We start from the raw sequence: 288,358 nt of genomic DNA, 5'->3' as shown, positions 1-288,358 counted from the left end.
GGTATACCAGGTTAGAGCTGAAAGAGAAAGAAATCCCAGCTATCTTTCAGCAGAGTTTGATCCTTTTGTAAAGCAGTTATTAATACTTCCACTTTGCATAAGGATCCTCCAGAAGGATATCTGTCCATCAGATATCAAGTGCCTACAAGTACTTCTTTACCTCCTGGAGGCACACAGAAGGGCAAGGTCCTGGACAAGAATAGCTAGCCTTAGATGGCTGTGTTATATATTTCTGGCACACTAGATCCCTCATCTTTTTGCCAGGCCAACCTCCTGCATTAAATCTAGCCTGATGTTTGTTGTGAAAATGAAGTTCATAAGAATGTTTTGAATAGATGTTTAGTAGGAACTGGATCAATTGTTTTACTTACCAACAGACCACAGAATATAGAAATGTCTGATAGATAGACTTGGTTAAAACAGACTGGACTTAATCAAAATGTTTACATTGACAGCATCATTGACATGCCCACAGGATCACCTGTGCAACCTCACTAAATTTGGAGAAGGAAAAGACAAGAAAATGTAAATATAAAGAAAAGCTATCCTGTTTTGATTACCTTGCTTGATAAATCCAAAAGTTAAAACTAAAAAAAAAAAAAAAAAAAAAAAAAAAAAAATAAACCCCAAAAAAGAAAGCTAGAAAGCCTGAAGTAATAGTTTAATAACAGTGTACCAAAATCTAAAATCTTGAGTTTCTTTTCTTGCCTTAACACCTTTGGATTTCAACACAAAGGTGGCCCCAGTTACTAATAGGAACCAGGTGACCTTCTCCTTTCACAGGTCTCTTATTGGGTTACACTTTTCCAGTAAAGTCTCCATAAAAGTGGCTGAAAAGACTATTCATAAAAGCTATCTAATATGTCATGCCTATTCCATAGATGCAAGTACTGCAGCACTGCAATTCTTTGCTGGTTCTGATCTAACAAAATTCACATCATTTGCAAGATTTGCTCATGGCCTCAAACTTTCCTTGGTAGGTAGATATTTTCTTTCTTGTGTTTTGGAATTAAAGACATACAGCTATGGTCATTCTGTTCATCTTCTCATCTGGATAGTTTTTACAGTTCAGGACAATGTGGTAGCTAATATTCTACATTTCTGTACTATGAACACACAAGTGCCTGAGAATGTCTCTCCTGCCTTTTTTTCCGTGTTCCATGAACATCATTTGTACCTGTGTATCCAGTGATGACTCTGTTTTTCCATGGCCAGAATACAAAGATTTTACAAATACGTAACTGGAAACACTGGAAAAAGCTTTCTGGGCAAAGATGTAATTTATGTAAATGAAACTGCAGAAGTATTTTTCCCTTTCCCTACTGATTAGTGTTTTTCTCTTGAAGCCTTCTGGCTTTGGGGCTTCCATTTTGGTGTCAACATTCTGAGTTCTGAAAGAGCTGAATGGTTTCAGAACCTCAGTCAGAAAAAAACAAACCCAAATGTCAGCCTTACACTTAATAAAACAATAAAAGCAATGATAATGCAGAAATAAAGTGTTTACAGATTTCTTGCCATATTACATTACTAGCTTTAAACATAAGCCTTTAATGAAGGAATGCCACATTAATAGGGCAGCAGGAACCACTAAAGGCTCAAAATGGAGCAAGAACTCCTGACATGGCCAATCCTTCTTTTAGAAAAGCAGACAGTTTTCCCAGTAGCTTAAATCTTGCAACCTTCCCTTCACAACCCATCACAGGTCCCATAATAAGTATGTACAACTCACCACATAGCCACAGAAGTGGAGAGACTGTGCAAGCTGAAGGGGGAATTCAGTCTGTTGGGTGGGTTAAGTAGATGTCATGAAAACCACACGCAAAGGCTGTGGTTTCACATGCCATAATTGATTTCTTCTATGAACAGCAAATTAGGGAATACTCAAAAGGAGAAGCAGTTCTTGGGTTCCTCTTGAGACATATGTGAATTTGTCTAATTCATAATTACTAAACTGCACTGAAGTTTTAATAATGGAAATTTATTAGGAATAGCCAAAAGTTGTAGAGACATATTGCAACAGAGACTTTGAACATTCTATCAAGCTAAATTACATTGAAAGAAACAATACAACAACATCAAGGCTAAACATAAGAATAAAGAAGGCTAATACAACAATCATTCCACAGAAATGGAAGCCATGTCCAACTAGAATTAAAAAAAAATATGTCTATAACCATAGCAATTGAAAAAAGTAATAAAAGAAGAAAAGCACGGACACTAGTAACAGAACTTTACATCTTCATTCTAACACTGAGTTTTCTCATTTATTTTCTAATAGATTTTAAGGTACCTTGAAAATAGACAAAAACATAATATGAAAGATATATATAATTTACATTACTGTTTATTCTGCAATGAAACTTTCATATGATGCAAAAAAATAAGTTTAGTTCAAAGCTATCCTGACTGAAAGTACTGCAAGAGGTGTTAACAATATTAGACATTAAACAACAGAAGAAAATATGGGTCAACGAGCAGAACCAGAAAATTATATATACAAAGTGATGGATTGTAAATTTGCTGTGACCATTTGACAGGTCTTCATCTACCCACAGCTGTTGGATTATTGCATGCAATCCTCTGAAAATATCAATTGCATAGTGAAGTACAGTCAAACAGGCAAATAGACTAGAACAAAGATGCTACTGAGGGGCTAATGAACAAAGCAATGAACACCTTCAGTGCACACTCTCCTGAAAAGCATGTGCAGTTTTGGTTTCCCTGTGTCAAAAAGGACACAATAAAAGGTAGAAGTGCAACAAAAATATTCAGTGGTAGTAAATGGTTGCTGTACGAGTGAGAACTTTTCTCTTCGGAAAAGAGAAACCTAGCAGGGGATACAATACAAGATCAGTTTGGAAAGACCTCAGGAGGACTCTAGTCCAACCACCTATTTTTTAGTAGGGTCACCCCTGGCATTTATCCAGTTGGATATCAAAAATCTCCAAAGATGTTAAGCGCTCCTCTCTGGGCAAACTCTTACACTGCTCCACTGTCCTCATGGTGTAAAAGCTTTTCTTTATAATTCATCTGACAATTTCTTGTTTCTACATATGTCCATCATGTTCCTGTCCTCACACTGTGAAGAGCCTGGCTATGTGTTCTCGGTGACCTCATCTTAGGTACTGGAAGGCTGCTATTTAGATCTTCATGAAATCATCTATTCCATCTTGGGCCAGCAAAATGGTGACATTTATGGGAAACACAGACAATGATCACTCCCTTATTTTTGTAACAGAAAAGGCAGCAAACAAAATTTTTTAATAAAGAGCTTATTAAAAAAATAATCATTTTTCTTTTTCCTCTGAAAAATATATAGTTGTTGATGATGAATAACTGTGGCAATTTGAGACTTTGCAGACCTAATTGCCATATGATTTTGTCTCCTAGAAATAGGCTTTTGAGCCCTAATTTGTGAAGAAACTATAGGAGTTTTAAACACGTCTATGTAATGTCCATGCCACATTAAGTTTAGGAAACACCTTGCTCAAAGGCTATTAGAATCTGGGAAGGTTTGCAAGAAGGAGCATCACCCTAAACTTTCCCAATCTTTGTATACTTCTCTCTGTTATCTCTTATTGGCTGTTGTTAAAAACACGGTGGTGACGCAGGTCTCATGATACTCTGTGACTTTAGTCACATTTTTCCCAGACAGAAAAATTGGCATAGGCTCATGGGCCAGATGCAAGCTCTGCTCCACACTAAGTCCCTGTCAATGCCTGTTGGTTGTTTAGTCTTCTTCCTACTGCAGCAACTTCTGGCTACTGCTGGATTCCCTCTCAAACGTACACCCTTGACCAGCTTAATGGGAATATGGTAAACAACAACAGCTTGATTGTGTAAATACAGAAATTAATGTTTAAAGAACACATCACTGCATTGGATCAACCACAATGAAAATGCAGGAGCAAGCAGGAAATAAACTGATTTTCAGGGCTTTTGTTATCGTCATGGATGCAGAGAAATACTCAAGTACACAAAGAGACAGAATGCTTCTCTGAAAAACATTATATTCTCGTATATAATTTTATTTATCCTTTTGTCCTTAAGCCACCCACAGAAGCTTTTCAAAACAGAGATCTGTTTCCATTCATGTTTCAGTGTTGTCTGCAGACAGCAGTGGAGTTACATTTCATGACAGGCAACCTTCAAAAGGTTTGGCGGTTCAAAGCTTGTATGGGCTTATCTGAATTTCTCAGGTCTGCGAATCTCATGATATCAGCCTACAGCTTGGTACTTGAAGCACTTCCTGGTGGAATCTCAGATGGAAACAGAGACATAATTTGACTTCAGAGGACCAGACCAAAATATGCATTCAAGCTCCTGATAGGTTTAAGAGGGGGCTGAAGACACAGTGCATGCTGGCGAAACATGTACAGGTCCTTTTATGCATGCCAGACACGCATAGATTTTTTAATTCTTCATGAAGATCCCACAGGAAAAAAACATAGAAAGTCAATTTCCACACATCAAAAAAGAGGCATTTTATGGTTTTTTTATTATTCTAGTCCACTCCAAAATTCAGCCATTTCCATAGATAATATTTGCAGTTGTTACGATTCAGTTTAAATACAGAACAGCAAAGAAAGCTAAGCCTCTGTGAATAAAACAGATCAAACCCAGAAAGGTTCAAAATATACAAAAAAAAAGTGATTAAAACCAAATGAGGTTAGATGTTGGTGCCAAACAAAATGATCTATTTTATATAATAGCAAAAGAGGCAAAGAGAAAGAAAGAGAAAAGAAAGAAATATATAAAAAAAGTGTGCATGTTGTTCTCTGTGAATGTCTTATCAGCGGGCAGTGAGCAGTGCAGTTTCAGTGCCCCATTCAGGCTTTTGGTGGTTTATCTCTACAGCTTTTGTACTGTTTTGCTGTAAGAGGCAAAAGTCCTTCATGAAGCTGTTTATAAACTATAACATTTCAGTCTCTGACAGCAGCATTGCATTTTATTTTTTACACAAAGAAAAGTCAACAGCCAAATCTCATCAAACTGAATGCATTTTGTCTCCCTCATGAGTGACCAGTCTTCTGGTCTTTCCTTATGTCATGAGCTGCATTTTGCCAATGCCACCTCTGCTTTCTGTCTATCTGTTTATGTCATATTCATCCATTCTGCAGTTGTTCTCTCGCATGTGCCTACCTGCAACATCCTTAAAAACATAACAATACAGTAGTGACCTGCTGACATGCCATTGCTTTAGCTTCTGGGTATTTCTCAAGAGCACTATAAAATTTGCAGAATAGTAAAACCAATGGGGATGACTATTTTTAAAAATGCAATCATTCCCAAACTGACAGCTCTGTAATGAAATATGCCTGTCTTAATAAAGTGTTTTAAAGTCTTGTTTTTGCTGAACAGCAACATAGAATGTGTGACTTATTAGTTCATGTAATTCCTGACTTTTCATTTTTATAATTTTAGCTTGCATAGATAACTTGTTGTAGCAACAAAGAAGATAATTTACATATGAATTGTTGCTAATCAAAAATTAATTGCAAGGTATCATCTGACATATCAGCTCCTTTAAGTGGATCTGGTATAATAAATATCACATAAAATACGGATGAGGCAAGTTTCAAACTTCATGATCCTTCCTTTTCCTTCAGATTTTGACAGTGGGGGAACCACACTAGAAGAAAGTCTTGACCAGAAAGTCTTGGCAAGTTCAACAACAGATTGTGTATATCAGTGTCCATAGTTCTCACAACATAATTCTGTATCTCCTTCATATCACTTTGCCTGTGTTACAGATTGTGTTACAGATACTGGGATTAAAATAATTCTGCTGTGATATAGATAAAACAGATGTCTTTCCATTTAATATCAATTTCTCCTAATCTTTTTCTATAGATGCAATTCTGTTGTCACCAATAATCATTCCAGTTGAAAACATTTTATATTCCATGCAGTAAGTGCAACAGGAATTCCTCCTTAGTATCATTTTTCTACTTAGTGGACATCTATTGACAAAATATGAATTAAGCATGCCATAAGAACATTTCTGTAGAGGTTAGGTGAAGAGGCAATTGCTCTGAAATAAGGGACTAATACTTGGGTATATGGAGAAACACAAGCTTTTGAAATATTTATTTACAAACTAAGAAAAAGTAGAATTTTGCAAGTAGACATCACTGAGCCAGCCTATTTCAACAAGCTCAGTGCTCTCTTCATACTTCCAGAAGCAGTATGGCTTTTAGTTTCACAAATTTGTTTGGAGTCATCTTATGCTATGACCAGCAAATAGCTACAGAAAGCACAGCAGATCCAGTACACATTTCACCTTAAACTCAGGAACCACAGCACAGAATGTATTCATTTAGTTCATTTTCCAAAGACTGTACATAATATGCAGTTCATCTGAATCTCAGTAAAACATGATTTTGAGAGTTTGCCAGCTTCAGAATGTTCCTGGGAATATTTATCTCTGGTGTTCTCCACTTCCTTTCTTGATCCTCTCCTTGAAATTCAGCCAAGCAAATGTGGGTAAATATATCTGATAGTTTCTAAAATGTCTCAGCAACTAATCAGAAATAACTGGATCAGCTCTTGCAGAAATAAAACTGAATATCTGCCTCTAAATGTGTGGTTCTTAAATGTAGAACCTTATCTTTAATAAACAGGCCAAGTTTTTGTAGTTCATTTAGAGTACTTTTACTGGGTTTTATAAATAAACATGAAATTAAGAAAATCTGTACTAGCTGCTTTTTTTCCTCCTATGCTAAATATTAATCTCCTTATTCCATAAATGAAAGTCAGTATTTAATATGTAATTTTTAATTTTGTGCCATCTTAGGATGCCTTTTATTCTGAAGAGTAATGGAAATAGTAGAAAAAATGCTGAACATCCCCCCCAGTTCCTATTTAATGCCTTAATAAATCCCAGAGTTCAACTATGCAGATAATGAAGCAGAAAAAATCCTTTCTTTTCATTAAAAAATACATTAAAAAGCCAAATCCAGGTTGCATTCTGTTTTTCACTTTGACTATCATCATTCATACAAATGTGCCTTTCTGGCAAGGACTTAGAAAGATAGATATAATCTTGTGAGGTACACTGGCTTTCCTGGAAAGTAAAGTGGTTTATTTCTCCATTAAACAACTACAACAGTGTTGGACAACCAGCAGTCACTGTGCTTCTACCCCCATGACCACCAAGAACAGAAAATAATTAAAAGGTGCTTTCTGAAGCTGTTACCTGACTATTAAGCTGTTACAGGACTGACCTTTCTGACTCTTTTCAAAGTGAATGGCATGCACTAAAGGTTTCTTTGGTTAAAATCACTGATGTAATACTAAAATGCTGCTGCCTTAGAGTCCTTTCTGTTGATCACAACTTCAGTGTCTTTCCTCATGAGTTAAAGCCACATACTCTTCAGAAGTGTTTATTCACAGTCCTCCCCTAGTAGCACTTATCCTCCAGAGGGGAGAGAAAGGAATAGTTCTTTTTGTGTCTCCCCTCAAAAAGGAATCTCTGGATGAACTCTATATTTTTCCCCTTATTTACTTTTGAATTAATAAAAGTGTAGTAGATATGTTATCCCTTTGTCCTTCTCTCTAGAAGCCTACACACAGAAGTTCTTACAATTGTAATGTCAATTAAATTGTCTTCTTCCTCACAGTAGTAAAAGCCCATGATTTGGTAGCAGCAATCTCAAGTTCTACTTGTAAGATCTTACAGTGAAGGGATACTAAAGAAATTGTGTGTCTTTATACACCTGTAGCTTTCAGTGAGTGAGATAGATTCTGCCAGGCACTAACTCCCTACTGAGGGGAAGGCGAGGAGGTGAAGTGTGCAGTCTCTGATCCTTTAGGTTCTTGTGGCTGCTGATGCTGGATATTATATCTGGTGGTAAAAAATTGCAAAATTCTTGGGCTTTCCTTGTTCTGCTACATTGCTAAAAGCTCTTGTCAATACCCACTCTGCAGTGTCCCCCCCTCCTCTCCCCAGTTACATTATTTAACAATAGCATATTCAGGTATCTTGGGATTTTTCTTCTTGGACTGAAACATGTTTAACAAAGCATATAATGAACTCAATGTGCTTTTCAAATATTCACATAACAAAAAAGCTCAATAGAAATGTCCCCCCACAATCAAAAGCTCATTGCATGCCTCTGTGGATTTCCTTGTGGTTACATTACACCCTAGTAGAATTGGAGGCACTATGATAAAATGGAAATTTACTGAAAATGACAACTAAATGTTGAGTACATCCCACCCTCTCGGCAATTTCTGTAAAGTAATTTCTAAATATTTCATTAGCCAGAATCATTTACAGAGATTTCTCTGGGATCTAGTAAGGCTCAGAGAGGAAGAGTTTGCAAAACAGTAATATTAATACTGACTGTCTCGTTTTTCCTTCACTGTGTGCTGTTAGCATATGTGTCAATTAGATTAAGTCTCCTCTGTTTGGGCTTGACTAGAACAAGTGACATGAAAAAGTGAAGTTGCAGAGGTTTAATTTGAAGAGACAGTAAAATAAAAGCAAAATAGAGCTAATCCCAGGCATAACAATATATCATATTACATATTGCCTTGACGGTCCAATCAAGCCATCAAGCATGAATAAGATTCCTCTGACTTTCATTGCCCAGACTAATTTTATCTTCAGCTGTGTTCAGAGGTTATTTGATTTTTTGATACAGCATGTCCTTGCTTGCAGGGCTTTTACTACCAGCCTTGAAGTTAGTATTATTATACTTTAAAAAGTGGAATGTACACGTGGAAAACAATGTCTCTCACAAATGGTAATGAAAGCTTTAAGATTTTATGTAAAGTTTCATCATTTCACTATTTTTCTGAAGTCTTTGATCTGAGATTCTTGGGGTTCTAGAAGAATCTTGTCTTTTTTAATGAAGTTTTAAGTCAGTAACGGTTGTGCAGAAAAAGTTAAAATGTGTCCTGTTCTTACTAATTAAAAAAAACCTAAAAAAAAACCAACTCAAACCACTGACTCCTAAAAGTAAAAGTATACTTAGAGATACAGTGTGCATTTCAAGACAAATTCAAAACAGTCATTCTGAATATTTGAGCTTGGCAGGGTTGCAAATATCTCAATAGTAAAGTCAGTATTTTTATCTAAACTTGATCCTTTAATACATCTTTCCATTGGCTTCATGTTATATAATATGCTGGTTTCTTGCAGTGTCAGTTTAAATGAGCTAACTAGGTGTTTATGATATACTCACTACCATGATATCATTCTGGATACCACTGCACCCAGTGGAGATTGCTGCACTTCTGGCATCCTTGCTCAGTGTTTCTGGTTCTTGCACATTTCACTTCATAAAAGCATTTATATCAATAGACCAAAATAAGATCTGGTCTAAGCAAATCTAACTTCATTTTAGGATCAAGACAACAGTGGATTAGGACCTGTCTGCACCAAGATGAATTATTTTCTAAAACATATTTTACAATTAAAGCAATGTTATGATACTAACTAGGAATATCACAACCTTTGTCTTTTAAACCTCTTTAACAACACTAATTACAGGAATTAAAAATTATGTGAATGTAATTTGGAATATATCATCTACAACTGAAAATAGCATTTCAATACTTAGAAATACATCCCACCATATAATGTTTTTTGAAATTCAGAATTGAAAATTTTAAAACTTTTTTCCTGCAATAAGGGTAACTGTAGTGTAGCTATGATTTTTGCTGCAATCACTGCTGTAGGGAGTAATGAAAAAATTCATAAAGTCTTCATACACAAAATCAGTAAGAAAAAATATTATAAAAGTTGTACTTACTTCTGAGTGAGAGTTCAAGTCACTTAAAGACAAAGCCAGAATATGCTGTCATTTCAAGTAAATAGTAGTAATTTTCAAATAAACTTTCAAACTTGTCAAAATAGCTGCAAGACACAGCAGAATAGTATTACTACTTAGTGCAAGCAATGGATCCACTACATTAAAAAAAAACTCTCCTTTTTACAAGCAAAGGAATTGTCACAAATGATCTTCTATCATCGACTTGGTTTTATCTCCTGCTCTCTGTAGGTGCTGATTTTTAGCCTACTTCACTTCATGACCCTCAAGACTCTTTATTTGCCCTACTGCAATAGAATCCCTCAAGATGAGAATCAAGATTATCCCTTCTTCTCTTGTCAGCTCTTCATCAATACCATTTTGTTACTTTATCAGAGTTTCAGCTGCCACATTTGCACTTTACAAATCACTCTCTGCACTATGCTTAATCCGTGTTTTCAGTTGTCTTGCAAATGTACCACTGTTACCTCAGAAAGCTGCTTGCTTTTTCTCCTGTTTTCTGTCTACTGCTTCCCATTTCTGCACCAAATTCCAAAGTGGTTATCAATCTTGTTTTCACAACTCATTCCCTTATTATCAGTTTAATGCTTTCTCACTTTTCTCCCTCATGCTCTCAAAACTTTGCAGGTCTTACTGTTCCAAATACTTACTACTGTGCTCCACTTATCTATTCCCTAAGGCATTTTTTTAAATGACCAGTGAAGATTATTTATCTGCTTTCCTTTTACTTCTCCTCTATCTCCCTTCATCTTTGTAGCTTTTGAGGAATGTATCTTCATCTGTCTTCTTCCTCTTCTCCTTTCCTCATTAAGCATTCATAAATGGAAAGGGATCTTTACAAATTTTGTCTTTCAGAGTCCACGCTTTACTACAGAGCCATATAACTCACTGCTCTCACAGAAGTACTTATCTTCTCCACAGTTACTTTTCTCAGGAACTTTTCTTACTCTCTTACAATTACCTTAGCACTATCTATTTCAGTTGTTCAGTTATTGTATTTTTATATTTTGTTCATAGAATCGGAGACTGGCCGAGTTGGAAGGGACTATAAAGATCATGTAGTTCCAGCCCCCATGCCATGGGCAGGGACACCTTCCACTAGATCAGGTTTCTCAGAGATCCATCCAGCCTGGCATTGAACTCTTCCAGGGATGGGGTAGCCACAACCTTTCTGGACACCCTGTTCCAGTGTCTCACCACCCTCACAGCAAAGAACTTCTTCCTAATGTCTAATCTAAACCTGCTCTCTTTTAGTTTTAACCCATTCCCCTTCCTGTCCCTACAAGCTCTTGTGAAAAATTCCTCTCTATTTTTCTTGTAGGGCCCTTCAGGTACTGGAAGGCCACAATTAGGCTACCCCAAAGCCTTCTCTTCTCCAGGCTAAATAATCCCAATTCTCTAAGCTTTTCCTCATAGGAGAGATTCTTTGCTTCTCTAAGCACCTTGGTGTCTCTCCTCCATACTTGCTGCAGTGGGCTGAGGTCCCTCCTGTGCTGGGAACCCCAGAGCTGATGCAGCACTGCAGGTGGAGCCTCATGAGGGCAGAGCAGAGGGGCAGAATCCTCTCCCTTGGCCTGCTGGCCACACTGCTTCTGATGTATGCCAGAACCTTGTTTGCTTTCTGGGCTACATCACTAGCTCATGTCTAGCCTCTCATCCACCAGCACCCCCTAGTCCCTCTCAGAAGGACTACTCTCCATCTCTTCATCCCCAGTCTGTGTTGAGACCAAGTGTTTCCCCAAGCCACATTCAGCACCTTGCCCATGAGGTTCCCAAAGGCCCACTTGGGCTTGTCCAGCATCCTGTCTTCCAGGAGTCAACTGCACCACTCAGCTTGGTAAATTTGCTGAGGGTGCACTCGATCCCTTTGTCTATGTAATTGATCATTCTCTGGACTGACTAGACATACCTTCAAGCTGAATGGACAAGTTGTGATCAACTGTAAAATTGTAAGGCTATTTCTTCTGCATATCATGGTCATGTAAGTGAAGAATTAACTGAAGTTCCAAAACTGGAGTCCACAGTTTAAAGCAATATATCGTATCTGATGATTCCTTGGCCATGAAATTATGTCATTAGCAGTAAAAAAAAGGTTTTAAGATTGGTTGAAGTGAATGACAGTTTTTAAATTTGGGTTTATTTGTTTATGTCTAATTAAACAGATGAGACACACAGTTCATGTTGACACATAGTTCATATGTTGAAAAATTAGCTAAATTTTTAAGTCAGAATTCTGCCGCACTATAATTAAAAGACAAAATGTCATATTAATATAGAGAATATTGTACAGATGCAAACAATTTCTTAATGTAACTTTTAATTCCTCACATAGGAATTGACTGTTGCTAATGCTTGGAAATATTATCCTGCCTCACAGTGTTCTGTCAGAATGTAACAGAAACCACAATTTGGCACTATAGTCCCGCGGTTTGCAGTTCTACATTTATCATTAAAGTTGTGTTTTGCTGTTGCTTCAGGTTTGCCTGTCACATTCCACGCTGTTCCATGTCCATGAGGAATATTCTGAAGTGAATACTTTTGCTGCAGCAGTGAAATGGAAACTCACTTTTTAATTACATTCCATCATGCTCCATCATGGCTTTGTTTGCGAATATTTGAAACTTAGAGATGCATGTTAAAGTGGCACATGGGATATCACTTCAGCTGCAAACAAACAGCAAAATACAAGAAAGATTATCTGTTTATAATAATAGCTTGTTAATGGAGAATATCAATCACAGAACTAGTTTAACTTGAACAACAAGATCATACTTTGTCGAGATGTACAAACTACAGGTGTCCAGAGACTCCCCAGCTCTGTGAAATCAGCACCAGTCTTTATGAAAGTATTTTGGGGGCATAATAAAACAAAGTATGGAAAAAAATAGCCATGACAGATATTTTATTGCAAGGCCTTTCTGTCTTCAGTTAAGAAAAATAGCAATGCAAAACAGACTCAAAGAACCACAGTGCTGAAGCTGCAAGAAAATGCACAATGAGTGCATAACTCATTGTCACACTACAAAACTCAAGTATATTGTTAAAACTCCTTCAATTTGGATACATCTGCATAACCATGTAAGTTAATTCATTTGATCCATTTCTCACTGAAGTACCAGTCAGGGTAAAGAGCTCTATTCTTTGTAAAATAAATACAAACAGTAAATCTTTGAGACATTTATCAGCTAGAGGACTAAGAAAACCAATCACTTTATCTGATTTAGAGAAAATTTAACTGACCAAAACAGACCAGAACCTATTTAAAAATACCTGGCCCACAGCTTTTGAGAGCTACTCCTGCTTCTCAGAAGAAATGGGGTAGAAAAAGGAACATCTAAATGATAATTGACACTTAGCAAGGCTTGCTTCAAAACCCACCACCCTATTCACCTGGCAGAGAACTATCCACATACACAGCCTTTATACAGATTTCAGCCTTCTTTTACTATTGAAAAAGAACAACTAAGACACTTTTTCAACTCAATAGCACAGATTTGTCACAGTCAAGCCCCAGAAAACATACAGTCCTTCTGGAATGTACAGGCAACTTTTCTCCTTGGCTTTGAACAAAAAAGTTTGTAGGCTGATACTAAAAAGCTATCCTTTCAGGCTTTTTTTTTTTCCTCAGAGAATTTGCCATACTGTTGTCACACATGCTAAATCCTATCAGCAAAACATTTTCACTCATCTGGATCAACTCACTCAGTAGCAGTCAGTCAAAGCCTGTCTCCCGCCAACTTACCCAGAATTTCTTTCTTCCCAAACTGACTAGCAGCTGAGCAGACTCCCTAGGATCACATGTTCAAGGATACCTACTTTCCAAAGCACATTTTGACTTTCAGAGTGCACTTCGATAGCCTGCTCTGCTTACTGCTTTCCCTGTACCATCAAATGCTGGGTTCTGCTAACGTGTTTTTAATAACAGCACAGTGTCCCATGCTCTGGGACAGAAATACCACAACAATAAAGATACAACTCAAAATCAAATGGTTCATCAAGAGGCAAGTTTGAGTTAGGAGGAGAGGCTTACTGGCCTTTTCCTCTCAGCCTACTTGGGTGGCATCTTCCACCAAGGAAGCAGCCTTGTTTTCATTCAGGTAAAGAAATTCTCCTGCCTGCTTGAAAATTAAGAGATTCTTTGCAGTCTGAGCACCCAAGTGCATGACAGGATTATGACATACCCAGCCACCCACATTGTCACAGAGTGGTTTCGTTTTAAAAAAAACACAAACACTGGGATGAATTTTAAGATGGAGAATGCTCTTGAAGCCCTGTGCTTAAGTGAAAATGGACCTGATGAACTTCACACACAGGCACATATCCCAACAACAGCAAAAAAAGCAACACAATAACAGCAGATGTAATTTTTTTTCTGTATAATGCAAATATTTTTAAGTCAAATAACCAATAATAAGTCCTCTCAACATGCTCTCCAGCACGGTTAAGTATATATAGTTCTGATCTCACAGTTTGTAAGAATTCCCTTGGGAGGGGGAGGGATTAGGCCAGCAAGGTTGCCCATTTTCTTCTTACAGTCTTTCTGCAAATTGACCTCTCAGAGCTCCCCATTCTCTCAAATACTGGTAACAAATTGGAATGAAGTTACATTCACATCTAAAGCTACAGATTCCTCTCTATTGCTTAAAAAATTTATCGGTTTACTCTTGTCAAGCCCTGGGCCCAGAAAGCAGAAATTCACGTAGAAAACTAGCTAATCTTGCTCCAAGATACAAACTTGCTGCTCTCAAGCGCCTGATGTTGTCCTCTGGGTTTGATGATGCAATTTCCCATCTGCATTTTAAAATGAAAATACAGTTGAGTCATAGTCTGGGAAAGGGCTGCTGCATGTGCCAAGGTATCATACAGTGAGGGAAAAAGGGAGTGGGTAAGAGCAGGCAAAACCTTCCCTTCTCTTCCCTCTCTCCTCTCTATTCCCACCTTACACTGCCCCTTTATACAGAGAACAGTGAAGGTTGCTGAAGGCAGGGAAGCAGAAAAACCACCTTTAAGCTGGTAAAGAAAACCCTACTGAGTTCCTGTCATTCAAAACCAACTTCAGGCACAGGCACCATTCAACCTGCCTTCAAAGTCAGCAGAACAAATGTCTCATTGAAATTATTAAATTGTAACCAACTATGTCAGCTTTCTGTAAAGTTCTGTAAAGTTGGATATTTCTTTGTGCAAGTTATATGGTTTGACAACTTTAAAATCAAGTTAAAAATAAAGAGATCAAAAATGTTTGAATCATGATTCCACATAATTATTTTATTGTTTTATGTTAATCCAAAGCATGAACATAGTTTCTTGGAAAATCAAAGACAGATTTTAAGGAGCTATTAATGTCAAAGCTCATTACTGAAAGAACAATTAATAATTTCCTTGCATCAAATGAAATATTTAAATAAATGGTTATGGGAAATCTTCTCTTGACTAAACTGAAAAGTTGCCATCTGTCTTTCATTCTCCCTATATTATCTGTTAGTAAAATAAAATTAAATAGAAAAAAAATCTTACACATTAGAATAATGCTGTGATAAGCTGCTGGTGTTTAAATTATTTTGCTCTCACTCAGGAATGCACAGAATTATAATGCAGCATTTTTTCATAATTGTTCAGGCACATAATACGAACTTCTTGGCACTTAAGGAACAATTTACCATAAAAGAGTTGAAAGAAAGTTGGGAATTTTCTTCATTTCAGAAGTAAAAAAAAAAAAAATAGTTCCTGTGCTGTCACAGGCTCTATAACAAACAAAAGTGTTTATGCCATTAACAGCATCAGCATTGTGAAATTTGTGTGCACAGAGGAGGAAGAGGTTTTAGACAGGAGGATGTCTCTGATGATTTATCAGAGATCCCATGATTTTTATAAAGAGGACACAACTTTTCCATTCTGGGGATCACATGCCCACAGTGTAAACATTAATAAATCTCTTCATAAAGCACACAGTTAAATATACCCAGAATTACCACATCATCTGTATTTTAACCATGTGTTTATCTAATGTCTTAAATGCAGAGGGCAAGGCACATAACTGTATTTCACATCAACTCTTCCCTTATTTTATGATTCCATTTAAAGCTAGGGAAGCCTAACTTGGGCAGCTGTCCTGCTATGTGAGCAGTGGTCACTAAGTGAGATCATCAACCCATTTCAGTGAGACATCCCTGTGACTAAATGTACCTAGAGGATGGTAGCCATGTTTTGGAACATTGACTAAAACATACCAAGAAGAAGCATTGCCCAGAAAATCAGTCCTGGTAAGTGCATCAGTTTGTCAGGTGAGACCTTACAAGGTACTGCTGGGTCTGTAGATCCTCTGAGGAAACTGTCTGCCCATGCTTGCTGACTTGTAATTTCTGTAAGCTTTTCTTGGAGAGCAACCTTTATTCCACAGGAGCAGATCTTTTTCTCCCCATCATTTTACACAGTCCTTCCAGACCTCTTTCTCAGCTGCAAACAACATCTGGCTGTTTCCCGGGATAGTTTGCAGCCTCTATTCATCTCCCAGGCACAGACCCACCGACTCCATGCTGACATGGTCAGGTCCCAGAGCATAACTGGGAGTACAGAACTGCTCAGCACCCACAGGGCAGCTGACATTTCCTACCAGCCCTCATGCCCTGACTGCTCCTCAGCACGTGGCTCCATCCTCTGAGCCACCTCAGCTGACATACACGAGAATTTCAGTTATCAGTAAACATTATGACTTTTATCACACAAACCAGTGCAGGAAACTTCATATATTCAGTAAAAAACAAGAAACTGAGATGCCATATAAGCCATCAAGTGAGCCTCTGAACAGAAAGCAACTGGAAGGTGTAATAGGGCCCATTTTCCTGGCCACACATCCAGGAAGATATTAAATTCTTTGGGAAGATAAAATCTTGACTTTTGGAAGTGGTGTCAAACCTGCTGTCAAAGCTGTAGCCATTTCTGGGCACCACAAAGCAGAAACCTCTAGAAAAGAAAAATATTTTCTGCCAAAGATTGAGGTAAAGGGTGAAGAATCTGCTGCTAGGACTTCCAATACCTAAAATACTCTGAGGACCAAAAAAAAAAATTAAACCTTACCACACACAAACACACACGTATGCACACTTTCAGGAATTAAATCTGGTAACTAATTGGTAAGCTCCAGAAAGAAAAAAATCATAGAATCATTTAAGTCGGAAAAGACCTCTAAGAACAAATGAGCTTCTGAGTGCTAATTCACATTAGCTCCAGGCTCAGGTGGCAGCGTGTGTTGTCTGTGAGAGAGGCACAAAGGAGAGCTGTAATAAACTTTCTCAGACTTCAGCTTTGGATTCACTCTTCTGTCTCATGTCTTCTCTGTTTACCTTGTTTTACTATACATGAAATGGCCATTTACATTTGTGGTGTGTGTTTGTAGACTGAATGTGCTTCATTAAATTTATAGGTATAGTGTGCTTTACAGATTTTGTTCTTTATACAGAGTCTGGTCATTAGAGGTAATAATAGTAAACCATTGCCTCTCAAATTATGTTACAGGACATTATTACAAAGCCTGTAACTGTTCTGTTATTTATAGTCTCTAATTTACTGCTTTTTGTCTAAGCAACCATCAACTAACTGTACTCTTAAATCTTGCTCTTTTGCTGAGATGTTTAGACTACCATTTTTATTGTTACATGCTTTTATTCTTCAATTCATTCCACACAGACTGTTTAGAAGATTTGTTTTCTGCCTATGTGTACTGACAGCCCAGACACTCAGAACTGGATTAATAGGAAATAACTCATGAGTTGGTTTTATGACTAGAAGTCCTATAAATGAGATTTTGATAGCACATATAATTAATGCTGTTACACAAAGTAGTAGTTTCACCTGTGATCTGAGAGCCAGAACTAATAGTTTCTACTATCTGGCAAAATTGTTACAATCTTTACTTCCATTTTTTTTTTATTACACTGTTTTTGAACAAGTGTGTCAAATCCAGGAATCCTCTAGAACAGATCATTTCCCAAAAGAAAATGAGCAAATACAACTGGAAGGCACAAAACTGAGCCACAAATTCTCCTTTCATCCTCTCTAGGCACACACAAGGATGGAGAAATTCTGAGCCTATGAAAAAAAGTAGATCACTGTTATCATTTCATTCTCTGAATGCTTGTCCTAAAATGACAAATTATTATGGTTCCTTTTCAAAAGGAAACAAACATTTTCCACTTCCAGTCAAGTGCCACCCTTAGTAATTTTCCATGTCGATTCCAGTTGATTAAAAACAGACACAAATTATTCCTCCCATAGTCTGCAATAAAAGAAAAACAAACTTAGTAATAAAATATGAGGAAATCCTCCTATTTCACCTTAAATGTCAGCCAATGCTTTGTTCCCCTGTCATGATTTTAAAGGTCAATTATGGAAAAAATGTTCTGGAGAAATTGTAAGTACTGAGGTTTTTCTAATAAGAATATGATACTGGGAACTTGTAACATTCATGTTTATGAATTTCTGCTGAATTGCTCATTCACTAGTTAAATTCCAGAGTCAGCAATGGAAGCCTCATTTAAGTGTAACCTAAAACCTATTTGTGGATTGAGAATGTCAATACAAAGGTTAATTCCTTACAGAAGCGTCTTTCAGAAGTGGAAATAAAAGTATTATAGCCTATAAGCTGAAATGAAGCCTTTCTCTCATTTATAATTTCTATGTACCATTTTCTCACTAATTAATCCTTCAGATCACTTAAGAATGCCATTAAATAGTTTTTTGTTCAAATTCAATTCAACAAGATTCTTGATATAATTTCTTCCTTCTCGCAAAGGCTGACTCTAACTGCAGCTTTGTTCTCACTTATTGGTGCAGGATTGAACTCAGCCAGCAGCTGTACCGTAAAAGGCATGTTGGTGGAGTTAGTAAATGACACACTTCAGAGGCAGTATTCAAAAACACTTCAGAGTAACATAAACAGTCACAAGATGGATTTTCACCACTAGAATTGGTAGCTTGGGTGGAGTGGTACCAAAACCTAGAAAGAGTAATGTTTGTAAGTAGAGACTGCTTTTTCCTTTCCTCATAGTTTCTGAGTCTTTTCTTACCTGTCTCCTTGGGAGTCTGATAAAAATGTCCAGTTTACTGGGGTTATTTTTGGCTAAGCTAGTCATTATCCAAGCATGCCCAGCCAAAATATAAGGTAGCTCAGAGTGGTACCTATTTGAGTAAATTTTCCAGGAGACCTTTAAATGGAAAAAAATGACAGTTCATAACTTTGTGGAGAAGCACAGACAGGAGTCCAAGAACAGTTCAGGTTATTGACAGTTGTACACATGAAATTGACCTCAACTTTAGAGAGATTTTGCAGAAACAGGGACAGAAAGCAACAAGGGATTAGGCAGGGGAAAGAAATATGGCAGAGCTGGACTATTCTACAATATACACCCTTGTATGTCATATAAGTACTTATATCTCCTATCTATTCTTCCTGTATCCAAAGTACAAAATAGAGGTGCACAATAATTTTTCGGGAAGCATCCAAATCAATGTCATTGAAGATAAAATCTGCTGAAGACAGCTATATCAGAAAAAGCCTAAAAATTATGTATCCTTCCACCAGCAAGAAGAATTATAAATATCCATTTTCAAATATTTAAAAACTATACTATAACCATAGTCCTCTAATATGAGCTTTTCCTGCAGAAGAATTGAGGAAAGAACTTATGACTGATGATGGTTAGAATGCATGAACAGGCCTGGGGAGGTAACTGCAGGTTTACATGTATATCTATCCAATGTCTGCCAGTGATGAAGCAATCTGCCTACAAGATCTTTTTCTTCAAGTTTCTAACTGGAGGCTGAGTTATACCCTGATATATAAGATTTCAGGTCCCTTTCAAAAAACCTAGCATTAAAAAAAACTTGTGTTGGAACTATTTAACTTCATAAAAAACAGTTGTCTGTATTTCTTTTATCCTGTGATATTCATAGATTTTTTTTTTTAATTTTCAGAATGCTCATCTTAAGCCTTTATTATTTTATATGACTTTGTTGTGTTTCCTCATTTTTAAGCTAGATAACCTCAGTCAGAGTCCAAGGGTAGGATACACATTCAATAGTATTGTTTTGGTCTTAGAACATAAAAATTAAAAAATTAAACAAAGATTTGTGATACTGAAGGAGCTGAGTGTTAAATATACTGCTTTTCATTGGAGTGAATAATGAGCATTAAAATGCCACTGCTAAGGATGCTCTTATTAAAAAGTAAACAAAAAATCTGGAGGCTGGGATATCATAGTCAAAATCTTCTACTCAGCACCTAAACTGATTTAGCACTATTGTGCTGTTATCTCTTTTAGATAGGCAGGTAGGATGACTTGAGTTTGGATGGATACATAATTTACTTCTGCTTAAAATACATATTTGCCACATGTTTAGGATCTTGTAATTCAAATATTCTCTTTTTCCACAATTCTCTGTTTGTTTTTGATTGTCAATGAAATAAATACAGTTTCCTCTTCTTATTCTCCTAGGTTTTGCATATTTATGTCTTACATTTTGACATCTGTCCCAAAAATAAGAATTCTTTTCTTTCTTTCAGTAACAGTTCTTGGTCAACCATAGAGCTATGGCGAAGATGGCAGGTCATAAAAGCTAAAATCAGGGACTTCTTTGCAAGAGCAAGTTGGTTGTTTTGTAGTATCATGTGAGGACCATGGACAGATCTAACTGACTTCATGGACTGCCATGAGCTCTCAGTTAAAAAACTGTTCATGGCTAACATGAGATGTGAGCTTCTTATGTATTAAAAATGACATATCTGAGAAAGAGAATAAGAAAATTATACGATCTACAGGGTTCTGCATGTGCACATAATTAAAAAAGAAAAACTTTCCCGAATTTTTACCACTCTATAATTCCCTAGTCTCAGGCAATACGAAGGACATTGGTGGTACAACAAAACAAATGATCTTTCAGTTAACACTACATTTGGTCAGATTCTACCTGCACAAGTGATAATTTGGCCATGATTACTTTTACCAGTGATTTTTCTCACTCTGTACCTTCCCAAATCTTTAGCAGTGCTTTTCAGCAGTTTCAGCAAAGACCATCTAACAGTGGAAGAAGTGAGAGTAGCATCTCCAAGCAGACATTCACCTTGTACAACAAGAATATGATTCTTCTCCCAAGAAGGAAAATTGTGCAAGTTCATGGTGAATTAAAACAAAACATATGGATACTAATATATTTCAAAATCTTCTATAATCTCCAAAAGATGAATAAATTACCTCAGCAAAATCCCTCAAAGTCACTGCTTTAGGAGGCTGCAGTATGCAGTATGGAGAGATATCTAAAAGGGAGATGTCACAATATTGAAAAGTGCAAAGGAGATAAAACAGCAGCACAGCTACTCTGAACAAAATGGATTTGTTCCTGGTGCTTTTACTGAAGCAAGCCCTGTGCCTTGGTAAAAGCAGACCTTTATTCTAGAAGAGCCATAACTATAACGTAAACAAATTACTTCAGTCCCCTATTCAGCTGGCCTCATTTGTCCTAAGATTTTTGTTGTTCGTTAAGCAGACTGAAATACAGCTTTAGCACATCTACCTTCCTAATGTACCACATTCCTTTGTGGTCCCAGATATTCAGCCTATATATCTCTATTAATTATGGAACACTAATTTTACACACAAATTCTGTACTAGAATGGCTGTAAAGAGAACTGGCAGAACCATCTTACTACAGCCTCCTTTTCTACAAAATGACATCATGCAGCTTGACTGATCTGGCTCCCACAGAATTACAATTTTCACAGCTCAAGCCAGGAGAGCAAGGTGATGGCATTTTTAATGCTCACAGTTTGCTGGTTTATGAGTTAAGGTAGGTGGCCAGTTGTTATTTTGTAGGCTCATCTGTCAGTCTTGTGCTGTATTTGCAATACCATGAGACTAAATGAAAATGTTGTGAGCACTTCTCAATGCTGTTATTTTTTTCCTGGAAAGGCTGTTGCCTAGTGTAACAGGAAGTGATCTAATATTGCATGTAATAGACTTATTATTGTTAAAAGGTCTGAATTTAACTTAGGTAGTCAGCATCAGATGACATTCACTTCTTCATTGGTAGTACTCAAAAGTGTGGCAGAAAAGAAGAGGAAAGGAATAATAACTCCTTTCAATCACATTTTGTTATGCTAAAAGACAAGTTGGCAATGAAGCAGCAAAGCTCTCTGAATGATGGTATAAGGACTGAGGAGAGATTTGGCATGAAGATCTTCTATTTTGAAGATCTAGGATCAAATGCCATTTTATTGCCACAAAATCCCTTATTATACGATGACAGACAGCAAGGTGGAGAAATTAGAATCATATTCTTACCACTTGAAGGTATAAGACAATATACAAAACAGTAGAGAAAATTAGTAATCTTTCCATTATATGTCATACCTTCCAGATGCACACAAGGGCAAAGTACTAGCCTCAGAATGGGTGGTCATTTGGTAGGACGTAAGCTCAACTTTTACAGAAATAATCTGGAAAAAACAACTCCAATAAGAAAAAATGTCAGCAAACATATTGCTTTTGTCCCTAAAATTCTTGTGTTTAAACTCTTTGAATTTAGGCTCCCACAGAAGCAAAGTGGGGGAATGAAGGTGGAGGTTTTTTTCTATCTTGAACAAGATCATACCTCCTTTTCAGAAGAGAATCATGCAACCCAGTTCTACATAGCATCATGACGAGCAATCAAATCCTTTTCAGTGTTGTGTGTTTTTCTTTGAAGGTAATTCATTTCGCCTTGTGAGGATGCTTAACACCAGCTCTTCAAACCACCTCGCTGGGACCTGTTGCACCTCTTTTGGGGTTGCTATTTGTATGTTTGAGACATCAGCAAAATTTGCTCAGAATTTGCCTAAAAAATGCCGAGCCACATCCAACAGAGGTCGATGAATTGTGCAGAGATGAACCAGCAAATGAGGCATCTGTCACTGATGGTCCTGAGTTTGCTGATGTCTGATTAGTCAAGATTACCTAGGCCAACCCCAGGAAAAGTATGAAACATAGGTGTGAAGTCTATTATGAAATCAGACAATATACCTGTCCACAATAACAATTCTTGTGCATTATTTAGTTGGCTATGGTACAGAATAGATCATGGGGACTTACTAGAACTATGGGATAAATAACCAGGTTTTGGACAAATCCCTTTGTGTATGGAGAAACACTAAATATAGTATGCACATGCCTAAAGATAGAAAAATGTTTGTCTTTGAAACATTCAAACCATAAGCAATCCACTACATTTCAAATTAGATGCATGCAATTGACCAAAGTATATATGGACATCTCATCAAAATTCATGACAGAGATTCTGCTGAAAATAGCAATGATGATAGTTCACAAAGGTGTGTTTAGAGCCTGGTTAACACAAGTGAAGAGCTTTTAAGAAAATCAGTATGAGACAAATGGGACTTAATAGTCTGGACAGTGAGCAAATACTGAAATACAGCAGCAACCTCATAAATTGTGACAGTGGCATTCCACAGAAAAGAACATGAAATTACCATCCAGCATATGACTTTAAAAGTAAAATACTTTTACTTTCAAAGGAAACAAAACAGAAATCTACCTCCTAAAATTACATTGTTTAATCTTCACTGGTTTTGAATGGGGGGCATTAGATGTTTAAGAAAGCCAGTAGTCAAGAAAATATGTGGAAAGCAAGTTGAGAGAGTTAGACAAAATACAAAGTGTCATTCTCTGTGAATCATAGCCCCTATTTTCTTCCATTTTCATGAGAGTGATCAAAATTAACAACAGTCATCACTACCTAACAGTTACATCTACCTAAGCAAGCAAATCTATTTTATTTCAAATGGTTCTGAAGTAAACAATGTTGATACAAGTGTGAACACAGCTTTTTCACCTCAAGAGTACCTCAAATTATATTTCTCTGCACAAGATAACCTCCATCATCTTACTTTCTATATAATATATGCATTAGGCAAAAGTCTAGATTTATAGGAAGCTGAAACCTTTCAAAATACAGCACTTTGGATATTGTGGAGAAATAGTCAACTCAGAAGAAAATGTCGCCTTTTGGTTTTGTTATGAAGAAATTTTACTTTCAGTTTTGACTGACAAAGCTTTACACTGTAAGAAGTTCATGGAATGTCTAGGCTATTTAAAGAATTTAATAAGGATTTTTCTAATTCAATGACAGAAGAAGTAATCACATAAAATTCTGTCAGCTTCCAAATCAGCCTAAAATGATGGTGTGGTCATCACATCTGCAAATCTGATGATTTGCAAAATCCTTAATGGATCCCCCCACATACATGCCCCTCCTGTTTAAGGGAACCTTTTGAATTTACTGTTTTGCTCAATATATACATTCCTCTCTGTCCTATAAAGAGATCAGCCCAGGAAAGAGTATTAAGGCGGCAAGGCAGTGCAGAGTTCTAAATCTTCTCAGTGTTATTGCAGTTCCTACACATAAGAAAGCTGAAACTGCAGAATTCTTTGCATGTATATATGGACAAAGTTGATAAGTTCTAGTTGCTGTGATGACTGGGGCTTGGCAAATGGAGCTAGATAATCTCTAAATGGGAAATGAACAAAAAATACCTAAGAGGCCAAAGTCAAAGATTTCTGAGCTGGTCTTAAAGGTAACAAGCAAGTTATTTGGAGATATAATTACTCTTGGCATATGGTATGAGCAGACATATCAGGATCTGCTAAGCTGCTTTATTCATTATAGAACTTCATTGCCATATTATTGCCTAATTTTTACTGGTAAAGACCTGGTGACCCATCAATCAACAACAAAAAGCTAGACAGAAAGCAGGTATCATTTTCTGGCAGGATCTAACCATGTAACCAACAATAAATGGATCCCATATGGTCTTCATCAGCAGAAAATATGCCATTTGCTTTACTTGGCTGCATTTTGATGCCTTATTTTAGGTGGAGAGATATGAGGGATCTTGACAGCCTGACAGGAACCTCATGAGTTTCAAGTACAGTGTAAACATTGCCAGCAGATTATTTTTCCCCTCTGTTCAGCACTTGAGAGGCTGCTCTTGGAATAAAGCATCATTTATGTGCTCCTGATACAGTGGAAGGCTATCAGATAGTTAGGCACCTGCAGAATAGAACATATAGGGAGTCTTAAAGAGAGAAGGTTAAGGTCTTTCAGGTCTTCAGTGACATAAGGGGGAGGTGTAGAAAAAAAGAGAGCCAGGCTCTCCTTCTACATACACAGTGATAGGACAAAAGGCCTCAGGCAGAAAGTGCAGCAATGAAGGTCATGATTCAATATTGGAGAAAGGAAATTTAAACCATAAGAAGCCCCATGATTAGAACAGGTTTCCCAAGATCCCTAGGGAGGTTTTGTAATCTCCAGCTTTAGAGATATTTAGGACTAAATCAGACAATACTGTCAACAAACTGGAATAAGCTGGCCCTGTTTAGAGCAGAGAGCTTGGTCAGAAGACCTAAGAGGTTTCTTCCAGTTTTATACATGCTAGGACTCTATGACACTCTACTAGCTTCAGCCTGCCTGCTGGAATTTTCTAATGACTAAACTACATGCTTACAAGATCAAGTGTGGTGGGAATAGTTTAACTGAACAGAAGCAGAACAAAGATACAAAAGATCAGAAACACTTCAGTGAGCTGTGCTGGTGCTGCTGGTGCTAGAAAAGACTAACACTAGATATCTGCCAGTTGCAGGACACATAAATTATTTTGCAATAAGCTTGTTCTGAAGCTTCATTTGAAATATATTTACAAATCTATATATGGTAGTGCTGAATAATAAGTAAGCCAAAACCTAAAACTCAATGTTTCTTGTCACCTGACAGATGCTTACAGAATTTAGACATCAACCACCAAGCAGTTCACTGTTGTACTTTTGTTGTTTCAAAGTAAGCTTACTAATGCACAGCAACTGTTTTCAGAATGTACAAATTGCCCATGAGCTGCTTACAATTTTGAGGATTTTTTCTTCATTATTCAAAATTATTCATTCCAAAATTTCAGCAAACAAGCAGTGGTCTGTAGTTTGTGAATGAGCTGTTTGTTGCCAGTATACAGCATGGACTTCATCCAAATCCTATTGAAGTTGATGGAAAATCTCCCACTGACTTAAAATAGGCTTTGGATTGGCCCTGTTGAGTGGCAGTATTCGTTTTGATTGGAATTATAGGTCACATGGAATTTTTTCTCCAATATTCAATGTTTCTGCCAACTTTCTGGACAATAAGAGCATTTGTCTGAGCTTTGACACAAAGAAAATACAGAACAGCCATTAATACAGCCAGAATGAATTTGCTGAAAAAACTCAACTATTCATGGAAAAGAAAATGGCAGTATCTGCCCAGACATAGTTCTTTTGGATTCACATGAAGGAGAATTTCATGATTAGGGGATTAATGTTTACAGAAAAGTGTACCCACAGTATTTTTGTGCTGAATACTTGTGCGTGTGTGTTCCCTCCCTTACTGCTTTAAAAAAAATGTTTATGGAATAACATTGTGAATTAACATGGATACAGATTATTTTGATAAGGATCAAAAAAATGGGGTATTTTTCATACCATTTTGGTCAATAAACAGAAGTCTCTCAGACTCTGTAGGCAAAAAGATTTAGTAGATGTCTTTGGATTACTAGACCTGAACATGCTATAGAGATAAATAAGGGGGCTAGTGAGCCTAAGACACTCCAAACACAGGCTACAAATTCTTAAATTTGAAAGTATTATATGCTTCATTTGCCTTTTAGCTAAGTAAATCACAAAAAAGACCATGTCTTTTTTTCCTAATGACTGAACACAGAGCTTAAATCCAACTGCACAACATAAGGTACTTCTGGGAAAAAAACAAAAAAAAAAAGGAAAAAGAAATTAGGACCTTATGGCTACTAAAATATTAAATGTTCCATTTATACTGAAAAGCAATTATTAAATAAATTATTAGAAAACATCCTACACAATTTGCAACAGCTTGTCTGGAAAGATCTCACTTTCTTGAAGGGAGCTGCAGAAAAATTCAGGGATTCAGAATTTTGGGAAATGGGTTTCCTCATGAATTTAAGCCCAAATTCACAAAAGACAGACACCTGAAGTTGGTGGTAGACAACAGTTACATGCCTGTTTCCAGAAGTACAATGACTGCAATCCATCAATAACCTCTGGTGTGTTTAAAGGCTGCAGAAAGGAGAGGTTTTGATGTAAAATCCTGAAGTGCTTCAGCTTTTGCTTCAGTGTGTACCTCAGCAGTCTTAACCCTGGAGGACAGAGACACTGAGTGCCTTTCTCCCATGAAGTCCTGATTTGGTGGTGTTCATCCTGCCTGCCTACTGCAAATGCACCATTTGAGCTTACTTTTGTATAATTAAGAGCTGCCTGCAAGCATTTATTCCTACTTCTTTGGATTACATGAACACAAGCAGCAAGCCAGTTCTGGGAAATTATCTGACTGAAAACCTAAACCTTAAACCAAAAGTTTAAGCTTTGTCTGAATCAAATCCCAGAACCAACTCACATGAGGACCAGATCAGGCATGAAAGATAGGACAGCATGCATCTCCCAGTGGGACTCAGGGTGAGATGCAGAGGAAGGTGAGACCACAGCATCACCAGATGAAACCAGACTGGGCTGAGGAAGCGCAGGTAAGAATAGAGAGATGGGTTTTCATTGTATCATTGATCTGCATTAAAAAAAAAAAAGTAGAAGTAAAACCAGTCAGAAGAGGAGATGGTGGTTCCAGCAGGAGAGCTCCTTCCTCATCTCAGTAGGTTTCAGATCTACAGGGGTCATTCCAGACAGTATATTTGGCTGGAGGCTGTCATGGTGAGTGTGTGGAGGGGAAGCCATTTTCGCTTTCTGCAATGAAAATAGGGGAAAAAACCCAGATCGTAGCATTCTTGCCCCAGCAAAACCCACCTGTGAAGGAGAAGGCTTCACTTCTGCCTGTGCCAGTAAACTAACCTGTACCACGGACAGGACCTGTTCCTGGGAAGCAGGGCTGGAGCCTTGTTGACACTGTTGCACTGTCAGAGAACACTCTGGGCCCTTTTTGGCACTGGCCAGTTTACCCTCCTCCAAACAGATCCTGGACATTGTATGGGAGTTAATGCATGGCAGGAACAACCCCCACAAGACAGTTTGGAGAGTAAAAATGTTTAGTAGCATGAATATGGGTCATTTTTGTGCCATTTGGCCTTTGTGCCAGCAAACAGTTCCAGGCACATCTTCCTAGAATAGACACTGGCTGTGGCTTTTATTTCTATTCCATAAAATGTCTGTGCATTTTATTCAATGGTTGTTTATGACAAAATAAACATTCAGAAATCCCTGAAGAGGGAACCAGAACTAGAGTCTTCTCGCATCAATCAAGTGCCAAATCAATCTCTTTTCAGACCCTGTGAACCTTTCTTTCTATACAGTGACAGATAGAGAAAATAGCACCCGACTAATTAAATATTTTATAGGGAAATCTGCATTTATTTTTGAGTTATCTGTTTGTAACTGGCTTCCAGTTACAAACAGTCTTGCAAACTGTAATCTGGTTAAGATCTGCTAGTCCAAGAGTGGACCTTTCTTCAAACAGACAGTCTTGGAAAGGATCTTGGAAGTTGAGTGATTACCCTCCTTCAGCATGTGCCTGAGTACTTCCACATCCCAGCTGGAAACTACAGCTGGCAGAACCAAAGTGAAGCCAGAAACCAGGTGGAGCCAGGTGAGAAGGGAAGATGTTCCCCACACTTTCAGAAAGATCCCCACCATACCTTTGGGACAGCTCTTTGTCTTCAACTGCTTGCATGGCCATCTAAAACTGTCACCTGAGAGATTCCCAGAGTAGGATTCAATTATCAGTATGGCTGCCATGTGCCTTATGTTTTGATGAGTGCCATAAGCTGCAATGCACCAATATCCCTCCACAGGGCTGGCCTGGAGTTTCTGAACTGACTTCATCCCAGTAAGCTATTGTGGCAATTCCATGAATCTCCCAGCATGATCAGACAAATACACAGTATATTTTATCCTTCCTATATGAAAATAATTATATACATTTTTCAGGTTTTTAGAGTACATTTTCATGCTTTACTGATATTTGTTAAAGCCAAGGTCCTTTCAGGTGTTTATTTATAAGACATCTCACCTACCAGATGTTCTCTGTTGAGTCACTAGGGACACATTCATCTTCTTGTGCTTCTAAACTTCTCTTATGATTCATGCTGCATTTCAATCCAGCCCATTTTTCTCCTGAAATATAAACATTCCCTTAGGTGCCCCAGTTCATGTAATTTCAATATAACCATATAGACTGCAATAAAGTGCATGCTGCACAATTGTAAAAAAAATAGCTCATTTTAAAAGTAAACTGCCAAATAAATTCAAATTTTATTTTGAAAAGATTTTTTACAAAAGCAGAAATTTATCAGGTTTGATAATTGGTCAATTTTTCATGAGCATTTTTCAAACTAGGAATTTTTCAATCTGCAGGTGTCTTTTTCAAGAGAGAGAAAGATAAAAGGGCAAAGAGCAAAGAAAAAGGAAGAGAGAGAGGAAGAAAGAGAAAAAGAGAGAGGGGAAGAGACAAAGAAAGGAAGGCTGAATTAATAGCCTGCTGGCTCCCCAAGAACAAAAATGTTTTAATGACTTTTTTTTAATAAGTACAGCACAGTTTATCTTTGAACTTACTGCACCGTATTTTATTTTCACATAGTAGATATTGCACACCTTAAAAAACAACCTAAAGCTTTATCTGATTTTAACTATATAAACCAATTTTGATATATTTCCTTTCAGCTCAACATGACCTCAAATACACACAAAAATTTCAAGCTTAGTTTCATAGCAAAAAAAATGGGTGACAGAAAGATACAAAAGATACAGAAATATGGATGTTTTTTCATGGAAAACATCAGTATTGCAGAAGGATCTCCATCTTCAATAATATAAAATTCTTTACAATAATAGAGTATGTATCTTTATTGCTTGACCTTTGCATCTGGGATTTTTGGCTAAACATGCTGGTTTTCTGGCTCATGAAAGTCAGAGCATAATTTGAAAACACAGGAGAGCAGCTATACCCAATGTTTTTGTCTTCCCATCTCTTCACTTTCACCGTAGCTCTCCCATTTGAGTGGCCTTTCTAAGACAATGATGTAATTAGGCAACTTCTCCCAGTTCCAGGTAGGAGACAGATGCACTTTGGAAGAGGGTCCTGACACAATTAAGTGCTAAACACACAGTACCCCCAGCCTTTCAGATGGATGGAGGCTGATCCTCTTGCAACCTGCTAAGATGCTTGTCCCTGGTCGTGTTCTGAGCAGGAGATGGCAGCAGAGGCAGCTTGAAGGATCTGGAGTGAAAGGAGAAGATAGGAATTGAAGAGGGCTAGTTGGCTACCCAAATATTTCACAGTGACTTGATAAAGTGCTGTTATTTAGCTGTGTAATCTTTTGACTACTCAGGACCGTCAAAAAGATATGGCATATTCATTTGCCTTTTTGTGAATAAGCAACACATAAAAAACCATCCCAAATAAATCCTAGAAAGTGAGAAAAGTGACGTCTCTTCCTGGTAAAAGCAGTGAATCCTATCAGTTGACCCTAAAGGGACTAAAATGATGGGGGTTGTATTACTCATGGATCTCACACATCTGTATGCAGCCATTCTTATGTCCTCATTCTTCCTTATGTCCTGCAAATTAAAGGTTTATTTTGGAATTCAGAAAGTGGGATTGATGTAGCTGAGATAAAACAAAACCAAGAGCCAACAAACTGTATCATGATAAGGGACTCCAAAGCTGTGGAGGAGTGATGTGTACATGGAATAACATCTAACAGCACCCCTTCAATATTTCTACTGAGCCTTGTCTGAGGGAGAGATACATGCCGTATTCCAACTACATTTTTGATAGATATTGCAACATAAAGTGAGAAAACTTAGTGCACCAATTCACCTTCCATTTAGACCTCCTAATTAAATACTTTCTAAACTAATGCTGGGGCAAGGCATTTGACTGTGGGACAAGCCCTAATAAATGAACTGGCACTAAAGCACTTCATTCAGGTGTCTGAACTCATGTTGTTCATTCCCTTGAAGCTTCATTAGGGTCATGCAGAACCTATGGAAAATACCAGATTGAATGCCCTAAGTCTTAAGGTCCATTTAATTTAAAATTATTCTGAGATGGACATAAAAACTGAATTATAATCTCTGAGCAGGGAGTCACGTAGAAAAAGCGAAACAACCAAAGTCACAGCATTTGTAAAGCTGTTGACAGAAGAAATGAATTGGTGAGCACATCTGACAAGATGACCTGATCACTTGCAAACAATCTTTGGTGCAGATTTGTTTGTCAGCCACACTTATCTTTAATAATGTCTTATCACCCACATGGTCTAATGGAAAAATTTAACTGGTGTGAGCTATTAATTTAACAGCATGCCAGCCTCCAGCTCACTGTAGCCTTACTACCTGTCATCAAGAAGAACTGCAACTCTGAAAACACCTTGCAGGTCAACAGACTTTTATTAACCCACACTCACTCCAGTAATTTGTTGCTTGTATGTCATCACATTAACCTGATGCTTAACCTCTCACTCTCTTCAAGAAGATATACACTGGGAGGACTTGTCAGTTAGACAATACTCAAATGGGAAGCTTTGCACCTTTGGAAAAAAAAGCAAAATGGCAGCTGAGAAGAAATAAACCTTCTCAGTTTGTAGAAAGCAGATGAAGATGGAGGGATTGAGGAACTAGCTATAAAAAGGTCACATGGAAAGTTTAGTGCCACGACACAGACCATTTCATAAAGGATGCTTTAGCACAAAGAGTGGGGCTGTTTGAGGGAGGTTTAAGGCCTAACTGTGTTAAAAAGATTACTCCTCCTCACCCCAAAATTAAGTTTGCAATAACTCTCTGGAGAACTCTCACCAGTCTCTGGGCCCAGCCATCCAGCCAGTTCTTAACCCAGTGAAAGGTGCACCTGTCCAAGCCATGGATTGCCAGCTTTTCCAGAAGTATGACATGGGGAATGGTGTCAAAGGCTTGGCTGAAGTCCAGGTAGACAACATCCACAGCTTCCCCCTCATCCTCCTCATAAAAGGAGATCAGGTTAGATCTGATCCCCCTGGCCATCCTTTATGTGCTGTGTGATCACACTCAAGATGATCTGTTCCATAACCTTGCCAGGCACCAAGGTCAGGCTGACAAGCCTGTAGAGTTCCTCAGATCCTCGTTCCAGCCCTGCCTATGCATTGGCAACACATTGGCCAGTTCTATTGACACATCAAATCATTTCAGTTCATAGTTGCACCACCCTGTATATTCACATTCACATGCACATTTTTAGTACACAGTGGAATTCTTCAGACTGACAGTCTCTGAAGGGAATAAGAATGCTGCTTACTGCTTACACACTGCCCCATACATGCTGCTAGCAAGTAAAATAGGAAGAGGATTGATGCCTTCATTCTCTTTGGAAGACACAGAAACCAGAAAAATTTCCTTCTGACTTTTATATCCAGTTTTGACCACTTTTGACTGACCACTGAATCATTTAGGTTGAAAAAGACCTCTGAGATCATCAAGTCCAGCCTTTAACTTGTCAGCTAAACCATGATACTAAGTGCTGTGTCCAGTCATTTCTTGAACACCTCCAGGAATGGTGACTCTATCACCTCCCTGGGCAACCCATTCCAATGTTCAGCAACTCTTTCCATGGAAACATTCCTCCTGATGTCTAACCTGAACCTCCACTGGCACAGCCTGAGGCTGTATTCTCTTGTCATGCCTCTAGTTGCCTGGGAGAAGAGGCCAACATTTCTACAACCTCCTTTCAGATTCAAATAGTGTATCTCCTTTATTTAGCAGAACTGTGGAACAATATACATGTTCAGAATAAATTCAGTTCTTTGTCATGGCAGTTTTCCACAGTGAAGTATGTTATTTTACAGTAGAGACATTATTCATTAGATAAGAAATAACAGATTAATATAGGCTGAGCTGTGGAGAGAAATGCAGAATGATGTAGTTTGGGTTTACTACACTGGTTACAAGGAAAACATCAAATGATGCCAACTTCTCCTCTCAGCTCCCTGCCAATGCAAATTGGTACCTTCACTCCTAAAAATTAAAAACCTGGAAGAGTATTTTATTTTGACCTCAAAGATGATCAATAAACAAGGTGGGTTTTTCACAATCCTAGTAAGACCCCATATATTCAGGATTTTCTATTCTTATTATATCAGATGTAATATTTTCATGAAATCAACTTGCAACAAATTAAAGGAGTGATCTATATGAAGAGAGAAAATTGGCTCATAAAAAAAAGAAAAGAAAACAGCTGCATTAAAAATGAAGCATGTAACTGATTCAGATAATGAGGAAGGCAAAAATTGTGAAAACAAGACAGTTTTGAATCTGGCTGTCTGCATGTGGGGACAACTGCAGACAAGGTTTTGGGGAAGCTGACATGGGTAGGGAAATTGTATAAAATGAAAACCATGTATGTTTTCATGTATTTGTGTGCAGATGAAAGAAGAGGGAGCTGCTATAATTGTCAATAGAAACAGTGAGATCTTTGCCAGTATAGTTAACAATAGAGGCAACACAGGGAAGGCCAACTTTTGAGCACATGCTTCGAAAAGGGCATGAAAAAGAGATGCTCTGATTAACTGCTCGAGTGACAAAGAAGGATAGGAAATTTGTCAATGCCTACAGCATAAACAGAGACATCAGTCTCTACTGTTTGTAAGCTGAAATTAAGATGCAGGCTACAAGTTTGTAAATGAAGGTAACTTGAATGTTTAAAAACAAAACAAAACAGGAGACTTGATCTAGCACAAGTTTTAGGCTTCAAGTTTCTCCTCCCTTGTATTTATTGCCCTCTCTCAATTTTGCTGAGAAACATCAGCCATGATTAATGTTTCCCAGTAGAAGAAATTTATAAGCCTCCAGCTGTAAAAGAGGGTGAATTCAATACCTAAATTTGATAGCTTTCAGTATAATTGTTTTATTGTTGAAATATAACCAGCATTTTCAGGTAACTGACACTGGCCATCAGTAATTCTTAGCTTCCTTTCCTTCCACAGAATGAAACACTGGAAAATATACATTCTGTTTTATATTGGAGATAGGATTCTTCATTTTGTATCTGTCTACACAGGACACAGTTAAGAATGGGTAGAAAGTCAAATTCATCCTGCAAACTAACAACAACCCAAAATATTTCCAAAGAAGGTGTTTTGGTCAGGGCAGTTACTAATTTGCATTAATTGTTAGGACAAACTGCATGACAGATTGCTGGACACAGTCAAGCTGCCTTTGAGTGTGTCAGCTTTCTATCCCTGAGTAGAGCTGCAGCACTTCCCCAGATGAGCACCAGCTCTGCCTACACTCCACAGACAGCAATTCCCCATTAGTCCCCCATTCAAGCACTGCTTTAAATAGGCCATGGACAGTTACCTGTTCCCCTTTTTAAATGAGTTGAAACAGGTCTGCTGAATGTTTATTATTACTGCAGGGGTAGCAGGAGATGTTTGTATTCTTGGCATCTGGCCTTGTGCATTCAATAAGGAAATGCAGACTTCATTTTCAGGTGAGAGGAATAATCAATACCAATCAGCAGAAGGACCAGCAGCAAGATTACCCAGGCTTGTTAGCTGGCAGGAATGGCACGAGGTGTAATCCTCATACAGACTACAGAAAGGAAGGCAGGAAAGGTTAATTTTTAGGACTGTTGGCAATTTCACTGCCCCTGCATTAAGTATTGTACCTAATGGTGATTTGTGCCTGATATTGTGCAGAAATAACAAGGAAAGCAATGAAGTTGACTTATTAAATAGAAATGCAGTGAATGGGAACATTCTCACATAGTCTCTTAGAATTTCCAGTGAATCTGTGCCTGATCTAGGGGACTTAAAAATTTAAAAATCTAGGGCCATATGAGACAAATGCTACATTAGCAAAAAATCTGGATTCATATAATAAGAAAGCATTCTCACACAGCCTCTTTCCAATATAAAGATATCAGAGTGCTTAACAGGACTTCAGAGAAGGATGATGAGTATCACTGTCTTGTGCAAGAAGAGTACTGTCTAAACAGCTCAAGACAGGTCACACAGCAAGACAGGGACACAGGCTGCACAGAATACCAGAGGCTCAGATCTCAACTTTTCTTCTTTGTCTCTGAAGTCAGCTGGTCTAAATAGTTGTTTGTTAGCTCCAAAATAAATCCTCTGAACTCTAAGCATCCTCATTCCCCTTTAGACAGTCTGCCTATTCAGTCTGGGTAAATGCCTGCATTAAATTTGGAGGTGTTCCACATCACACCGGGGCTACAAATTCTTCCATTGACTGAAACTAGAATTGAAAAAAATGTCATATATCTCTTCACATGACCAGTCAAAATTAAGTTGTTTATAGCAGAAGAGAAGCTATTTAAGCTGCTACCACTCTATCATTCTAACAGATACATCAGTCATTTCAAGTAGATTTCCTATTCCATTTTCAAGTAAAAGTGGAAGAAAAAAAAAAAAAAACAGTCCTTGTCACTTTTGCCTGTGATCTGGATAACAGTGATGAACAGTCTCTGGCCATGCCAAAATGGGTAGAGTTACAGCATGGAGTAATTCCGCAAGGGGCTTTTTAGCTTGAGTTAATTTTGAAATGCAATCAAAAAGCACTTCTAAAATTATTGGGTTAAATTTAAGGAGAGAAAGACATCTACCCCTGTCACCAAAAATTTGATACTACTTTTTATAAGTGCCAGCTCTTGCAGTTAACATCTCATTGTCTGTTGGGTAAGTTATCTTGATTTGTGATACTATTCTGCAGAAGATCAAGCCTTTGGTTGCTTTGCTGATCTCCTGTTCTTCTTCAACTTAATTCTTTCTGTTTTGGTGATTGTTAATTTTTAACTTTTTGAGGGCCATGTCTAAGCAAGCAGTACTTGTGAGTGTAAGTCCTTGGTGTCCTCACTGGCATTGAACCTGATGTGAGCAGATGCAAAGGGACTTTTCACTTACTCTCTCCTTTTACTCTCTCCTTTTCCCCAAGAGCTTTCAAAATCTGAGGTACATATTTATTTCAGGGTTGTAATATAGAATACTGTCTTTCTACATATATCAAAGTAAAAGTGATATACTCAGGGTACTGGAAAAACTTTGATTAGTACACCGTAACAGTAAAATAGATGGTTTTATACTATCCATGAGATAATATTATTTAAGAATATAAATATCCTTCATCTTTTACAACCTTTCAAAATATTTTTATCTTGCTTTTATGCTGTATTTTAAATTCAAAGAACATTAGTTTAATTAGCATTTTCATTTTGTTATGATCAAGAGCAGTTCCATCTGATATCTGAACACAATCCCCACTAAAGGACATAAATTCTTCACTGGCACAGCATTTGCTTTGGTGACATAACAGGTCACTCTATTTTTAGTCCTGTGATCACCTACCAGCATGATAAGAGCAAATTAAAAAAGGTTAAAAAGGTCATGTGCTTGCATACTTAATTCACTAACACTGAACTTGATAAAGTGCTGCACTGTGGCAGTGTAAACAATAAAGATACATATTTTACTCAATATACAGTGGACCCACATGTGAGTAATGGAGGCACTTATGCTGTCCAGAGTGTGAATAATGAGAGCACTTATCCCATCCTCGGAGCAGCTTTTCATTGCTGCGCTCCCATCTGGGAATCCTGTGCCTCGAATGTGTGTACATCATGGACCTGCCTGCTGCACCGGGCCAGCCCTCATCAAGGAAACATTCTGCATTATCCAACAGCATCACGCCCTGCCAGCCAGGCCAGGGATACAATGTGCCCTGAACAGCACTGGGGTGGCTCAGGGATGAGCAAATCAGCTCAGTCAAGGGGAAGGATGGGGGAGAGGTGTTTGAAACACGCAAACATATTTTCTGCTTTTGATTTCTCACTGTTTAGTTATGAGATTTTTGGTCCCAGAAACACAAAATATGAAAGATGATGACTTCAAATCACTCTCTGCTATTCCCAGACTGAATAAAGTAGGAAGGTTTACTTGATTTGATGCCTGATGATTTTTGTCCTTTCTTTTTATACCCTTTTAATACATTTTTATACCCTTTCCCTTTCCTTGTACCCTTCACAAACACTCCTTGTACCTTAACTCTGTATGTTTATAACTCTTGTAGTCTGATATTTAGCTTAGTTTGGGGATTCTCCAAGAGGGAAGACAAAACATTCATAACAATCTCAAAACTGGAGGCTCCAACCTTGGATGGGGCCTCCTCTCTGGAACATGTTTTTGTAAACTAGGCAGTAGCATTACGTGGGGGCTGGGGTAATTAGAATAGGGGGAGAATTACTTCACTTGTTAAGTTTCTCACTGGGGGATTTTAGGTAGCTATGCTAATTTGGGAGGTCCATAAAATAGTATACACATTGTATATGTGGGTGCTCCTCGGTGTTTCCACCTTTGATGACTGTGAACCTAGGATCCTATTAAAACCAAGGTAATACCCTTTTTCCCCTTACTGTTGTGTCTGCCTCATATTTTTACCAGCTTTTAAGGCATCAGATTGCTTTGCTCACAAGCTGTTTCATACATTCAATACTTCAAGTTTCGTGACTCTAGCAGTACATGTCTCTGATAAATGGCTACATATTTTGCTCTGCCCTACACAGATCACCATGGTTGTTGCATAGCTATTTTAAAGCTTATCAGGGCCTTCCAGATACAGTAGGTCACTGGAGTTCTCCAGTGCCTAAATAAGTTTGCATTTATTTCTTGAGATACAGAATCAAGTCCCATGCTTTTAATGTTTGACTCCTCTTTTTCTGATGCACTTACACTCACCACAGTTGCACCACAGGATCAAAAGCAATCCTTGAAACAAAGCACAAACAGAACCTGCTGAGTTCCCAGGATTTTCAGGTTTTTGTTTCTCTATAAAATTTCAGCTGATGACCAAGAGATAGGACTAATATGGGAGCTCAGCAGCCTGTGTTTATGCGATCACTTTACAAAACATTTTTTTTAAAAAGTTAATTTTTTTAGAAGTCCTAGCAGAATTAATTTCTAAAAGTTCTGTTGATTCTTGGGAGAAAGTTCTGGGTCTGATTTCTGTTGTACTTGCCAAAGACCTCCACTATCGAAGGACTTACTATAAACTTACACAAGAAAAAGAGAGTTACACAAGGACTTTCCAACTCCACAGCAAAGCATTTGTATGGTAAAACAACTGTATGAACAATGACAAATATAGAAGAAAGTCAGAAAATATTAGGCTTTTTATCATTTCCATTTGTGCATCCCAAACTGATATTTCAACTCTTGACAGTCAAACTTTTTGCCATTGTTAACAGTTTTATGTGCCCAATATTAATCTTTTCCACTAGGCAGCAAAACAACCTCCTCAGATTCTGAATGAGATCAGATCCAGGGAAATTCCAATACACAAACCCCCATCCCCTATCTTAGCAGCTCTTTTCCTGATCTTTGTGGTAGACTAAAACTGAGCAATGGGATGAAAAAGTGAAATAGATTAGATGCAGACCTTACTTGCCTCCCTATTGAATAACTATGAATTCATTGTGGTTTAAAAAAATCACATTTCATACCTATTAAAAGAGTTACCCTATATGAAAAAGTAGCACCTTACTGGTGAATATATATTTTAAGATTAAAATGCATAATATTGTGTTAAGTGTTATTTGGGCACTTTTATAAGTCTATATGTAACTAACTGTAGAATTTGTCTCCAAAATAGAAAACTAAAACAAGCAGAGTAGGTTTCAAAGACAGAGATTTAACCTGCTGGAATAGCCTGAATATTAGCTACCTGTGTCCTCACCACTGAGAATAAAAGAGGCCAGATGGCTATCTTGGAAAAACAAGTCAGTTTTAAACTGCTTGTGTCAAAATGTTGATTCGATCCTCGGAGTGAGAATGCATAGTGAAAATGCCTACTGATTTCAATCCTGCTGAGACTTCATCACACTTACTGTCTTAAATGCAAGAAAAGATTGACACTAACCAAGAATAATAAAAGCAAATGATTTGTGAAAGGATTTATGCGCTGCAGCCTTTTGGCCCTTTATGGGCCACTGGAAAGGTGGCCAGAAAAGGTGGAAAAGAAAATCATCACAAATATTTTTATTTTTCCTTCATCTGGCTGTGTCACCGATCAGGTTTCTAGGAACGTTCTCAAAGGCTGGTTTGTTGGATTCACCTGCCAAATCTCACCCAGGCTTATTCAGATTGTGGTTTTATACAAACTGAGTCACACAATTTCCCATCTCTGCATACTAATAACAAAACGCTTTTCCTTCCCTTATCTGGCAAAGAGTCTCACTTCATCCTGTTTCTTTGAATGCTGAGTCCGCAGAGGCATCTAAGCCCAGAAGCTGCTGACCATTTCTTGGAAGTCTTCACTAGGATTTAATGCCTGAATATGTGGCAGGAATTTTAGTGGTGCTTACTTAGGCAAATAAGGTATTTTATATCTCATTCAGGCATAGATAAATAAATAGCTGTCCAAATACATGCACAGTAACATTTGCAATAAATGTGCATTAAATATTTATAGCTTTTGGGTGCTAAAATGAAAACCCTGCTGAAAAAATATTATCCAAAGGGATACAGTTTTCACCCTACAGGGACAACATTCACTTCAGAAAGTTAAATTATTTTTTGTTGTTTTTCCCTGCCAAATGATGTGGCTGAAAAAAAGACACAGCTATAAGTACTTAAAGACTGCGGTAGTATTTGGATTGTATTACTCAAGTAATGTGTCAATGACTACAAACCAGGCTTTAAAGCATGAGGAAGAATGTACTGCTGCAGGCACCATTTCCAAGTCAAGGACACCTGCAAAATCCTGCATGAGGGATGAAATTAGAGCATGTAACAGTAAAGGCTTGGCACTGGTGGGAGAGAAAAAAGACAAGGAGCTAGGGGTGTTGGTGAACAAGACCCAGCAGTTAACCTCTGCAGAGAGGAAGGACAGTCTCTTACTGGGCTGCATTAATTAACAGGAGTATAATCTTGCCAGCAGGCAAAGGGGAGCATTTGTTTTCCTATATTCAGCACTTGTGAGAACACAATTATAGTGATGCCTCCAGCTTTGGGCTCTGCAGTATGAGAAATACAAAAAGACCTTGAGGAACTGGAGCAAGGTGAGTGGACAGCCACCAAGATGATGAAGGGGCTGGAGCACCTGGTTTGTGAAAAGCACCTGGCAGGATGGGGGTTGGTCAATATGAAGAGGAGAAGGCTAGAGGTAGGAATATTTTTGCTGCCTTCAGCTACCTGCCAAGTGGTTACCAGGAAAATAGTGCTGGAGACACACAGTCCTATTACAAGAGGCAAACAAACTCCAGCAAGGGAAAAACAGCAGGTTGATGAAGAAAGCCTGTTCCATATGCATCCTTGGAGATTTTCAAAACTTTCCTGAATAAACCCTGAGAAACCTTGTCTGAGTGTGAAGCCATGATCTCCAGAGGTCCCAAAATTATTCTGCTTTTGTCCCACTTCTCACATACTTCCCCCTAAAAAAATCCCAAAGAAACCAAAAAAATCCCAAACAACAAAACAACCCTGAACTTTCATTCATCAGCTCAATACCCTCATCTTGCAGATGAAAACACATGAATTCTTGATCACATTCTTGATCACAAGATTCACAACATTCTTGATCACAACCCTTTCATTAATTACAGACATGTTCCTGAATGTCCTCCTAGGCCACCTTGCATCCAAGAGTGCTGTGGGAAACATAGCTAAGTCAACAGCCCAAACTCAACATTGCTTCAGCATCACAGAGCAAAATGTTCCCACTGGAAACAGGAAAAACATCCCTATGCATTCTGCCTAAATAATCATTCCCATAGAATTCTTCATTGAAAGAAATTTCAACTTTGTATCAGCTGTCTTTTACTTCAGAGATGAGTTTGCATGGATTAACTGTCTGTGTGTTTGCAGGCTTTGAGCATGTCAGTAACCAATTCTGGGTGAGAGGGCTGTGAATTACACTGCACTTTAATCCTGGATATTATCTCTCAGACTCCTTCCTTACTTGTGAAAATTTTCCTTTTTCTTTGAAAAACCTTTCATGTTTTGTGGGAAAACTTTTAAATGACATGATAAACACCATGATTGGTTCTCAAACTGGCATTTGACAGGAAAGGCAAGGGAAAAAAAAAAAGTTAAGTTTAGCCCTAACTTTTCCAGGATTCAAAGTTTCAAACACCTTGGGCACAAAGTGTCTTTACCCAGGATCTGAAGTGAAACTCAACATTGCTTCAGTCTGTTTAACCTTACTTGTCAATATCACTGCTTCCACATTAAATTTCTCTGTTATTGAAAGATTACCTTTCAGACCCAGGATGTCCACGAGTAAATGAAAAATGTCTTCCTTTGCTTTGTGAAATCATTCTTTTGTCTTCATGGACTACAGCCAAGGACTGTTTGTGATAGAGATGATTAATGCAGAAATCAAGTCGAATGTGAAAAGCCCTGGGAACAGTTACTTTATTTTTCAGCTTTTACTTTCAGTTACATCAGGATAGGCATACACATATTTCCTTCCATGGGAACCAAAGTCCATAAATTGTTATAGTAAATTCCTTACTGCTGGGAAGCTTAGATGGACAACCTCACAGAGTATCATCTGCTTCATTACTCACAGCTTTCAGCTGACTGTGATTATAATGCACCAAAAAAGCCCAGCTATGGTCTTTTTTCATTCCTTGAGTATCATTCAGCTTAAAATGGATGACCACCATTTTCGTAAGAATTTCTGTTTCACTATACTAGAATAGTGCTTTTACTCCCCATTGTATCCTTTGGAGAATGCCCTATTACCTTGATCTTGCAGCTTCTTATACTGAAAGCAATAAGTGTTGCAGTCATTTTTTATCAGTGATGATAAAAGCTTTATTCTCCTCATGACAAGTAAAAAAAAAAAAAAAAGTTGCCCTGTTCGTGACTTTGTCTGGGTTTCTTTAGCTTTCTGGTTCCAAGGAGAGTAAGTCTCTGGAATCTCAATCTTTAGGTCAAAGCACTGTTTATAGATCAGCTAAAACAAATGAAAATTAGAAAATAATTTCTCTGCTGTCTATCAGTCTGGGCTACAAAAAGCTTCTGAAAGCAGACTGGAAGAACCATGTGTCAGGAATTAAAGAGTCTGATTTCCTTCTTCTGATCCCAAGTTAAAATCCAAATCTTTAAACCAAGCACTATATATCTATCTATATCTATCTATATCTATATCTGTATGTCTGTATCTGTATCTATCTATATCTATATCATCTATATCTATATCTATATCTATATCATCTATATCTATATATATCTATCTATCTATCTATATCTATCTATATGTGTTTATAAATATAATTTTTTTTATCAAAGGACATTCATTAACTCTGCTAGTAAATCAGTATTTTCTTTCTAACTGCCCAATCCATTGCGTTTTATGCTATTTGCAGACATAACATTGCCTGCTATTTGAGTAAATTTAGTGTTTTGAGAGTGGACCGGTGAATCTGAACTTCTGAAGAGTAATTGCTGCTGGGGTAATTTAAGGTAACCCTTCAAACTTCTGCTCTTCATTCTTACCACAAATATTCCACATGACACTGTTAATCTTTGACTTCCCTATAGTGAAGAAAGTAATACTTGTTTCTTATGCTAGGTCATAACAGCAATATTAAAAGGAATGGTTCAATGTGCTTTATTAGGAAACACAGAATAAGATTTAATACATTATTTGCAGACCTGAATGAGTAGGTTTGTACCGAGACATTAATCTGGAACTTAACAAATGCATTAAATACTAATATAAACACACAAAATCACACACACACAGGTCAGTTTCCATTGCATATCTGCTTAAAAGAAATATGTTATTAAATAGAAAGGCTGAGGCTCATCTACAGTTTTAAATGAACAGTACTGTCATATTCCTGGCTGCAGGTTTGGAAGCACCATAGAATACATCTAAGAAACGGGATTTATGCCTGCTTGGCTTTTGAGCTTGAGCCTGTTACATCAGTCACTTGTAAGAGCTGCAGTGCTCATGTCTCTTCAGGAATTAATGGGTAAGAAAGCAATTGCAGTAAAACTTAAAGAAAAAAAGTAAACTGTGTCTTTTCTAAGGATATCACTAAATGTGAATAACTGCAGCTTTAACACTTATTTAGTCACAAAGAAGCTCATCTGACATTGACAAAACATTGATGCATTGTCTTTCATGCCTTTGCTGTTATAGAAGGGAAAGGACTTCTTAATAAAAATTTTCTCAGAGCCTTATAAAAGCTATTTTAGACAAACCTTCAGATTCCCTCTCAGTGCTGCCTTTTGGCAAATACTTTATTATGCTTAAACTGCAGTATGTATTTGACTTACTGTCGTGGTTTGACCCTGGCTAAATGCCAGGCACCTACAACGTCTGGTCTCTCTGCTCTCTCCTGCTGCAGACGTGCAGGACAGGGAGGAAAAAGGCTGTTAAGCACACACACTGGACTCATGAGTGGGAGGACGCACTGAGAAACGGCAAAAACAGGCTGAAAACTTAAAGTTGTAAAGTGATTTATTAATTTAACAGAGTTGGAGGATAAATGAAAAGTGAAAACAAGCTCTTAAGACATCATTTCTTCACTCACCCCCCTCCCTCTTTCCAACCAACAGCTGGATGGAGGGGGGTGAGGCAGGGTAAGGGGTTTGTTCTCTGGTCAGTCCGTCAGGGACAGGGGTCCTCTACTTAGCCATGGGGTCCCTCCCACAAGAGACAGTCCTCTGGGAACTTCTTTGGCGTGGGTCCAATCTCACGAGCAACATCCCACCTGAATTCTGCTGCAACATGAGTCATGAGTTTTCTCATCCACGAGGTGCAGACTCTCCTGAGCCGAGGCCAGGCTGCTTCCATGTCAGGAGTAAGGCCTTTCTCTCCCTTGCAAGGCCTTTGCAACTTTAACTCTTTAGATGAGATTCCCACTGGATCATAGCTTCTTCCAGGCATCCACCTGCTCCTCTGGAGTGGGCTGTGGGTGGATTTCTGCATCCTTCTGGACTCTATGGGCTGCAGGGGGACCTCCTGCTCCTCCCATGATCTTCACCACAGCTAGCAGAGGGTTTTCAGCTCTGGCACCTGGAGCACCTCCTCCCCCATCTGCTCCACTGACCTTGGTGTCTCCATGCTGTTCTCCCTTCGCCTATTTTCACCTCCTCCTCTAGTTAAAGAGAAGTGTGTGACTACTTTGTTTTCATTTCTTCTTAAATATGTTTTCACACAGGCGTAACTAGCACCTCTAATTGGCCCAAACTTGGCCAGCACCATGTCTATCACCTTCAGAGCCATCAGAGATTGGCTCTGCTGGACTTGGTGAGAAACTTCCAGAACTTTCACTCAGGACACACAGGAGCCATCTTTGTGCCACACCCCACCCCTCAGACACTTCTTCAGGCCTACCACAACAGCTTTTGAGGGGTTTAAATTTCTCTTAGATGTTAAAGATATCTTGCTGATATTCTGGGCTAAGTAAAACCACCACTCTTACATGATTTTACATTAGTAGCTGATTTTTTTCATTCTGTTTCCCAAACATTAAATAATGCTAGTGGAGAGTCCACTATTAAGTATCAGAAGATAGTCTACATGAAACAGCTAGCTTTGAATTCTTCCTGTAGATCATCCTTCCAGAAATTATGATGTTGATGGAACACTCTAAGGAAAAAAATGAATATAACTTGCAAATAATATTTTTTCAAACATGCTTTAAACCATCAGTTTCCACTTGACTCATGTTTGCAACATGCCTCTTCAGATGTTTGGTTTGCACAAATATTTTAACAAACCAGTTCACTGTGAGGAATGCTTCATTAAGACAGCTTCCAAGAAAGTTTTAAAAATTTTAGAAGAAACCAACTGAAACAGGAGACACTATGTTTCATTACAGTCTCAGTTAAAAGCACTGAGTATTTACTCTTTGAGATGAGAAGGAAATATTCTATGCCACAAGGTCAGTACACTTTGAATCCTCAGCTTTCAACAAAGTTTCTTGATAAGTAGCCTACCCAGCAGATGAGTATCTATTTGCAATCTGGAGCTACAAATGAAAAATAAAGAGCACTTTATGTGTTCAAAAATAGAATATTAACAGGATGGGAACAAATTTTGGGTTTCAAGTGACCTTTTTCCCTGTGATGAACACACCACAATTTTAAAAGTTATGATCTGAGAATGCCGAACTTTTGGACAATAACTATTTATTCCACATAATCACAGTTCTCGATTCTGATACAAGGTCAGAACTGTTCCATTAGAAGTTTGTTCCAAAATAATGTGCTGATTTTGTATATCAACAGCAATAAAAACAGCTGATGTTTCAGTGCAGAAGTTATTTCTCTGTGTGTAATATCTACACTAAATTAGTACTAAATTATTTTCAAAGAACAGATGTTGGCTATTCATTGCCTTCATTAACTTCTACTATACCTGGGTACCATGTAGTGCTAATAAAGTTATTGCAATTGAATTAACTTCATCTTTTCATGGTACATTATCCCTTTGATGACTCTAGATCATGGTTTGATTTAATGTTCCTGGTGATCAGGGAGACTAAAAATTAAATAGAGACATATGTTACCAGAGTTGAGGAAGACTTTAGGACTTTTGTTAACAAAATAAAGCTTTGTCATTTTCATCCATCCTAAAAAATAACAATAAAAAAAGAAGACCAGGAGAGAGACATCTTTTCCATTGTCCCTTTGGAAGACACCCACATACTAACATGTTCTTTTGGTTTATTAATTTTTCAGAAAAAAATCTCACTTTTATTTTCCTGTGTTTCCATATTTCCAATGGAATCACTTTCAAGAAAAAAAGTTCAGGCTGTTGAGGCAAAATAAAAGTGAAACATTTCCGATTGTTCTCCATCTCACCTATGAAAATCTGTCACTACTAAGGAAAGGTAGAGTGGTGAAGGCTCTAAGTTAGAGTCCTTTAGTCCCAGGCAAACTGTGGCTTTGATTCTATTTTATTTAATTTTCTTATTATTTTCAGTCACTGAATACTTCTGCTCCCATTCTTCCTCCCCATTTTATTTTATGGCATTGCAACCCAAAAGAGGGAATCAAAAGGCAGAAATTCTTTCTGTATGTGGTTTAAACTTCTTCCTTCTGGCAACAATTTTATTTTTAGAAAAAAGGCTACAGAAATTAATTGTAATAAATTTTTATTTGATTTAGCATGCTGTAGAGTTGTTTCTGCCTTCAGAATCTTAAACAACTTTGTACTGTGAAAAATCATTATTAAAATACAGGACAAAGCCTTATTTTCAAGTCTTTGGCGTCATAAGTGAGGGAAGAAGATACACAACAGATGATCAATAGGAAAAACACAAAGTTCATTTCAATGTTTAATTGCACATTTAGGAGAAATATTTTTAGACTTCCCAGCCTAAAAGAGTATATATTTATACAAGCAAATTGAATTGAGTATTTGCTTTCAAATAGATAATTGGTGGATAGGAAGATGCATTAAGTTTGCACAACAGGACAATTTAATTTGTATAAATTATGTCAAATTGGATGGAGCATATGACCTAAGTCTCAGTGATCCAGAGGGAAGGTAATTCCTATTCATTATATAAGGGTTTTTACCCTCTAAAGCTTTATAGAGTTGCAGATTTTTACCTTTTCCTTTCTTGCATGACAGGAGAATATAAATTCATGCAGGGCACGTCTGTATTTAAGAAGTTTTAGATTAAATATTTAACTAAGTACTAGTTACTGAGCAGTAAGAAACACATAAAAACCCTATGGATTTTAATGTGTGCCAAATGTGGCATATGGTACGTAATTAAATATAATAGTTGCTTAACATTTACAGTTTTAAGGACACTTAAAATTTTATTACTCTACAGATTTTTTTTTTTACCTTGAGGGGGGAGAATTCAGTCAAATCCAGCTTTCAACTTACCATCGACTTTGCTAGAAAGGTTCTTGATACCTTTGAATTGTACTGATATAAAATCAAATGATGCCTGTATTTATGAACTAATCTTTCAGATATTGAAATTTTGGGAGGAACAGAGAAACAAGAGACAAGTATACTTTAGTTAAAAGAGCCTGGATGGAGAAGGTGAATTTTTAGCCTCAATGTTCATGGCTATCCTACTTTGTGCTGCTGGTTTTCAGAAGAGTCCTTGGCGTGACTTTGTCCTGGGCCAGTCACTCCTCTACCACAGCACCCCTGGGCAGGGCTCAGAAAGGGCATGGAGTTGGTCCCAGAAGGCAACTACAGGGCAGTGGTGCAGAGAGCCACAAGCATTTTTTATTTACTAGTACAGTCCAAGCTGTTGAAGTCAGTGATTAAATTCCCACTAAATTCAGGGTAGTCAGGATTTACCCAGAACTTTTTGTTGTTCAGGAGAAAATCTACACCATAGAGCTCACTGGTCTTCATAAATTAACACTTTGGCTGCTCTGGGTAAACTACAGTTTGATTGTAGCTACTTCCTTACAGGCCTCAGAAAGACATCAGAAATCATGCTTTATTTGCTGTCTCAGAACTTGTGAAACCTCAGTGAAAAAAAAAAATCACCATTTTAAGGCCTTAAAAACATGGTGAATTGTTGTTTGAAGTTTTGGGTTGTTTTGCTTTGTTTTTAAAGGAAGTGCTGTATCTTAGAATAGCATTATTTTTAATGACACATCAGGAATCATATTTTGAAATGTTTGTCAGCTTTTTAAAATGTGCTATTGAAATCTATTAAGCTGTCAGAAGTATGATGAATATGTTAACAAGTAACATGATCTTCTTGTAAATCACTACTTCAGAGTAACAAATTCCAAAGCCAGGAGGAGAAGGAAGAAAAACAATTGTTTGCAAATGTTTTGCTCTGACATTTTGTCCCATCTGCCTTCACAGTCCGCTGAATGTCTCTGCTCTTAGAGGCATTTAAATGCTTTACAGGCAGTGTAATCTGACCGAGGAAGCTGGACACAGAAGCAAGTGGGAGTGGGAAGAATTGAGAAAGAACATCCAACGTAGCACTTTTGGTTTTCCGGCAATTTCAACCAAGAGTCAACGTTTTCTATAGGAAGCAGTGTGGTTCACAAAAGAGTCATTCCATAAAAAAACAGTGAGTTCTTAATAGTTTTGACTTAAGACTTTCAGTAAACCCTGGCATTAAGTTAAATGATACCAGGAAGGATGGGCTTGTATCAAATTAAAGCTTTCATCTTTAAACATACAGAGGTACTTGTTGCTGGAAGGGACACAGAAGCGTATTCTGTGATTATAAACAGAATTACAGCTGAATATTTGTTTAGATTAGGAAAAAGGACACTCAGGTTTAGTTTTGCTAGGAGTGAAATTGCTTGTCACATGTATTAAGATAGAATATGGCATCAGACTTATTTATGATGCTGGTATCAATCAATTGGCCTTTCATTTGCTCATGGATTCCCAATGAAAAACAACAAATGACATCTGGAACAGTTTTCAAACCATTTGATGTGACCATTTTCTAAAGAAAACTGGCTGAATAAAATAATTATTCAATCAATTGAAATTGGAGTTTATTTGTAACATCTGACTCTTGTATTTCTGGCTTTAGCTGAAAGTAATTCTGTGATCCGTGCTACCTAATGATTTTCAGTGGATGACACAAACACAAAACATATATTATTTGTAAGCAGCATGACCTTTTTGTTTTGAATATGTAAACATTATTTCTGTTAACAAATCTACTAAGGATTAGATAATTTACAACACATCTCCGTCCAGGGAGTTTGGAGTAAGCACTGTTGGCAATTATGGCAGCACCTAGACTGAGTGGGTCATGGCATGGACCATGGCTTGGCTGGAACAAGGGTGCTGGTCCCTGGAAAATACTTCTATCCAGAACCTCTGGATTTTATTTCTCCAGAAACCCTGGAATGTGCTGGTGCATGGTAGGGTCTCACCAAGCACTCAGAAACCTGGAAGACTCCCCCATCCAGCCATTTAGATGTAGACATCATTATTCTCTTAATTTACAGGGCAAATGTTAAACAGAGGCATCCAAACTTAAATTGTTCAGATGCTAGAGTGACAGTAAGCAACTAAGAATCAAAAGGGAAGAAGTACATGTTAAGCAGGAAACGATGTTTCATTTAGAAGGAATTTTTTTTATTTTTCTGCTCCATCTAAATTACCTTATGCAATTTATTTCAAAAGATAGAAAAATAATAATCATGAACTATTTAGTGTGAAGAGTCTTCAAATTATTGCTTGAGATTTCCTCACAGGGACCTCCCAGAGATACATGGAAATTACAAATGCTACCAGTTCCTTCCTCCAGCCAACCCATTCATCACGTACTCAGCCAAGTACATAAGGGTAATTTGGGGTCTTGGCTACATAAAGGATAATGGACTTGGATGCTTCATAAAAATGAGTCATTTTTCCCCCAACTGACTATGTGACTGTCTCAAAAAGCCCTGATTGTGGTCAGTTAACTCTGCAAAGTATCTTGAGTGTTTGAATGCCTATTTACCTTTCAAACACTGGGCCAATATAATGAAACCAGATGGAAACATTTTGAAAATTGAGTACAGGATGGAGTTATTCCAAGACTAGTGCCCAATGAGATAGAGTTTATGAAAAGGAGAACCAAATGAATTACATTTTTCCTAATTTTGCATGCCTCACAAAATGAATTCAATATTTCATCTAATCACCATAAATATATTCTTTATATTTTCTAACTGTTACGAATTAGAAACAAGCAACTAACTTGTCAGTCTGCTAGTAAAATACAGCAACATTTTACACTGTCTGCTGCTCCTTATATGAAATTCATTTTTCACACTTACTACATTATCAAAATAAAACAACATACAGTGTTCTCCTTGAAAAAATAAGTATTAATACTTGACAATGTTAGTATATCCTTCCCTTAGTTTATAATGTTTTATATTTTTTGATCAACTTTTATGTCTTAAAAATTTTAATGAGGGTATGATTAACTGGTATAGTTTACTAAATAATTACTTCACTAACATTATATAATTATGTGCACACACATATTTTTTCTTTTGATCCTTCTACAGCATTTTTATGATAATACCATTGTAGAAAAATATCAGCTGTGATATTAGGTAAACCACTCCTGGTTTTCATTTAGGTTGTTGTATTCTTTTCTGTGTTTCTAATATAAACCAAAGATAGCTGGAATATGAGATATGTGTGTTTTTTGATGTCTGTATATAAAATCTAGTGCTATATGAAATCACTAGATTAACAGCTATTCTAGTAGATGCATTATCAGGCAAAAAACCCCAAAATTGCCTATAGTCATGTCTGTCTCCGTGGTCTATCAGAAAACATGAGCAACTGCTTGTTTATGTGCATTGAACAAAACAAAATAGAAAGTTAAGCCTAAAATACAAGCTCATTGCAGTGCTAGGCTCTTTCTACCTGAAGTTTGAAGCATGAGTGCAGTAGGCATTATGGACTATATATTGTGATTATCTTCATATATTTTGGTATGAATCTCACATTACTCTGTATATAAGAAAGAGGCACAATGACCAGCTGTGCCAAGAAAAGTGGATGAATAGAAAAAACACATGTCACTAAGCAATATATTAAACCAGTGCTGGCATTCTGTATGCCAATTCAGTGTTGAGCTCTAACTATAGGTTTTCCAAACTGACTTTTACAGCCTTTATCCTACCTGGTCTGCAGCTGGTCTTTGTGAATACATTTCTCCTTATTCATTAAAGTAATACATTTCCCAGATCATCATGCAATTTTATCAGATCTTTGGTTCTAGCCACTGGAGTGCATTTGTGGCCATCTCCAGTGGACTTCTCTTTGCTTCTGAAGTAGATATATAACATGTACTGATGATGTGTGTCTGAAGCCTGCAACTTTCTTGTGACTTTTGGCAAAAGTGCTAGCATTCAAACATTATAAATCTGTGTGCTAGACTTAACAGTACAGAACATTCAAAAATGATCACAGTAACATGGGCCAATTTCAGCTATGGTTTTGATTAAAAGCTTGATAGAAACCTCAGAGAAATGACAACATGCTTCCATAGATAAGCTCTGCAACTTTTATATTCCACTTCACTGCACTGAGTGTATTTGCTTTTCCTGGCCACAGTTTAAGTGCTCAATAAAGTAACATTCTGTTATTAAGTGCTGACTCTTTTTCCCTAGATTAATGGTTTTGGTTGTCCAGAGAGATGAAACCTTTTGAAGAGGATGAAATATACCAAACTGAGTAACATCACAGATACTGGGCTTTTGCCCTCTTACCGTGTAAAGAATGCCAAAAAAGAAAGCATTTTCCAGATCAGTGGCCGAAGATTATTTCATTTTTTGTGCAATATCTTATGAGCCTTCAGGAAAAATTACAGCATTTTTCCTAATGAAGATTGTTAAATGTGCCTTTCATAAATGCCCATGAATTAGATCTGACACTGTAACTCGACCCAATAATGAAAATTAAAGGCTAGCTTGGACTGTTCTACAATGACAAAAAGCTGCACAAATCCAATTTTCCTTACCCTATTATTTAGCAAATTTTGTGATTTCTAAATGATTAAATAATTTTATGTATTCATTCTGTGCTGTTTAACTGATCACATATTATTAACAAACTATGAATCAAATGTGCAAGGCCTAGCTACATATCTGTATCCCCCCTGTAGCAGGATTCTGAGCAGTACATTTGTTATTAAATAGCCTGAGAGCACACTTCTTAACTGCCTAATTTCTATTCACTGCCATTAAATTAGTATCTTAGTATCATCTGAACATAATAGAAATGGTAGAATAGCCGCACAATACCCAAGAGTTCATTGCTGCACGCTCTTTGCATATTTATGTATCGTTTACCCATCTGAAAGCACGATAGACTCAATACTCCCATTCGCACATTTCAGCCAGGCATTGACCATTATGCTTTTCTTTCTTTCTTTCTTTCCTTCTTTAACAAGAGGAATTGCACAGAAATATAAAACAGACACTAGCAGCAAGAATACTGGCAGAGCAGCAAATATGACTCCATATTCGGAAAAACTCTCAAGGAAAAATACATGTTGGCAATTCTGTTTGATCTACATTTTAAGTGTGGGCTTGAGGATACAGTCAGTGTAAACACAACTATCATGCAGGAATGTTCCCAGAAATAGAACTGTAGGTCATGTTTTATTCCCTCTCTCAATATTCTCCTAAAATACTGGACATTTCTGGAAGACACAATAAATACAACCCAAAAAGCTACAAGAACTAAGGACAAATATTTCAGGTGCACATCATACCTGCAAAACAAAAGTATTGGGAAGAAAACAATTACAACTTTTGCACAAGATACACCATGAGGAAGCCTTCAGCACTCGCCCACTAGTTAGAGGACCACATAGTCACAGGTTGATACTAAAGAGGTGCATGAGAACATCCTACACAGAGAAACCAGCATACATTACATCCTGTATCATTGCCATAGCAGCTTGGTTTCAGCAGAAAGAGAATTTGCAAACAGCTATATATGCTCCATACAGTATGGTAGGTGCTTGGTACAGCACATATCTCACACTCCAAACTAATGAAAAAATGACTTCTCCTCCTTTCGCCTTGGCATCCTACCTCATTCTGATATCCATCCTAGTCCTCCATGCAGTAAGATAATAACACCTCTTCCAGTGTCGTGTTGCAGTCTGCTTATGTCCCAAGGATTTGGGACTGACAGTTGTCTCACTGAATTAAATATCAAAATTTCTTATTATTTCAATAAAGCTGGAACTTTTCTCCTTGGAGTATATGCTCAAATGAATATAAGTCTCTACTCACTAGCCAGGGATCTTTCCTGATGTGTCTTTCCAGCAGAGAAAAACTATCACTGTCCCATTTCACCTGTGTCTGCGGAGTCTTGAGTTGCAGCAGTGTGGCTATGGAAAGGCTGTCTGCAATCACCCACTCACTTTTACTATATTTATAGAATTCAGCACTAAGTTCACTTATTTGCAGAACATGATCCTGTCCACTCTCTTTTAGCTTTTCAATTGGAGTGACAGTTCCTCAGCCATGGATAGTTTGGGCATGATGATGGAGTTTGCAACTCAGAGCTGGCAAAGGGGTAAACATCTAGCTCATTTGCACTTATTTCATGTGCTGTCAAAGTAAGATGAAAGAGGTGCTACCACCAGCAATTAGCAGATATAAGAAGAAACCATCATGTAAATAAGTCCACAGATGGGTAGGATCAGGACAAGTGTACATTGCAAGTTGAATTCCAAGTAAGAAGACCTCTCCAAGCTGTGCATTGGCATGACTATGAGAGGCTCCACAGGCTGGAGAGCACAGAGATTCCAGAGCAAGCATCGGCACTTGCATACACACACCAGCACTGCTTCAACACTGGGACATACTATACAGCAGTGAATTTCCTTCAGGGTGGGAGGAGGATCTCACTGACAGAAATCTATAGCAAAAGCCAGCGACATCTCTTTGTCTCCTTGCTTTGCTGGTGTGTCCTGGGAGCCAAGCTGTAAGCATGAAGGACTAAAAGCTGCTGTATCTAGGGGAAAAGGAGACTGCACAAGAGGCAGTGTTTCTCCATTCTCTTTTGTTAATACGGTTTCTTGTTTTAACTGCTCTTTCCTCTTCATCCTTTGCTTTACCTCCGCAGACTGAAGGAAGATGTGCACAACTCAGCCCTTGGACCCTTGCCAGACTTTTTCCCTGAATAATTTATTCCAGTTTGGACCCACCCACTAGATGTACTTATGCTGTTTGGGGGCCAAAAAATTTGATCCTCAGCAGACATCACTTTTGCCAGGTTACCTTTCCCCGGGGGTTTGAATCCATTAAATACAGGCCTGCTGAGGTATACTGTACCCATACAAAGGGATCTGTGTTTCTGCTGCAAATCAAACCTAGAGCCACTTGAACCAGCTCTAAGTCCTGTTGGCACAGAGTCTCTTCCAGAAGATGCAGGCAGTAAGTATGTTGTCTATCTTTGCACAATGCTTCCACACAGAGCAGATTCCACAATTATATTTATATACTCTCTGCTTGATCACTCTACATGGAAAAATACACCAGTCCAGAAAAAAGACATTTACATGGATCCTGGTGTAAAAATTATGCATACTCTGGGGGCCATCAAATAGAGAGGTTTGCTATCCTGGCATTTCTGGAAGCTCTCCTCTGAGCAGCCTGGAATGATCTTGGAGAAAAAATTTTCAGAGCCCAGGCACAATGTGAGTCTCAAACATGGCACATACTTGGGCTCAAATTCCTCATGGCCTAATATGTCATATTTCCATCCAAATGACATGGGACTTGTGTGTTCCTGTTTCTAATCCCCTAATCAAATCTAAATGTGTTTGTCTGAGTCATATCGTAACATTTTGATCTACAAAAAAACACTCTTTCAGTAACAGTAAATTTATTTCAGACACATTTTTGGGGCCCCAAACTGGCCAAAAGAATTGCTCTACAGTTACAGCAAGTGGGGTTGCTTCTGTGGAAAGGTTTAACAAGGTGGATTGAAAATATTATTGGAGAATGTGGGCTGTAATGATTTTTACCTGGTGGGGATTTATTCATCTGAATGTTGTTTTATCAATTCAAATGTTACTTGTGGGAAGGGAATGTCACAGCTCTCCAAGAGCTACATTATGTCAGCCGCCATGCTCTATAAACAGATTACACACACCTTGTATAAACAAACTGTGGTTAGCTAATTATCCTGAACAAAAATACACAGAGAGAAGAAAATTCATTTCAAAATGATTAATTATATAAATTTTAGTTTCAGCAACATATTTCCCATATCCCCATGTGTAGCTGCAGCTTAATAAAACTCCCTATAAGATTACCACCATTTAGTTGGTTTCACAAGTTCAGATTGTTATACAGGATCATGCCATGTTGTGAATTCAGTGCTAACCACATTGCAAGCTATGACCTAACTTGGCAGAGAGGATGTATATACTGTAAATAGATACTATGACAGGTGTATCAGCTTGTGCCAACAACCAACTTTTAAAAAATATATAGTATCAAATGGCTAGAACCATAAATAAGCTGGAAGAACTGTATATGGTTTATTAAAATATTCAGGAAAAATGTTTTATTCAGGCAGTCATTTCTCATTACTCATCAGGTAAGAAATTAGAAGTAAAATGCTAAGTCAGGTCAATATATTTTACTCCTTTTTTTTCCATAACTAATATATAGTGCCTAGTAATAGAATTTTGTAGAAGGAAAAAAAACCCAAACACTTAAGAGCACTATTACTTTCTGTCAAATAAGAGAGTTCAGTAAAAAACAACACACCTATATGTTGTGTATGTCTTCCTTTTATGAAAACCTAAAGTTTGCAAAATATGTTTTGACAACATGAAGGTTGAAGCAAATATCACACAAAAGACATCCAAGAAAGATGGTAGAATTTTCTCTGAAACTGGGTTCAAAGCATGCAAAACACTTCCAAGTTTGGAAAGACCAAGATTTTCAAAGGAAGAGATGAAGAGATTAACTAGTTAATGATTTTAAATCATGCTTCCCAATGCTAACACACAGCATTAAATACAGCAAACAACTTAACTGATGTTGATACAGCCTAGGAATGGTTCCCATATGTGGTTCCTGACTATGTGTATACTGGGTAGTATATTTATTCCAGTGGTAAATAAAACCTTAATTCAGCAACCCAGTGGTTTACCAATAGGGCATGTGTGGATATCCAGCTTTTAAGAAAAACATTTTTAGTGGTATTCACAGCCACATTACAAAACCCTGCAGACAGAAAGTCCCTCATGAATTTCCATTGGAATTCCAGCCTAATATGGAACTCATGGGATATAATAAGGATTTGATTTTGTGACATCTAAGGCAAAGCACTAGTTATGAACTGCTGGAAATTTCACGAATAGGTACAGAACTGACATCTTCAGTGTATTCTTCAATATATGAACAGTACGTGCTGGCAGACAATCTTCCAGTTATTGCAAAGTTATGTGTTAAAGTTAATTGAAACAAGAAAATTGTCAAAAAAGCACACTAAGATCTCTTTTTATACGAGTTATACTTACTAAATAATGGTCCATTCCTACTTCTACCTCAACTCTCATGAAAGCATTATGCAGGAGAACTGAAGCATTAAATATAATTAAGAGGTAGTGGAGATGATCTCAGTTCTGAGAGCTTGTTACACATTGTTATACAATAAAGTATTTACAAATATGTAAAAAACATAGGAAAATTAGATCATTTCCTTTGACTTCCAAAGTCAAACATAGTTTAGCAAACCTCTTGCAAAATAAGAGGAATTCATAAAAGAAAATACAATACAAAAGAATTTAAGATTGCAATAATTATGAGAAGTCAATGATTAGACTGTTCATGTAGCTGTAAGCTAGTATGATTCTGCAAGTACATTCAAGAAACTGTGCCATTAAGGACTGCAACATACTATTTTCAATTAAAGGCTTCTGTCCAATTGACTGAACAGAGTAAACCATTACCCAGGACTGATTTGAAAATAGTTGCCTATTGATTGCAAAACCTCAGCTTGCTGCAGAAGTTGAAAGAAAGTCAAGGAATAGTAGAATGTGCACCTCTGAACAATTGGAATCAGCCTGTCTCAAAGGTCCTAAGTGTTGTTCAACAAGGTATGTTACATTTATTTTGGCTGTTCACAGGGTGAAAGCTGCTTATCACTTTGTATTCAAATCTGGAACTGTGTACTCAAAATGAATGGGCTACTTAAAAAAAAATAATCTTTTTTTGTAAAAAGACCTCAGTGTTTTAAAGTTTAGATTAATATTTTTTTAGAAAATCTTGATAAAATTAGTTTGTTATCTCACAGAAATGGAGAAAAAAATTAAGTGCTTTAAAAAGAAAGCCCTAAGTGTTGAGTCTCACAGAAAACTCCATGAAATGAGTAGTGTGGGTGTTGTAGCAAGGTAGTACATAGCAATTCTATGGGAAAGAGAAAAGGAGGAGAAAATTAAGGACTTTCTCAGAGTACTTAAGTACTCTGCACGGAATGAAGCAGTGATCTTGCAGGAAAGAAGCGCATGATCACAGACGTTACAGATAATCTAAAAGCTAATCACTGGAAAATTAAGTTATTTTGGAAAGAAAACAAACAACACCCTTAATTCTGATATTTTCTAGCTTTCAGCTGCATGTATTTGCACCTAAGGGCAGTTTTATGTATGTTACTTACCTTTTTTGGGTGGGAGCGGGGCTGTTAAATCTACAAAAGAAAAAAAATCCTTTCCTGTGAATTCTTAAAAAGTTTGTTATCAAGGTATGAATTCCTCAGCCAACAGCATAAACTGTCTGAGCTTCAGCTGGTAAGTTTAGTGGGTTGTCACATGTTATGTCCACCAGAAAGAGGTGACAAAACCTGATGGCTGGTTGGGAAACAGCTGAGGTGTTTTGATCTCAGCAGAGGAACAGGGAGAGTGAGGTACTTCCCAGAACCTCAAGAAGTTCCCTAGATGACAAGACTTTTTACCTGCTATATGGAATAAGGTTTTATCTTTTATTCCTACCAGATATTCATTCTCTCATCTCACCAAGAACTTTCAGTGCCAGCTCAAGTGGTTTCCCAACAGGAACACACAAACACACAATAGAATGGAAGATTTGGATCCTACTATTTAATCCATTGCAGTTCATACAATAATGTGAGTTTGGGGTCCCACCCTGGATATAATGGAGATCTTAGCTTCTCCTTTCCCCCTGGTTATGGACCCTGCAATAACTCCAGGCAGCAATCACAAGTCTCCCATACTAGTTATTCCCATCAGCTGTTCCTCAGCCTTTTGCTGCCTGACAGCATGGTTAACATGATGTGTGTAGAATTGAAAGCACCTGAAGCAATCTTCTGCCTTGTTGGAGATGTTTAAAAGATTGTCAACATTTACTCCAGCAAGACAGAGAATATTGTGACCTGCTCCACTGGGGAGAGAGAAAAGCAGGGAGGGGAAGTTCTGCTATGGGAGAATTTGGACTCAGACACGTCTGACTCCCAAACACACTCCTCTCACCCCACTGTGTTTCTGCTTTTCATTTAGAATATTTTATGTACTGGGAAGGCATTCCAACTAAACTGTTTCATGAGGCTCTGATCATGTGTTATCAGGCCAAGACAAGCTGCCAGCTGCACGATGTAACATGTCACTCCTTTCTGGAGTAAAGGCAAAAAAAGTCTTGAAATGGCTTTCTGTGAAAGATTGATATGACTTTGTGTTGTGTCAGCATTCTCCATGTTGGTCTTGTCCTGCAACCTTTACTCACCTAGCTACTACATATACACACAGTAGTAATATTTAAGTTTATCCATTCATGGTTTTTAAATTTAGAGTAGACCAATTTACTCAATGAATATGACCTCCTGCATAATAGGTCATATTAATCCTGCACCTAATCAGGGTACAGTGTTCACATTTCTAAATGTTTTACCCTACTAAAGAATGCTTTCCTTCTCCAGCTGTTAGATTTCTGCTGTACACATTTAGTGTGACTTGTAATGTTATCCAGAAGTTGTTTAAGGGTTAAACTACAACCTTTTCTTCTCCATAAAAACAAGGAAATATCTTAGCAACTGACAAAAATCTTCTTAGGAATTGTTATGTTCAGCAGCAACAGCTGAAAGCATTTAGTTTATGAGCCAGTATTCATCTTCAAAGACTCCATTCTGCCCAGAAAATAAAGAACAAGAGATCAATTAAGATCTCGTCCAGCATGCTAGTAACAGTGGGAAACATACCTCACACAAATCATAGAATCTTGGAATACATCCTAAGAAAACCAAAGTCTGATTTTCACTTTCTTACCTTTCATAGACTATACAGATGCTGCTTCAGAGTGAGATGACCAGTTTGGGGAAACGTGAACAAAGAGAGCCTTAGCGAGCTCAGTTCCTAAAAAGGAGCTCATATGCAAGGTGCGAGGTTGGACATTATTTAGCACACATTACCCAGGTAATGGATAACCTGTCTTTTTACTCAGTGTGATTTCATCCCCATGTAAAATCTGTAGTGTATGGAGCAGGAAAACTGCATGTGGTACATTTCCCTATATAATCCTCAAAGCAACTCCATTGAACTGTCATTTTGATATTAAACATGGAATTACTTATAAGGTTATGAGATTTCATAGCAAGAGTTATGAAACTACTGTTTATTCATCTGAAAATGCTTAATTAGGTTTATTTATAACAGGTTTTCATATTTTGTTTAGAATGTTCCACTATGTTCCATGAAGAAATACAGTTCCCTTAGACATAGACCTAAGCAAAACTCTGGGAGCTGTGCTTGAATTTTCCTGAAGATGAAAGTTTCTCAGATCTCAAGCCAGCTTGGCTCTCTGCAAAGGTACAGATGAAGACTCTGAAAATGGTGAGAATTTCCTCTAGCTTCTAAAAACAGAGCTGGTGTAAGCTCTCCTCACTAATTTTAATGGTAGCCAGGAGCTGGTTTTCTTCATGGAGAATAATAGGAACAACCTTTCATCTCACTAGTTTTCCACATCAAATTCAGAACATTTGCAAAGGTGAATTGTATTTTTGGGGGGTCCTTTTTACAGCCACAGTAAATTCTCTGTTCCAAGGTCTTGAGACCAAAAGGACTGATGTAAGAAAATGTATAGCTTGTAACAGCAGTCTTTATAAATCTCAACCCCACACAAAAGACCAAAGAGAATAAAGAGACAGAAAACAGACTTTAAGACCAGGGAAATAAAAGAAAGTTTATTTAGAGGAGACTCACTACCAGACTGGTTTGACTTGGATGACGTTTGTAATCTGCAAAGAGGCTGTGTTATGTGAGGTGAATGCAGAGTAATATTCCTCAAGGGGGAGAGAACACTTTGTAAGACTTTCTTATGATTCGAAAACTAACACTTACTGTGGAGTAAGACTTACAGCACCCAATTGCAAGTGCAAAAGTGCCCACAATGAGTGAAGGTAAACAGCCCAGCAGAGCAGAATTCACTAACATGCATGTCAGGTAAACTATGCTTGTTTGCAGATAATTTTAAAGCAGTAAATAAGTGAACATTTGCCCCGTCTGATTCTCTGTGAAAGCACTCACATGCTTTTGCTCAAAAAGCCTAGGGCAAAAGAGAGAAAAGCAGCTGGACAAGACTTTTTCAGCTTTAGTATACTCAGACAGTTCCAACAGCTCAAAATACAGTTCCAGCTACCCCAATAATCTTATTTTGAATTCGGCCTCTGATTTTTCTTGTATGGCAATGATTCAGACACATATAGTTAATAAGAAGCATAAATGTCCTCATACCATTTTCAGGTATGTTCTTCAATGGATTTTAGGAGAGAGATGCCCACAGATATGTACTTGAAAACATTTTTAGAATAGTCTTTGAGGTCCTTACACTGCAAGTCAGAACTTCTCCAGTAATTCAGACAAACTGAAAAGCAACATCTCACCATATTCTCTTATGGGAAAAAGTTATGAACTCATTTTGAAGGAAAAATATTATATAGTTGAGCAAATGTTTGAACTACATTAGTAAATAGAAAGTTACCTCCAGAGCAACTGATTTTGCAAGTGCACTTGGAGCTCAGTTTGGTCTTAGAAATCAGGAAAATGGTTAACCATTTCCAGCTGGACTTAGAAAACAAGGCCAACTTCAAAAGAACCTTTTACTATGAAACTTTTGGAAGAAGTGACATCCATAATTCTCACTTCAGCAAGTCTTTTGTAAGAAATCACAATTTTGTCTTATTTCTGTGTGCAAGTCCATAGAAAATCATATTTCTGTTTTGTTATGAATGTGTTTACACAAAGTCATAGAGGTTTTGGGGAATTACAGTCTCATTCAGTGCAGGTGTGTTATAGTCATCCCTTTTCTTTCTAGTAGCATGATTCATCTCATTTAAGATACAGAAATGCAGACAAAACCTGCAGACATTAGTGTGCTACATTTCAGTATCCTGTCTATAATCACTATAGGAAGAATGTCTGTGTCATTTATAAAACATTAATCTTTTTCACCCATTATAAACTTCCTGAGTATAATTTTATTAAATACAAACAAGTCCCGAAACATTCTTTCCCTTATCCTATAAAACCTTTTTCTTCTCCAAAAAAAGCAGCATGGTAAGAAACTCTACTTAAACCTTCAGCTTCAAAAGCCATCAGGCCTTCCAGCCTGCAGGATGGGTTGATGCTGTTGGCAGGATAGAGATCATTCTTACTGCAAATTGTAGACAAAGGCACAGTACCTTGAAATGGACCAGCTGTTAATATTTGTAGCAGCTATTTGTTTGGTATTTCACTAGTGCATGGTGGGGACAGACTCAGATTACTGACTTGAACAATTTAGTATACAGATAATGAGAAATGGTGGTTGGATAATGGAATATGGTAGTGCCAAGAGTAAGGATCAAAACACGTCAGCAGCTTTTTATTGAATTAAAACATGAGTTGCTAGGTACCAAGTACAGTGAAGATTCAGTGCTACTACTTTACACATTCTCTAAGACCTTTTAATCTCAAAAGTTCTGAGAAACTTAAATGTAAGTTGGATACAAAATATTCTTACCTCTGGGGTGAAACTGAGCAGCTGTTTAACATCACATACAACAGCAATTCAGGACAGCAGTTGCTAATGTGGGAAAACATACCCAGATGTTGACTCCTTGTCATTTTAGGATCACATCTTGCTTAGATATTCATGCTCAGAAGACTGAACTCTTTCATGCCTTTGAAAATTCTCTTTTCCCCTCAAATTCAAATATGAGAGGAAACCATTATTTTTTCCACATATAAAAGCAAGCTGTATATATGGCTTCACTGACATTTTTCAAAGCCCCTGATCCCATGGCTTTGTTTTCTTGGACTTCAGAACTGTTGTGACCCATGCATGAATATTTGCATCTCAAAAAGTACTGGAAAAGGGGAGGAGAAATGACTTATTGCCTTCACTTCCAGACAAGGTTCATGAAAAATCAGAAAGGGTCCCCACAAGGGTCACATAGACACCCTTAAGGACAGACAGCTAATTTTGACTGCCACATTAAATGTTGTTTCAGGACCAGAAACTGATTTTCCAGGCTACAGCAATGTCAAGTCCTGAACTGTTATCTGTCTTAAGTCTTTTAAAATTTTAATTTTATGTTCTTTTGTGCGCAAAACTATTTTGAGTCACATAACTACACTTTTGTATGGAAATCAAACACCCCTGCCCAGGAGTAATCTGTTCCACTAGGTGCCACATTCATGTTGCTCACAATTCAGAGCAACAAAATGCTCCCAAAGTCAAGCAAGTGTTAAGTGTTACGTAATTTGATTGGGGTGGTGGCAGTGGTGAATTTATTTCATCTAATTCCAGCACCATTTTTTCTCTTGTCCACGGGTTGCATTAGCACAGCAACACCACATCCACTGATAATGACTTACCAGCACAGTCCCAGAACAGATGTTCCAAGGGGATCTCCCATCAGGCATTACTTTGGAATTTCCAGGCAGAGCACAATAAAAAAGGACTGATCCCATGAGCTTAAGAAATAGATATTTATTGATGGTACTTACATGACAGAGTTTTTGGCTCAGTCCTGTAGAGTTCAGGGACTGAAACAAAACTGGAAGAAGTTCACCACAAGGACTGCCAGAAGGACAGCTGCATAGGGAAAAAAGAAAAAAGCAGTGACCTACAAGTCATAGTGGAAATGGGTGGAGCTCAGTCAATGGACAAAGTACAGACACAAAATGAACTGAAAACTCTGCTGCTAAGTAACATAAAATTTTGATGCAAAAGTGATTCTGTACCTCTAAAGAAGGCGAAATATCTTAGAAAAAATCTGTCTGCAGGAGCCAAAGGGATATTATATCCCTAATAATGTCCCTTTAAAATAATGCATTTGTTTATGGTAATGTTTTAAACCAGACCCTTGGTGATTATATTTTAAGCAAAGTTAACAAATACAGTTAACTACAGATGCAGATCATATGGAAACAAGGTAACCAAAGCTTTCAAGGCAAAGGAGCATATCTAGCCTTTCCTGCTTAGGCAGATGGAGTATGTTCAGCAATACAAGAAGTGACAAAACTCCTCTGAAGAATAATTTTTTTGGAGTCATATCAATGATTTTATGTTCAACACAGATTATATTTACTTATATTCAAACAAATATGCTTATTTACATTAAACAAACAAAAAACAAAAAACCCCACAAAAACAAAAAATTAAAAACAAACAAACAAAAAAGCCCCACAAACCCCCACAAAAACCAAAATCAAAACAAAAACAAAACCAAAAACAAAACACAAAAAACGCCCCAAAAACACCAAAAAACCAACTAAAAACCAAAACAGTGACAAAAGGAAAGAGCTAACTGAACCAGAGCAAAAATAGCTAACAATACCAGAGTAAATTCTTCAGGTAGTCTGGGAGAGAACACGATGATCTAAAGAGTCTTATCTCTATTCTCCTTGCTAAACTAGCAGGAAGATTGAAAGGAAGGTAACAGGGTTAGAAGGAGGATATCAAATCTTCTTGCTTCATCACCTCTCCAGAAAAGAGCAAAGAAAATGGTTAAAGATTAGAAAACACAAAGACAGAAAAATAGTTTGCTGGGAAAGAGGGGAAAGATCATAGCATCCTTCAATTACATGAAAAGCTCTTGTCAAGAAGAAGAAAATCATCTGTTCTACTTGCTCATGGTGGAAAGAACAAGCAGTGACAGCATCAAAGGTTAAACATTAAGAAAGAGCTTTGGAATAGATTTTTCTGGGAAGGTCATAGAATTTCCATCACTGAAAAAGGTTAGACAAACATCTTTCAGAAAAAAAAAGAAATAGGTATAGCTGATCTTAGTTTAGAGACTTCATGACCTCTTGAGGTCTTTTCCAGGACGATTTTCTATGATTTGACAACTTAAGCAGTGATGACAAACTTTACAGACTCCTTTGAACTCTTTGGAGGTCATTAAGATTGTCCAGACCCTTTATTCTAGCAATTACTCACTACATAGATAACAAAGGCAAAATTTGCAGGAAGAGATGACATCCTTTATTTTTCCAACTACATCAGCCTGAAAAGATACTATTTGGGGCACATGTGCCTTTCTGAGTAGAGCAGACAGGAAAGCAGCACATTTGCGTTATTTAAAAGGACTGTTGGAGAAGAGCAGCTGTATTTTGCATTAGCTCTTAATATGAGGTCATGATATGACATCATTCTCATGGAAACAATAAAACATAATATGCTGAAGCATTATATCTAATACTAGAAACAAATTCTAATCTAGTTAACATCTTTACTATTTGTTAAAAATGTACATTTACCTCTAGAGTTGCTGCATTTCATACTGAGAGGGAAGATGTAAGGCTTCAAGGGACAAAGTTAGCTCGTGTAAACTGAGTTACAAATTTTTTCCAGAAACAGTAAGAGGGAATTAAATAGATGGTCAAATGAGGATAATGGAAAAAGCAAGTATCATCTCTAGCATGTGGTCATGGGGTCCACTGACATACAGGGATAAACACCAGCCTAATCCATCATGGTTTTTCTGCAGGACAACCTCTCATATCTGCATTTGGTTGTGATAAGTGCTCAAGAAGAGAACAATAAAGTCTGGCTTGCAAGAAAAATTCTTCCTATCTGAGCTCTCACACAAAACTGTCATGGATAGGAGGAAATAAAGATTGGGAAGGTTTGTTCATGAAACCCTCTTTGACTTTCTCTGGGAAAAAAAAAGGCAATGACAGGAGTGTGCTATGCAGAAAAAATACTGGTAGGCAATTTTCACAGGTGATTATAAATAACCTTTCTGCTTATGAGAACTATAACTTCAGTCATAAGACAGATGACAGTGTTGTTGCATGGTACTGTGCCTCCCACTTCACTCAAAATAAAATTAGATGCCATCAACATAAGCTGCAGCATGGAGCCTTCTTTACAATTCCTGTGCTTCCTTCACATTTTTCCCTGTTAAATAGTCAGAACAGCTCTTCAGCCTATTTCTGTTCTTTCTATTTTCCTCTAAAATGATCAATGACCAAATTGGGGAGATATTACTAGAAACGGCATTCTACACATATATTGAAGCTGAATTTCCCTTATTCCTCCAAGAATAATCTTTCCAGTTATTTTCTTTCTTTTGGGAAAACTGCTATTCTATTCTATTCTATTCTATTCTATTCTATTCTATATTTTCTATTCCATTCCATTCCATTCCATTCCATTCCATTCCATAGAGTGTGTTTTGTTTCCATGCTTTTAGTCCAATTTTAAAAAAGTTTCTATCCCACTGTTTTGCATAGAATTTATCAGATTTGGTATGTACATACCAGATAACTTTAGACATAAAAATATGATATCAGGCAATATTTATACTACTACACAGTGATTATATGACATCACTGCAGGCCAGTCTATTAGATCAAACTTTAACTAGCCTTTTTCCTCCATTGCAAATCCCATGAAAGAGCTGATATTGCCATTGAAATCCCTTTTATATGCAAATCAAAAAGTCTGCCTAAGACACAAACAAATATAATTTGAGTTGTTGCTATAGCCTAGAGACTCTGCTTGCAACATTTGGACTAACAGAAGCAGAGGCTTCTCCCTGGTGATCTTCTCTTTTACATAGATCAAAGACTTTCCAGCCTTTTATGGGAGCCAGTTTAGGAATTAAAAGATGACTTGGCCTTATTCAAACATCAGACTTCCATAATACTTGGAATGGAATTAGAAAGCTTTGACAAAGCCTGTGGTTTAGAATTTGCACTTCTCCTTTATACTTAGAATCAAATCATATTTTCAATGTGAACTATGTTAAATAAAACAGCCTCTCTGCTAGCTTATAAAAAATTGCAGACGTCTTAGCTCTACAAAGTCTGTAGTGTGTTTATCTGTTTGAAGGAACTAAGCCCTCACTTGCAGATGGATTGAGTTCAGCTCTTATTAAAATTAAACCAAACCAGTCTATAGAAGAGGAATGATGCCCTTAATTATTATGCAGGTATTTTTATCTGTTGCTTGTAAAATTGTGGGGTCAGCTGTACCTTTGTTAAAAAACAAACATAGGAAAAATATTCAAAATGACTGAGCATGAAAAGAAAACTTCCGGCTGAGCAGGCAGTCATTTTTGGAATAAAAGTTGCAAAGCCTCTCAAAAGGTTCCTGTGTAAAAACACTGTGTATTAGTGTGCTACAGCAGCAACTTGCCTTTTACAAATGTCTCAAGAACAGTAGTGGACTTTGCCACCTCTCTAAGCCACAGTAAACCACAACTTCAGCTCATCATCCTGAGCACTTGTAGGGCACAGACAGGAGTGGGATGTGCAGAACAAACCCTACAACACCAGCACAAGGCAGAGCATGTCAGGAAGACAATAATACCAGAGAACAGAACTTGTGTCCAGCTCTGAACTTGGATTGACTGTACATGCTCTCAAATCAGAAAGGGGCTTTCCAGTTTCTGAAAGTAGAGCAGTCCTCTGAGCATTTAGCACCCAACTCATTTTGGCTTATACTACTTAAAGCAACATCTGCTTACCAGGCGTGATTGACTGAAGGAAAAAACCCACATGTTTCTTAATCATAGCAGAAGTAATTATTGTAGTAAGGTGCCACTGCATGGCAGTATGTCACTAGGGAAAAAAAAAAATGCTCAAACTATTCTGTCCCAAAGTTATATAATACTTTTTTGGTTTTTTCTTTTACTTTTCTTTCTCCCCTTTAATATCATATTAAAAGTAAATTAAATTCTTTCATTTTTTTCAGAGAAAAAAGACTGAAAGTTACCTTTGGTTAATGTGTTTACTGATCACATACAGCAAGTAAGATTTGCATTTCTGTAGTTTCTACATACCAGAGGGAAAGGGTTAATAAAATTTTAACAGAGAAAAAATATATTAATATTGCAGCAGCATCAATCCTAGTGATTTCAGCTCATTTCCAATAATTTCCTGATTTTGAGAAGGAATTTCAACAAATAATGTCTGTTAATGTACATACCTAGCCAAATATTACTATACATTTGTAACTTTATTTCTTTCACATTTCATCAAGTCTTTTTAAGTGCAATATTTTTTTTTCTCAGAAGCTTCTTATATAATATCCTTGTTTATTACATACCATATCTCAGCCTACTAAATAAGCTTACAAGAGCTCTGAGTAAGATAAAAGAAGAACAGAAGAAAGAACAATATTCTTTTAATCATCTGTGGACTCTTTGTAATGTCAGTTACCAACAGATCTCCTTTCTCAAGCAACTGGCATGTGACTTGTTCCAAAGATAGATCAGCAGAACACCAAGCGCAGTAGAGTGAAAAAGAAAAAAAAATCAAGGCAAAACTGGCATCAATCTCCTAAGAAAGTGTTCCCAAACAAGCCAAAAGCCTGGTTTATAAAGCCTACAGGGACAATTATCCTTTTAGCCATCTGCAAATGAAACCACAGAATGTCCTTCCTTCCTAAAAAGCAAAACTCATGTAAAGTCAGATGTGCAGGAAGAAAAAATCTTCCATTCCCAAAAGCTTGTGCAAACAAAAAGAATTTGTAGGCTCTACAACACATGAATTTTTTGTTCTGCATTTTTATTTGCTGCAAAAACGGAACAGAGTACTGTATTATAAACTAGTAGTTCACAGAAGCAAGGTACCATTCTGCTGTTTTCCCTGTCTCAAATCAGCATTTCAGGAGGGGAAAACAAATAGTGTAAATGACAGATAAACAGGTTTGCCTTCACCCACTAAAAAATCAACGGTTCACATGCATACAGAGTGTAAAACTTCATCAATGTAAGATGTCTGAGACAAACCAGGCAGGTGAGGTACCATAGAGCAAGAGCCATGGGCTTGGCTCCTGCTCTTTTGCTCTAAAAAGGTCTTCTGGAAGTTGAGTTCTATGAACCTTGGGTCCTGGAGAGCAACTCTCTTAACAGACTTTCTCACTTGGGAATTGCAAAAGAGCAAACTCATACCTAAGTTCAGTTGGGACTGAAACCAGAAGGCCTATCCACAGGAAAACAAAGCTAGAATGGATCTCAGAAAGTTGTGTAGGATGTTGTTGATTCCTGTGCAGGACCCATTCTGCCATGCCAACTGAGGCAAAAATCAGAGTATGCCTTCTCCTGTGGGGAACAGCACTGCAGGAAGCACTCCAGGGAACATTTGCAATATGCACCATCGGCAGTGCTTGTGATCAGTGATCTGGTGCTTCGTGGGTTGAAATGTGCTGCCATGGCAGCAAGGGCTGAGCACAACAACAGCCAGGAATTAACCTGAATTAAAGGGAAATGCCCAGCTGTTAAGTCCGTTTTTATAATGTAGAATAACATCATTTAGTCTACTGGAAGCAAAGGAGGCTAAATCACTCTACAGCACTCCCTCTCCCACAAAAACCTTTCACTTATTTTGCTGATAATGACTATCAGTCCCTTCCCTCCTCTCTAAATGCTCTTTTGCAATGGTCCTCCCTGTGATTTATATACATTAGAATTGCAAGCATGGATAAGAAGTACCTCACTTTTTTATCATGCTGTGTAAGTACAACACATTCAACCTAATAAATGTTCATTCTTCAATTTTTTTAATAGTTTTATTACTGATAATGGGAGTTTCTGTACTTATTCATTAAATTTGTCAAGTTCCTTCTTTAGGAATTGATTTTGGATTTGTATTACATTTTGGTCTGGATTAATATTAATGTGTAATTCTAAGCCACTTTTGTCCTGCCTTACTAGATTAATTTAATGTCTTTTTAAAGATACAGCTCTACGTGACATCATTCCCCTACCAGATTTATAACAGCCAATGAAGTCACCATTATAGCTTCTCATAATTTTCCTCTTTCACCAGTGGTCTAATATGCCATTAGTCCTACTTCTCAATTATGAATCTAGCTTCTGGACAGGTAACCTTTACCTAGAATGCAATATTTAACTCACAATAATGGTAAGAAATACTTTACAGTTTCATTTTGATTAATAAACCATATATCAGTATTAGCAAATTTCAGTATATTTTAGATGCAGTAGAGAGGAGAAACAGTATAAAATATAAGGGTTAATATTGAAAATTGTGCAGATATTTCTGAAAGAAATATATTTCTTTCCAGTTTTTAAATCCTGGTCCAAAATCTTGTTATTTGTTCTGTTTGTACATACTTATAGCACAGGTAAGTCCTTGTATTAGGACATGCATATGAAATTACACTTAGTATTATATGAAAAATACCTATTGCATATTGTGTTTTCCTTTTACCCTTGTAATGAGTGATTTAATATGTTTATGCTCCTTGTACCAAGTTTAACATCACTAGTATAGAAAGTAGGTGTGAAATTAATACCTTTCTGTAAAAATATTAATTTTGGCAGCTCGAATATTTTCAGCTATAAGTTGCACCTTGGGCAGGCTGTACCTTCAAGTCTGCACACCAGCTATTGGCTCAGTCACATTTTCTCCTTTGGTTTCTCTCAGTTCTGGGGTGTCTTGGATGGCAGGGAGGGACATGTGCCTCTTCTTTCTGCCCCAGTGTAGTGTTTGAAGCTTCAACTATTTATTCTCATTTTCTAATATTTAGACTTTTTGTGTTTGTGTGTGTGTGTTGAATGGTGCCATATCTTTGATTAATGACAAAAGGTTCACATCACAAAAAAGTTATTAGACAAATAGCTGTCCATAGCCATCATATAGGACCAGATTTACCCTAAGAAGATTCATTATTGTAGTGAAAACAAACAACTCATATATCTGTCTACAGAGTTAATTTACATAGATACACCTCAATTGGTTTTGAAATTAATTTCAGTTCAGCAGTCATAACTTTGGTGCCCTGGGCTAATACGGCTGCAAGAGATAGATTTATGTCATCATAGTTGTCTAACATTTTTGGAAATTAGTGAAAATAGCATATTGACAATCTAATCATATGAACAGTATCCCTGTTCCAAACTTCAGATGTGTTTAAGAAATAAATACTTGTGTGTGGTCTTTCTTCCCTTTTCCTCCACGGCAATGATTCTATTTCTCCAGGGTCAGAAAAAGGAAAATGCTAGAAACATGGTGGTCTGGAGAAACAGCAGAAAGCAGGAGGAAAATATGATGAACAAAGCAAACTGAGTACTAATCTTGAGAAAAGTTTCCCTGGATTTTATGTATTATTACACTGGTGTGCACATTTTTTATTTATCAAATCTCCATTCTAAATTTTCCCCCATCATCTCTATATATTTAACTTCTCCAAGTTCATTGCAGAGCTCAACTGAGAAATAATGATGTAGAGGTTGCTCTTTTCACAGCATTCAAAGTATTTGTGGGAGAATTCTTGCTCCAGGATCATCACTTAACTCTTCTATTTGCCACAGGGCAAACAATTCCCCTGATAAATTTTTAACTCTAAATGTGAGGAATAATGATTTTTACATTTAAACTCTTCAATCCAGGATTAAATTTACAAAATTCCACCATACATAAGTTTTTCCTCTTACTTACTTTTCAAAGACAAAAGACAAACCAAACAGAAATGGGCATGAAAAATATTTTAAAGGAGCACAGCCATTCCTAAAACAAAAGCTGTGTATCATTCCCTCATTAAACCATATTTTTCATTAAAGGATCAAATGTCCTTATTCCTGACAACTAGAGATAATGAAAAAATACAAACATGTGCTTTGTCTTTGTTGCAGGGTCAGGCGATACAATCACTCACTTAAACTATTAAATGTAATGCATACAAGCATAGGGAGATGAAAAGTGCCAGTTTAAATTAGCTTGACCTGCAGTGTTGACTCCTGGACAGATGGCATAATATACCCTGACTTCATTGCTGAGGCATTAGAAGCACACAGCAAGAGCCCTTTGTGATATTAAGAAAAAGCTCAGAAGCAAGCTCAGACTGAGATCCAAAAACCTGCTGCCCCCCTGTGAGGCTCTTGGCTTCCTTTTGCCAGACCTATTACAATATAGAATGAAGTCTTCTCAGTTTTAGCTAAAGCAGTGTAGTGCTCAGGCAATGAACACTCATTTTCTACTTTGCTGTCTACAGAGTGTGTTTTAGGATGAGATTCAGAGTCCTAAAGACCAGGCTCACAAAGGGCAAACCAGTCAAAGTCAATGCATTCTTTCCAGGAGAAGGAAAAGCTAACTGTACCCAAACCTCACTGTTTGACAAAGCTGGCAATCCTTTTAAGGAGGAGTGTACAGGAATAAAAATTAGGTAGATCTGTAAATCCACACACAGTATTTCCCATGACACAGCAAGAGTCATCTTAAGATGTCTTTCCCCCCACAAATCTTTGTACTTGGCAGTAGAAACTGAAGGTTCTTCCTCACACAAACCAACCCACACACAACTCTTTGTTTGCAGATTTTAAATTAAAAGAGAAACAAAGTGCTTATTCCAACTTCTCTTTTTGGTTCATTCTCAAAATTGGGAGGGTTGTCTCTGAAGTGAATACATTAACTCACTGCCTAACCTCCTGAAACACAGAAGCAGAGGTGCAGAGTGCAGAGCATTAACAAAATAGCTGAATATATAAAAACAAAGAGATAAAGGCTAATGGCAGCAAGCAAAAGGCGCTTAGGAAAGCAAAGTAATTAGCCATTTTTACAATGCATGGAAGTTGGCATCTTGAAAATGGTTGGCTCCAAATATTGGTGACACACCCTTCTGTTTCTCCACTAGCATAAGATTGCAGCTACGCACTTTGGGAAGTTAGAATTTATAGGGCTCTAAGTGGAAAAGACACATCACAATACTGTGCTGTGCCCAGCATTCATCAAAAAGGGTCACCCACAGCTCTAAAGGTCATCTAGGTTTTGTTTTATCTGGTCCTTTTATAAAAATAGAGAAAATAATATCCCTGAAATCTCCTCATGCTTCTCTCTCCTGCAAAGGCAGAAAGCATGACAAAAGGCAAAGAAAGTTAAGAAAATAGATGATGACATTGGATGAACCTTGCATGGAAGGATTGTGTGATGCTCTGTATGCCATGTTTGCACTACTTTGAATAGACCTGCCCAAGCTTCTCCCACTCTTTAGTAATTTTTATGTTCTGAGATAATCGTGCAAGGAGGCCAGACAGTGATTTATTCCATAAAATGTACCAGATTCAAATTGCTCTTGCCAGTGACCACACTTTCAATTTTGTTTTGGGGCCATAGTGTGATCTTGTTCTTTTCCCTTACCCTCTGAAATCTTTAGTATTTTACAACCATAAACTTGTGGAAGCTCTCATTTTAAACAAAGAAACAATTTAAAAAATGGGCAAACATATTGTCACCTACAAATCAGCTTAACATAAAACTACACTGACTCAAAGTCTGGCAGTAATCTGTGGCTCTCAATTCAAGCATCACTACATCTTGCAACTTATCCAGGCATTTGCTTTTAAAATTGTTCCACCTTTTTTACAAAGCTTGCAGAAAACCTGCAAGAAATAATGTATAAAGTATGGTTTATTTTCCACACAGAACATCTTTTACAGCGTAAATGATTTCTGTAAAGTTTTAAGTGCCTAACAGGAGAATGATTTGTGTTCCCAAGTCTGGGTTTTTTCTAAATAGTCCAATAAAAGATATTTAATCCTACAAATACTGCCTTGCCTAAAATTAGGCACCTGAGTAAGAAGCTTGAATTTAGGCATTCTGGCACCTGCTTTATTAATTTAAAGCACTCTCTTAAATTTAAACATATTTAAGCACCAACACCAAAAGTGTTGGGCAGTTTCCATTAATCTCTTTCAGAAAAAAAAGGAAGAAAAAACAACACACATTTATCTCCCTGACTAAATTTAATCATGCATATTAAAAATGTTGGCTTTTATGACTAATGGAAAGTTGAAATATTTTCTCACTGTATTATTTTAAAGGATTTGCAACACAGTGGAGTTTTCTGAGCAATCACAACACCATGCACACACACTCTGCTTTTTATTTATACCCCAATAGCACTGAGGCAGTGGATAATGGCTCCACTGTTGCAGTTACTGTACAGACAAAACTGTTGCAGCAACCTTTGCCAAATGTACAGTTTGGGTTAAGACCGAGCTGGAGGTGAAGGTCTAATCAGAGAGCACTCAGAGCAAGTTAGGGAATATTAAAAGCTCCCTTGCAGTTCAGAGCAAAGAGAGGCCTCTAAGTAGGGCAGATCTCCATTCCAGGCTGTCAGAAGGCTGAGTTGTAACATGAGCTGGGCTCCATTTGCTTTTCCATTTATATAAAAACCTTTTTGTTTCTTTTGTTATAAACTTAGACCTCCAGAATAAAGCCTGGAGGAAGGGGGGAGGGAGAGGAACACTTGCTGCCTGAAAGATGTAGTTTGTTGTTTGACCACTGTATGCAGCATACAGTTCCTAGCTATCTCCCCAGTTTGCAGCAGCTGCTCTATGCCAAATAAGATTCCTTAAGAAAAAGTTCTTTTCCACATCCAGAGAATCTGACCCAGTCCCTGCTCCCAAGGTCTCTACATTGCAGAGGAAAGACTAAAACACACCTGGAAAGATGAGCAAGAATAATGGTTTCCTTTTACAATACTCATAGAAGGAGTCAGTCTTTAGGAGATAGTTTAAGATGGGATGACCTTGGCAAATCAAGACTTCAAAAGCAGGTCATAGCATAGAGAAAGAAATCAATAGGATGGGAATAAGGTTAGCATATTAAGAAAGCTTCGTATTTGACATTCCTGATGGCAAAGGGAGCAGACTTTGGACAGAAGGAGATAAAGCTGGGAGAGGCTATAGGAAGCTGTCTCCAGGGGCAGCTGTATCTATCAAGCATGCTAAGGAGAGGCAGATTGGTAATAAACAAGAATAATGTATTGATCATGCAAGAAGAACATATATTGCCATATGCTCCTAAGAGATTAAAACAAGGAGAATAATAAGTAGTAGGACCTTACAGGATTTAACATGGAAGATGATGAGTGAAAGCAAAAATACAAGTGTTCTACTTTTCTGCAAGAGAAGACATATTTACCTCTTAGTCATGCACAGAGGAAGCAACACAAACTGTGTTGATGTATTGGTAAAGGAAACTATAAAGAAATTGAAAGGCTTCACTCAGCTGAGACTTATGAGTAGTAATAAACAACAGCAACTTTGCTCTTCATAAAATCAGTTTTCATCACTACTTTTATGCAGAATTCTTATCATTGATTCCATTTTGCAGAAGAGAGAAAAATGACGTATAGCTAAGTGATACAAATCACCTAAGGCTGCTGAGTGTGGCAGTACAGCCAAGGACAGAAGCACAGTGCTTGGAAAACCCCACAGCATTTCACTCATGCAGCTGCCTTCCTGAAGCGAAATGCAGCCATGGCTGAAGGAAATACAGAGGAAAAGATCTTTTGCAACAAGCAATGTGGGATACTTCAGAAGAGAAAATGAACTTTCAGGTGAGACCTCCCTCTATGAATTTCCATTGAGCAGGTTGAATGGCAGTGTAGTTCCTTTATAAAACACAGGGACTAAAAAAAATTCACTCTCCCTCCAAACGTAAACTGAAGTTTTCTTTTTCTATTCAGTTACTCACATTGCTTTATCTCAGGTCTTGTTGTCAAGATAACAAAACCTGAACAGAGAGGGAGTTACAGTAAATAACCTATTATTATATAACTAATTAAGGCTGTACATGGTTTACTACAGTAAATTTAAATTGAAAGAAGTAAAGATGGATCTCAAAAACAACTCTGGTTTGGAAAGCAGAGATATTATTAACTTTTGGTGTTTTGCATGAGATCTGTAACTTAAGCTACCGAAGGAATTATGCAAAGATTCCAAAAGATAAACAAACAATAAATCGCAGAAATCTGCAGTGATAGGAAATTTAGTTTTGAGACTCTGTCCCCAGATGTACCCTCTCATTTAAAATTTACAGAGGAGAGTTCCTCGTGATGAACACTTCAGTTGCTATATTATAAAAATCTATATTATAGATATTATAGATTTTTAAAGCTATATATTTAAGGAGAAGGAGGACGAAACAAGTAATCAAGACAATATTTGACAGCACTGAAGGTGGTAGCTATTTCAGGATTAACTATACACACACATCTGCTGTAAAAAATGGCAAGTTGCTTATTACTGCACATGCCAACATAAAACCTGCTTAGAAAGGCATGAAAAGTACCGCAAACACAAATATGCACATTGAGGAGGCTAGTGAAAATATGAAGGTAAACACAAAAGAAGAGCCTTGTTGCTCAGAAGCAGAAAACTGCATGACATCTCCTACCATGCTCTACAAGCTCCCAGTGATTATGGAAATATAAGGGTTGAATGCTCATAAGGTGAGGAAGAATTTAATATGAACTATCACTTGGCTGATAGGTCTGTCATGCCTTGGTCCTTTTGAGCCTCCCTGCTTCCCCTACTGCTGAAGCAAAAAGATCCAGGTTTGGGGGCTGCAATTCTCAGAGATGAAAGAATTACAATGGGAGAAACTCTCTCCTTTTACTTTCCTCCTATGAATCCCACAGGGGCCCAAAAACCACATTTTATATCACATTTTGAGGGCTGAGTTCTCAGCCAGTGTTCTGTAAAACATGTTTTTCATGTCATAAAACCAGAAAAAGCCAACAGCATTAATATTTTAAATTCTATTCTGTTAAAACATGTTTATTTTTATTTCTTTCAATTCCCTCTTGGTTTTTCTTTCTTTTTTTTTTTTTTTAATAATTTATTCCAAAACCCATAGTGTCATGTTTGACATTTGGCCAAGTTTCAGCATGAAAGTTTATAGCTGAGAAAATATAAGCTTCTGTAAAATGATGTGGCAAAATGCTTCCAGTTAGCTTTAACAATAAATGGAGAGGGGAAAGTTGCTTCTGAAACAAGGCCCTTTCCTCTACTTGTTACTAACAAGTTCTGGAAGAGATTACTTTTTTATAGGTGCTATTTATCTTCTGCTTCTCCTTGTTATTGATTTATAAACATATAAAGAGCATGTAAAACATATCTAACTAAAGTTTTTAACAGCACAGACACACACGAAGTCTCAGAATCCACTGTCATACTGCTTTTCAGTAGCACAATGCCATTCATTTTATTGACATATTCCTGAATTTTATTCCTGATTTACAAGCCACAGAAGTAGATCAGAATCTGATCCACAGAGCAATAGGATCTTTCTCTGTAAAATTTGGTTTTAAATGTTAAATAGTCAGTGCCGCAATGATCAAAAGATGCCACAACAGTAGCAGCATCTCTGTTATTCTGAAATTTTCTTGCTTGTAAACTTCAGACAAAACCTCTTTTTGTTTGTTGATGTGAGCATTTTAACAGGAAACAGGAGTTCAGCCACTAAAAAGCACTTTTTTTCCAACACAAATTTCACCATTGTACTGTGATTGACAGCCATCCCAATGTCTATAAACAACCTACAAGCCTCCCAAATTGACCATTCAGTTCTTGCGTCCAACATTTAAACACTGAGCGGTTTTTGCGCTCAATAAAATTCCTTTTCATTTCGCCCTGGGTTGCCATGTCTCTTCAAACAGAGACAGAAAAGCAGTGCTCTGTGTCAGACAGATTTTAATTTTCAGTCCTCATCCATTCGTACAATGTAGACACAAGCAAACAAACCCTACCCAAAGCCTAGCAACCCACAGTTTAAACAGTCAATGCGTATGAGCTACGGGATGAAGGCCTGGACCTGTTCACACATGAATAAAGAAGATTAAGATTTTCTTTCAAAGACATGAAGCCTTTTTGACAGCCTGTGTCAACAGCGCTGTCTGCCTCTCAATGTGAAACAGTCTTCTATCACAGGTTCCCACAGGGAGGTCTTGCTTATTAGCATGCTTTACACTTCCATTCCTTGTCAGTATTTAATTTAAGAATAAGGGTGCAAAGTTTTGCAAACTCTTACTTACCCACAATGAAAGGATAACTTACTGGAGACACTGAAAGGAAATACCAGCTAACATGAACACCTACAGGGTACACTTTTTAAATAGGATAACCTAGAAAAAAAGAGAAAAAGCAGTGGATACAGTTGTGTTCTCTATTTGTCATTGCAAGGATGTATGAGTAAATTTGTTAATCACAGAATGTCTCCTCTAGCAGACTACTTTCATAGAATTTTCATCAGCCTACACTTTAAGTTTAACACCCGTGCTGCTGTGCAGGGAAACGCACCAAATAAAATTTTGGACAGAACAAAAAATGTCCATCAGAACAACAGCAATAATACTGACTGGGTTCATATAAGCACAAGGCTGAAGAGGTCTTCAAAGTCTTCAAACTGAGCCCACTGCTATCCTAGGCAATATGACATATAATCCCTCTCAAAAAGTGACCAAGCGCTCTTCTAAAACAACGCTGTGAGCAACAAAAAGCCAAACCCATTGTTTTCATTCAAGAGAAAGATTAATCCTGGCTGAAACAATTTGGATTCCGTTTCCCTAAATGAACGACAGCACCAAGTCACCATTACAGATTGATGTTATCATATTGTTTAAGATCAAAATATTCTAAGACTCCAATCTTGCAAACACACTTAGGGAGCTGTTTAGATAAAGAAGTGAGTGGTCCCAGTTAAGGTAATTGCATCATGCAGATGTAGAGCAAATGTAGCTTTTAGGATTGCAGTTTCAATTTCTAGAGGTAAAAGTAATAGGAAAAACCCATACTTTCTGCAATATTGGCAAAAGGTTTTTTTTCCAGGAACAAACAAAAAATGTTACTGCTGTATTAGTTCATTGCTTGCGTAAGACCACAGATTTGTTATCAGCTTGATCATCTAACTTAATATTAAAAATTTGCTTTGAAATTATCACAGGAGAAAGTTAGATTTTCAGGGCAAAGAAAAATATTGTAGCAAGGAACAGATTATGTCTCAGTGAAATAAGTGGGAAAAGCTCCAAATTTATCTCAATATTGGACTTAAAACAACATGCATAAATGAGGATGGTCCTGTAAGCCAAGTCATAATCCATATCATGGGAAGCAAGATTTCAGGCAGAAAAATTATAAAGTTTTTTTTTCCCAATATCACTAAGATTTTTCTTAAAGCTCGAAATAATTTGCATCTCTATTTTTTAGGGATACTTTGAAATGAATTGTGCAGCTAAAATAAAGTGAAATGAACGCTTCATGGTTCTCATGTAAAATTCAATGTGAGATACAGAAAGAGCTGAATGACCTTGTAACTAGAAATAAACAGCTGAGACAAGGAAGGATAACTAGGATTACAAGGATCAACATTTAATGCATCCAAAATCTTCCTTTAAATCTGTGTACTGTACACAAAAGTGATTCACAGTCTTTTACAAGTATCTGCTTAGCAGATGCTTTTAACAGTGTTTTTTCCCCTCTGTGAAAATTGCAAATGAGTGTGTGAAAGCTAATACAATTACACGAAAGATGCACTTTGTTTTATCCTAGTTTAATATATCACAAATAAATTATCTAGACTTTTAATTCGTTATTTTTAAGGCAGTATACTTTCAGGTCTTCAGTTTGATTCTAGCCAACATTTCTGTCAAGCAAGTATGGGACAGTGCACTGCAGTTATAATTCATAACATATTTAGTTATGTTCTCAAAGATACGCATTTGTTTAACAAAAATAAATGTCATCTCAAGTTTTAATTAGCTAAAGTTAAATTTGCCTAGCCATCTAGAGGAAAATTACATAGGTCTAAACACATAGAAAGTAAGTAAAGAAGATGTACAAATACTATGTGTACAAGAGTCTGGCTTTTATTCTCCCCAATGTCAGTTATTTATAGGTATTAATTTTGAGACAGAACACTAGGTTCTAGCAGCAGTTAGTGGCAGGCCTATAAATAAAGGATCATTTCCACTATAAAAGCTAAAACCCCCTTCAACAAAAACCATTGTTGATTTTTATTTTCTGATCAGTTCTTTAAAGTTATAACATAAACAATATGTCCATGTCTTTGCATCTTTTTCTTTCTTTTTTTGCTCCCACAAATTAATTTATTCAGTGTCTCTCAGTGTCTCAGGATGCAGTTTTTTGTACAGTTTTGCTTTATTTGAGATAGACAGATTACTTGGAATAAAACACACTTTTTAGGTTTTGATGTATGGTGCATACTATTTGCAAGAAACACTTTTAAAGTAGTTTGGGGATCCCTGAGTAATTTCACTCACAGACAGGGACTCATCAGAGTGCCCCATTTGTTTAAAAAAAAAAATTCTAAAGCCCCCCCAAAAATTAGTTTTAGAAAAAAAACTCTAAAATTTTAATATTTTTGTGTTAATTTTTCATCAAATTGTTCAACAAACAAGCTACATGACAATCAGCAGAGAAATTCAACAAAGCCTTGTTGAAGATGCCTTTCAACATGGCTGCCATCTCCCCTCATTCTTTCCCAGCTGACCTCTGTGATTTTGCAAGTGGTATTTCTGTCTCTTTGTTCTTAATGGGATTCTCTTGTCTCCATCTCCTCACCAGTTAGGAGGTCATCCTTCTCCCCGAGGGCATTTGGCTTTACTGTCATGGAGCACAATGGGAAATAGCCACCCTTCAAGCAATTGTCAGCAAGTTTCTCTGAAGCACAGGAATTGAGGGAACAGCAGTGGTGGTGGTATTTCGTAACCCTCAGAACAGCTGGCAGGAGTAAATATGACCACATCTATTCAGTGCTTCTCAGGAGTCCTCACGCACACTAGATCCACTTGAGAGCGTAGGCAGGAAAGGGAAGAAACTTGTTTTAAGGGTGTGCCTGACAGACAGAAGGGAAAATTTTGGAATGTGTGCTAGGGGATGGAGATTTAGGAGGCACTGGGCAAAGGCTGGCAGATGGGAGGAGAGGAAGTATGGGTGTTGCTTAACCCTGAGCAGCTATTCCCACTCACTTATCTGGGGGATCTTTGAAGACGCTAGTGTAACATATAAAGAGAACTAGTGGCTGCCGAAGGCAAGAATTACCAAAATTTGTGTTTGAAACATTGTGGACCCTTCAGCTATTTCAGTCATCAAAGAGAAATCCAACACTTGGTCATGTAGTAGAGTGTGTACCCATGCTCCAGCTTGCAAACTCAGGGGCAGCACCCTTGTACATTTGTGCCCTTACCATCAGTTTACACAGACTGACAGGCTGTCCCACAGACACTGGATTTTCCTAATCATAATTCATCTCTTACGGTATGCCATGTGTGGGACAAAATTAGGGGGAAATGGATGTTCAAATTTAATCTTTTTGTAACCTGGAGTTTGTAAAGCAAATTGCTCACACAGCTCATAGGGTATCTTCTTTTTATTTAATCCACATGTGATACATCCACACCTGGTTGAGGGGTAAGAAGGTCACATTCTGATTTAGGGTTTGTATTTCCTTAATGATTTATCAAGATACTGAAGTTTTTAAACTGAAAACCAAATCATTATTTGCCTTGAGATGTTATCTCAGTACCTCGCTTTTTTTCATTTACCAAGGTCCCTGACCAGACTACCACTTCAAGTGAAGATCCTTAATTTTCTGCCTTGGTACAAAGTCTGTGACATTGTATCTCCCATTGGAAGCTCATTAAGAAACTTTCAGTTGGGCACAGAGATTCCCCAAATAGCATCTTACAGACAGCTCCAGGTCTCAGAGCTTGTGCTCTCTGACGTGCATAGCTCATAAACAATTTCTCACTGTTCACTCAGTCAATATTTTCAAAGGCAGTGTTACAAATGATCATATTCCAAACATAATTGAAACTACACTACAGTTCAAGGATGTGTCCCAGCATCAGTGACGAATTGCATGACCCCTCAACTCTGCCCAGCTGCAGGAACACAATATAAAATGTGAGGCTGCTCTATTCAATTTATTATCACATCACAATCCTCAAACCTCACCTGGTGTCATTAAGAGCACTGCTCTTCATCCTGTCTTCAGGTTTGCTCGGAGTGTGAATGTTACCCAAAGTGTTAGACCTGGTATCTCAGGTAAGCAAGTGGATAAGGATCAGTCAGGTGGAAGTTAAGAAAGAGTTGTTCTCTGCCCTCACTGCTGTGAGGCTGGTTTGCCATACTCAAGGGGAGCAGTAAATTCTTTCTGAAGATTTTGATGCTGTAATGAACAACCTTCCCTTTTCCACACACCAAAACTGGGAGAAGGAAAGGGAGCTGGGAGGATAGTGCAGGGTGAGAACAACTGGTCGAAGAAACCTCTAGTAGTCCTGGGTCCTGACTTCCACTCCATAAAGGGAAGTAGCAGATGCAGGGACTGGAGTATCTCTGGGCATGTAAACACTGAATAAACTCAATCACACAAGAAGAAACACGGATGATACCTAACAAATGGTGGTACCTATAGAACAACAATTTTGTAGAATGATTATGTATGCATTCAGTGTTAGGCCTTAATCCACAATATTTCAAAATTCTGTGTGAGGGGATGTGTGTGATCAAGCAGATTCCCAGTTGTCCCAGTACTTGTTACCCTCACCACAAAGGCAAATAAGGTAAAAAGCAGTTGCTTAATGTTTTCATAATTTATAACGTGTTTGACATTCATTCAGTTTACCCATCTTGTTCCTAATCCTAAAATAACCATCTTTAAAACAGGGTATTTTGCAGATTTTTACAACTTTATAACATCTGCACCAAATATTGTGGGAATGTTTTAACCCAAGTTCCAAAATTATACATGATTTAATAAGGGAGTTGTTTATGTTGGTTAAACAAGTCAGCTATTGAAAACAGATTCATGGAGGATAAACAGCTCTAGTATGTGAATTGTTTAGGTTTATTGCATTGTCCATAAGTATATTTAAATATAAGTTATTAAATTGGGTTACTAAACTAGCTTAGCCTTACATATTTATGTTTGGGGACCTTGTATGGCATTTTGTGCACAATGCTAAGCCACCTATTAGAATTTTCAAAATAACCTGTTTGAAGAGGAACTGGAAAACAGGAACAGCATCAACAGGAAATGTTAAACAGCTATTAATGTGATTATCTGAGAAGTTTTCCTATCTGTAAATACAGTAATTTTTGCACTGCCATTGATGACAATTGACAGTGAGGAGTTTATCGCTTTCATAACTATGGCTCCACTTTTATGCATAATTTTGTTGAAAAATATATAATAAATTGCTAATTTTGCATTACAGCCTTGATTCGATTGGTTTAGTACCAGAAAATTTACTTGAGGTCCCAAAAAAAGTACAGTGAGATCCCTCATCATGAAATAATTAATTTTCATGTCCCCTGATTAATGTAAACTGTTTTCTTTCCGATTTTAGTGTAGTTAAAAAAGCCATAGTAAAATACAGTTTCATGCTCCTGAATGCCAACGATCTAAAATAAGTGGATAAAATACAGTGGATAAAACACATAAAGAGAAGATGGAACTAGTTAATATGGCAGTACCAACAATCAGTGATTTTTTTTCTTGTTCACATAGTTCTTTTGCATCCACTTTTCTGCAAGTTGCTCCCCTATAGACTAGTGAGCATGTAGACCATCTTTACAAAGCATTGCCAGAAGATGACAATTAAGGAGTAGAATAAGCTGTGGAGGTCAGGAGGAAGATGGGTGGGGGTGGAAGAGGAAAGAAATCATGTACAGCCATTAGCAAAGCACCTCTCACTCAGAGAACATGTCAGAAGGGAGATGTCATGCATTTTAGAAAGTATATTTCCACCTGTTCTCTATTACCCATCCTCACATCCTCACACACAGCTCTGCATTCCCTCACCAGGACAAAGGAAAGCTTAACTGTGTTAACATCAGGGTTAAGAGTTTCCTTCCAGTGAAGATTTTTCTGTGAGAGAACACACTCCTTTCTCTTTAAGCAACACTTGGCTCACTAGCAGGAGAAAGTGACAAAATCTGGGTAAGAAGGCATCCAAGGTTTATAATCCACAGTGCCAACTCTTCCCACTGCTCTCTGCCAGCCTCCTAGCAGATGTTATTCTGCAGGTAGTGCCAGGATCCAACTGCTGCTCCTGTTAGAAAAAGCCATTCAGCTCACCTGCTGGAGGCAGGAGTTTTGCTATGACTACTGCAGCCAGTTCACATTCTCTAAACTTGAACAATCCAGTCTCTCTACCCCTGGATTAAAGGACCCAGGACCACAGGAGACACAGAAGCCTTATGGGATAATTGAGACCTAAGCCTGGCTAGACAGGAATTGCAGCCACCTGGTTTTCACACAGGCACAGCTTTGCCCCCTGCCAGAGAGGCAGGCTCAATGCAGGCTTCTCAGAAAACATCATTTCATCAAGTGCCAAACACCCAGCAGTGGCACACACTTTCTTCTTTGTTCTCTGCAACACAGAGCCAATGGTCTGATTTCTGCCTTCCCAAAGGCAAGGCTAATTGTCTCTCAGTGATCCATAAAGCAGCAACAAAGTAGTGTGTTGAGAATAGATATCAGACAAGTTAAGAGTAAAGAGAGGCATACAGATAATTCTTCCTCTTCAGCAATCATCAGGCACAGAAATTTGAGCTGTTCTGTCACAGAGCAACTTTGAAGCTTCTGTGGCATGGCCACAACAAGCCATGTAAGTGGTGAACCAAGTCTGACACATGCCCATTAATGTAATAAAAATGGAGCAATTACGAGTAGTCAGGTCTCAGATTAATATCAGTAAAGTCTTTGGCACTAGCATTTATCACAACTCCTTCAACACCATGTAAAAGTTCTTGTTTAATATTGACTCACACAAAAGTGTATCTTAAATTCAAGAGATAAATGAGCCCTTCTCCATAGTTCTGAGTTTTGTTCTTTCCCAGTTCCAACACTACCTTATCAAAAATTATCAGACATGATGGGATCGCAGTGTGATTGAGAAAAGTCATGAGAAATCTGAATTTTTTGGTGAGTTTAGTAGAAACACAACAGAATACAGCTGACGAGTACAGTAACACAAATCATAAAGCCTTATTGTCAGCACTGGAAAAAACTTTTATGTGACTAGCCCCACTTTAACAAAACATTAACTTTTTCCACAAGTGAAATATTGGGTGATTTGGTTGTTGGGAGTGAGTTGAGGTCTGATATGCCTGGTTAGTCTTTGGTGGGTAATTCATTTGGATCCTGAACACCTAAACCAGATGTTTGTATTTAATAGGTCAGCGAGTCTCATAAGCAAGTCATTATTTAATAGTAGAATTGGGTATTTCAGCATCTCTCTCTCCTTTTCCGCTACCAAGCAGACATAGTGTCACACATACAGACTTTTATCACTTGTGTGCAGCATACTGTAGGCATTCAATAGCTTTAAGGGTTGTGTGTAGAAGACTGATGTAATTCTTCGCAGTTTATGAGAGCTCTAACTGTAGGTTTATAGAACACAAAGGTTTAAGTATTCTATATCTGGGACAGATTCAGAGGTGAAGCAGAAAAAGAAAGTCATGTTTGGCATGTAATAGAAGTGGGACACAAGCACCACAACAGTCATCTGTTAAGTCCTCCTACTGCCTAATTTGAACCATGGTTTTGTTCATTAAATTGCATTCACAGCTAGATACTTTACTGAGCTGTCAGCCTTTCCTTAATGTGAATCTGGAAGTGAGTTCATTTGGGTAAGTCTCAATTTCAGGTATTTTTCTTCAAATTTCATTTTTTTCAAAGAATTATTTTGGATTTAGTCCAGTGTGATAGGGTAGGGTTTGGCCCATCATCATTTCAAAGATTCCAACATTTTTGAACATTGGATTATAAATGAACCTGTGATATCCATAATAGATGAAGAAATTTAATTACCAAATAAATTCAGATCTGTGTACAATCAGCAGAAAACAGTCAAGAAGTTTAAATTTGAAGCTTATCAAAGATATCTTGCTCCATTTTCTCCATTCTTGAAGCTGTCAAATCCCAATCAGTAAAGGAGATTTTCCAAAGTGGAGGCATAATTTGGAGCCAAAACTGCCAAAAAGCAAAAATAATTGCTATTCCTTGTACCTTTGTCTCCAATTGTTATATATTAAAATGAGATTTTGAGTAGTACTGTTAATCAGAATGATATCTTTGTATAATCCAGAATTTTAGAGTAGGAAAATGTCCTGAAATTACATTTACAGATGGGTTTTAAAATAAAAACAACATCCATTAATAGGAAAGAACAGATCCTTTTAGATGCATAATTAAAATTAGATATTTAGATCCAATAATATAACTGTAGTATATAAACATAGACTCATTGTATCAAAACACAGCTAAGTGTTGAAACAAACTTTAAAGTGAATATGGAATAAATTAATTAGAATCCCCAAGTTCACCTCACATTAAACATAAATGGTAACACCATGTCATTGCTGAGTTTTTTCCCTACAGTAATTTTATTTTGAGTTGCTCAGAAGTTTGCCATATTTCAATTGTTCACCCTGAAGTATGTCATGCTGTTTGCTCACTTCAGGCTGAGTTATTCTAGAGAGTGTCATCTTAAATGCTTCACCCATTTCCAGGAATAGTATCAAGGTTAAAACGGTGCTGTCCATGTAAAAATCCTTCCAGCTGCCTCATGAAGGAAGTCTGTTATCCATTCTGCTTGGAGCAGAGGCACAAATGTGCTCAGGAGGCTTCTGGCTACAAAAATCTATGTCAATTACAATGTTGACGGACGCAGCTCTGGAAAGCACATTGCTACATGCTCCAGACAGTCAGCTGAAGCCTGGAAGCTAAATTTTCCAAGGATCCTCCAGGTCTTCAGCATTTCCTGTCCCCACACAACTCCTGCATGCTGGACAAGGGTCAGAGCTGTCAATGCTCCAGGTTCTAGCCAACCTCTTGCACCACTTTATGTTCTTAAAATGACAACTTCTGAAGTCCTGATGAGTTTAAGAAAGTTTTAGTTGTCAATAATTTTAAAAGAAGGTTTCCGCAACTAACTACTATGAAAAGCCTGAAAACAGTATAACTACACTATTGAAATCTTAAAAAAAAATTGAGAATAAATAAAACCCAAAAAGTCTAGTAAAAAGAACAACAGGAGTTTGGTTTTGGGGGGTTTTTTACACAGTCTTATGACTGAGAAGGCAGTTTCATGATCTGTTGTGGTCTGCATCCTGATATTTTAAATGCTTGTGGCTGAGAATACTGGAACTATGCATATGTTTCCCTGGGAGAAATGCTGCAAGCGATGGCGTAGTTTTGTCATGCTGTTAGTCCAGAACTAAGACAGAAAACTAGTTTCTATCCATCAGGCATGCCATTCACATTGGTGTCCTGGCAGTAAAGGAAAGAATCTGATCCAAGGGGAAAGAGAGACAAGGAAACAAAATGCATGTGTTGAGAGAGGTCAGAAGCTGAGGGTCTGGACGAAAGTAGAAGGGAGCAGGAGAGGGCTGAGAAGCAGAAATAAGCATGTCTATAGCAAGCGGTGAAATTGCTCCCTTTAGAAATCTGGGAAGAAAAGCAGCAGTCCTGGGTCCCTCTGTAGTGCAATGAAACACTGCTGTGAAAACCACTACTAAAATGTGTGGCTTAACACTAGGTAATAACCAACCACTGCAAACATGGACAACCCAGAGGGCTGAGGTCTTTGCTGAGCTCTGAAGTTTCCAGTCTTGTTGGCCCTGCAGCGGTGGAGAGGCATTCCTTCCCCTGCTCCTTCCCTCAGCTTCCCATGTTAAAGAAAACCATGCATAATGGAACACATGAAAACAAAGAATCCCTCGCAAGAGTGAAAATAGTCAGAATAAAGGTTGTTACAAATCAACTCTTTACACATGATCATTGTGGCAGCCTCTAGTGACACTATTGCCCATTTCCTGCACAGCCTCCTTTGGGCGATTATCGAACAGACAACAGCTACTACATGGCTCGCTGTTCTATACTTCTTCTCAGATTAAATACAGCATAAATATACATTCCTGATCTTTGAATTCAGTCCTATTGTTAGTACTATCATAATGTTTAACAAATAAGGATGACTTTCCTGAATAAGTTCTCTTTCCATTTCTTACAGCTAGTGCTGGGATTGGCAGTAGGCAGCTGTGAGAAAGTTAATTAAAAGCTTTTTATCATCTTCGCATGAAGAATTCTGTGACAGAAATGGAGATAAGGGCCGATTCAATATCGGAGTGTTTTTCAGTTTCTTGTAGTACTAATATTGCCCTTTCTTTTCTTGAAAGCCTCTGTTTTATTCACTGACACCTTTCAGCTTCTGTAAAAACATATCAATTGCTCCTAGAAGTAGACTCATGCAATAAATCAGGTGAGCAAAGCTCTGTAGATGTAGCACTAGCTCCTGCCCTTGGGATTTCTTTTTGCAGTTCAAGTTGGCACCACGGCTTCTGGCTCTGAGCCCAGCTGCATGGAGAGACGTGTGCCTCCTACCACCTCCTCCCAGAAGGATGTCATCGAGGCAACCCCGCAAGGTCCAAGCATCTGGCCAAATGAAAGAAAAGCAAATGACTGGATGGAAAGATTCCAGACTGAGCTGGACTAGCAGTTGGATCTTGCCCTCACTATATTCTGTGCACTTAATAGGTATTGCAATTATCATGTAATTAAAGAACATCATAACATGTACATGTAGGTTGAATTAATATTACTTAGGCAGTTGAACCCCAGCAATCATTAACCTCTCAGTGCTTGACTTGGAATCTCAGCATTCCTGTAGAGTAGTTTTCTGGATGTAACAGTCTTTACTTATCTGACAATATGTTTCATGCTTCATTTGCCAGAAATGTTATGAGCTTTGAGTCAACACATTAGGAGCATGTCTCTGTTTTCAGTGGCTGAAGGCCAACTTTTAATTTCACTTATTTGCCACTGGCTAAACTGTGTCATTTCCTAAACATTTCTTAATTTTTTAAATAAACACATAACCAGTATTGCAACGTACTAAACCATAGTGTTCAAATGAGTGGAAGGGAGAACAGAAATACGTGGTAAGGTGTTATATATGGGGGAAATCTGTTCCATTTTTATTTTGACAGCATAGGGTGAAAGTTTTTAGTATATATTCCCCCATGTTTCAATTTAAGTGTTGTTTTGGCTTTAGCTCTATTTTGCTTTGAGCAGGATTCTGTTTAATTTGCTTAACAGTTTTGTATTCATGATCTACAATGTTACAGAATAAAGCAGCGGCGCAAAGTACAAGATAGCTTGCATGTTCCTAGAAATATAGGGAGCATGCATTAACAAGATTTGGCTGTGCTTAGTAAAACATTTGGCTAAAAACAGATTATAATGTTAAGAAGTCAGATTATTTTACTTTTTCTGCAGAACAGTGGATTTAAAACACACCATCACTGTCCTTCAGCAGTGGCTATCATCTACATTCCCTGTGCATGCTACCGGTGTTCACTTGTAGATCATCTCTGTTTTTAGGGAAAAAAAGCTTCTCTTTTTGGTGAATTCTGTGCAATATTGAGACTTTATTGTCACCAGTGTGCATTTGTTCACAACAGTACTGTTTCTGACAGATACAGTAAAGTTAATCTTTTTAGAAGAACTGGAGAGAGTTGTGGTGAGAATTAGAATAAGAATTAAATTTAACCTGTCACCAGACTGTAAAAGTATATCAGATTGTAAATATAATCTGTAAACAGAGTTTGCTTGAAATATCTGGTATATGCTATTGCTAAATGTATCCCACATTTACACTGAGGATTTTAGTGTTCACCTGAATGCTATACCTTCAATAAAACGAGCTTTTCCTTCTTACTGACTGAAGGGCTTGTTTATTGCTGACTTTGATTACTCAGGTATTGCCATCATCACCTGAGCAAACTTCATGCTCAGAAGTCATTCCCAATTACAAAACCAAACCAAACCAAAACAGGCCTGTCTCACCTTCTCCAAGCTGATGTTTTAGTTAATTGTAAGGCTTTTAGATTAATTCTTAAATAAGTATTCAATTACTTTTAAAATCTTAATTCATCACACATATTGAATAGTTTTAAAGAAGATCCTTTTCTGCTGTAAAAAAAAAAAGCACCACCATTATACAGTTAAGGAACATACAGCCATTAAAAATAACTGGATCAATTGTCTTTTATTTTGCAAAATGATACGTTGCTTAGAGCTACTGAGCATTAAGACATTAATAAAAGTGTCCAGGACAGCAAATAATCATAGTAAGTGATGTCAGCATTTCTTCATGACCTTCTAATTTTATAGCCTTTTATTTGATATACATTAATGAAAGAAGCCGTCAATCAATGCTTCTATATTGAAAAGTCCATTTTGAATTTCCATTGAAATTTCCATTTCACTTATTTATATATCTGCTGCATTAATTCAGACATAGACCTAGTATTTCCAGACATGAGAGAGAGACAATTCACTTTAAATATCCATTACAAGTATTTTTAGATCCTATTTAAAGCCCCAAGGAAATGAATATGATATGCACTTGAACACCAAATTAACTCATTGAGATAAGCACAATTTTGTTAGTGTTAAATCAATTTCTAGTAAAAGACTGCTTTCTTGTCCTGATAATTTATGGAAAGGTTTGACTGTTATAGCTCCCAGCAAATCCTTATGAGCATGTCTGTAATCTTACTATGCTGGAAGTATTACAGATAGTAAAAAATATGCTTAGGCATCATTTTTAGAGAATGTACTGTACCTTAAGGCATTGTGGAGTCTTCATCCTCAAGAATATAATTTTTCACTTTAGGGAACTTCCAAAACAGTACATGAAGTGGCCTCTCTCTGCCTTTTGGAGTGCTCACTTGTAATGGTGTCATGTGAATTTTCTATTCAGAGGAAAAAGGGGCAACACAGAGGTGAATTACGGAATAGAATGGATTAAAAGGATGGTCATTTTTAGGATCCGTATCACAATTCAGTCTGTTAACTTGGACAATCCCAATTCTGTAGTGGTTCACAATGAATATGGAATGAATGCTTTCTGAAATAGTTACCAGATCAGATTTTTTACTTAAATTTTACAAGCCATATCCAATAGCTACAAATCAATGTAATCCATTTGCATAAGCTCCACGACAAACCTTTGATGGGGGAGATTTGCCCTTGTTCAAACATTTGGGCAACTCAATGTGGCCTAAGGCAGAGGGAATACCAACTTAGCAGGGCAGCCTGGATTTCAATCAGCTCCATCCACTGTGGGATCTTTGACATTTGTCACTGACATTGGCTGACAAGGCTAAATTGTGCTGGTTTTAGTGAAATAAATCTTGCCACAGTAAGAATGGAGCAGTTTTCCAGGTAGGAGATTTTCAAATAACATACAATTTGTCTATAAACACTGAGATAGGGGTAGCTTGAGACACCAACTGAGCAGGGCACACAGATGCAACAGATCTCTTCAGTGAAATTACATTCAGTAACAGAAAACCACAACTCCAGATTTAAGATTCCCTGAGAGAAGTTAAAAAAAACCCAAACAACTCCCCCAAAAAACCCTATCACAGACTTATTCACTGTACAGATGTGCAGCAGACGTGGGTTAGTTGCTGAGGCTGCAGTTACAGCCTGCTTTGTACTAGGACCATGAGGAACATGATATGTGGCTGTATCTACCCCGGCGAGTTGTGCATCCCAACATGAGCAGATCCAGAAAGTGAAACAGCCGGAGCCAAGGACCTGAATTCCAAAGTATCTGTGTTTGGGAGCATGGGGTGGGTGCTGGTTCAGATGAGCTCTAGTCTGGCCATGTGGAACAAATGGCTGTGAGCAGTGGGGCTGCATTGGTTCAGCCCCTGAAGCACATCTTCTGCCTTGGCTTAGCTCAAAGAGCAGCCTGTGTGTGAGGAGAACACTCTGCAACATGGACTGATAGGGAGCAGGATGAGTCTCCTCAGGAGTGCTCACTCACCTGGTTTGAGCTGGGAGGCTCATAAAGATAGACCCATGTGTGTACCAGTGTGTGCTGGGATGGACTGCATGTCCATATGGAAAATATGATAGAGTCCATCAAGCAAACTGCTGAAAGTCGGATCTGTGGAATGAGCTGTAGTGTATCTTAGTACTCCTTCACTTTTAGATATGAGGCAAAGTTCACCTTTGATACCTGCAAATGCTTTTCTTAATGGTGTTTTTTAATTCATGGCCAAATGATATATGAAGCATTTTATATCCTCTGGTTTATTCCAGGCATTTTGCCTGAGTAAAGAAGTTAGGATCAGGCTTATAGATTCTAAATTCTTAAGATCCTTTGGGAGACATAAATCATGACTTCATATAAGTTGGCTGATTCAAGTGAAAGAAAATACATGTAAGAATGTGTACTTGTTAGAAATATCTTTTTAAAGATATATTGAAAAATCAAGTCCTGTTGCACTGATGTCATCTGCAAAGGTGGGGCACTGCCTGTGAGGTACTTCAATGTTTTGTGGGTTCCTATAAAACTTGGCAAAGGAGCAAAGGCATTTCAGTTTAACAAGCTAATAAATAGTTTTGAATAACTCACCTTGTGTCTCATAACATTTGGAATCAAAACATAAAGCAAAGCCAAGGAGGATAGAAAAAAAAGAAATGCAAGGCTGCCCTCTGCCTCTTGCACTGGAAGGGATGTAGGGATAGTTATGGAAGCAGTTGCTTTTTAACAGTCATGATCCATTGGCTTTTCTGTTTCCCACCCTCTGCTTCAGTAAATGGGGCATTTATGCTGTATTACATGAAACAAAAGAGATATTCTGACACAAATTCAAGGTTCATTAAACAAAAAAGTGCTGTGCAGAACATTTTTCAGGGAATTTCATGATCTCCACATGTATGCCAGAATGTTCAAATATTGCAGGAGGAAATAGTTCTCTATCTTGAGATCTAGCCTAGGATTGACAGAGTTGATTTGCATTTAACATTTTTCTTGGGGCTGGACTTTTTCTAGGGTTTTTTAATGTTCTGTCAGGATTGCAAGAAAGTCACCTTGGTGTTAGCATTACAGCTTCCCCAACTCCCAGATAATCTGGCAACACCATTGTGATCCAACCAGACATTTCTAAATTAAGAGAGGGAGTGAAAGAGAAAGAAAGGCCAAATTCACATAGGATGAATCTGGCAGAGTGGGCAGAGTCTGCATCTTACTGCTGGTAGTAATAAATCCATTGAAGTGACTTAGCCATAGAACAAAGGCAAGTGAAAGGAGTCTTATCTCCAAAATTTTTATTGTTGGCTACACCCTTATGACAGATTTATCAGTGTCTAAGATGACAGGTTTTGACTCTTAGCCTGTATTTGAGACACAATGTTTATCTGTGGCTGGTGTCTAGAGTAGAAGAAATAAGAGAACTAAATTATGAGAATAACTTAATTCAACAGTAGTCCCAATTTTACTGCAACTGCTTTGACCTCCAATTACTTAGTTTAACTATTTTGATAGGAACCTTTCGGCTTTTACATGTGGAATAGCAGAAATAAATTAAAAATAATTAATTTAAATATTAATTTTATACCTGAAGTATCATGCCATAGATAACAGCTGCTTTTTAGCTTCCAAGGACACAACACTGAATCCACATATAGAATTTCAACCAGTTCTTGTTGTAGTTCATATAAGAGCACATGAGCATTATGTGACCACTGTGGGGCTATTATGCAGGTTGAACCTACAAATTTTTAGGTGTCTGCCATCTTTAGTCATACCTGAGTGTCCCCATCTAAGGTAGGGAATTAAACATGCAGCAAATGAAAATCACATGGGTAACATTTGGAAAATAATTACAATAACTATGTTGATGGAAATCATCCAAGAAAAGCTTTGGCAAAATGAGTTCTGAAGTACAGTTCATCTGTGTTTACATTTTTCACACTGAAATACAAAGTTTATATTGTTCCCTTTTACTCCACCTGGGAAATGAGGGATATTTCTCTTCTATGTTTCCAAAAAACCAAAAATAAGATTGGAAATAAATGTGAAACCGTTAGCTTAAGGGCAGATTTTCATGTTCTTTGGAGCAAAAATTTTAAATAGCATTAATAAGAGGCATACGTACTGGGAGAATAAGTCCACCTGGGCTTGTGTGTCAGAGGTAAGTGAGCTGAGCTGTGCATATCTTTGTCTTCAAGGAATGATCCAAGCCTGCTTTGTATCTCATATGCACAACTACCTCAGTCACAGCCTTTGCCCTTCATTTTGCCATTTTGTCCCTGCATAAATAATTAAGAATTTCTGTTACTCGACTACAGAGTACTTCAGAAATACGTAATATCAATTTATTAACCCTCATAGATTAATTTTCACAGTGAAAAATGTGGAAAAAAAGTACTTGTCCATGCCTGCCTGTGTTAATGTATTACAAACACAAAGCTCAGAAAAATATGAGAGCTAAGATTAAGGTGCTATTATTTCTACTACATTATTTCTCTATTGGAGAAACATGTAAGTCTTTCGGATAAGGTTAAGGCCTCTTATTGTAGCAAGCTCTGCACATAGCCCCAGACTTTTTCCCTGGAGAGACCTCTAGGCCTTCTCTGTGTCCCAGCCATTCCCTAGTACCTTCCAGTGGGTCAGGCTATGCAAGCACCACCCAGTCAGCTTCCCCTCTGCTATCCAAATAAATATTAATGAGTAAGGGGTACAATGGGCTACTTCAGCCAGTGAAGTAAAGTAAGGCAGCTCCTTAGCCAGAATAAGCTGAGATGGATCATAAATATGAATTGAAAGCTTGTTTATCTGATGACTTTAGAAAAACAGTCAATTATTTACTGATGTCTGCTTCGTAAAGAGCATTGCAGCAGAGCAGCAGGGATTTAAACAGAATAGATGGATGCCTGGATGGAGTTTTCACAGATGCATTCCTGTGAATGCATAAATGCGTGTAAAAGACAACAGATGATGGCCACTGAGGCTGGCAGCAAGGCTGGCTTAGCCAAGACAAAGGTCAGACACAGGACAGCCCAGCAGAGGATAAGTGGTGCAGGGAAGAAGTTTTGTCCACCATGGGAGTCAATAGACTTATCAACAAAAAGTGAAAGGAGAGGACATTGAAAAACTAAAAAGAGGATCCTAGAGGTGGTATTTTGAGATTAACCCCCTGAAACAGATTAAACAGACTTTCTTCTGTGACCTAAGCAGGTATACTTTGCAGCTACAAAAAGTAAAAGAACTAAGACACACCCAGACATGGTTTTGAATTGCATCTGCCGCTAAAGACACTGTGATTTAAAGCAGCAGAAGGAACCACATTGAGGTTAGTAAACACAGACCAAAAGGCAATAGCCCAGATTATACAATTCAAATAAATTAGAAGGAAAATAAACAGAAATAATTTCATGTTGTGAACTAGTAGAGGCATTAGGTCTTACAGCAAGTGCACCCCTGTTCTGTTAAAACACAGCTAATGTTCAGATAAAATAACTAAAGCTCAGTAACCAGTAGCTCATTCTTGAGAATTTCACTACAATTATTAAGTCAAAACTAACAAAACAATTACAATACTGTCTTCACAAAAGGAACACCTTTTTATTCCACAAGAGCAGTCATCTAAAGATCTCCTAACTTGGTTTCTGAATACAATTTAAAATCTTCTCAAAAGTGATGTACCCTTTAAATTTGTAGATCTTGCCATGGCAGATTGCACATACACTAAAGCCCAAAAGATTCAGAAAAGGGTCTGAAAAGTTTCCTCATAGATCCTAGAGTCAAACACAGAGTTAATAGCTTAAGGGTGTCAGCATATGCAAACTTCCTCCAGTGTCAGCAGTGGGAAAACTGTATTACATGTAAATTAAAACAGAAAATTTGCAAAAAGATAGCAGCCTAATCAGCTGATTAGGCCCCTAGCTCTCAAGCATAGCTGGGTTTCAGCTCTGCATGTACTGAAAGTACCAAATAGCCAATTAAAGAATCTGCTCCTAACCTTCATGGCTCAATGTTCTGGAGAGAAATGTTAAGTCTATGTATTCCTCTACTTCCGAAGTCTCCCAGTATAAATCTGGGGCTTCACCCTTTCATTTTACAGGGTCTCTGGAACACAAACTGGCTGGACTACCACTTCTGCACAGGGAAAGAGATTCTCAGGACTCCTCCAAAAAACAAGATTTCTACTAAGATAGAGAAAATAGTCATAAAAATTCACTGGTAAAGGCCTGTTCATAGCAGAAGTTCTGGTAAAGGTGGGTCCACACCACTAGTAGAAACCAACAGATTCCTGCCTTTAATCTAGCTTTCAGAATACTCTGTGAAAAGTCTTGGCAAAGCTTAATTATAATAACCCTGAGATCCTGGACTAGCCACATGGCCTATAAGCACATTTCTATTTGGTTTGTGAGCATATCCTGAAAACATTTGGAATTTCCGGGACTTCACTGCACTAACAGCCCCACTAAACAGTAAATCCAGCCACACCAAGAGCTGTGCAGGACCCATCTTATTGATTTTCCTACTCAAAAAACATTGCTGAAGAGACATCTAAAAGATATTTTAAGAAAATAAATTCATTCTACTTTTTGCTCCAGTGTGCCCTGCATTTTGCTCTGTCCTGACGTGCTTACTCCATGAAGAAATGATCATCTTCCCTCACAGCTGCCATGCATGTTCTTTCTCAAACTTTTAGAAGTTATCCCTTTTCTTGGAACAAAAGGGAGAACAAAATTCCCAGATTTTGTTGGAAATCTGGAATATTTGGCCAGCACTAGAAACTCATCTTGGAGGTGTTTAAGGAAAATTTAAGATTATATCAAGCACTGATGATAAATATCTACATAAGGGACATACATGAAATGAACTCTCTCTCCTTTCATTATCCCCTGAGACAATAAGAGGGCAGCAAGGTCATATCCCTCAAGTAATTCACAGCTTTTTTGGCACTTTCTGAAGAGATCTATTACTCAGTAAATTGATTTACTTCCTGTATCGATTTTGAGCAACAGACATTTTGTAGAATCTTTCTCATATTTCAGGAAAGGAGCCTAATTTTATCTTTACACCATGAGAATGTCATAAGAATCCTTGTGACAGCAGAACCAGATAGACTCATGGTATGTGAGATAAACCCTATGTTTAAAAGCCCTTTGAACAGATATCTGCCTAAACAAATTGCTCCCAGTTGTCTAAATTTTACATGTACATATACAATATTACAGAAAGAAACAGAAGACTCCCACAAGCTTTCTAATTGACTGATTGTACACTTTTTATTTACTTCATGTACAGTTTATAGGAAAATGTGGTTTTTAGTTGCCAATTTCTATTATGTTTTCATGCTTAGTAGCAATTCACAATCTCCTTTATAAATTAAAAGCATCACAGATAATTGATCTAACACACTTGCCAAGTTTTTCTTTCTGTCAATTTAGATATGGAATTAAAAATCAACTTGAAATAACGGAATGGTTTATGAAATGCAGCTACTGTCTGTTCTACATTTTTTATTTTTAAGTAAACTTGTGCCAAAAGGAAAGGTCACATAGAGCCAGAAAGTCTGTATGAAATCATTTATTACCCCCCAAAAATGCACCGAAGACAAAGTAAGTTCTGAACTTTCACTGATCTCTAATAAAGCCCCCTACAAGGAATTGTTTATTGTTCATGGGCCAACACTAAAAATGTGATTAATTTCAATTTGTGAAATATGCTTTGATCATAATTATTACATATTTGAACGAATCATTTAAAAAATCCACCCTTGTCTGAGATGGGACTGCAAGTACACTGTTCTGCAGTAAGGTGTAAGTCAGGTAGAGCGGTTGGAGGAAAGAGAGGCAGTGCGTAACTTGCAGAACATGATGGCGTGACTTTGTGCACACTAACATTGATTGCAGTAAATCTTTCCTGCTTCAAATCAGACATTCCAGTTCTCTATCACTGATGAAATTCAGATTTCAAAGGCTGCAGCCAGAAAGCCTGGTTTCAATACTCCATTGGAATGGGGGCATGGGTGAAGGGAGGGAAAAATGAGCTAAACTGGAGATGATGAGATCAGCTTTTAAAGTGCAACATAGTGTGTTTTAATTGTGGTTTGACATATATAAATATATAATTTCAGGATGTCAACTGTCACGTTCAGAGAGACAATATGAGGTTATTCCAATCCTTCTCAGTGAAAGCAAAAAGCTAGCTCAGCAATATAATGGAAAAATAAGGATTTGAAATCAAATTGCTTTGAAAAAACAAAGAGGAGATTGATCCAAATTATATCCTGAGAAAACTCATAAAATAACAAAAAAAATCCAGTGTTCAGACTGTTCATCTCAAAGTCCAAAAAAAGCACAAAATGCAGCAAATTTTGATTCCTTCAGCTCTGGCATGTTGACAGTGTATAGATGTAGAGGGCATGTCTGTTCATAGGGCATTCAGAGGAACTGCTGAATTATAGTCCTCTCTTGGGACTGGTGGTACAGTGCTGATTGTCCAAGTACATAACCAATTGTAATAAGACATAAACTATGCAAACATTTTTGCGTTATCCATTATATGTCTGAGTTTAGTGGTCATGTGCTTCAAGGAGACTAGATAACAGAAGTAATGTAAATAAGATGGTCCAAAATAACACCCCTTTGCAGATTGCAGTATTAATGGAGTTGGGGCTAGCATTCAGATTCTAAATTATCTGGGAACTGAAAGACGAGGTTTAACCAATATCTCCTGCCCATGTGTTAGCCTCCATTAACCAATTGAAAGGGTGGCAACTTGACAAAAGATCTCCAAAAGCCTCTCTACTAGCCCAAGAAAACTTTGCTCTGAGACCAGTATCATCGTGACCAGCAGACTACAAGCAAGATGCAATAACTATTGCCCCCTTAAAACTAAAATTGTAAACCATTAAAAATTGATGGGTTTGTTGTAAACAACCCATTTTATGTAAACAGGTTGTTTAACCCATTTTGTCTAGAAATGTTTAAGTTCCTGTGAGTGCAACTAATGATAGTTTTATATAGTGGTGGAACAAGGCCAAGACCCAGTTAGTAGCTGTAGTAACACATCCTAAATAATTACTATCAGAGCACCAGCTTTACTGTTATTTATTCCTCTCCTGTAAATGGACACTTCCTAGTCCAGGATTTGTTGTGAGGCACAAGCAAATTTCACAGCTGCTGTTCAGTCTCCTTCCTGTCCTTGCTCCTGAGTCTGGAAGATGGATGTTCTCCATGTCAGCATGTTTCAGAGTAATGGACAACAACAGGGCTAAGAAGAGAAAGACAGGAGACTTCAAGGCTCTTCAGGAGTCTTCTTTCTTTAAGAAAAAGAAAGACTGTTTCCCCAATAAAAAGTACTAAGAAGTGAAGAGGAAAGAGGGCAAAGGAGAGAAATGGGGAGGGGAAAAGTAATTTCTGAGGTTTGGGCTTTGCAGCCAAAAAGATGATTGCCTTGATGGCCAGGGCAGGTATTTTGCAAGATCCTGACATTTTGTTCAAGGCCTCATTTGGTTTTAGTTTATGAATGCATCTTTATCACAAACAAAAGTCTTCAGGATGTTAAACCACAGACTAAATCAGGAGAGATGTAAGAAAACATTTCAAAAGTTTGGCAAAGAAGGCAGAGTCTAGGATAGAAAAGGAAAAATGAAACTGAGAATAAACCACCAAGTACACTGTTCACTACTTACGAAACTATATAAAAAGTTTACAAAGATCTAAGTCTCTGCCATACATGCAATGTTTGAAGGTGTTGTACTGCTATGACCTGTACAGCTTCAAGTGTCAAGAAGAAATGAGCTTGGTTCCAGCATTATATGGAAAAAATAAGAATTCCAGCACATGTTGATTATTGCAAATCCTAGAGCAGTCAGTCATAACAGACAAATAGTTTGGAGGACATTGATTGGAAAGAAGTTTAAAATATAACAGCTGCCTTTTCTACCTGAATGTAGCTCAACTTTTTAGTAAAATGGCTTTTAAATGTATATATCTTCAATGTCAAATTAAACATATCTTTTAGAAGTTTGCAGTCATAGTGTCACCACCAGATATAACAATCTTTTCATAGACCTACGACAACTACAGCCCTTTCCAGCACATTACTCAATCAAAGGATATTACTCTAAAAGTAGCAAATTAGATTTGAGGTATCTAATTGTTATAAAGGGGTTATTTTATTAGCTCATTTATATCCAATATATAATGCAGTTACATCAAAGCAATTAGCTCCATTAACATCCCCTTTCTGACAGATGTGATTTGTAACAGGCTTCCCATACACACAGTGTTAAATACAGTAAGTAATCCATAAAAGTAATCCAAATTGTTGCATATTGTGGAATCCCCCTGAAAATGAATGGATGTCGTAGAGGTATATAAGAAGGGAATAAGGTATATAAGAAGTGAATCAACCATCATACAATTGGAGATTATTTCTCCCCCAGAAATATTAAAATAGTTCTAAGGAAAAAATTTGGGGTTGGAACAGATCAGCCTGCACCCTGTAATGAAACAAAAGACCTAAGACCCCTTTCCTCCCAACTATGTAGGCTGAATATCAAAAACCAAGGAGCAGAGAGTAAATATTTCCAGAAAATGCACTTAGTCCAAATGTGCTTCCTAATGATGCTTAGTTCTTCCTGTTTATGAAAGCACTGTCTATTTATGTAGGAGGACAAATTAAGATAACTCCACTGATTTCCTCTTTTTGGAGTACCTGGTTTTGGCAATGAATTTTAAACAGACGACATGGTGGGATATTTCTTTGGTAATTCTTTGTCAGGGAGTGGGTGGAAAGAAGGAAAATCTATTCTGCAGCTACGGGGAATACAATACCAGGCATGTAGCAGCCATATATTCACAATAAGCTGACCTGGCTGTGTAAAGAAATTGACCATTATTGAATAATCCAATGCGATATCTTTCATTTCTGTGTGATAGTAATCACATTTTATAGCAAAATAAAGGCCTGACCTTGAAACTGATTCAACAGAGAGATCATGGCATTGAACCCAGAAAAAGATAACCTGGTAACCACACCTCTGAACCACCCATGCACAACAACCAGAAGGACGTTTTCAGCATAACTCAAACTTCACAGCACCGACAACTACTGAACCAACTCACCAAACCAAACTCTGCATGTCTACAAAGCCTGTGGACTGTGTTTAAATTATAACATGAACAAAGACAATTAACCTCTGCTGTAGGTTTTGTGGCAGACTTAGGAGACAATCACTGATTGTAATCAGTAACTCACTGATTATTTAGTACACACTATATGGTATGGAGCAAACGCAAGCAGGGCCAAATGGCACAAAATGGGCAATTTAATTAAAAAAACCAAACCAGAAAAAACAAACTAAAGAAAGAAAGACACCTGTTCAACTCTTCAGGACAGCATTAGCAAGCACCTCCAAAAGCTGTTTTCAAGCTGAATATCTTGATGGTTTGAAACAGTTCCTTATAAGCCAATAATAGATTGGCTCAGATTGGAAAGGACCCTAAAGATCATCTCTTTCCAATCCCCCCAACACCTTCCACTAGACCAAGTTGTCCAAAGTGCCATCCAACCTGGCCTTGAGCACTTCCAGGGATGGGTAATCCAAAATTTCTGGTGCCACACCACCCTCACAGTAAAGAATTTCTTCTTTGCACAAAATCTAAATTTTTCCTCTATTAGTTTAAAACCCTTCCCCCTTACTCTATCACTACATGTTCTCATAAAATGTTGCCATCCCTATTTTTAATAAACACCCTTTAGCTGCTGGAAGGCCACAATGAGGTGTCCATGGAGCTTTCTCTTCTCCAGGCTAACAATCCCAGGTCTCAACCTATCTTTATAGGAGAGGTGCTCAAGCCTTCTGGTCATCCTCGTGGCCCATGTCAGGAACTGTTCTAAAAGGTCCACATCTTTCTTGTGCTGAGGATTTGAGGCTTGGACACAGAACTCCAGGTGGGGTCTCATGAGGGTAGAATAGAGGGGCACAACCAACCTTCTCCCTCAACCTGCTGGCCACTCCTCTTCTGATGCAGCCCAGGATGAAGCTCACCTTCTGGGCTGCAAGCCCACACTGTTAGATCATGTCCAGCTTTTCATCAACCAGAACAACCAGGCTGCTCACAATGATTTCTTCTCCCAGTCTTTCCCAATCCAAACGGTGAATGCAGAGTCAAACATAGCGCATTTTTCCTAACTGTCCAACCACTTTTGGTAGCTTTCTACATATTTTCTAGATCTGCTGGACCTTACCATGTGTCATCTGTCTTTCTGCCCTCTCTGGAGACTGTGTGAAGCTCACTCTGTGCTCTGGATACAGAAGCAGGATTTCAAAAGCTGGCATTCCATTAATCTATTTATTACAAAGGTCTTCAAATCAGTACTGGATTTGTTCCCAGGTAAGCTTGTGCATTCACATGTACCTGTGCAATGCTACATGATGCAAGGCACAGGATGTGCAATATTGAATGGGACTAAATAACAGCTCTGTAGTCCTTATCAGAAAAACTAAGTTGCCTTTCCAAAGAATGCATCACAGATCTTACATATGTCCTTATTGTAGTGATTCACTTTACACTGGATTAAATGGGTCACCACGACACTTCCTTGAATTAATGCAAGATCAAGAAATCTAAATTATTGATTACAGCATCAAATGATTATCATTAGTCTTGACTGATAAGAAAAATAGTGTGATAGAGAAACGCCATTTAGAAATAATTTCTAAATTAATTTCTAATAACTTCTAAAGTTTACACTGTCTAGGCATTATCAAACACATTTTTGCTGCTCAGTGAAAACACATGGCAAGAGGTTAGTGGTACAGAATAAAGCAGAAAGATGACCATTCAAGCACCTATTTTTTCAACAGGGCTAGTTCCTGATTTTTAAACAGAAAACAAAATGTTCTAAAAAATTTTTGAAACTTTATCAGCTCCTTCATGGAGTCACAGAGAAAGAAAGAAGGCCCAAGAATTTCCAGTGAGAGAAATAATTTTTGGAAATATTTACAGAAACATCCTGTATATATAGAATCTTTTCCAAAAGATCAGATGCAAAAGTGAGAGGCCATGAACTCATTCAAGCATGTGTCATCACAACTAGAGTATTAACTATTCTGACCCAGCTCTTTTGTCTGGTAGAGCAGTTCCACATTTCAGTATTCACAAGCCTGGAGCAAACCAAATAAAAAAAAAACCACCAAAAAAACCAAAACAAGAAGCAAATGAAAAAATCCGAAACAAACAAAGGAAGGGTTCTGAGTTCTGCATCTTGCTGCCTAGAGCACCCAAGATGTTGGGAAATCATACTCAAACGCCTGTTCTGCTTCCAGAAGAGCAAACCCATGGTGCTGGCTTTCTGTGGGCAGGACCCTAAACACCAGAGTGCACTACAGAGTGAATGAACCAATACCCTACCTTTTTTAAGGCCAAGATTTGAGCTCAGTGAGGACTAGTTCAACTTCTGAATTTGCAGCCTTTTAGAAGACAGGATAATTGCTTTTCTGTTGAGGATCTTGCTGTACTTAGAACCTATCTGTGCTAAAATCTATTCATTGGTTTTATGCCTGAAAAGTTTCAGGATATTTAGGGTTAAATGATAACTAGAGCTGTTAAAATCTGAGATTTATGTGCAGAGTCAATAAAGTGGTGTCTGTTTGATTAACTCAGTATGTTTTGGATATGAAAATGAGACTCTGTTAGTTCTGGGATAGTCTATATATGCATTTCGTGACATTTCCACTAAAGGAATCATGCATTCTGTGAATTTCTTTGCTTCAGTGTCCATGTGTAGTCAGAAACACACCTAGCAGTTCTTATTCCATTTTGCCTGAAAATACAGGAAAAAAAAAACCAGCAAGCAAAACAGAAGACTGAGTGGGTTTCTCTAAACAGTGGGGTTGTGGGAAAAAAGTATATGAAAAATCTTGTAAAAAGTTTGATCCCACATCCAGATCTGTCATTGTTCTCAGTGGATGTAGGTATATTACTGTAGATATTTAAAAGACAAAAGATGAAACTTGATATTAGCATAGCTTAAATAAGGGCAATAATTTTGCTTTGATCACTACAATTTCACTTGGCAAATGCTAGTATTCATGTCAAAATTGAGAAACAGCAGTTTCAATGCTGGTTTGTGTTTCTAATGTTCCAGTTTTGATAAAATGCCTGTGTTACATACATGAAAAGTGTCTGAACTATTAAACTTTGCTATTTCATAATACAGTGCAAGTATGAATGAGGGTGCTTGAAGAGGCTGTTTAACCAATGCCCACATCAAACTTGACACAAACCTTTTATAATTAGCTGTCAAGTTAGTGTAGATACTGTTTTGATGTTTTTATAAGCAAAGGTCATTAAAAGTCTACTATGACCTCTGTGGGATTTTACTGATAATGGGTAGGAAAAGAAGTAGTGTTGTAATCCAGCCAGGTTTCATGGGGAATTCAATAACATGGTATTCTAAAGTATTTCATAGAGTGATTCACAATATAGCTATTTTCCATATCTTCTACATGAACAGCACCAGAGAGGCCACAAACTCTAAGTATGTTGGCTTAGCTAAAGAGTAGCAGTTTTTCCAACTCTATTGTCCATTATTCAAGCATTGTTATTTAAGAAAAGATTAAATCACTAAATAGCTTAACATTAACAACATGAGGCATGGTACACTCTATATAGATAATCTATATAGCCTCTTAAAAACCAAGTAGGATTGCACAAAGGCCTTGCTGTGAAGCTGGTTGTCACCATCTGCAAATTTATGTTTACACTGTGAATACAAATGTGTATTTGAAAACAGATCTCATTTAGGTCAAAAATATTTTAGAATTCTCACATTTGAATGGACTGATTTGTCACTGCTGCAAGGTTGATCTAATGTAACCAGAAATATACAGCAAACTAATTTCAAGTGTCATCTGTTGGATAGGTTACAAAAATACAGTCTAGTTTTGTTTGGGGTTACCCTGCATGTCCCAAGGACATTGTAATTAAATGGAGGGAGCTATAAAATGAGGCAGGCTAAAACTAGGAACTATTCAGCATTCTTTAAATCTCATGGCAATTATCTAGAGATTATCCTTTTGGAATAAGATAGTGTCTTCTGAGCCAACAGCACTTATCATATTGGCTGATTTGACCAGTCAAAAATTTTTAAATTTTTACAAAAAATATATTAAAATCTAGTCATTATCTCTAAGAGAACTTAATTCATCATTTTCACATTCATATTTAAATGGAGTAAGATAGTAAGATGAAGTTTTTTTAAATATTATTACTCTTAGCATGGAAATGTTTTTAAATGGTAATTTCAATTTAAAAATTTTAAATGTTTATGAAAATTCGTATTTGTGTGTGCCTTTTAGCAATGCACAAATGCAAAAGAGATGTTTCACAATTGATAGAGGAAGAAGCCAATGGATGAAGCTACTGTGGTTGCAACAGTACATCCAGCTGAGATCGCACCTCAATTATTACTGAAGCCATGACACATTCCATATTGGATTTGATTCTACTTTGCTGGCTTCAGCCACCCAAAGGCAAGGAGTTTCTAACATAGACATGAGGGAGACACTATGAGGGGTACCTACCAGAGCTCCTAAAAACAGATTTCAGTAGGACAGGACTTTCCAGTGCTGTACTCTAGTTAAAATCAGAGCAGATTAGCTGAGTGTTGTACCCATGCAGAACAAAAAGGCCATGTCATGAAACACAGTTACAATCTCATTTACTGAGGAAAAGGGTAAGCAAAATTTTACAGAGACATTCTTGAAACATGCTTATGACAAGAAACTTCTATTGACATTTTATATCTTAGATAATTTCTATTCAGTGTTGAGTTCTGCTCATTTGCAGTGTCAATTGATCAGCCCATACATATCAAAACAAAGGAACACATCCATCAGGGATAAATAATATTAATAGTGGGTCCCTGAAAAAAGTAATTGTATCAGATTATTGTCAGGCTTATTTTCTCTGAGTGCCCTTGATAAATATCCAGCTTTACACAACATAATCCTTTACAGTATTATGTTGTGCCTGTGTAAGGGCATGTTCATGTACAAGTGTTGCCAGTAACCAAAATCAAACCAGCCTTGGGAGGTTCCCAAAAATGGATAATTATTCCTCTTTTCATGCCACATTTTTTTATCTCTTCATGCATTATTATCCAGCCCAGCACCTGAGCACTCTGGTGTGGAACTTGGATGTGTGTCCTTCAATACCCAAATGCACTCATAAGGCTATTTCTGGAGCTGCACCATGAACCAGAGCCATGTGAAAACACACACTATTTTTTGAGTTTTTCTCCATCTTGGAAAAAAGTTCTTTGGTTCCAATCCAGCTTATATCACAACCACTGCAAACAGCTTTGCTAGCAAAACTGGGAGGGCAGCACACATCATTAATGCCAAACCTATCAGGAGGGGATGAAAGGCACTACTACTTACTATCACTAATTCTTGTGTTAGCAGGAGTGTCCTGTAGAAAACCTGTGGCAGAAACTGTGTCCAGCCCACTTTATCTGGCAGGGCTCCTTTCACATGCAGGGAAGCTACACTAACTGCAGTCAGTTCTGAACAGACTAACCAGACTGTAATCATCTGCCTAATTTCTATCTCTGTTCCCCCCAAGCACATGGTCCACACTGACTCTTAAAGTCCTTGGACCTCAGGCTGAGCTCCCACAGGCACCAGAGGAAATCCTCTAAAGCAGAAGTGTTCAGCCTGTTCATTTGGCAGAGTTCTGAGGCAGAACTGTTGAAAGGCAGGCATGTGAATGTGAGTGGAGAATGAGCAAAAATGTCATCCTGAGGATTTTATGTTAAGGCACAAGACCTCTTAGACATGTGATGTATCTGAATATTTTTAAAACTTGTTCTGGAAAATGAGTTCACAAGACCTGAAGGATTACTTCAAAACATGGGACACAGAGCACTTAGCAACTTAGTGCTTTTGCATAATAAGAAAAGTATGTTCAAAGTGTATCTGGTAACAGTAGGGCAGAGCCTATTTTGCACAGAAAATTCTGAATTCTCTTTGGTTTTAATCTGACTATAGGCATGAGCAAGGAAAGGATTTCCCTAAACAGGGACATTAAATGGCACTTGGCAAACTAATAAGGAAGGGTAGAGGAAAAAACCCAAAAGCTTGCATGCAGAATTACAGGTCACAGCAATGGAAGAAGACCCAAAGGTATGACAGTGAAGGTAATCATAAGGCATGCTTTACAGAGATAGGAAATAACTCAAACAGGTTACATTTTGCCTTATTTTTTGCATCCTTTCCACCACTGATGGCACATTAGGAATTAATTTTGGCATCAGTGAATTCCTATTCTACCATCACAATTCATAAATTATGGAGAAGCCCATTTCATGTAACACAACACATCTCTCTATTACATCACTCAGAAAAGTTCTTATTTATAACCTCCTCTGGTAATAGTAAACTGGTGGCTGAAAGGGATGGAGGACTGCATAATTACAGTGATGGGAAGGACAGGGAAGGATAACTAACCTGCTTGTTAATTGTAAAGAAGATAGTGCCATACAACATTTATTGAAAATAGATGGCATTAGCTTAAAAAAAAAACCTGGCAATTTTCCAGACACCCTTTTACTTAATCTTTCAATGCACTGAGGAGCTTTACAACTGAGAGGGCTAGGTTACTCAGCTCATTGGCAGTTGGTAAAGTAACTCCTCCCTTCCTCTCTGGATAAAGGGTCAAACAATTTTGGGAAGTCTGTAAATGTTCAGGGAAACATGCATTCTGTCTGACTTCAGATGTTCAATTTAAAGCTGCTTTTAGGTAAAGAAGAACCAGACTTCTTAATCTGCTAAAAAGAGACACCAGAATGCTGTTGGTATAATTTTAATTGCCACAGCACAATTTTTAAGTTTGAGGAACAATCAACTCTCTTGGCATCTAAGAGAAGCCTCTCCCTTTTAATTTAGTCCCAGACCACTAATGAAATCTGAAACCAAAAGGTGTGAAATCCCACTGTTGGAAACTCAATATCAAAGCTCTTAAAGTTTTACTGCTATTGGTCTACAGCCTATAGTTTGAAGTTTCTCATGGTTTCAGTCTAAGAACTGTACTTCTCTAATCAGTCAAGTTCTCTTTTACTCTATTTCATCAAAGGCAGTAAAAACTGGCCCTACCTGAATAAATGGCAAACAACTAGAAATAAAAACCAAGTTCCTCTATTTGTTCACTTTTATCACAGTATTGTTTGTTTTGGTGCCAGTAAACACTGATGTTTAATATAGAGGAAGTCAGAAGTCAGTATATATTACATTAATATAGACATCTTTGGCATACTTGGGTAGAACTTAAGATTCTTTTTCCAATAATAAATTATTGTTTTTCTGAAAAAGCATGTGTCAAGCAAGAACAATGAATTCCTAACAGAATTCTGCTGAAAAACTGTTATATTCAGTGTTATCATCATTAGCAGCAGCAACATTCTTTCCTTTCATGACAAATCAGATTGAGAAACTTACAAAAGTTAAGAGCTTGCCAGTGATAAAACTGTTGTAGCTATGCTGAGTTCTACCAAATGTGGCTCTTACTTTTTTATGTAAACACACAAGAAATACACATATAATCCAACCTCCCAAAATGTGGGCAGAACTCCTTAGAAGTCTGTTATCACATATATTAATATGAAACATAATATGAGTAACACTTATACAATACAAATTTACAAGCCATATATTTAGGACCTAAGGATATTGACAAGTCCAAAACAGGACTGAGGTACTTTTAATGAAAGGGCTCCACTCCTATAAATTTACTAAATGTTTACAACTGCAGATAATACTACAGCAAATCATTGTGATTTCATGTGGCTAAAATGAGTATGCAAACCATGGGGTGTGTCTAAAGAAAGTACTTCATTTTGTTAAAAAAAAAGAAAAAGAAACGCCATCAAGAAGATTAATTTATGGACATTAAACATATAAATGTTCGGGAGATTTATGGAGCAGGAGGCCAGGGAGGTGTTCCTCACATGACTGATTGCTAAGTAGTCACAAGTGTGTTCCCTCTGTGACAGCTGGCAGGGACATTCAGCAGGTTTTGGCAAGATCCATCATGAAGGATAGTTAGCCAAACCCAAATGCTGGCTCCTTGTGCATACATTGATAAGCAACTTGTTGTGCAGGACCTGCAAACAACTGAACATCTGGAAGGATAGCATGAGTGTCACTGAGAGCTAAGTGGTGTCCAGCCAAACTTTATTAGCATTCTTGAGGCAGAAGAAGTTGGGCATAATAATTTTCTTCTATCAGGTTATTTTTCTTCTCCTTGACTACAAAAATTATCACCCTTGTCTTTCCCAAAACTTACTTTAACTCTGTCATCACAGCAATTCATTCTCACCACAGATACAGTAAATGTGTTTTGAGGTCTCTCTCTCTTATCATTTAATTAAATTTTCCATTATAAAAACAATAATGATATCAGAAAGCACCCGAGAGAACTCCTAGAAAAGTCAATAGTTCATAATTGATTGCAAAAGGATCTGGGACCAGATGAAAGGTTGCAATTGTAGATAATGCATACTGACCATTTTTTTCACGTATGGTTTTACTGTTTATTTATATGCACTGTTTGCTTATGCTGGATCAGCTTTTCTCCCTCCCAGCCCTCACCTCCCACCCTCCAACCTCACCTCCATATGCCTACAGTACAATCATATTATCTTCTGGATCTACTGCTATTTGCATTTCAACTAGCTATGGGATTCTGTAAACCTCAGCTCCATCTTTGACCCCAGATATCATTTTAGTCTTTAGGCTAACCACTTTAGTGCTGTAGGAAACCATCTGGCTGAAAGTGATTGACAAAAGTAGTTCATTTTCAGGTCATCACACAGCCAGCAACACATAAGCCCTGTCTCAAGGGAGGAGGTAGTTTCTCAGCAGTAGCTGGTGTAGACCCAGTATGAAATAACAGGCCTTGCTGGCTTGAGGAGGCATGTACTGGCCATTAGGCAGCCCAGCTGCAAAGCCAGATGTTATCCAGCCTCACTGAAACTGTCATACCGAGCTCAAAAGCTTTAGGTATTCAATAAATCATCCTGTGTCAGTCAACTGAAGGGCAGAGATCTACACACACCTTTGGCAAAAAAAGGTTGCCAAATGGGAACAAGTATCTTGAGTAGCATGCCCTACATAATGATGTTTGTCATGTCTGGTGGCACTGTAACTAAGAGCTTTCCTTTTCAACTAGCCCCACATAACCAGTGTATAAATAATGTGGGTACAGTGAGGTACCAAGCTGAGTTCACTTCACCAAAAACACCCTCCTACAGTCCTGCATGTCAGCCAAGTCACTGCCATCAGTGAATTCCAATAATAGACATTTCCATAAGTAATAACAAAAACTTGTTTCCTCTCCAAATATATGTTGTGTTCCTACTTCTAGTTTTGCTCCAATATGCAGTGAAACAATTAGAACTGTAAAAACAAACTGCTGGGAGTAAAAATGTAATTGTAAAAGATCTGGGATAGTCTCATCCTTCCAGTACCTGAAGGGAGCCTTCAAGAAAAACGGAGAGGGACTATTTACAAGAGCATGCAGTGACAGGAAAAGAGGAAATGGATTCAAACTGAAATGCTGTAGCTTTAGATTAGATATAGGAAGAAATTCTTCACAGTGACAGTAGTGAGGCACAGGAACAGGCTGCCCAGAGAAGCTGTGGGTGCTCCATCCCTGGAAATGTTCAAGTGTAGGTTGGATGGAGCTCTGAGCAACCTGGTCTAGTGAAAGGTGTCTCTGCCCATGGCAGGAGGATTGGAACTAGATGATCTTTAAGGTCCCTTCCACCCCAAACCATTCTATGATTCTACAAAGATGTAAGATACAGAGTCAAGTATTCCCAATAATATCCCTACCTCCCCATTTCTTGCATTAAAACTATCTATTAATATAGACTATGTACAAAACAGGTCTGTGGGTTATATTAAATAAATTAGTTCCATGACACCTTTTTGTCATAATCTGTCTCAAATCTACAATTTGAAAACAAGCTGTCGCACTGTGTAATTCAATAGTGTCAAAATAATGCAATAAGGTTCAAAACCCCACAACATGTTTACAAAGGATTAAGTGACATCTAATTATGACTGGTTTGTGCTATCAATCAATATTCCACAATGCAGCATCCTCTGTCTTAGCTGAATTTTCTGGGAGTGTGGTTCATTGCTTTGTGTGCTACTGACATAGGTCCTGCACGATGTAGGTGGTGAAAATTGCCATATGGTCAATATTAAATGAAGGTTGTTCTGCTATAAATCAAAGAGTGGTGCTGCCTGTCATCACTGGAAATACACACTCACTTTCCAAAAGGGTCAAACCTCACTATTTGTTTTGGGTTTGCACTGGGCTAAACCTCAAAAACTAATTTCCTAACCCTCAGACAAAAAGAATATACTTAATCATGTACTGGTAGATAAAGCTTTGTATCTATCTGCTAACTCTACCTGTCTCCTATAAATTAGCCCTAACTAAATCTCATTTCTCTGAAATATGCCAGTAGAATAGTCACTCAAAATTATTCTGTAGAGAAGAAAACTTCATAATGATATGTAAAGAACAGGTATATTTTATTACATGAGCAATTTCAACTTCAAGGCAATACAAGCAATAAAAAAAGTCTCAATTTCCAAATATTTCGCCATAGGAACCCTAAATCTTATCAAAAAGGAATTTTTTTTGAATGCAAAAAATTGAATGTGTGTAATAAATTTAGAATCCTGCATAATATATTGGAGAGTGTTCCTCTTCTCTGTGACATAAATATTGCTTTCCATTGCCATCAATAAAAGGATTTTCTCATTCTGCAAAGTTATGGGACCTATCACCATATGAATAACTGTTCCTTTCCTCATGAAAGAGGAAATTGGTACTTCTGTGTACAGAATGTACAAAGCAAAGGGCAGATTAGAAGTCTCTGTAGGTCAAAACTGGATTGCAGTAAATATTGCCTGCAAGTTCTAGGACTGAGAGAAGCACTTTCTGGAGTGTTTCAGCACATCAGCATCAAATAGAGGGTTTTCAGAAAGCATTTTAAATGCTCTCTTACAGCCCTGTCCAGAGCCAGAAAGTTGCTTGGCAGCAGAACAAGGAACACTAAATTCTATCATTTTAAGCATAAAAACTGCACCTTTCACTTGTGGGTCAGAGCTTATTCTCAAACCTGAGACAGGACCATTCATCCCAGGACAGCAGCAGAACACCTTCCTGGAACATCAGTGTCAGATGGATGCAGAATTACCAGAGTGCTGTCAACAGGGCACAGGAACTGTGAGAGGACAGGGGATTTGGGGTGCAAAGGGAAGAGCTTCATGTGGAAAGCCACATACTGAGGACAGACCATGGAGAAGACAGAAGAAGCACAGTTTAAACGCCCTTAGAGCAGTTTTGAAGGAGTAGAATTCAAAGAACTTGAAGCACTGGAAGAAAAGTGGAACCTTGTGGAGCTCAGGGCACATTTCACTGCATTTCAGTACATTTGGTAAATGTCCCTTTGCCTCAACCTGAAGGCATTCAGATTGTCATGTTAGCTGACACTCAGCTAAATATTCTGAGTGGCTAAATGCCATCCCATTTTCCCAACTAATAAAGAAAAAAAAAAAAAAAACAAATTGTACAAACAAAATCCCAGAAAATTCCTCTTAACCAGTGGTATATATTTTTCTACTGAGAAATACAAATTACCACAAGCTAAAATGTAAGCCAAAACTACTAATTTTTTATTGAAGAATGGAGAACAGTCTCTAGAAATTCACATGAGCCTGTGAGAACCATAAATGTTAGTTTGCTATGAGGTGAGTTAGTTTGCTAAATTGAACTATGACCAAATTACTTCAACAGTGAAGAAGCATGAAGACCATAAAACAGAACACTACAGTATTCCTATGACATCATAGGATATGAAATCAAAATGTAGACCAATTACTGGCACCCTAAATAGAGAAATGAGAGATTTTTTTTACTGGCAGATCTTATGAGTGTGTTTCATATAGAAATATCCAGCTTTTACAAGCAATACAACATAAAAAGACATGACAACTCAAAGATGCTACAGAGTCCAACATGCTAAAAGATGAAGTTTGTTATTCAAGTCTGTCTCAGTTATCACCCTAACTCCCCCCCAAAATCCCATGGTAGGGGTAAATTACAATTAATAGGAGGAAAAACTATCATTGCTTCTCAGAATCACTCAAAAATACTATATTCAGATTAGAGCAGCCACCTCAATTAAGAACTTCAAAAAATATTTAATATGGAGGCAATGGGAAGGAGGAGAAAAGATATTCCTAATGGAAAAATTGTAACCCTGTAATTAATCTGTGTCAAAGTTCAGCTATACTCAAAAGAAATAGTTTAGAAAGAATGATTAAACCCTTCAAATGATATTTTTTAAATGTTCAGTAATAAAATTGGATGACTTCCAAGCTCATAAAACAAGAGGACTACAAGAGCTGGAACTTCTGTACAGTACAGAATCTGCTGGAAACACCATCAAGGATGCAAATAATCCTTCAGGGTGCCAAGAAGATGCAGCTGTTGGGAGGCTGCTCTCTGCTAGGACAACTTTGCCCAGCAAAGAAGAGAATATACCACATTAAAAAGACAACCAGGCAATTTGGATATGATGCTTTTCACAGTTCAGGGATGAGTGTAGCCTTTTGAACACAGAATTTTTTAACGCTGTGAATAACAGAAGACCATTCTAATGGATGTAGTTCATGTCACAGAGGTGATAACCTTGTACAAAAAGGTTAAGGACAATATTTCCCCTCTATCAGTCAAGCACAGGATAAAACTTTATCTCAATATCTCTATTATTACATATCAATGTATAGCACTTTATAACTAGATTAGGCATAAAACTGAAAAGTTTACCATGAGTCAGGCAAGCAATTGAGACAAAAGCGTGATACCACATGGCCATCACAGGTCAAAGTCAAGCAAAGAGCCATGTCAGCATTCTCTGTAGATTTTCCTTAGTTTTGGTAATGTCTCATTGCATCACTCTGAAGAAATTAGGACCCCAATGCACGACACTTGTCAATATTCTCAGATTTCTGAATCACTAGTGAATCAGAACATCACTAGAAGTAATACAAAAAAGTATTATAAAGGGTTGTTGAAGTTAATCTTATGTATTTGAATGTGGTTCTGGTGGAACAGAATAGAGAAGGAGATACTGTGTTTTTTACACCAAGCTAGATAAATAAAGCATTCTGAACCTAGATAGTTAATCTGGATACTGAAATAAGATACTTCTACATTCTTGCATTCATTCTCTTACCCTTTTAAAATCTACAGGGTATAATATTTACTTTTCATAAATGTCAACTTCCTTCTCACATGTCCAAAGGCTGAAAAATTAACGTTCCACCATTTGAACACAGTATTACTCTCTACAAACATTTTGTGTGCAGAAAAAGTGACAGAAGATAACCTTTAATTGGTGACACTATGAATTAATTGCTTTAAAGAGAGATGGTGAGTGCACATCTCTGTCTGGAGTTTTGGCTATTCTTACATGAGGAAGTTTAGCTCTGTCTTTGAAACAGCTTCCCATCTTTGCAGAGAGCAGACACAGATTACAGATGAGGTTGATGCCACAGGCTCTCCCAGAAGGCCTATGCATCACAATACTCCAGGCAAGCCCATCAGATGTTTTCAACACATCCTCATAGGAAAATATTTTAAATTCTGCAAGATCTGTGTCCAGATGAAAAGTCAGTAACAGATAATGTATTCTGGACACAGAAAAATAGCATCACCTGGGGGGATAGGAAGCATAAGTTGCTTTGGAATCTCAGCTAAAGGGCCCCAGACTTTATTAAACCTGGAGTTGCGAGTGTGTAGGTGTTGGATTACACACATCAATAGGAAGAGAATGATTTCTGGGGGTACTTAGGAGAGATTTTGAATTATGGTACTTATCAGGCCCCAGGGAGCATTTTGGCAAGTTTTTGAAATGCACTCATGAATTCCTCATGCACTTTTGGAGACAGCTACATTGACTGAAGCATGGAGGCTCAAAGGACTCTCTGCTGTTTCATCACATGTGACTTTTAGTGCAAAAGCAGGGCTTCTCAGAGCCACAGCATGTCCACCCCACAGAGCACAAATCCTTGCTGTGGGCTGCTGACAAATCTGTGGGGCTGTAACAATGCTTCTTCAGCACTGTCTGTAACTTGGAATGAAATCCTGGCCACATTTGCATCACTGCAAAAATTCAAAAGGGTTTACAGGACCAGTAATTCATTCTGTTGCTTTGGGTGGCATCTCAATTCATTTTTATCTGAGCTGAAGCAAGACACAACTAAGATGTAAAGAATGTATTCAAGGGGAAAAGATCTTGTTCTGAGAAAGAACCACCAAGGAAAATACAAGCACTTGGATATATGATTTTCTAAAAATAAGAAGAGGGACTCTCCATCTCCAGACATTCTCAGAACTCATTAGACAAGCACCTGTCAGCAATGGTTTAGCTGCAGTTATGTTGCCTCAGGATTAGCAACTACGTGATGTCTGGAGGCTCTTCCCAGCCCCATTTCCTATCACACTCTCTAGGCAAACACATGTACATTGCTGGGAGAGGAGGACCCTGGTGAGCATCAGCAGCTCAGCACTCAAGCAATTCACAAGAGGATCCATTTATGTTCATTCTCCTGTGTGCTCTCTTCAGAGCTGTGCTGTAGCTGGTTTATTGCGCCAAAAGGTTTCTTCTGTCTCTCTCCTAGTTCAGAACCATATTCCATCATTAGGCTCTCAAAACAAGGTCCAGAAATCTAGAGAAGACATTGGTTCAGTGATTCCTAAACATTTCTGAACCACAAGCATTCTCTAGGATGGGCTAATAATAACTAAAGAAAAACAGTGTGAGGTTCAAACAGAGATACTCTTCATGCAATAAAGATGCATGAGTTGGAGAGGGCATCAAATTATTCAGTAGAACTCTGGGAATAGCAGCTAGCATAATGTTAGTCACTAAAGCACTGCCATCTTCCAACAATGAAGATCTACATAGAGCTTCATTAATTAAATTCCAGTACTTGATAAAGTGAAATTTCTACCTTTGTACTACATTTTTTAACCACTTAGTGGTTTTTAAGTGAAAACACCACTAGACTGCTTTGCTGATTGAACTGAACTTTGGGTCCAGAAGAGTGTTTTCACTTGATAGATTTAAAGGTGATGTAGAGGAAACTGCTACAGACAGTACGTATTAGATTTGCTGCATGTCTAGGGTCGATAAGCCATAGAGTAGTAGCTGACTGTACTCTCCAAAGGAAGAAAAAAGTGTATCATCAAAATAGATTCTATTTGATTATGCTTTAGTCTTATATAACATGTCAAGAAACAAAACAACAACCAAAGTCATAAGGAATAGCTGTGTCAGAAATCTAACTTAAAAATATATGTCTTCTTTTAACCAGCAATTTGATAATTAAAAGTAATTAAAACTCATTTGGCTAATACTTTAGCAATTTAGCAATAAGTAAGCTAATGATGTCAAACCAGTGGTCTGTTTAAATTTATTTGGATGAATCCCAAACTTTTGCACTTTCAGCTAAAACTGTAAAGGACAAAAATATGTACAAAACTTATTTCATTGCCTAACTAGCTGCTGTCTAATCCAAACAAAGTAGAGACAAGGGCTAAGACTGAATGGGCACAATGTTCTCTAAGCATAGGGAGCACTAATTGCCTCTCAATATGTATTTTTGAACATCTTTTTTTCTTGAGAAGCTGCCTGGAGCTAGTAATATAAAGTTAGTAAAAGCATAGTAAACTTACAGTTAGCATGTTTACTGCAGAGCAGTGCAGGCTGCTGTAATTTAACCCAGGGGAGCTTTTCTGTATTTTACATGAATAGATCATTGGATTAAATGTGAAGTATTTCGATGTATAGCCAGAGCAATGAAATGATAGCATCACATTCATGCATGTGAGCTGGCTTTCATCAAGTTCATATATTTCTTTGAATTTAGTCATTGGACTATAGGACTTCCCCTACACTTACCTAGGTACCTCTGTAAGTGAAACATAGACATACCTGAAGCAATACTCCAGGAAGCAGGAAACTGTTTTCCTCTCTCTTTTGTAAATACTGACTCAGAAGAAAGATACCTGAGCTGTGAATAAGGTCATATTTATATGAAACCTATTCCCACAGGGCCAGAAGGTTTTATTAATACAGAGTACAACTGATTGTTGTGTAAGTGTTTTTAAATTACTGCTGAAGTTTTCAAAAGGAGGATTTGCTTAGAGAAATATTCCACTGGACAATATTTCAAAAGAAATTATTACAATAGCTTTATGCAAATAAAAATTTGTCCCCATTTCTCCCTCAGTCATAGCTACAAATCCTAGAGCTGGACACTGGGGTAGCAAGAAGACCTTCTTTAAAATCTGCCTAATGATGAAGTCACTTGATATGAGCAGTACAGAAGGAAACCCATTAGTATTATTGTGTTATTGAAATGAATACAGACACATTAAGGTTGTTTTTAAGGTTAGCCAGATAAAGTATTAAGGGTATGAAGGTCTAAAAAGGAAGCAGCAGTAACTCATATGGCAGTAAAGCCTATTTTATTATAAATTGGCCTTTGAAAGAAAAACAGCTGCTTGTTAGACAAGCTACATGCATTTTTATATACTGAGATGTGTTTGTGTTTTTTTATTAACAAGTACTATTTAGAATCCTACATCCCTACATCATTGCATTCCCAAAGGCTTTAAAAAATCAAGATGCAAACATATGGCTAGGAAAAATTTATCTGTTTCTCATGAACCTTGTTCCATCAAAATGCAGTAACTGAATAGCACCAGCAATGACCCATAAAGTATCTTTCTGAAAAGTGCTAAATCTATTCTGTTCCATGCAACTAGACAGCAGCACATTTCTATGCAGCTTTACAATGAGCTTTTTTGGATGACTTTGAAGTGCCTGGTGCAGAGTCAAAAACAAACAAAAAAGCCCCTCCACCTTGACATTCTTGCCAAACTAACTGCAGCAGCATCAAGAACATCCACAGCTGACTCAATTCAATTAGGCACCATGTGGGCAGAGTTTGTTCCACAAGCAATTGAGAAACTGCTTCCTGAAGCCAAAAAGGTCAAACAGAAAATGAGGAAGGCTTCCTGCAGCTCAGAGGTGAAAACAAGTTTATCACACATGCCTTCTGCATGGTCTGCCCAGCTGCTGTTTATGCTCCCTGGCCCCCTAAGCCCACCTGCTTGTTGCCTATTAAGTGCATCTCAGCTCCTCCTTGGAGCTCTCCTGACTTGCTATGCTTCACTGCCAGCATGTTTGCAGTCAGGGCACCAGGTGGTTGCTTTTCCTCTGCAGTGCCAGCACTGGTTGCTGGGCTGAGCACTAATATCAGCCAAAATTGTTTGCCATACACTTTAGACAGAGTAGTGCCAACCACGAGTGTTAAAAAATCATGAGAGCATGTTAAAAATTATGAGAACTAAAAAAAAAAAAAAAAAAAAACCCAAACAAAAACAAAACCAAAAAAAACCCCCCAAAAACCAAAAAAAAAATCACATGGGATTTTCTGTATATTTAAGTGTGAAAATAAAGTAATATTTTCTGTGGTTTTATCTTCTACCCTTCAGCTTAGAAAGTGTCCCCGAAAAATACCATTGTTCTGGTCAGTTCCAAGAACAGCTATATCTCAGCAGCTCAGAGCTTCACAGCTTTTACAACTGAGACCACCCAAGCCATCCTAGGACACTTTGAGACACTTGTGTACAATTAGTACTTGCTAAATTTTTAATCAATCTAATAAGTCTCACCATATCTGTTACTGGAAAGCCTTTTCCCCCTCTGAATACCAGAGACAGGATTGATATTCTGCCTTCCTGAATAAAGGCTGTCTTTTATTTCTTCACAAGTAACCAAAATTTAAAACCAGACACATCCCTAGAAAATATTTCTGCCCTACTGGACCAAAACTGTCTTCAAGTTCTCAGACATGTAAGAACTTCTAGAATTAAGATGCTGGCAAATTCCAATTTCTTTCTCAACTTGTGAGTAATCTCGGTTCTCCTAAAGTCAATGAGATTTCTTCCCAGGGATTAAATATAGTCATAATTTTACCCAGTAATGACATGAAGCAGAAAGAATGCAGCTTAGCAATGCTTAGTGAAGCAATTGAAAGAACAAAAGGCAATCCTACTTTATATTTTTAAGCAATGTCAAGGTAAAACATGAAATGTGAGCCACTAAGGAAGAATAAAACTCATGAAAAGGAGATATTAGATACAAAAGAATGCTTTTCTGAGTACAACTGACTAAATGCAGCATATCAATGACTATATACCCTCCTATGCACAAACGACTCTTCAAGTGCATTGCAAATGCACACAGCATAACAGATTTTCTTCACTGAGGACAAATTAACAAAATACCTTCCTGAAACAAATTTAAAGGGACTATCCCTGTGGGTTTCAGTACTCTAAACATTTTAACTATAGGAACTGCACACTATGATGACACATATAGCAAGTACTTGTTCATCACAATGTAACTTCCATATAACTTGCTCATGACTAACACAGACCATACAGTTTCTGTGTATTTAGTACTTGTGTACTTGTGAGACAGCAGAAAAAAGTTCACACTATGAAACACTTATGACAGACAACCCATTTTTATTTCTTAAACAAATAGATGCTTTGTAATACTGTATTTTTAATAGTTGCAAGCAATTTCACTTTATCATTCTAAGATACAGGAACCAAGCATACATAATTGAAGACAAAGGAAACTGAGAACACACTTGACAGAATTAACAGGTAAATGAAATCAGTAAATGCAACAGCCACATCCCTTCATTTGATGTCTGTGCAAAAGCATCTTCTAAAGTTCCAAGCACACAGCACACACCAGTTAGTATATTTTAAACAGCAAATTTGTTTCAGTAATCCATGAGTAACTAACACTTTATCATAATGTAGGAAATTCCTTTAGGTGCCTTTATTTTTTGCATGCATGCACCAGTCCTTATTATATTCCCCTTTTTAAAAGAGTCTTTATTTGTTTTAAAGATCAAAGTAAATAAATTCAATACAAAGCTGTGCAGCACAAGCAGCACCTGTTTCTGCTACCCACACACACTCTTTCACTCATTCCCCCATCTGACCTCTCTCTGCAGGTGACCATGAGTGAACAGCTAGTTCTCTGTGAGACCTGAATGGGACATACACAGGGGCAGATGCAGGCAAATACTTTAATGTTTATTAATCTAAAAAAGAGCAAAGATTACAAAAATATAAGGAGTAGAAAACCTTAGAGAAGCTAAAATACATACAATCTTTAGGCAAAGTTTGGTTTTGGTCAGGCAGAATTTAGTTTATCAAATGTCAATCCAAAACAACAGGGGTATAAATTAAACAAAATATTATAGTAACTTTATACTAAAAGGTGATAGTTACCCTTCTTTCCTAAGGCCACTGTACCACAATAAACTCTCTGATTCAGTGCATTACAGGATCCACATATCAGAGTAGTTCCACTCATGTGCTGCTGATACTAGAAAAATAACTTTATTTAAAATTTTTATGTATAAATTAAAGCAAATTTTCAGATGTAGTTTTGATCGCCATAATTTTGTTTTTTATTAAATTGTTCTTCAATAATCCCACTGATTTCACAAACCTGTGAAATCAAACAGAAAAACACAGAAATTAGGGCTAAAATGTAATATACACAAATATAGGAGTAAAGGGAAAATCAATCCTTCACTGAGTTTGCATTTTATAAAAGTTTTCCATTCTGCTGAATTCACAGTTAAATAAGCAACACAGATCAGGATGTTGGTGAATCTCAATTCTTTTTTATTTCTAACATCTTCAGAAGCAGTGTCTTTAGTTATTTTATTTGTTTCAATTTTCAGTGTTTTGGAGGGTTTTTTCTGCTGCTTCTTTTTCAATAACAGTAACAGATTGCAAAAAATAGCCTGTGTTTCAAAAAGCATTGAGCTTAATATGAAACTGTGCTGAATCAGGTAAGTTGAGAGAGCAATGTTTTAATTTCTGGTTGAGTTCAGGTTGAAAACCTTCCCCAGAGCAAATGGAAATTTAGCTTTTACAAATATTTACATATGCATATTACAATGGATTGTTTGGCAAATGTTGTCTGCAACACAACCTGCCCCCTCCAGTGTTTGTAAAAAATGTAATGCTGTAACTGGACTTATTACATAGATCCAGTTAGAGAATCAAGGTTATAAACTGGAAATAAACACCCCAAGCATATTTAATTGCACAGGGGAATACATAATGGTCTGTATGTTGCCTGAGAAGCCTTCACCTTGCCATTTTCAAACACTGAAAGAAACAGGCACAGCAGCTTCATATTTGTTCACTACTTTTGAACATATAAATAAGCAAGCCCTCTCTTGGAGATTTAAGAAACTTGGCAGAAACAAACTCTTCCCATTATCTCTAGCTAATTAATTAAATACAATTGGAATAGTTGTCACTTTGTCAGGTGATAAGCCAGGACTTTTCATGTGATTCTGTATTGATAACCAACAAAGCAAGGAACATACTATGGAAACCTCTGCAACAACAACAACCATATATACAAACAAAGAAACAAACAAAAAACAAACAAGACATATAGACCAGGAAACCTTAGCAACAGTTCTTATCCTTTATTACCTTTCTATGGTTGGGGGCTTTTTGTCATTTATACCTAATGTTTAACTGTTTTCCTTGGAGGTGCTTCATTTAGCAGACATTCAAGCTCTGTCACAGTTAGATCATTAAGTAACAAACTTGTCTTATGGTGGGATAAAGAAGAGCAAATATGTGTAAGCCTGTTTCATTTGCAGATTCTTCCTGTGACTGTTACCCACAGAAAACCCAGGGACTGGTCTTAACTGTAGAAGTTAAGGAGAAGTTAACCACATGTTAATGGTTTTGAGTTCATTGCCTCGCTTAATTTTTGCTTGTAACATTTGAAGTTCCTGGTTGCTAGTACAGAGCATTTAATTTCCATTGTCACACTTTGATGAGTTGAATCATTTTTACTTCAATGTCTACCTACATATATCGAGTTGTCTCTGAGGTTCCTGGTCAAATGCCTTTAGGTCAGTGAGGCAAAGTCCTAATAGGGTTTACCAAAACCTGGGCCATTTTTAATCATCCTCTGAAATCCCTCAAGTAATCCCCATCTGTCCTAATGGCAAGACACCTAATCCTAAGGTTTTTTTACTGATATAAAGTAGAATAATTACTTTGCTACCTAACTTTTAAGGCATTCAAGAGATGGTCTACCCTTCTTTGTGACAGCATTATGCTGAGAGTTCACACTGAGATGATCTTCTATGACCATCCTAAATCCATTAGGTCACTGCTTTCCAGGACAAAGACTCATTATTCTGCAGCAGAGACAGATATGTTTCTCTGGTGCCAGATATATTTCATTTGGTTCAAATATACTTCATCTGGTTATAATAAAGTGCATTTTACTGGAATGTGGCCATTATACCAGGGGATTCATATCATTTAATAACTTCAACTTGTCCTTCCCACCCATTATCCAAACCTATCAAACCCTAATGAGCCTCATTCATCTACATCTTCCCATTAGAAACTCTAGTGTTTGATTCCTCATTGAGCCAGCTTTTAATTTACCTAATGTGTGTCCTGATAATTCTCTATGCCATTTTTTAAATTACAGTGTCATTTTTTATTACATTAAATGTCTTTGGGAATCCAAGTTTAGCATAATAAGGCAAGCTGTAGAAAAAGATATCTGTACGTTTGGAAGCTGTACTGAAAACAGCTTTCTGCACCAAAATAGACTTTGAGAATTTTTTTTTTTTACTCACTGCAATGGAAAATTCCCTTCTCATACAAAATATTTAGTCCAATGTGAACTTTTCCAAAATGAAATCAAATATTAGTATAAAGAAAGTAACATGCACTAAAGCCTTAATAATATAGGAAGATAACAGCAGCTTTGGATTTAAGCACATCCATTCAAAAAATAGGAAACTTGAGTCTAACTCCAACTTTCCCTAACTGTATTTGAGCTCAGGACTCACTGCCCAACAGTCATCTGACTTCTGGTAGAAATAATGTCGATTTCGACTTTTGTTTCACCATCTATAAATAATTAAATCCAAGTGGGCATGTTTCCATGCTAAAAAATTGCTTTCACCTACTTTCAGACCCAAGAGGCAGTTGTATGAAATGGTGCACTTCAGCTATGAGTGTCACAATCCAGCCAAGACCATCCAATAGGCCTGGAGAAATTCTGTGTACAGGAGCACAATCCTTTCTGATATCCCATTTCTGAAGTGGACATAGAACTGTCTCAAGCTAAATAGGTAGCCAAGCCAATATGAGGCAGAATGAGAGACAATATATTTTCTTTAATATACATAAGTGCATACTGGGGAAATTTACAAAATAACTCATACCCCAAGCATACAAAAGCTTTATGACACCCTTTGCATAGATTTCATGGAATGGGGAGATATGACTTTTTTACTGCAGTATTACCACTCTTGAAATATTAAATGAAAGAAAGACACAAGTAAGTTTCTCCAGAAGATTAGTGAATCTGGAATTAAAGTCTCCAAGTTCACTTTTGGGACAGATTCACTTGTGAAACAAATAAAAATGTGTGTATTTATAGTGACTTTATTATCCACTGAGAAAAACTGCCAACTACAACAATTATGTTCTTACTAACCAGACATTTAATTGGCTAACACTTGAGAGATGCCTCATAGGCACCTTACTCTCTAGAAAAACCACATCTAGCCTTGCCCTAAACTGACATCCACTGAAAGGGATGTTTCCAATACAGCCATACGCCATCAGAGCAGAACACAAATACAAAAAGCTGAATTTGAATGACAGAAATGGAATGTGTTTGTGTAAATAAACAAAATAAAGTTTGCAATCAACAGTTGCTACTCTAAGCCTGATTCTGTCATTCTAACTCATACTGAGTAGCACCTGGTTCTAGCAAAAACAAACTTTCACAGCAAAGACATATTCCAGCAGTAAACTCCTCCTTATTGTTAACTCTGGCAAAGCAATTTTCCAAATCTTAGGAATGCTTATTTTCGTAATTGGGAAAAATTGACTGTTTTGGCATGTGAATTTGTTCAGTGTAAGGAAATTTACCCACAGACAAACACTGTATGGTTTGGAATTTTATTAGAACACAGTCTGAATTTCTCAATTCTACGAAAAAACCCCACCTTTCATTCTTTTGGATATTCTGCTAGGCAGATGTGTGCAAATGGGAAAATGGAGGTTTTCTTCAAAACCTGTTGAAGTCAGCAGCAGAGTGTCTTTGACTCCAGAGTTTCAAGACTAGTGAAAGAACGAATGGAGTGGAAATCCCACTTCTTCCCAACAATCATTTGATTTCTCAACAGTAGACCTTTCACTGTCAACCGTAGCAAAGAGTTTGCAGTGAAGAGTGGCAAAATATTTAAATTTCTTGCCACAGGTCAGGAGTTGGGAGTTCAAGACTTTTCCCAGATCAATAGAGCTAGAAATGAGCATCTAGTTCTCCTGTTGGCAAGTTGAAATGAAGTGATAGTAGACACACAACTTCATGTGCCAGTAACTACAGAAACTGGCAAGCCTTAAGCAGATTAGCACAAAGGAATGTTTTTACACAGATAATCCTTAAGATGCCTTCCAACCCTTAATGTTCTGTGGGTATATTTAATATGGATTAACCAAGTAGCAAGCTTTTCAAAAGCCTACTTTATCCACCTATCATGTACTAGGTGGACTGACTGGAAGAAGGGATCCTTTACATCCAAGGCTATGTGACCTGGGGAAATCTGCTGCGTGGGTTACTTCTTGAGTTTGGCACCCAAGAAAGCAGACTCTGGTTTTTGGGCAGCAAACCATCGCCAAGACTACAGAGGGTAATTCAAATTACAACAAAAGCCTGTCTTTGTCTTTTCAAGGTTCTTGGAAGCTAGTGATAGTTAGGAAATTTCCAACCAGCAATCTTTGTAGGACTTGTTTCCAAGGGAAAATTCACACTGACTCTTGTCAGTCTCCTGAAAGGATGAATTTCTTCTCATAAAAGCTGGATAAAAAAATGTTCTGGTGATGGTAGATGCAGTTCTTCTGCTTCTGTGCATCAGTACCCCATAAAGAAGAAAATCTATTCTTGCCAGCCCAAAGAACTTTCATCAAACTGAAGGATTATGCAAGTGGTAAATATTTTCTCCAGATTTTTCCAAGAATGATCTCTAGGCATTCTGAAAACACTTTGCAAAGAATCAGAACACAAGCAAACTACTGCAGATACTTATGTGGAACTGTCTCCAGAATGACAGCTGAGGAAGAACACACATGAGGCTCTGTCTAGAGACATTTTAGTGACTCTAAAAGAACCCCACAGGTCCTTGATTTTGGATCATACTGCCTTGACAATTTTCACCTCTCTTTGCTCATTGTGTAGAGAGTATCAAAGAACACATATATAGCAAGCAGAAGCAATTTAGTTACTACATTATTATAGTTCTTAAAGTGCATGTGCTAATTCCTAATTTTAATAACAAAATGTACATTACAAGAGCAAATAATTATAAACGATCTCTTTCTCTGACCTTTGGCCACAAACTTAATTAAGTGCACAAAGAGGAAAAGGAAAGGGTATGCTAAAAATCAACAAAGCTTCTTAAAAATATTTTTCTTTCCTTCTTTAACATAACAAATATTTTAAACTACAACAATTTATGCTCTTTTAAATGAGTAGCTATTTGATTTAAAATGTTGTCCTAATTAGTATAAGGTTTAAAAATATTGACTTCCAGTTATCATTGAAACTTGCTGATAAATTTTTAAAATGCTGTCAGAGAGCCTGGAGAATTTAAAATATAAAGTCTGATTTACATGAACTGAGAACCAAGATCTCATTTGCATAAGACATGTGCTGTTGTATCTGTTTTGCGAATGATGTTTGTCAAGAGATGTTCAGGTGCCAAAGTGACCCAGTTCTGTTCAGTTATCACTTGACTTGAAAATAGCCTCTCTAAACTCTTACATCTGAATACATTTGAAACCATTTCCCCCTTAATTTTTCATACTTTTTCTTGTAAAACTCTAACCAGAAGGTATTAATTTAAAAGAACTCAAGGTGACTCACACAGTTTCTCTTTTTGCATTGTTTTCCCACTACTGAAAACTAGCTTTACACCTGGCTGCTATTATCTCAAAGTAGTCAAAGAATGTGGTAAGTATTATCCACATGTAATTTATTAAAAGCCGAGTCAAAGAACAGGTGTTGCTATGGTAAAGATTAATTTTCCAGCTCTTCTGCTCAAACTCACAAATTATGAACTCCTGAGCCTTCTCAACTCTAAATCACACAGAAAATATCCACACAGATTTATTACTTTGGGGTGAAAACTGGTGTGTAATCTTGCCAGCTGCTCTATCTACAAGCACTGGCATCAGCAAGTGTGCCAAGCCCCTCGCTGACTCCACTTTACAACCAGGAATTGGCAGCTTCTCTTTGTCAGCAGTGGCAGTTCTGCACTTTCCTAACAATGTCACTAGCATAAAAACTCAGACAGGGATGTTAACACCATTAGTTATTTTTAATAAAATTGATCACTATTAGATTTCAGTTATAGGAAGTATTACTTTGATAAATCGTTTTTGTTCCATTCCTTTAGTTATATTAGTAGAAACAGTGATCTATTACAGAGGATGCACCAGCTAACTACACTGCAGTCAACTTGGGTTCACAAAGTTAACTCATTAGTTAAATGGGTTTAACTAATTTGATAGCCTTCTATGATAAGGTCACCCACCCAGTCAGTAAAGGGAAGTTGGTGGATGCAGTTCTTTAGGATTTTAGTAATGCTTTTGATACAGCATCCTTCAGGACAACTGGTCCAGCTGTGGGATGAGTGGCTGCAGGGTGTGCTGGGTGAAGAACTGGCTGAAGGGCAGAGCTCAAAGGGTTGTAGTGAATGGGGCTACATCTGGCTGGCAACTGGTCACCAGTGGTGTTCCCCAGGGGTCAATTCTAGGGCCAGTTCTGTTCAATACATTTATCAACAACCTGCAGGCAGGAGTTGAATCCACCTTTAGCACATTTGCTGACGATCCCAAACTGGGAAGGGCTGCTGACTCTTTGGAGAGACAAGAGGCCTTGCAGAGGGATCTGCACAGACTGGAGCATTGGACAGTGATTAATGGCATGAAGTTTAACAAGTCAAAGCACCAGATTCTGCAGCTGGGATGGACTAATGCCAGGCACAAGCATGAAGTAGGAGAGGAGGGACTGGAGAGCCTCTCTGCAGAAACGGATCTGGGGTGCTGGCTGGCAGCAAGCACAGCAAGAGTCAGCAGTGTGTCCTGGAAGCCAGCAGGGCAAACCCCATCCTGGGGTACAATAAATACAGTGTGTCCAGCTGCTCAAGAAAGGTGATTTTCCCACTGTGTTCAGCATTGGTGCAGCCTCACCTGGAGCACTGTGTGCAGCTCTGGCACCACAACTTAAGAAGGATGTGAAGGTCCTTGAATGTGTCCAGATAAGCGCAATAAAAGTGGTGAAAGGGCTGGAAGGAATGACCTCTGAGGGGCAGCTAAGGACTTCGGGCTTATCTAGTTTGGAGAAAATGAAGCTGAGGAGTGACCTCATTCTCCACAGCTTCCTGAGGAGGAGACGTGGAGAGAGAGGCACTGATCTCTTCTCCCTGGTATTCAGTGACAGAACACACAGCAATGGCTCAAAGCTGTGCCAGGGGAGATTCAGACTAGACATTAGGAATAATTCTTTTACTGAGAGGGTGAAAGACTGGAACAAGGCTTCTGAGGGAGGTGGTCAATACCTCAGGTCTGTCAAGAGACATTTGGACACTGACCTTAACAACATGCTTTTAATTTTTAACTTACCACTTCATTTTTTGGGCAGTGACAATGACCTACCAGGATTCTTGGAATATTATAGCACAGGATCTTGGGTGCTCTCAAGTCCTCACACCCATGCAATTCAAGTACAGCAGCTATAAAAAACCATGCTGTGTATCTGATATGTCCAGAAGCTCCAGTCTCCCTGGTCACAAAATTGGCACCAGTCTGTGTGTGCACAACCAGTCCTACTAGTGTTTGTGGGACTGTAAATTCATTACAAAAAAACAACAAGATAAAATTGCATGAATATAAAAGGCAGGTGCCAGGGCATCTTTTGAGTCCCCTAAGGCGAGCTTAAGCCAAAAGATAATTGAAAGGCTCAGGTGCAAGTCAAACTGGACTTCCCAGCTCTGGACTAAAATCAGCTGGATGCATAGAATCTCATTTTAACATTTTACTAGTGTTCAAAAAGACCTGGCATATGCTTTTCAGAATCTCACTGTGTAAATTTAAATTTCAGACAAACTCTGGGCTATGTATGAATTTGTGAAACTGATGTATGAGTAGAAAACAATTTTTTAAAGTGGCATAATTTAAAAATAAATTCTGTTTATCTGGCATGTTTATTGTGAATCCTTAATCCCTTACAGAACTGTTCCCTTCTGTAAAGAAAATGTCTTTTTCATGTGTTAACTCTTCATGTTTAAACCAGTATTAAGTTTTCTAAACATGCTGATTAAATCATCTGTTCAAATATATCACCTAAAATATGTTTGGAAATAGTTTCCATATTCACCCTTGCAGATCACAAAACTACTGTGAATTAAAAAAGAAAAGGCGAAACACTAAGATCATTTACAGGTACCTCGTAGGCAGGGAGAACTTTGAAAATATTGCAGTTTATAGCCTGTTACTTGTTCTTACTTGTTTCTGACATTTAGGCTCTGAGCCTGATGACCTTTGCTTCAACAATTAGACAAATACTTCAAAGAGTGTAGGATACCAAGGATTAGTTGTATGATTAAGAACATTTTTAATACAGTTGAATTAAAAAGAATGTAAGCAAAATAAAGATAATGGAGTGACAGGCCTAAGGAGGGAGGCTCTACTTTGCAGACCTAGAGATTTTTAAGGTTTCTGGGGGAGGTTGAATTTTTTTGGGTTTTTTGGTATTGTTTTGGGTTTTTTGAGGGTTTTTTTGTTTGGTTGGTTTTTTTTTTTTTTTGCTGGGGAATAGATACTCATTAAACAGAGCATCTATTTCAAGTTCATGTTACTTGTCTGGCACAGCTACTTTAACACATCAGAAAAAATTGTTTCACTTAGCTTCAGTGAACCGTGGTCTGTGATTATTTTGTCATTGCTCAGTGACTACAGCAAAGCTCCTGCAAATCAGTCATATAAATTTCAGCCCTCAGACAAATAAATAATTGGTACTTGTGAGAAAAGCTCCTGTGAGCAGGCATGACATCTCCACAGTATTTGAAGGAATGGAAAATAGAAGTTAAGTTGAGGGGTTTTGACATATTATCTGGTCCTTACATATATACTTACATTTGTCTTGGTCACCTTCCACTCCTTCACTTTCTGTGTCACTCGGCAATATCCAAGGTTGATGAGCAAGTTGAAGCTGTTGTAAGAATTCATCCTGCCACAAACAGATCTATTTTAGATAAAATGACAGATAATTGTTCTGTATAAATGAAGACTGCAGCAAACACTAGCCTCAATTAACTAGAGAGGAGAAAGCCTTTAATAATAAAAAAAAAACCTTGCTGTGAAATAAAACCAGAATGTAGAGGATATGCAGGCTCCTTGGAAATTATTTATTTATCTATTAAGTAAAACAAAAAAAACCCCAAAAAAAATCTAACCCAAAACCACCAATATGAAAGGGTCTATTTAACTATCTACTATAGACACAGATATGACAGACACATACATACTCATCCTGGAAATGCAGTGACAGAACAAAATTGCAGATATTACATCTGACCGTGTAGTTTTTGGACTGCATAGATATTTCAAATGCAATTTTCTTAAGTTAGGCTTTGATTTGTCAAAATTTTCACTGTTTCTAGTCTAATAAGAACAAGAACCTGAAACCTAATTTAGAACCTATGGTTTTATTGCAGAAGGAGAAGGCTTAGGAAGGAAAAGTGTTATGGAAACTTTTGTCTCCAAGATACCTTGAAACATCAAAATATAAATGTTTTACATGGTTAAAAATCCATATTCAGCTGAATATAGGCTTTTGAAAATGTTTTAAAATTGTCTACTTTTTAAAATAACGTATATATGTGTGTGTATAAAAATATTTTTCCATGCAGACACACACATATGTATGTGAGCATGTACACACACAGACATATAAAATACTTTGACACATTCCTTTGCAATATTCAAGGGGAGAGATGAGACTGGAATGCAGAGTTTTATTTTCAAAAGGAGTTCAAACATGCAAGTCTAGTCTCTAAAAGAAAACTTAAATATTGGCCAGATATCGTAAAATTACTGGCCAGATTTTTATAAGTTCTTGAAAAAAAAAAGGGGGGGGATAATGACCCTATTTTCTCTTACATCAGCTGAAACCAGAATCTACATATTTAAAATTAAATTGTATTACTAGATAAATTTTATTCTTAGGCTATCTGATTTAAACACAAAATCCAGGCTTGTTCAAATCAGTTTTGGGAGACTGAAGGCTGCTCAATCAAGATCTAACTCACTGGGAGTAGATTATTAATTCTGTCAGTAATGTGTTAAAAATTCCACAAAGACTTCTGCCATGGCCCAAGAGTCAGCTGGGGCAGAGGCTCCAAGCTTCACTCATGTATTGCCATTTCCAGTGTGCTGTGTTTCAGAAGGTTGCTGACCACAACACCAAACATGTTTTGATCCATGGAACAGAATTCTTGCAGTAAGGATCAGTGACTCTCACACTGATCCACAGACTTTTTAATTTTCCAAAAACACAGAGCAAAGACCTGAGCCAGGCAATGGAACAGAATGAAAGTATCTAGCCAAAAAGAGAGCCCTCATCAAAAATTATGCTCTATACTCCAGTAAATAGGAGTAAAACTTTTGTTAATCAGTGCTATATTCAAATAAGATGAAATTTCCTGCTCTAAACAATGACAGACTAATAAAGATTGCTGGATACCACTTTAAACTATCTGAACAAACAGAATGACTGTAAAATGTCATGTGTTCAGAAAATGATTTGGCAAACAAGGGAGTCAATAGTATTTTCACTGCAACAGCTATTGACAAGTATCACAGAATTGTGTCACTTTAATGGAATTCATCCTAAAGAGATAAGCAGGGTTCAGCATTCTTTTGTCAATTTATACAAAACACCAAAGGATTAGGTACATGTATAAAAGTATCTCTGCCAAAGGATTTGGAACCCTGATTTACGAGCTTTATAGAGATAATAAAACTATTTCTCTAGGTAGCATTTCTTTGCTATAATTCAATTCAGTCTTGAACAGAGCTGATAATAAAACACACCTGTTAGAACTTAGTAATATTATGTGTGCCAGGAGGCAGAAACTTGTCCACAAAATCTCAGATCGTTATAAGTATTGAGCATTAAAAAACCCCAAAACATTCTTAATAGCTATGTTAAGTACTTGCCAAATTATTTAAGATTTGTGCTATAACAAGATTAAACCACCCATGCTGCAGCATGAACTTTACTAAAGCTTAAGAAGAACTTTGAATTATATTTATTAGTAATATTTTTCTATTTTAGATTTGTTATGCTACTCTGAAACACATACAATCTAGGAAGCATACATAAGGCATTGAGAGATATGTTAAAATTCCCAACAAATAAACAAGTAAATAAATAAGCAAATCAAGCTCCTTATGGTAAAACATGCTCCTGGTACCCAGTAGTGACATTCTTTTCAACTGGCTTATTCTCATCAAATATATATCAATGTTGTATTGGTTAATTTCATTAACATCACCTAAGAGTAAGGAAGCAGAATTATTTGCAAGGTTTTATCATAGTACCTTCTATAGGATCAGCAATATAACCACAGTGTATTTACATCTAGTAGAAATTCCCAGTTGATACCATAAGGCTAATAAGAATAAAGGCGTTTTCCCTTATTTTATTTTACTGGTTTTATACAGCAAGAGGATACAAAACCTACAATGAAAGTTGCAAAATAAATTACAGTATCAGCCTTGAGTTTTATATGTTTGTGATCTGTAAAAGTATAAAGACAGACAGAACTCTTCTCCTACCCCTCTGCCTTTTTAAAATATGTCTCCACAGTCAGAGAGAAGCTGTGACACAAGAAAATGAAATATGGCCACAAATAGGAGGAAACATCTAACATGGCAAAAAATGCCGCAGAACTGACATATTTCCTGGGTATATTCTGTTTAAATCCACTTCTCTAAGTGACCAGGAATGTCAGAGGGAAAAGACAGCTTAAATGGGCTCCCAAAGCTTCTAGTATAACACTCCAAAAATGAGGCTGGGAGTGGCAGATTGGCCAGAGCTCCATCAGCTACTTTCCGATATCCATGGGCCTTTACAACCTGGCAGTGGAACCTTCAGTATGAATGTGTCATATCAGCAGCTTTCCCTCTGGAAGCAGAGCTAGTTCCAGGTTGAGTTTCCATTATGTCAGAGGTCACTTGTGCATGTCAGAAAGGATAAATAGGGTCTGAGCTGGGTCACTAGCAGCCAAGGTACTATTGTATCCAGTGAGGAAAGAGAAAGAAAAGAATTTGTCACTTCTAGAAGGGATTTTAACAGAGGATAAGATCCTGCATAGAAATGCTGAGATTTAACATCAGCTTTACAGTGGATTGCTGGCTGAATCTGGGCATGCTATTCTAACTGGAAAACAGAATAATAATATTGCTCACTTCCTAAAGTTCTTGAGACAAATATATACGTATATTAAAAGTACAACAAGACAGTTACCATGAGAGCTATCAGCAAATGGAAGTAACAAGACACAGCAAATTAAATGGGAATCTTGGTAATTATTACTATAACTAGAGAAAGGCTGTGGAAGAAAGCATTTTTAATTGCCTGCCTATACCTGCCTTTTTACAGGAAAGATCAAAAGTGATGGGCAGACTGGATATCCCTTGGTGGAGATGCAGTGCTCATTACATACACATACTTTCGGGAGTATATACAATAATTCTACGTGGCATCACATGACTATATATCAGTTAAGAACAAGACTGCCTAAAAAGGAAGAAATAGAGGGGTTAAGAATTTAGTAGGAGACAATTAAAGCCTTCATTTCTTCTGAACATTTTCTAGTTAAAAAGTAATTTCAATTCTCATTTTCTGGTCCATGAGAAAATTCTAACACAAAAACACATCCCATACTCCAAAAGAGGACACAACGGGTTTTTTTTTTTTTTTGTCAAAAGAAGTTTAAAATAACTTATTTTTTTTCCATGGAAAACTTATGTTTTGAAAATAGATCAACTGGCAGTGAAGAGACACTTTCAGGAGAACTGTAGTCACCTTCAGCCCTCATGTCTTTAATCTGGATATTCAAGTCTAAGTGATGAAGCAGCTTGAGTGATGGGATTAGTGCACTACCATTCAAACACCAAAATAATAAGGATTTATTTCACCACCAAATTTGAGTAAGATTTCCTCCCCAAATTCTTTAGAGTAATCTGTGCCTCATTTACTTTCCTTCACAACAAATAACGGACGCCATATAATTAATTGCAGGGTTATACTAAGTGTTAAATCTCTAATTTTCCTACAAGCAACCCTCAGCAACAGTATCATAAACAACATTTTAAATTTTCTTTAGAAGTCATTAGACTGATAATACATTGTGTCAAGTGTCACACCCAACAGATTATTAAAACAGATGATACTTCTCAGAAACAATCTAAATGTATGATATTATTTTCAGTCTTGGAAAAAAAGGTCTCCAGGCTTTGACAAATGGATTACAAAGAGATTGGTAATAATGGTGGGAACCAACATATTCCAACACTGAAAGATTAGCAATCTAGACATACAGTTCCTTCTCAAATCAGTATAGAAGGACTGGCATATCCTGAGAAAAGACTCACCTTTGTAAGGCATGTATAGAGATAGACAGCAGGGCTTTTCTTTCACAGGTGCTTTTATTTCCACTGCCTACACACTGAAGTTATCTTTAAGGCAGCTAAGGTTAGCAGAAGAGAATCCTACTCAGAATTTACAAGGTACTTTAACTGTTTGTTCTGTTTTATTTTAAACAAAGACTAGTCCCGTAAAAGCCATTAATATGGGACAGAAAGTTTTTATGTTGTAAATCAGCCTAGTTAACATGCACATAGTATTAGAGAGTGATTCAACAATGTTGGATGTTTTCTCTTGCAATTCAGTTTGGTGCCTTGGAAAAACCTGTCCTAACTAATCATTCCAATGTGCCCAAAAAATGAAATAAAAAGTAGACCAAGAAAATACCATGCCCTGCCAGCATGGCAGGAAACAAATACCCTGGAACATAGAGATTAGATAAAGTTGTGTTTAATATTCCAGAGGTAAGCACCTGTTATAAACTGTAAGGCTAATAAAACTGCTATGCATTGTACAGGCAAAACCGCACTGAGCTCACGATAAATTTGGGGGGCACGAGTGTTTCATATGATTTCTGTAATAAAACTAACATTCTCCAATGAGTACCTCTCAAAGCTGAGCAGTATTTCCTTGCTAATTTTCTCATCATTATATTTCAAGTTCTTTTCAGCACAGTAGGTTACATTAGGTATACTGATGTTACTTGAACATAAAATGCAATTAAGTCTTTGCATTATTAAACATAGCAAAAACATTAAATTGAAAATCTTACTTCTGATAAACTGTTTCTCTGAGTAGTGACAGTTCCAACAACATCTCCACTCACTGGCACAGAAAGCCCTGAAGCAGCACTGAGGGTCCTCCCCATTTGGCTCTTAGATGATAAAGATCTGCTTCTTTGCATACTAATAATGCCTTCCCTATTTCCTTGGTTGCTAGGGGTAAGAGGCCTTGACAACAAGCTATTTGGGGTCATAGGTCTGCTCCCTGGAGTTGATGGCCTGTTGGTTTGTGCAACAGGCGTTGAAGGTCTGCTGTTTGCGACACTGGGGACCTGTGTTCTGCTGTTGGCGGGCAGCGGCGGTGATTTGTTTCCTTGGAGCTGAACGTTCTTCCCTGTCGGAGTTGGCACCTGAGGCCGGGGGGTTTGGCCCTGTGCAGCTTGAGGATTGCCTTGATGGTCAGATGTAACTACACTGTGATGCTGGACACCAGGGCTTCTTGAGAGCCTTGCTTCTTCCCACAGTGCGAGGTCCTTCTCAATGTCTGTGCACACAAACACGAACGAAACGGAAAAGAAAGAAACTCACTGTCTGTTTCTCTCTGGTTTAAAACTCTTAATGGTTTTCTCCAATGTAAGTGACAACCTGAAGCTGTGCAGTTCAAATCTATTCATGCTTAAAATAAAAGGCATCAGAATTAGCAGGTCAACTGCCTGTTTGGCAGGCATTTCCCTGAAGTTTATTTACACTTGATTCACTGAAAACACAGCTATCCCGTGGAAATGAAATATTACCACTTTGTTGAATGTCAACACAACCTATGAAAATCCCTCTTGTTTCATCAAAGTTCTGTCTCTGTGGCTTTTGCACAGTTACTGCAAAACCAAGATTAGTATCAAACCAAGATGGAGCAGCGACGTAAACCTGCCATCCTCAGCTCCACTGAAGGGCAATCCAAAACTGGCTCAAGGCAAAACTTCTGGCCTTGCTGTGTATTGCCCAACCAAAACTCTGGGGGAAATAACCATTGACCTCTGGCCCATCTGGATTTGTGATCCTGTTGGAACCTGCATTTTGTGCTCTGGCCTGCCATCAGTGCCACAGCAGGTGATGGGGTCATCAACATCCAGAGTCCAAGGGGAAAAGGTGATGGTCATTTGGTGGTCCAATCCCTACCTCTCACACAGCCATAAGAAATAAGATCTGGTTTAAAACACAATAGATTAAAGATAGTGAATGAGAAGTGTCTCCTGAAATAATTTAAATGATATTAATGCTTCTAAAGAATTAAATCAGAATATATCCATCAAAGTCAGGCAAGGGCAGCTGGAGTTTAGGTTAGCATTGACAACATATTGAAATTCCTTGCAAGTACAAATGCAGAGCTTCAGAAACAGTTTAATCAACTTTATTTTGTCTCACACTACTGTTATGAATTTTCACTTTCATTGGCATGTACTCCACTGTACTTGGTTTTGATAGAGACAGCTGATTATCTTTAAAATAGCAATGCCATTTCCCATTAAATTGCACAAATCATAGTCCCAGAAGCTTCAAATCAGCAAGGCTCTACTGATTTAAACATATATTAAGTGAAGTTGTCTAAAATAAGCATTTTATTTTTTATTTTGATAACAGTTATTTCAGGTTCTAAGAGTCCTAAAACGAGTTCTAAACTGCATATTGGAAAATGAGATTTTCTTTCACTCCTGTTTACCAGTAGGTATAAAAGGAATGTTGTATGTTAAATAATTAAAGATGCGCTGCCTTTAACGTCAACATATTTTATAACACCTTGAAAACAAGAAAAGAAGCAATGCCAATTTCACGTTACTAGTCTAATACAACACATTGAGCACAAAATTCAAATGCTGTTAAGACTAGAAAAGCTAGTAAAACTGAAATAGTTGGGAAAGCCTCAGATAAAAGTGTCCCTAGACTTTTTAAAGATTAAATGTTTTGCTGTTAGCAAATTTCAAAACACAGTCATTGTTTCTAGCACACAGTTAAGAATATTTCTAATTGATTTCTTGCTGGGCCCTTAAAATTAATTCTGTCCATTTTGAAATTATTACATTTTGAACTACTTTTCCACTATGCCTTCACTTTGGAATTCCACAGAATCAGAGAATGGTTTGGGCTGGAAGAAACCTTAAAGGCCACCTGGTTCCAAACCCCCTGGCTGTGGGCAGGGATGCCTTCCACTAAATCCTGTTGCTCAGAGCCCTGGCCCACCCAGCCTTGAACACTGTCAGGAACAGGACATCCACTTCTCTTGGCAACCTGTTCCAGTGCCTCACCACTCACACAGTTAAGAATTTCTTCACAACACCTAATCTAAACATCTCCTCTTTTAGTTTAAAGCCATTATTCTTTGTCCTATCACCACATGCCTGTGTAAAAGGTCCCTCTCCAGCTCTCTTGTAGGCCTCTTTAGGTACTGGAAGGCCACAATTAGCTCTCCCTTAGCCTTCACCTCTCCAGGCCAAACAACCCCAAGTCTCTCAGGCTGTCTTCACAGGAGAGATGCCCCAGCCCTCTGAGCATCTTCATGGCCACCTCTAGACCCACTCAAGCAGGTCCACATCCTTCTTACATTGGGGGTCCCAGAGCCAAATGCAGCACTCGGGTCTCACAAATGTGGAGCAGTGAATCACAGAATCATTGAATATTCTGGACTGGAAGGGAACCACAAGGATCATCAAATCAAACTCTTCAGTTTCGCCCCCAGGGGGAATGAACCCATGACCTTGGTGTTATTAGCACCATGCTCTGACCAATTGAGCTGATCTTAGAGTGGGAGAATCAGCTCCCTCAACCTGCTGCCTACTCCTCTCTTGGTGCAGAACTAGTAAGATGCCTGGCAAAAACTGAGGGATCAATAAATGATACTGTGGGCTACTTGATTTAAACCAAATGAAGAATATGATCTTGTGATGATCCAGCTTATTCTATCTCTGCAAAATTACAGACCTCCAAGTTCCCTGTAGTGAATTCAGAATGCTAAGAAATAGCATGAATATTGAATGATTTAATAAGAGTTAAATAAACATTATATGCTGGCTCATGTTTCCTTAATTTCATATAGCAATCAAACCTGCAGATAAGCCAATTATTATAATCATTTCTCTACATATAATTAACATGTTTCCATAGCATAATTATTCAGTTTTATTTACACATCCCCTGTTTGATTTTGCTTTAATATAAGCTTTTCAACCAGAAAAAAAAATCACACATCCTCAGCTTTGCAGTATTATCTGATCCATCTTAAATAACAGAATTGAATTATGACCTAGGATTTTTTAAAATCCTTGCTGATGTCATTTAAAGGAAAATAAAATGCAACAGAGTAACACAAAGGCACTTTGCTTTCATATAAAAAATAGCAGAATTATATGATTCATAAGCACTTACAAACCACTTCTTTTTTAACAGTTCTTCTTGTGATCAAATATGTTCCAGAAGTGCACAAAGACCACAAAATAAGTGTTACAAACCAAACTGGCAAGATACTAGAATCAACTACCAAAAAAAATTCTCCATTTGTATGTGATATAATGCAGCCATAGTAACATAAGAGCCTGGATTTTAGACAAAAAAAAAATATGAGCCATGTGTAGAGAAGGAAAAGAAAACTGATTGCTGCAGTATCTGATTTTGTAAAACTGCTGCTTTCAAATATCAAGGTACTGAGGCAGTTGTTGGCAGCTGGTGCTAGTCCCTAATTTAGGCACAGGCACCAAATTATGCCTTATGTGAGGAGTAAGTTTTATCCAGCGCAGTCCACAGGGGAACACCAGGCCCCTTAAGAAGGTGTAGCTGTGACAGGGGACCATATTTCATCATTACACAGGTAATCCAAGTCATAACTCAGGCATCTAAATTACTGCCTAGATAGGCAGTCATTTCATAGAATTAATAGGTTCCAGTGCGCTTGCTAAGAGAATTGAAAGGAGAGACTTGCTGATATCACAGACATTTGAACTTTTGCAAACGTGTAAGACAAATGAGGCCAAGCAAAACCACAGCATTATTATCTGAGGTACTCTGAACTGATAATTCATGGAAATTATGTTATTCCTGTCTTTGAGGGGAATGATTGTCTCAAGCACCACTGGTGTTATAATAGGACATGAATTATTAGGAATACAATAGCCCAATGTCTAATAATGGGGCTGTTTTCATGTGACGTTCTCAGCCAGACAAAAATTACTGAATGGTATAATGACTGAAGCTCATGTTACAGCTTTACTGAAATAACAGGCCAAAAGTCAAATGACAAGAACAGCATTGATGTGAGAGAGAAAACCTTGTGGATCACACAACTGCACAAGGAATCTCAGAGATTAGGTGAACATAGCTAGTTAGTTTACAGCCAATTAAGTAGTTAAAATTCCATATTCTATTGAATATTGTAGTTATTACTGTCAGCTTTGCCAAGAGACTGCATTTTTCATTGCATAATGCATACAAGAACAGCTTGTATAACCATGGAAGTGAGACCAGTTAGCATATAAATCAAAGTAGGGAGATCATCACCAGAGCCACCTTGAGTGACAACTGCAGCAACATAAGGGCAAACAAGTGCTACCTCAGTAGCAGAGGCCCCTGGGTTACACAGATCTCTGCTATGCTACAGAAACCACATATTGGTTTGCTGCTCTCCTGATTCCCACTAGATGCTCCTGGGAGTTTCAGTTTAGAGAGAGGGCTCATGGATTTTTCAGTCTAGTTTGGCAGTGGCTGCAGCTCTAATAGGTGTAAGTTTCATGAACCTATTAAAAAAAATTGAAGGACAGTGCCTCTATTGTCAGACACAAAACCCACCTAAAAAGGCTTCATTGGTATATATCATAATTTTGAGTTCTTGCGTCATTATGAGCAAAACCTTTTCCTAAAAGGCTTCCCTCACTGTGCTCATAGCTTTGTCTTCTACCTTGACTTCAGCAGCAACATCCCCTTTCTAAAGAGGATACAGCTCCCAAGTCTTTCACACCAGCGTAATTGGCAAGAAAAATATCCAAAGTCTTTTAGAAAATCACACCAAAAGTGTTCTCTGCCTCACTCTCTAAATGACTTGAAAGAAGGATAAGATAAATTTAATTTCTACCTTCATTTTACATATACAGTCTTTATGTTCCAGAGCAGCACTACTTTTCAAAAAATTAGCCTACGAAGATGTCACCATATGTCAAATATAATGCAGAACATAGGACCACCACGCTACAGGACTATGCCACGTCTTATAATGGAAGGTGAAGGTAGAAAACATTGGTTAAAAAGAAGAACAAATTGCAAGCTACATTTTAGACTATCCCTCATTATTTTTATAAAGTTCTGAAACATCTTTTTACCAAAAAAAACACACCTTTTTTGTTTGACTTTTCAGAAATGATTACCCCATCAAAGATGTTGCAGATGTTCCAAGGCACACAAATGAAGTCTTCACTCACCAGAATTCCCACAAACAAGGTGAGTTTTCACTGCAAAGCAATCTGTTCTCCAGCTAAAAATCCACTGCTGCCTGCTTTTAAAGATTATTTAACAGTAAATAAAACATTGGTACCTCCTGATTTCATGAGTCTTGGTGAAACATGAAAACAAAAAAATAGGTGCATTATTGTGCTTTCAGACCACAACATATTTAACAGAGTTTAATTACTGTTTAAGTACTGTACTTACTGTAATTAAAGTGAAGCTCATTACATCTACAAATAAAACACTGTGTTTTCTTCAATGAAAAAAAAAGGAAATTAAACTTGTCAACTGTTGTCATTGGCATGTGTGTTACATAATTTTTTCCTTCATCTGAAATACTGGCAGGGCAAGCTGGGTGAATACTGCTAGGCATTTTATGGTTCCTTGATCCCATACATACCAGCTAGGTGTTTTTCCATGGTCTGAAGTTCTTTTGCTGCTAAGGAGTCCTTTAGGAGTTTCTGCCTTGGGGAACCTCCAGGTCTGACAGTCATGGCATCCAAGGTCCAAACTGCCTGAGACTTATATAGATAAAAAGAAAATGGAATATATTTAATGTGGCTTCATATTTATATATGAAACAATAAAAAGAGTGGTTTCCCCATTTAGGATCAGGAATCCGGTGCTTATTATGTAGAATATATAAAATTTTGTGCAAAATACTACAAAATATCATGTCTTAACATAAATAAAATAAATAGTAGGAATTACTTAAAAGAAGTTCTAAAATAACTCAAATATACACCTTCACACAAGCTCTTGCTCTATGCTGAGACATCATAAAATGACAAATTCCTCAATGATTTACATTCTCTGAAGTTCCAATTACTTTGTAAGGGTTACACTTACTTTAAATTACTGTAACATTTGGCACAGTATCTCTGCAAAGCAGCACTTCTGGGAATATCACAGAATTTCCTCATCAAAATTACCAGGACTGTTTTATCACTGCAAGGTATTCCTTTCAGAAAAGGCAACTAAATCATCAAGACAACATAACAGATTGAAAGGGTTGCCAGCAAACAGATCATCTCCCCAGTCTCTTCTTTATTGAACACAGTGGTATTCAAAATTATTTGCATTTTCTGGAACCCACTCAATATAGTTTCAGGAAATTTTTGTAAAATATACTATGAGGTAAACTTGGTAGATGTGTATTTGAAACGCACAATAAAACACATGACCAAATGTGCAAGACTTGCTCATAAAAAAGCCCAAATAAAAACAACAACAAAAAAAATCAATTAAATAATTCATGACAGCCTATCTGAAATGAATTTTACATTACTACCTCACCAAAGCATTTCTTCTGTAGTTTAGGAAGTTTTGTTGGTTTCCTAAAGAAACCAGACTTATGAAATGGTCTCATTGTCATTCACCTCTTACTAATTATTAAATCTTTCAGTAAATGCCAAGCAAATTTAGCAAGAGACCACTGTTTGAAAGACATTAAGCTGCTTTAAGTAATTTCAGGGAGAAGAATGATTGATCAGAGGAGGCAGACCCAAACTGGTGGCCCCATTCACAGAGGGCACATGGGGCTCCACAGCCTGTCAGGCTGGAGCTGTGTCACAGCTGACACTGGGCTGCTGCAGATCACTGCAGTGACTGAAACTAAATCAGAGATGGGAAGGGGGAAAAGGTATGTAAGAGAACTCCAATATTATAGTTTTCAAACTGGTTTTAGATACTCTCTGTTTCCAGATTTTTATGGCAGAAAAGGGACATTTTTATTTGCATTTTATGGGTTATATTTTCAGATCTGGGAAAAAGCATCAGGGGGAAAAAAAAACCCCAGGATTAAAAGGATTAATCCTTTTTTTGAATATACAATTTCATTTATAATACAACTCTGATGAAATATGGAATAAAAACTAATCAGTGGTCTGTGGCAATACTTGAAAACCAAACTGCTCTTCTAATACTCTTACATTAGACTATTCAAGCTTATTATAGGGAATTATTGTCAGCTTTCAGTAACTCCTCAACCTCCTTAAAACAAACATACTTCCAAAGGGTTAGCCTGATGAGAAGGTTTCACTTCCTATGTCCTGGAAATGCTTCTGGAAATGAAATGGAGTTATCTTCTTCTTCTACAAACTTCTGCTGATTTTTTGTACATTATGCCTTTACTGTACTTCTTCCTTTTATGCCCAGTAGTCATGTAAGACTCATACGAAACGAAGGTGACTGAGTAAATGAAGCTTTCTACTGTCTTAGTAGAATCTAAGACAAATGAAGAAAAATTATTCCCTAAAGGTTGTCATCATGACAACGCTTTAGACATTTATAAAACCATGACAAATATTTAAATTAAGGGACTTCAAATAAGGAGACTCCGTATCACAAAGGTCATCACATGTCTGCAGTGCCTTCGTATGTTTCAACACAGGTTTTTAAATCTCATGTAAGCTGGTGTAAGATATACAGATATGCCCGAGTGTAAGCAGATACAGGCACACAACAGCACATCAACACATTCCATACAAATTTGTTTTAATTTCTGGATGTTGAATAGATATATCTATTCTTTCAAAGAGTATGTATTAATCTTGCAAGTGATTTAAAAGAAATACATTTACAGACATTCAGTCTCTATCATTACACATTGTTATATGCTCAAGCTCCCTTTCAGACACACAGTTCCAGTAGCCTGTGAAATCAAGATAGTTTGGATGAATTTTCCCCCCAAATTTTGTAACACTTCCTGTGCATTTTCTGCTTTATGTAAGCTTATGACATTTTTTCAAGAAATAGCTTCATAAAAGATCAGAACAGTATTACTATAGTAGCTATGGAAGATGAGGTATTTAATATTAGCAATTTCATTTCAGAACAAATTATGTGCTTATAGTATAAATAGTAGCTTCCAATTAAATGCTCACTTGATAGAAAATCATAATGATCTGGGGAAAAAAGGGGATTAAGAGTTTATTAAGACATTAAAACTGTACTGTAACCACTTTTTGTTCTTTCTCTGAAGCTAAATATTCCAGGGCTGCAACCAACAACATTTTCAGAGGCAGGCCCAGGTAATTTTTTATATATACTTCTAAATAACCCTGAACATTGAAAAATACTTTTTAACATTTTGAGACTATGAGTTCATCTTGGTGAATAATGCATAAACACAGACAGAGGTCCTCAATGTCTCCAGCAAACAACTTATGCAACAGCCTTATTCCTAAAAGATAAACACAAGCTGAAAGTAGGAGATGTTATCAAGAAGGCTTTGGAAGCATGTCAATTCAAATGCAAGAGTAAATGAATTTGTACAGCTTCAGCAGAATTCCCTGGTGTCCCTTCTCTCCACTGGATAGATGGCAGCAGTTCAGATATGTCACTTAGGAAAGAGATTCAGGTTTGTGAGCCATTTATTTAAACATTCTTAGTGCACTTCATCAAAACTCATCCTTTGTCTCCTGGCCAGGAACTGCAGAGATAAAACACTAATGCCAGTTCACTTAGACTTTAATGATAATGACAGCAGACTGAAAGTAGTTGAAAAATACTGCATGTATATATGAAGTATGTGCAGAGAATCCTTCCAATTATTTCAGCATCTTCCAAAATACCATTGCCCTTGCTCATTCATTAAGTTTTATAAATATTAGCACAAAATTTATAAATGGCCTATTTACATTAACAAGATTAATGAGATCTAAGTATGACGATGTTCCTGAAAGACATTCTTGTCTTTCTACATTGCAGAAACAGCTCTGTGTCCTGTTCATCACCTTCAAACTTTGAAGGTGAGGCACCATCTTTCTGCACCAGAAATATGTTCAAACAAAGCACTTGGGGATACATTTGTCAACTTTGAAGGTCACCTATGTGTCCATTTCTTCAGTGGCTTTCTTTATCTACTGTCATCATTTCTTCACATACAATACATTAATTATTGCTTTTTTCTTCCTTATATCCCTTAGCCAAATTACAGCTGAAATAAAAAATTACAAACAATAAGGCCAGAGATAATCCCTCTCATCAATGATTCCCCAAACTTCTGGAAAATACTGTAACTTACTGGGAATGCCACAGTGGAACAGAAATAAAATTAAGAAGGTCATGAACAAGAGTAAGAAAGTTTTTTTCAAGCTCATTCTATGTGCTTCAATCAGTAGCACAATGCTACACAGGATCAATCAGTATAGCTTTTGTCCCTAAAAAAACACCAGTGCAGATGTGAATGTCTTGATCTCACTGTCAAGCTGAATTGACATGGCTATGTAATATCCTCTGACACCTGGGGAGTTCCACTGAGCTACAACTTTCCAGAATAGCTAAGAGCAAGAGTTAGGGCTCCAACTTACAGCATCAGCTTCAGGAGATAGAAGCGTAAGGAATACAACCGTGCTTAGCTTTCTATGTATAACATAGCATTTCTTTGCTGAATAACTTAAATATCTTAAACAGACACACTTGACAGAGATCCCTCTAAATAAAAAAAAGAATCCCTAGACCTCTTTTATGAAACAGTTTGTTTACAAGTGTCTCTTGGCCAAGCAGGTGGCAAGTACAGATGTTATGCATGCAGTGGAATATTTTTGTGCAATATTTCGTTTAGGGATTCTTCACTCAACATGTACTTTCTGTGAAGAGGTCACCTAATATTTAATCTTTCAACTCCCATAATCTATTCAAGGACATAAGGTGAGCAAGCCATTTGATACTGTAAAAATAACAAGTCTTCTCGGAGCTCTGTTACAATCTCAGCTGCCACCTCTAATCCCTTCTTCCACATTAGGACTTGTTCTACTTGAAATGCCATGTAATTGAAATTACAAGCTTTTGGCTTCCCGTGGCAGTCAGCCAGCAGCACATTTCACGCTAAACCTTCCACTAAAAAAAAAATGGTCGTTTGAGTTAACTTACACACAGTTTTTCTGTTTACAGGAAAGCAGGAAGCAGGAAATATGTGGACACCTGGGAATCACAGTTGTTTCAGTTTTTGAAATGCAACAAGAATAATTTTTTCTAAACTTTAGTTATATTTTATTTACTTTTATTTGGACTAACATTTCTGAATTTGTCATGCCCAAGAACCCAAAATTTTAGATAGTTCAAACAAGGCATTCATTGATTTCTTTTTCTTTACATGTATTTTTCTAAAATTCAGAATATTGTTTCAATTTAGAATTACATTTTAGAGGATTAAACAGTTTCTAATATGAATATTTTCAACCAGGAAGAAATATTTTTTCCCTAGCTGTACATACAAAATCTATATCTATTTAATAAATTTTGTTTTACATAGGGGAGGTCACAACCAAACAGATTTAAAGCATGCAATTCAAACTACTTTTTTAACTACTTGCAGGAATTATCATTTATTTCCCAAGAACGTTGATATTATGTTTTTCTAACCATACTGTATTGTCAATTTACCTAACAGTGGTTAAACTTACACATTTGCATGGCATTTTTTACTACTTGCAGAAGAGTAGCTGTAATCTAATATTATCTGTTATTATTTTTACAGAAACTTTAAAATTTGAAGTTAAAATTTGAAGTTTCACCTTCAAGTGCCTGAATTACCACATAATTACAAAATTCAAATGGATTTGAAAACTTTGGTATCAGAACACACTAATTTGGACAGAAATATGTTCATAAATCACTAATTTGAATATAAATTTGTGCATAAATATGACCTTTATAATTTATACTACTTCAAAGCTGCACTGCTGTTGTTCCTGACATGGCAGTGCAGTCTTAAAATAACTATTTTAATAACTAACATGTTAAATGCTAAACAGTGACCCCTACCCAGTAAATATTTTATAGATTTCGTTAAATGCAGAAGTTTGGGTGATTTCTGTTGATTATACTCAAATTTCTACAAGTAATTTGGTGACTTCATAGTATTGTTCTAGGGGAAAATAGTAGGGGGAAAAGCTATGAAAATTTCTAACAAATAGAATCGAAATAATGTATCATTGTAATATTATTGTATTCAACATATATTGACAGTAAGAATAAAAGCTTAATATTTCCTTGTGCATGAAACCTCAAGTCATTTCACAAACTGAATTAAGGAATTTATGCATTTATCACAGAAAATCCGTGCCTGTGTTTCTTCTATGAAAGCAAATGAAAAGTTCCAAAGCAGTAGGGAATACAGGAAAAATTTTATTTAAAACGAAACACTTCTATAAAACACTTCATTACAGTATTTGTCCCACAGTAATAAAGAGCAAAAACCCAAAGCAAATTCATCTAGAAATGCTTTTTGCAGTCGGATAACTTTCTTCTTCCAGTTTCTGTTGCATTTGGATTGATTCGCCTTACATGGATATTTTACAAAGAAAAATATACCTTTTTATGCACATGTGCAAGGCAAGATTCACATCAAAAACCCAAAACTAAGCATAAGTCCTGTTAGATCCAGGTGGTAAAGACACAACTCAGAGAGAAGGCAAAGGCTACTCAATGTGACCTGCTCAGTGCATGTGCTCTGTTTCTATCTGTTAGTCACTGTAAAGTTAACAATTTCCTCCAATACACTGCTTTTTCATTTCTGCTAGGATTCCAGGCCACTTAAATTTTCCCTAGTATCACTCCTGTATTTTTTTAGAGTCTTATTTTACTTCATGTTTCTGGAAGTGTTCTAAATATTTGGCTAGCAAACTTTGAGTTCACCACATGAAAAAAAATCTCAAGAAAAAGCTTTTGCATTTTGCCTGGCACTTTTCGTTACACAAAATATTTGCCAGGCAGTAAACTAGGATCTCTAAGGATGTTTTGAATGCTTGCTTGCACTTTGAATTTTTGCAGAACACTTGGGGAAAATGCTGATTCCTGTAAATACTTCAACTAGATTTTTACCAGCTTTACTCACTCCTTTGCCCAGAATGCCTTGTTTGGGGTTGTGCAGCACTGAAAATCTAAGTTCTCAATTTTTCAAACATTAACTCTTTTTATGAAAAACACATCACGGCAAAAGATTCCATTTTAAAGAGGTTTAAAGAAAAAGGTCTAATTACAAAAACCTCCAGATTTTTCAGAAATAGAACAGTAAACATAAAAAAGCTGTAAGAACATCGTAATATAACCATAGTGTAAATTACACAAATCATGTTATAGACAAAGATGGTGCCTATCTCTCTGAGCACTAGTATCCAAATTGTTTTAGTATCCACATTAAAGATCTTACATGTGGATTTATACATGGGACACAAAGAAAAAGAAGCCAAAGTTCTTTTCTGAAGATCCTTACGCATAATTCTTGCTACCTTATCCTACAATTTTTCTCAAAACACTTATCCTCTGAAGGCCCAGGCACCTTTAAGGAAAATTTGTTAAATATACATTAGCAGAGAAAAATTTATTATAATCATCCATTTAACTAGCAACAGACTCAAATCACCCTATTGGAATGCAGTACCAATATGAAACATTGCACACCTTGAACCATGCCAGGAATTTTTACATGTAATATGCACATTTGAGTGAATGTCATGAACCAATTTGGCCAGTTTATGAGAAATCTCTGATCTTATTCTATTTTTCCCTCATCTGGTATCTCATATAATATCTAAAAATCATTCAAGTCACGAGAATGCGTTTTGGTATCAATTCTGAAGTAATTTTACAGGCATAATTCTTACTGCTTTGAAGGATTTGTGGAATCCATTGCAAGATTGCATTTATCTACACAGCTTTCCTATGAGGCATTTCAGTTTTATCTCTATATTTTGTATGTCAAGATTGTCAAGGAATAAGTCTCACTGAAAATTATTAGGGGACCATGGAATAGATCTCTCAGAGCCTTAAAAGGCAACGAGAACAGCTGGATAATTTGTTTCTTTTTGAGGAAATACACAAAAAAAAAACCCCAACCAAAAAAACCCCAAAGCATTTGAACTAACAGTAACTGGTTTCTTAGAAACTGTTAGGCAAGGTAGTTTTCCAACAGCTCCGGGATGTGAAATGAGATGCCTTTGCCCCAAGGAGAGGATGGATGGGCAGAGCAAGAGCTGCAACTGCTCTTCTCTTCTCTTTGCAGCACTGGCAATAACAGCATCAGCCAGTGTGGCTTTCAGGGATTCAGCCCAGGTAACCTCACTGCCTCTGGCAGTCTCCTCCTCCAGGCAACCTTAAATAAGCCTGAAACTCGCAGAGCATGAAATGACACAGCTACAAATGTTTGCTCCTAAGCATGCACACACAGAACATACACGTAAAACTGTCCAGCTGAAGGCTGTACATTTCTGTAACAAGATTTTGCTAATAAGCATAATGACCTTTTGTTTTCCTTGTATTTTTATTTTTCCTTTGTAATTTAATTCATTGGTTGCCGTCTCCCGATGTTAAATGTCTGCAGAATTAACAAATCAAAGTTTCTATCTGCAGGTCCAAATCAATAGGAAAATGTGTGTTCAGAAACTGCTGCAAAATTTATTATTTCGATCTGGTTACTGGTGGAAAGCAGAAAGGAGATTTGAAAAAGAAGCCCCAAGCAATGCTAACTGAAGTTCTGTTTTTTACTCTTTTTACCCAATATCAGCAAATGCTCTCTGAGGTTCTTATGCTCCAAGTTCCCAAAGAGCTTTAGGAATTGATCTGGAATTCTGTATCTGTCAACTGCTTTGATAACTCTGGTTGGAAATACTTTATGTTCCATATTATCTAGCTTTATTCATACTGCTTAATCAGCTGCCTGAAAGACTGCAAGACCAATCTGCATTGCCATTTTTTTTCTTTCTTTATATTGCCCTTTTTTCCTTAGCTAACAAATACTGAGCCCTCCTTTCATTTCTCATACCAACACTGAAGTGTGCTATTAACCAGTATTGCTGAACAGATTGAGCAGGAATTAACGTGTCCTCTTACACCTGTCTAAAATGTTGCAAAAATGAGCAATTATTGCCCAGCTTTTTGCCTTAGGAAAAAAAAAACCAATCCCTTCTTTAACCTACATTCAAACTCCTGGTGCAATACAACTAGCACCAAAATTATGATTACATAATTTTTTAAAAATTATTTACTCCTGGTTGTGTTTTCCATATCTGCATATCTGCAAAGATTTTCTTAAGTTTCAAAATAAAAGAGCTGATGGAAATATTACCAAGCGTAATATTACATTCTTAAAAATATAAATATAACATTTTAACTAAACTGCTCTTGTTTACTAGTTTTCAAGCAGATGTTAACAAAAAGCTACATTATAGTTGAGATACTACAATTTCATATTTCAGAATGCAAGTTAGAGTTTTAATTTTGTTCTCTTCAATTTGTAAAATTGAATATTATCTGGTAGAATTAATATTTGAGTACATTTAAAAACATATAGAATATGTGTAAAATTACTGCACTTTCAGTGGGAGTTCTATGGGCATGTCCAAGAACATATGGTTCTGTAGATTATAATAATGTATTTCAAAACACCACCTTTCTTAGAAAGGAAAGGTTAAAACAGAGAACTGAAAATTCAGAAGGATAGTTTTCTTCTCTCTAGGATGACAGCACTGGCAAACATAGCTTTTATCTTTATGCACAATCTATTTTTTATGAAACTACTTTTAAAAATTACAGGCTTAGCCATAAGGGAAGGTACTTACAGATCCTGCCACTTGAGAGCCACTCTGAAATTCATCACTGTCTTCTGCAAGTGTTTCAACCTCAGGTACTTGAGCTGTTCCAAAGAGGTAGAAGAGAAATGTAAATCACTCTAATTAAGTAAGCATTAGTCACTTTGAAAACATAATACCTATAAATTTACTAATGGGAAGGTAAATGTAGCTACTGTAAATGCACTGCTTTTCACTTCAATGGATTGTAATTTATGTCTGATTTTATGTCTGATTTTAATTTATAAGCTTAATGCAACATGAACAGTGTCTCTAATATGACTAGAGTGAGAAGCAAGCTTTCTTCAGCTGCCAAGGTATCTTGTAGGTTCTTTATTACCTTTACTATTTAAACTAAATACTGTTCACCCTTTACACAAGTGAGTAGTGGAACTTCAGCTTTAATAAAATGAAGAAAATTATATTCAATTAATTCAGTTTAAATACTTGGAGTAAAAAGTTTTGGTCGATTTAGACAACATTTAAAAGCCTTGCAAGTGTAACTTTTGCCCTTATTGACACATTTGTAAAATAGAAATTTGTGAGGAGTCTAAAACGTCTCTTTGATGTGTAAAGTGTAATGACTTAAAACATGTGTAATGACTTAAAACAGATTTTATGCACCTATGTCAGAGAAAGAAATTTACAAGTAACATTCTACGCAGTTTCCCTCTTTGCCTAACACTCTGCTAAGGCACTTAGATGCTGCATCAGCAGCCTAACAAACCAAGATGTCCTCATCTTCCATACATTCTGCCATTATTCAGACACTTAGCAGGGAGGTTCTCATGTTTCCATAACCCAATGTGTTAAACATCTCATCTATACGTACTATGAAAGCAGAACTGTACTGAAGTATGGCAACTGTGGTTACCAATTCACTGCAAACACCATGAACATGGAGGAGGAAGAGGTGATGATGACACAAAGTTGTGGTCAGGGAATTGTGTGGGAATTGAGAGACAATGCTGCACTTTCCCCACTGCCTTATCTAGTTCTCAATCCTAATTCCCACATATTTGCATCCCTAATTTTTCACCCTAGTCATGCAGTTACACCTGAAACAACATTATATGTGTTTCCTATGTTCATATTTCTATTGAACATCCCCAATTTCAAACTCTTTTTCTGCATCCTAATGCCAATTTTGAACTTTCTACTATATTGACATCTTAAAGGAAAAATGAAACAAAACAAAACAAAAAAAAAAAGCAAAGAAAACCCCACAAAAAACAAACAAAAAACTAAAACAAAAAAAAGCAAATATGTAGAAACTACACATTTTTATTTTTTCAAGTTTCTACTAGCTAACTGTGAATAATAAAACACAGTGACTCCTGTTTGAAAGCAAATGAACTACTAATGTGAAATTTGCTCTACTAAAATATATTTACCAAACTAAGTATTATGTATCAGAATACAATCTGTAGAGCTGTAGAGACAATAGAATAGGAAATGCCACATTTATATATAATGTGGAATATATATTATATATATATAATACCACAGTGGCATAGAATCTATCATTTTTGGTCCAATTATATTATTCCAGTAGAGTTGCAAAAGAAACAAGTCTTTACCCACACCTCAAAAATATGTGCAGTTGCACACTACACTGCAAAGAAACTCACATTGCAAACAGCTTTTCTCAGATAATTTGAGGAGTGGTTTAGAAGTGGTACACTTTTCATTTATCCTATGATAAGAGATTGCTCCCTAATAAGTTACTGCTTTTTAAACTTCTTTCTACAAGAATGCATAGACTGAAAAATCTTTATTTGCAGTAATGTCTTCTTTTCCTGCCTAATATCATGGCTTCACTCAAAGGGTAAGGAACTTTTCAGCAGAAGAGAATGAAACAAGTGAAACAAGCTTGTATGGTTCGTACAGGAAACTGGAAGTAAATGAAAATTATCGTTTAGTGACACTATTTCTAAATATGTAAACACCACCCCCCCCAAAAAAAAAGCCAAAAACCCATAAGTAGATTGCTTCTAAAATCTCCCTAACCTGCTAAACACATTGGGAGCTGACAGATGTAGATTGTTCTGGATCAATTCTGTCATAGTGTGCATCTTTTGAAGCCTCAGCCATTCTCTCCATCTGCCTCTACAGAGCAAGAGCAAAGCTCAGTGGAGAACTAATGCAAGAGATAAACCAGACAGTCTTGGCATCTACAGGGGAAGTCTGCTGTGCAGTCATCAATGCTGCTGTTTCTAATCAAAATCAAGAACCTATTAAATTCTTGCCTTAGTTCTTTCCTGTGAAGTGGCCCAATGGAAAAGAGAAACATTTTTAAGAGGTATTGTTTAGGACAATGAAAAGTAACTGCTGCTTTAAAGTGTCTTGTGTTCTTCGATCTTGAGACCTGATTCCTACCTCTCATTTTTACCACTTAGATCAAACACATCTCTGTCCAGTTCAGCAGGATTATAGTAGAGGGAAATCAGTGTAGGGGTTAATTAGAACCAGATCCAGATTGCCAGTGGAGTCAGTATAGTGCCTGATACTGCACGTGATCTTCTCACATAAGCTACTACATTGACTTTATTAGGTGGAACTGCTTAAAATGAGGCTTATTTATAAGGGCTGTTAGATCAGATTTTCTGCCAATTACTTCTGAGATTAGTCATCTGAAATCCACAGGAGAGATGTTCCAGATCTAACAACAGAAACAGATCATTATCTAAAGACAGCTACTCTCAACTTATCTCTGCATCAGCACCTTGCTTGCTTATTCTTGAAGGAATGGTTTGCATCAGCACTTCCCAATGCACAGTTTTCTCACAGTAAGGTCATTGGTACTGATAAATAACAGCAGAAAATAAATTCAAATAAACCTGGCAAGTGAAGCCTGCTAGTCACTATTTCATGATATGATACAACTTTAAGAGAACATAACTAAAAACTCAGTGCCTTGGTTACTTAGGGTTTTTTAACAATATCTTTATAAGTTTCTTTTACCATCCTTTTATCATACATAATATTTATTAAAAGTAAGTATCAGATGCACAGAGAGCAAATAATGTGCTGCATTTATAGGAAAGACTGATAGAAGGGGCAGCTGCCTGAGATATGTGTCTGCTTATAGTCTGTACCTACTTGTGAAATCCAGCTGTGTTTTTTTTCAAACCAAAATGTAGCACTAGCAAGTGTTTTAGGAAAAAATCCCCCGACCACATGTACTGAAACACTGAACATTTCTGAGGACATCTTTTGACAGAAATTTGGCATTACCTTACCTGACTTCACTCTTTTTGCCTGAGAGGCCTTGCTATTTTCTAGCTATATGACTAACAGGCTCATGTATATTCACAGACATTAGATAGATGTGCAGATCTGTATTTATAACAGATAGATGTGTTTACAACAACACGAATGTCATTGCCACACCTACCTAACTTTTACTCCCTATATTTTATTGAATATGGTGGTTTTTTAGAGAAAGCATTTTCCATCTTCTATGTAGCCATATTGACTGCAGAGTGTTCAAAATCATATGAAATGGCCAAAGGTAGAACAGCTATAGCACTTTTGTGCTCCACACCTTGTGACCATGAAAGATCCAGCTCCAATATTACACAGCATCCAGTATTTTCTGACAGTTTCACCTTCTTTAATCCTGGTGTCTTGGTCACTTAGCAACAGCTAATTATTTAATTGAAGTCTGCAATTTCAGAAGATGGCATGGCAAAATGGGCATATTTTCACTTCAAGAACAAAGATACACAGGAAAGAAAATAGAAGGAAGAGATCTGTTCAAAAATTATTTTGTGAACTGTAGAACCTTTTCCTAGATGCCTATATTACCCATCTATTCGTTTTTTCTGCAATAATCGCAGGCATGCGTATTCCCTTACTATCCCAAACAAGCCACCACCACCTCCCTTTCTGGGAATCACTCTCACAACATAAGAATTTTGTTTTCCTTTCACAGGGCTTGATGCTCAGTCTGAGCATCTCTTGCTGACAATCTTCATGAAGATTGTAAGGACATCATGTTTTGAGGTTCTGAATACCCTATTATATTGTTCAATTAAGTGATCAATGGCAGATAAAAGGAAAAGCCAATGTCTTGACTGCATGAAACCATGCATTCTCACAAAACCAGTTTGAAAAATTTATCTTTAAAGCCATATTAGTCACTAATGGTTGGCTTACAAATGAGGCAAGAGAAAGGAGTAAAAGCTCAGGTTGCTGTGATACCTAGTAGCACATATAATAGCATTTGATAGCAGACAAAGAGTAGGGTAATTTAAAAAAAGTTCATTCTGGTTGGTTTTTTTTTGTGTTGATCACCATAGCTAACTTGTCCATGACTGCTGAAGACTATACTGCAAATCAAACCATACAATTTGTAGACTCGGCTGGTTCTGCCTAACAGTAAGGGAATGAACTGAAAGATTTATCTGTGCAGATTCTCTGTCAAAACCTCTATTTCCTTCTCTCTGTGTTACAGTGGCAGCTAAGATAAAGTTAACCTTCATCAACTTTATCTTTGGGCATTCTCTGGAAATATATCCCTTATGAAGTGCCTTTTTCAACATTTTGGGTGTAACTCTGTTCAAAAACCTGAGAAGAAATTGAAGTATAGTCTGAATGTCCTGACTGCAGATTAACCCAACATAGGAACATGTTTGTATGAAGAGAAAAAGTGTTTTTCAGAGTTATTTTATAAAATCTTTATTTTTACTGTAAATTTTTTGAATCATCTGGACGTATGTGTGGTAATAAATGAAATATTTCTAAGACCATTCTTTGGCATAAAAGCCAACCAGCAATGAACAGCCTATGTCTATGCTATCAAGTTGTTTTACATGTAAGTGTCCTAACATATAATCTGTCTACTAAGAACAAATTCTGGTCCAACGGACCTCTCAAAATATGCTTAGAAATTATTCTGGAGTGTTAATTGGCCATAACAAAAAACATGTTAGTGGCTCTTTGAACAGATTTCAAGTTTAAATGATTGAGTTCAAATGCCCAGAAACACTCCCCTGGAAATGTTTAATCTTTTATAGACATAACCCCTACTCTCAAATTCAAGATGTTGATGTCGGGGTTGTTTTTTTTTATGAGCAGCAAATATTTATATAACTTACCATCAGAGTCTGACACTGCTGGCTCAGATGTCTGAGATATCATGGAGACATCTTCAGGTCTTTCTGCCAAATTATCCCCTTGCAATCTAAATTGTGGAAAAATGCAATGAAAACATTTGCAATCACATTCCATGGATGAGACACAAGAATGTTATCCCTGACTACCCTACTCACAACATTGCCCTAATTAAAAGAGCAGCTTTTCCAGTAAGCCCACACCTATGGTTCAATCATAACATCCCAGACTGTCTAGTGACCAAAACCAGCCTCCAAGAACAGCCAACTGAATCTTAGCTTATGCCTTTTTGTAAGTCTTATTTAACAAAAGTGGGAGTTTGGTGTGCATGTGAAACTGCAAGCTTCCTTCCCCACCTTCAAAACTATTTTAATAGGGCTGTACTGGATGTCATGTCAGTGTGCTGGCAGCGGGGTGGCCATGGTGAGGAGAGGTTGGGGCTGCCCTGAGCCAGACACAGGTGGTTCCATCCAGCTCCAAAAAGAACCACAGCAGAGCACGGCTGAGCTGTTCAGCCAAAATGGTAGAACCTTGGAGGAAACATAACCAAGGAAGAGCCAGCCACAAGGCCACACAAGCAGAAGAGCAGGGAACAGAAAGACTGGGAAACAGCCGAGGACACACCAAGGTCAAAGGAGGAGGTGCTCCACACTCTGGGCAGATACTCCCCTACAGCCTATGGTGAAATGCCTGAGTCAATATCCACTGTAGCCCATGCAGGACCCACACCAAGGCAGGTGAGTATGTTCTGGATGGACTGTAGACAATGGAGATCCCACACTGGAGCAGGCGAAAAGTGTGGTGAGGAAGGCCAGAGAGGAGTTGTAATGGACTGACCCCAATCCCCCATTCCCTGTCTCCCCTACATTGCTCAGGGGTGCAGAGAGGAGTCTGAAGTGAAGGTGTGAAGTTGGGCCTAGGAATAGAAGGAGAAAAAGTGTGGCTTTAATACCTTCTAGTTTCTCATCAGCTAAATTTATTTTAATTGGCAATAAATTAATAATTTTCCCCAAGTCAAGTCTGCTTTGCCCACTACAGTAATTGGTAAACAATTTCCCTACCTTCATTTTAACCCACAAGCTTTTACTTCCTATTTTCTGCTGTCATCCTACTGGCTGGGTAGGGAACTGGCACTTAGCCAAAGTTAACCCACCACAGGGAAATACTTGCAGGAATATTTCCTCCTCCTTCGTTACTTGTTAAAAGTACAGTAATTATGGCAAACTTTGTCTTCAGGCTTTCCTGCTGCACCAGCTGACTGCAATGCCTTGACAGCAATTTACACAAATAATGTTTGTATCTGTTCTTTCAAATGAGCATCCCAGGAGTCCCACCATCCTTCTTCAGGCGCTTATGAATCCTGAGTACAAATTCTGCTCTGAAGAAATGGTTTGTAGCTCTAAATGCAATATAACTGCCATTTACATAAAGGTTATCTTACCTTGGATTTATTCAGACATGAAAAGCAAAAGAAAAACGCAATTCAATTTTGCAAAGCCCAGGAATCATAAAAATGCATTGAAGTAAAACCCTGGGGAAAGAAATAACTTATCTCTTGGAAGAAAAAAAGTCCTTTTCACTCTGTATTCTTACTCTCTGCAGCTGTTTTATACTAAGCTTGAAATTAACCTTTGAAACCACATAGAACCCCCTTACTTGCCCTATCTAAATATCACATGTTATGACTCTCACAGTTACCTAATATATATGGATCTTAAGTCATCTATTTGTTTGTACTCCTCAAAACCATTTCCCCAGCACCCTCCTTCCCCAATTACTTTATCTCCTTTTATTGCCCCTAGAATGATTTATGATGGAAAGCTCTATGTAATTCATAATATTTCTTATCTCAGGAGGCAGTAACAAAAACACGAATCTCCTCAAGACAACAAAATGGAAAACTTAGAAGCTGTAAACCTAATTTGGCAAATTACTTCTATGAATCCTTTCTAGTTCTATACCTGGCTTCTAATACTGTAGTTGCCAATTCTATAAAAGCTTAGCTTGTCAAACAGAAGCAAATAACTTTGTACCATTATCCTAAAAATATTAAAATAGGTAGAAAACAATTTGCAAATGAAATAACTATGCAAAAAAAGGAAGATCTCAAAAATCACATCATTTTCCTTTGAAATAAAACTGATCCATCCTCATTACATATATACATATACACGTTTACTGCAAGCACATATTCAATCTTAGCAGGATATGCATGAAATTGCAGGAACCAGAATGGGATACTCTTCTATCCAGCCATGTTGGTAGTTCATTTATATTTAACTAAAAGGAAAATTACTCCAACCTTTTCTGCTTACATTGCAGTCATATAAAAACTATATGAAGTTTTTATAGTAGGAGAAGGAAGAAGAAGTAGGAGCTGCTTATTTTATCCCATCAGAATTTTCAAGATTTTACAATACATTCCCATTCTAAGCTTCAATAAATCCAAATCATACATGAACAACTGAAATCATTCTCATCTTATTCTAGAATTTACATATATTTAAGTGGTCCATTGCCTCATGAAGAACACACCAAAAATATTTTCAATGTATCTGATCAGAAAATCCATTTTTTATGATTTCCCTTTGTAGGAAGAAATGGCTGGGGTACTGGGTAGATGGGTGAATAAGACGTTTGACATATCTGGACCTCATTTTCACATCCAATTTTCAATTTATGTATTTCTTACACGTAGATTCATATTTGAATAGATTGTCATGAAACTCAAGCAACAAAAAAGTCACAAATACGATTTCTTGCCAAAAGAATTCTGTTACTTGGACTATTCCAATTTCTTCTTCAAAACCAATATTAGTCATAAGACATCTCAACAGTAAAATGAAAACACTTAAAAACTCTTAAGCAGAAAGATGTATAGATTAGAAAGACATATAGGTTTAGAAGAGTTACCTAAAAACTACTATCTTACTAACACCTTATGGACTACTTCAGTTATTAACCAAAACAGTTTTTCAGCTATTAATTATTTTAATGTGGGTCTAAATTTGATACCTGATAGCCAACATTTTTTCCCCATAGCTGTTTCTAGAGTCATCTCTTGCTTAGAGGACATTGTTTCAGTTATATTAACCAGGTGCATGTTGGAGTTTCAAGAGCTACAAAAGCAAACAGTCTACATGTAAGTATTTCAATTTTCTTTGACCCCAAAACACATTCTGTAGCTCTTCTTCCAAGAAAACTGTCAAGGAATTCAGGACCAAAGATATTCTGAATAAATTCTATAGATTCAGTGCAGAAGCATTATACATGGTCTATCATTACAAACAAGCTTGTGGGTGCATGAATCACAGTCATACTGCCAGTATGATTTAGAAAATACTATTCACAGATCCACAGAATGGGTCAGGTTGGAAGGGACCACAGTGGGTCACTTGGTCCAATCTCCCTGCTCAAGCAGGGTCATTCCGGAGCACATTGCACAGGATTGTGTCCAGATGGTTCTTGAATATTTCAAGTGTGGGAGACTCCACAACCCCTCTGGGAAACCTGCTCCAGTATTTGGTCACCTGCACAGTAAAGAAGTTCTTCCTCATGTCCAGGTGGAATTTCCTGTGTGTCAGTTTCTGCCTACTGTCTCTTGTTCTATTTCTTGGCATCACCAAGAAGAGCCTGGATCAAGCCTCTTGAAACTCTCCCTTCAGACACTTGGATACATTAATGAGGTCCCCCCTCAGTCATCTCTTCTCAAGAGTGAACAGGCCCAGCTCCCTCAGCCTTTCCTTGTAAGAGAGATGCTCCAGACCCTGAATCATTTTTGCAGACCTCTGCTGGACCCGCTCCAGGAGCTCCATGTCTCTCTCATGCTGAGGAGACCAGAACTGCACACAGTTCTCCAGATGTGCCTCACCAGGGCTGAGTAGGGGCAGAATCACCTCCCTTGACCTGCTGGCAATGCTTTCCCTAATGCACCCCAGGACGCCATTGACCCTCTTGGCCACAAGGACACACTGCTGACTCATGCACAGATTATTGTCCACCAGGACCTCCAGGTCTTTCTTTGCAGAGCTGCTTTCCAGAAGGTCATCCCTCAGCCTTTGCTGGTGCAGGGGGTTATTCATCCCCAAGCACAGGACCCTGCATTTGCCTTTGCTGAATTTCAGGTTGTTCTCTGCACATCTCCCCAACCTGTCAAGGTTGGATGCAGGAGAAATTCCTACCTAGGAATTCCTCCAGTGCACTAAATGTAGACACATACGATGATTGTCCTCTATGTCAACAGTGCTCTTCTATGACATTCTTAAAATCAGTAGCTAAGAGAAACTAAAGCAAATTTGATGTTTTAGCAGAATACTACAATTAAAAAAAAAGCAAAAACAAAAACATAGGGCATGTAATACTGTCAAGGATGACATGGGATTAATAAAAATAATTACAAACACTTAATTATAAGCATAAGTACTTTCTAATTTACTTTCTACTTAATTATAAGCACAAGTACTTTCTACAGGGCCTAAGGAGAAGGCATGAAGTATTCTGAAAGCCAAGAAAAGGAAATGCTTTGGATAATTCATAGTGAGATATATGCTTTCTAGCATTTGTTCTTTGTGTAGACTACTGATTCAAAGTATGTACATTATTAATTGTATTGTGCCACTGTATAGCAGAGGTTGTACTTTAAGAAATTCTTGAACGAAATAAAATTCAGAGGGTGATTGTCACTTACAGACAGAGAAATTTAGATTACATTTAGGTTAATGCTATTTTGACCTAGTCTTCCAGAAACATGTCACTTAAATAACCAAAATCCCACTCTATTTCTTCCTAAAATGAACCAGCAGAAGGGTTATCATTTTTAGACAAAATCTCCTTTAATCCCAAATAAACAGCTACAGGCAAGAGTTATATAATTACTGTGCATGTGGCTGGCCTTCAAATTCTGGTACACAACTAAGGACTTATTTTTATTTTTGAACATAGCAAACTAGAGCTGAATAACTGTGCTCAAATTCTGATGTTCCCTAGAGGTGAACAACAACAGAAACTGAAACTCCACTTGAGAAGAAATCCTGAAAACCTGTTATTTCAACAAAATATAAATGCTTTTGCTGACTTTATAGCAGTGAAGAAAAATTCCTCCAGGGCTCCAGGACAGTAAACAGCATTCTCTAAGGAGAAGGGAGGAAATTACATGTCTAAGCACTGCAGTTCCAGCCATTCTCTCTGCTCTGCCCTGTGCCAGCTAAATTTTGTTGAATCTGAATAAACACTGTAAAACATTTTGGTTTCTGTGAAACATTATTCCTGATAACATACATTAATGGGAAAATTCCTGACCTGCTTTGCTAAAGACTCAGTTAACTTCTTTTAGCTGTATATGGTGAAAAGTAGGGTAAAGTTTGGTAAAGAATCCTTACATCTTCCAGCAAAAAGAGCAGTAAAGTTGTTTTCATGATCAGCCAAAATGAGTGTACAATTTTAAGGTCACAGCAACAAAGTTCTCTGAAAAACAGTGGTAGTGTCATGTTTGTATTGGAATATTGGTTAGGGAGATGTTGACTTGTTGAATCACTTTTTTTCCTTAAATTACTTTAAAGTAGTTTAACTATACTCTTGAAAAAATCCTAACATATACTTCCGTAATTTATAGTTAGCTTCTTTATGAAGTAGTTATTCATTTGGATCAAAAACTCTAATATGCATTTTGTAAGATTAATTAATATAATGAACTTATGAACAAAAGAAACATATTATACACATAACATGATGAAGTTTCTTTGGCAGCCAAAGGGAATTTTAGTCAAAGATGAGAAGAAGGATACATTTGACTTACTGGACTTCCCTTATTTTTTTTCTCCGTTCAAATCATCTGCTTCCCTCTTGTAATTTAAAACTTCATATCTTCATCTAACATCTCTCTCTCATAGCACTGTAATACCGAATTATAATCTCCCTAGGACAAATACATAACTCTAGGGAAGTTATAGCAACAGAGATCAGACAACAAAAGTCCTGAAAGGCCCCACACGCTTTTAGGCTACATTGAATGTTTTCTTGCACCTTTCCCTAGCAACTTCAACACCAGTAAGAGTATTTCAAGCTTCATAATCTTCTGTCCTGACTTGCCTATAATATGGTGAGTTTACTTCATTCTTTGTTCCCAAGCATACTGATCCAAATTCTGATCTCATGTACCTTGACTTACTGACTCCACAAGTTCTGCACTCCTTTATACCCCTGTAAAATCCAAAGTTTTTTCAGCACCTAAATATAAAGCCAGGAATTTCTGACTTATTCCATTTGTTTTACTAATGTATTTTACAAATATAAAAATATTAAAACTGTGCCAGAAAAATTCCTAGTGTATTTACAGGTACAGAGACAAAAAGATGTTAATTTTCCAGTACAGACTGTACCAGTAAAAATAATGGTAAAATTATATTAAATAAATATTATTTCAAAATATACAGGAAAAAGTACTCTTTAGCTGGTAAAACTCTTCATCAGCTTTAGCTACACACACTACCTTCCTAATGAAGATTAGATTTTAAAAGAAGTTTATATGATTTTTAGATCAATGAACTGTAGAAGAAAAATGTCTTTGATCTACGGAAGGAGGATCCTCTAACAGAGGACTGTCAATTTGGTGAGCAATGAGATTGGCTGTCACCTCTGAAGCAACAGTAGGAAACTCTGCAGCATGTCACCTTGTTATACTAAGAAATCAGTGTCATAGTTTTTCTTTTCACCATACTCTAAAATGCAGGAAGCATCTGCATTGAAGAGAAATGAAGCATGAGGACTATTGGATTAACTTGCAGAACATTACCTAGAAAGGCAGACATTTCCAAAATTAAACTATAAAACTACATGAATAAATACAGATATTTAACACAATTTCTGAATAAAATGTAGGAACATAAGCTTAATGACACGATCAGCATGCTTCCCTACAGAAACTGATAATTCCTTTAAATCCACTTTATGTTGTTACTACCAGGAATTCTATCCACGTGAGATATACACAGCATTTGTACTACTTGAGTTTCACCCTGATCTAAGATACAGTTAATCTAAAATAACTGCATTTTCACCAATACTATTTAAACCACAGTCTGTTTCTTGCTTTTGCACTCACTTCCTTAAGGATACTATTTCTCAGTGCTTAGACACTAGAACACAGCAAATTACTTGAAAATTCATTAAACCAGTAGTTAAAAATGGATTTTGGTTGACATACATTCTCCTTCTGCAAATTAAACACACTATCCTCCAGTCACTCTTGGAGATTTTTGTGGAAAGTTTATATGTCACCAATAGATAATGCACAGTATAATGTTTTCAGCTGGTAATGCTAGAATATACACTTGCTGAGCAAAACTTACACATTGGCACAGCCTGCAAAATAATCTTTTTTGTGTGCTGTTTGCCTTTTCAAAATTCCTGAATGCAGGTCTTTGTGCCTTTAAAAAAGTACATTCTGCAGCTATTTCTGAGAAGAACCAAAAGTGGAAATATATTTCCCAGAGTAAGGAATCCATAAAGAGACTGAATTATCTAATCCTTTTACAAGATGGGGAATTAAGCCATTCTTATGGCAATCTTTTATCTGCTGCTGGCTTCAAACCATTATCTCACAGGAGAAAAATTACAGTCTTTGTCAGTCTTTTCAGACTTAACACGCTTTCTTCTCCTGTGAACCATTTTTTCTAGGACTTGTGAAAGCGTTTTGTGTGTGAGTGTGCATTTGTGTCTTTAAGAGCTATATTAAACTGCTATCCAGAGCCTCAAATTATGACCAATAAGCTTCCCCAAGCTCAGGATCTTCTGGCTTCCTCCCTGTATCTTTTTCATGCAGAAGAAACTGCTGTGGCTAATATACACCACAGTGTTGCACAAAACAGAAAGAATCTATAAACGCTGCCTTAGAGAATTAGCTTGCAAAGCACACATCAAAGAGAGCAAAGGAAAAGAAGGGAGAAAAGCTTGGTAAAACACTTGTCTTTTTAAATTATTGAGGGGGTTAAATGGGTTTTGTAGGGGAAAAGAGAAAAAGATGTCTTGACAAGATCTACAAATGAAGGACAGAATGAAGCAGATGTTACCCTCCATTAAATTGAGAGACAGCAGGACCAGCAAAATAATACTAATTTCATTTTCAAATATGCTCTTACTGCTTTCATTTTTACAAATCAAGATTAGTACATTCAAAAGGCCTAAAAAATCCTTTACATCCACTATTCTTAGAATTTCTCCACATCACTTTTAAATGTTCACATGTGCACCAACCTGCTCAAGCCATTTCTTATTAAAAGCAGCCTGAAATGAAAAAGAAAAAATTAGGTACTGTTGAACAATAGTTCTTACAAAAGATATTCTAGTGAGATGTCATTAATTCACAGCATCTTAGGCTGCATTCTTCCTACGTACCAGATATTAATACCCTGTCAGTTAAGTTACAGTAGAGCTATCTCAGATAAACTTGGTGCACTAAGTGCCACATTTCCAAAACCAGACCTTACCATGAGAAGATGTATGTATAAGATGTAATTCACATGAAAATTTTATGTACCTAGTGCTCATGTTTCAAGTCTAAGTCTATTTTCACTGACATGTAAACACTTGTCTTTCTTCAAACGAATGGAAGTCTTCCATTTCTTTAATGCTGACTGACAGCTATTTAGGTCAAAAACAAATGTACCCCACATGTGCAGACTTTAAGGAAATAAAATAACTGTTAAATCAAACACCGAGGGAAATATGTCATCTGATAACACTGGTCTCTTCACAGACCCTAATTTTTGATAAGAGATGATATTTTTATTATCACAGTATTTTGTGGAACTTCTGATAGGCCTGAAATTATTGCTTGGTGATTTTACTGAGTGGGAAATTCAGGTAAAAAAAAAAAAGAAGAGGGAGGAAAGAAGTCTGATCTTCCTGGGATTTCTGTCTAAGCACTTCATATAAATCTCCTGTCTTACATTGTTGCTTTCCCAAGACACTGTTAAGATTTTGAAATAGAAAGACCTTGGCCATTCTTCCAAAACACACATTCATTGGGAGTTTGCTATGGAACTAATTAAGGTTTAGGACTAAAAATTATTCTATTTTGTGCATTTCGGAGATCAAACTTAGATCCAAGAACTCAAAAAAAAAATTTGAAATCACACAGATACTCTCTATTTTGCATACTGTAAGATGTTCTAAAGAAACACGAGTCAGTGAAAGCAAAGGCAAGCCAATGTGTTACTCTGACAACTTAGCAAGTCAGCCTATCAAATCTTAAAAATTTATTTATGGTCCATGTCTCTGATAACCACTAGGGCCAGTAAAAACATTTTCTGGATGATTTTCTTCTTCAGTGTTTTTCTCTCGTTTTGAAAGAACAAGATATCAAAGTGGTACACCACTCCAGAAAAGGAAAGATAAAGTGATTTATTTTAGAAGTATTTAGCACTTACAAAATCAAAAGACAACTAATACATTTTTGTGGTTATTTATGCATCAAAGCTGGGCAAATTAATCATTGCCCAAACTCAACTCATCGAAAAAGCGAAGAGAAAATTTGCTTTTTTATTTTTTACCACAGCTTTTTCTTTTCCTGTAATTATTTTTGTTTTTTCTACTTTATAAGAAGTTCTAACTAGCCAAAGGAAAAATATGGAGTTTGTTCTCAATTTTCCAAAGTGAAAGGGGATTTTTAAATCTTATAAAGCACTACCATATGGAGTTTAATTTACTTGTTTGCCAGTATTAAAGGGAAAAATATGCAAATAAAACATTTTGTTTAGGACAAAGTCTGTGAAGCTGGCACAAACAAACATGAGGAAAATTCAGCTCTTTTATACAAGAGGTTCAATAAAGCTAAGGTTACAAAAAATAGATAAAGGAAAAAAGAATGTAAAATAGTGACCTGAGTCATCTGGAATGTTTAGTACTTTCTCCCCTATAATAATAGCCACTTGTAAATAGTACACAGTCAGAAACATAATATGAAATGCATGTCATGAAAGAAAAAGATATGTGTATATAATAAAAAGTTTTGATTTGAAGATTTGAAGACATAAACTTTCACAAAGTTTGTACATGAACCCTAATCACAGAATTTTTCCACTGACATTCATTCTGTACCAACCACTTCTGTCTGGAAATACTTTTTTTCCCTTGGTACTTTGAAGTAATTTGTTCCCAGATTTCAGGAAAATGAACAAACCAGAAATTTCTGCCAGAAACTGAGTCACTAAGCTGGCCTTACCACTGCTGGGCAGACATACAAAGACTATTTTTTATGCAAATACATGTACCAAACCACACATATACCTGTGCCCATTCCCCAGTATTACATCACAGTGTACAGAGCCAAATAGGGGATTATATGGAGCATTTGAGAGGTTATTCTTTCTGACACATCTGTGTATTATTGATTAATAATAATAATATTAGAGTCTATAAAGAAAAACAGGGTGTTATTTTATATTCACTGTGATCAGGTTTTCTTCTAATTCCATCACCTCTTAACACTGCAGTTAAAGGGATGATTATAATTCATGTAAACATACCTGAACCACCTTTAAATTAGCATCTCAGATTTCCTTCACAGAACAGTTTTAACAATTCATGTAGCAGCTAAGGAATATTTGCACATGCAGAATTTTCCTGCTAGAATTCAATGCAAACATAGTCTTTTATTATGTCACCCACAGAGCACATACTGTTAGATATGGTCAAGATAAGGGGAGTACAGTCCATGATGTTTCAATGTCATTTAGTCCTCCATGCATTTTCAAAGTACTACTCTCTTTGTGATGACAGATGCCAGAATGGCTCAGTTTGGGAAAGAAATCTTACAGTCTGACTTCAACAGCAGCAGTCTGCTGAAAACAGAGCAGAAGTATTTACCATGATGGCTCAGTCTAATCTGCAAGAACATAAACCTAGACCACCTGCCAAAAAAATGCACCAGTAGCGAAAGTTACATCCTTCATTCTTCCAGGACCTATGGCATTTATAGGGGATGCCAGAGGTTGCCCTTTTTTCACCCTACCTGATCAGCCTCTATCCCAGTGTTGCATAGGGCAGTACCCATTCCCTGACACCTTTCCATCCCCAGTTCTAGAGTTATTTTGGTATTACATGCCTGGACAAGGTAGGAGAACCCATTTAATTTCAAAACCCAAGCCAGCCATACCAATGGTTTCTGTTCAGGGAACACAATGACAATGAGAGCAAACTAGCCATAAACAACAAGGAAGGGATCTTGTGCAGAGTGGAAGCTGAGGAAGCTCAGTAAGCTTCCTTCCTTTACTTGAGGAAATCTTCCAGGAGCCCATCACCATTGTCTGGTTTTTAAATGTAGTCTTTACTCAGTATTTATTATTTTCCCTATAAGGGTAATTAATTTAATTAATTTTTCTCTTTGTTGTCTGAAGTTTTAGGGGTGTTTCAGGGGACGGTGCATTCAGGAAAATGGCTTTTTAACAGCAGTTTTTCCCCTATTTACAGTCATCAGCTTTTCTGCTTTTGATAGTTAAACTAAATTCACTTGTCAAGCTTCAGACTATTTTCTTCACAGCTCATTATCAAGTTTTCCACCAAACGTTTATGACCTCAAGCCTCATTAGTATTGTTAGAGCTTTGTGATACTGAGATAAAGCACTTCCATACAAACTCTAAGATTACAAAATGGTCGAAGCTAGATTAACACCATAGAATTCCCCAGCCAACCAATTAATTACTGTTCTTTTCTAGAGATATATGATGGCCAATTCAAACAGCAGTTCCATAGTTTCCACTATTAATCTGAAGTTTATGACAAATTATAGCTGGTTCCTTCAATTTTTTTTGCCTCTTTCCCTGTAGGTTCCTGGTTGTCAGGACTTTATGTCATGAAGATCTGCTGTAAGCCCAGTGGTGCTTTGCAGAGAATGGACATGTGATTCTTAAATTCCACATAGCACCACATAGTTTATATGCTTATATCCTAGGTATGCACGGACATAGTGGAGACTATACTGTAGAAAACCAAACTAAAAAAAAAATCCAGGTCATCAAAGAAAAGGTAACTAGTAAATAAACAAACTTGAAGACTATTTGGAGGACACAACATGTTAAAGGAGTAAAAGTCACAAATGGTGAGCAGTAACAATGAAGATTTCACAGGCAAGGCAAACTGGCATGAGAATTTTTGAGTATTTTCTCCAAACTAAGTTTTCCAAAAATATCTGTAACGGCAGCATGCACAGAGCACCTCATTTATTCTACGTTAACAGCTCAAGGATATAAGTTCCTACACTTGAACTGTACTCCACATTCCAATGCTGACAGTAAGAGAAGCCCCATTTATTTTTTTATATACTTTGCTTATACCTATATTTTGGATTCCTTTAATATGTTAAAAGGCCTTGCTACACTGTCCTTTTAGCTTTAGCTAATTTTAAAATATCAACTAAAACTTCGCATCTCAAACACACATTTGTATGCGACTAGTGCTCCTTTCCAACATTCTTGTTCAGACGCCTTCAAGCTTGTGGCACAGTATGTTTTCTATAATCCCATTTCTTTTTTAATCACATGCAACCCCTTTTTTGTATTCTATTGATGTTAAAAAGAATGAATGCAGCCCTTGCACTATTAAAAACAAAAAGCTTCTTACTTTCAGGAATGCATTGGCAAGACTCCACAAGAACAAGATTTAACTTTTGAGCATGGCAGTGGGCATACAAGGCTAATGGGTGGTCCTTAAAAAAAAAAAAAAGATAAAAAGAAAAAGAAAACCCCCTGTAATTCATTCAATAGTACATTAATATTATCTTTTACCTTATGGTTGATTAAATTCTTGCAAAACACTCAATGTGCAAGTCACAATACATACGAGAAATATGGAAGTGTTGTTTGGCTTTTACAAATTGCTATTTAAATCTCTATTTAACCCATACAAGTTTTGCTAATGTGTGAAGATGTCTTATGATTCATTGGCAAAACCTGAAATTCATTTGGTTTTGCCTGTATGTGAGAAAGGATTCACAAAAACATGTTACAGAACGAGTCAGTCTATTTTATAAGTCAGTCAGACCAACTGTGCCCTTAGACAAAGAAAGAATTATTACAGCAATTTTGCTCAAATAATCTAAATCCAGATCCCTTTTACTAGAAGTGTCCTTGCTAATTTTTCAGGCTAAATAGAAAAAAGCAAACCTTCCAAATACAGGGTGGGGGTTTTTTGTAGCCTTTTTTCTGTATCTATAAACCTTGTTTTGTTCCACCTTGTGAATGATGTCACCCCTTTATTCAGATGACTTAATATGCTACTTAACTTGCCCTGTAGTCCAAGAGCAGCTATGGGAATAACATTGTTCTCGTAGCTACTTCCCCATTTCAAAAACCTCTTAAAGCTGTTATCCATCTGCATTTCGCTCATCGTGTGTGAAACATCTACACAGAAAACAGTAAGCTCTCTGTTTCTTACAGTTATACGCCAGACTACAAACTAATTTATACTCCAGTAGAATTAACCCTTCCTTTAATTTCTGATCTCACTCTGGGGTTTTTTTTTGCAGGGGATGTTGGTTTTTTGGGGGGTTTGGGGAGGGTTTTTCGGTTGTTTTGGGGAGATTTTTTTAGTCTTTTAAATGATAAGCTGTAAAAACTAGTTTGGTGTAATAGCTTGAAAGAATTCCCCATTTTTATCTCCTAGATGTCTGGGTGGTGAACTGAACCTTTTAAAGAACTACTGGCCTGGTTTGTTATAACTATCTACCTATTTAGTATTTGAAGATGATTGGTAAAATTATCATGATTGCAGGTTAAACGTCAGTTTCTAAAAAAAGTTACAAGTTTGGGAATTTTATTCTAGTTCAAATTATGTCAATTCTGAATCTCATTTCTTATGATTCACAGACAAGTTTGTACTTTTGTCTAAAAGACTTTGGGCAAGTGAGAATATTTTCCCAAATCTGGCGCCTCAATACCATTGCAGGTTTCCCCCACAATATAAACTGGATTTAGTTTGCCTTGTAACACAGTTGGTTTTTATCTCTAATTATAGTCACTTCCATTTGGCATTCCTTTTTTGAGTGGTACAAAGGGAAGGAGCTAAACTGGAGCTAAATGAAGTCTGATCACAAGTATCTCAGCATGGAGTAAACCATTGGTTTAGCCCATTCTTCTCACAAGTCACTGTGCTCTCATTGTGGGAAGCTCCAGAAGCCACAGAAATATGACATATAGCTGCACCCTAATGCAGGTGGTTTTTATTTGGCATACAAAATGAAACCAGCACTCTTCTCAGACAAAGGTAACCTACATATAGCCACAGACCTGTTCACTCTAATTCACAAATAATGAGGGAGTGCTAATGATCTACAGTAAGAAAATATAATCCCAGAAGCAGGAGGGCCAAAAACTTAAACACTATTTTAATGAAGAAGTAGGGTGGAACTTCAATAAGAATATTTGTCCTTTCCAAGTGAGATACAAAATATTAGGATAAATTAAATAAAGCTAGTACTGAAAAACTTCAATTGTTAAAATAAACCTCTCTCAGAAAAGCTCCAATATACCCAAGGAAGCAGGGAAACTTCTGATGGAGGTGTCATAGCAGGTTAATTGACTGGAGAGTAATCAGAGCAAAGTATTTAAAAAAAAATACAGCAAGGTGAAAGAAATCAATTATGCAAATGCATGAGTAAGATTCAACATTTTGTCTGAGCCAGGAAGCATGTTTCCTAATATTTGGAACTTTGCCAATTAAATTTCAAGTAAAATGTCATATTTCTCCTAATGGCAGCCAAAATACCTTCAGCAAACCTAATTTGGTAATCTGACTTGACAAGCCCTATTATCTACATAACACCACTGCCATTAATAGCTCAATTCATTTCAAATCACTTTGTACTACTGAAAAATGAGTAATATTAAGAGGAAAGATACCTATTTAATTGTAACCAAAATCATGCATAACAACTCATATTGACTTCTTTTTCAAATGTATTCAAACATGTCTATAATCAAATCACATAGTATATATATATATTTTTGTATATATATATGTATATACTGTACAGCACACAAGACTACTTAGAAAACAGAATATGGAAACATAAAAATATAATTTCTAAAACAAATTAATACATTAATAGGTTCTGCATTATGACCTTCCATTAAATATTAGCCTTCGTCATAAAAATGGAAACAAATGCCAACACTGAGAAACTAAGTCAGTGAGATGATTCAAATACTCAGACTCTAGTTTTATAGCACAGTATTTTCAATGGCTATATCACTAACAGAAAATCTAATTGCCCTTGAAACCAAACAGGGAAAATAACTGTCTTCATATCTTTGAAGTCATTTATTCCATGCAACTCTTTGTACCCACTACTTTAGCTGCTGCAAGAAGGCTCCAGACCAAAACCCTGTGAAGGTACCAAAGAGACAGCTAATTGCACTAATAACTGTCTTGAAGAGAGGAAAGGTGTCCTGACTAAGAAGAAAAGAATGCTCAAAAAGAGTGGATAGACTTCATCACCTTGAAGAAAAAATGCTAGTTTCCTCACTACTGAATACAACAGAAATACCCATTTGTCTCTTTTAACTTCCCTTGCTCCTGATGAGATGGTGTATTTTTTTAATTCCTCTAAAGTTTAAAGAAACTGCTAAATTGCAACAAGAGTGAAAAGAATCACAATCATGTAGGTATCATCCAGTTCCTCACTGACTTCCTTAAACATGGTAGAGAAATTAATGAAGGTGTATAGGCACAATAAAGCACTGTTTTGCATTCTCTGATAAGTGAAGTGACAAAGGGGATTTTGTGAGATTTTTCTCTCCCAGCTCATATTTTAAATGGCAGAACCGTTTATTACAGGCAGCTAAAGAACAATAGCAATAGCTAAAGTTGCTAGGTTTGGCTCAAGATCTGAGCCGTTTTTTCCCTGGTGTGCAGGATTGAGAGAATATATAGTATCTTGGCACCTGCTGTTAGCAGCTACTTTAGGGAATTCAAAATTTAATTAACCTTCATAATAATCCATAAAAGATGTTATGTAAGGTCAGAACGACCATTTAGAAAACTTAAGGATTCTATATTCCTCACCTTTCTACTTGTTAATCCATGGACAACGGATAGCAGGCGAAAAAATGTGCCACATTTTCATATAGGTAGTTGTTTGGAAACATTTTACAACATAAGCAATTTGTTTGTATGAATTGGGAAGGATCCCATGACTAGCATATTTGCTCTTTTGTTAAAGCATAAGGCCATACTGCTGACAAGCAAAACTCTAGAATTACAAGGCCATCCAGTCACTGCTGCTCTGACAGTACTGTGAGCTGAAGTTCCCTGAGGCTCCACAACCCTGCTAAAGACATGCTATTGCACGAGTGATTCAGTATGCCTGTAGTTATGCTTCCAGAGCATCAGAAAATGTCTTGAAGCCCCTCTGTCTACATAAGTGCTTTGGAAAATAGTAATTTATGAGCAAAACGGGGGGAAAAAGTAGAAAAAAGGAGGGTGGCATATGGCCAAACTTTTGACTTAATTTCACCACAGGTTGCTTTTTATTTACAAGCGGCTAATCCGCTCTCAAACTACACAATAGAGCAGCCATTGGCAAAGGCAGGCAGATAAAATTGGCATGCCTCTGTATTGTTCTTGTTAATCTGAACCATTAACAGAAGGGTGAGAAGGCTAGTTTTGTCATTTAAACAGGCTTAAATCCTTTCTCCAAATGAGCTTTTGTCTACATAGAAGAATTCATGCAGGAAATTTAAGGGTTTCTGTTAGTGTTGCATTCTCGAGTTGACTAAGCTATAGGAATACCAACCTGTTTATTTTGCCTTCATACTGTAAATGCAAAAATTATTTCCAGCTGTCAAAACCAAAAGGGGTTCAACCTGATTATATTATTTCTCAGAGGTGAAACAGAATGAGATTATAAAGTGCTAAGAAGCAACTATTTGAAATCCTGAACTGCACCTGTGCAACTAAATCTCCATTTATACAGGTGCTTTTGAAATTGGATTTGAACCCTTAAATTCCCTGATTCATCCCCTGAAAAACCACAGAAGCTCAAATAACTAATGAAATTCAGAGACAGAAGGGCTTAAAATAGTTTCAAGCTGTGAAGTAAGGCCGAAGACCAACTATGTTCTTTGATTCATTGTTGATGAGACATATCAAGCATAAACATAAATTGCACAATTCAAATGCCAAAGGTCATAGGGTAGCCAGTAGCTAAGCAATTATTTTTTCTTTAGCACAGGAGAGGTCATCACCTGGCCCATGAGCACAATACACAGCCAAAAACCCGGGAAAAAGAATGTATTGGTTAGCATGATCTGGTTTTGTTTTGATTTTACCTGGCACATCTTGCACATATATTCAATGTGACCTTTGCTTGAGGCTCAGCCGTATGAGCACTTCGAGTTTGATTGAATTTGCTCCCAGAAGACATCACACTTGTTACTCCTTCCATTCTGAGATCATCAAGATCCTCTGAAACAAGACAGAAAGATGGGATGAACACATGATTAAATACTGTAGCAAAAAAGGAGGTTAACCTGCACAACCACTAAAAAATGGAACTGCCTAAAAATCAGGAAGAACACACAGTTACTTGCATACTAATAGGAAAAGACATTTGAGAGCATTTTTACTTTTATATATTATCACCCCCTTACAAGGGGTTCCTTGAATAATATTATCAATTCCACATCAAACAATGCTGCATATTTTTAAAAAGTTTATCTGGTTCATTTTTAAAAAAACTTGTCATCAAAAGATGCTGTCCATTAGCTTTATTTGACACCAGACATATTGAAGACAAAAATAATGTTTTGAGTGCATGCTACTCCCCTGTGTTTTTTTCATCACCTATTCACTTAGGAATGAAAAAAATATTGCTAAAATAAAAGTGTTCTGCTACACCCAGAAAATGTGAAATGGATACATATATCACATTGAAAGGGCTCACAATGTGCATACTCAAATCTACCATATTACTGTAATATGGGCAACTCATAATAATAACTGAATTTTCAACTACTGTAAAATCATTCACATTTTGAAGGGATACAGCAAAGGGTCTCAGAGAATTTTTTTCCCAAGGTCACACTGCAATAGCGTAGCTCAGCTGGACTGCAAATGAATTCTCTTGGTTTACAGTCAGGACATCCTTTAGAGATTAATCTCTGTATTTTTTACTAACACAAAATAGGCAAGTTCTCTATGCCTCATGTATCTATGAAGCCAAATTTTCAGTTGTTTGTAACTTGATTAGTCTCTAGCTGAAATGTAAACAAGCAAAGCACTGGCCAGCTTCTATTAAATGACCATGTAGTGACCATGTAACCATGCCATGTACTGACTGATGGTACACAGTATGTCACCATCTAATTAAAGTGTCTTTCAGATATTGCATACACATGTACTTTCACATATTTGCATTTACAAAAGAAACCTAATGTTAAAGGATCTGAGTGAAGCAGGAAGTACAAAAAGACAGATTTTAAATCCCAACATCAGATGAAGAAAAGTCACAGAGAACTTTAAAATCAGAGGAGGCAATGTTCAATTAGAATTTAAAACACACAAGCAGTCATAGCCACACAGTGGAGAACCAAGCAGGTTTTCATACACACACAAAAAAAAAAAAAAAAAAGAGATACAACCCCCCAAATTTTTACTTGAAATACTTTGGTTGTCCTCTATACTTCATAGACCCTATTCTTACCACTGTGCTTCAGTCTTGGGGCAGTGTGGTCAGATTGTTGGGATTATGCCATGCTAACACTCTTTTGAGGAGACACTCATTTTAATAAGCAACATTAAATAACAGCTAGGCTAAACTTAAATTAAAATTTTGTGACCGAAGTCCTTGAACTAGATTTTCTTCTCTGTAATGTTTTATTTTACTGCTTAAGAAAACTCTACTCCACACTCCCCTCCAGCCAATTTGTTGCCTTGATATAAATTGACAACTACACTGAAGTTTCTGGCATCATTTTACACTATTTCAACACCTTTTCCTTTAAATTTCATGGATGGTTAATACACAAACTAATTCAAAGGACCTGGAAGGTATATGATACAGAGCTATGAAATCAATCATCTATGAGTCATTTCAGAAAAGGTATTACATATTTGGAACACATTATGTATTAAAAGTAAATACAGTTTAATTGTGCTTTAAAGAGGTGTGAAAAGTTCAATATTTTTTAACAGATGTAAACCACTGGATAAATTGCAGCTTAAAAGAAATTGAAGCATATGCCTCAGGTTTTTTTCCCACTAAGCAGATGTGATTTCTTTAAATAAGGTTTTCAACTGTTCTCTGCTTGATTAACTTTTGGCTCTCTGATGACTGTTTCAACAGAGCAATGGCATAGGCTGCCCTCCATCATACCTTTTACATTTGAATTTGCATACCAAACCAATGCCTTTTTGTCATTTTTAGTCAATTACCAGCATTTTTGTCTCAAGAGCAAATTAACAAACTTTGTGCAAGAAATGTGGACTCATGAGTTACCTACAGATTTAGCCAACAGAAAAGTAGGCAGAATACTTGTAATGTATGAAATAGTATGCTGCATTGATTTATGGTCACATGCTGTCAGACCAATAGCAGTAATGTGCATACAAAATTCAGATCTAAAATACCAAAACCTACATAATATATAATTGCTAATTTTTCTGAAGGAATTTTCATTGATCTAATTCAACATTGGATGGAATTTGTCCATGGCAAGCTACAAAAAGCTATTAATAACACAAATAAACAGAGAAGTATAACTCCACTTACCAAATCCAAAAAACAACTGTAGCATTTGATTTAATTTGGTATCTGCACCTCTGCACCAACATGGAATGATTTCAGTCTGTTCTGGATACCTCAGATTTACAGTGCAGATACTGAACTTTTTTCTCACTAAAGCAACTGGGCGTTGAGAAGCTACCTGGTTTGCAATACCCCTAACTTTGTATGGGGATTTCTGAGTTTGTAAGCAAGTTTATCGAACACATTCATTATTGCAAGCCTTTAATTAAAAAACAACAAAAAACCAAAACCCAGCAGCAATAAAAACAATAAATCATACAGGAATTTTAGCACTAAACTCTGTGTGTATATATTGTTCAATAATTCATGTGTGCTTTGCAGAAAAATATTTGATCACAAATAAGAAAGTTATTAAAATAAATAAAATCAATTAATGTAATGGTGTATTTTAAGGTTGAAAAAAAAAAATAAGAGCTCCAAAGGCTCAGATGCATCTACGTAACTTCGGAAAGAACCAGTCTTAGGAAATAGGATTTCATTGATAAGTCAACTCAGTTACAGGGTCTGGACACTGAATCTTTTCTCTTTCTTTGTATTCTTTTCTAGACCAACCAGTGATGATACAGCTGAGCGGCTACATGATTTTATTGAGCAGCAATAAGGTAATTCACTGAGAAAAGAGAGAAAGAAAAGCCAGGTGGTGACTGCTTGTGTCATGAAAGACAAGAATACGGTGAAACTTCTCAAATCCTTAGAAAATTGTTATCTATCTTTGCACAGTAAAAGGCTGGAAGTTCCCATAAATGAAACCATTTAATTTATGCTAATAAAAGTTTATTATTTTAATGCATGACTGTGCACAGTATTTCTTTGATTTAATGTTCACTGTCTGCTATTCTTTATATGAATAGGGTATGTGAAGACCCAGCCCTGGCCCTACAGTAATTTCCATTAAATATATTCATGTGGTTAAAAAAAATTACCTGCAAACCAAGCAAAAAGTACCTTACATTTTTCTCAAATAAGCAATTTACCAAAATAAATTCACACAGCTCAAATTTTTATGCTTTGCCATAAAAATAGACAAAAACATTTGAAAGTGAGATAAAGATCACAAGTGTAATACATTATAGCACAGAACCAAATTTCTTCTACATTAATAATAATGCTGCACTAAGCTTAATTCTTTGTGATTTTTTTGGTTTTTTTATAGAAAGCTTTCATCAAAAAGGGAAGGGGAAAAAAAGGTATCTATTTCAACTAGACAAGAATATAGCACAATAACAACGTCATGTTTTTAAATAGGACATTGTTCACAATTATTTACTTCCTTTCTTTTTTGGGAGGAAGGGATGGGGAAAGGGGCACTAATGCCAAGTATTCTAGAAACCGTGCAAGATTGCTTATTGTCTTGGGATGACAGGGTGTGGAATCATCTTACAAACACTTACAAGACTTGCACACCATTCACTTTAAGAACAGAGCTCTTCTTATGCAAAACCCCTATAAAATACAGTGAAAGCTTAGTTGTACAGAAGGCTCATGTAATTAGATCACGTGTTCTATTGTTTTATATGATCCAGTCACTTTTGTCTCCTTCCTCCATTATTAAATATGTAGTAATTTCCCAGAAGTACTAAAAGAAATATAAGGTTCTAAGCTGGAAAAAATCTATGACAGCTCAGTTTGTCTGCTCAGTCTAATACTAAGAAAAGCATTAAATGTTTTCATATGAGAGTAAAAATTCAGATAATGAATTCTGATTTCTATTCTTGCAGGCCACCAGGCAATTCTGGTGCACAAGTAAAATAATGCCTCTTTCTTTGAAGCAATGAATTTCTCAAGGTAGTGGTCTTACATTTTGACAGACATTGATGCATTGCTTGTATATAGCATTGATTTGTCAAGGCCTGTTGGCTGAAGCACAAACTCTTAATATGCTCTACTAATCTCATTCAAATAAAAGCAAACAAAAACAACAACAACAACAAAAAAAAACCAACAAGAAACCAACAACAAAAAGAAACCCCACCCAAACAAAAAAAACCCAACCAATCAAAAAAACCTCCAAAATACAAACAACACCAGACCAAACAAAGAAACAACAAAAAAATTCAAATCAACAAAATCCTACTGCCCATAGAAGTTTTGCACGTGTTCCAGGAATCTAAGTGGCTTTATATGTCTTACTTTTATGTGTCTTATGTTAACTAATACTCTTTGGTTTAGATAAATTATCTTGTCAAATATCAAGAGATTCCAATAAAAATACCATCATAAATCCTAAAGAAATATTGAAGCAAGCAGGAATTGGGCTTCCAGACAAGGAAGAACGATTAACTTAGAACATTTGATGTTCCACTCCTGAAAATGATATGTGAAACACGTGCTTCAACAGATGCAAAACTGGAGTTATCGTCTGCAGTACACTAACTACAGGACATTTCATTCTGTTTCTTCAATGTCATGGAGCAGACAATGCTGTTAGTGTGGCACGCATGTTCTAATATGTCTTCCCATAAATATCTTCAAATGCCAGAATTTCTCCTAGTTCAAACCCATGTGATGGACTTTTGATACAAATATTATTCTAAATACACCAAGATACTTTCACTCATTAGATGTATCTTAGGTTTTTGAACACAATGTTCTGAAGACATCTTACTTAAGCACCTCAAGTTCACAATAAATTCCCTAAACATTTGTCCTTTTACTGATGGATGCACACAAACCCAACTGAAACATGATGCTGCTGAGTCCTTGAGTATGCACATCCACCTCTACCTGTATCAGCTGTCAGAGCCAATCTAGCAGAATCTCACTCCACAGTCTAAAAACCACAAAACCAACATGGGAGTAGGGACAGGAGCATTGTTTGCAGGTATTGAAACACACAATGAATCACTGATTCGAGTTCTCAGTTTTAATCAGCAAAAGTGAGAGGAATCTTTCTTCAGTTTCTCCCTTTTTCTATTTTCACAAAGCTTGGACTGGAATTAACACAGGAGGTAGCCTTTTCTGATAAAGAAGTTACAGTTTCATTAAAGCACACTTCAGTTTCTTAGAAAACTACAGGAAGCACTGGCCCACAGGGGTCCTGCTTATTCTCTCTTTTTCTTCAAGGTGTGATATTTGTTTATGACTGAAAACAAATAACTTGCAGGCAAGGCTGATGGAACACTGACTTAGGGGATGAGTCCATCTCTAAGATGCAGTGCAGGGGCTTCAGAGCCTTGCTCCAAATTAGACAGATGAAGTTTAAAGCACAAATCTTGAATATCTCAACTGCCCAAACCACTGACTGCATGCAACATTCCGCTCTCATTTTATGTAAATGAGAAAGTACTTAACCACAGTTGAAAAGAACTGGCACCATGCCCTCTTATCATTCCCCTACTGCTAATCCAAGGATCTAATATAACCAAATAACCATTGCTCACCCACCAATTCAGCAACAATAACTGACTAAATAACTGTTGTTGCTCCTTACCAGTAGTGATTTCAAACTCATAGGTCTAAGCTAATCTAGGAAGTTTCATTCAGTGCTAAGAATTATTTCAAGAAGTTCATTTTCTCAATAATAGGAATCTAGTATTGTTTAGAGCATGTTAATTACTTCTCTATATACAATAAAATATTATTTAGAATATTTCACTTGCTACATCACATTCTACAACGCATTACTGCAATTACCATAACTGTACATCAGTGCTTGCACTGTAATAATACAGAACCTCAAACAGGTCATAACAAGAAAGTACTCAAAACCACCAGAAGTTTTGGACTTCAGAGGGCATCTAAAGGAATGTCTTTTAATGTTTCCACTTGGCAAAGCTTTTCTTTTTTGCACTTTAGCTTTAAATAAAGCAGCTTTAAAATTAAAAGCAAATTTTGATCAATATTTTTAATCAGCTCCAATGCTGATGTCACTCATTCCCGCAACCACTATATTTATGGGCAATTCAGGCCACAGTTCAACTCTGCATTCTTAGCAAAAACCACCAAAAAAGCCTTTTCATAATAATACAAAAAGCCATGTTTAAATCTGTAAGTTTTTCTTCAATCATAACAAAAATTTCAAAGCATTAGGAAAGAATGTATATTTAAAAGGTTTCAGTTTGGGGTTTTTATTTTTTAACAAAGAGGAGACAGCCATAATATTTTTGAAGTGTATTTGGTTAACGTAGTACAGATGTGTGTTACAATATATATCTGTAATACTGAACTTCACATTACATTATTGCTTACGTTTCTCTTTATTAAGTCTATTTTGAGTTAAACTGATAATTTGCATGCTGTTTCTATGGAGTTTTAGAAAAGTGAGTTAAGATGAATTCATTAGTTCAATATAACTCACTAAACAGAGAGTAACTACAGCGCATTTTCAGCCAATGAGAGAAAATATTAACCTGTTTAGCATTTTATGAATCAACTTTTGTGGGGCCACATTCATATTTCTTTGTATCCACTTAAGTTACTCCACCAGTCCCTTGGCTGGATTAATCCTAGCTAGGTTGTTGAGAGGCCAGTGGAAATTCATGCATCTTTTTTTAAAACAAAAGTTGAGGCAAAGCATAAAAACTACAAATAATCTTATGCCAAACATTTCCAGTAACACTGAACATTCCAAGTTTTTTTTTAAAAACAGTTAGTCCAAGCATTTCTGGAGTGCCAGTTATTAGAGCACCTGTATGCTCTCTTTCACAAACATGCACACATCAAGAATTCCTATAGTACAAACAGCTCTATTTCCCCAAATTCTTCCTTTTTTTAATTAAAATGATCTAATTCCAAATATTTTACTTGTCCTTCTGAGAATTTTGTTCATGAAGAGAGAAACACACTAAGAAGCAAGATGCCTATTATACAGCTTAAATCTTCTGCTGATAAACTACACATCTCCCATTTTTGAAAAAGTGCCTTTCAGTCAGGCACTATTACACCTGGTTGCAGACCAAGCAGTTACGCTAGAAAAGTTCCAGTTAATTTAGGGACTCATACATGAGTGATTTTAGATTGAACAGTTTGGGCAGACAGGGATAAAGCAATGAAATCTCTAAACTCTCTGTGTGCACAGGCACATTTACCAACGGATACTTCATACGCTGTATGTGAAATTTCCTAGTGAGCTCTTAGGTGCATTAAAGTCCAGACTGAGACAGCAACACGTAAGTAACTCTATGATAATCACCAATCCTCTTAGATAAAAAAACTAGAAGAAACATGCTGTGGATCTTTTCTACTGCTCTTCAAACTTCTGCCAAACTGCAAACAGACAACACCTCTCCTTTTTACCTCTGCTAACCATGAATCCAGGATAAGAAAGAGTATTCAAGGCATCCAATGACTGAGTCTCTGCTATTTCTTCCAGCCCCATCCCATCCCTCTATCAGCTTGCATCAACTCTTCTTTGTCCTGAGACAAGACCATCTGTTTTGTATCACTATCCCTATTTTGGCCAGACACTGGGACATCTGGAAGACTGCACTGTCTACACTGCAAGAAGCAGACACTGAGCTGGATACCATCAGCATACCAATGGCATCACAGCTGACAGTACATGCTCTTCCTCACTCATTGATTAAATTCATACCACTGACATCTTTCCAAAGACGATAGAAAAAAAATTTAAATAAAATTTTATCTCCCCAGTTGGGTCAAGCAGATAAACTAGCAGGTATGTCAAAACCATTCCACACATCCAATAGATTAATCATGCAATAAAGTTTCAAATATACCACACAGTTTTCCATTTTTTTTTTTTTTTTACTAAAGAGAATTAAATGGTTTTTAAAGGAAGTTTAGATTACTGAAAACCATGTGCAGCTGGAGATGTTGTATAGGTGGTGTTTATCCTATTAGATTGCTTTGTGCAACCTATGAGTTCAGTGCACTGTTGGGTTATGTTTGCTCATGCTTTTGATTTGGAAAAGAGAAAATCAGGTTTTTGGTTTTGCTGCAATGCTTGTGCATGCATACTGCAATGCAAGACAGAGATCTGGCTGAAATGGAAAACAGTCTTGTGGTACATATAATACATTTGCTTGCTACACTTTCATTGAATATTGTGGGGCAAGATTATTGCCTGTAAATAAATCAGGCATTGCAGCATGTTAGGTCACACAATGTTAGCTCAAGCCTAATGTCTTAAACATCATAGAGATACGTTTGCTTTTACTCAACACTGCTTTATCTTCTGGATATGAACAACACATTTCTTTAGAATATCTCATTTCAGAAGATCAAAACCATCTTATATATGAATTAGAAAATTTTACCTGACAATTCCACTTGTCAAGACATACTAAGGTTAATCATAATCATTGAACTTGAGTAGAATTTTCCATGACTCCACAGACTGAATATTTATCCAAAGTACTGCGTTTGTCCCTTTTTCGGCTTTATCTTCTCAATATGAGGGCTGGGAAACTCAGGTGGATGTTGACATGTTTTTACCATTGGAGTCCACACAGTGGAACAGAATGTGGACCACATTCCCTGGTAGTCACTGTATGTCATTCTCTTGTGGAGGATAAAAACTGCAGGCTAATCACTCTACCTACTCTATCACTGACTAAGAGGGAATCAGAGATCCTAGAATAGAAAGCCCATTTAACATCAGATATCAAATGTTCCTCTAAGAGTTTTGCAAAAACAAGGATGAAAGAAACACAAAACACTATGAAGCACAATCATTCTATGCTGGATGGAGGCAGCAGAAAAGACTACATTGTATCACAGAAGACAAGTTACTTTTTCTTTCTCAAAATGAACCATCTGTACTAATTTTCTAGACTGCAAGCAGTTTGACTGATAGAAAACCTAATAATGAACTAAAGACAAAGTCACAGTACAAACCATATTAACAGGAAGAACAGAGAAAGTTAAAAAAAAGAAACAAAACAAAAGAAACCACAACCAAAAAATGAAGAAGCTTAAATTGAAAGCATCTTCAATAATAGACAGCAGACAAGATCTACTTCAAGAAAAATGAAACAGGTAGCACTGCACCAAGAAGAAAGTTAGGTCAACACAAAAAAACCAGGTAATTTGTGGTTTTGAATCTTCAGGCACACCAGCAAAGCTCACCGGCCCTGACATTCTGTTAGTTTAAATGGTGGATGAATGAGATCAAAGTCCAAGGTGCTAACCTGCAGTCACTAAGGATGCAGTTCTCTATTCCAACAGCTTGTTTCCAGTGATTAAGTCCTACCAATTCCTGTGCTCTTACTCCTTTCTATCATTCCCAGTGATATCAGTGCTTTATTCTTATCTGACTGGCAGGATTCTTACCTGACTATGAAAAAATACTGTATTTTTGTTGGGACCTTCTGCACGTGGGTTGGTAGAGTTGCAGAGTTCCACTGGCCCACTGAGGTTCAATATAAGCATTAAGATCCATCTAAAGGAAACAACAGGAGCATATGGCTCTGCCTGAAGGAACAGAGGAGGAAGTAGGACCACCTTCTTCAGTGAAAACAAACTTTCATATTCAAATAGACTCAGCCCTTCTCCCAGATCCATAACCTTAAGGGGTAAAAGAATCTGATATTTAGGTATCACTAACAAGTCAGAATGTGAATATGTTTATCAAAGTATCAGTAACAAAAGCAAACAAGATCTCATTTTAACATTAGCAAAATGATACTCCATCTGCAACTCACCACTGCTGCTTTAGCAACCTTAAAATTTAGTGCAATTTTGCTTCTCTCAAGATACAGAATAAAAGTTCTCAAAACTGAGATTCTATCAGAATATTCAGATATATCTTCAGAAAAACATTCCCAATATATTACCAACATACAATACATAATACTATGTGTTACACATTAAAGATACGATTTTCATTTTCTTCTAAAGTATTACATATACCAAGTTTTTCTCTTATTTAACTGAGCAATGCCAAGCTGATAAAATCGAATTATGATTGAACTTGGAAATAAGCTTGAACATGAGAAGCAGGCTAAGACTGTTAGGCTTATTTTCAATGCAGTGTTTTACCTTCTCATCACCTTTTCTTCATGTGTTTCAAAATTCTTGAAATATGGTAACGTGCATGAATTAAATTATTTCTGACATTATGATACAGATGTAGAAAGTTGGGGTTTTTTAAGTGAATGCAGACTAAATGGATAAGTCTTGCTACTTTGAAAATTAACACAAATTAGAAAGGTGATCCATAAGCTCAAAGAAATTTTCAAAACTCAATCATTTATCAATTCCCATGTTACACATACACATATTATTCTGAAACTAGTGTACACATACATTTGATCATTCATATAATTATGTCATATCAATTAAAGCACATTCCTCCAAATTTAACACCCCTTAAGTTTCCCAAAACACACGAAACAGTTTGTACCATCTGACAATGCTTCAGCATATCCACAGAAACACTTTCTTCAGCTCCCAAGACTTTTCCAATTATCTATATAAATCAAAGTTCCTTCTCAGATGAGCACTTCAAAACAGTCTGGTTAAGAAGTTTAAGAAGCTGAGAACCATTTCAAAATGCACCCTGAGCAAGCACCCACAGCAGCTGACACAACTTCCCAACACACCACTGAAAATCCCATGTATGATTAATTCTTATGGAGCTTTTCTCTATGTGAAGATTCAATATAACATGAATTATTGCCAAACTGTTGTTCATTTAAAAATTATAAATTATGTCTAATAAAAAGAAATCAAACCCATATAAGCCAAACAAATTGTTAAGAACAGGCTATCAGAAAGACAATTCCCAAGTCACTGGTGGTATAATTACAATATCTATAGAATTTGGAAGTTTTAACAGAAGAGTTTAGGTTCCTTAAGCAAATATATTATTCAAGCTGTTTCACCAATGTTTTTGAACACATAAATAGAAAATTATTATTCAAAGACAAAAAAATAACTACTTCTCTGTGAGACCTTAATACTATTTTGCCCCTGGTAACCAGACATATATTTAGCACAAACTTCCCACCCCCCCCCGCCAAAAAATATTGTTTTTATCAAATCATTGTGTGAATATTCATAAAAAAACCCCACAATGATAAATTCAGCCTAATTATTTGTGACTGACATAACCCAGTTGCTACCCATTTCCTGAAAAGCATCAGGAAAACGAGTTCCTCTCAGAAATATTCAAATATGTCAAAAGATTTTTCTATCCCTCTAAGGACATCCAAGTAAGCATGAAAACTATTTAATAAAATCCCCCACGTGGATAAATTTCCCCCTACAGCCAAATGGAGAAAAAGGTCTGGAAACTATTGTCAGACACCTTGACAAGTCTCCTCTATCCGAAACACTACTTAGAGTACTTCTGCAGTTAGGTGATAGTGATTGAATAATTAAATCTGTGACATTCTGAGGAACTGTCTCTCCACAGACATTAACTCACATTTGCCTTTAGTCATTTATACACTAAGTAGCTGACTGAGAGTCAGAAACAGGAATTAAATTATACATGAAGTTCCTTTGTATATGTAAAAATGACAATGATTCACTCAGCTTCTGAATATCCTAAATAAAAATTAGAGTAATCCATATGTCAAGAAAAAGCATTCGCCTGTGACATGCCAAAGTAATCTTTAGCGATAGAGGCAGGTGAGCAAGAGGAAACAATTCCATTAAAGCAAGCATTAATTAGGAATTACTGTATTCTTTATGGGTAGGAGAGAAATGAGAACTTTGGTTCACTGTTTGATGTTTGAAGTAGGAAACGAATGTTCAGTTACTTCCTTATATAATAACAGGAAAGGACTACAGTGAATGGTAAGTTCTGTGTAAGGTATGTGCAGGACATGCACCACTTCTCTTATGCTTTGTGCAAGAAACAAGCTGATTTGCCTTCAGGTGCTCTGAAATCTACATGCAACAAGAGGAGTATATCTACATGAAAACAGTAATATATGCACACGGCAAGCATGGCTTATCTTCTCAGTCTCAAAGCTTCATGTTTTCAGTTTAGTTAGAAACAAATTACATCCAAGAATAAAATTAGTGAAATTTGCATTTCACATAACCATAACTAATGGTTTGTAATAATTATTTATAAACAATAAATGCCTTTTTTAATACAATACAAATGTTACTTTTTCTAGCCTACTGGACAATAATTGTCTGAACAATTTTGAAGCTGAAATTACTCATCAGAAGAAACCTGAAGGAAGACTAAGAAAGGATTACATGCAACATTACTTTCATACATCAATGTTAGCATTTATAGTTTCAAAAATAAGAAAATATTAAACTCAATAATATTTTTAAAGTCTGCACTAATGTAGGAATGTTTTGGACAAAAAGAAAGTATGCTGTTTATTTTTGTTGAAAAGGACAGATATGTTACTATCATTATAGAACTATGCCTTTAAGAACAATGCTGTACTTTTGTAGTTTCATTTATGCCACCTTTTAAAGTTTTCATTTGTGTCATATTGAAAATAAAACAATCTCTTTATAACTTCTGATTTTAATAAAATAAAGGGAGAAACCTTTTTGAAGACACAATTGGATTTGTCTCTCTTTGCATCTGGTTAAAAATCAAAACTGACAAATTCTTTTATTTGCATATTTATTTCTATTTAATTATTCCCAGGACTTTAAAGTTTGTCTGAAGAGAATTAAAAACAATGGAACGACTATAATTCTTCTCATTTCTATTTTACTCCTTCATTATTGGATACTTCAAAGATATACTGTTTCTTTACAGAGAAGAAATTTGGGCTACATCAATATAACCCAGAAAACAGTAAGCCAATAAATGAAACCATTGTGTTCAAAACTCCTTCTGTCACAAAGACACACTGTAACCTCTACTGTTTAGTCCAGGAACGTACACACTTTACGCATTTAATATCACATACATACACACAAAACCTAATAAATTTTAATTTCTTTTTCAGCTGCTCAGTATCTCAATGTTTTGCCAACCATTTCCATCCTCACTTGGAGATATTCTTCCAAAGGTGACTCACTGTCTCTCCTCCCATGATTACACTCCTTCTCTGCTAAACCTTGGCTTTATGTTCATCGGTGGCCAAACTCATATTTTACTGCAGTGGAGCCAGGACTTAACTCTTGCAAGTGTGCTCCCTGTGCCACTTACTGTTCAAAGATCACAATGACTCCAGGAGAAGTTTCAGAATCAGTTTAAGCTAAACTAAATCTGTGCTGCCTCTGGAAGAGTCAGACCTGCTTGTCCCCGTGTCAGCTGACTGACTTGTCCCATCCTTATGCCAGCAGCAGTGTTTGTGTAGCCCACAAGGAGAAGGGCTAAGGAGCTCCTCTCTCTGAAGGTTATCTCTTTCTTGCTGCGTTGATTTTGGGTTCAGCTCCAACTCACTCATCAGCGTCTTCTGTGGTGGTTTTTGTTCAGACATGGACCCTCTTAAACAGGCAATCAGAAAAGCTAATTTTAAAACACAGCTTAATATTTGTTTTCAACTCAGTGTCTGATGATATAAAACTAGTTAAAGCAGAGTAATGGCTTGTTATTGAAGTTAAAACAGAAGATACCACCAGGAAGCATCTTAATAGAAAATAGCAATACTAAGCCACCTTTAAATATATTTTTTATTTTTCTTGGAAAACAAGGAAACTGAAATTCTATTGGCTACAATTTGAGAAAATATTTGGTAGATATTATAAATTAATTTTAGGATTTAATTTTAATTTAGGATTTTAATTTATTTTTAAAAATTTTACTTTAACAGCTCTTGCTTTGGATTTAGTTTATGCAAAAATATTGTATGTATTATCTTGAGATCATTGCAGTAGTAGTTAAGTACAGAGAAACATACAGAAACTGTCAAAACTTTCACAACTCAAAAGCAAAAGGTTATAAGACAAATTTGCTTCAAAATTTGATATTTAGATTAAACCAACACTCCCTACTGAAGGAAAAAAAAAGTGAAATAAGGAAAGGACTCTAAATAAAGATTGCATACAATCTTTACTTCTAATTTTTACAACTCCATTGACTTCAAATTATTGAATATCAAAGAAAACTTGTATCCTTGTATTTAAATCTAGCATATTTCTTCTTTCTTGCTTCATCTTTGCCCACAGCCACACTTTTTTTTAATAGACCTGTTAGGGTATTCTTACTGTACTTGTCTCTCCCTCACCCTCTAGTCCTCACTAATTATGCACAGGATCCAGTAGCTATTTGTGAAAACTGATGACAGCCTTCAGTAGAAAAGCTCCTTTAAGTTATTTTTTAATTTATTTCCCAGAACTCCTATCTTGTGATGTTATAAACTGATGATTACTCCTGATTTATCAATAATTGTTCTGTTGGTGAATTTTCCATATCCTGAATTCTTTTCAGCCTCCACAGACTTCCAGCCTGCCACCTCTCTTGAAGTACAGCCTTCACTACATTTTGCCCCATCTTCACAATTGACACATTAACAGTCAAAATGTCCTAGATATAATAATACCTACTGCCAGTATATTCACACACAAAGAATCATGTCCTCATGAATGCTGGGTCATTAAAGAAAATGTAAGAACAGGAGCAGTAGCAGCACTACTTTTGATGTTAGCAGGTGCACTGCAATTACTACAGTGAACTTGCAAACCCAAGGTATTGTGTACACAGTGACCCTGTGAACCACAGCAAAGGCTAATGAGATCTTGGTCTGCTCAAAGTGGCTTACACTTACAAAAGATGGCACTTGTAGTGGTATCTGACTTGGAGTGTTTTAAGCTATCCTTTGTTTGCAGGGCAGTCATGGCATTTACTGCAGTAGTCATAATTTTACCTGATGGAAATTTTATCCTGAAATTGCTTAAGACAGCAATCAAAGCAGACAAATGGAATACTTGAAATTTTAGGGGGGCTGAAGACCTGTGTTGAAGCGTTGTTATTTACTTCTTTGCTTTCAATCTCACTCTCTTCTAATTTTTATTAAGGCTTTTCAAATTGCATTTTGAGTTTGGCAAATATCAGAGGAGCTACCAGTCTGAAAAATCACATTTGTTCCTTTTGTACTTAGCTATAAATTATCATTTACTTCACTCTGTTCTTTCTTCTCCCTGTTTATTCTTTCTCTGTCCTCTTTTTTGATTTTAGCAATTATAACCACTATTCCACTCCCATTTAATTTTACAAAATAGAACACTCTCAGAAGCTCTTCACATGCAATACACTATAAAAAGAATGTCTGGCCAAGCAACAGCCTTTTAGTATAAGTTTAATACTCTGTTTCCAAGTAAATACAGGTAGCTTAACAAGTAAATTTGCATTTTTCCATGTTATTCACTGTTTTGCATATTATTTGCTGCTTGCAGCATTTACAATTACATTTATCTTCTAATTTTTAAATTCAGCATTGCACTTGGTATCATGTTCAACGGTAAAAGCACACATCTTGCAACATACAATAAAATTAAAATTCAGTCTGGTAGGGAAATTAAAACACACAAAAAAGGTAGAGTTAGTTACTGTGTAAGCAGCAAACCTAATGAATCTTAAATTCTCAGAGATTTGTGTTACATCTCAATAATTCCTTCACGCTAATATCAGCTGTTTCCCTCTATATTTCTTAGAGTATCCTCTCCCTAGTAATTCTGCCCATCTTTCTTCTTTTCGTCTCCTTCATTAACTCAAACAGCTTGTCCCAAAATGCTTCAGCAAGTCAGCAGATGCTTTGTTTGATTCAGAGCCATAATAGTGATCAATCTGCAGTGGTAACTCTTTACCTTGTACTGAAGCTTCAGGATAGTACTAATGAGATTGTCTTCTAGCCAGACACCAATTTCCAGGGAATTGGGGGAAATTTCCTGGATTAGAGAACTGTCAGTTTCAGTTGAAATTTGACAGAAGATTTAAAAAGGCTAGAACTCAAAGACAGAGTGGTACACATTACAAAATCATCTAAGTCCACACAAAACCAGTCGCACTAGAAAACAGAGGCTGAAAACTTACAGAGTGAAAAATGATGTACAGGGGAGATCAGTACTGGATTACATCAGGCTAATATCACTTGTTTTACTGCAAACATTATCCCCACTGAAATAAACTCTGTGTAAAACAAACATTTTCCTTTTTATCAGCTTTCAGTAGTTAGTAGTAAGCTTTAGTCCTTGAAATACCAAATATATGAGGTTTCTGGAAGATTCACCCTGCCTGATGTTGCTACCAGGAGAAACCATCTCTCCCTCCTCCGCCAGAAAATGCTACTCTCCTAGGCAGAAACAGCTTTCCTTAATGCACTGGGCTGAAATCAACAGTGATTCACAAGCTGATTTACAAGCAGATCAGATGTCTCTGCCTTGAGGGCTCCTATATCTATTAAAGGTGCAGGGCAAGGCAGATGGCTGAGGGTGGCAACAACTCCAGCCAACAATCTCCTGTGGCAAGTCTGTCAGAAGCCAAACAAGAACCAATTTAAACACGCTAATGATTTTGCGTGCCATTTTTCATTCCTTCTCTAAACTGCTATCTATAAAACTCTTCAACTTGTGTCTGTCCTCAGCTGCTTCCCACTCACATTTTGCAATGTCCTTCCCCCCTCCCGCTATAGCTGCTCTGAGATGAGGGTGCCTAGAACAGAATGGCTTTACACCAAACCAGGACAGCTCGCTGGATACACACAGGGATAACTAAAAGACACTTGAAAGAGGTCAAAGAGGATATCCAGCACAGACATTGTTATTATTTTGACCTAACAGCATGAGTCAAAGGTATCTGGCTCCTTTTTATGTTCACAGCTGTTCTGGGCCTGCAATCACATCATCACAATCATTCATGTTAATTTAGCTGTCTGAAGATTGTAGCAGTAGGACAAATCATTTTTTCTAATCTGTTAATGGACATTTCTCAACCACAAAAGACAGCTAATATACTATTGTTCATTTTTAGAAAATTCTTCACTTGTGTTTTGCCCTGACCATCTTGGATATTCTACTGTAAGGTTGTAAATATCACTTATCACCTTCCTCCCATTAAACTATAACATTCTAATGGAGGTACTCACTGCTACTAGATTGCTAAAATAATAAATACTAAAATGCATCATGTATTTATTAATTACTATTATTTTGCCACATGAGCAGATTTCAATCCATGACAGAACTTTATTTTTCACTTTATGACTACTTTATCTCCTTAGTATCCTTTTGTGTGAGGTTCTGGCAAAGGTTTTTTATGAAAGTGCAAGTAAGTCATCCCTACTAGTATCTACTAGCCAACATTTTGCCAAGACCTTCATAGAATCATAATTACACACACTCAAAAAGAAAGTTGTACTCAAGCCTAGTCATTAGAACTGTCCCGTTTTTGTAGCTTTCTAAGGAGAAAAATAAACTGGGCATTACTATGAACACTCTACTTTCAAAAGCAGAGAAAAATCCTTCATACTCAGATAGTTGGTTTACTAAATATTGAGAGAAAGAGAAGCAGTAGGTAAATATTTAATGTTTGAGACATTGCTCAGAAGCAATGTTATAGCTCACATCCTAACAATACATTTCTTATGAGAAGTTGTGAAATATTTATATGGAAACTTCTCTTAGGTCTTCTTTCCCAGAACTGAACCTGGTAACCAGCTAACTAAAAATAAACCAAACTGCAAAGGTAAATTAATAAAAAAGTTTAAATAAGATTTTTTAAAATTAGTCATACTCTTTGAAACAAATGTTGTAATAAATTCAATTGGTTTTAGTTTTAATGTAAAATAAGCACTTACTTTAAAAAAGGGTATTTTCTATTTTTACTAGACAAGATGGTGGTTAATAAACAGGTGCTGGGCTCCATGATTTTTCAGATAAAGGTATTTATTCAAAGATATTCAATGTGAATTAATGACACTGGGACATTCCATACCAGCAGACACAAAACTGTTATTTTACCTACCACAAAAATGATGCTAGTAACGCTACAGAAAACATTTTCTCGACTATTCTTTGTATGGCAGGTGCACAAAAAAAAAAGAGTTCTGATACACACTGACAAAATTTATGAATCAAGGGAGTTTAATAAGCAAACAAAAAAAGAATTGAACTATTTACAATGAAACACCAAACATGATTATAGGTTCTTGAATTCTCCTAATCATGATCATAACTAATCTTCATATAGAAGTTACTTGAAGTGCTGCATAAATGCAACATTACAGCACTGAGGGTCAAAGTGTAACTTCCAAACTCTCAGAAATTTTATGCTGTGACAAAAATTATAGTAAAGAAATGTAATTTTGCCTTGCCTTCACAATTGTGTCAGAACCATTCTGGGTATTAAATGATTTTGTAAATGCTGGCAGCTTTCTCTTTCATGCAGCCTGATTACACCAAGAAAACATTATCTATTTCACAGCCAAGAGCCATTCATTTGGCATAGGGCGGACTGCCTTTAAGAAATTATACAAGGCCTAAGGGGTACCAGCACTATTTATTCTCTGAATTTCAGCTCATTTTGTTAACCAAGCATGCAAAAGGACAATAGCCCAGAGCCCATCCTGTTAAAATATGTAAAACCACAGATAGAAGTATTTGCCATACTGTTAGTTAAGCAATGCCTCTCTAGAGGTGAAAAGAGCACAAACTTTTTCAGAATTGCACAACTGTCCTGGATCACTGAAAACAAAAATGTACTTTGATGATCACCAAAAATATCCCAGATGCCCATTCCTTCTTTTAGGAAAAACAATTCTGAGCTGACAAAGATAACTTTCGTGTTACCTGCTCTGTATTTCAAACAGGATTCATGCTAGGATCTTTTCTAGTTGAACACAACCAAACATATTTCAGCAACAACTGTCTTTGCACTAACAGTGGATGACTAATGTCCAGACGTCCATCTTTCAGCTATATTCAAAAGTACTACATCATTAAGTTTAAGCACATCTAATTTAAAAAAATACCAGGCTCCTATATATCTACCTAGTACAGCACAGATTTACACCAACTTTTTTACCCTGTAGCAATGATTTTGGCAGGTTTTCCTCAGAGATGGTGATGCTGGAACCTACAGTCAGCATTTGCTCTCACAGTAAACGCCTGGGAATTTCCAAGGAGCTGGAACCCTGCAGCTCAAAGAAGCTAGAGCTCTAACCAAAGATCAAGTTTACATGCTGCACACTGAGTCAACATGGCATTATAACCCTGTCCCTTAACAGCAGATTTGGACACACACCATGCTTGTAAATTCTGAGCCATTCTGAGTGAGGTGGCCCAGGCCTGTAATTGCACAAACCACCAAGGGGCTGCCCCTGAGCCACAGATCTTGCAGGTCCCAGCGGCTCTTCTGTGAAAAGGACATTCTTGTTTTTCCGCCACTAATAGTAGCTGGGAAATTGTCAATAACGTCAATTTCAGCAGCCTGCAGCAGAGGAATCAGGCATCTGCACACAAAGAGATTTACAAATTTGTTACTTGGAACAAAACATTTAAAGAAATTTACAAAAACAACATCTGCTGTTCAGTCCACCTTAATATTCACACTTTTTCTTTGAGGCATGTCTAAATTGCCACGTGATTCATAAATGTCACCATTTCAAAACTAAATTGCAATTTAAAAATACTCTGCCAGTTTCAGTGATCCCGAGGGTACTGGGAAACACAGAAGGAAGATGTAACTACGTCTCACAGGAAATGCCCTACTCTTTTATTGGCAGCAAACTGTGAGAATGCTGTGACATTCATTCTTACACTGTAATTCTTGACTTCAAAAAAATAGCTGACATTTATTTTCTGAAAAAGAATGAACATGATTCTGCAGATTACTTAATCTGATTCTGCAGATTTACTTCACGCATCACCCTAAAAAAGTTACTTAAGATAAAGATGCTTGTGAGAAGTAAACCTTCAACTGTTGAACAATAGTACAAATGCTTTTCAGTTTCTTATAAAATTACTAAATATTTGGAATTTCATCTTATTTTTTTCCTTACTTCTTGTACCTCTCAAAAGACTTACAAGAAAACATTACTGAGTTAAATGGTTTTATCATTTCTAAGCGTAAGGAACATAGAAGTATGTCTGCCCATGTTAAGACAATTAAGTATCTATTATACCAAGGAGTTCTTTGACTTTAGACACTGCAGCAGGAATCCAAAATTTTTTGGCAAGTCACAAGCATTTCATTACTATCAGACATCTTATTGACACTTCTGTGGAAAATCTAGTCAGTATGACCTCCTTGTAAAAGTCTTAAAACTTCAAATTTATTCGAAGTTATTAAAAGCTTTTAGGGTTAGCAGCTTACTCTGCCTACCATACAGGGATACAGACAGGTGTATTCTACCTGCTGAATATCCCACCTCTACATCATACATTCTTTTCAAAGGCTTCAGTACTGGATATTTAATAATTTTTTGCTCTGCTGGACACTTGCCAGCATTGTTTCACCAAGCACCAGAACTGATGGAATACAATGCAAAAAGAGAGAAAAGTGAAGGGTGGGCTTGGTTGGAAACAGGCACAGAGAACAAGAGAAAATGTAATCATATATTAAAAAATTACATTCTAAGCATATATTCTAACAAGGAGTTCAAATGACATATGCAATAGAACACTAAGTCTAGTATTTCTCAAGTTGTGATTAAACATCCTGCCATTTTATATTTATTCATGCTTAAAAAAAAATTAGTTATATGTTTGAGAACTCACTGAAGGCAGAGCTTATGAAGAGACTGCTTCTTGAAGCTCTTTTGGAGGTGTAGTTTTGTCACGAAGTAAATCCCTATGAAATGCACTTTATTTTTTGCCTACTAAGATACAATTATGCTATTGTTTTATCTTGCATTCTTTTCCTCCTCATTGTAACTCACTTCAGTTAATATATTACATGCCCCAACAAAATAACACTGTTCTCCATTCTGCACTCTTATCTCCCAGGAATTACAGCTGAATTGCATCACAGATTCAGGTAAATATTCTCTAGAGTAAAGTTTAAGTCGCACTAGTGATGGTTTTCAGTAGCAGTATCTATGCAAGCCCACATCTCTTCATAATGATCATCACAGCTTATTAGATATGATCTCTCTGAAGGGAATAAGAGCAATGCCTACACCTTAGAAATAGATATTATTTAAAAGCATCTTTTGAATAGTATTAGCTTGTTTCTTCCCCTAATCTTCTGTGTGGAAGTGATCACTCACATACACACACACACACACAAAAAAAAAAATCTATCAGCACTGTCTTTTACCTTATAGACTTTTGAGCCTTTCATTTTTATAGAGCAAGGACTTCTATTAATATTTTAAAGCAAGACTATCTTAAAAAGTAGGTGATTGTACCTCAATTCTCTCTTTCCTTTTACAAAACAATTTGTGAAACAAATTATTTTTCCCCTTTTAAGATAAAGAGAAGCATTAGGGTTTTTTTTATTAAAACCATGAGTTCTCTAAACACTAATTTCTTTCAATAGACTTAACTCAATTATCTGAGATATGCTTTTGTATAAACAAATCAAATAATAAAAAAATCAAGTCAGTAAAATAGTTACACATTGAACAACTTGCCGGAAAAATAGTGACAGGATTAGAACTATTTAAAATTCAATTTCCCCACATGATTCTAACAAAGTAACAGGTGTGCTACAAACTAAAATTATGAATTAAAGTCTGAAAAGAGAATGCAATACATATGCAGTGAAAAATTGTCTTTGCTGGAGAGATGGAAGCCCTTTAAACCCATTTGACCTCTAACCTCTTAAAAGAAAACAAATTCTGTATTAAGTTCAGTAGGAGGAGTTTGACAGCAGCTGTATCACTTTATCACGTTTTCTACAGTGATCAACATATACTTCATAAATTAATTGCAAAAACTGCATGTACTTTTAATCAAAATTTAAAACAATCAAATAGTCCCTATTATTCCAATGCAATGTGAATTCCAATGTCTTTTGAACAGAGCAACTCAGAATAAGCTATGTTAACAGCAAAACTAATTTTATTTTAAAGAGAAAGTATCAAGTTGGTTAAAATTCTATACAATTGAAGTTGGAGATACTGAGCCTGTGGCTAGCACAGGTCTTTCTCGTGTGAACATTCTGCTGTGTTTCATAAACAAAGATAAAGTCTGGATGTTTTTCAAACAGTGTCTCGAGACTTGGACAGTTCAGGCCTGGCCAACTGGGCCTAGGGGGAGGTTTTTAGCTGACCAATCTAGGCAACCTCTGAAAAGTCTATATATATATGGAAATCAAAATAATAAACGCCTTTTCTTGCTACACTGAGAACTAGAATCCTTTTCTCTGCTAGCAGCTCAACAGCGACACTGAACCCATTTTTTAAGTTCTGCATATTTACATTTTCTTTCCAGGAGTTTATTTTTCTGGTCTGTACACAAAAGCTATTTTTCAATCCTATTTTGTGACAAACATTTTATAGAAATAATATTAATGTTATACTGAGGAAAAGGATATCATAATCACTGCAACAAAGCAGGGAATAATTCTATTAATTTTCCTGCAGGAGGACGACTGAAAGATGACCATTTTGATGACCATTCTGGGTTTCACATACCTTTTGTTCCACACTAACTAGTTCTTTTAGCCTGATAGAATTAACTGTAGTTTTGTACATATGTTCGCTTAAGCACATGTTACATCATATACTATGTCACGTTCTTGATCTGTAAATCATTTTCTAGCACTATTTAAATGTCAACATTGGTAAGTCTAGCATTAACTACATGCTAAGTTAATTACAAATGTAATAAAATTAAATGAAGCTCAAATTCATCACAACAACAAAGTTTATTCTTGCAAAAATATAACTCAGCAACCTTAGCTGAACATCAGCAGTTCTCCTTCCTACACATTCATTCCCTCCCCAAACCTAAATAACTGCTTTGCCAGCAGATTTACAAAAATCAGGATAAATTACATATACAAGAGGAGAGCAGTGGCAGTCTTTATGAGCAACAATTGTTGATACAATCCTGCACATATTGACAAGTGTTGCTCTCTGAGTTCACTTGCTTCTGCATTAATCCAGATGACACAAACCAGATATTCACAATTTGTACAATTAGATGAATCACGCGACAGGCTTACAGGATCACTGACCTAGACTGGAAAATTGGATAAATCCCCCCAATATTTTGTTAAAAAGGACGAATTTGTGCCGTTTGAGATAGTCACTATAGTGCAGGCTAAATGGAGGTATGTAAAACCTACTTTTTTTTGTTGCACATTTCAGCATTTCTTGATTATACAAAAGAATATAATGTTTGCTTTTTCCTACAAAAATGTTACTTTTTAATTCAGGGAGTAAAAACTACATCTGATTCTCATTTCTCTTGTGGGTTACTTTTCTATGATTCATATTTCTATAGTGATAGTTTTAAAATCCTTGTTCATTGCAAAAAAAACTAATAAAGCTTTTGTGGGCCACAGAACATTATTGAAAATTGCTTATCAGTTCTTGCAGTCTTCAGTGTGAATTTGCATACAACTCTTAGTAAAATAAAGCACATATTTTATTTTGACAACCTTTGAATGGAAAAATAACACTGAAGGTTTACACTGTGCTTTCCCCCCCCCCCTTCTTCTTGCCCACCCGGTATTTCTGTCCTGCAAAGTGAAGCACTTTGTTCGCCTTTCAAACAGATTAAATCTAATCTACTTTTAGATTAATCAACCCCAAAGGAAAAGCGCCAGCGCCCCCTGGTGGGCACCGCTACCCTCTGACAACACCCGTCACAGGTCACCCAAAAACCTCAGCTCGGTGACAGCGACATTGAATTCTCTTGCTACATATTCATACTTTCTAATTACCCTATAGGCTGCGGAAATGGGCCCCCAAACTGGAGAAGCACTCTCTTGTTTACCTGAAACATTTACTTTTGTATCCGTTTTTACTGTAAAACACATGGAAACAGGTTTATAAGGAATATAACATCTAACTAAGCTCTTTATTTTAGCTGCTTCTTTTGCAAAGTAATTAGAACTAGTAAATCACATTTATTATGTCGGCTTGTTATTTTAAAATAAACTGAAAGCTGTTGCAAATTCAACATAAAACAGAGAGCACAAGAATGACAGGCTGAACCTGAATGGTCCAATCCTCGTGCAAACTGACGTAATAGTCCACACAATGCGCGAGTATCAATGCACTAAGGAAGAGTGTCTTTGTTTTAGTGAGCCTGCCTGCCGGGCAAAGTCTAAGTTTGTTCCCAGTGCCATTCACTGTGCACAATGTTCAACATTGCAGATTCCTAAAAAGTCTTAAGTTATCAGACAGAAGTCTCACCTGAACATAATTCCCATGATACAACTGGAATTTCAGGGTAAACAGCAATCATAGTGTCCCAGTTAAAAAGTCTTCGGAGTATAAATATTTGATGCAGAATAAAGACATCATTTTAGCACCAAAGAGAAACAGAGTTCCAAATGCAGAGCAGTATCTGGAACCAGTGTGCCCAAACCAGTTAACTCAGGGGTCTCTCAGTCCACTTCTGGAATTGCGTTCATCTCTGTAGGCAGAAAGCGTCTGAGGTCACATCCCAGCATTTTTATTGAGACATGTAACAGGTCATTGTACCTATTATTTTCAGGGAACATTTCCTTTCTGGAAATGCAAATAAACTCTTCTAGGCTGTCACAAGTGGAAAAGGCATTAGACTGAGTCAGTGCTGAGGAGTACTGCAGAAGATGAAGCCTAACAAGTCATCCTCAGAGAAAACCATGACTTTTTGAGCACAAGTTTTTTTATATCCAAATATTTGTGCTAGAGCAATACTCAAGATATGAGGTAACATTGCATCCAAACAAAAGCCTTTAAACAAGGTTCCACTGTATTCATTGTACTCCATGAAATTAACGGGAACTAGTTCTTGTGAGAAATCAGTACAAAGAAAGCAAAAATCATACAATTTGGTCCATACTGAAATAGGAGATTTCTTTATCATCCCTTGTTTGTTCATCATTGATTTAAAGGAAAATATTGCTTATCCAGTGGAAGTTTCTTTTGCCTTTACATTATTTATTCTCTTAAACACTATTAATCTCATCAAATTTGAAGAAAAAGGTAAATGCTTGCAAAATTTGTTTCCATCTTTTTTTGAAGTCTAAAAAAATTAATATAAGCCCTAGCAATATGACAACAGTATTAATGAATTTTGAAGACAACACAAACTGAGGTAGAGGCTCCAAAGCATCCTGACCAGGCCATGCAGCAGTGCAAAGGGACTAAATGTGTCTGCCTCAGGCTCCCACATGCTTTTCCTAGTTCTTACCTAGTTCTGTAGCTGCCTCTCCTCCCTCCCAAGATGTCAATGCTGTAGTTTCTCTGCAGACTGCAGCAGTGAGCAGCCTGACTCTGCATGTCTGTAAGATACTACCAAGACATCATCTCTCACATGTTCAATGACCAGGACTGCTCTGTATGGGTCACAACACCACCTGATTTTAAATTATTCATTGCATTTTAAGTAACACTGTCTCCGCACCTGTGTCATGGTTAAGTGCACTATCCATAGTCTCTTGTCAGGGATTTTGGAGACATGAGGTTGTTTCTGATTGTCTGCAGAGATTCTAACTGCCTTCATGTGTACTTTTGTGATGCTTCCTTGCACTGAATATACCCATATTTTATCGCACTGTATACTACCAGATAAAGTTTCCACTTATACCTAAATAACTCAATATACTCTCTATTGACTATTCACTGATTTTTTTTTTTTTTAATTTTCCATTAGGACTGTTCTATCCGGAACCCATTGGTTAATACTAAACTTTCATCTAACCTGTAGGAACTGTTTCTTTCTTCTTTCCAAATATGGGTCTCTATCAGATAGTCTGGGATGCCTCCAGCTTTGTGCTCAGAGGATTAATTTTTCCATCTATCTTGTCATTCTCATATTCCACAAAAAAACTGTCCCTTAGGTGTGTTTTCAGAGCTAAATGGGCCAAATTTATTACTTCTACTAACTTTTACTCATAGCATTTCACCTCCTCATTTTACCTTCCTGTTACTGCCCTCACAGCTGCTAAGCTACTTATCAACCTCTAAAGCCTGCTACCAGTTTTTTAAATTACTTGTTCTGAAGAGAAAGCAAAAATTGGAAGTCATTCACTACCACTTATTTAGATAATTTTAGGCAGGAATTTCAGTCCACTTTAAAGGCTCAGGAAAGGTAAACAATGGTGATGGGCTGTTATTACTTGTCTAGGTCATTTTATATTAACTTTCTATCTGTATAATTTTAATATTAACTACTTTGGTGTATGGTCTTCTAAATTGTGGCACAAAAATATATTTACTTCCAGCTAAACACTGGATAACACCCTTCAACCCTCTCACCTGTTTTTCTTAGTAAGTAAAATCAACATTTTGCTTTTGAATCACCCTGCAACTTCTTTTTACCCCCATGGTTCTGGAGATAACCATGCGGTTTGACAGAATTTTGGCAATACTAGAGGACTTGTACAATTCTCATCAGTAAATGAATGTCACTTCTGGATGACTGAACTGGTAATCAGCTACCAGTTAGTTAGACATGCAGCTTGTACCTCTAATACTTGTTACCATATCTGAAAATGCCTTTTTAAGTAATATAGATGTGAGAGGAATAAGGAAATAGAGCAATTACTCATGCATGTTTGCATGACAGGTGCAATTCTTACACAGGTTATATTAGCCCCTTTGCACGTCCTCTAACCACAAAGTATCCTATTTCATTTCCTATTTTACTTTCCTTCTGAAGTCTAGATCTAATCCCTTTGTCTCAGCCTGTATGTTTTCCTTGGTAAAACACTTATTTGTGCAGTAGTTTACTCAGATATAGATCAACATTAAGTTTCTAATGATCTCATTTTGAGTATATTACAAAGAGAGTACAACAAAATTACATGTCATGGCCCTCTCTACACTGGCAATTCATTGAATCATTCAGGCTCAGAGGGACCTCAGAATGTCTGGGGCTCACTGTCCTCGTAAAATTAGGGTCATCCAAGATGCTTAGGGTTCTACCCAACTGAGTGTTGAAAACATCCAAGGTTAGTGACTCCACAACCTCCATGGGCAACCTCTTTCAGCAGTTGAGTATCCATACACTGATTTCCCCCCCTTCATATTTAATCAGAATTTATCCTGTATTAGTTTCTGCCCAGTGTCACTCACTCTCCTGCTGTACACCTCAGCAGAGAGCATGGCTCCTCTCACGAGCCTCCACTTCAGCACTGGGAGGTTGAGTTCTCTCAGCTTCAACCCATAGGTAGGATTCCTTTATAAATACTGGACAGTGTCAAAAGGGATGTCCCCTGCTCCTAGCTGCTAGACTTGCTGCAGCATAACTTATACAGTCTCTTTACTGTCACAACTTATATCCTGTATACTACTCCAGGCATTTTATTTTTTTGTTTTGTTTTGTTTTTTTTAAGGATTGTAAGATAACACAAGCTGTAAGAACAGAGTGAATCTCCTCACAGAAAAGGCCGCATCTCTACTTCTTTACTATCTGCTTATCTCAAAACTGCTATATCCCGCCACCTCAAAGTAAACAGACCTGCTGCAGCAGTTGAAGCTTCAGGAAACCTGAACTTCCCATTTGACTCACATTTCTCTTCATGAGGTTTTGTAATTTTTAGTATTTTTTTTAATAACTTCAAGAAAAAAGAAAGATAAGGTTCTATTTTTCTATTCATTCTCCTAACTGTAATATCACTTCTTCTCTAAATCACTTTCTCTTATTTCATTATTTCACTCTTAGCAGACAATACTACACTTACATGAGATATCAGATGCACTAGTTCATTGTTGTTTCTGCAAGGAATACTAATTTTGAAATATCCTACTTCTGCAGAAAAATGTGTTACTAAAGCTATAGTATTATCCCCCCGCCCTGTTACAGTACTTGTCAACTCCAATTTCATTTTGTTACGGTTCATACCAAAAAATGGCAGTTTTACAGTCTGAGAAAATATCTTACCATCCAGTTACTTCCACTCAATAAAACCATACACCTAATTCTCAGTCTCTTCCTCGTACTTACAAATTTACATTGCAAATCTGTGAATCTAAACCCAAATAATTAACTACATATTTACAACTAAGTGATCAGTCTTCTGGAGTTACTAACATTGGTAGTGTCCAGTGTAACATAGACATTTCAGTCTGATTTCCGAAGTAACAAACTCACATTCAGCATTCCCTACTTATCTTCTGCCATTTGGAAACTTGTCAGAGTTTATCAGTATCTTTTGAATAGTCCTTCTGTTAACTCTGCATCAATAAACCATAGTGACAATTGTGAATTATAGCAATTGCTAAACTGGATGTCAAGTCTGTCAAGCACATGCTAACCTTACAAACCAAAATTAAAAGGCTTTTAGTAACTGGTTGTATAGACACTGTTTGAGTTTGTTTTTTTCTCCCTGATAATCCATTAATATTTATTGAGCATTGATTTTTGGTACAGGTTTTGACGGTGACTTTGTTACTTTATCATATGATTTGCTGGCTGTACATCTTGGAGGTAACATCAGCTGCTCTGTTATCTTGCCACATGGCAAACAACTACCCTGAAGAGAGAATTTGAACAACACAAAGAATTGCCTTGTTAAAATGGAAAACCCACCATAAGGAAAACGGAGTAGCACACAATTTTTACATCACCTTACCTTTAAATAGAAGTATTTGGGGTAGACAAGGTAGGAAATCCTGAAATCCAAATACACAGAGTGTTGGAATGTATATTTGGAACTACCTTTCCTACCCAGACAAAAGCCAAAAATATTTGGTGTATTCATTTAATGAAAAGAGACAAGGAATCAGCCCTCAGGGAATAAATTTTAATTTAACTCTGTGTGATTTTCCCATAGTACTGGCAGAACAGGAATAATTAATACAAGAATGAACTCATGAGTGATTTAGGGGCAAAGAAGTATGTTACGAGTATCACAGAAACTGTAAATATAGAAAACATTTCACCTAACTTCAAACAACAGGATAAATACTATTTCAAGGAAAACCACCTAAAGCTACTCTGCATGATCTTTAAAATGTACATGGTACATAGCAATCAAATGCTACATCAAATTCAAATATTGAGTCAAATACATTCCACATCAAAAGACATTTGAGAGAAGGAGAGTGAGATGGCAGCAGTGTATTAGATACCTGATTTCTCATTACTATGATGGCATGCATCAAATCCTACAGAGCCCCATTCTAGCACTACCAGAGCTCAGATCAGCTCCGTTACATACTCCACCTGAAACTGCAACAAATTAAACTGACCTACCGAGACACAGAAAGATGTAGAAAACAGTTAAAGTACGAAAAGGTTACTCTTTCTACTGCCACGGAGTCTGCTGAGTTACTTGGGCCTTGCACTATTTTGAGTACAGCTATGCATTTGAACCACACATTTAGCTTTCATAGTTTAGCTTTCACTTTTAAGCAAGAGGTTCAAGCAGACTGAACCTTTTCAGGGCTTGTCACCTAAACACTGACTCTTTCTTTGAGACTAAGGCACAGGTCTGTGATTCTCAATTCTGTAACAACTTGAGGATGTTGTTTCTCAAAATACTCTTTGTTCCCTTCCAGAATCTATTCATATGTGGTACCTGAAGTTTTCACATAAGTGATGCCTATCTACATAGACGTGTAACATTAATACACCTTCTCCTCTCTATTTCTGCTTTTCTTTAATGGCAGAGGAAGGAGTAGCATGAGCTCTCAGTTTAATACATAAGTTCTTTAGTTTCTCCCAAAATTCTGCTTAAAGAGTCATTGTGCTCCACATGAGAAGCATGTAAGTTTATGTCTTGACAAGTGCCAATTCCATTAAATCATGTGAAATTAAGCTTCTAATATAAGGAAGTACCAAAAAATACAGATTTTGATTATGAATGCATTTTGGTGATCATTTTACATGCACACATTATCAATTCTGGAAACAGGCTAGTTTCAAATCTAACTCTTAAGAGAAACCACTAATATAAATGAACACCAGCTGAAAAGCAGTAATTAAAATATGTTTAACATACTAGTTAGGAATAAACCACAAATCACCTATGTCTCAAACACATTTGGAGTTCCAAACTCAACTACCAAATCCAAATAAAACAAAAAAATGAAAAAAATACAGTGTAAAATACTGGGAAACAATACATAACTTTTGAATCATAATAATTTAATAAGTAGACAAGCTATTCACAATACTACAACAGAACTCTCTTAGTTTTGCTGAATCAAATTCAACAAATATTTTATTTGAGAAATTTCATACACTTTCCACTAACTCTACCAGAATGTAAAACATCTATATGCATTAAGAAATGTAAATAAACACCTATTTTCTGTAAATGGCATTAAATTATGACAACTGGAAAGGTTTCCCCAAGTAATTAATGCATCACAAAAACATAATATGAATTTTTGGAAAAGATGCTGTGGTGCTCTGCAGCCCGTGGCAATGGAATCAGTTCTTCTACATGGATTTCCAACATGTTCCTCTCAATAAATTCTAATTTAGAAAGACAGACAGAAAAATACATTTTAAAGTATTTTATTCATTGTTTTGGCTCTGCTCATTTTGTTTCAATTCTTACTTTGTGTTGCTATATATACCAAATTCTGCCCAATATTATAAACAGCACTATGATTCACAGTGCAAAACCTAAGAAATACTCTTGCAACAAATATATTTTATTTGGGTTTTTTTTAGAATATTATATGTGGGATTTTATATCTATAAATAGATCTCTATACCCAACCATCAAACCCCTGCTAAATTTATACTTCACTGAATGCTCTTACTGGCAGTAATTATCTTATTGTGAGCAAATTATCTGTATATAAAATAAAGCACAATTTATTCATAGAAATGGATATTCCAGCAATTCAGAAAAACATTACACTAATCAGCCACATATTAACAAGAAAAATAACTTTAAGCTCGGCTGCATTTGGATATAATTTCTTGCCTTCACATCCTTGCCTCACAATAGAAATTAAATTCACAAATGTCTCTTTGAATAAACCCACTGCCTAATTATTACTCAGATGAACAATCTCCCTTCAGCAGCTGAAAAGAGTCCCAAAGCCAAGGAATTCACTGAAGCAGTTCAAACACTAGCTGTATGGGGTTGTGATACCCAAAATCCGGTAATCACAGTAACTCGCACTCTGCTGTCAACTCCCTGAACTGTCTGGATAGCTCTAGATCAATCCTGTTCTCCAGCACAAAGACAGTGATTTCAAATGTGTTTAAACTAAATAGTAAAGAGCCCCCACCAGACCTCACAGTGTTCCCCTGCTCCATTCTGAATCTCCAAGTGAAGAAATCCTGTCATTTCTTACTAAATTACAAGTTTGATGGTTGTAACCGACTTTTTTTCTACTTTCTTTCCCTGCATGCTCCAAAAAGAGAATGTGATTGCTCAGAACTGGCCGCAGTTTAGCACACAGACTAGTCAATCAAGCAGGCCAGATGCCCCAACCAGCTCACTCCAACATTCGTATTTTGAGCTTCATTGTAAGCTAAGGAATATATACAGAGTGTATGAAGATGCAATTGCAGATTACTAACACTGGAGAATCAGCACCCTCACTAAAACAAATCCAAGCACAAAAGTAACAGAACAACAAAAAAAAAACAACAACAAAAGTCCAGCATCCACTGCTGGACTTCCTTAGATATATTGCCACAGAATGATTTCCCTGGTATGTCTAAGCTAACCTCAGTGTCCTGAAGAAATATAAAGTAGTTTGGACATCCATTTATCCATCATCGGAGGGATATCCCATTCTCAGGGATGATACAAGATCAGGGCAGGTAGATAAAAATACTTTATCAATATGCAAATGTGAGAGGTTAGCAAACGTGACACCCATCTACAAGAACAGTCAGAAGGATTTAGTGAACTACAGACCTGTCAGCTTGACCTTGGTGCCGGGGAAGGTCATGGAGCAAATCATCTCGAGTGCCATCATGCAGCACATGAAGGAAAATCTCATGTCCATGGGGATCAGGCTCAGCCAGTATGGGTTTATGAAAGGCAGTGTCTGCTTGACCAAGTGTCTGCACATCACATGATGTGCTTCTAGAACAAGGTGACCTACTTACTAAACAAGAAAAAGGCTGTGGATGTTGTCCCCCTGGACTTCAGTAAATGACACCATTTCCCCAGTATTCTCCTGGAAAAACTGGCTGCTCACAGTTTGGATAAGTGTACTTGTTCATTGAACGAAAAACTGGCTGGATGACCAGGCCAGAGAAAGGTGGGTAACAGAGTTACATCCAGCTGGTGGATGGTCACCAGTGGTGTTCCCCAGGGCTCAGTATTGGGGCCAGTCCTGTTTGATATCAGCAATCTGGATGAGGGTATCAAGGGCACCCTCAGTCACTTTGCAGATGACACCAATTTGGGCAGGAGTGTTGACCTGCCAAAGGAAGGCTCTACAGAGGAATCTAGACAGGCTGGATGAATGGGCCAGTGGTATATATGAGGTTCAACAAGGCGAAGTGTTGGCTGCTGCCCTTGGGTCACAACAACCCCATGCTGCACTACAGGCTGGGGCAGAGGGGCTGGAAAGTTGCCCAGTGGAAAAGGACCTGGGGGTGCTGGTTGATGACTGAACATGAAACAGTTGTGTGCTCAAGAAGGCCAATGGCATCCTGGCTTGGATCAAGAATAGTGCAGCCAGCAGGACCAGGGCAGTGATTGTCCCTCTGTACTCAGCACTGGTGAAGTCATACCTCAAATCCTGTGTCCAGTTTAGGACCCTTCACTGAAAGAAAGATATTGAGGTGCTGGAACATGTCCAGAAAAGGGCAACTGGAGAAAGGTCTGGAGCACAAGTCCTATGAGGAGCAGCCGAGGGAGTTGGGAGTGTTCAGCCTGAAGAAAAGGAGGCTCAGGGGGAACCTTATCACTTTTACAACTCCCTGAAAGGAGGTTGTATCCAGGTGGGGGTCATGCTCTTCTCCCATGTAGCAAGTGACAGGACAAGGATTCAAGTCATCCCAGGGAAGGTTTAGATAGGGTATTAGGAAAAATTTCTTCATGAAAGGTTTATCAAGCATTGGAACAGGATGCCCCGGGAAGTGGCTGAGATGTGTAGATGTGGTGCTTAAGGACATGGTTTAGTGGTGGACTTACACTTTCTCCACTCTTATTTAGATACAGGTTTAAAATAAACTTTGGTTCCTTTCACAAACTATAAATGAATGACATTTTAAGTTTCTGCACATCATTACATGCAGTACACATCTATTACTTGACAATTTATCATTCTTTTGAAGCTTTTTATTAGCTCATGTAAATTATTTCAACTCAAGACAAACTAGTATCTCTAGCTATAACTGTCTCTCTCCATTTTCCCTTTAGCAATATGAAGCACAAACCTCACTTCAAACCCATTTTATGCTTATCTAACCAGCATTTACAACAAGTGTTGCAATATGTGACTAATTCATTTAATAATTTATTCTAACCTTATAAACATACTCTTAACCAAACAACAGAACTAACTTATCTTACTGAAATTTATTGTCAGTCTAAAAATTCTATTTAAACATCATATACCTCTAGTATTAAGCATAGTAAAATGCAAGAGCGGGATTCTATTAAGACTTTCAACACCAAATCCCTCTTCTTTGAATAACAAGTTAGAGCTTTGCTTATTCTCAGATCTAAAATATTCTCACAGCTATTTCTGTCTCTTAGCTAAGGGCCACAAGATGAACTGAAATCAATGAACCCCACAAATGACATTAAACAGACCTGCACATCTCTCTTGCTCAGTGACTTTATATATTTGCAGAAATAAAGAAAAACTGAATATGGTATTTCCTGAACTTCTACCACAAAAAAATATTTAAAGCCCCATCTGATGGAGCCTGAGTATTCTTCCAGTGGAAATCTGTTACACACACTAGCACCAGTGCACTACCTCTGCCTCTGAAAACTTTACAATGTGTAGCACAGGCATTCTCTGCATGCAGAGGAAGCCTCCTGTCTCCCAGTGATGGCATTTTCTGTGCATGCACTACTCAGCACATGCCCACTGGTAGCTTTGCCAATTTCTCAACAGCTTCCAGAAACAGAAGACTCAGCAAAAGGGAACATGAGGAGCAATTCACACAGCTTTCTCCCACACAATCACTCCACTTTAATCACAACAAAACAGGCTACAGGCCAGAAAACTATTCTGAAGATGTAGTACAACTCACATTTCCCAGGCCTTTATGGCCTCTTTTCTGAAAAATTATGTATTCTAGCCACATGATGTAGAAGCTTTTGTTCATCTGGGAAAGCCAAAAAAAAGGGAACAACCTGTTGCTAGTATTAGTATAATTTATCATGCCTAGAGTCAGTTTCTTGTATGTTGTCAAAGACCTCTAGGAACCAAGGAAATGAGGAATGTCTGTTAAACCAGAGAAGTACACTGAAAGCACTGCAGACTGAGCACCCTTTCATGAAACACTCAGAGACATATTAGAAAAACAGTATAGATATTTAAGGGGTAGACTACCAAACACTGAGCTACAGTCTCACATCTCCACTAAATTCTCCTTATCTCCTTGTGTTATAAAATGTAAATATATCACCGAACAATCTTTCAAGGGTGTTATAATGATTAAATAATTAACAATTAAAAGCTCTTGAAGAAAAAACATTAGAAGAGTTATTAAAGCAAACAGAACACATCAGGTATCTCCCAAAGCAATAACTGAAAAGTTTATTACTACTTAAAGTGCATTTCTATCTCTAAAGATTCTGGTTTGTTACTGTATAAGGAATTACACATAATAAACATGAGGCAAACAATCACTGAACATTCACTTAAGATTTATAAATTATGGCAAAAAAAGCATTATTTTTGTGAAACCAGCTCCAAAGAAAAGAAGACATGGTTTTACAAGTCTTGATGCTCCAAACACTTAAATTTAGCTCAGATATGAGATTATTTGCTTTGAAATCATAGAGGCTTTTCAGAATCACCAGACTGGCATGTGCATGAATTGCAGGAAATTGGCTTCAGTTATCACCACCTTTCACTTCAACAACAGTTGTGTGTGTGAACTTCCTGGGTACCCTTTGGAGTGGTGCTACAGAGTTAACTATTGCATAGCCTCTGTTAACATAGGGTAACATTTTCAGTACCAGGAGTACACATAAGGACTGGGCAAAACCAAGAAATTGCTCCTTGAGCATTGTGATTAAGTATCATGGAATAATAGAACCATTTACGTTGGAAAAAACCTTTAAGATCAACCATTGTGTTAGCACTGCCAAGTCCACCACTAAACCATATCCTTAAGTGCCACCTCTACACATCTTTTAAACAGATCCAGTGCTGGTGACTCAGCCTCTTCCTTTAGCAGCCTGTTCTAATGCTTGACAAACCTTTCCATAAAGACATTTTTCCTAATATCTAATCTAAATCTCCCCTGGCATGACTTGTGGCCTTGTCCTATCACTTGTTACATGGGAGAAGACAGCAAACTCCACCTGGCCTCCTTTCAGAAAGTTGAAAAATCCAATAAGGTTTCCTCTGAGCCTCGTTTTCTCCAGGCTAAACAACCCTAGTTCCCTCAGCTGCTCCTCATAGGACTTGTTCTCTAGACCATTATTGTGTGAAACAATACAGAATGTCTTCCTCATCTTTCTTACTTGCAAAAACTTTAAGAATGTATATCTAAGTCCAAGTGTGCTACAAATATCTTTAAACTTTTACTATGTGTATATTTATGCACACTTAAGCAATTATAATCTTACACTTAATCAAACAACTGATATTTTAAAACCAAACGAGTCATGCTTTGGTGACTGTGCAATCAATATTCACAGCAATTTCAGGGAAAATAGCAGCTCAGTCTTCTCCAATGTACATCAGTGTGATACTGAGGGAATAACATAATTTCAAAGTTTCAGTGGACTTCAGCCAAACGTGAAAGACAGCTTAAGCCCAAATGTCATAAATTTCAAGAGGACTGCAGAGTTTCTCAAATAACTAGTTTAACTCCTGGTTAGATTTACAAAACACAATATTTGGCATTATGATGTGTAAAGAATGAGCCCCTTGATATAATTTTCAGTCACAGGCCTCAGCTGCATGACCTTTTAACATTTACAAAGACGTGAATTTACAGTAACAATTCTCAGCTTTTTAATGTTAGGAAGATCCTTTCCACTATGATGTTACCTGTCACTAATCTATTTCAGCCACTTGCTTAAATGAATACACACAGAAAGTCCACCAGCATGGGAACAGCCCTCCTATATATCTTATCTTACACATAAAGAGTGATAACTGAAATCAGAATATAGCCCTATAACATTCTTTTTCTTCTTCGCACATACATTTCTTTTGAAATGGGTAACAATGTAATTGTTTCTTTTATTCAGAATATGAAAGAATTTTAGCTAAAAACTTCACTGACCCACCTAGGAGAAGGGATTTTTTAAAAGAAAATATACAAAAAGTCAGCTTCATGCTGTCAATATCTAAATTAATCAATCAAACTCTGAAAATATTCTCTTGAGCACACATAAAAATGGAAGTTTGTGTTCTGCGTTTCAAGTAGTGTACACTTTAAAACATCTGCTATAAATAGTAGAATTTGTTTTCCCAGAATTCTGATTTAGGAGCATAAGCTTTTGTAATTTTCTAAGAAAGGGCTGAATAAACAAACATTGAACTCTAAAGAGAACAAATCAAAGAGCTATATGCAACAATGTCCTGCAATTCAGTGATGGCAGAAAGCCCTAATTTGAAATTAGTTATACTGCACATAAGTTGTGTGAAAAGCATCAAAGCAGTTAATGGATTAGTGTGGTACATAATAAAAAAAAAAAATCAATTGCAGTACCAAACAGTTACTGACCTGGAAAATATAGCAATGAAAAACACCCACATTAGCTGATAGAAACTGAAGCTCTTTATGTTACCTTCAAAAGAAACTAGAACACCCTTCCCATGTAACACAGTCATATCCTCAAATTTTACGTAGTTGTGTGCATTCTGTTAGGCAGAATGTAGCCTAACCATTACATCAAATATAACACATATGCTGTCAGCAAATCACAAAATGAGGATTAAAATTTAAGGCAGTTTTTCAGAAGCACAGCACTTTCAACACCAGGATGTGCATATTGAACTTTCTCTCAGTGGTAGTTACAACAACATGGTGATATTATAATCACTATAAGCATGGTTACTCCTCAGATATGTCAGGATTTTGCCACAGAATCTCACAATCATTTATATAACACCCTGCCTGGACTGGAGGTCCTGTTTGGGAACTTCCTTAGTTTTAAGTTGTTTTTGTATAAATTTAGCCAGTTTTGATGAACTGTACAATAGAAAAATATTTCAGGCTTTGCATGGCACAAAACCAGAACGAATTTTTGCAATCAAGTACTTATTAAAAAAAAAACCCCAAAACAGTAGTTTTTACACAGATCATATTCTACCCAAATGTCAACACAATAGAAAATTCCTTTATACTCCCTTCCTGGTTCCAGATACCTTCAGGATTCAAGTGCCTGGAAGAATAACCTATACATCTACTGGATACATTTTTCTCACTATCTCCACAGATATTAATGAAAGATTCTATCCTGTATGTGACAAATAATGAGTGATCCAGGCCATTCTCTTCTTTTTTAATAAAACAAATGCATGTATCAAACCTAAAACTACTGAAAAAGAAAAGAAGATTATTTATTAATTCACAAGTAATTAAGCAGAATAAATATGTTTTTTTTTTTACCATGAGTCCTGTCAAATACTGGAACAGGCTGCTCAGAGATGTTGGATAATCTCCATCTTTGCAGAGAGTCAAAACCCACTCAGAACAACTTGCTGTGGCTGACTTATTGAGCAAAAAGTTGGGTTAGATAACTCCAGCAGACCCCACCAACCTCAACTACTCTCTGTTTCTTTGAAGTCTACAGTAAAGATGCAACAGAAATACAGAAAGCAAAAAGAGCCCCATGTCTTTTCCTGATTTTTAGACTAAGGTCCAACCTGAAATAAAATTATGTCAGAATTCATAAACTCAAGAATGTTGAGTTATTTTGAGATTGGGAATTCCCCATGTTTTCACTCCACATAAAGTTCCATGGAGCAGAAACTGGGAAAAAATACTGAAATCCCTAAATGCCTTTTAAGCATCATACACTGAAACTTTGAAAAATAGCAGAAAAGAGATTAGTACATACAATTAGAACCACTACTAATTATATACAATTAGTAATCCTAGAAAAGGGAGGCAGCAGTGAGCATCGAGCCTTCTAGAGTGCAATTTAATATACCATACAATCTAGTGGAAAATTAAAATCAAATACTCTGAAGAGGTTACAAATTCACATTACATAAGTTCTTTGTAGCTAGTAAGTCACAATAAAATCTACTGAAGTTAAAACTGTGATACAGCTAAGAAAAAGAAAAAACAGATGAAGGACAGTGAAGCTGATTCTGTTCCTTGTACAGAAATACATTCTGCAAGTAAAACCTAGAAGGGATTTATGTAGGAAACATAATTAATTACTTTGAGCACCCGAAGCATTTGATATGGGATTTTGATGCAGATGGAAGTTTATTCACACACCTTTATGGTCTTACATTTCTCCTGGAAGTTTCATATGTGAACCCTGTGAATCTCCACACAGCTACTGAATACTGTAGCTTCAAACATTGGGAGTAGTTTCTGACTAATCTCTGCTGGATTTTTTTATATTACAAAAAATTCAGAAAATACACATAATTTTTTGCAGTTACCCAGTAGTTCCATTGCATCATCTTCGTTGTCAATGTCTTCTTCGGTTACAGATGGAGCTGTGCTTTGAGCAGAATCAAAGGAATCCTGAGAAAGCATGGCAGCCAGCAGTTTCTTATGTTGCTGCTGTTGATGTTTTAATCCTTTGGTCTTTGGTTCCATTTTTAAGCTGTGAGGGAGGAAAGCACAACTTTCTCTTACTGGTATTCTCTTCAAAATATGTCACTCATTCCCTAAGCATTGGATATTCTAAGACATTTTGTGTTTTCAGCTTCTACTTAAAAGTTTTGACTGAATTTGGGAAATTTCCCATTGATTTTATTTGCACTAATCAAGTCTAAATAAGCTACATATATAGAACAACAGGACATCAATTACAAATCAGTATTGCTAAGGCATTGATGCATAGCAAAAAAGTTGACAACGAGGAACTGCTCCCTTGAGTGGTTTTGATACCATTACCCCACAGAATAAAGGGTTTTATATTTGTAATAACTTTCCTGATTCGCTGAGCTGCGTCTCTAACCTAAATAACAGAGAACCAGAATTGCACAGAAATCAGAAGGGTCTAAGGCAGGACTTGCTACAGTTGGCCATTTCTGATTCCTTACAGTATCAACATAAAAGGGATAGAAGTTTGGTGCCCCACATGAGGGGCACCCCATGAGGGTACCAGCAACACCTCAGACTGTCCTTACAGTCTGTTGCAGGAAGGCAGAATTGTTTCAAATGTATGTTTTTTTTAATATAATCAACGATTGTTCATTTCCCCAGAAAAGATAAACACTAATGAGACAAAGTGCACCTTGGAGATGAAGAACGGGCTTTGAGTTTAGGACATCAGGTTATGGATGGGGCCTCTGCAAGCTCTAGTTCATTTCACGCTCTAAGAGACAAGAGTACCATAATAAAAACCACTCAAATTCCCCATTGTGTACATACATTATCCCTGGAGGAAGATTCCCAAGGGTCTTGCAGCTTCTCAAAATTCTTCCAAGAAATTTTTCATGTAGAAAACTACTAACAGTGACTTGGAAATTAGTTTAATCCTATTTTCACGGTGTTCAAATTTCTGAAAGATGAGCTCAGTACCAGCAGGATTGCCATCAGCACTTTTCTATGCTGTCTTATCACTTATTAATACCTTGCCTTTCTTCCTTACAGCAGCAACAGAGAGCAGTGTAAAACCAGTGACAAACACAATCTTTCCTCTGTGGCCATAGAGAACATTAAGAGAAAAAAGGTGACCCTTCATCCATTTGACAAGACATCACTAATACAGCTATCTCAGACTGGCTACACTGTCTTTCCCAGTCAAAGCAGCAGTGACACCTGTCCTATCAGTTACTCTTTTCTTTCCTTTTTTTGAGTTACTAGGCCAGTCTTTCTAATATATGACATGTCTGCTTCCATTGCTCATCATCATAAGAATGCATGTTTTCAGGAGGAAATGGTGGTTCTGTCACACGACAGTGATGGCAATTACTCTCCCAGTGATTTGTCAATGACTAATCTTCTGGAAATTTATATCATGTTTCATATATGTAGCATTTCCATACATTTAGTGACAGCTAAAACAATACATACTACCTAGAAATAATGAAACAATTACAGTTTTGACTTTCCTGTTCTTATACTTAAACTGAGTATTAAGATTAGTTCTAAGAATTTGCTGGCTTATCCCATAAATCCTGATAAATAGTGATCAATACCCTATCACTTTTTATTAAAAGTGTTGCTAAATAAAATTTAACATGATCAAATTGGGAAAACTGAATGTAAATTTTTCAAATTTCTCCCTCCTTCATTTGCCAGGTAAAAATGCAACTTAAATTATTTTAGGCTACATTAACTATGGAATAGATTAATGAAATACAGGTGACATAGCTAACAATTCTTTAAAACTGATACCTTCACTCTATTGAGAGAAAAACTTATACTCTTCCCCCTACTTTTAGAGGTACTAGGTATTTGCTACGTTAACACTAAGTTATTATTACCTGTTCCTTGTCTCACACATATGGTCAATTCCAGATTCTGCTAATAGCCCTTTAATGCACAAAAACAGTGAATCAGACCGTGAAGCAACTGCCAGTTATTAGTGAATTATTATTAAATATTCAGATTAACCTTCATCAACATGGGTCTTTAAACTTCCATATGTAGTTGGCATCAATTTTAGTATCACCACTATCTTGAAGTTCTGAAACTTTATGATTCCTTTGCAAGGCTGCAAACATGATTTTTATAAATGCCTCACAAAAGCTGATGAAATACTAATGAAGCAAAGAATTATCCCAGACATAAAATCAGTCATCCAAATGTAAATCCATATGCTGCATGTAATTTAGTAGTTACTCATTTCCACTGAAAATCAGTACTCCCACTTAACGATACATATTTTTCAATGGGCCATCAGCACTTCCTGCACCTAAAAAACAGAGATATCTGTATCCCATGAGTCTTTCCTGGCATCAAGTTCCCTATACTCCCCTAATTCACATACCAGGCAACCTGATTTTGTCATGATACTCAACAAGATTCCTCAAATACTCTTCTCAAAGCCATTAATCACATTTTTTAATTACAGCATTAGCTGTGAGGTTTCTCACAGCTTGTACTACCCTCTACAAAGAGAAAAATGTGCTGCTTTGAATCATCTTTGTGGCTGAGAACCAGATCTCTTTGCTCCTTTCTGGAAATTAGACAGAGATGCTTATTTCTGCTCTTTTCTGCTCACAGAAGGGATACAATAGCCTCAATTTGCTCTGCAACATGGAACAGAACTTTATTCACTACCTTTACTAGACTGCTGAATAAGGAAAAAGAAACCCAGGCCTGCACAATCAAGCTGCAGTGCCAGTTGCTGACTTCATTATTTTGCCAGGAACTGCACTGGAGAGATGCAGGGTCTGAGTAGCGTTGGTTCCTGTCCAACATCTGGCTGAGGGATCATTACTACATGCTGCTACTTCTTTGAAATAGTAGTACTCACAGCTACCCTCACAATAATCTAATTAAATTAAGTACTCATGGATAACGAATATTCCCAACATGTAAGGAAAGTTAATGAATGCAGTCTGCAAGAGCATAGCTAGTGATATGCTAGTTTCAGTGTGACAGGGAGGTGAATTCCAATCTCGAAGGCATATGGAGGAATGTGAAGTGAAGAAATACCTTACACCTTTTCAAATGGAAAGCAGAGAGTTCCGCCCTTCTAAAAAAAGGAAGAAAATGGTGTCTGCTGCAGTTAAAGTACTAGTTGTAAGGAAGGAGAAATGCTACAGGGCTAAGGGAGAAACGTAGGTGTTCAAGCCAATTAACAGAGGCAGTGCAGAAGATTTACACTTAAAAAGAAAGACATAAATCCCTTTTAAAACAAGGCTGTGAGTATTTAACCTTCTGTGATAAACATATCTTTAAATCATAGAAAATGGACTCCTTGTAAAAATTATAATCTCTTCCAGGTAGTTGAAGCACATTAACAAACTCTTTCAGTCATGCACAATAAATCTTCAGAAGTTATTTACTGGAGAGAAAAAAATGTTCCCTTTGAGAAAGACTTGAGAATGTCAAAAAGCTAAGATGTGAAATGAAAATTAATTTAGGAAGTACTGTTAAAAGTAACATAGATACCATTTTCCTCGTCTACCTTTCCTTTACATGAGAAAATCATATTTATTACTAAAGTGTCAAGAAGATTAATACCTGCTACCAACCATGGAAAGTTGGAAGGGTATGAAGTATCTGAATGAAGCCATGCATTGCAATATTATTACTCAATGGACCCCAACCATGTCACCATACACTTAGCTTTACACATGGGAATAAATCCATAGGATTGCAAAGGAGTATTAAGTTAATCACATAGAAAAGCATGAGAAGAAAACAGTCACATATTAATGACTTCTATTTATCCTGCATCCTGCCACACTATGGCATGGGAATTAAAACACCCTGCACTCTGCCCTCAGAAATGGAATTTTTATAATAAAAAGATAGCTCTGTTTCACAAAAGATAAATTTTCTAGGCCAGATCAAAATCTCACCTTCCTCCAGGACTGCTGCTATCCTCACTGTCCCACTGCTCGTTTTTATTTCTTGGTATTGGTGGCTGCAGCATCTCGGCAGCCAGAGGATCTGCATCATTCTCTTCACGGCCAATCCATTCTCCAATCACGCGAGGTCTGAGAAGGGGAGTGTTAAAACCTGCTGTGTCCTGAAGAGAAATAAAAAAAAAAAAAATAGAAACAATGCGCTGCTTGTCCTCAATCGTAGATGTAAATAGAGGAAGAAAAAAAAAAATTAGAAAGTACAAAATTGATACATTGCATTATTATTTCAGAGGGCTACAAAATACCCAGAAACAATGATGCACTAATGAAGAGTTTCCCATGAACAAAATTCCAAGAGATATTTGTGTAAATCACTCTTATTTCTTCATTTTTAAATTGAAACTGTAGAAAAATCAGTTTTTTAATAAACTCACAACTCCTAAATCAGTTTTTTTAATAAATGCACAACTCCTAAAACCTTCAGTGTATCTGTTCTGCTAAGCAACACATGAAGCCATTTGTATAAAAACCCCAACCAAAAGCCTGTTGTACATTAATGGCATCACTCTTATTTGCATTATGAATTAATGCAAACTAATAAATAATCTGCATTTTGCATTTTCAAAACAACCCTGCTGGGCTTTACAAAATGTATCTTTCTATTCTGAAAATTGTAATAATATTTGAATAAAATGCATTTCTGAAACTATTTTTATCCACTTACTGGAGGACAGTAAGCTGGACAGGGTTAAAAGAAGCATGCAAATGGTATTGATATATTCAAAACAATAGCAGTAACTTGTACCATCATATTAGGAATTTAGATTAAAGAAACAAATTGTACTTAAAAGTTGCATGACAAAGCATTCTGAAGTAGTGAGTATCTCTGTTTTCAATCTTGCTAGAATAGTTATAGTTAAAGGCTCTTGTACAACAGCATAGTCAAACACCTGTATACCCGAGAAAAAACTTACAAAATTGTGAGATAGGAATAATTATTTCTAATTAAACTCTTTGTAGGCTAGTAAAGACATTTCAAACACAGTGGGCCTAATTAGGAGAGATATATTCCTGTCATTTAATGAATGAAAATTACAGGAAAGCAAATCCTTGGCTGTTACCTAACTTAGTGCCTCAATAAATATTCCTGCCATAAAAGAATGCTTTCCAAACAAAAAGCATCTGGAAAAAGTACAGCACACTATGTAGCCTACAAACCATATTTTATCTCCTTCCTAAAAACAAACCACTTTTGAAATCTCCTCCTAATTGAAACAGATATAGTAAAAGCACAGTTTGAACTAGGGGCCTCTACTGAAATAAAAGAAAAAACCCAAAAAACAAAAAAACAAACAAAAAAACAAAAAAAAAGGCTGCAAAGTACATTCAAAATGAATATATTTCCCCTCCCCTGGCTAGATGCTGCAATTTTGCTCAGCACAAGAACCTCTCTCTGTTCTGAGAGTCAAATGCAATCCAGGCCCTGGATCTGACTCACTCACCTTGTTCTTGTGTTCTGCTTCCTGCAATGTGCTTGCGAGTGTTTTACCACACTCCACTCTCCACACCTCTATCCAGAGCTGTCCATCACTTGACTAATTCACTTTTACACAATGTTTCCTGCAAGGACCACTGAAAATTGAATCCATGGCTTCAGATGTTTTAGGATACTTAACCACTGGTGTCTTTTTTTTTTATGAATGTACACAGTTTGTGCATCTACTTGGAGCTTTGTCATAGTCAGGTAATGTAGACTAGATGACAGTCATCTCTGGGCACTTGACAAGTGTAAATTTTCACTTGGTGATGTGTGTGACTACCATCATATGCTTATGAGTTTAGAAAAAAATTATTTCACTGGCCACAGTGCCTTCATTAAATGAAGTGCTTACATTAGTTTAAGTATGAACCACCTGGCCCCTTCTGAAGTTTATTCCTGTTATTCCAGCTATTTTCCCCATTCTCTTTCTCCCTTGGATAATTTCTAATGATTCATAAAAATTGTTCTTGGAACTAGTTAGTTAGAATAACTTGCACTGTCAATCCTGCTAAAAGCTTTCAGCCTCTTAAGCAAAAATGGAAAGCACCCAAAAATTTTCCCTTTTTTCAGTACCATAAGGTTTTCCTGACACTATGCAGTGCAAAATCAACACATGTACAAGTAAACCATGAATGCTGTGGCTGTCCTTGCTATGCAAATTTCTTTCATAGGCATTTTAGGGATTAAAGTAGCACTTTCATACTCTGCTTAACAGAAACGTAATTTACATCACACAGTCATGCTTTGCGTCACTTTATCACCTTGCTTTCCTCTTTGAATCGTGTTAGATTAGAACTCCACAGTTTCAGTGACCTAATTTATTGTCCTCCTTTTAACTGTATAAGCAGCCACATTGAAAACAGTAAATGGAGAATCAGAGACAGCTCTATTCAGAACACCAGGATATTTATATGGTATTTATTTCAAAGGCTGCAATAAATTGAGATGAAGTATTCTGTTCTCAAACAAGATTTTATAGGTTTGGTTGGGTTTTTTTCATGTAAACTTTAGAATCTTAATTGATTTCCAAATTACAATCCTCCATGAATAACAGAAGAGATTGACAGCGACATTAGTGTGCACAGAAATATTTTCAGTGCAGGTAGGTATTTAAATCTCAATTTCACACCAAATAATTAAACTTAAAAATTTTAAAAACATTAATGTTTTTGAACAATAACATATCATAGTTAAAAAAAACCAGAAATTATTTGCTAAAATATATATGCAAAAATTATGGGACAACAGGCTCTAGCCTAAATTGTCTTTTTCCTCCTGCAAACAGTATTTTACAGGGTTTTCTTTGCAACCAAAAAAAACAACAAATGGAGTTCTTAACAAGTATTCTTACAGGCAAGGATTCTAATGGAAGGACTTTCTATTGTGTTTATCATCACTTCTGAGCCCAGCTATGAAAACAGTAGGAAGACTTAGGCCACAGTTTGGAAATGGCAGCCACAGATGCACATGACTGCATGGTAACAGTGATGAGTCTTATCTAGCTGTGCTTCCTTGGAGAACACAGTGAAGGTATTTTATATGCACTTGTGTCAGAAAGATTTGTGTCCACATTTTACCAGCAGAAACAAAACTTGTTTTTTAAAAAAAAAGTGTTCTGTATTACGCATTATTCCTGTGCCTTATATACCTTTTGATCTCATTTTCCTGACAGTAATGGTTTCTGACACCAAGAATACAAAGCAAGTTTCTTGGCACTAGAACACTCTCCTGCTCACTGTTGAGAACAGGGAAGATAAATTGATTCTGTTTCCTTTAGTACTTAAAAAAAGTTAGCTTGATTACTCTTTCAACATAGAACTTATTACATCTAGAACTAAAATTCATGTTAACTGTGTAAGGTACCAAAAATGGCCAGAACAGGAGAGATCATTTTTGCATTCAGCAAGGAGGTAAAGACTGATCTTTATGCCTTGTGCCTTCTTCAACAAATCTGGGAAGTAAAAATAATTCCTAAATATTCTCACAAATCATATCTAGGATTGCAGAATTCAATTTCACCAATACTTTTATTGTATTCAAGGCAAAATGTTTCCAGAAGTACACAAAGTAATCCAACAGACTGTATTAAGCAAAGATGGTATCAAGATCAAAAGTATTTCCATGGTCTCATTAAGAGCCTCAAAATCAGTGAGATTTCTTTTCATACTTGACAGTCCATCCTGGATCAAGCTACTAATATATTCACATACACTGTACTTACCCATATAGCTTTCCATACCCAAGCTTCCTCTGAACCCAACAGAACTGAAGTGTTTATGCCCGGACAGTGGCATGTGTTTTATCACAATCATCTGTCCCTTTGTACTGTTGATTAGGCATATCTTATCAATCTTACCTTATCAAGTTCATCAGAAATAGCGATGCCTGAAAACAAAACAGATTAAAAAAAATTTAGCAAAATGCTTTCTACAAATGTCTTTTACTACAGTAAGTACAAGTAAGGTTAAATTTGAAAAGCATACATTCTGTTCTCTGCATGCCACTGTAGCATACAATGTATCATATTTTGTTCCATTAGTGAAATTGCCCGGAAACAATACACTCTTAACTTTTCTCAGCTGCAATATTATCAAAATGACTTCCCAAAAAATTATGGAAATGAAAACTGCAGATGTGCCAGTAAAGTGACAACAAACTTAAGCATACTTCTATCTGCTTTCTAAAATTTTATCAGCAATATCAGATTTACCAATGGACACATTATTATGCAAATCTCACCCTGACCAGCATGCATAACACTTTGTGCTGCAATTACAGCGCAATATGGACATTTCTCTCTCTCTCCCTCTCTCTCTTCATGATAACAATGTAGAAATAATCCTATAAAAACAGGTGAAACTTTGGTTCTGTGAATAAAGTAAATTTTACACATTAGAATGCAAAAAATGTTTTCTAAATCCTCTGAGCAAGAATTTGTATATCTGCTTATCTTTTCGGCAGATGCTTGCCTAAGGCTTCCCTATGCTTGCTCCCATCATTTCCTCTGTCTTAATTATTTCTATTCTGTAGCATATTAAATATGCAGAGTTGGTCTCAGATTTTTAATTTTTTACACATATCAGTATATCACAAGGAGTGGTCAAGCCATCATATATTTAATGCTACCATGTTGAAAATTCTGATACATTGGAAGCAAGTATCTCCTAGATTCTTATGAGGTTTGATGAGAAACATTTTCAGACTAAAACTTCAAAAACCAAAGATTAGCTTCTCCTGATGATGAAAATAAGTGGAGAATACCCATAGACAAGAAGAACACACACTTGAAAATTGCTTCCTAACTTGTATCATGTTATCAAGACACCTTCTTTGACCGAATACAAGAGATTATATTGCAAAATAAGTACTATTGGCTGACTAGAGAGGTACTCTTTCAAAATCATACCAAATACTGCAGCAGTATAAGCTTATATAAGCCTATACTATTTGGTATACCATAAATATATGAATTCTTTGCAGTTTTTTAACTGTGCTTTTAATCATTAACTCTATATGGCTAATTTGCAGTTTAGATTAATTCCTTATAGTGATTTGTTTTCAAAGGAACCAAGTGCCAGGAGAACTGCAATTATAATTTAAAGACCTCATCAACACATAGGAAATATGGCAGGAGTTAAGAAAATATTTACAGTAATTCAATAGTTCTAAAGTAGATTAAATTGAAAAAGATTCGTTTTGACTAAGCCTTCTATCCCTCACTACAATTAACCAGTTTTTAATAACTTCATATTATTATTTAGCCCAGATTCAACACTAATGCCCATAGACTATAATAACCAGGTTGCACCAACCAGACTTTAAGGTGTTATGAATTTCTTCAATCCCAAATGGACATCTTCTGGAGAGAAGATAACTGCACTCTTGAAGGTAGTAAAAACCTAATTCAAAGTTCTTTTCACCTCATCTTTGAAAACCTGATTAGCATCAAATAGCTCTTCATTATATGGATGCATTTTGCATAGCCAAGGTCAATATGTTCTACAACCATATATACTCTCTCTCTAAACAGGCAAGCTACTTTTCCCCAGTAATTTTACATAATGTTAATATAGTTCATTTTGTTTTGATACAGGTTTATTCATATTGAAGATTTTCTTTCTCCAATTTCTTTCTCTTTTCTTCTGCTTGCACATATCTTTGTGAATGGGTCTTGGTAACTTGTGAGTCAACAGAAGAACAAGTCTATTTTGTGCTGACTTACTCCTTAAAAGTATTTATTTTCAAGTATGGTAAAAGAAAATACAAAAGATAATCCTGTCATTTCCAAAACTGTTCCAAAAAAGCCAAATGTTTTTTACTACTCAATTGCCTATGTTGCCTATCAAAGATCAGTACTAAAAGTAAAAAATAGCAAATGGAAAAAACAGTACACACTACTATATGCCTCACACAAAAAGCTCTACTAACTTTTCTGATTAAATTACATATAAGACATAAAATTGAAAAACATCCATAATCTAAATGAGTGCTTTTAGTAAAATGTTTTTTCTTGTGGAAGTCCTATTCCTCCACAGAACTTATGCTGAATTCAAAGAGACTGAACTGAGTAACTAAATGTACCAGAATGCCTCAAATTTCTTCTTTACTAAATTGGAAACAGTAGCAGGACATCAAAACTAACTGTATATCTTAATCAAGCATGCAGAGAGTTAGCAGTTTCTGAGGATGTGTTGCCAAAATAATTTTTTTCCAATTTAGAAAGCTTTTATCTTTGCCATCAGAGAATTAAACCTGCAAACTCTTTTTAGCTCTCACTCTCTCTCTAATGTGGCATCAAGAGAAAAGAAATAGGATTCTGGGGAAGAAACTTTATAAGGAGCTTTCTACAGCAATCTTGGTATGGTGATTCTGCTGGAGGTGGTATTTCCCATGTCAGTCACACAGATCTTTTTGTTATGTCTTGAGCCTCATTAATACTAACATTACTCTTGTAGTCACAGATAACACAACTCCATTAGCAGAGACTAGGATAAATAACCTCAAAAACACTGGATGTAAAAACACTTATTTCCTTCCAAGACACTACTGCATCACAGGTAGTGTGTGCCCAACTCTTAACAGTTTTCTTTGCAGCTGCCAAACTCACAGAATATCTTGGCTGAATTTGAGAGGAGGGGGATTTGCACCCTGTGTGCAGTAGACAGAAAATCACAACGACACCATTTTTTTGGGCACAGATGTCAGATGGAGTCCAGTTTTCACAAAATAACTCCTAAAAAAATTAAAACCCTCGTATATTTACCATAGCATTAAAAAAACAAACAAAAAAACCCACCAAAAAAAATCCCACAAGAAACCCTTAATCCAGAGTCCTGAAAACACAACTAGAGATAGTCACCATTATTGTGACTATCCTAAATACAGGAGTATTTAGGATTTCTGTTAATTTCTTAAACCTTAGTAGACTCCTGACTTTTCAGAAGTCAAATAGGTTACTGTCAGTTACTTTACCTTCAAGTAATACACTGACAATTAAACATAGATGAATTTCTATAAAGAAATGCTAACAATGGTTGCTATCTCCAGTTCATGTATTTGCTAGTATCCAGACATCAGCATTTTTCCAAACAAAACCCTTTTGTCACTTATTTTGTATACGTGACAACAAGTAATTCATTATGCTCTCTGTACTTTCTATAGTTATTTTCATTTATTTTCTCTGTGATTTCATACAACATAAAAGAGGAAATATAAATTTTACTTTTTATATATTCTAAATAGGAAAACAGTAATATAAAATCACAGAATACTACGGACAAAGGGAAAGCCATTCCATGAAACTACTCTAAATCGAAACAATGTTTCAGTTTTAGGGAAAACATTCATAGGTATAGCCAAAATGTCCATTCACTAAAAACTTTTAACCTGACAATTTAGTCACTTCTTCAAACTGTAACCTTTTCCATCAAAACTTAATCCCAATCACAAAAAAACTCCAACACCAGAAAAACTGACACATCTAGTTTATTCAACCTTAAATCCAATGGCTTTGTTAGAGTAAGTTACTATGAACAACTATTTCCAGCTTAGAGCATTTAGAGCCTAACTCTGCATGTTGATGAATGTAGAGAATGGACGTTTTAAAGCTGCATCATCACTGCCCTGCTGCAAGACACTGAGCAGCAGATAAGAAAGGGACTGATAAAAATGCTCTCCTTCCTTTGCTGGGAGAGGTCTTCTGATGTCAAGACAAATCCTCCAGAAACAAAGGAGTATGCTTTACCTTTTCTCTTATAGCAGCTATTTCTCACGGACAACGTTTGCTATAGTTTTATATCATACTGCGATTGACAACTGTGTAATAGACCAACCACTCTTACTAACTATTCCAGCTAAAGGGGTGAGAAGTTTGCTTCCCACCAGCAGCTAAGGCTCATGGACAAGGTTTAACATGGTAATTATTTAGGTAGCTAGCTGTCAATTTTTGTCTTAAAAAAATCCCCCCTTTTACAAGTAATTACGGGTGCTGCAATTTGATCAGGCATCACAACTATCCAGCCCACTCAGTTGTCTGAATCATGCAGACAAATTCAGGGCACTTGTTTCTGCTTTTGGATGGAATAACCCTCTGTGCTGCAAGGGTGTTGAACAATGAAATAATTGGTATGAACATGCTTCCACAGTCCTTCAGAAATGCTCCACAGCCACAGCTACTGCCATCTCTGATCAGCAACAAATCTGGAGTGGGGCTGTTGATGCTAGCACAGCCTCTCTCAACTGGAACACTCATTCTGTCACTAGCATGGTTTTTTAAGCGGACTGGAAGAACAATGTACTGTCTGATTGCAAGAAAGGTCTGGCATACTATGATTAAATGAAATATAAGCAACGAACAATATAATAATAATGTAATTTATTAACAGTTATTATACTTTAATTACTATTACCATGTCTACCTTAAGCAGATTGCCTAAAAAGAGTATCTCACACTATATTAGCCATTTACCTTATGGATTTTTATACTAAAGATACTAAAACAGTTGTTTCCCATGCCTCTTGTAAAATTAACAAGGATTATTAAAATCATTCTTTACAGGGCTATCTTAGATTTCTGTTCCCAGTCTTCTAACCTCAAGACAATCTGCAGCAACACAACGGTAAGTATGAAGAAAAAAAGATTATGATAAATACAGCATTACAGCATCTTCTTCTATGTAAAAGCCACCTCTCAAAATACTTGCACTATATTTTAACAAAATAAAATCCCTTCTGAGTCTAGAATGATTATCTTCCAGAGAACAGGCCTTCTGCTTAGGACATTCTGCTTCATTTCTAGCTTAACAAGAAATGAACTTTCCTTCTGAAGAAAAATGAACATTGTCAGTAACAATTCCACGAGTCTTTAAAACGCCAAGCTTTTGCATATGCACTTCTTAGCAGAATAGTTTTATTTGTCCAATACCTAATATGTCTCCACTCAGTGGTATTATTTCTCTTTGAAAAGTGATTTTTAGACTTTGATGTCCTCAATTCAACAGCATAAAATTAATTCTCAAAACAAAAGGCACCACACAAAATGCTTTTTTGAAAAAGAGCAACAGATGTTGTCTGAATTTTTGCAGGGCATTTGACAATGTCCCATACAATATCCTTGTCTCTAATCTGGAGAGACATGGATTTAATGGGTGAATCATTCAGTGGACAAGGAATTGCTGGATGGTCACACTCGAAAGAACTGTGGTCAATGGCTCAATGTCAAAGTGGAAACCAGTGGTAAGTGGCAATCCTCAGGGGATGGTATTGGGATGGGTGCTGTTTACTATCTTTATTGGTAACGTGGACAGTGTGGTCAAGTGCACCCTCAGCAAGTTTGCTGATGACACCAAGCTGTGTGGTGCTCGTCACATGCTGGAGGGAAGGGATGACATCCAGTGGGACCTGGACAGGCTTGAGAGGTAGGGGGGCTGTGCAAAACTCATGGAAGTTCAACATGGACAAATGCAGAGTCCTACAGCTGGGTCAGAGCACTCCCAAGCACAAGTACAGGCTGGGCAGAGAATGGATTGAGAGCAGCCCTGGGTAGAAGGACTCCTGAGTGTTAGTGGACGAGAAGCTTGACATTACCCCACAATGCATGCCTGCAGCCCAGAAAGCCCAACCACACCGTGGGCTGCCACAAAAGCAGTGTGGCCAGCCGGTTGAAGGAGGTGGTCCTCTACCTCCACTCTGCTTTTGTGAGACTCCACCTGGAGTACTTGCGTCCAAATCTGGGCTTCCAACAAAAGGACATGGACCTGCTGGAGGAGTCCAGAGGAGGGACACGGAGATGCTCAGAGGGCTGGAGCACGTCTCCTGTGAAGATAGGCTGAGAGAGTTGGAGTTGTTCAGCCTAGAAGTGAGAAGGCTACAGGGAGACCTGATAGGACCTTCCCGTGCCTAAAAAGGGGCTACAAAAAGCCATAGAGGGACTTTTTACAAGGACATGTAGGGATAGGACAAGGCATAATGGCTTCAAACTGAAAGAGGGTATGTTTAGATTAGCTATTAGGAAGAAATTCTTTACTGTGAAGGTGGTGAAACACTGGAACAGGTTGCCCAGAGAAGTTTTGGATGATCCATCCCTGGAAGGGTTCCCAGGTTAGTTTGGGCCTGGAGCAACTTGCTCTAGTGGAAGATGTCCCAGCTCATGGAAAGGGGTGGAACTAAATGATTTTTAAGGTCCCTTCCGACTCAAACCATTCTATGATTCTATGAAATGGCAAGTGATAAAATACCTAACTGCTGCATTATTCCTCATCAGCTTTACAGCAGCTTAAAAGCTGGCAACACTTTCATATTTTATACACACCTGAAATTACAGATCTGGTGTTCTGATAAGAATGACAGTTTTGAAACTTCAGTAATATCTACCATTTTGGCTCTCATTTGTGGTCCTTAAATAGTTACAGGAAGAAATAACACAAAAATTTGTTGAGGGGCTTTTGTAAGACTTACATTTTTCTAAAGGCCCAATGTACACCTGGGAAGTCTAATGTGCAGCCAATCACAAGAAAATAAAATGCTACTACTTTAATGTATGCCAGATTACCATTATTTAATTCAATATTCATGGAAATATTTATGCATTTTCCTAAACATCCAGAAGATGGCCACAGAGCTCCCATTAGCCAGTTTTCCTACCTGCCAAACAAAGTTTTCTGGATTTGACACATGGGTTTTGACATACAAAGTTTAGACATACAAAGACAACCTCAGTGCAACTCTGACTAACTTGACAAAATTCATTCTCAGGATCAGTCTAGGCCAGGGAACTTCTGGATGGCTGGACTGTCAACCTCATAGTGCATATCACAGGTTCTGTACCAAACTCCAGGACAGAAACAGCATTCTTATTCTACCATTATTAATCCTGCAGCTTTGAGCATGAACACAGAAATATCGTATCATGTATCAACTGTCCAGCAGTTCACTGCCCCAATGCATTCTCCAATTTCTTGTAACTCAGGGGAAGCTTGTGTTTTTCTTATCAGTGGGAAAGGCCATCTTAGACACAACTGCATTTCCCACAGCAAAACCCTGTGCCATACTGCAGCAGGCAGCATTGTATATTCTAGTCTCTGTACCTGTTTGAACCATATATTGAACACAAGGGAAATTGAAATTATTTATTTCACATCATCCTTGGATTATAAAGGCCATAAAATTGTTGCTCTGGTTGCACCAAACAAAGCATTCCTCGCCCAGAAAAAGTATACAAAACCCAAAAAATCTCAGTCATTTCTGTGTAAGATCTTTAAAATATGCTTTTCATTGACTGTTATAACAGACATTCTTAAAATATTCCTCTACCTATACCGAGTCATTTTACCACTTTCAAAATTAGACATATTGCCTCCAGTAGTAACTCGGAGATTTTCTGTGATGGCATACTGAAATGAAACCTCAGTTTTTACCAAAGAGGGGGGCATATGTCCTCATATTATTAAGCAACTTTCAACCTTCTGTAGACGTATCCATCTTGAACAAGGATAACATTCCTCCCAACACTTGGTCATATTAGAGCAAGAGAAACTGCGATCTACAAGGCACCACACATCAACATAGGAGCACACTATACATCTAATAGTTACTATCTAGAAAACATGGATTTAATCCCTCCTCATACTGACTTTAAAAAAGATAAAAAATAACTAATCCCTAGCAAAATAATCTCTGCTTTAGACTTGGCAGAATTTCAATATCCAAATTTCTGAGTGGCTTCAATGGAGAATGCAGGTTTCAGGATTAGGTTTAGTGACTAATGAATTATGCAAACACACAGAAATAAAATGCAAAGTACCCAACAAATATCAAGTCCCTGAAACTCTCCTAGGCCAAGGTCATCTCAGAAGAGAATAATCAAAACCACAGGACTCTTTAGGGAAAGATGTACACTGCCGTTGGCGGGTTAAGACGGGTAGCCCACAGCATCCAGTAGCCACGGACAGAGTCATAGCTCACATTCTGCTGCCCCACGAATGCCAAACTCCTTGTACCAAGAACTAGTAAGTTCCATATCCGAGTTGACAGCCACACAAACCCCAGTTCTGCAATTGTATTAGAGAAACCTTTAGCAAGCCAAACACTGTTCCAGAAAAGGACAAGGTAACTCAAAAAGATACCCTAGTCGTGAAACTTAGGGTAGGTTGGATCAGAATGGCAAATACCTTCCCAAGGGTGATTAAAATTTTAACATCTGTTGGAAAAAAGATCATTATATCTAAAGTAGCAGTGATTTCCTGGCCATACAAGCCACAGTCTATAATTCAATAGTAATAATTATGCTCATATTCTTTTTGTTTCAATCTCTGAAAATACCATTATTTTGTATTATTACTCATACATCATAGTAAAAGCAAGTGGATTTTATGAGTAAAGGCAGTATCGGATAACAGCTGCAGAACTGAGATAAAATTATCTTCTTTAAAGGTTTGATTGAGCTTATCTAAAAATGTTGATCTCAAAATAAATCACAAGCATTGATTTCACACAAGAATAACATGATTTTAAAGTTCAGACTGAAGACAAAAAAGGAAAAATCCTCTACAGAACACTGATGACTAGTCTGGTGGTTCAGTTAGTGGAACACATTTAGGGCTAGATGACCAACTGATAACAGGGAAGTCATCTTTATAGACTCACGTCCATCTCAGATCAACAACTGTGTACAACTGAAAAAAATACTAACATGTTATGTTTTAAAACAGTGGCCCTCATAAGGCAATTGACGAAAGTCTAGTTACATGTCCTGAAGATGTGCATTTACAGTTATATCATCATCACCACCATCAAAAATATCTGGCTTCACTAAACGTTAGCAGCATTCAATTCAAGTTCATCTTCCATAATTGTAATGTAAATCATTACTAGTTTCCTACAGTGTAGAAGCTTCTAAATGAAACCCCATTCTAACATATTCTTCAGAGACTGCTAAACACATTCAAGTAGTTCATGATGTATATATAAAGCTTCTCACATCCCACATACTTGCAGGTTCGTCCACAAAACTGAGGACATGATTTTAACGGTTTGTTAACATATTGTGATTTTGTTTAGAACTAGTTCTACCCTTCTTGTTATGAGATTTTTACTCTTGTTGTTTATCTTCTTCCCTGTAAAAGACAAACAGAACATCATGTTTTACATTTCACTATTTTCATATTTTTCTTAAAGAGGTAAGATCGTGCTTGCCTTTCTTAACTCAAGCAGAAACAACATTAACTGATTAGAATATTATGATCAATAACTGTTTGAAATACTCTGGAGGGACTTGGAGATCTTTCATTCTTGAAGGTATTGAAGAGCCTTGACACCTGGCTCTAGGCGAGCCTGCTTCAGCAGCTTCACCAGATGCCTTCCAGAGGTCCCTTCCAACCTCAACCACTCCATGATTCCATAATTCATTATGATTTCCAGCAACATTTCCTACTAGATGGAAAACCATGGTTTTCTTGTTTACTGATTTTTTTTGATTACTCCCCTTTGAAACTAGGAAACAAGAGAGGACTTTTCTCCTGTTGGCTGTAGGTAAATACTATTGTTTTTGGGATTCCCTAAAACTGACTTGGATTCATGATCAAACAGTTTTGGCTAACTTTTATTTGTTACCATTTTTTGACCTTAGAATGTCAACGGAATTCAAAGCATGATAAATTTCTTCCCCTCTGATCTCAAGTGTACACCTGGCCTGAACGAGCATTTAAACACTACTAACAAAATGTCAGTTATCTTCACTGAAAGGTACTCTTTCATAATCACATGTAGCCTATCTCACAGCAGAAGGCATTTTTTTCATCAAATGTAGCTACCATATATAAATTGAAACCTTAAATATGCACACATTTTCAATATGTACTCTAATCTTTAACTGCTTGTATAAAAGATGCAAAGTTGTTCATCAGGTATGCAGACTTCACGCTTAATTGCAGCAAGAACTCACTGATGAAGTCCTCAATTTTCCCCTACTCAAAACTCTCATAATTCACTGGTTTCCAGATCTTGTAATCTGTTTTCCATCCTCAGAAAATGGGGTGGGGGAAAAAGACAGGTGTATTCATTAGCAAGATCCTTAGCTACACAGATTTGAATTCTGTTTAAAGGCAAACAGGCCAGAAGGTGAAACACAAGAACATACATTTGAATCAGGATGGAACTTTTCTTCCCTATGATCAGCAGAGGAAGAAGGATGACAGCAATAAAGGTGAGAGACCTTGCAATAAAAGAAAATTAAACATGTATAAGGGAAATGCAGTATAATACTGTAAGTTGCTTTGTAAACCAGAATCTCCTCTAAATAGATGATATGATAGTTACAGATCCACTTCAATGACACACAGTTGATTGAAGAAGCAAACAAAACCCAGCTCTCCCATGTGGGTAATCCTCTGAAAAATGGTATACTTAAATCAGCAAGCTCCACCATGCTCAGACCATAATTACAAAAACAATCTTCGCCAGACTCTCAAAACTCCTAAGATACTTTTAACTCCAGAGTGTGCAGTCACTGTCAGTTTTTCGGACCTACTGCAACACATAATTAGTCACTCTTGATAGGGCTTAGGAGAAAGAGTCCAAATATAAGCAAGTTTAGTTTTAATCAGTAGGACTGAATATAGAAGAGACCAGACATCTTAAGTGCCCAAGTTGCACCTTCCAAAGCTTACAGGCAGTTCTAATTTTGCGCAAAGTAGACAAGTTTGTCTCAAAGCAGGTATCTAGACTGCATAGTAAATGAAGCAATAGAAACTAGAGTTTAATTCACTGGCTGTGTCCACTGCATAACATGCAACAAGGTCATGGAAACTCACTAAAAGATTCAAAGCTTATCTTTAAAAATGTAAACAAATTCCAGGACTTGATGGAAAATTCATTTAACTTCAAACATTCAATTTTATGCATCACTCTTCCCTGTTAAAATACTGAGTAAAAAAAGAGAGGGTGCTGTATAAAGTGATTGAGAGTACATTTTGATCATTTATGTACTCAGCTATCTGTTGAGCCCAGTGTATGTCCCACACCACTTCAAAATAAGATGGGTATCAAATGCAGCATTAGACTCATGGCATGCTTGCAGAATAAAAAAGCACTAACTAGCCTGCCCAAAACAAGCATCAACAATAAAGAAGGCAGACATGGGATCTTGTGATGGCATTTTTAAAATTCACCACATGGGATGTTTGTTTGCATACAGCAGAGAATGAGTTTCATGCACCTTATACTTTTAAAGTCCTAGATATTCTATTCATTGAAGCCCCCTACAATATTTCCTAGGTGCAATCTAAGTTCTGTTTCCAGGAGAAAAATAAAAACTCATTTCTTTTCAAAACTATGCCTTTTCTATTTTTACAAAATTTTCACATTTTTAATTTTGATTTTTTATATCATGCTGACATGTAAGAAATAACAGCAAAGAATTTTTTTATTTCTTGAAATGAAAATCAGAAGCATAAAATCTGGAAACCAGGACATATAGCTTAATCTGATGCACTGTTAAAACAAAAAAATATTGCTGAAGTGCAGACTAACTGTTATAAAAGAGCATAAAAAGCCATAAGAAAAGATACTATAAATACACTAAAAAAGGAGAATCAATTAAAATACAGAACAATTACTCCAAAGAGAAGCAAATAAGAGATGATACAAAGAATTCCCAGTGTTCAATACTTTCACTGCTTCAGTCTTTACCCAAAAAATCAACTGCAGCCAGACACTTAGCACTAGTGATTTTAAGAGTGATTCTAAGCCAGACAAGGGAAGCTAAAAGATACACTAGTGATTTAGATAAATTCAAGTTGGCAGATTCTTGTGAAATTCACTCTAAAGCATTTAACTATCTGAACAAACCTCTAATCCATTAGAAACCGTCTTTCAGGAACAGAGTGGACAGAAAAGGGCAAATATATATCTTTCTTCAAAAAAGGAAAAGGGAAGATGTGGGGAACTTCTAATCACTAAGCCTAAATCAGACAACAGCAAGAATCATAGATAAAACTGATAAATAAGTTATCAACATCTAATGGAATAGAAAGGCAATAAGAACAAGATGACATGAATTTATCAAGAATGAATCGCATCAAATTAGTCTAATTGCATTCTCAACTGGGAAACTTGCCTAGTGAATAAGAGAAGAAGCAGATGCAAAATACTTCAGCTATAAGACTGTTTACTGTCCTAGATGATACTTCAGTAAAAAAAACCAAAAAAAAACCTAGGGAATTACAATCTACATGAAAACACTGCAAGGCAGATAAACATCTGGTGGGAAAAAACACACTTACTGAGTAGCTTTCAAGGGCTGGTTGTCAGATCTGAAATGGGATCATGAAGAGGTCTGACAATATTTCCATTAATGATCTGGATGAAGAAATAGAGAGCACATTCATGAAAGTGAACTTGCTATTGGGCTGCAAGTGACTTAAAGCACCCTGGGGGATGGGATTCAAATTCTGTATTATCTTGACAAACCACCAGAAAGCATCAAGTACCAGCAAGAATCAATGAAGAATATTTTACTTGTGAAATAACTGAAAACCAGACTCCAACAATGCTGAACAGGGTACATTCAGTCCACATGTAGGACCCAGAAGCACTGCAGCGTTTTCCACTCCAGTTAGAAAACTCTGTGGGCCAAAGAGAGGTACAGAATGCTGCAAAATCTATTTTAGGTATAAGGAAGTATAGGTATAGTTCTAGGTAAAAGTGGAACCTTCACAATATTCTGAAGGAAAGGCAAAGATGTGGGATTGAAGAGTGGATTTAGGCATTAATTATCGAACTCTCACAACTGATTAGTTTGTATCTCCAGAGAGTGAAGAAATAACCCTTTCTGAAATTCAAAATAATTGTTTCTGTATCTGTGCATAGTTTGGCTGCAAGTCTCTAAAGGAGAAAAGCTTGAAAATTACACTTACATCCATCACAGACAGGCAACAGTGAGGCTGCAAATCAGAAACCCCAACCAGAGTTGGTTTAGCACCTTCCAGGTAGATAGACCAATGTATTAGAAAAGTATTTGAAAAAAGGTCTGTAACTTTACTACTATAACACAAGTATGAAAATTGGTCAGAATGTAATTGTGGTGATCAACCTAAAACATTTGGGAGAGTGTGATTTGGGAAAACTAGTTTTGGGTATTTGACACAATTTGGAAAAATGCTGAATCTCAAAATTCTTCACAAAACAAATCTTCCATTCCTCATTCAGCTCTGTCTCTGACCTCACTACCTGTAAATTCTCCAGTGAATCGGGAACCACCAGGGATAAAATTTAATGAGAGAAGAAATAAACACTTCTCACACAAATATCTCCCAGATCATGCCTCACCTAGTTTTCATGCAGCATAGCAAAGAGTACTTTTCATAATTTCATACTTTAATAATTGTTAGTAGTGTCCGCTCCCACAAATATATTTCAGAATTTCTACAGGAAAGAAAGCAAAAGGAAAAAAAAAAAAAAAAAAAAAAGAGCAGCCATTCCTGATCATACCCTGTAAACATCAGAGCTATTCCTTACATGACTGTTTAAGGGATAATAAATGGGGTTTATTACAAAATAACTGGATTTCATTATTCTGAGTATTTATTTGAGATGCTTTAAAATATTTTAATTTCTTTTGAAAACTAGAAGGTCAAGGATATCAAGGATAGAAAATAGCTAAGTATTTTTCACTAACAGGTCTGAATTCAATCGTGGTTAAGGTTTTACAAAGGTTAATCCAGTTTAACTGCTACCACACAAAGGAGCTAGCTCCTTGCTGCATGTTTACATCATTTTCATTAAACCAGTCTCTAGTGCTGATCCCTTTATGAGCTAATTCAGCTCACTAAACTGGTAGAAAACTAATGTAAAAAAAAAAAAAAAAAAAAAAAGTGGTGCAGGGGTAGTAGTTTCAGTTTCAGGACAGCTCCTGAATTATCTCAGACATTCTGTAAACCTTATCAACAGGAATGTAACTGCTGATGTCAACGACCTTGGTCTTCTTCGAATAGAAGACCAGCTTCCTGATATATACTTCCAAATTACAATTCAGGCTGCATGGTTATATTAAAAAGCTAAAATCAATCAACTTACTGCGAGACAGATTCTCAAGGGCTTTTCCAAGCTTTTTGCTCTCTTGAAGAATATGATTTAGTTCATCAAAATCATGGTTCTCCGGTTTTGTCTTCCAATCCCATTTAGGATGCTCTATTGACCTTGGCACTAAATATACACAGATATATAGATGAAGTTTAGATTTGATATTTCAGACTCCTGCGTTAGAAACAAAGCTGCACAATGAGTTTACAAGCTCAAGTACCTTGACTGGAAATTACTTAACTATCCTATTTTAACAGCTGGAAATATTTTCTTTGGTCAATGTGAAGTAAAAATGAAAACATCCATGAACAAACGCATACCTGAGATGATTCTTGCAGCTGAATGAACTGGTAAACAGGATAATTAACACTAATAATTGAAAATAATAAAACTAATGCAATAACAAAAATTGTATTTAGAGTATTACACATGATGGTACTTCATTTACAACAAAATAGAATTGTGTGGCCTAGGGGTCAGTAAGAAAAAATGTCAAAACAAAAAAGAGTAACTGCTACTTTTGGCTTTGCTAGTTATTTGATCAAGAAGAAAAAGAAGTTAGATACAGCTTTTAAAACAACTTTTTTTTTTTCAAAAATCATAAAGTGCAGATAACACAGTTCATTAAAAACAGTGAAGCAAAGTAAGTCCTTGTCATTCATGCTGTACAGCCTCTAATCTTTGTTTTGCTACTTAAACAAACTCAATCTTTGGGAAGCACAGACCCGAGCTCACAGTCAGCTGCTCATTATCTAATACCAAAGCCTTTGATTTAATTTTAAAATAACTGTTTCTCAACTGCTGAGCTAAGTTTACCTACAACGAAGAGAAGGCGTGTCTGAGATATGTACGATGCACAATGAACAGAGCTTCATTGAACAATGTGAACATTTTAAACAATTTGTAGAAATAAAAATAAAAACAATGCTGCTTCTGGAATTGCAGTTTAACATGTTCCTTTTGCCAGTGTTCAGAAATAAGTGAGCTGCTGCCTTTGGCCTTTGCCACAAAATGGAGTTGTTGGGTTGTCTCCAAACACAGCATTACCATCCTGAGAACTGTATATGCTGAGAACTGCATATGCTGGTGTGAAGATGATGATGCCAGGTCCACCTCTCTACCAGAAAGGACCAGTTGCATTTCTACCAACCTTCATTTACCAGTTGCTGACCACTCACTTAAAAACAACTTCAAAGAAAAGCCTAAAATGTCCAGTACATCCTGGGCAGCTTCAAAATTTTTGTTTACTATTTTGACAGCTGTCAACTAAGTTACGATTACAAACTTGATTTTCACTACATACTAAGAAGGCAACTTACAGACTCATACCGATTGTGCTCAAAAGGTGGTATCATGATAATTTGGGACTTCAGAGTGCTTTTATAATGGTATGAGGAAATTATGCTCAGACATCAAGTCTGGTAGCTCTTACAAAATGTATTAAATATCTTGGTATTGAAATTTGCCTTATTGCTGACTTCTCTTTGTGTGAATATTGAATTTGTTCCGCTTTAGATCTGCTTCAACTTTCCCCTGTGGAGTTAAGTCAACAGTCACCTTTTTCAGGTAAAGAAAGGGGACCAAGCTATTTTGAAGTCCTTCTTTCACAAAGAATGTGATTCCACCTCCTGTAGACATAAACCAAGCCATCTTCAAAACAGACATCTATAGAAAGTCTGACAACCCAAAGCACCCTGATCTGTAACACCCACTCAGGAATCTGGCTATTAGGGAAGTTAATATATTAGACTGCAATTAAAGACATTCTCAAAGACAGAAGACAAAAGAGACATTCAAAAAGACCTACAAATATAAGAATAGAAGGAAAGGGACACAAGAACCTCCTAAAAGGAGAAGGGAAGAGAGGAGCAAGTTGGAGTGTCAGACTCTGGTTCTGCTCTGTGTTCAAAACAGACAAGTAATGTATTTTCCTCTCAGGATGATGGAAATAATGAGCTATAGTGATTCCCAGTAAAGACATAACAAGCTTTAAGATATGGTATGAGTAGCCTCTACTCAGATAAGCAGCTTGCAATTTTTGTTGATACTTATAAATTTCAATCACTATTTTATAATTCCCTGGTTTAAGAACTGCTACGTCAATTAAAAGTTATGTAAATTCTTGTGTGACAAAAATTTACTTCATTCACATACTGTAGCATACACAAATTCAATAGCACAACTTCAGCATTTCTCATCCTTTTTTCTTATTTACAGAAAACAAAATGTTCCAGCTAGTATTTTTTCAAAAGTGTTACGAACTGAAAATATAAATATTTAATAAACTAGAAAAGGAATTTCATAAAAATTCCCTCTGTTTTCACCCATTGTTGTTTTACACTGAGATCACATGCTCCTTTTAAAGCCTTTTACTGTCCCTTTACCATCACCCTTCTGTGTGCCAACGGTATATTCTACAGCATCACTCACTAGCAGTATGACAGACTTTCCATATTTATACTGAACTTACCACACCAAAAAGAATCTCACAGCATCAAAATACAAACAGGTAACAATTTAATATAGTAAAACCATATACAAAGATGACTGAACCTTGAAGCTTCCAGGCTGAAGAAAACTTCCACAAATTAGAATTTGATATCATCAGTTTGAAAGAAAACACATTTTTCAAAATACAAAAAGACAAAATTTTTGAGAAACCATATGCTTTCGAAGGAAAATTTGTCATGGGACAGAAGCTGGATGAAACAAACCTAAGTTCTACTTTGCAGCTGTGGAGCTTCCAGGATCAGCAACTGCCAAGTAAATGGACCAACTTGCATCAGTAAAATAAGAGTTTGATGACTCTTGTTCTTAAAAATTAGGGACACTTGCTCAAGACAGTGACCTGGTAGCTAGTTTCAGAGAAATGTCCCACAAACACTGCATGCTTGCACAGCATCTTATTAGATGGATAGTGGGAAATCAGTCAACACCACGGCGGAAATTTGCTTTGTATGCTGGTGTACTATCAGTTGTGTTTTAGTGAACTACTTTGAACTTCAGTGAAAAGGTACCAAAATAGATATGTTGTCATGAAATATTTTTAAGTTTCAATACAATTTCTTTCAACAATGATTTGGCTCATTCCGAGGAATCAAAACAGGAGGGAAAACAGAATTAGAACTGAAATTTTTAGTACTTCTGGAGAAGACATAGTTTGTCCTACTTACCTAGACTTTCAAATAAGGAATGGATACTAAAACAATGTCTATATCTATATCCATATAATTGTATCACGTGGCATGTTTGTCCTTTCATTTTCTGCTTGCTTACAGATTTTTTCAAAATATAAACTTGTATCTTCTCAGCTGTAGGATCAACAAGCACTGGTAATTTTCAAATGGATGGCTCTGTTGGAAGCATTCAGAACTGTACAAATACCATACGACCCTTCTTTGGAATCTTTTCAAATCTTCCTCTGTATGCATGAAGTCTGTCATAAATCATTTATGTGCATGTGTCACTACACACTTAGCAAAATTCTGTCATTATATTCTGACCTTCATCTTTCTTTATTACACTCACTCATTGCACAAAATCGTATCAGTAATTTCAAATCCCTCATCACATTACCCACCTCAACCTCATCTCTGTTATTTGAGAGATTTATATATTATATAACACTTCCTCTTGAAATTATTTGGCTACAATTCAGAAGATTTATTATATCTACATTGTAGCATTTGTATTGAAAGATGCAGAGTTTCCCTTTATGGAGCTGAGATTTCATCACCTCATCTTAGGAGACTGGACAGACACTCTTGACAGTATTTCTGATTTTCTGGTGGTGTGCCCCAGCAACGAATGCACATTAGATTCATTCACAGATGTTATGAATTCTGCCACAAATCAGCACACCTTTCTTTTCTACTGGATGATGGTACAAGATCAGTACTGGTTTTACCTACACATACAAGTCTTTTAAATGCATGATTTGCAGACAGAATAAGACTCAGCAGGTCCAAAACTGTCTGTTTCTCAGACGAGTCCTTACTACCGCTTTGGAGAGGCTTTGGAAAAAAAAAACCGTCCCACAAGGTAAAAACTGAAGACACAAAACAAATGGAATATGGTGTGCACATTTGGACAGAGCAATAAATGCCTTGTAAACATACTTGCTTTCTGCTGATCTGTGTAGTTACAGGGGCACACGGTACCGGCTGATTTTGGCATAAATCCAGAAAAAATATCAAAATAGCATCAATATTAATCTATTTGGCATAAAATAAGAGAAGCAAGATATGGCAAAAAGGTACAAGTCTGAAGCCAACCTCTGTGATAGCAACTAAAACAAAATGTAGTTCAAATACACAAAGTATTTTCAAAAAGTTGCAGACACAACTAATTGCAGGTGTAAGTAATGAAAGCATAGGATTAATTAAGGTTTAAATCAGTGTTATGGCAAAAAAAAATGGAAGTGCATAAACAGCGAAGAATGGAATCAGAGGATCATAAGGCTGGAAAGGACCTCAGGGAGTCTTCTAGCCCATCCTGCTGCCCCAGACTGGTCCATTGAGGGCAGGTTGCTCAGATTACTCAGTTCAGTTTTGAGTATCCCCCATGATGGAGATTCCACAGCCTCTTTGGACAACCTCTTCCAGTGTTTGACTACTCTTGCAATATAATTTTTGTTTCCTCTTGTGTTTTCACTAAACATGCTCAAGAAGATTCTGACTATGTCTTCTCTACCATCCTCCAGCGTAGTAGTTGACGGTGACAATTAAATCTCCTCTCAGCTTTCACGCCTTCAGTATGACCAAGCCAATTTCTTTCAGCTTTTCCTTGTCCATCACATGCTCCAACACTGTCATCATCTTGGTGGACCTCTACAGGACTTGCTCCAGTACACCACTGTTTCTCATTATGTGCTCCAGATGTCATCTCAAACTCAAACACTACTGGCTCTACTCTTGCTACTGCAGCCTGGTATTTAGGTCACTTTCAGCCCTGCATGAGCACACAGCCACAGACGGTTCGAATTCCAAGTCCTTGTTTATCAGCATCCTTTTTCTGCAAAGCTACTTTCTAGACACACAGATCCTAGTTCACACTATTGCTCAGGGTTACTCCATCCAAGATGCAGGATTTTGAATTTGCCTGTATTGAACTTCAGGAGGCTTCTCTCAGCCCATTCCTTGGTCGTATCCCTCTGAATAGCAGTCCTGCTATCCAGAATACCAACCACTTCCCACAGTTTGGTCTCATGTGCAAATCTAAGGGAAATTCTATCTCATCAGCGAGGGAATTAAGAAGTCTTTTAAATGGCATGAACTCACAACCAGTCCCTTGAGCATGCCATTAATGATAGACTTTCCAACTGGATTTTGCACTGCTAGTCACAATCCCTTAAATGCACCAGCTGAGTCAACTTTCCAAATATTTTGTTTTCCACTTATTCAGTTCATATCTTATCAACTGAGTTTTAAGGATACTATAGCAAGCTGACAAAGGTTTTGCTAAACTCATGGTATGAAACATCCATTGTTGATTCTTTAGTTACAGGGCCAGATATTTCACCTAAGAGAGCAACCATGTTGACCTGATCAGACATATATGATCTCATAAATCCATGCTTGCTGCTCCAAATCACATTTTCCTCCTTGTGACTATGAACACCTTCAGGAAAATGTGCTCAATAATCTTTGCGGAGGGTGAGGTTAGGCTGATCAGACTGCCCTTCCTCAAAATCAATGAGGTATTTGCATTTTTCTAATCATGAGGAACATCCCATAATCATTATGACCTTTCAATGATGACAGAATGGCCTTGCAATGACATTAGTCTCCTCCTTCAGCATGCTTAGAATCAATCCCATATAGTGCCATGTATTTATGTTATGTCCACTTGCATTGAGCACACCCTAATTCCATCTCCTTTGTAGGCAAAGCTGCACTCCCACATGCTGCTTTTAGACTTGGGTAGCTTGAGAGTAAGTCTTACCAATTAAAGAATATTATTAAGTATCCTTCAGTCCACAAGGACAGATGCTTGACCCCAGTCTTATTAGAGACTTATATTTTCTTGTTTGACAGGAGACCTGGTAATTTACAATGTCCAGCCTCCTCCTTGTCCCTCTAATGGGACAACTGAAGGACCAATGAGCACGAAACCTGTAGTAGGCACACAAGTAAAGGGAGCGACATGGTGTCACTCTGGGATAAAGACAGAGAACTTGAAATCTTTAGGAGATGGCAGGAAAGTTATTTGATGTGTACCACAGAGTCTGAGGAGCAAGCACAGGGCAGAAGGAAAGGAACACAGTATGATGACAGAACAGCTCACAATACCCTTGGCTACTGTTTCTAACTGTGGATCTCCATAAACTGCTATTACCCAGCAAATCTGTTAGATTAGACACAGATTGTGAGTGACTATGAGCATTTATTCGAATATTTCTATTTATTATTGAAAATAAATTAAAATCCACATGCTTCTTTTGAAGAGACTTAAAAATTCATGTGCCCATTGAGAGGTACAGTGGAACTGATGATCAAATCTGAGTCTCAAGCATGGAATGTGTTTCATGAAGAAGAAACAGAGACAAATGCTCCATTTCTAGAAAAAAATAATCCTGAGAAAATCCGGAACAATAGGACACAGCTACCTGTAACACCTATTTTTACTTGTTGCAGTTACTTATTCTCAGTAAAGAATGTTTCTTAACCATACAAGACTGCTAATCACCCAAAAGCACAGTATCTCTTTTGCATAAAATTATCATGATTTACTTTACCCATTGCTGTGTGGTATTTTGACTTAGTGAGGCCACTGGGTGATTTTCCTTTGAATCCCTTGAAGTCTATACTTTAGCATCTTGCTTTCAGAGGAAAGACAACAAACCTTCTATTGCAGCATACTATATCTCTGTACTCACAATTCACCTAGTCACACTCAGAGTTATTATAAAGATTTGGCTATTATTAAAATCTCAAAAAGCTACAAGAGTCAACAGAGGAAAATGTCATTTTTCAATTCATTTTGGAGAAAAATCTTGTACAAACAATCCTCTGTGTGTAACTGTATCTACATATGTATGCATACTGTTGATATATTTATTTGTGAAAAAACAGCATTAAAAATCATGCTTAAAAATTAGATTTCTTCAACAGCCAGTACAGAGGAAGCATTATATTTCATTAAGACTTCTTGTCTCCATTTTCACTACTTTTTTACAGGTAATTGACAATATTCTCTTTAGTCATTCTATTTCTATTCTGCCTTGTCTCCCAGTGTACATTTTGATTCCTTCAGCAACTCTCAGAACAGTACACCTGTTCTGCTGACACGACTCCCATACCTTGAAGAATATGTTTATAATTCATTGCCTGACCCACTGAAAAGAATCTGTTAGGACCAATATCAACAGAACAGATTTTACACATGCAAAATGGCAATGCAAACTAAAAGATAAAACTATAATCAACATCCAAACATAAAATTGTGCATGACACCAAAATATTAGTCTACATTTTAATCCATCTATCCAGAATTCTTTTCTATTTACAGATGACAACATAGGGTATTATAAAATATTCACTATTCAAGTGAGAATAAGGAAAGAATCAAACTCTTCTAACATAAATATATATAGATATTTCATCTGCTCACAGTCTGCTTTTCACTTTAAGCCTAATTCAAAAGAAAAACATACTATAGGTTTGAAAGTATGCACAAATTATTAATGTAGTGAAGCTTTCTTACATGACTTGGACTCCGGTGATGGTGGAGAAATGTTGGACACAGCAAGGTCACTCTTTGACTTTTTAGGCTTTTTTGCATTTACCTGCCAAGGCTTATCGTAGCTTCTAAAATCTCTTCTTGTTCCTTTATTTTCTGTTAAAGGAATCAAATTAGATAATTATAACATTTGTAGGGTCATTTTTATAAGACTTAACAAATAATTAATAAAAATACCCCTGAGGTCTATCCACCCAAATCAAAGACATCTCTTTTTTTTTCTCTCCTATTTCTGATTTCTTTTATATTTAATATATTTATTCCACTTCCTAAATAGAAAATCTTAGAAATTAATTAATTAGGTTTTTCATTAAAAACATGTCTATTTTTTGTTATGAAAAGGTCTTTAATGTCCATGTTACATACACATTTTACTGCCTATGCTTAAAACTGTGTATTTGATACAAATAGTTGATTTGTCAGCATACTAACATTTTGGCTATCAGCAACTATTTAAGCTCTACTATAGTCTGAATCGGATCATTAGTCAATTTTTAAACACAAAACTAATATTGTAATAGTAGCTTCTACCAGAATATGAAAACCAATATTTCTACTTTACAGTCAGAGCAGATAGCATTTCAGAATATTATTTTAATGCTTCTGAAGATTTACAATCATAAATTATTCACACTGGAGTTCATAAAGTAGCATAGCATCTTCTCATTAAGGGCTGGAATGATAGGTTGTTAAAAATGTGTATTATTAAAGAAAATACCACAATAGAGGTTGATCTCCAGCTCAAATACACCATGGGAGGGAACAGGAAAACAAAGCAAACAGAGAGCAAAGAGGGCAGCAAGGGAACCTCTCTCATTAAGACTAGGACTGTTTCCACTCCGTAACTCTGATCCATACTCACGATACATACATAGGCTGAGCTGACAGACAGCAATGTACATTAAATTCAGTATCTGCTGGACAAACAGGATTTATTCTGCATGCTCAAAACCACAGAGCAGTACCTGTTCAGCAGGTACATGTGCACCCAGGAAATCATGGATGTAAGTGTGGGCAGATTATAGTGGAGACTAGCCATTTCCAGCACACAGAACATACCTGATGTTTCACTCTCTGCCCAAAGGGCAGCAGAGCCAGACAATGTTCTCTGAAGCTGACCGCGGTTCCCCTGCTTGGACTGAAGATGATCAATTAGAAATGGGATTGGCTGGTCAGGTGTCTCCGTTATCAGCTTGGTCATCAACTCCTTTAGAAAATTAAACCAAAACAAAAAGTTAGTGAGATATTGGACCTAAGCTAATTCTGTATTTACCAAAAGTAAATGAGCTTTCAAATTTGAAGAAAACAGTTGTAAACATCCGCTTCCTCAAACTACTGCTAGCTTTGCGCTATGGAAATGCTCACATCTGAAGTGTTATGAGCCTATACAGTTTTATCCACTGGAACACAGGTTTGAAAAACCCAGTCCCTGCTACCTCTTCAAATTTACCCCAAACAATCAGAATACTTTTAATTTAACCATTCAGAGCAAGCACCTCTTCAGAGCAGCAAAGTCGCTCTTCTCTGACCAAGTTTCTTCTCACTGAAAACTGGTGTATCAGGAAAATTCATCAACTTTTCATCTCATCCAGACATGGAACAATTGTCTGGTTAGAATATACATTCATATCTGGGAACTCCAAGGTCTGATCAGCAGATTTTTAGTAAGGTTTCAAAGCAAGTCCTCAAAACTACTGTTATATAGGCACAAGAAAATATTTTATTACACTGTTGCAGACATGGATACAAAGCCATTGTCAAGAGGAAAGCATCTTCCATGCCATGCATTGATGCTATCCAACTGCTGTTCTACACCTCAGCAGTGCAGGGCTGCAGGAAGAGAAGCACTCTACATTATTCCTGCTGGGGCTCTTCCTGGCTTCCTAGGCATAAAACATATTGGGTATCCAGAAAGAAGCTGCAGCTCTGGTCTGTGCATGTGCTCTGAGAGGAAATGAATGACTCGGAGCAGGTGAAGTGACCCTGAAACCCACGTAGTCCTGCAGGACATCTGTGGCTGCTGCTGCTGCTGCTGCAAAATGAAAAAGCTCCACAGAAGTAAAAAATTACAGGAATGTACCAACTTAAAACAAAAACAAAGAAACAAAAAACCAAACCCCCCCCCAAACAACTAGCTAAGTTATTCAGAGTATTTATTTTCTCTATCCCCAAGCATAAATCTTAACATAACTTATACACATTTAAGTCTATCTCAACTTCATCTTTTCCACACACTTTCATTTAATAAATAATTTTTCAAATACCAGTAGATAGTTAGCATTACCATAAGTTAAGTGTGTTGAGAAAAGATTCTTCAAAGTATACCAAATAGCAGTAAACATGAAAAACAGCACACAGGATTACTAACACAGAGAAAATTATCTTTGTCCATGAAAAGGAGAAAATATGCCCAGTCCCATGTCTTGTTAAGACATGGTCTTCTGGGATGCAGTTTTTGATATTTATCCACAGTGAAATGAAAAAACCCAGGTGTCTTTGGTTTTGAACTGGAACTCCACAGGGAGAAATTAATCTACTTACTAACCTCAGAATTGTTGAAGCTATAGAGTATAACCTCATCCACACTACCTCTCACCAAGGTAGGAGAAACCCTCTGATATACATCACACAAGAAAAATTCAGAAATTGAAGTAATTCATATTTTAGTTGCCTGGCAACACTAACAGCAAATCTTTCCTTTTTTCCCTGCCAAATGCAGAATTAGTGACAATGGAAAGATGTAATCTAGTGCTTGTAATGGACCACAATAGCTGTAGTAATTCCACCGCAGAGGATTCTATTACCAAAGGAAAAGTGCCAATCTGTAACAGCTGACTTGTAATTTAAATAATTTCTCAGAATCATGGTTTGAAAACTATTTCTGTCCTTGATTAATAATGCATTGCAAAATTAACATAGTATTATAAATGGTAATACAGAAAAATTAAAAACTTTAGAATGCCTACATATCAATGCAAGGCAAATGCTACTTGATTGTTGCCACCACTGACCTGCTTTTAACAGGAAGGAATTTCTGCTTTAAGTAACAGAAACATCTAATAAAATAAAACTGATTACAGGATTCTTTACCTTATTCTGAAATGTAGCAAAAAACCTAAAGATCTGAAATTAGATCCTACTAAAAAGGACCACTTTTTGTATCGACTGTTATATTGATAATAAGACCTGAGTGATACAGCGATCTGTGCTGTCCCAGAGAATAATCAGTCCTAATCTGTGACAGCAGTTAGAAAAGTTTAAAGAACTGTAGATAGAGGCTATTTTTATCTGAAGTAACAAATGTGTTGTATCAATCCTGTACACCTAAAGTAACACAAAAGAAAAGAAAATGTAACATTGCTGAAATCCTCATAAACTGAAAAGCGTGAAGTTCAGAAAAAAAACCCTATTTATTTGTGCAATAAGCCTCAAACTAATTTGCCTCAAGCACTCACAGAGATGTCATTAAAAGTAAATGCAACTTAAAAGGAACACAAAGGCAACACAGGTTACAAAATCTGCCATTTAAGGAAGACAAAGCTCTTTACTACAAGTATTCCATTGCAAAAGGGAAGATAAGAAGCTCTTAGGAATCTGCTTCTCAAGCTGCTTCAAGCAAAGTCTGGGCACAGTCTCCAATTTACCACTTTCCATGGAATGCCCGAACTCTGGACAATGTGCAAAGAACACTTCCACTCCAATAACAAAAGCAGTGATAATAGCTTCAGACATATGCTCTGTGGAAACTCACATTCACACGCTGGAGGTGTTACCTCTCTTCCATATCCTTCTGCCACACACACTGTCAGAGATCCCAAAAATAGGATCACAACTCCATGACCCTCACTGCCTTTGCCTTTCTACCAGTTTCTGCCACCCAGGTCATCAAGGAGCCCAATTCCATCTGCTCAGCCCTCAACCTGTGCTCTTCAAGCTCACATTTCCTTTGAGACTTCTGTCATCCCCAAAAAATTGGCAATTACATAGAAATATGTTATCTATCTGTATTCAGTTGCTTGGCTATGCCATGAGGTGTAAGGGTGGGAGGGGCAGGAGAAACAAAAATAAGACCAAACCCTAGTCACTCTACAAAAAAAAGCAAAAAGCTTCACACCAATATTAACTGTGCATAATAAGCACTCAGCTGATTTTTTAAGTAAAAGCATTTACTTCACTAAAGGTGAAAAGATATTAAAGATTAAGAATGCCAATTAAAGGGTATTCTCATTCTAGCCCCATTCTCTAGCAAAGCTAATTTAAACTTCTGATTAAATGATCAAAAGCTTATTTGATGATCTCATCTGTTGCTCAGGAGGCATCTTAATAGACAGTAGGAATAACATACTACATGGCACTCTAAATATACTCTTCCACGTTTGAAATGTTTCAAAAAAAGATTACAAAAGTGAATGTATTAAATAAGAAAAACTGAAGTGTATAAGGTACAAAAATAAAATTCCTTTTTGGTTAGCAGCAGTCTGTTCTGACTCACAATGTGCTAAGTAGGCAAGGTTTCACAAGAAAAAGAAAAGGGAAAAGACCAACTAGTCTCACTGAAGACGCCTCTGCATTAACAGCAGAACAAAAATGGCACAAGATCATTGAAACTGAGATTCATTTTTTCATGAACAAATCAACAGAGAAGTTTCATCTCTTAATGAAAATAGAAAAGCACAACACTTAAAGACATGTCTCTTGAAAATAATAATTACACTTTTCACATTTCTAGCTCAATTTTCTAAGTTTTCTACAATTGAAAAAAAGAAAGTCTGTTGTTCTGTGTACAATATGCCTTATACCAACAAATAAAAAGCCATGGCAGATTGGGTCTCCATGCTGCCAAATGAACTGTTCACTACCCATAATCTCTCTCCTCCTATCTTCTTTCCACTGCTATGTCTTCCTTTCACTCTACATCTTTTTGTCTTTTTTATTAGTGGACTCCACAGAGTCTCTTCCTCACAGCTGTGTAACAAGTGAAGGAAGAAGCCATTCAGATGTCAGTAATTATGACTTCCCTGTGCACCCTCGAGACACACTGGAGCACAGAGGAGAGGTCAAAGGAAACTCCCGTGGTTACTACACAGTAGAGCACTAGGGTGAATACAGCAGTTTCTGCTGCTTCCCAGTTACCAGTTATATTGCCCCAAATTAGGCTCTGCCTTGTCTGAGGGCAGAAGAAGAAACAGCCAGGTGATATAAGCTCTTTCAATTAACTGCTTCAAGGATTTTACCTTGCACTGTGCAAACCAGTTCTTCTTTCTTCTGTAAAGGTATCTTCATTTGCTCCTGCATTCACTAGTTTTATTGAACTATGTTACATAGACTGTTTTAAAAAAAAAAACCAACTCGAAAAAGTTGATTTGTGGATATTTCCAAGAGAGATTCATGTATGTGTTAATGAGGCCACAAAAGATCTTCAAAAAAACCACCAGGTCTAAAGTAGTGTTTTAATAGATTATTTATAAAGAATATACAGAATTTGCAAATAATAATTTATAAAGAATTCTTTATATCTTTCACTGTTGTGCTATCCAGAGGTCCTCTATTAGTTATTCAATGAAGGCTCGAATTTCAATTTCCTTGTAACTGTCCTTGCATTTAATACAAATGAAACAGTGTTCACAGTCTATTAATCATAGGCCCAATTACAAGAAAGTCCTAATTAGCCCTGTCTAAACGTACATATCAGGTTATTAAGTTAATTAAGAGACATTCTATCTTGCCCTGTAATTGGTAAAGGGAACTACACAACAACCACGTTTTAACTGTAGAGATTTTTATAGACTATGGCACAGCATGCACAGGTTCTGGCTGTGTTATACTCTTTTTTCCTGGTTTAAATTTGAAGTTTTAATACCATTAAATATAACAAGTCTTCACAGTAATGTCAATGGTGATTGTGTCAATAAAGAAGACATGAGGGGCTAGAGGTCTCCCAGCTGACCAGCCAGAGTATGTCCATTTAGGGTAAGAATTGCTCTTCTAGCTCCATTGACTTATTGGAGACACATGCATTGACTACAATGAAACTTGGACACTTAGACAGACAGACATCTAAATTCAGGCTTGCTAACCACTTCATATAGACTGTAAATTAACAAAGAAGATAAAAAATTGAGGGAAAACTTGTGGAAGGAAAGTAGGTTTAAGAAACTTTTTAATGACTGGCACCTTTTTTTTTTTTTTAGAATTCCTTTCTCATTACTGCAGTAACAAAGCAAGGAAAAAATTAATATAAAAAGTATATTTTAACATTATTCTTAGTGCCTAAATTAGGAGTCTGCAATTCTTAAATGAGAGCAGAAAAGTAAACATCACTGCTTCTACCAAAAAAGATTATTTTCTATGGAAATAAATGAAAAATACCAGCATCCTTCTCTTGGAAAATAGCCAGGCTTTCAACTTTCTTAAGCAATTTTGAATTAAAAGTAGCAAATTCACATTCTAAATTATGAACAAAATGGATTTCGACATATTTTAGGAGTTCATGAAATGAACACATCTCCTTATAAAATAAATTATTCAATCCTAAGCAAATTTCCACATAAACACAATTCACATATCTGTACCATACTATTTGCTTCAAACTAACCATGGCAGAATAACAGTTGAGAGCAAATACCAGTCCTATTCAGTTTGCTTGTGAAAATATCCAGTCTTTTACCTGGAAGTGACTAAAAAATCTTCAGCCAACACTTCCTCTTTTTTAAAACCTCACTGATGCCATTTTAGACAGCTGTGCAGCTAAATTTAATATCACAAGAGTGTAGTACATGGCATGGGATCACAACCCACGGAAAAATAACTTTGGACATAGAAGTAAAGCAAAAGCAGAAAATATGGTAGCTCTGATGCTAAAGAGCTTCCCTAAAGGAGGCACTGCTGGAGAAATCTCAGGTATGGGACTAGTGGCACAGGCAACATCTTCAGACTCAGACTATTACTATTTGAAGTCTCAAACTACTTTTTTAAGATCTCAAATCATAATAACAACTGGTATACACAAGAGATAAACTTTTGATTCATAGAACAAGAACAACAGGACGAAATCTGAAAACAAACATAATTGAATAGCTGTCTTTCTTAAGTGTTCATCTACTAAATATCTGTATCAATTCCGTAAGAAAAGACCAATTTTGGGAGCCATGTTACTAACCATTTTTTAGGGAGACTCTGGAAAGCAGGATAGAAACAGCAGACTTGTTCCACTACAATCTCTTTGCAAATCATTTTATCAGTTTCCTGATTTGCATGAACTAGCCCTATCTGAAAAAATTCCAACCCATGCATGTAATACTTATTAAAATATGCATCATTGATCTTACTTAGCAATGGATGGGGTCTGGTGGACAATTCCAAAGTTTCACTGAGTAAGTTCATGACACTTTATCAAACTCCACCACACACATTGTAACATGCAATATCTAGCTGAACCTCTTGTTTTATTTTTTCATTTGTTTATCCTCTGAGAGTTTTTCCCACTCTCATCTTAATCTCAGTATTTCAAATATCATTGTCTCAAATCTATTTCACCACTCCTGAGTTCACAAAATAGTTTCAAACACCTTTAATCTGTGGCTGTATTATTAAAGTATTTCCTTTCTCCCATTCAAGCACTCCAAGAATACTGTCAAAAGAGAAGTCACTGCTACTAGGTTACTCTAATATATTAACTAATTCTCAGTAGAAGAAGAAAAGGTTAAAGACATGCTCTCAGAGATGCCAATCATGGCAACAGTTATTGCATTTTCTCCCATAGTTCCATTTTCAAATCACAGATTTGCTCTGATAGCTTATATTTCTTTCTGCAATCTTGTATCTCTGCAAACCAATCTCACACTAGTGGAATTATACCTACCAGCTCATTATCTGAACTCAGCAAGGATATATCCAATGAGGGTAGTTCATGTTGTTGCAGAAACACTGTAAGGTTTCCCTAAAGCGTAATTCAGAAGCCTTCCTCAGTTTCCATCCACTCTATCAACCACTGGAAATTCTGCCCTCAAGTCCATGCACTTCACAGTTCAGCCAAAGAAAACTGCTGGTTTTCTGAAAGGTCTGTAAGATTTACATCAAAAGGAATACTCATAGATAAAGACTAGGAAAGACTACTACAACCTGGACTTAAATTACAGCCATAAAACAACACTGACTGCACATCACTGCCTTACCTAAAAGCTAACTCAATAGGCTGAAGCAGATCTTTCTCTGATCAGCTGAAGTAATCTTATTCCAATTTCAAGGTCTAAGTTGAAATCACTTGTTCCACTGTGTGCAATGATTCATTGCTGCAATGGTTAAAAAAAATCACATCATATTTCCAGTTTAAACTTCACTGACTTAGCTTCAACCTGTCTGACACAACTTTTTTTTCTGAGGAAATGTAATGCTAGGAGCTAAAGCAGCAGGTATTTTTGCGGCTACCTCTGGTAGGCTGACCCCAACCAGCAGCTAAGCATACATCAGTCACTTATTCATTTCCACCCCCAGTGGGATGGGGAAGAAAATAAAAAGAGCAAAAACCAAGAAAAAATAATGGGTCAAGATAAAGACAGCTTAATAACCACAAGAAAGAGAAAAGAAAAAAACCAAAATCAAAGAACAAGTGATACCAAGGCAATCACTCACCAACTCCCACTGCCCTGCCACTCCACAAGCAGCAATTTTTTCAGAAAATTTACTCCCCAGCTTTAGTTGCTGAGCATGACATCACACAGTAAGGCATATCTCTTTGTCCAGGTTGGGTCAGCTGTCGCAGCCCCTCCCCAGCCCCTGTCCCAGCCCCTCCCCACCCCAAGCCTGCTTGCTGGTGGGCAAAGAACAGAGCAAAGAACACAGCCTTGACTCTGTGCCATCACTGCTCAGCAATAGCTAAAAGACTGGTGTACAACACTGTTTCAGTCACAAATCTGAAATACACCAACAAACAGGATTGCTGTGAAGAAAATCCAGTCCCTGTCAGACCCACTGTGGTGCCACTATATAGTAATGGTTACTAAGGGTTTATGAGTGGTGATCAGGAGAAGGCCTTATATGAAAAAAACCATTGGTATATTAAGGAGTTGACTCAGCAAAGCTGAAGCTTAGATATTCTTTATGCCTAAGAAGTAAATAATTACAAAGCCATGGGCATGCCTAAAATGCCTTGATGAATTAGATCACTGCTCCATGACTGCAGAATTACAAACACTTCCTTATTTCTTGAAAGCTACCAATAAAAAAAAAAAAGGCCTAGAATCTCACTAGGTAAATGAAAGTTTTGAAGACTGATGGAAATCCTTTCAACTGCATCCCATGGAAAACTTAGGGAATACACATTTTAAAAATGTGTGGAGCAATCACCACACCTCTCAGGTGCTTGTTTTTTCTCCTGCCACACCACCCTGCCACAGTAATTCTGCATTACTACAGCATTAGATTTACCCAAGTTATACAGAAAGATAAATGTGAGATGATGTTTTAAAAAATTCTACTACCCAGTATGTATAACCAAAGTTATTAAATATTCTTTTCAAGTTCTATGCATTAAAATTATTATAAAAATTGCTTTCATTTTTTTAAATCTTGACCAAGAATTTTTAAACTATTCACATGGAACTTCAAATAATAACCAGCAATTACAGTGACACAAAATGGACAATGTGAGTCACCAGAGCCCAGGGTGGGGAAGTTATAACACAGATTTAATTACCTGGACTTTAGCTGCCTACATAAATTAACCCTAAATTTGCTCCAGTAATGATCACTAAACAAATGTCAAAGAAGTTAACATATGCTCCCTGGTTGTTAGAATTTACTTAAATCCTGTCATTTGGAAATGTTCCTTTAGTACAGCAACTAAACAACTGTGGGCAATATGCAGTCTAATTACAAGTTTTATTCATACACTTTGAATAGATTAATATCTATTCAGATATGCATCTTAATTTCCTGTTATTTACCTGTGAGAGATTGACTTGGTCTCATAAGACTTCATACCAATGTTGTAATCAGCTGTATAAATAGATCTAAATGCTTAATATGCCACAATACAACAGAGATTTCTCTATTGGAAAGGTCAGAATTCTTTGCCATAGAAAAATCTTGAAATTAATTTTTACCACAGCAAAATACAAAGAGGATTTTTATATCTGTAGAATTTATATACTGCAGTTGCGGCTGGAACTCCTTAAATAATACTAACAAGTGTTTTTTATATAGCATTTTAAGAAGGCCAAGAGGGTATTTCAGATGTAAGCAGTTGCTTGATTGACCTAAAGCTACTTGTATCCTATTTTCCCCTCACAGGAAAGGTCACACTGATTTGCCTGTCACAGGTAACACAAGATGCGCAGTATCTTGTCAGAATAACCTCCACTGCAGACTCTCTGCAGGCTCTCAACTGCTTTTGAGAACACTTCATCATGTTCAGTTTGGTTCAACACTGCGTATGCTCACTGCTTCTCTAACTGCAACTGGAAACTATAAAAATCTTTTCACTATTACAAGTAACACTTTTACATTAACAGTTATTTCAACCTATGTCCATTTACGTATAGACGAAGCCTTTGCTTAATTAGACATACACTTGAACTTTGCCATTTGAGAAAAAAAGCAAAACCCACAATGAAACTGAAATGAAAGAACTGGTCTCTTTAAATGCAAGAACAGAGGAATTTTTTCCCATGCAGAAGCCATCAGTCCACAGATATAACAAAATTTTATTATAAATGCATTAATTAATGATATTCCACTAAGTAAATAACTACATTAACTAATAAAAGAAATATTGACTGATTTGCTTTTATGCTCTAGAGATCTTCCTGCATTTTGTGTACTATCACCTATTAAATGCTACCACATGATACTGGCAGCTATTTTATTTCTAAAAGGTATCAGTGTAACTGAATCTATCTTCAGCCCCAAGTGGGAAGATGCCTTAATAATTCCAGTACAACTGAAAGTAAAGTCCACCTCTAATAGCTTCCATATGGATTTTTATCATCCACCAGTTACACCAAAATTACTTCTTTGATTTTTCTCATCAACAAACACGATGACAAAGAAAATGCTCTAACGATTTTTTTTTTCCTCTTAACACTTTTTTCCAAGTTCTGACAGATTTCTAACATTCTCTGCCTTCATGGATCAACTCTTTATTTCAAGTCAAATTAAAATAGATGTTTCTGCTACTTAAGGCAAAGAAACTTCTGAGAATGATGATCCCATCATGGTCAGACTGAAAAAAAAATTGAAGATCAGAAACACATGGGGAAAAAGACATGCAGGTGTCCATTTTGACCTAAACAGCGCAAGCTTGAAGTGCTCAGGTTTAGAATGCAACATGAACTGCGGAGAATAAGGTAGGAGAGACACACAGTAGCAAAATTACAAGGGAAAGGAAATGTTAACAGTGGGTGCAGAGGCACCCATGTTCAACATGTCTCCACCCATATTCTGGGGTTTCCAAATTGCTTCCCACTGGAGCTATCAGGTTCATTGCTTTTCTTCAGCCCTGAAAAGTTATAGTCACTGCCCCTGTCCCCATCTAAAAACGCTGCAACTTGGGGAACCACTCCCAGGCTGCTGTCTGGGATTGTCCCAAAAAACAGGTCTTTCAGAGTCACCTGGCATGGCTGAGATCTGAGCCCAGGAGATGACACTGCCTACTGAAGATGAACACCACACTGCCCAGCTGGCTGCTCCTATGAAGGAAAACCTATGCTTCCAAAGCAGGCACTAAGATTACACTGCTGAAAATGCATGGTCCAAGGTACTCTCCACAGATTTACTTGTATACCTCATTTACTGGCTATGTGCTGCCTTGGAATAAGACTCAAAACTCATTGGGCAGGTCTCATTTGCTGGAAATGTTTGGACAATTTCTGTCACAATAGGTTACTTTGTCCTCGTTGCAGCTAGCAGATGAAAATACAATATAAAAATAATAGAGATTTGCAGCAGACAATTGATTTAACTACATACAGGAAGGATAATATCTTACATTCAGTTTGAACATCTTGAAATGTACCCTGAAAAAAGACACAACCATATTCCCCAGAAGGCATGGAAAGACATAAAATATCAGGGATAATTCAGCAGTCATATTCAGAACAGCACAGATACCTAAACAGTATTTAGCTTTGTTCATTTAAGAAATACTGTATTTTATTTTAATCCTGTGGTATGTAATGCCAAAAATTCAATCTAAACACTTGTATCAGGACAGTCCTGCATTAACTTATTTCCACAACCACAAATCAGTTCCATGTGCCTAGACACAACTACATCATCTTGTGTGGAACTATTACTTGAATGCTCTTTTTTTCAGCAAGGTTTGGCTACTAGAGTCACAGAGCAATACATAACAGCCTTAACCTGTGCACAAGTGCATTTAGACAGGTGATGTCACAAATCAAAGACAGAGATCTGATCACTATCAGAAGAGACAAAAACCTCTCACTCTATTTCCCTGCCTTCCAGAATCAGCGTATTGGAAAGCACTGTGAGGAAGAACACATCCCCATACAACTTCTGTACAGAAAAAGGCACTGGAAGACTTCCTTCAGACAAGACACTTCCTTCTTCAAGGATGGATGTTCTATAATCACACCCAGAAAAGAATTCTTTTGTGAAATACAGCTGATGAGCAGAAGTGAACAAACGGTGAGTCTGCTGAACTGTATGAGGAAAAATACCAAACTTTGTTGACAACATATAGTAGATACACCGTGGACTACATCCAGGCACATGTTTAACAGAAGAGATGCTCCAATGCCATTATTTGTTTCATTAGAACTTACCTGCATGTCCAAGTCCTTAAAAAATCCTTACCCAGGTAAGTAATGTGACAGAACTCCCTCACACTAGCTCTAAAGAGCAGTTGAAAGCAGAGAACTGTGTCAACACCAAGCTGCAAAAAAAGGCTCTGAAATGAGAGGATGTCAGACACCACTATTTGACCTCTGAGGCCAAGAGAATTGGTTGCACAGGCTTAAGGCTGACACTTATATCATGCCCACAAATAAAGTAGGTCTGAGATAATGGGGACAGCTAAATAAATACTAGCTTACATAAGCAGGATACAATTTCCACTCTGTAAGTTATAGATTAGCTAAGCTACATATATGATGGCAATCTCAAAGCCATTTTTATATAATGCAAAGCACAATTATGAAATAAGAAAATTGTCAGCCTCTGTATACCAAAAATATAAGCTAATGAATATATTTTTCCGCAAAGAAAAAATATTTTAAAGACATCAAAAAATATGAGTTTTAGTAATTATATCACATGGATCCACTTAATAAAATCACTTTCTAGTCTAAACAAGGCAACTTTACAGAACTGGTATGTTTCTTGAGAGTGTCATTTGCACTTCAACTTTCTCCTCCGTACAAACTGTCACTATGGATTTGGTCACCATGTCCTCACTAGCCTAGCAGGGACATGACCTGCAACATCCATGAGCTGTCCTCTGGCTCAGGTTTACAAACAAAGGACTAAAGGTCTATATTTTACAAGAAAGCTAGAGGCTTACATGGGTATTTAAAGAGGTACTGCTGTACTAGCCATTGAAGACTTTCTATGGGTAGCAACAGTAATTCTTAAGGACAGATATATTAATTATACCTAGAACTGGAGTCAGGCCCATCATTTCTCATCAGACACTTCTACCATCAATACTGCAATGGCTTAGGCAACTAAAAATCATTTTATTTCTAGAAGCTGAAATCAGGCTAATTTTAGAAGATTAAAGGGTTTTGGGGTTGTAGAGCTATTGTTAATAACAGCCAAAGCATTATTAATCTGATTTTCTCATGCTTTTTTATTTAGAAAACAACGTCTGTGAGTCACTGGTGTATGTTTTTGTTTGTTTCTGACACTGCAAAATAACTTCCCAACCCTGATAGCAATTGCCCAATTAAAGCTTCCTGATGATTTGATTGCTATTTATTTAATATTAGACTAAATCTGGTTAGGAGTGAAGGCCTTCCTCTTGTAAATCAGGGTCTCTTCAACTGCAGCAGGGCTTCCTGTGGGAATACAATGTGCTCACATGGACTGCACTGCAGCCTTGAGACTTGTCAATGCTCTGAACAGCCACACTAAGCAGGGGAGAAGGAGGGAAAAATCAATTTTTTTTTATTGTGTGGCACCAATTAATGGGACTAATAGCACTAGCAGCATTGAGGCAGCACAAAGGAAAAACAGAAAGCAGAAGGCCCATAATGAGCTCAGGGCCTTGCTGTGAAAACTCCTAAGCCATGTGAAGACCATAAGAGCCAGAGGGGTTTGCCGGCTCTGTGCTGAAAAACAAGACAGAGGAAGGGGAAACGCAAGCACAAAATAACACATAATGCAGCAGGACAGCATCAGCAGAAGTAGGAACTGTAGTCAGATAACTATCATTTTAGCATCCTAACTACTATATATTTCCTCTCCTGACTAGTTAACTTTTTCTTCAGTAAAGAAGTAACTAAAGCAACCTTTTCTTCTTTAAATGTTAAGTGGATCTTCATTTTGGCCAATTTCATTCTTCTAATATATTTTCTATTATCATAGGGAAACATAGAATAAAATAAATTCCCTTGAGTTTCTTTTTGTCCCCTGCTGTCTTTTTCTTTCATGTATTCCTCCTTCATGGAATAAGAAATCAAGATTAAATCTGTTACTCTGGTAATTTATTCTTCTCTTCGTGTATATCTATCTCTACATTGTTCCACACTGGTAAATCTTCATCCAGCCTTTGTCTCCAAATAGCTTCACTGTCTTACACTTTGTATGAGACTACAGGCATTACTATATAATGGCATTATTCTGAACCATGACACACTTAGGAGGAGCTCTGGAACACCTTTTTTTATTTTTTTAACTGAGGGTTCCACACCACGCAAAAGTATGTCCTCAGCACAATTATGGGTAGTGGTTCATAATGGCACACCAGAGGAATTTCTGCACCTGCCAACATTGGTTTTCTCCTCAGCTTGCTATTCTCTGGACATCTCTGTTTTTCCCTCATTAGACAGGGAGGACAAGACTCTTCAGAATGCTTAGGAGGATGAACACCTGGGTCACACTGGATGTATTGAGCGTGTTATACCCAACTGCGATGGACACGCGTAATTTATATGTGTCTGAACAGGAACAAACAACACCTGCCGCACTTATATGGGATCTCTGTCCAGAACACATGGGATTCTGAGGCCTGTCTCAATGTTTCAGAGTGTCTAGATGCATATCATAGCACATGCACACACACACGTTTCAGTCTGAGAAATCCCAGTACATCCAGTCATGGAAGTTATTCCATCTCTCTTTTCTTCTTTAAATGAAACAATATCCTTATTCACACAAAACCTCCCAATTCCAGCTCTACAAATGCATCCCAGAATCTGCATCATAAACTTTTTTCTTCCTAACTGCCCTATGTATAATTGCTTCCACAGGTTCTCTTCAAAGGTCACCTACAGCTGAAACTACCCTTCCTTCTCAGTTCTATGAACCATCTCTCATGTCTCCAGAAGAGACCACTTCCACTTGTGTAGGCTTCTAGGATTAATTCTGTTATCAACAATACAGCTTTTCTGCACTAGTGCACCAAAAGAAACATGGAATTCATAATTCTTTGATATAGATACCTGACTGGAGGAATATTTCACAATCAACCATTTACCTCTCCACTCATACAAATGTCAGCAGAGGCACAATGCCTGTCATATTGGAGCATAACTCCTTCCTAAGGACAGAGTTCACGGAGCCAGTGTTAATAGCGGTTCTAAGAATGCCTTTATCTCTCTGGCAAATCTATGCCTAAGTAATACAGCCAAGATCAAGTACTAGAAGTGAGTGAGACACTGCAAAACATAACATTATCTAAAGAGTATGTATATTTTCTTGTATTTACCCCGTCTTTCTCACTCTTTGGTGAGAACCACCAGCACTAGAACCTTTCTTTAAAAAAAGAAAGTACAGATCCCAGGTAACCATTTGATTGTAGGGACTAAGATTATAAGAAAAAAAAAAAAGAAAAAGAATACACTGGCAATGTAACATTAATCTTTGTAATCTTACCCTCTCCCATTTCCTACCCTTTCTCATTTTCACGCTCAGTGTATTCATGTGGTCTGTTTCTTCCTAATTCATTCAGCCATCCTCCCTAATTATTCAATTCCCTCTCCTGCTCCTTCACAGAATCAACTGGGCTCCATGACATTCTCCCCACCAATGGGGAACTGAACCTTTAAAAGACAAGATCCATATGAAGCTAACTTAAGCACACAAGCTTTGCAGATACATTATGCCCACCTAGTAGCTTGCTACTGCAGAAAAGGCAGTTGTGCTTCCCTCCTTCCCCTCACCCTCGGGCCACTTACATTTTCTCTCCCAAGTCAATGCCACACTCCTCATCAGACTACAGGGTGACCCACTGAGCTCAGCCAACTGAACACTTTTCACTTATTTTTCTCCTATTTCACTTCATTTTCTTCTATTTCATATTCCCCAACTGGGTAACTGTAACAACCACCAGTTCTTGAACAAGGACAGCAGGAATGTGCAGCAAGAAATGAAGATGAACAGGACCTGCAGCAACTGGCTATTAAATCCGCCTCACAGCCCACAGTCCTGAATACTAAACCATCAGAGTCTCTGGAGTAAAACAATCTATGAGAGGAGGAAAGATTCAATTAAAAAGGCTCCAACACAGTTAAAAGACCCAAACGTTCACGATTCCTGCCCCAGAAAGCAGCTCCTCCAGAAGCCAACAAAAGAGCTATTGTATAGTAAGTATATTGTACCAGACACTATAGAGGAGTATGGTGTATGAATAGAGTGATTCCATTAACTGAATATTGCAGGGAGCTGGAAAACAAGGAATGAGAAAGTATTCTTCGTGTAAATACACAATTAACAGTTTCCACTCTCTGTATGAACATAAGTTTTATAAGAGGTGGTAATGTAAAATAGCCTTTTACTTATCACAGGTAAGCAAGTTCACGTGTCATTTTGTATGGGCATTTTCATAACTGTTACACATTTCCTTATAGCGCCATACGTATGTCAAAATCTGAGGTGTTTCACTGGAAACTCTGTGTTTAAGGCAAACATCATAATACTTGAATGTTATGTGAACAAGGGAAGAAAACTGCCCAAATCAACAGAAGAGCAAAACCAGAGGAGCACCACAACTACAGCCAAACTACTCTGCTGAACATTTATAAATACAACTTAAAATAAGTATTCAGTGAAACTGAGTAGCCAAAGGAGGATTGACACAGCACAGCATATGGGACCTGACGCAAAAGTTAAGGCCATCAAAAACATGTCTGTTGCAAGCTTTTTAAAAGGATATTACCCTCTATACTAAAAGCAGATTGCAATTTTGGGATGTCTTTACAAAGGCAGAGGTGTGCATTTCAAATGGTCATGCTCTTTACCTGTATCCTAGGATTAAACTCAATAATCCTCGTTTCTCCTATCAAATGTGTGTTGCTTTTCATCATCTTTAGTAATGCCTGATAGAGCCCGCTGCCTTAGTCAGGAGACCAAGTTTCTTAACAATTGTATTTGAAAATGCTCTTGCTTTCATTGGTTTTTAACCACTTCTTATGGTTTCAGGCAAAGAAGACTCTTAATACATTCTTCTGCCATATCTCACACCTAGTGTAACATTTCTTAGGAGAATAAGTGTGCATCTGTGCAAGGGTGATAATACAGAACATAGGAAATAACACCTCGTTTTTATCTGAGTTATTACAGACATTAAAGTGTTTGGGGAGTATATGTTCCAAAACTTGATGAACATAAAAATGCTTCAAGCCACCTCTATAGTCCAGAGGTCAAAATTTCTCTCCATCCGCCCCTCGCTCATACAAAAGCGCATATGCTTTCCCAGAAAAAATATCACAAGATTAAAAAATATATATTCAAAATCAGTGTACAAAAACCCCCCAAATAATTACTAGACAATTGAAAATGGGACGTTATTAGTCCACACCTCTTCATTTACACAAAAAAAAGACAAATGGAAAGAAGCAAGTGATAATAAAAGACGTTGGGAAAAAAAGGAAAGAACATTGATTAGACATTCAAAATTAGAGGCAAATTGTAAAAAAACATTATGTTAAAATGCTCATTTCTAACTCAATTAGTAGCCTTAATGTGCACATTAAGGCTCAATTTCTTACTTCAATGTACTGACACTTTTAAAACAAAGAACACTAATAACAGGTGTCTGTCTAGGTGTTTCTTTTTAGTCAATGCCACAATACAGATGCTTACTAAGAAACCCACTTGCTCCAGAACAGTAAAATACCACATCAAGTGCGGCAGAAATACTGTTGATGGTACTAGCTGCCCCCTCCCCTCCCAGAAGCTCCTAAACAAACAGAAGGCTGAGACTGTGCTGACTCTGGGCTATGGATAGTATCTAGCCCACTTGGAAATGCATAGATTAGTAACAGCAATGAACATGTTAGAAAAAATTACAGGCTGAGTTAAAACCCTCGAAGTGTTTTACTTTATATTTGCCACTTCACATTGATCTCTTATACCAAAAAACTGGATTAATCAAAAGAAACAAAATAATTGAAGAGCTTACTTCAGGTATAATTAACACTGTTAATATAATCCAAAACTTTGAAGATACTTTATAATGTGATAAAACACAAATAAATAAGAGCAGTAGTAATGGGCTTATTTTGATCCAGACTGATTCATTGTTACAGGGGTTGCCAGGCAAAAATTCAATATCAAATCTGTTTGCTTTATGCCTTACCATTGAGCAGCCAGGCTTTGCTGGCAAATGATGGTGAGAGCAACTCAACTGAGAACTACTTCTCATTTTCCCAGGCATTTTTTGATGCAAGATAGTTGTGTCCCCCACTCCCCCTCCCAAGAACCAAAGCAATTGTCATTTTGAGAGTTTAAAAACATTGAAAGTTAATTTAATAATAAAAGGATGCTATTATGGTACTTTCAGTTTATCGTTCTGTATTTTAGATACAATTCTTCCAATTTAACTGCTATTTGGATTTTTATTTATGTGTCTCGTGCCAAAAAAACTTTTTAAAAAAGTAATTAAGAAACCAATTAAGAGAGCCCACATTTCCCTTTCAAGAAAGTAATGTTTTTGCCATTATGAAAACAGGGTTTATGTGATTACTATCTATGTTTGTGATCACACCAGTGCAAACCTTTATCTATGATCTCTTCCACTGTCTTTTTCCAATATGCTTTTAAAGTCTTCAGCTAACTTTAGACAAATTCCCAGAGGGGTAGACATCACAAAAGAGCAATTTCTTTCAAATACTGAGAGATTTACTAGTCAGGTAGCAAGACCAAAATGTAATTTTCCTCATTCAGAAACATTTCCTTAAACTCAGACTACATAGAAGAGTAGAGTTATGAGTGCCTCAAACACAGGAAAATTTTTGATATTTGCATCTTGCTGGTCACCACAAAAGCCATTCCATAATAAGCATAAAGCTATTGCTCAAGGAACTGTTTGTTAATGGGAAAAGGTGTGTCTGTAGTTTTAATTAGAATCTTTCACTTGTTTTCCTTGAAAGATAACTTTATCTACAGAAAGTATGAGAATGCACAATGAATTCTCCAAAAACCAAAGAATATGTCTACACCCTTTTTCCCTTTGACTTTCATTCCCCTTAAATGGATCTTTTACTTCAGTGCACATTAAGGCTACAATAACACCCTACTGTAGCAGGCAACAACAAAAATAAAAATTAAACTTATATATGATTTCCTACCCCCCATTGTGTAACACTGCAGCATTTCTAGATCACTGCTGGTTTCCACACATGCTTTGAAAAACAGCTAACACTGGCTCCCCTGCAACAGGAAATTCCAGGCTGAAACAATGTCACTGGGTAATCAGTGCCTAAAATGATGCTTGTGATGTCTAAGTCCTGAAAAACTTGGCCTTTCAAAGGCTCCATCTAGCTGTTTGAAATTAAATGTTCACTAGGTACATTTGTGTAACCCGTTAATACAGACCCTTTCATGCTAGCAACAGAATCTAACCTATTAAGTATTAGACCAAAATGAAATAAAATATTATCTGAGCAACCTCAAAAGAACACAGTTCTTTGAGGGCATTTCTATCATTCAAATCACAGATATTGCAGCTTAAAACATAATTTTATACTGTGAGAAATGGTAAACTGGTTAATTAGACATTCAAGTTGACAGTGTCTACCTTTGTGTATTTAAGAACCAAGTGTAAACATTGCTTCAGAAAACAGTCCAAACTCCAAAATTCATCCCAAACTTTGACTAAATCAGTCATAAGATGCAGTAAAGATAATATTCATCACCAAATAGGCTAAGGTTTAAATGAAAAGTGTAGTTATTTTATTTAAATAATGGACACCACTGCATAACGTACAACAACAATGATATTTCATTTAGGAAAAAAAACCACCATAAATTAAAAAAAAAAGTTTCCTATTGTATTTGCTTTAGTAATTATGTCTGCTAAACAAAAAAGAGGTAAGGGTGGTAATATGAAGTCTTTATTGAAATACAAATTACAGTTCTAACCCCACATTACTTGGAGAAAAAAAAAATCTTAGGTAACCAGGGGTTTGGCATGTTTATTTTGAGAAGAGTTATTTTGGCTTTTTATAACTCAAAGAAATTACAGTTCTTGGGTTTGCATAACAACAATGTACCTGCTGGATGCTTTTTAGCTGCAGTTCTAGAAACAAAAAAAAATCCAAAACACTAAATTTATCTCATAGCTCTTGAAGATTTATTGCAATCTGTTCTTAAGAGTGCTGATCCAGCTTGCAAATTCACAGAAACTGTCAGGTTGCCCAAATGAGAACACAACTGGATGCTAAAGAGATACAATCATACAGAAGAATAGATGTATGGATACAGGCAGCAGGATTATTCATTGAGATTATTAGAACACAAAAAAGAAAAAAAAAAAAACCCAAACTTGTTGGATTGGATGCTTGAAATGCAAAGTGGGTCAACACTTCACTCAGACAGAAATGAGTGGGTGCTGATTCTGAATACTCTGTCCCAGCCAATTTTAGGCACACACCTCCTGTTCACATTTTAGAAAGATGAAAAAAAACCAAAAAACCAGTGAAGCTTCATCACAGAAATAATTCATATTTAGAATTCTTGTTACATTCCAAGTCAATGTGAAAAAAAAAGGGATCTAAAAAAAATCAGGTAGTGCCATGGTATGTGTTACCATGAAAATCCCAGAGAAGAGGCATTTCTAAAGGGCATTCCTCAAATCTAAACTTGTTGTCTAACCACAGTATTTTCAGATGGCAACAATCTCTTACAGAAAAATGTCTAAGCTCTCAAAAGTGAAAGAAAAAAGAAAAGAAACCCACAACACACAGAATCTTTACAGAACAGGATAAGGCTGCTCGTGAAACCTGACAGAATTTGAGGGGTTAACGTAAGACCTTACTGTGGGCACTAACACCTGCATGCCCTGGAGCATTTAGAAGCTGAGTTATAGGTTCACAGACACCTTACCTGCAAAAACCTTAGACCTGAACGATGAAATGGCAGAGAAGTAACAGTTTTGAAAAGCCATGACTTGGGGAACCTACGTTTAACAGGGAAAATGAGGCAGCAGTATCAAAGTTGTTTCGCAACTTGTCTTAAATCTCAACATTGACACAGTCTCAGATGTACACAGTAATTCCTGCCCACCTTCCTTCTCACCTCTAACCCATAAACAAGAATTTACCTTGTAAAAGTGTTTGGAATCAAGTGAATCTGTGCCAAGTAACCTTGCATAGCTGAGTGGATAAGACTTCCCACTATGCGTTAACAGATACTGGTAGTGTCAGTAGAAGACCAATGCCGGCTGAGTCAGCTTAAGCTCATTAGTTCTTTCTCCAGGAGGTTACTCCTCATATTTCTTTACAGAGATGGAAACAACCTTCCAACCAAAGGAGAGCCTGAGGTCTTCCTGCATCTCATATGTCAGCACATCTCTTAAACACTTCTCTTTCACACAAATTAGGAAGATAATTCAAGTGCCAAACCGCACAAAACTTCAGCGAAGATGTTCTTAAGTAGATACTGCTGGTTAATGAAGTAAAAAAAGCCCTAACCATGGTAAGAGGCCACAAATACACGTCAGAATGGAGAAAAGTGACACAACCAGGGTAACTGCAAGCAACTGGAACAGAATGACCAACTAGCAAGAGCAACTACTGCTCTTAACCGCAATGCAGGGGAATTGTACTTCACATTCAGTACACAACTAACTGTTCCATCCATCAGCATTCTGTGCCTGGCTAATTGTCTAAAATCTATGGTATAAAGTCTTCCTGATCGCTGATTATTCATTATGAAAGTATGAAATACAGTCTGTTTATGCATCACCATCCCTGCCGTCATCTCAGAAAGCTCAGAGTTCCTCTCTCCATGTTTTTCTTTCCTGTGATTGCCCCCAGTTGCCCAATATTATTTCATGCACTCCCTAAAATTTTGACTTGAAGCATATATTGAGCAGTTACAGTCACAACCTGGTCAGCAAGTAACACTGCAGAAAACTGAATCCAAGTCCACTCTGTTCTGACTTGGTATTAGAAAACTAGTACTCACTGAAAAAAAACGATGGCTGTCATCCATTACAAGTGATGGTTAATTAGCATCCAAACCAGAAGTGGTGTAAGAAAATGCTAGCTCTTCCTGGATGGAAGATGAAGCATAGGTCTCTTCTTGCAACGTATCAGAACTTCAAGACACATGAAAAACTGATGTGTTAGTGAATATATCTGACTGTGAAAACACGGTATTCTTGAAAAACCACAAAGTACACATAATAGGAATACTAGTGTAGAATACAAGCTTTATCCTATGCATAATCTCTGATCAATTCCCATCAACTTCAAATACATGTCTTCCTTTTTCTAAGGACTACAAAATCAAGCACAGGTTGTAGATCTTCAATAAACTGTTGAGAACAAAAGTACATTAAAAAATTAAATATGTAAGTAGATTTAAAAAAGCTAATCAGGAGGTAGAGAAAAATTATGATCTTCTTCCTCCTAGAGTAATGGATTAAAATCACTGTAAATAGCTGCAGGAATGCTATACCCCTAGACCTTAAAACCAGTTGCTAGTATTCAGGTGCAAGTGGATTTCACACCAAAAAGCCTTCCTCGTGTACAGGAGTGCACTAAGAACCTGTAGACAGCCTGCACAGTTAGGCAAAGAGCCTTTCACAGACTCTTTCCATCAAAATGAAATTCCTACATTACAATGATTAGTGAAGTATGTAGTGATATACGAAATGCTGTAACAAATACAACTTCTTAATCTTTCTCTCCACTATTGATACCTAAAGCCTTCTACAAGAATAGAAACAACAGAGACGAGCATCTTATACTACTGAGAAACTAGGTTAAAACACAGTGACTCAGAGCAGTGATGACAAGTAGTTTGTTTGAATGATAATGCGTAAACCAATGGGTTAAGAAAATTTAAAAGAAAATGGGAGCTGTCAAGGGCCTAACTCTTGAACAGCCCCAAAACACAGAATTCCCATTGAAATAAACATGAGTCAGTTACGTACATAGACCTAGCAACACTGCTGATCGAACAGAATTTTTCAGGAACTGAACCACACAAATGTTTCCATTTTTATGAATTCTTTAACTAGAAAAATCACCTGCTGTTCCCTAGTACCCAGTTACTGTTCCATCAAATGGTGCTTTATTTATTGCGAAATAAAAACATCTAACACCACTAGCACTGAACCAACACAGTCCATTACAACAGCTTCAGCACACATAAAATATAAAACCAGACCATTAGTGAATAATTTTCTAACAAAATTTGAACCTTTCCTACGGGGGGTGGCAAATGCTGCCCAAAATATACACTGAAGATGATGCATCCACCACATCATAATAAAAGAGATTTCATACATTGTAAGCTTGATTGAGAACAAGTTAAATACTGAAAAAGGGAGACTTGTGCCTCGGGATAATACTGCCAGAGTATAATATATGTGCATTTAGATGTAAAAACTGCATGAGAAACAGAATGATAAAATGGTAATAATCATGATTGCTCTAGTACCCTTTCAAATTCTAAGTATTCATAGCTTATGTACCGAAATAGTAAAATATGCACATCTGTGCATCTACAAATCCCTGCAAGTGCATCGTGGTAAGAAAACGGAAAATCTGGAGCAAAACCACAGTGTGTGACTGCAGATAAAAATTTCAGAAAACACCTTCGACACGGACTTTTCGCAGGACAGACTTCTTTGCGAGTGCCCGGTCCAGAGGCTGTAGTGCTGCGGCAGGCATCCACCTGTCCCTCCCCGCCGGCCGCTCCAGGAGGGGCAGCGCCTCGGGGCTCCCCGCGGGCCGTGCACCGCCCGTGCCCGCCGCTCGGTGCTCCGCGCTGCCGCCCTGGAGACGGGAGGGCTCGGAAGCACCGCCTCCCCTCGCAGCGCACGGCGGGTGCGCGGTCGCTCCGCGGCTCCCCGCGGCCGGACGGCGGGGCCTGGCCGCTGTCCCGCGGCCGCCGGGGCGGCCCCGGGGACTCGGGCCGCGGGCGGCAGGGCGGAGGGGCACCTGTTTCACGACCCGGGCGGCAGCGTGCGAAGCGGAGGGAGGCGCGTCCGTGGCGGGGCGAGGAAGCGGGGCACATCCTCGGGATAGCCGGGGAGGGAGGGCTGCGCGGAGCTCCGGCGCTCGGAGGGGCGTGGAGGAGGGACACGAGGGCACACGCGTGGTGCGGCGCGGCAGGGCAGGGCAGGGGAGGGGGTGCCGGCACTGCCGAAGCAGCGCCTCCAACTCATCCTCGCCCCTGCGTTCACCTGGGCTGCGCGGGGAGCCGCGGCCATCGTGGGGACAACCCCGCCGCACCGCTGCCCGCCGCGGAGGAGTCGGCCGGCAAGAGCGCACCTTACCTCGAAGAGGGGACCGATCTTATTCTTCTCCAGGTAGGCTTGGATCCTGGTCTGCTGGTGAGACGCCATGAAGAGCTCCGGGGGCGGGGGCTGGAGCTCGTCTCCCCCGGCGGCGGCTGCAGTCCCTCCGGCTGCCGGTGGCTCGCTCCCCCGCCGCACAAGGGCTGCCACAGCGGGAGAGGGCGGAGGCGCTGCGAAAGTGCCCGGGACGGAGCTAACTCAGGTAACTGGGGGCGGGGGAGAGGCAGCCGGGTACCAGTCGCCCGCTTAGCCGGGCGCGGGGCTGGCTGCCCTCAGGGAGCGGCGGGCGGGCGCTGCCTGGAGCGGAGCATGTTGCAGGGAGGAGAGGAGCTGCAAAGGCGGCCCCCGAGCCCGCGCCGCTCCGCGCTGCGTGTGTCTGTCAGTCCGTCTCTGTCTGTCTTTCTGTGCCAGGCAGCGCCTTGGTGACGGGAGCGGCCGCGGCTCGCGCTGCCGCCCTCGCCACGGCGCCGCTGCCGAGGCCGATAGCCGGGGGCTCCTGTCAGCTCCGCGGCCGCCGGCGCCCGTTGACGCCCGGGCTCGGCGCACAAAAGGCGGGAGCGGGGGAAGGGGGAGGAGAGCGGGCGGGAGGCGGGGGCTGCTCTGCCTCCGCCGCTCCCCTGCCCTCCCGGGGACGGGCTTGCCCCCGGCGGAGCCGCGGCCCCCCCTCCCCGCTGGCGTTCGCGGAGCCCCCGCCTGGCTCCGGTGCCCCGGGAGGAGCTGAGCGCCGCGGGCCGCCCGGCGTGAGGCACCTGAGCGGCACACGAAAACTTCAGCTGGGGAAGGTCGCGGAGGAGTGAAATGAGTCGCGCTGCCGGCAGGGAAGGGGGATGCGAGGGCTACAGCCAGCGCTTTTCCTTAATTTCTGTTTAAATTGTCTTTAAATCTTAAAATGCTACCTTTCTTATGGTGCCAGTGAAATTCTCAGCGACAATGAGCATCTTAATGGAATAATTGGAGTAAGCTGTGCGTGCATCCTGGTCGCAGGTTGTGTTGAGTTCCAGCAAACAGCCAAGGGCGCTCAGCCAAAATGCGATGGAGCAAATGAGAAATATTCAGCTGGCTTCAGAGTAGTGAGTTAATGGGTACATCAAAGAATCAGTATTTATTCTGTCTTCAAATAATTAGTAGCCCACCATTTCTGGAAGCAGGATCATAACCAGCCTTTTCTTTTTCTTTCTGTTTAGAAAAGAACAAACAAAAACATGCTTCTTGGGGTTTGACACTTCTGTTCTTCTGCAATAACTGATTCCACTGTACTAACGTAACCTGTTTGGTAAAAAAAAATTGTCTTTTTTTTTATAAGGATTTTTTTAAAGACACAAAACAGCTTTGAAGACTATTGGGAACATTCAGCACATCTGCTGAATCAGGCTGCCTGTTCCCAATCAAGCAGTGTTCTGCAAATGCAAGAGTACAAGCATCTCCTGATTCAGAAACCACTAAAGAAAAGGATGAATTTTGTCAGGAGTCAAAAGATCCTGAGTTCCGCTCCCATAGCCACTAACTGTTGTTTGACTTCAAAGTCCTCCTTACTGAGCTAAACCTCAAGCTTCTACCTAGAAGGAGGTCAGGTGTAAGTGTATTATAGTTTACAGTGCACCCTGTAGTGTAAGCAATAGCCTGTAGAATTCTTTAATGGTTTTGCTGGAATGTGCTTATCCTGGTCTCACTGAGGCAGTGTTTGTTTCCATAGTAGTAATTTTGAAATGGCACATTTTTTAAAATTTTGATTCTCAGTGTGTTGGTAGTTTTCTAAAATTCATATCAGCTTGGAGTTTTAGCCTGTCTTCTTCAGGAAAGTACTGCCTGGTGCCACTTAAATAATATGGTGCTAAGGTAGTTTAATCAGCTTAATGAGGATGATACAATCATAAGGGTAATTGCCAGTGATGCAGATTCTCTACAGTGGTTGTAATGATTCCCATCACATGAGGAATGAAAAATTATTAAAATTTCATAAATCTCACCAGAACCCAGACTGCTTCAACAAATAAAAATCTCCCACTTTGCAAAATGATGCCCCCTCCCATGATGCAAAAATGAAAACATATGTTTCTATAGCCCTACACAGCCTGACTTCTCAAAGTGGCAGCACTTCCAGACCTGCTGGGACCTGGCCACGTCAGGACCTGGAAACTGTCACTGCTCTGTGTAGACGAGGAAGAGGACTGAGGAAAAGAAACAAAACTATGAGCAATATGAATAGAAAAGAGAACTTATTAAAAGAGGTTTTAAAGATAGCATAACTGTCTATGGTTGCATATTGTGCAATTAGCTAGATCCCAAGATCTCACTGTTAAAACCTCAGTTTTGAGGATTTCTGTGCTTTGGTTTGTTTGATTTTTCTTTCCTCCCACTGAATCACAGAATGGTTGAGGTTGGAAGGGTCCAAACCCCCTGCTACAGCAAACTCACTTAGAGCTGGCTGCCCAGTACTATGTCCAGATGACTCTTCAGTATCTACCAAGGATACTGGGTTTTTTTAATATCCTTTGTCATTTATGCTTCCTTTTTCCCTAGACCATTTTTCCTTCTCTTAATTCTCACCCATATAGTTCTCAGACATATAATCTAGATTTTCCAGTTGGCTTGGGAGACACAGTAGCAGTCCTGCTGTGGCTGGGAAAGCTTCCAAGGCCAAATGCAGCATTAGCTTTTTAAACAGATACCTCTTTTAACCCTCACAGCTCCCATAAAACTTAAGTGAGAGGTTATCCTTTGATATGGATTAGGTGCTTTAGGGAGACATGAACACAGACAGTTCCTCACCAAGAGCTTCATGCTACTGTTTCCTAGTTGAAGGTCTTCAGCAGTTCCCTGAGAGTAAAGCCTTCTGAGTGCTAGAATATGGGAGTTCAGGTGTCTCCTGCAGAGAGCACAGGCTGAGTGACATGGTATAATAGGAAAAGGAACTTCACTGATAGCATTCTCTTCTCTTTTTTTCAAAGAAAGCACAAAAAGTGTTGCTGTATTTAAAAGAAGCCATGCCAAGATAGCAATCAATAAATACATGTGATTTGCAAATAAGCACAGAAACCTGGATACGTCCCTATTGTCCTCTTAGCTGTTAGGAGAAAAACCTTTACAAAATGTAATTAAGATATTCTAAGTTTTAAAAACTAGTACTAATACACTATTTTAAAATTAACTTTCATCTTAATACCGAAGGAAAAACTCTCTTGGATTAAAATTACTGGTTTAGGTATGCCTGAATTTTTGTTACTCTCAGCAACCTCTTCATATGAGCAACTGAACACTAAATTACTTTACAACCTAAATAATAAAATGTACTCTCTGTATTGTGCTTTACTATTGTCCTGGTTTCATTTCATGGATATTTTTCTTTCAAGAGCAGTATACAGCATGCACATCTGTATAACACTGAGCACTGAACTGCAAGAAGAGAAATGACTGAAAGAATTTGCACACAGGCATCCGAAAAATGAAAAGTATTCCAATTTAAAAATGTATTCACCTCACAAAAACAAAAAGATTCCCAAAAAGGAGAAAGAGTCAAGAGAACAGGGGTAATTTTAAGATGTTCATGACCACACTCTATTCAATTCTTATCCTGTGTCTGTGCCTCTGATATCTGAGCTCCATGCTTCTTACGTTGGTAGGCTTCTCACCCTTCACTCTTTTCATCAAGAGAACAGTGTGCATATTTTGATAGGTTTTTTCTGGTTTGACTCACTCAGTTAAAGGACTTCACTGGAGTAGGGACCCATTAAATAACTCCACAGTATTTCATGTCATTTCAGTCCTATCATGCATTTTTCAGGAATAAGTTTGCTGCAGTTCCAGTGCTGAGTCCTGAATTTCAAAAGTTACAGTCAGTTGCAGTACCATTCATCATTGCCAGAGTTAAGTTACCCAGGCTTCACATGCAAAGGTGTTCTTCAGCAGTCAGAGCTGCCACTGCCTAGCAGAAAAGGAAACTGATGACTTGGCTGGCTGTAAAGGTACTCTGTGGGTCACAAACACCCAGTGCCAAGTCAACAATTTTTCCCTTCTGACTAAAATTTCATCCATATGCTCTGTAGGAAGTTTATGTTTTGAGATGGCATCTGGAGTACAAAAGAGACATTACAATCTAAGAGAAATATAGTTGCAATATATGAATTTATTACAGACCTTTAAATGGCTTTCTAGCTCCCATTAAGTGTTTCATGTTTCAGCTATCAAAAATCATCAGAAATTCCTTAACAAACCTTTCAAAAACAATTACAGAGAAAAGAAAAACTAGCAGGCACATAAAAAAGGTAGTATTCATCAAAACCTAGTGATGTTTTCCTTGAAAAGCTTTCTGTTTTGTCAATATTTCCTTTCATGTAATAACTTTATAACAAAGAATTCTTCTTCCATTACTGTGATTGTTTCTATGGAGTTTGATATTCTATGCAAAGTCATTATCTGCCTTCATGAAGAGCTAAGAGCCATTAGTCAACAGCTGACTAAATGCAGTTCCTAAAGTATGCTTGTACTTTAAAAGAATGCAACTGAAGTTACATCCAGGAGAATAAAATCCCTGAGTTCCTGCACTTTATAAATGAGACATTATTTTTTATTGCCAAAGCATAGCCTTGGAACATTACAAACCCCTGTTGTAAAATTTTCTAAAAAAGCACACATGCGCACACACACACACACAGGCTAAATATTGCAGTGCTTCAAGCTGTTTAAAATAATGAAGGTCTAGCAGTTCCTGACCTAGAAAGCTCTCATCTTGCTTTTTATTTAGTATTCTCCTAAAAATGGATCTGCTCAGATGACATGTTCTCAAAAGAAATTGCAGCATCTTACTGTATTATACTGAAATATCCAATTTACCTTTTATCCCATATCAAGTTAACTGACAGAGCTGGGAATAACATCACTGGAGGGCTGATTTGGTACACTTAATTTTATTTGGTGGGGTTTTTTTAAATGGACTCAGTAAAGGATAATATATCCACAAGCTTGAGTTTAAGCAAGCTCGAATATCCTTTGTACGGTTTTCTATTCACACCAAGATAAGAACCATACAACTTCAAAATCTGGACTAGGTCCAAGCTTGTTGTAAAGAGCAAGGATTTCTTTGCATCTTCATTCTCATAGAGAATTCAACCTGTGCTTTAGATGTTTTGTCCTTTATACATTGTAAACTTGACCACAAACACTTAGCCTCTGTAGTAAAAGATTTCATATTCTCTGCAGGGCAGGAGCCCTTGGGAACTTAAAAGCTTGCATTATCCTCAGGCTCTCAATAAGGACAAGAACAAATCACTGGAAAATCCAAGATTCATAAACTCCCACTGTGCTTAAGGAGAAAGAGTGTCTACCTCTTTGACACCTCTTATTCTCAGATGTATTCTGTAATTTGTTTTTATGCATCATGTTCACTTGCTTGCTTCCAATGGTTTGTTTGGGCATAGTCTCATCCTATTCAGAAAAAAATTCCATCTAAACTTGAAAAATTTAGCTCGTATTGTACTACCAGTCCAACTATTAGTAGATATCACTACTCTTTCAAGACTTTTGTGCAGCTTATATCCAATTTAGCACTTCTGTAGTTATTTTCTTTCTGTTTGACTACACATTAATGTAGTACATAATTAAAAGTAGCACTACTTGTGAGAACATTGGTAATAGAGTTGGCTGTATATATCAAATGCCTTTCAATGACAAATATGCTCTGCAAATTTACTGCTTATGTGCTGTATGGAGGACTGCAGACAGGCTTTATTCAGAAGCCAGCTGCAAAGCAGAATTCTTCGTACCTTCCTGGAGGTGGATTGACCAGTTTCATATTCAGCTCCACTATTACCCAGGGACTGAAGTAATTAAAGATTTGCAACACTAACTGACAGTTACATTCTTCTTCCTTTCTGAGGGATAAAACTATTAATTTAATTACTTAGTAGTGACTAAGAACATAAAAAATCAACCCTTCAAAAACTGTTCCTTTCCCCTCCTTCTGTATCACTGCCAGAGCACAGACCGTTTGTCTGTGCACTGTTGTCATTCTGGCAGTGTGGATGGCAGCAGAGACTGAGCCAAAACATTTTGGACATGTCCTGCTGTCCCAAGAGTCTGGTCTAGTTCTTCTAGCCCTTGACTAGTAACTAATACTATGCAGACCAGCCACTAGAGGGGAATAAAGAATCATCCTGTTCTAACATAGGTTACTGCATCGCAAACTACTGTGCAGGGACATCTCAGGCAGGGCCATGAACAAGTGCTGTATCTGACTCAGCTGGCAATGCTGCTTCATGCTGCAACCATTACATTTGCATTCAGACAGCAAGTTTACTTAAGGGTCTTTAAACCTATAATATGTTTGTACACTCACTGCATAATTATTATAAATGTTTGTACTGCTAACTGTATCCTAATTACTTGCGGTGGTAAAGTTATGTAGGCTCTGAACCACCAAGCATTTCAGCATATTTTTTTAGCCGAAAACATACACCTAAGTTGGGTTTTACAGGTGCTAAAGATCAACATATTTGAAATGTTTTGCTAGATGATGATGTTTTCAAGGGCAGGGAGGTATGGCCATCAGAGGAGATCAGTCACAGCTAACTAGCCTAGAAAGGCTGTCAAGCCTTAGATGCCTCTAAGACACTCGTTTGGGAAGCTACTGAAAGCAGGTAATGGTACTGAAGCTGCTGAGTGAACCAGTGCAGAAGCAAATCTAGATAGTGGAAGTTTAGCACAACTGGTTTTCAGGTGGTTGAGTTAGCTTTTGTCTATTCAGCTTCAACTTCTCTGCTCTTAACAATGCATGTTAAGACTAGTCAAGGATTCTCTTTACTTCTCCTTACAGGAATCCCCAAAATATACAGGAGGCTGTTTTCCAGGTTGCTTTTGATTACCAGAACATTCCTAAGAGTGAACAGGATTATGCTAAATGAGCGTACCAGTGATGTAATCTTCCAACATTTCAAAATAAGACAAACAAACAAAAGTTAGTTCTTGTCTAAAATCAGCAAGAGATGCCTTGAAATATATTTTAAAACCTTAAATTTCAGGGTTTTGAGGCCTCTGAGCTCCTCTTCTCTCCTGCCCACTCTTCTGACACAAAGCTGTGATCTGTAGTAACTCTTTTTTTATAGTGAAGGCAAAGATTCTGCTGTAGCCATTTGATTGCAGGGACTAGAGTTAGAAAAAAAAGCAAAAAACAACACTGAACACAAATGGAGTAATGGTAGAAAAATATATGAGTTGGCAATGCCACTGCATCTTCTTTTCCAGGCTTAATAGAACTGGATTTGAAGACAATATCTAGGGACAGAATCTTAAAAATAGAAAATTTACTAACGTAAAGATTCTTATCTTCACACAAAAATCCAGGCAAAGAGGTATGTATTGCTTTTTAGTGAGAGGGAGGCTAGCAATGATCCCCATTTAATTTCCTGTAGTAGGAAGCTTAGCAACTATTCAGTAATAATATCTCCTTAGGTGATTACTGCTTATACTTGGAGGGATGTGAAATTAGAGGAAGTCCTTGAAATATTAATGCCAATACCCATTACAGTCCTTGAAGAGGAAGACAAGAACCTTGGACTGAATGTGCCGCTGAATGCTTGCCCTTGGCAGTGGTTCAACCATCACACACACATCTGATTCTCTATAAAGGGGAAAAATTCTTGGCTTGGGACCCATCCCCTTGGGTTGTTTCTCATGGAAAATACTGGACACAGGGTTACTTCATCATGCCTGATTTGCTTAATTGGGAAGAGAGACTGATACTTCTGCTGTGAAAGTAATTGGTATTTAACATTTTTGCATCTAAATGCTTTCAGAAAATTTCAATTGATTTTCCTAAAGCAGTGTGTGCACAGGTCTTCATAGGCTTATGCCTTGATAATGAGTTGTATTTTCTACTTGATACACCAAATCTTAGCAATACAGCTGTCTCCCACTAGCAATTGTGAACTTGAAACATTTAAAATAATATGCATTACAATAAGAACATACATCAGACAATAAGCAAAAATGTAATTGAATTTGTCTCCTGTCGGAAAATAAAGGGAAAGGTTGGCTTGTTATTAGTAACATGACATCCCTTATAACATTTTAGAATGTATTTTTAATCTAGGATTAATTTTCCAGCACTTGATAAAGCAATTTAAATTTCATAAGCCTCATTGTCCTGAACAATTTTGAAATAAAGGATTATCTTCTACAGCAAAATTGAAAGGCTCATTTGGAGACTACATTACCTATGTGCCTTAGCTTTTTAATGAAAATATGTTGACAGTTATTTTGCTGGAAACTTTTTTCATGCAAATATAGGAATGTATTGTCTATTTCACAGAAATATTTTAGCTTGAGTCATGTTCTTATCAGGAAACTTAAATTCCAGACTGTGTATAAAAAATAATATGCAGGTTGGAAGCAACTTTCCCTCAAAAGAATAAAGCATGGAAATATAGACCACATATAGAGATACTAATTCGATGCTCATAAACAATACTGCAGTTAACTATTAACTGTATTTTTTTAAGTGTGAGTCAAGATTTTAATTTTTTGGTAATCATTGGCAGATCTGCTTTAAATCTTCTTGTTAGAGTGTTTACATGAGTTGAACCACAGTTTGATTCTGGTTGGATTTGTGAAGTCAATCTTGACTGTTTTGTTTGAAGTATTAGTGCCAACTGACCCACGTAAAATTACTGTGAATTTTTCATAATGTGCTATAGAAATTTAGCATTGTGACTTTCTTTACAACAAGAACTATTTTCAAATTATTATGTGAGCATTAGTACATGATTTACAAAACTGTAATTTGGAGACCTCAATACATTATCAAAGATAAGCATAAGAAATTTGTCACAGTTTTTCTGGCTTTCCAGGCTTTTTAGCGAATTCTGTAGAGGAGGGATTTTTTAAAAAGAAACAGGGATACTTACAATTGTGAATTTACATAATGACTTTTTGATGATATCTAAATGATGGCATGGAAGCTGAAAAAACCTGGAGAGAAGCACAAAGACTAACTGATAGGGAAACCACTGAGGGAGGTGAGTGTCTGCACCACTACCATAAACAGTGAGTGAGAAAAGTGCTAGAGACATGCATTGTACCACATGAATTTGCTTGAGAATGTGGAAAGTGTTGTAGACCAGGTATGATGGTTCATTAGAAGAAGATATCTGTCAAGATTACTGTGCTATGCTATGATGACTATTTAGTCAAAATGACAAAGTAAAAAACACATTTATCTATTTGTACCTAAGAAGAGAGGAAAATGTTCCAAGAGATTTGGAATCACACCTCCAAGACAGAGACTATGTATTTAAATCTAGTGGGATCAGCATCAGGTCCATAGTAAAGGTAAAAAGAACACAGAACCTGAAGCTTTGAAAGGAATTTTTAAAATTATATTTCTGCCAAATTTGTTGAAGCAGCCTTTTTCTTAGGTAGCAATATGCTGCTCTTGAGAGGGGAAAAAAAAGGCCTGACTGAACAGTCTGTTCAAACCAGAGAAAATCTAAGAAAGATAACAGTATTGTCAGTATCACCAACATATTGTGAGCATGTACACAAGTTGCTATTACTGAGCTTTAGAAAAGTACACTGGTATTTGGAACATTTCAAAAGGTTTGGAGAATCAATTCAGATAGCTATCTGAACCGACACAGAGATGGAGTTGGTGGTGAACATTCTGCTAAACAATTATCCACAAGCCCGTTCAGGAATGCAATACCCATCTTACTCATGTTTTTCCTATTTCTTTTCCCCCTGTTCACTTCCTATTCATAATTTATGATTGCTATCAAGAGTTACTCAGGATAGATGAGTACATTTTCTATCAGAGTAGATAAGTGCATTATCTACTTCTTTATTGTTTATTAGTAAGGATGCTCTTCAAATTCTACATGAATGTGGGGGAGAAAAGGAAACAAAGATTATTCATTTTTGGAACCTAAGCACATCACACAGAACAATCCAGCTGTTCAGTGGCAATGCCTTTTCCTATGATAAAATCAGCATCTCTCTATCTTTTCCTGATTTGCACTGTTTTCTCTGTCTAGTCAGTAAAGGCTTCTTACATACCCCACTATCCCTTCCACCCCTTTTTTTGGGCATATATGAAGCATTCCTGCCACTGAAAAAATTCTGTATCCCAGGATCTACCCTAACTATTCTCAATTCAGATGCTAATATGGGTTCCAAGGATTTCAGTTTTTGTTACTTTCGGCTTTGTTCTGTCATATTCTCATCTGCTTTATGCTAAAACATTTGTAGTAAAGATACTTTTGTTTAAAGCTGCAGATGTTATGTTTCAGTTTAATTATAAAGAAGTTAATGAGCTTCAGTACAATTTTGTTTCAATGACATTAGGAAATAGTTCCTCAGGATTTAGTCTTCTGTCTGCACCACTGGGAAAGTTTTGTTTTGGGGAATCACAATTTTGGCCTTTCTACTCAAGGTCCTTAAGTCAGAAAAATCGTTATTTGTCCAATAGCAGCTCTATAGAAAGAATTAACTTATTGCAAAGGTCCTCCTCCATCATGAAGATCCATTCACTTCAGCACTAGTATTGAAGTTGCACTGACATTCAAATCCTACAATCACCCTTTTCTCCACCATTCTTGACAAGAATTTTTCATCTCAGTCATTGCACTAATTCCCTCTTTGTGTCCTCTTTTACCTGTTCACTAGTCTGTAATGATGAAAAGTTTATATTCTGCCTCATTATTGGAATATTAATATTTGGAATATTTGTAAAATTCATTTATCTACTAACATCACAATAAAATGCTTACTTATTTTTAGTTTACAAATGAATGCCTAGTTGTTCCATTATGCATGGCCATAATAAATTTATGTAAAAAATATTTTCTTTATAGAATTATGGTCGACTGGTACAAATTGCTGAGTTGTGTTCTACAGCAGTGCATTTTAGCAGGGATTCTGGTAGTATATATACCAGCATTAGTTAACTAGTTACAATTCATTTCAAGACAAAACTAAATCTCATGTAAACAAAATTTTCTTCATAGTTTAAAAGTAAATTAGCAATAAGAAGTATTAACCTTCTTGTTAATGTTTCTTGCTATCGGAATAAACTGCTTTTTCAAATATGAATCCCCTTTCCACTGTAACCTTCATTTTAAACAAGTACATTCCAGAAAAAAGCTGGATAGCATATGGACATCATCTCCAGATTTTCTTTTAATATATCACAAAAACAAACAAACAAACAAATACAACATAATGTTTCAAAATTATCTGTTTCCAATTTCTGAAAGACATTGAAATTACTTCTACCTCCTGTGAGGATAATACCTAAAGATAGTAGGAGAGAAACTTCCACCTGGGAATTATTTTTTAAAACATTTTATATGAATCCTAAAGTGTTCATAAAGTAGTTTTAAATGTTCACAGAAAGCAGTACATGGACAAAGGAAGGAAATGGAAATACTACAAGAAGACATTTTCCTTACAAGCGCAAAACAGAGTGTAATTTAATTTCAGTTCACATTCAAGAAGCTTGAAAAACAACGCATCAAAAATGCAAATGTATACAATATGTTTAAAGACAAATATAATGCCATTGGTCTGTGTAGCAGCTAAATCAGGAAATTGACTGTAATTGTAGTTTGTTTTATGAGAACATAATATAATTACAAGACCGTTGAAAGAGAAGCTTATATACATCAAAATTACTGGATGAAGACATAATGTTCTTATAAGAAATTCTGCCCTCAGACTCTGAGGCAAAGGATAAAGTGGCAGAGTGTGGTAATGGAGTTAAGAGCCCCACAGAGCCTTAAAGAAAGCCGTATTGCCAGCAATGCTCAGCAGGGGTGCAAGGAAGGAATCAGAGTATCATTTCAAAATGAATTGACACAAGAACATGGGATGAAGAAACTGCTTGGGCCCCAAAACACATCCTTTCTTTTTAGAGGCTTTGAATTAGCCTTGCCCTATGCCCACACAGAATGGAAGTCAAGTTATGAGGACACATGCAGCCTTCAGTGTCCAGCCTGGACTGGAGAGTAAAGTTCCCAATGGACAAAATGATCTCCCAGCTGATTTGGAGATGAAAAAATAAGGCTGTTTTCTTAGTGCTCAGCAATTGTAGAGAATAAGATTTGTCACTAGCACTGATCACTGAGGGCAGGAGAAGGAACTCTTGTTGGTTGCTTGGACATAAAAGTGACCTATAAAGGGATTAGTTCATAAGTCCTACAGAGTTTCCATTAAATGTGTAGAGTAATGTGGCTAGCACAGGTCTTTCCCATGAGAATTCCTTTTGTGTTTTATAAATAAAGATAAAGTTTGGATGTTATTAAAAACAGTGTCCCAAGACTTGGACGGTGCAGGCCTGGCCAATCAGGCCTAGGGGGAGGCTTCTGGCTGACCAATCTGGGTGACCTTTGAAAACTATATATATGATGAAATCAAAACAATAAAGGTCTTTCCTTCTTGCCACGGAGAACTGGATTCTTCTCTCTGCTAGCGGCTCAACAGCGACAGAGTAAGTGAAATAAAAATTATAGCATGACTAAAAAATTGATGTGGAATACAAGGGTGACGATGAGCTGAGGGATAATCAGTTGTGTTTTCTCATATGAACTGGAAAATAAGATCAGAGACCATTTTGGATATAATCCAAGGTGCATGCTGAGCAGAGCAAAAAGATTACAGGCTGAAGGAACATTAAGAAATGAGTGATTACAATAAAATCAGATATAAAATGTGTACAAAATGCATGCTGCGAGAAGAGCTAGTATGCTTTTAATGAGTGGAACTGTGGTTTGGGAAGATATAAATTGGAGTGGTTGATCTATCGTAATGACAAAAGAAATGTCAATTTGGGCAAAATAAAAATGAGAAATTGGGACATATAGATACAAAATTCTCTAGTGGCAGACTAAGAATCAAATAGGTTTCGTATACATTCTGTACAATGAACTGTGATTATAATTTGCAGTCTGATATTAATGTGCTACCCAAAAGATTCTTAAAATGCTACCCAACATTTTGGCAAAGTGACATCCACAGCATAATCACATTTAAAACATTTGTGAAACCTTTCAAAAGTGAGATCCAGCTGAAAAAACATTGCTACTTGTTACAAAGACATTTCTCTGGTGCAGTATTTTCTATCAGCACTTTGCATATATTCACCTGAACTTCACTCCTTGATAATAAAGGAGAGCTTTTCAGTTTTTCAGAAATTATAATTTCTTGGGTCGGGATTCTAGAAAGAGCAATTTTCCTGTTCTGTGTTAGACTGCCAGGCCTGACTTCTCTGTATAAATGTGTTACTTTCTACCAGTAGTTGAAAAAGTAATTACCTTTTCCAGTTCAGAAGTTCTAACATGTGTGCAAAGTAGAGATCTTTCAATAAGTTATAATGCACGGAGGGGTAGTAAAGATCTTTGGTATACATGTTTCTCCTTATAAAACAAAAATGTAGAGCAGTACAGCTTAATATATTACAGAGGGTGTTGTGAACTTTCCACTCATCCCAATGTTTTATCCCATTTTATAAATTAACAACTACTAAAACTACTACAACTATGTAGACTTGGCAAAGACACAGATTGCTTGGATTGGCCTTGTCTTACCCAGTTCTGCAATGGAGACATACATTTACATTTGCAATAAAACTGTGCAAAACCCCCTATAGTTTCAATTAAAGAAGACCTAAAATCTAAGTGTTTTCAGTCAGCACATTTAAAAATAACTCTACTTGTTGATGCATGAAAGCATTTATATCCTCATTCCACAGTGTGGCAAAAGCTAGCCAGCAGGTAGGAGAGTGTTTGGCTTTCACAGGTGCAACTGTCACTGCAAAAAAAAAACCTGTCTCTGCCCTACATTCTCTCTTCTCTTTCCTCCATCTGGCAGTCAGCATGAGCTTTCAGAATCACAGTGAACAGCTATTGTCATAATTTTCTACTACTAATGAGTACTTTATTTTGCAGCTTTTAACTATTTAAATGGTATTATGCATATGCTAATAGTTAATTATTTAATGTAATTTGCAAGTCCTTATGGCTTTCCTTTGTATATGGCCATTGTATTTTTTACATGATGGCAGAAATGAACAGTAGTTCTTCTGTGATTCTTTTGTGATCTCATCAGCTCATACAAACTAATTTAGATCAGGTGCACCAGGTTTGGATGCTCATCCAAAATACATAAAGGGACTCCAGTAGATTGAATTAGTAATTTCTAGCTTGAGAATTAATCTGACATGATTTAATGCCAAATCATCTAGAAGATACTAGAAGATTGCTGCACAGTCTTTGTGAGGTGAAGAGTGAATTCGAGTTCCTTACCAAATTCAACTTCTTTCCTCAGAAGGTTTTATCTAAGTAATATTATTACCAGTCACATATATAATAAAAATTTACACTCATACATATATCAAGAATACCTGTGGCCAAAGATGCTATCTCAGGTCAATAAAGCTAGGAAATTGAGGAGTATGACAGAGAATAAATATAAACCTAACAGCAAAACAATGACTAGTTTATGGAATTTGGTAGAAGGTTATTGACAAATTATCAGAACTGGGAAGGTGAATCATAAGACAAATTAGAAAAAAAAGTTTTGTCAATAAAGTGGGATTAAAACTTCTAGCACAATATCTACTAAATGGTTTCAGTGTCTTGTTCAGGTAATTATTTCAACAGGTAACATGGACAAAGTAACTACTTGTATCTTTCGCTTTATTGGTCATGTATACATTTCCTCTAATGTGTATATATGTTAATTTTAAAGTCTTTAAAATCTTTTAAGGAAAGTGCTCTCTATACAAGGAAAACATACTATTAAAAGGCATATAAATGTCCATGTATGACATATTTCAACAGAACTAATGCTTTTAGTAGCAGTTAGATTTTGCTTTGGTGGGTCTATTATAAAGCAAAGCCAAACAGGTTCTGTATCTGAAGAACAAATGATACTTTGGAAAAAACCACCTGACATCATATAATATATAAACATCCTAAACATATATACATAGGAGAAGGAAAACTTAGTGATTAGAAAGTGATGCAAATGGAACTAATTTTCTTGGTTTTCTTGGTCAGGAAAAAATTCACTGCATAATTCAGAATGGTTAGAAACTCCTTGATAAAGAGGCACAAGTCCAAATATGAAGGCACAGAGATAGAAATTGCCCACCACAATTCGGTGGCAGCCCACATTACATATAATGCATAAATATTTCCAATATCTAATTAGGGAGCCAGGGCCACTGGGATCACATAGGCAATTAGGTTAGACTTGTTGTAATAGAAGTCATAGAAATGGCAACATTAAATATAAGTAATATCCAGATGTTTACATTTAGGTGCCTAGAGACAATCAAGTCCTAGAGACAATCAAGTTCCTTGGAAGCATTTATGTATGTGCTTAACTTTACAGAACTTAATAGCTTCATGAGCACAGAGTCAACAGGAGCTGAATGCTCTGCATCTCAGGAAATGTGAGACCAGTCCACAGTGACAAAGAGGACAAATGGAAAAGGAAAAAGCCAAGGCCAATGCAAAAGAAAAGAAAATATTTAAATGTATGCCTATGTACATACATACACATGTGTATATACATACATTTATGTACGTGTGTGTATATATGTACATATGTGTCTGTATATATGGCTGTATTTATGATGCCTGAGGAGTGAAGAAGAGATAAAAAACTTTTCTACAAGATTACGTCTAATTAAAAGTGCCTTGAAAAAAAAACACCAAAGCACAATTAATTTGAAAAGTCTCCGTATTTCACAGGCTGGGCCAACTATTATTAATATTTACAACAGAGTGTGAGTAAGAACTTTCCAATTCCTTTTGATTCCAATTACAGCTTTCACACAAGGGAAACCTGCCATGCTTTTCTTTTTCCCCTAATCTACATTTGGCTATATTTAGATCTTATATACCATACAATTTAAGCAAAATCCTGGTAGGTAAGACAGCAAGAATTTTCCCAAAAGCCATGGCAGACAATAATTTTTACTCCTGCAATGTTCACGCAGTTGTGTAGTAAAATGCTTAAAATCAGATAACATTTTGGAGCAGACGGAAATGGTTTAATTGATTTCAATAATGCCATTCTTACATGTAGCAGATAAAAGTGTGTATCTTCTTGCTTAACTTCTATTTTGCATAACTTTAACACAAAATGAAACAAAAAACTTCACTCAAGTCTAAAATAGCACTTTTGTGGTAATGGTTGCTTTTGAATTAATTCTATATTTGTTCTAAATGACCAGATACTATCAGTTCCAAAATAGAACTTTGAACATTCAAAGTAAAGAATGAGATTTCTTTTTCTGTTGATGCCAGCAGATATGCAATACCCCAAATAATACAACATTAACACTGACTGTATTTCATTATCAGGCTGTGGGTCAGGGTAAACTCAGGTTCATGCTAGAATGTCATAAAAACATTGAAAATTAGGGCTAAAAAGGTGTTTGAGATGTCCTTTATGCCATTCTGTGGTCCAAAGGCAAAATCACTCATATCTATGTCACTTGTAACATATGAAATATATTCCTTAGGATATATGCAGTGTGAATGACTGCACAAAAAAAACCCAACCAAAACACACAAAACCCCCAAACAAACAAGCAAACAAAAAAGAAATTGCTTGATTTCTGGTTGAAAAAAAATATTTAATAGAAAAGTATACTTGGAGTAAACCAACAGTTTTTTTAAAAAGTACATTTTTCTTTAGAATATTTAGACAGTCAAAAAAACAATGCTTTTTCTTGGCTCTCTAAGTTTCATTGAATCATTGTGCTGTCACTGGTTGCTACACTGTTTGGATGAAACCATGTATACTTTATCATCACTATCTCAGTCACCTATTGAAAAATTAATAATAGAATACAAAGACGCTTCCAAAAAGGGAGGAAGCAGAGTCTTCCAGTCCTTATGGGAAGGCTATATTTTAACCAGATTTCCATCTCTGGATTCCCTTGAGGAATCTTGTTAACTATTTTTATTGGCAGCAAAGAAAACTTAGTTTTCAAATACTTGTCCTTTTTATATTTATATGCATACCTTATCTTCTTTTAAAGCCCTGTTTTAGGATTCTGTTCTCCATCTCACATCCAGTCCTAAAACTTAGAAGATTTGTTACAGCCCTTTTCTTTGTATGTTCTTGGATTGAAACTTTTTTTATAGTAAAGATATTCTGACTTCTTAGTCAAAAAATCATGCTGTATTCATCATTCAAGTAACTACTGTGGAGAACTGTGGCTAGCACAGGTTTTTCCCATGAGAAATTTTCTTGTGTTTTATAAATAAAGATAAAGTTTGGATGTTGTTGGAACAGTGTCCCAGAACTTGGGCAGTGCAGGCCTGGCCAATCAGGCCTGGGGGAAGGCTTCTGACCGACCAATCTGGGTGACTTTTGAGAACTCTATATATGTGATGAAATCAAAACAATAAAGGTCATTCCTTCTTGCCACTGAGAACTGGTGCCTTCATTACTCTGCTAGCTGCTCAACAGCGACAGAGAACTATTTTATGGCCTTTGACTATAGTTAATAGTCTTGGAATGCCCTGTTCCTCCTTATTTTGCTCTTTGTTGTGCTTTTTCCAAGTGCATTTACTACAGAAAATGATGTCTCTCAGCCCCCGTGTAGATGTCAGGAGTATTTGAGAAGGCCTTAAAATGTGGTATTCATTTCAAAATGGCATTCACCTTTCTACTGTATTTTTAATCTAATAGTTGTACCCAGAAATTATGATATTCAATCTTTTTTTTTTTTGCCTTTCATCTGACAGTTAAATGAAATTGCTGACACATTCACCAGAGATTTGAAGTCAATAGTAATAATTGGATAAGTGGCATGTATTCACATTCTTGGCATGGAAAGAGCCATAAATATGTGACTCCATTATCTCTGAGATCTATAGAAGGGCAAAGAGTCCAACTACTTATGGGAAGGTCATGTTCAAGACTAGATCTTTCTTGAGCACCCTGACTTCATCCACCCTTTCAAGCAGCTGCAGTGCAGCTTGGCACAGCCCTTACCTTGCATGTCCCCACCTGCACAGAGGCCATCAGGTGACACCTGCTAAAGCATCAGGCAGTCAGCACAGCCAGAGGTATCCACAGCTGCCAACTGAAGTGCAGCAGTGACTGCTGCCTACTCCTGCCCATCTTCCTCCTCCTGCTCAAAAGACCATGCCATTTGAAGTCTACCTGGCTTTTCTGAGCCTCCACCATTGCAGAGGATAAGCCATTGCTATGTAGACAGTAAAATTTCTGCCCAAACTGGTGTCTGAAACCCAGGTATCCAAACACTGGACAGTTTGACACCATTCTAGCCAGGCTTCTCATCACAAAGATGAAGTTTGAATCCAGAAGGGCAGTGCCACGTGTTGAATATTCCTGGTGCAACAGTCCTAGCAAGAGTTTTCAGAGGCAGACATATTTGAGACTGTGGCTCACTACCTCTAGCACCTGCAGGAAGCCTGTGGAGTCTGCAAGCCACAGCTTGTACTGATCAGTTGGCCACCAGTGTGGGCTCAGTGTGTCTGGAAGGAACATGCTGGTGGTGAGGCCTTCATCTAATGGCAATTGATTAAGCAGCCAGAGTAATTTAAGTCAGATGGGGCATGAAAGCAATGCTACCTTCAAGGTTAGATCAGATTGCTTAGGGTTTTCCAGCTGTGTGTTAGAAATCCCCAAAGATGAGGAAGGGTTTTACAGCCTGTTAGGGGCAAAATGTGCCAGGGGTTAAGGTGATGCATGTTTTTCCCCATAACACTACTCATGCTGCATTTCCCATATTTTATCATGTGACCATCATAGCTTGTGCTTCAGCTCTAAACTGATCAGAAGATTCTGGCTTTTTTACTGCATCCCACTCCTTATGTGGCTGAGTAAGTGCCAAACTTTCAACCTCACCTTGTCTGCCATGTGTTCCAACCCTGTCTTCCTCTGCTGTACTCTCTACAGTTTGTAGACATGTCTTGACTCCCATCATTTAACTATGACATGAAGCCAGGCAAAGTTTGAAAATGCTAAAATATTTAAAAACAAAATCCCAAGTAAAGCAGAACACATTGCAAAAGTATTTTAATTGTTTTAAAGTTTGACAGAGACAACTTCCATCCTAGTTTGATTCTGTCCCATTATTGACCTCAAATGTATAAGGTGATAGCTTTCTTCATTAAAGGCTTTGGACTCAGTTTGGCAATAAACAGAAAAAAATATTTGGGTTAATATTTTGGATAACATGCTGTACTCTGTAGAGCTGACCTTTACAGAAATCAATGCAATAATAGCCTAATGAGGCTTGTTGTAGAAAAATCATATTTTTGGAGGAGAGGGTGCATTTCTGTGAATGTTTGATAGAAAGCTTTATTATTTGAACTTTTTCTTCTGTGGCACTCCTTTATATTTTATATTGTTTCATTACGTAATTTCTTCTTACAGTTGAATTTGGAGGTCTTTCAGTGAGCCAGTGCACCTTATATTTTCATGTTCAGTTTTTCACCAAGATGGAACTGTCTGCTTCAGGGATATTGATGAAAGTAGTGGAAATTCTGTTTATCAGTACTTCCAAAATTTGATCATAATGAGCACATGCTGCTATCATGTAAGTCCTCTGAAGCATATGTAGTTGCTCCATAAAAGAGTATCATCCAGAAAAAAACTTGCATAACCATTTTTGTTCCAAGTATATTTTCTAGAAAATGAAGGTTTTTCTTAAATACAAAATATAAACCTTCTTCTCAGTGTGACAAATGAAAAAAATACTGGAGTATCAAAGAAAATTCTACCTTCTGTCTGGCAAACAAGCCTTTACTGTAAGAACATTCAAAATGTTTTTGCTTTATACATAGCAGAACACAGATGCAAGACATGATATTGATAGTGACTCATTTTACCAGAAAAACCTGGCAGACATAGTTGTAGCTTGGTTTTATCTGCATAGCCATCATGATACAAAAATTCTTTCCTCAAGCAGCTTTTTTGCTATAGGCCTAAATATGAAGGCTTATGGTAAAATACTCTGGACTCCTTTAAACACAGCTCTGCAGAGACTCACAAACTCAGCTGATATGGTTTGTTTTCAGAAATAAAAGCATTCAGGGGCCTAAATCTTACTCCTTTTCACTCTAGGCTTAAGCAGTTTTGATTGAGTGCTCCATTTAGATATGCAAAGCCATGCAAAGTACTTCTGCATCCAGTAACAGGCCATGGACCATACTGAAATGCAGATTCAGTTCTGTGTTATAAATTCCATCAACAACAAACATCTTGACATTCTGGATAAGTGCCATGACTAGTATTTCAACAAGGTGTAATAAAACCAGAGTTACTTGAGACATTAATGAGTCAGAGCCAAGCACACCTACTCTTTAAACTAACTACCCCTTTCTCCACTGCTTCAGTACAGCCAAGTAGAAATAGCTTTGCTAACACTTCTACTGCACAAAAGACAAATCCACATAAGGATGGTGTGTATGCCTCTGGAACCACTGTAACAGCAAACTCTTAGTCTATTGAAGCTCTTTCCTTTCCAGAGGCAATGACACCAATCTAATTCAGGTGTGTGTAGCTGTCTCTAAAGAACAAAGCTCTGGTATTCATTAACCAATGTTCAGCTCTAGGAGTCACTACCAAATAGAGCCTGAAAAACTGAAACGATTGATGCAGTTTCCATCTTACAGCTTTATTTAAATGCTTAGCAAGTCTGCTCAAATGACAAGTTACAATGATTTTTTTTAAACCTGTTCACAGCTACTAAAATGCCAGTCGAGTATTTTTCTGAGACAGGTAGCAAGGAACTTAAACCAATACCACTTACTTAATATAGATCCCTTCAAATTCCTCTAGGAATAACAAGATGTGACAGCTCAGCTGCTTCCATTAGTATTACTTCCTTTTGCAACCATAGAAATAAAAAAATGGTAAGAAGAAGATTTTTATTCATGTGTTTATTTTAATTTCAGCTTGAGGTTTGAGACAGAAAACTTCATTCAGGGAGTATAATCTGTAGCAACAGACATGTCTGAGAAGTTTGAAAATACTATGCAACAATGAAAAAGTATCTTTATAGGGTTTTTTCTGGGAGAAGTGACCCTTGATATTTTAAATGCTTCACTAAAAAGACAGAAATGCACTTCAAATGAACAATTCCAGTCCCATGTATGGTTTTGGTTATTTCAATCCCAGATACTTAGTAATTCAAGTTTTTCAGTAGTCAATAGTCCTTGTCTCATGAGGAGATTCTCAATATCTTCTTTATCACAGAAAACAAAGTTGTTGGATTTTTCTTCCCAGCAGACAAAGTTATTTGATGTTACAAATTCTACTGGGAAAAAAAAATATAGGAAACATAAGCAAAGCAGACCCCCCCTCCCCCCCCAGAATTAAAGATTTATTTAGTACACAAAACTTCCCATTCTTCTAATTTCTTTGTTCCAGCTTTTGCTTTTTCATTTGTAATCCAACCACACTGAAATTTCTGCCTAAGTTTTGGTTGGGTTTGCAGAATTACAGAATTACAGTTCATAAAATTCAGCCCAAATTAAAAGACTACAGAGCTATTGTCTGAGCAAATTTGTTGAAGGAAAAAATCACCCTGAATGCAATTCAAACCCTATTAAAATCAAAAATTTCCTGAATATACAATGCTCTGTGTACTTGCTCAGGTTCCAAACCCCATGAAATGTGAGAACTGGACTTGGAGATGTTTTATACTGCCATTCTGATCATTCTTGTAGTTTCATTTGTCAGACTGAGAGCTTTCTCTCATCTTCTCATTCAAATGAAGGCTCATTCAGAGACACCTGAAGCCAAAAGAGGTTTTGCCATTGGAGCTACTGAGTTTTGAGCATGGCCTCTGTCTAAAGAACATACTCATCTTACCAGCTTACTTACCTCTCCCTGCCCCTCCTCCTCAGCTACTCTCTTCTTCCTTGGCAAGTTAGGTAATTTGGAGGTACTTGAGGGGGAAAAAAAAGATTCTGTATGCTTAGAGAATGAGAACATACTAAATAAGTAGTGCACTGATGTAAAACTTCTCTTAACTCACTATGTAGACAGAATACAGAAATATTGCTGAACATTTTTTCTCTTTTTGCACCTGACCCATTTGTTAGAACATTTGGGGCATAGCAGAGCTAATTATCACTAGCAGAATTATAGACTCAGCAAATGGCATAGCTTCTCCTTTGATAGCTTCAGAATAAATACAAATCTAGTAGCCTGAAGAGTATTGACAAGTGCCTGACTTGGCAGGTCTGTTCCATGAAAGCTCTTATTATAGACTAACCTATAGTTATGTGGTGAAATAATTGGGGCTCAGCTGTTCCTAGAAGCCTCTGCCAAAATAACTCAGTGATTCAGTACTGTACCCCCTCTCTTAGTTGGTGCTTCTGAAAAGTTATTGATTCTCCAGAAAGTCCAGAGGACACAGATCTTCCTTTTTTACTTTCACGGAACTGTATATAGTGCTTTACTCGTGGTAAAATCAACACACAGGTGTGGGCTGGGTTCCCTGGAGGACGACCTGGCTATACTACCTCAATCTCAAGGTTGTGTGTGAGCTCTGATCTGACATTTGTATTCTAGCAAAGCTCCTGCTAATGAAATATGCAGGAGAATGTCTACTTTGTATTTTTAAAGAGGCTAAATAGATTACTAGGTTATGGTAGAGTCTTGCATAATTTTGGGGATGCCCCAAAGCGGGCAAGCAGGCAGTTGGCTACAGAAGTTTACTGGTGCAAATATCGTGAATTTAAACGTTGGTTGGCATGAAGAGCATCAAAAACTTGGATAGAGATGTTGTTAGCTGCAGTTAAATGCTTTTATGTGGAGAAAACCTTAAAGGTCAAAGAAATAGTGTTATTTGCATTTTACAGATGTTGGAGCAGAACAGATTCCACAGATTAGGGATTTACCTTAAGTAAGTACTTAAGTGAATATTAGTGACTAGAAACTGGTCCGAAAAGGCTTCTTAATTCCTTCATAGTAATGAACTATACTCTTTTCCTAACTTAGTTACAACCTGCAATAGGATAAGGAGAATATATGTGACATTTCTACATAGATCTAAGAATGATGGGATAACTAAAGGACTGAACAACATAAATATGACAACAGATTAGCAATACTTTCAGATTATCATGGTGCATATTTCATTATCCTCAAGGAAAACTAGTTGGGGATTAGTTCTAGCTCTGATGCTTCAACAAAAACATTTACTTATTTGAGTTCTGATCTTCATATTATGCACAATTTTTAAAAATCTTTGGATAGCTGATGTGTCTGGGAAGCTATGGTGGTACAAATGCAACATGAATAATAAGGTTTGCAGTGAGTGGGAGCTGGTCAGGGAGCCTGTCATTAGGTGTTTAGCTGAGACATTTATATATTCAAGGACATTTTTAAAAGAAAGAGTGGAGGAAGCTCTGAATATAAACCAGAATCTTTGAATAACTGATGATTTTGCCAGGAAGTATTTAAATATAACTTGCCTTACACTGGGATTGGCAGCTAAGGGGAAAGGTCTCTCAACAATGACTCAAGCCAAATTAGACAAATACATAGTGAACTGAGTGACAAGTGAAAGACTTGCTTTGACAATATTAAATACTGGAATTTCGTGTGAGTATGAAAAATGTGCAAACATAAAAACTGTAATTGGAAGGTCAACAAGTGAAAGATGAAGCTTGTTTATAAGAATTGGTATTTCACTTCTATGCTGAAGGTAGTTAATGACACCATGAATATTACCTCATTCATCTTACATTTTTTTAGTCATCTAGCTGAGATTCTTAACGCTACTTGTTTAGAAAT

The 288,358-nt window shown here is 37.1% G+C and overlaps 1 protein-coding gene and 1 long non-coding RNA gene across 6 annotated transcripts; one reads left to right on the top strand and one right to left on the bottom strand.

The window, feature by feature from the left end:
- Positions 1-85,874: 85,874 nt before the first annotated feature.
- C2H8orf34 (chromosome 2 C8orf34 homolog) lies at positions 85,875-265,242 on the bottom strand. 5 transcript variants are annotated; one of them, XR_014850140.1, is made up of 15 exons: positions 264,551-265,241; positions 240,697-240,844; positions 239,602-239,733; positions 231,892-232,020; positions 217,679-217,707; positions 213,777-213,946; positions 209,730-209,896; positions 170,627-170,762; positions 153,289-153,374; positions 148,178-148,251; positions 139,015-139,135; positions 133,184-133,677; positions 127,893-127,986; positions 89,239-89,368; positions 85,875-87,044 (listed from the first exon to the last, which is right to left on the bottom strand). XR_014850140.1 is itself a non-coding variant. In XM_085052991.1 (14 exons), exons 1-14 carry the CDS (start codon positions 264,617-264,619, stop codon positions 119,129-119,131), a joined length of 1,857 nt encoding a protein of 618 aa, XP_084909117.1. In that variant the 5' UTR covers positions 264,620-265,241; the 3' UTR covers positions 118,695-119,128. The 5 variants fall into 5 exon arrangements, 4 of the variants coding, with proteins under 4 accessions (XP_084909117.1, XP_084909116.1, XP_084909119.1 ...); XM_085052991.1 differs by lacking the exons at positions 85,875-87,044; positions 89,239-89,368 and adding an exon at positions 118,695-119,136; XM_085052990.1 differs by lacking the exons at positions 85,875-87,044; positions 89,239-89,368 and adding an exon at positions 119,150-123,808 and having other exon boundaries at positions 264,551-265,242.
- On the top strand, positions 264,168-267,880 carry LOC146442105 (uncharacterized). The gene is made up of 2 exons (XR_014850141.1): positions 264,168-264,583; positions 265,875-267,880. It is a non-coding gene; the product is annotated as an uncharacterized LOC146442105 (long non-coding RNA).
- The last annotated feature ends 20,478 nt before the right edge of the window (positions 267,881-288,358 follow it).

The sequence above is a fragment of the Lichenostomus cassidix genome, chromosome 2 (assembly GCF_008360975.1).
Source record: "Lichenostomus cassidix isolate B80296 chromosome 2, HeHo_3.0, whole genome shotgun sequence".
Lineage (NCBI taxonomy): Eukaryota > Metazoa > Chordata > Aves > Passeriformes > Meliphagidae > Lichenostomus > Lichenostomus cassidix.
This window is presented reverse-complemented; position numbering and strand designations above follow the sequence as displayed.

Coding starts and splice junctions, on each gene's coding strand:
- C2H8orf34 (XM_085052990.1), bottom strand. CDS start 264,619: ATGGCGTCTCACCAGCAGACCAGGATCCAAGCCTACCTGGAGAAGAAT. Junction 213,947..217,678: donor TTTCTGATGAACTTGATAAG/GTAAGATTGATA, acceptor ATTTCTCTTCAG/GACACAGCAGGTTTTAACAC. Junction 127,987..133,183: donor AGAGAAACAGTTTATCAGAA/GTAAGATTTTCA, acceptor TGTTTGTGGCAG/GATGAATTCTTACAACAGCT.